General features: G+C 42.2%; 7 protein-coding genes and 2 long non-coding RNA genes across 23 annotated transcripts; 8 read left to right on the forward strand and 1 right to left on the reverse strand.

Annotated features, from left to right (window-relative positions):
* Positions 1–22,677: 22,677 nt before the first annotated feature.
* LOC112266716 lies at positions 22,678–32,968 on the reverse strand. Its single transcript, XR_002955981.2, has 6 exons — positions 32,861–32,968; positions 32,441–32,578; positions 30,785–30,843; positions 30,555–30,681; positions 22,901–23,122; positions 22,678–22,774 (listed from the first exon to the last, which is right to left on the reverse strand). It is a non-coding gene; the product is annotated as an uncharacterized LOC112266716 (long non-coding RNA).
* LOC121839259 lies at positions 30,667–32,013 on the forward strand. Its single transcript, XR_006078787.1, has 5 exons — positions 30,667–30,856; positions 31,002–31,037; positions 31,264–31,314; positions 31,473–31,580; positions 31,714–32,013. It is a non-coding gene; the product is annotated as an uncharacterized LOC121839259 (long non-coding RNA).
* On the forward strand, positions 32,901–53,882 carry spa17 (sperm autoantigenic protein 17). Of its 3 annotated transcripts, none has more exons than XM_024444435.2 (7): positions 32,901–33,010; positions 33,297–33,471; positions 33,575–33,645; positions 38,102–38,157; positions 39,763–41,416; positions 49,600–49,813; positions 51,787–53,882. In XM_024444435.2, the coding sequence occupies exons 2-7, from the start codon at positions 33,318–33,320 to the stop codon at positions 51,840–51,842; spliced, it is 2,205 nt and encodes a 734-aa protein (XP_024300203.1). In that variant the 5' UTR covers positions 32,901–33,010; positions 33,297–33,317; the 3' UTR covers positions 51,843–53,882. The 3 variants fall into 3 exon arrangements, with proteins under 3 accessions (XP_024300203.1, XP_024300206.1, XP_024300204.1); XM_024444438.2 differs by having other exon boundaries at positions 49,600–49,767; XM_024444436.2 differs by lacking the exon at positions 32,901–33,010 and having other exon boundaries at positions 33,020–33,471.
* Positions 53,883–62,213: 8,331 nt separating this feature from the next.
* Positions 62,214–68,550, forward strand: LOC112266717 (hepatocyte cell adhesion molecule-like). Its single transcript, XM_024444439.2, has 7 exons — positions 62,214–62,813; positions 64,350–64,697; positions 65,226–65,507; positions 66,293–66,386; positions 66,844–66,935; positions 67,174–67,253; positions 67,364–68,550. Exons 1-7 carry the CDS (start codon positions 62,720–62,722, stop codon positions 67,697–67,699), a joined length of 1,326 nt encoding a protein of 441 aa, XP_024300207.1. The 5' UTR covers positions 62,214–62,719; the 3' UTR covers positions 67,700–68,550.
* A 4,266-nt stretch (positions 68,551–72,816) lies between these two features.
* On the forward strand, positions 72,817–88,005 carry LOC112266718 (high affinity cGMP-specific 3',5'-cyclic phosphodiesterase 9A-like). 3 transcript variants are annotated; one of them, XM_024444441.2, is made up of 20 exons: positions 72,817–72,976; positions 73,430–73,650; positions 78,066–78,136; positions 78,478–78,555; positions 78,824–78,867; positions 79,052–79,106; positions 79,230–79,300; positions 79,420–79,507; positions 79,679–79,763; positions 79,896–79,970; positions 80,240–80,326; positions 80,471–80,575; positions 80,747–80,829; positions 81,137–81,293; positions 81,715–81,828; positions 84,127–84,231; positions 84,500–84,628; positions 84,896–84,991; positions 85,209–85,292; positions 86,116–88,005. In XM_024444441.2, the coding sequence occupies exons 2-19, from the start codon at positions 73,582–73,584 to the stop codon at positions 85,257–85,259; spliced, it is 1,563 nt and encodes a 520-aa protein (XP_024300209.1). In that variant the 5' UTR covers positions 72,817–72,976; positions 73,430–73,581; the 3' UTR covers positions 85,260–85,292; positions 86,116–88,005. The 3 variants fall into 3 exon arrangements, with proteins under 3 accessions (XP_024300209.1, XP_024300210.1, XP_024300208.1); XM_024444442.2 differs by having other exon boundaries at positions 85,215–85,292; XM_024444440.2 differs by lacking the exon at positions 85,209–85,292.
* A 14,408-nt stretch (positions 88,006–102,413) lies between these two features.
* On the forward strand, positions 102,414–136,252 carry LOC112266719 (out at first protein homolog). Its single transcript, XM_024444443.2, has 4 exons — positions 102,414–103,171; positions 130,860–130,994; positions 131,461–131,641; positions 133,695–136,252. Exons 1-4 carry the CDS (start codon positions 102,941–102,943, stop codon positions 133,970–133,972), a joined length of 825 nt encoding a protein of 274 aa, XP_024300211.1. The 5' UTR covers positions 102,414–102,940; the 3' UTR covers positions 133,973–136,252.
* Positions 136,253–136,489: 237 nt separating this feature from the next.
* Positions 136,490–155,669, forward strand: LOC112266720 (TLC domain-containing protein 5). Of its 3 annotated transcripts, none has more exons than XM_024444446.2 (3): positions 136,490–136,581; positions 145,612–145,814; positions 153,828–155,669. In XM_024444446.2, the coding sequence occupies exons 2-3, from the start codon at positions 145,619–145,621 to the stop codon at positions 154,358–154,360; spliced, it is 729 nt and encodes a 242-aa protein (XP_024300214.1). In that variant the 5' UTR covers positions 136,490–136,581; positions 145,612–145,618; the 3' UTR covers positions 154,361–155,669. The 3 variants fall into 3 exon arrangements, with proteins under 3 accessions (XP_024300214.1, XP_024300215.1, XP_024300212.1); XM_024444447.2 differs by lacking the exon at positions 136,490–136,581 and adding an exon at positions 142,716–142,848; XM_024444444.2 differs by lacking the exon at positions 136,490–136,581 and having other exon boundaries at positions 145,302–145,814.
* LOC112266721 (TLC domain-containing protein 5-like) lies at positions 136,537–142,806 on the forward strand. 2 transcript variants are annotated; one of them, XM_024444449.2, is made up of 3 exons: positions 136,537–136,861; positions 141,658–141,860; positions 142,043–142,806. In XM_024444449.2, the coding sequence occupies exons 2-3, from the start codon at positions 141,665–141,667 to the stop codon at positions 142,564–142,566; spliced, it is 720 nt and encodes a 239-aa protein (XP_024300217.1). In that variant the 5' UTR covers positions 136,537–136,861; positions 141,658–141,664; the 3' UTR covers positions 142,567–142,806. The 2 variants fall into 2 exon arrangements, with proteins under 2 accessions (XP_024300217.1, XP_024300216.1); XM_024444448.2 differs by having other exon boundaries at positions 136,538–136,874.
* A 1,178-nt stretch (positions 155,670–156,847) lies between the features above and the next one.
* LOC112267350 (rho guanine nucleotide exchange factor 12) lies at positions 156,848–226,256 on the forward strand. Of its 8 annotated transcripts, none has more exons than XM_042297078.1 (42): positions 156,848–158,180; positions 158,432–158,574; positions 190,631–190,651; positions 191,529–191,623; positions 196,925–196,981; positions 198,055–198,153; positions 199,310–199,359; positions 200,549–200,606; positions 200,867–201,069; positions 201,303–201,380; positions 202,131–202,250; positions 203,927–204,034; positions 204,349–204,486; positions 206,615–206,713; positions 206,998–207,108; positions 207,296–207,394; positions 208,625–208,667; positions 209,023–209,128; positions 209,411–209,548; positions 209,729–209,761; positions 210,607–210,721; positions 210,829–210,937; positions 211,247–211,456; positions 212,752–212,896; positions 213,218–213,250; positions 213,506–213,660; positions 216,052–216,198; positions 216,319–216,404; positions 217,096–217,221; positions 217,646–217,760; positions 218,553–218,653; positions 218,958–219,035; positions 219,351–219,426; positions 219,718–219,885; positions 220,347–220,434; positions 220,728–220,805; positions 220,934–221,028; positions 221,330–221,557; positions 221,796–222,044; positions 224,064–224,290; positions 225,080–225,155; positions 225,302–226,256. In XM_042297078.1, exons 2-42 carry the CDS (start codon positions 158,543–158,545, stop codon positions 225,310–225,312), a joined length of 4,404 nt encoding a protein of 1,467 aa, XP_042153012.1. In that variant the 5' UTR covers positions 156,848–158,180; positions 158,432–158,542; the 3' UTR covers positions 225,313–226,256. The 8 variants fall into 8 exon arrangements, with proteins under 8 accessions (XP_042153012.1, XP_042153015.1, XP_042153013.1 ...); XM_042297081.1 differs by having other exon boundaries at positions 220,937–221,028; XM_042297079.1 differs by having other exon boundaries at positions 191,532–191,623.
* The last annotated feature ends 19,457 nt before the right edge of the window (positions 226,257–245,713 follow it).

The raw sequence follows: 245,713 nt of genomic DNA on the forward strand, positions 1-245,713 counted from the left end.
TATACAATCTTCCCAGCTCTGCAGATTTTGCTGTGAGGAGGCAGAGTCATTAGATCATTTATTTTGGTATTGTCCATATTGTAGCTCGTTTTTGGTCACAGGTCCAGGAATGGCTGAAGAGTTGCAACATTTGCCTAGAACTAACGCTACCGATAGCAATACTGGGTGATTTGAAAAGCCATAGTCTGTCACGACTTCTGCCGAAGGTGATGCCTCTCCAAGCTCGGGCGGTGCACCGGCGGTCGACGTCACCGGTCTTCTAGCCATCATTGATCCATTTTTCATTTTCCATTGGTTTTGTCTTCTCTTCCTACACACCTGGTTTCAATCCCATTCATTACCCGTTGTGTATTTAACCCTCTGTTTCCCCTCATGTCTTTGTCAGAGATTGTTAGTTATTATTTCGTGTTGTTTGTATTGGTGCGCGACGGGTCCTCGTACCCACTTTGTTTTGTTTATTTATTCATGGTTTTGGAGATATTAAATTACAACATTTTACCAAGATCGATTCTCCTGCGCCTGACTTCCTTGCCACCTAAACACACGCCTATGACATAGTCAATCAATCAATAATATAATAATTATTTTAATTTACAATCTGTAGAAGCTATGAGAATAGAAAGGTTAAGCATCACAGCACAGTTGAAAAATATATGGCAAATAGAAATCCAAAATGGATGGTGTTGAGAGATTGATGGGGGGTTGAATGGAGCTGAAGGATGGGACTAATAACAAGATAACCAATGTAAAACATACAGGGTCTGTAAAATGTATATAGGTTCAGAAATGATGTGAAATAACAGAGTTGCAAATAGAAATAGAGGAAGGACTAAAAACAAAGAAAATATAACTATTGTAAAATAGATTGTGTCTGTAAAATGTGTATAAGATGTATAAACTGAAGGTAGAAGCTTAAGTGTTATTGTTTATTTGTTTATTCCAATTGGGAAAAGGGTGGTAGGGTTTGTGGGGAATAATAAAGGTATATTCTAAAAAAAAGTATGTATGAAATTAACAAATGTGAGACGTACTAAAAAGGAGAATGGTATTGAGTCACCACAAACTGTTTGAAAGCCATAGGGGCATTTGACCAGATGATTCCATAAAACAAAGTACTGTATGTGTATATGTATGCATATGTGTATGTATATGGATATATATATATATATATTTACCCCCCAAAATATATGGGGGATTGGAAATGATGCAGACAATTACATTGATGGAAGCAACAATCTTTCTGCAATAGTAAGCTGATCCACCCCTAAATTTAAAAAATAATAATAATAAAATAAATAAATAAATAAAAGATAGTGTGTTGTTTGTGAAAATAATTAGCTTGCCAATATCCTAGGCTTTTTCTGACCATGTGACCTGACTATGGGTCCTCGTAATTGGCTATAACTAGGGTCCAGAGTTTTTCCTTTTCAGGTCACATAGTAAGGAAAAACTCTGGGCCCAAAGTACTGTATGTGGAATGACCTAGAACAGTGTACTGTTAATAGATGGCATCATGAGGTAGGACAATATGTGGATATATTGAAGCAACATCAGTCAGGAAGTTAAAGCTTGGTCGCAAATGGGTCTTCCAAATGGACAATGACCCCAAGCAAACGTCCAAAGTTGTGGCAACATGGCTTAAGGACAACAAAGTCAAGGTATTGGAGTGGCCATCACAAAGCCCTGACCTCAAGCCCATAGAAAAATTGTGGGCAGAACTGAAAAAGCATGTGCGAGCAAGGAGGCCTACAAACCTGACTCAGTTACACCAGCTCTGTCAGGAGGAATGGGACAAAATTCACCCAACTTGTTGTGGGAAGCTTGTGGAAGGCTACCCGAAATGTTTGACTCAAGTGAAACAATTTTAAAAGGCAATGCTGCCAAATACTAATTGAGTGTATGTAAACTTCTGACCCACTCGGAATGTGATGAAATAAATAAAAGCTGAAATAAATCATTCTCTCTACTATTATTCTGACATTTCACATTCTTAAAATAAAGTGGTGATCCTAACTGACCTAAAACAGGACATTTTTATTAGGATTAAATGTCAGGAATTGTGAAAAACTGAGTTTAAATGTATTTGGCTAAGGTGTATGTAAACTTCCGACTGCAACTGTATCAGTTTGCAAACAATGTAAAAATAATATTTATATATATCATTCAGTTAATAAAGCTGCATACACACATGGGCTCTTTTTGTTTTCCTGAGTAAGGCAACCTTCAAAATGCTGATGTTTCAGCCTAGCTCAGTGCTTTCTGAGGTGGTGGGACAAGCCAGCAGAAAGTAGGAGCATTGTGCCGTGAATGGCTCAGTGATCTGTCACTCATGGGGAGAGTACGCCATCGCCAAGTTTAAGTCCTTAGTAAGGGTAGACATCCAAAATTTCAGCCCTTTAGGTCCTGCCATAGTTACATTACAAGTGCCCTTCGAAGAAGGCTCAAAGACATTGGCAACAGACAAAAGTACATCAAATCACGTTATATGTACAGTAGCTTTGATTGGACTCATCATGTCAACATCTTACTTTCAGTTTTAGCTAGCAGTCGTCATCATGAATCAAATCGATAATCTACTGGCAAATCCTTTTAATCCTTGTCATATGAAGAGAAATAATGAAGAGAAATTATCAATAAAACGTATCGGTGCTCATCGGCCATTGGACAAAGATTACACAACAGGTTGGAAATCACAAATTCTACAACGAGTCATTTGGAAGGAATCAGTGGCTAACTGCAAGCATTGCAAAGCAACCACTAACGTTAGCCTGCTATTCAATGGAGTGGCTGTGTTTTCTTCCGAGTTCCCACCATAAATCCAGAGAATGCCAGACTTTGATGACAAAGTTTGATGACAAAATTTGCCCACAAAGGACCGCTGCATCACCTTCACAAGGTGAGTCCAAAAATGTCTTGTATGCTACCAGCATAAATGATGTAATATGCAAGGGAGATATGTATACTGTAGCTAAGAAAGTAATACTAAGTGTATGTTGTGTAGTAAACTGTTAGTAGCCCATGTGCCTCACCCTAATAATTTGGTCTATTTTCACCAACGCGGTATTGTAAACACATCGTTCGTGGCCCGGTGTGTGCTTGTTTGCCAACTTTTTTGTACAGCTTTGACAGTGCTACTGATAGACGTGGTGGCGCTTGGCTTGCACGTGTAAATTAAGCACACACAACATTCTATAATATAATTGTGTTATTTGACGTGTCAAATTAAAAGCTTATTTAACACATCAAATAGTATTATATGACGTTCAATGTGCCTCACCCTAATAATTTGGTCTATTTTCACCTCTTAATTTCACCTACTGTTCTAACTTGGTGGTGGAAATGTAGCCTATAACCTGTTTTAGAGAAATGTCATCATCGAATATTGTAAGCGCTTTCATTGTCTGTTTATATGCCCCCTTTACGGTTCTGAATTGTTGAACAGTAAGAACGGCCCATGTTCTGAATTCTGTCGCTGTACATTTCAAAAGTGCTGAACAAATAGTTATATTGGCTACGTCCATCGTCGCCCACTCATTAATATCTTAATATAAATTACGGATTGCCTCTTATCCACTTGTCGTCCCCTTATTATCAGGTGCCAAGGTAAGATCAAAGTGCAGACTGAAGTAACAATGTTTAGGGTTGAGGGCTTTGCTGGTGTAGTGGCTTTGCTGTTATGCATGTTTGTTTGCCCCACCAATATTTACATGCTAAAATCACCAATGCCCATTTCCATATCTACATGTACATACTACCTCAATCAGCCTGACTAACCGGTGTCTGTATGTAGCCTCGCTACTTTTATAGCCTCGCTACTGTATATAGCCTGTATTTTTTACTGTTGTTTAATTTCTTTACTTACCTATTGTTCACCTAACACCTTTTTTGCACTATTGGTTAGAGCCTGCAAGTAAGCATTTCACTGTAAGGTCTACACCTGTTGTATTCGGCGCACGTGACTAAAACTTTTTGATTTGATTTACAAATACAGCTGTGAGTTATTCCTGGTCAGATCACATAGTATTGGAGCACTCCTGGCCCTAGAGAGGGTTTTTCAGATAAGAGGCGTATCAACTGACCAGCTTTGCATTTTCCTGAGACAGCAGTCAGTCCCTCCTTCTCACAGTAGTGTCGAGGGGGACAGGGTAGACAGCTATCCGGGCTCTGGGTCATGGGAGGGTTGTAGTAGACAGGGGAACTGGGTGGCATGCCGCATGCCTGGATCAGCTGGGCAGGGCACTGGGGAGCAGTAATGGGCTGAGGGGCAGAGCCCTCTCCATCTTCCTCCTCCCTCTCTTCTTCCTCTTCCCTCAAACCCTGCACATGAGATTGTGATTAGAAACAAAGATTAGTGCTGCTAATATTGATCAAATCGGTGTGTAATTGTGCTGTATTGATTGTCTATAATCTAAAACCCTAACTGATCTGATTATATCCTTGACTGTAGTCTCTTTGACAAACTCTTGGGCAAGCTGTGGGAAGAGACTAGATTCACTGTGATAAGAAATGTAAGTAAGTAAGCCTTGGACAAGTAAGCCTTGTCAGAGCCAGAAAGGCTCCTGTCCTATGGGCCGATCTCCTGAATCTGTAGCGCGGGTCACGGTCATCATAAACAGGAGACCAAGGCGCAGCGTGGTAAGCGTACATAACTCTTTAATAACTCTTTAATGAAAGAGAGAACACTAAACAAAACTATACAAAACAACAAAATGAACTGTGAAGTCCCCCCCCCCCTCCCAAAAGGTGCAGACTCCCGGCCGCAAACCTAAACCTATATGGGAGGGTCTGGGTGGGCATCTAACCTTGGTGGCGGCTGTGGTTCTGGACGCCGCCCCCCTTCTTTACACTGAGTCCGTTCTTGTAGCACTGACCTGTGGATCATCGCCGGATGCTCTGGGCTGCGGATCCTCACCGTAGGTCCTGGGGACCCTCCGCTGCGTGGATCATCACCGGATGTTCTGGACTGGGGACCTTTGCTGGAGACCCCGGACTGGGGACCGTCGCTGGAGACCCCGGGCTGGGGACCGTCGTTGGAGACCCCGGGCTGGGGATCGTCGCTGAAGACTCCGGGCTGGGGTTCGTTGTTGGAGACCCCGGACTGTGGCCCATCGTTGGAGACCCCGGACTGTGGCCCGTCGTTGGAGGGTCCGGACTGTGGCCCGTCGTTGGAGGTTCCGGACTGTGACCCGTCGTTGGAGGTTCCAGACTGTTGCTGGAAGCTCTGGACTGGGCACCGTCGCCGGACGCTCTGGACTGGGTACTGTCGCCGGACGCTCTGTACTGGGTACTGTTGCCGGACACTCTGGACTCAGCACTGTCGCCGGACGCTCCGGACTGGGTACTGTCGCCGGACGCTCTGGACTGGGTACTGTCGCCGGACGCTCCGGACTGGGTACTGTTGCCGGATACTCTGTACTGCCGAGGCGCACTGTAGGCCTGGTGCGTGGTGCCGGAACTGGTGGTACCGGGCTGGGGACACGCACCTCAGGGCGAATGCGAGGAGCAGGAACAGGGGGTACTGGACCCTGGAGGCACACTGTAGGCCTGGTGCGTGGTGCCGGAACTGGTGGTACCGGGCTGGGGACACGCACCTCAGGGTGAGTGCGGGGAGGAGGAACAGGGCGTACTGGACCCTGGAGGCGCACTGGAGGCCTGGTGCGTGGTGCCGGAACTGGTGGTACCGGTCTGGTGACACACACCTCAGGACGAGTGCGGGGAGGAGGAACAGTACGTACTGGACTGTGGAGGCATACTGGAGGTCTGGGGTGTAGAGCTGACACAACCCGTCCTGGCTGGATGTTTATTTTCGCCCTGCAAATGCAGGGGAGTGCGGGGAGGAGGAACAGGATGTACTGGGCTGTGTAGACTCACTGGAGACACAGTATGCAAAGCCGGCGCAGGATGTCCTGGTCCAAGGAGGTACACTGGAGACCAGGAGCGCTGAGCCGGCACCCTCCTTCCTGGCTGGATGCCCATTCTAATGCAAGGAGCTGGAATAGAGCGCACCGGGCTAGAATAGCGCACTGGAGACACCGTGCGGTCCACCGCATAACACGGTGCCTGACCAGTAACACGCTCCCCACAGTAAGCACGAGGAGTTGGCTCAGGTCTCCGACCTGACTCATGCAATCTCCCCGTGTGCCTCTCGGGCTTCCGTGCCAGCCGTGTACCCTCATATCGACGCCGTTCCTCCTGTGCTATCTCCACCTGCTTCCATGGCAGGGTCTTGTCCCCTGCCATTACCTCCTCCCAGATCCAGGATGTCCTCCACTCCACTTTCTCCCGGGTGCAAGATGTCCACTCCTTTTTAGTACACTGCTTGGTCCGATTTTGGTGGGTTGTTCTGTCACGGTCGTCATAAATAGGAGACCAAGGCACAGCGCGGTAAGCGTACATAACTCTTTAATGAAAGAGAGAACACTGAACGAACACTGAACAAAACGAACCGTGAAGCTATATGGCTAGTGCAGAACAGGCAACTAAACATAGAATAACCCACCCACAAAATAACCAAGGAATATGGCTTCCTAAATACGGTTCCCAATCAGGGACAACGATAAACAGCTGCCTGATTGATAACCAATCTAGGCAACCATAGACATACAAACACCTAGACTAGAAAACCCCTAGACATACAAAAAACCCTAGACAATACAAAAACGAAACAAACCACCCTTGTCACACCCTGACCTAACCAAATAATAAGGAAAACAAACTAAGGTCAGGGTGTGACAGCGCGAGCCAGCTTGAGGCACACAAACACCCCCTGGACAGGACGCTAGTCTATAGCAAGGCCTATGACAATGAATGTGCTCTGATTATAATGTACCCGTGGCTAAGCGGTCCCCCAGTGAGCAGTAGAATCCCTCCTGGCAGTCTCGAGATGGATGTCTTTAGCCCCTCGGAGCCACAACTGTCCCAGAGGACACGGGCTGCAGCCGGAGACCTCTGTCACATGGAAACTCTACTGAGCAATGCTTATCAATTGTAGACAGCTGGAGTAACTGTGTAAGCGCCAAACCGACTCCATGTTACAGGGTTGGGGTCATTTCATTTCAGTCAATGACACACACACGCTGGATTAAATCCTAGTCACATAGATCTAATCATTAATATGCATTATCATTATACAAATGGTTTATGTAGTGTTCAATCACATCTAGGCGTGTGGAAAATTAGCATAAACAATTAACATTAAGGTACATCTGGTAATAGTTTACTCAATATGCCAATGTTTCTTTATGTGTCCCTATCCAAGACCATAAATAAACAGTTAATAACCTGTTAGAAAAGGTTCCCAGAGGACAGGGTAGAGGTAGATTGGTGCCCTCCTGACAGTAACGACCCTTTGGACAGGCTCCCCCCACTCCTGTACTGATGTTCCCATCTGGGTTCCTGAAGTTTAGACCTGGGAACATTAAATGTTATTTTTAGCAAGAATTATCCTCACTGTATAATGCTGAATTAGCTTTGTTGATATAGTTGAATGTTAAACAAATGACTTTAATCATTAACACTACAATTACAATGGCTGCTGCAGTTGTGTCTATTTCCAGCGATGCAAAAACTGATGTCAAGGAAAATGAGAACTGGAGCAAGGTTGTGGGTCGAAATGCCCCAAAGGAGACTGTTTTGCCTATTTTTATTATGGGGAGAGAAATCCTGACAAAGGAGGAGGCCATAGCCAACCCCATTAAAGAAGAGGCGCTCTGCCACAGTCTCATACATGAAATTCATCCAAACCACTTGAGGTCAGTACAGAGTGTACGTGCACTCTGGCGTATATGTCTTGTCAGTAACGAAGCAAGGGCAAAGCTTCTGATCAGAGGAATAATAGTCAAAGAGAATAATCAATTCAGTTTGAAGTCGTGCATGGCTGACCAGAACTCAATTCAAGTTACAATTAAAATACTACCTGAATCAGCAGATGATAGTGTTTTGACTGAGTTTCTGGCTAAAGCTGGATGTAAGTTGGTGGGGAGAGTGATGAGGCACATGATAAGATACATGGGTCAACTTACAATCTGCTCCAATGGAGATTGTTTTGTATATGTTGAAGCGGCAGTAAGCATTCCTATAACACGGTCTGTAAATGATGGACAAGGTCCTGCGCGTAGACAGGACTGGCCGACACAATCCAACACTGGATGGGGTCAGGAGATTCCACAGAAAGCTGTGGAACATCCAGGTGCTCTTTTGCCAACTTCAGACGTGCAGCAATGGGTTTTTTTGGACAGCAGTGGCTTCTCCTGTGGTGTCCTTCCATGAACACCATTCTTGTTTAGTGTTTCACGTATCATAGACTCGTCAACAGAGATATTAGCATGTTCCAGAGATTTGTTTAGCTGTCACTCTAGGATTCTTCTTAACCTCATTGAGCATTCTGTACTGTGCACTGGGAGAGTAGCAACAGTGCTGAACTATCTCCATTTATAAACAATTTGTCTTACCGTGCATTGCTTCTTGCGAATAGCAAACTCACATTTTTTGAGTGTTTTTTATAGGGCAGGTTAGCTGACTCCTGACTCCAATTAGCTTTTGGAAAAGTAATTAACCTTGGGGTTCACATACTTTTTACAACCTACTGTACACTGTAAATGTTTAAATTATGTATTCATTATAGACAAGAAAAATACAATAATTAATGTGTTATTAGTCTAAGCACACTGTGTTTGTCTATTGTTGTGACTAAGATGAAGATAAGATCAAATTGTATGACTAATTTATGCAGACATCCAGGTAATTCCAAAGGGTTCACATACTTTTCTTACCACTGTATATTTGAGTAGCCTATATTATCTGGTTCAGAGAAGGACATCTGTGTATGTGAGCATAACCTCTGTCACTAACATGGCTTTTCAAGAGAATGAGCAATCTGCTGATAATTACATTTTAATGCCAACTCTTGATACATGTCTCAAACAAAACCAGCCTTCGAGAAAGAAAGTCTGTTCCCTTAACCCAGGCATTAGAAAACATTGTACCATTAAACTTTTTCAAACCATTAATCAGGCTAAATTGCTCTGGGACCCTCGTTCCAAGCCTAGAGGAATATTCATAACATTATTTCTAAGAGTGAACAGGTAGAGCATCTAAATGCCATGCTTAAAGAATGTGAACATAAGAAGGAGATCATCTTCATGGGCGATTTCAATATAATAATATAATATAATAATATATAATAATAATAATAATAATATAATAATAATATAATAATATAATAATACCTCAGCCACGCTCAAGGTCCTAAACGATATCTTAACCGCCATCGATAAGAAACATTACTGTGCAGCCGTATTCATTGATCTGGCCAAGGCTTTCGACTCTGTCAATCACCACATCCTCATCGGCAGACTCGACAGCCTTGGTTTCTCAAATAATTGCCTCGCCTGGTTCACCAACTACTTCTCTGATAGAGTTCAGTGTGTCAAATCGGAGGGTCTGCTGTCCGGACCTCTGGCAGTCTCTATGGGGGTGCCACAGGGTTCAATTCTTGGACCGACTCTCTTCTCTGTATACATCAATGAGGTCGCTCTTGCTGCTGGTGAGTCCCTGATCCACCTCTACGCAGACGACACCATTCTGTATACTTCCGGCCCTTCTTTGGACACTGTGTTAACAACCCTCCAGGCAAGCTTCAATGCCATACAACTCTCCTTCCGTGGCCTCCAATTGCTCTTAAATACAAGTAAAACTAAATGCATGCTCTTCAACCGATCGCTACCTGCACCTACCAGCCTGTCCAACATCACTACTCTGGACGGCTCTGACTTAGAATACGTGGATAACTACAAATACTTAGGTGTCTGGTTAGACTGTAAACTCTCCTTCCAGACCCATATCAAACATCTCCAATCCAAAGTTAAATCTAGAATTGGCTTCCTATTTCGCAACAAAGCATCCTTCACTCATGCTGCCAAACATACCCTTGTAAAACTGACCATCCTACCAGTCCTCGACTTTGGCGATGTCATTTACAAAATAGCCTCCAATACCCTACTCAACAAATTGGATGCAGTCTATCACAGTGCAATCCGTTTTATCACCAAAGCCCCATATACTACACACCATTGCGACCTGTACGCTCTCGTTGGCTGGCCCTCGCTTCATACTCGTCGCCAAACCCACTGGCTCCATGTCATCTACAAGACCCTGCTAGGTAAAGTCCCCCCTTATCTCAGCTCGCTGGTCACCATAGCATCTCCCACCTGTAGCACACGCTCCAGCAGGTATATCTCTCTAGTCACCCCCAAAACCAATTCTTTCTTTGGCCGCCTCTCCTTCCAGTTCTCTGCTGCCAATGACTGGAACGAACTACAAAAATCTCTGAAACTGGAAACACTTATCTCCCTCACTAGCTTTAAGCACCAACTGTCAGAGCAGCTCACAGATTACTGCACCTGTACATAGCCCACCTATAATTTAGCCCAAACAACTACCTCTTTCCCAACTGTATTTAATTTTAATTAATTTATTTATTTTGCTCCTTTGCACCCCATTATTTTTATTTCTACTTACATTCTTCCATTGCAAAACTACCATTCCAGTGTTTTACTTGCTATATTGTATTTACTTTGCCACCATGGCCTTTTTTGCCTTTACCTCCCTTCTCACCTCATTTGCTCACATTGTATATAGACTTGTTTATACTGTATTATTGACTGTATGTTTGTTTTACTCCATGTGTAACTCTGTGTCGTTGTATCTGTCGAACTGCTTTGCTTTATCTTGGCCAGGTCGCAATTGTAAATGAGAACTTGTTCTCAACTTGCGTACCTGGTTAAATAAAGGTAAAATAAATAAATAAAATAAATAAATAAAAATTAACTGGGAAAACAAAACTTGCAGGAAAAAACTGAGAGATCAGACTATTTCAACCTGACTGAGATAACACAAGGTCCAAAGTGTGGCACAGTCATCCCAGACTCAAATTGATCTGGTGTTTACTAACATACCTGATCAAAAAACTAACTCCATTAACTTACTAACTAGCATATCTGACCCCAATGTTACATTGGGGTCAGAAAAGAGAAAAAGAGATTTAAGAACATATCAATGTGCAACAGTACAATAAAAAAATCCTGAAAAGTGAACCGAGTAACTACGATGCAGCTATAAGTCCAATTTGAAAGGTCTGATCTGTTAACGCTTGTTTTATTTTAAGGGTCCAAAATGACCCGCCACTATGTTTAACAGCAGAGAAAACCCCCTAAATGCTATTTTTTCAACTTGAAATTTGATTACTTTTCTCAGAGTGACCCCAACATGAGAAAAAGTGAAACATCGCCTTTTGTTCATATTTCCATGAAAGCTGTACACCACCAGGGTACAAAGATTGTCTTAGGGTCATTTTTGACCCAGCAGTTATAAAATAATTTACACACCACAAAAACCACAAAGACACACAATGAGAAATTGAGATTATGTGTGCTACTGATCTAACTCAGCCATCAACTCCTGAAGAGGAAGTTCACAGTTAGAAAGAACAAGCCTGAGCTTCCCCCTGCACCCCTCGCAACAAGGGGGAATGAGGCCTTCTCATCAAAGTTTGCTTTCACCCCCACCACCACTCTAGTATCTTACCTCCCAAAGAGGAACAAGAATGTGGTCCTCCTGAGCACATTGAACAAAACGACTGAGATCAGTGATCGTGAGGACAGGAAGCCAGCCATCATCCTGGACTACAACCACAACAAAGGAGGCATGGACAACCTGGACAAGGTGATTGGAACTTACAGCTGCAGGAGGATGATTGCCCGCTGGCCCCTGGTCATCTTCCATAACATCATTGATGTGTCCTCATACAATGCCTTTGTGATATGGAACAAGATCAACCCTACCTGAATGCCTGATAAGCGGAACAAGAATAGGGTGTTCCTGAAGCAGCTGGGAAAGACACTTGTAACCCCACACATTCAAAGAAGGGAGCGCCTCCCCCGCACGGCAGCCTCTGCAGCGCTTGTGAAAGCTGTTCAGGGGGCTGAATATTGTCCTGATCCACCTGAGGCTGCAGCTGGGGCAGGCAAGAGGAGGAGAAGCAAATTATAATTATATTTATTTACACATGTTAAGTTTGCTGAAAATAAACGCAGTTGAACGTGAGAGGACGTATCTTTTTTAGCTGAGTTTGTTACTGCTGCACTGTCGGATATAGAAGCATAAGCATTTCGCTACACTTGCAATAACATCTGCTAACCATGTGTAAGTGACCAATAACATTTGATTTGAGATGCTAGTTTTAGGTGCCAAGAAAATAGATATTTTGTTTGATCTGGCAATTCATCTTGATGGTTGTACAGTCGTCTCAAATAAAACTTCAAAGGACCTTGGTGTTACTCAGGACCCTGATCTCTTTATTGATGAACATAGAAAAAAGCTGCCCTTGAAATATTTTTAATATCTTTGTAACATTGCAAAAATCATACATTTTTGGTTAAAAAATGATGCAGAAAAGCCAATCCATGCTTTTGTCACTTCTAGATTAGATTACTGCAATGCTCTACTCTCCGGTTACCCGGATAAAGCACTAAATAAACTTCAGTTAATGCTAAACACGGCTGCTAGAATCTTGACTAGAAGCCAAAAATGTGATCATATTACTCCAGCACTAGTCTCTCTACACTGCCTTCCTGTTAAGGATAGGGCTGATTTCAAGGTTTTACTGCTAACCTACAAAACATTACATGGACTTGCTCCTACCCATCTCTCCAATTTGGTCCTGCCATAAATACCTAGACGTACGCTATGGTCACAAGACTCAGCCCTCCTTATTGTATCTACAATTTTGACGCAAATAGCTGGAGGCAGGGCGTTCTCCTATAGAGATCCATTTTGATAGAATGGTCTGCCTATCCATTTGAGAGACCCATACTTGATACTGTCTTCTCTCAACCTTTAACTCTTACTGAAGACTCATCTCTTCAGTAGGTCCTATGATTAAGTGTTATCTGGCCCAGGGGTGCAAAGTTGAACGGAAAGGCACTGGAGTGATGAACCGCCCTTGCTGTCTCGGTGTAGCCGGCGCCCCTCTCTCCAGTGGGATTCTCTGCCTCTGACCCTATTATGGGGGCTGAGTCACTGGCTTACTATTAGTGCTCTCCCATGCCGTCCCTAGGAGGGGCCTGTCACGGTGTGCCAGGCTTTTGCTATACTCAACTTGAGTGGGTTGAGTCACTGATGTGATTCTTTAACACTTTTTTGGTTTCTACATGATTCCACATATTTCATAGTTTTGATGTCTTCACTGTTATTCTACAATGTAAAAAATAGTACAAATAAAGAAAAACTCTGGAATGAGTAGGTGTCAACTTTTGACTGGTACTGTATATATTAACTTTTGATTTATACATTTTTTATTGTTGGACATAATAGACTGTAAAAACATCAGGAAATCAGCAACAAGTGATTTTAATTAGAAAATAATCTGTTCAAGTACTCCCACGCATTGTATACAAATGTAAGCAAGGTTGGACATGATTATGTTTCAGTCAACCATATCTGTTTGGGCTTTGTGCAGTCAATTTGCAGTCAACATCTTATGTGTAATTATGTTTATATTTTACATTTGAGTTATTTAGTAAACACTCTTATCCAGAGCGACTTACATGAGCAATTAGGGTTAAGTGCCTTGCTTAATGGCACATCTACAGATTTTTTGCCTAGTTGACTCAGGGATTTGAACCAGTGACCTTTCAATTACTGGCTCAACACTCTTAACCGCTAGGCTACCTGCCTGTTCCGGCCCCCGACCATCTGCTCAAGAAAATATTGGCTAGATGATGATCCCTCCCCTACATCGTGCACTACATGTACTGTACCGGTGCCAATAGGACAGGGATCAGGGCATACTGACCCTCCTCAGCCTCATTCTGAGCAGGCGATACAGAGCCACCCGTACAGTAGAAACCAGCAGAGCACAGGCCAATTGGAGAAGTATTATTTGAACCTAAACGATAGGACCTAAAACAAAGAAACACTTTGATGATGATGATGACACAGAGAGTAGGTGCTTTTCTATAAATTGAAAACATAAAAAAAGCTGAATCAGATCTCGATAATAGACGGGGCTAGTTTTTCTGACCATGTGATCTGACTGGGACTCCAGGCCCTAACTATGAGTTCTTAAACAGCTGGGCAGTCAACACACTGCTAGGAGGTGCGGAGGCCAGTGCTGAATGCTAAAATTGTCTGCGTGGCAGGGGGAGGCATGGGTAGAGCCAGGAGGGCAGTAACTTCCTGCTGGACACAAGCCTCCAATTGGCCCATCAGTCAGGGTCTGTGGAAGACAGAAAACACAGCAAGACACAGAAGATAATTTAACTTACATCTTCAAAATGCATCATTTTTAGTAATGGACATTTTCAGAATGTAATTTCTTTATTAGGATTTCTTCATGTTTAGATCCTAGCCAGATCAAACACTTGTCTTTACAGTAGGACGAGTTACATGTAAGCCCAGCGAAGCCACGTTAATGACGGAAAACATTTTTAAAACAAATCAAATCAAATTGTATTTATCACATGCGCCGAATACCGTAAATACCGTGAAATGATTACTGACAAGCCCTTAACCAACAATGCAGTTCAAGAGTCACGTTTTTACATTTTTTTAAATCTAATCAATCAAAAAGTAACAAGAAATGTACATAACAATAACAGGGCTATATACAGGGGTACCGGTACCGAGCCAATGTGCAGGGGTAAATGTTAGTCTAGGTAATTTGTAAAGTTACTATGCATAGATAATAAACAGCTGGTAGCAGCAGTGTAAAAACAAAGGGGGGGGGGGTTAATGTAAATAGTCCGAGTGGCCATTTGAGTTGTTCAGCAGTCTTATGGCTTGGGGGTAGAAGCTGTTAAGGAACCTTTGACACTTCCTCTGACACCGTATAAAAGGTCCTGGATGTCAGGAAGCTTATATTGGTATATAGGTCCTGGATGTCAGGAAGCTTGGCCCCAGTGATGTACGGGGCTGGACGCACTACCCTTTGTAGTGCCTTTATGGTCAAATGCCGAGCAGTTGCCATACCAGGCGGTGATGCAACCAGGTCAAGATGCTCTCGACGGTGCTGCTGTAGAACTTTTTGAGGATCTGGGGACCCATGCCAAATTTTTCAGTCTTCTGAGGGGGAAAAGGTGTTGCCGTGCCCTCTTCACAACTGTCTTGGTGTGTTTGGACCATGATAGGTTGTTCACCTGGCACCACACTGCCAACTCGTCGTTGGTGATCAGGCCTACCACTATTGTGTCATCTGCAAACTTGATGATGGTGTTGGAGTCGTGCCTGGCCATGCAGTCATGAATATTGTGAGTGGCAATCCTACCTGTGGGCAGACAGTGGGTGTGGATGTTCCTGGACTGGCACAGTAGTACCTGGCCAGACATGGTACACACATCCCCATGTTCCTGTAGAAGCCAGACTGGCATTGGGACATATAAGGATATACAGTACCCAGAGGGCAGTAATTTCCATTAGGGCAGCTCCCTGTCTGAAACACAACCATGTTGAATGAAAGGGTGTCAGAACCAGGAAAAATACAAAAACATAAAGGGGTAAAAAGACCCAACAGAATAAGTGAAGAATGACGCATACTTTTTCCCATTGGTGCTCTGGTGGGCTCTGATGGGCATTGTGAGAGAGAGGGCCAATATATGAAGAATTGTCTCTGGACATAACAATAACTTACCGGCTCAATAATAGCGGTTCTAAGTAAAGTATCTAGAAAATAGAATTTAAGTGGGACCATTCCACTACTCTATTAAAACCATAGTGTTCTACTACTCTCATCACCACTGAGAACCATCGACACGGCTGACTAGCCTATCTTCAAATAAGCATCTTCCAGATCTAATGGAAGGACTATAAACTCTGTTGTTTTTGTTCAGGACTACACAACAAGTCAACGGATACAGAACAACAGTAGAAGAGACTCCTTTCGGACAATCAGAGCCTTACAAGCGTGCCGCACAAAGGCCCAACACCCGTTCCCAGAAGGCCTCTGGTTCCGACAGAGATAAATGGCGAACCAAGGCCTTTACACGTAAATACATTCATGATTTCTTACTCCAAAGGGGCGGCGGTTCGTGTGCAAAGTACACGATTACTGTAAGAGTAGTTTCTAAATGTACCAAAGTATTATGTCTCTGTCCCTCTCTAGCTCTCCACGTCTTTTGTCACAAGCTGCCATATTGTGTCAGTCCGCTAGAGACCTGTTTCTAATGTATCACGTGTGTATGTTTATCCTGTGTTACCATTTAGTTAGCTAGTAAATAAACAATTAAACCAATTTACAGGAGGTTGCGACTGTTCAGAATGATGATATGATACAAGGTTATGATTAATACGTTGACTGTTTTATGGATGTGAAATGAAAGACCTTTTAGAATTTAATTTGTGAGATGGTAACTCTTTAAACAACTGCTCTCGTGGTGCCCCAAATCCTAATGAGTTAATTGTTACATGATTGATTTAAATTGGGTAACAATTAAACACTCTAGTCCCAAACTGCTACAGACCTATATCTATCCTACTCTGCATCTCTTCGAACGCCAAGTTAACAAACAGATTACTGACCATTTTAAATCACATCGTACCTTCTCCGCTATGGGTGCACCTCAGCCACGCTCAAGGTCCTTAACGATATCATAACCGCCATCGATAAGAGACAGTACTGTGCAGCTGTATTCATCGACCTGGCCAAAAGGCTTTCGACTCTGTCAATCACCACATTCTTATTATTTGGTTTCTCAAATGATTGCCTCGCCTGGTTCACCAACTACTTCTCTGATAGAGCTCAGTGTGTCAAATCGGAGGGCCTGTTGTCCGGACCTCTGGCAGTCTCTATGGGGGTGCCACAGGGTTCAATTCTCGGGCTGACTCTTCTCTGTATACATCAATGATTTCGCTCTTGCTGCTGGTGATTCTCTGATCCACCTCTACGCAAACGACACCATTCTGTATACTTCTGGCCCTTCTTTGGACACTGTGTTATAACTAACCTCCAGACGAGCTTCAATGCCATACAACTCTCCTTCCATGGCCTCCAACTGCTCTTAAACGCAAATAAAACTAAATGCATGCTATTCAACCGATCATTGCCCGCACCTGTCCGCCCATCCAGCATCACTACTCTGGACGGCTCTGACTTAGAATAACTACAAATACCTAGGTGTCTGGCTAGACTGTAAACTCTCCTTCCAGACTCACATTAAGCCATCTCCAATCAAAAATTTAATCTAGAATCGGCTTCCTATTTCGCAACAAAGCATCCTTCACTCATGCTGCCAAACATACCCTCGTAAATCTGACCATCCTACCGATCCTTGACTTCGGCGATGTCATCTATAAAAAAGCCTCCAACACTCTACTCAGCAAACTGGATGTAGTCTATCACAGTGCCATCCGTTTTGCCACCAAAGCCCCATACACTACTCACCACTGCGACCTATACGCTCTCGCTGGCTGGCCCTCACTTCATACTCGTCGCCCAACCCACTGGCTACAGGTTATCTACAAGTCTCTGCTAGGTAAAGCCCCGCTGGTCACCATAGCAGCACCCACCTGTAGCATGCGCTCCAGCAGGTATATCTCACTGGTCACCTCCAAAGCCAATTTATCCTTTGGTCGCCTTTCCTTACAGTTCTCTGCTGCCACTGACTGGAACGAACTGCAAAAATCACTGAAGCTGGAGATTCCCACCTCCCTCACCTGCTTTAAGAACCAGCTGTCAGAGCAGCTCACAGATCACTGCACCTGTTCATAGCACCTTTTCATGTTCATACAGCCCATCTAGCTACCTCATCCCCATACTGTATTTATTTATTTTGCTCCTTTTGCACCACAGTATCTCTACTTGCACATCCATCTTTTGCACATCTACCATTCCAGTGGTTAATTGACATATTGTAATTACTTCACCACCATGGCCTATTTATTGCCTTAACTCCCTTATTTGACCTAATTTTCACTCACTGTATATAGACTTTGTTTTCTTTTTTTCTACTGTATTATTGACTGTATGTTTGTTCATTCCATGTGTAACTCTGTGTTGTTTTATGTATCGAACTGCTATGTTTTATCTTGGCCGCTCATTCTTAAACATAAAGGCGTGAAACTACGTCAAAATGCTGTAGACACCTTAGGGAATACGTAGAAAAAGGAATCTGGTTGATATCCCTTTCAATGGCCAATAGGGGTGCATAGGAACACAACGGTTTCAAAATAAGAGGCACTTCCTGATTGGATTTTCCTCAGGGTTTCGCCTGCAATATCAGTTCTGTTATACTCACAGACAATATTTTGACAGTTTTGGAAACTTTACAGTGTTTTCTATCCTAAGCTGTCAATTATATGCATATTCTAGCATCTGGTCCTGAGAAATAGGCGGTTTACTTTAAGAATGTTATTTTTCAAAAAATAAAAATAGTGCCCCCTAGTTTCAAGAGGTTTTAATTAACATAGAAAGAGTCCACAACATTTTCAGCAGTGTTGGTCACTCTAACGTTACCATTCTGGCGCAGAAAACTTCTCACTCGCGTAGGTACAGTAGCTAGCTACTGAAGTTAGTGCAATTTAAAAAATCCTTGCTAACTGGACACAAAAATAAAGTTCTAAAACCCCAAAAAACTATTTATAATATATTTATAATTTTTTTTAAAGTAATTTGAATTTAATAATATCCCAAAAATGCTCAACTCTCACTTTTCACTCGTAATCTATCCAACAATGTCACCAAACTTCTAAACACACAGAACCCCCATAATCCTCTGTGGCATAATCCCAACACAACTCAATAGGGTCATTCTCTGATCCTAATTCTATGATTGGATAGACAACATGTCAGTTCATTCTTCAAAAGCTTTGATTGGTGGGAGGATGTCCTCCGGAAGTACACTACTGTTCAAAAGTTTGGGGTCACTTAGAAATGTCCTTGTTTTGAAAGAAACCAAAAAAAAATTGTCCAGTAAAATACAATCAATTTGATCAGAAATACAGTGTAGACATTGTTAATGTTGTAAATGACTATTGTTGCTGGAAAAGGCTTTTTTTAATAGAATATCTACATAGGAGTACAGAGGCCCATTATCAGCAACTCCTGTATTCCAACGGCACGTTGTGTTAGCTAATCAAAGTTTATCATTTTAAAAGGCTAATTGATCATTTATGTCAGTTTCAGTTATGTTAGCACAACTGAAAACTGTGGTGATGATTAAATAAGCAATAAAACAGGCCTTCTTTAGACAAGTTGAGTATCTGGAGCATCAGCATTTGTGCGTTCGATTACAGGCTCAAAATGGACAGAAACAAATAACTTTTTCTCACAATTCCAAGACAAATCTACCAAGATGGCAAAAAGATAAGAAAACACAACCTAAGTAAGAAGAAATGTACAGTATCACCAGGAGGATAGCTGTTACACAACATTATATTTTCAGCCAGTAAAAGTCTGTCAGAAGGAGTTACCCTTACAGGGCATGGGGTCACGGTACCCTCTCGGCAGTAGAAACAGCTGGGCATCTTAAACAGTCCTTCACATCTAAAGACATTGAAGACTTGTTGTTCTAGGGACCTGAGTTTTTCCTGATCATGTTGTAGGGCATCACATAGTTATCATCTATAATTGTGAGTCAGTCAAATTGAAATAAATAAATTAGGCCCTAATCTATGGATTTCACATTACTGGGAATACAGATATGCATCTGTTGGTCACAGGTAGCTTTAAAAAAGGTAGGATCAGAAAACTAGTCAGTATCTGGTGTGACCACAATTTGCCTCATGCAGCGTGACACATCTCCTTTGCATGTAGTTGATCAGGCTGTTAATTGTGGCTTGTGAAATGTTGTCCCACTCCTCTTTAATGGCTTTGCGAAGTTGCTGGATAATGGCGGGAACTGGAACATGCTGTTGTACACGTCAATCCAGAGTATCCCAAACATGCTCAACGGGTGACATGTCTGGTGAGTATGCAGGCCATGGAAGAACTGTGACGTTTTCAGCTTCCAGGAATTGTGTACAGATCCTTGTGACATGGGGCCGTGCATTATGCTGAAACATGAGGTGATGGAGAACGAATGGCACAGCAATGGGCCTCATGATCTTGTCACGGTATCTCTGTGCATTCATAATTCATAATCAATAAAATGCAATTGTGTTCATTGTCCATAGCGTGTGCCTGCCCATGCCATAACTCCACCGCAACCATGGGGCACTCTGGCGGGCTGTATCACCGCCTGGTATGGCAACTGCACCGCCCTCAACCGTAAGGCTCTCCAGAGGGTAGTGAGGTCTGCACAACGCATCACCGGGGGCAAACTACCTGCCCTCCAGGACACCTACACCACCCGATGCTACAGGAAGGCCATAAAGATCATCAAGGACATCAACCACCCGAGCCACTGCCTGTTCACCCCGCTGTCATCCAGAAGGCGAGGTCAGTACAGGTGCATCAAAGCTGGGACCGAGAGACTGAAAAACAGCTTCTATCTCAAGGCCATCAGACTGTTAAACAGCCACCACTAACATTGAGTGGCTACTGCCAACACACTGTCAATGACACTGACTCTACTCCAGCCACTTTAATCATGGGAATTGATGGGAAATGATGTAAATATATCACTAGCCACTTTAAACAATGCTACCTTATATAATGTTACTTACCCTACATTATTCATCTCATATGCATACGTAGATACTGTACTCTATATCATCGACTGCATCCTTATGTAATACATGTATCACTAGCCACTTTAACTATGCCACTTGGTTTACATACTCATCTCATATGTATATACTGTACTCGATATCATCTACTGTATCTTGCCTATGCTGCTCTGTACCATCACTCATTCATATATCCTTATGTACATATTCTTTATCCCCTTACACTGTGTATAAGACAGTAGTTTTTTTTTGAATTGTTAGTTAGATTACTTGTTCGTTATTACTGCATTGTCGGAACTAGAAGCACATGCATTTCGCTACACTCGCATTAACATCTGCTAACCATGTGTATGTGACAAATAAAATTTGATTTGATTTGATTTGTTCACAAGATTGACACCAGCAAACCGCTCACCCACACAATGCCATACATGCGGTCTGTAATCTGCCCGGTACAGTTGAAACCACGATTCATCCATGAAGAGCACACTTCTCCAGCGTGCCAATGGCCATCGAAGGTGAGCATTTGCCCATTGAAGTCTGCTACGATGCCAAACGGCAGTTAGGTCAAAACCCTGGTGAGGACGACGAGCGCACAGATGAGCTTCGATGAGACGGGTACTGACAGTTTGTGCAGAAATTCTTCGGTTGTGCAAACCCACAGTTTCATCAGCTGTCCGGGTGGACGATCACAGACGATCCCGCAGGTGAATAAGCCGGATGTGGAGGTCCTTGGCTGGCGTGGTTACATGTGGTCTCAGGTTGTGAGGCCGGTTGGATGTACTACCAAATTCTCTAACACGACGTTGGAGGCGTCTTATGGTAGAGAAATTAACATTCCATTGTCTGGCAACAGCTCTGGTGGACATTCCTGCAGTCAGCATGCCAATTGCACGCTCCCTCAAAATGTGAGATATCTGTAGCATTGTGTTGCGTGACAAAACTGCACATTTTAGAGTGGCCTTTTATAGTCCTGGGCACAAGGTGCACCTGTGTAAATATCATGCTGTTTAATCAGCTTATTGATCTGCCACAACTGTCAGGTGAATGGATTATCTTGGCAAAGGAGAAATGCCCACTAATAGGGATTTAAACTAATATGTTCAAACTTTGAGAGGAATAAGCTTTTTGTGCGAATGGAACATTTCTGGGATCTTTAATTTCAGATCATAAAACATGGGACCAAAACTTTACATGTTACGTTTATATTTTATTTTAGTATAGTTAAAGAGATGAAGCAAGTGATTCCTTACTCAAATCCCCTTGGTGAGGAGTACCCCCTAGGCACATAAACAAAAGGATGGTAACAACCCTTCAAAGAACAGCCAACAACATTCGTTGTATGTACTGTTTAAATAAATAAAAACTCAGACATCGGTACAGTACACTACATTTTATATATTTTTTAAACATCTACAAAAATATATTTGGAATAAATAGATACAGATATATTTCTGCAAAATACGTAATGTTCCATTCCAGTAGTTAGGTGCAGTGTGTTAGTACTGTGCCTTAACTGTAGGACACAATCGTCCCTCTGAACATCTCAGGCTGTCCTACTTGTCTGGCCCAGTTGTTCTACTGCAGTGCCAGCGGGGCAAGGTGACCCGTGGGGCATTTCTGTGCCCTCCTCACAGTAATACCCTTGTGGGCACATGAATTGGGAGCCCAGTCTCCGTGAGCTGTCTTCCAAACAGTAAAACCCTGTTGAAGAGTATTATTGTAAGTGTCACAATTACTCATCCCTTCCAGACAATAGAGATAACATAAGATGACATGACAAAACATAGCATAGCACACATAACATCACAAAACATACCATAACATCACATAAGATAAAATAAACCACAAACACTGCAGAACAAGAAGCAGGAAACTTACATGTATGTTTTACATGTGTATTTTGTTTTTTATTTCAGCCTCTGATTCAACTTTTATAATAATCAACTATATATTTATGTTGGTATTGTAACTTTACTGAATCCCCACTGTGGTGATGACCTGAGGATGGTCTGATTACCTGCTGGGGGGGCAGTCCCTCACCCCTTGAAAGCCTCTTTGGGTCCGTAGGTTCCTGCTGGGCACGGCAAAGCAACACCTCCAACACAGTAATGACCTGTGAGAATGTAATTAATTAATTTCCATTTATACCGTGCTCTGTCAATCAAAATCAAAGAGTATTAGTGGAGTCTAACTGTAATGCATTTTATTACAGATTTTTATGAACATCTAATGACGTCACCTAAAGGACAAAAGATGCTTGCTGCTCCCTCCTCACTGTCCCTGTGTGTCCCAGGAGGGCAGGGGGGGACAGGCTGTCTTGACGGCTGAGTTAGCTCTGCCCCTGTCCTACTCCAGCGAGGTACCACAGTACCTCCACATAGAGAGGTCCCATTGCAGCTCTTGCACTGTTTGGCAAGACAGGTCAAAGGCTGGGAGGTCCTTTTCCATGGGCAGTAGCTCCCTAGAGCGGGGAGAAATTACTTTTAGTTGATCTAGTTTAAAATGTGCCAGATGGCATTGAAAGATCCTTCCACTATAAGATCTGGGCAGGTTTTTCTAAACATGTAAACCAGATCAAAGTGATCCAATGTTGTCTGAATCCTGTTCCACCACATCTGAATTTGTTCCCCCTTCATTTAGAAAGGAGGGACAAGATCTGGATTATAAATATATATATTTTTTTTAATTAACCCAGAAGGTATTAACTGGATCTATAAACTGATATCTGTATTGAAACCAATTCATTGAGTGAAAGGCAGAGGATAGTACCAGTATACACTTTTTACCAGGGCCAGAAGTTTTTCTTGACCTGACCAGGAACAACTATGTGCTTCTACTTACAACTTCATTCTTTTTCCATAACGGACATTCTCGGTGACTTGCCGAACACGGATGACACTGGACACTGCACAGAGTGGAGAAGAAGCCTGCCGGGCAGTATCTCTAAAATGTTGTGCACAAATTTGTTTACATCCCCTGTTAGTGTGCATTTCTCCTTGGCCAAGATAATCCATCCACCTGACAGGTGAGGCATTTCAAGAAGCTTCTTGATCAGCATGATCATTACACAGGTGCACCTTGTGCTAGGGACAATAAACGGCCACTCTAAAATATGGAGTTGTCACAAAACACAATGCCACAAATGTCTCAAACGTTGAGGAAGAGTGCAATTGGCATGCTGTCTGCAGGAATGTCCACCAGAGCTGTTGCCAGAGAATTGAATGTTCATTTCTCTACCATAAGCCACGCCCAACATAATTTTAGATAATTTGGTGGTACATCCGCCTGGCTTCACAATAAAATCTTTGAAATTGTTGTATGTTGAGTTTATATTTTTGTTCAGTACAAAACCAGTCAAAAGTTTGGACACAAACTCATTTTCTACATTGTAGAGTAATAGTGAAGACATCAAAACTATGAAATAACATGGTACGGAAACATGTAGTACCAAAAAAGTGTTAAACAAGTCTAAATATATTTTATATTTGAGATTCTTCAAAGTAGCCACCCTTTGCCTTGATGACAGCTTTGCCCACTCTTATCTTAACCAGCTTCATGAGTTAGTCACCTGGAATGCATTTCAATTAACAGGTGTGCCTTGTTAAAAGTTCTTTATTTTCTTCTTAATGCATTTGAGACAAACAGTTTTGTTTTGAAATGGTAGGGTTAGTATACAGAAGAAAAACACCAGTCTCAACATCAACAGTGAAGAGATGACTCCAGGATGCTGGCCTTCTAGGCAGCGTTCTTCTGTCCAGTGTCTGTGGTCTTTTGCCCATCTTAATCTTTAATTTTTATTGGCCAGACTGAGATATGGCTTTTTCTTTGCAACTCTGCCTAGAAGGCCAGCATCCCGGAGTAGCCTCTTCACAGTAATACTGTGATACTGGTATTTTGCGGGTACTATTTAATGAAGCTGCCAGTTGAGGACTTGTGAGGCGTCTGTTTCTCAAACTAGACCCTCCAATGTACTTGTCCTCTTGCTCAGTTGTGCACCACTCCTCTTTCTATTCTGGTTAGAGACAGTTTGCGCTGTTCTCTGAATGGAGTAGTACACAGAGTTGTACGAGATCTTCAGTTTCTTGGAAATTTCTCGCATGGAATAGCCTTCATTTCTCAGAACAAGAATAGACTGACGAGTTTCAAAAGAAAGTCTTTGTTTCTGACCAATTTGAGCCTGTAATCGAACCCACACATGCTCCAGATACTCAACTAGTCTAAAGAAGGCCAGTTTCATTGCTTCTTTAATCAGAACAACAGTTTTCAGCTGAACTAACATAATTGCAAAAGGGTTTTCTAATGATCAATTAGCCTTTTAAAATAATAAACTTGGATTAGCTAACACAACGTGCCATTGGAACACAGGAGTGATGGTTGCTGAAAATGGGCCTCCGCCTATGTAGATATTCCATAAAAAAATCTGCCGTTTCCAGCTACAATAGCCATTTACAACATTAACATTGTCTACACTGTATTTCTGATCAATTTGATGTTATTTTTTTTAAATTTTTTTCAAAACACCAAACTTTTGACCGGTAGTATTATATACACTGCTCAAAAAAATAAAGGGAACACTAAAATAACACATCCGAGATCTGAATGAATGAAATATTCTTATTAAATATTATTTTCTTTACATAGTTGAATGTGCTGACAACAAAATCACACAAAAATGATCAATGGAAATCAAATGTATCAACCCATGGAGGTCTGGATTTGGAGTCACACTCAAAAATTAAAGTGGAAAAACACACTACAGGCTGATCCAACTTTGATGTAATGTCCTTAAAACAAGTCAAAAATTAGGCTCAGTAGTGTGTGTGGCCTCCACGTGCCTGTATGACCTCCCTACAACGCCTGGGCATGCTCCTGATGAGGTGGCGGATGGCCTCCTGAGGGATCTCCTCCCAGACCTGGAGTAAAGCATCCGCCAACTCCTGGACAGTCTGTGGTGCAACGTGGCGTTGGTGGATGGAGCGAGACATGATGTCCCAGATGTGCTCAATTGGATTCAGGTCTGGGGAACGGGCGGGCCAGTCCAAAGCATCAATGCCTTCCTCTTGCAGGAACTGCTGACACACTCCAGCCACACGAGGTCTAGCATTGTCTTGCATTAGGAGGAACCCAGGGCCAACCGCACCAGCATATGGTCTCACGAGGGGTCTGAGGATCTCATCTCGATACCTAATGGCAGTCAGGCTACCTCTGGCGAGCACATGGAGGGCTGTGCGGCCCCCCAAAGAAATGCCACCCCACACCATGACTGACCCACCGCCAAACCGGTCATGCTGAAGGATGTTGCAGGCAGCAGAACGTTCTCCACGGCGTCTCCAGACTGTCACGTCTGTCACGTGCTCAGTGTGAACCTGCTTTCAATTGTGAAGAGCACAGGGTGCCAGTGGCGAATTTGCCAATCTTGGTGTTCTCTGGCAAATGAAAAACGTCCTGCACGGTGTTGGGCTGTAAGCACAACCCCCACCTGTGGACGTCGGGCCCTCATACCACCATCATGGAGTCTGCTCAAACGGTCAGAAACAGACACATGCACATTTGTGGTCTGCTGGAGGTCATTTTGCAGGGCTCTGGCAGTGCTCCACTTGCTCCTCCTTGCACAAAGGTGGAGGTAGCGGTCCTGCTGCTGGTTTGTTGCCCTCCTACGGCCTCCTCCACGTCTCCTGATGTACTGGCCTGTCTCCTGGTAGCGCCTCCATGCTCTGGACACTACGCTGACAGACACAGCAAACCTTCTTGCCACAGCTCGCATTGATGTGCCATCCTGGATGAGCTGCACTACCTGAGCCACTTGTGTGGGTTGTAGACTCTGTCTCATACTACCACTAGAGTGAAAGCACCGCCAGCATTCAAAAGTGACCAAAACATCAGCCAGGAAGCATAGGAACTGAGAAGTGGTCTGTAGTCACCACCTGCAGAACCACTCCTTTATTGGGGGTGTCTTGCTAATTGCCTATAATTTCCACCAGTTGTCTATTCCGTTTGCACAACAGCATGTGAAATTTATTGTCAATCAGTGTTGCTTCCTAAGTGGACAGTTTGATTTCACAGAAGAGTGATAAAACCGGGTCCAGGAGCGTAATCGTCGCCTGACACTAATTAGCATAACGCAACGGACATAAATCTTCCTAGAAAATCTTCCTATTCATGAAAATCACAAGTGAAATATATTGGAACACAGCTTAGCCTTTTGTTAATCACCCTGTCATCTCCAATGTTCAAAATATGCTTTACAGCCAAAGCTAGACAAGCATTTGTGTAAGTTTATCATAGACTAGCATAGCATTATGCCTTGCTAGTAGCAGGCAACCTTGTCACGAAAATCAGAAAAGCAATCAAATTAAATCGTTTACCTTTGATGAACTTCGGATGAACTTTTCACTCACGAGACTCCCAGGTAGATTGCCAAAGTTCATTTTTTCCCAAAATATTATTTTTGTAGGCGAAATAGCTCCGTTTGTTCTTCACATTTGGCTGAGAAATCGCCCGGAAATTGCAGTCACGAAAACTGCAAAAAATATTCCAAATTAGCTCCATAATATCGACAGAAACATGGCAAACGTTGTTTATAATCAATCCTCAAGGTGTTTTTCTAATATCTATTCAATAATATATCCGTCGGGACAATTCGTTTTTCAGTAGGACCGATTGGAGTAATGGCTACCTCTGTATTTTACGCGAGAGTCACCCTGGGAGCCATCATGTGACCACTTACGCAATGTAGCCGCCTACGGCTATTCTTCAACATAAATGCGTAAAACTACGTCACAATGCTGTAGACACCTTGGGGAATACGTAGAAAGTGTAAGCTCGTTGATAGGACATTCACAGGTCAATAGGGACTCATTGGAACGCAGCGCTTTCAAAATATGGGGCACTTCCGGATTGGATTTTTCTCAGGCTTTCGCCTGCAACATCAGTTCTGTTATACTCACAGACAATATCTTTACAGTTTTGGAAACGTTAGAGTGTTTTCTATCCAAAGCTGTCAATTATATGCATATTCTAGCATCTTGTCCTGACAAAATATCCCGTTTAAAACGGGAACGTTTTTTTTCCAAAAATGAAAATACTGCCCCCTAGTACCAACAGGATTTATATAAGGTCCCACAGCTGACAGTGCATGTCAGAGCAAAAACCAAGCCATGAGGTCAAAGGAATTTTCCGTAGAGCTCTGAAACAGGATTGTGTTGAGGCACTGATCTGGGGAAGGGTACCAAAAAATGTCTGCAGCATTGAAGGTCCCCAAGAACACAGTGGTCTCCATCATTCTTAAAAGGAAGTTTGGAACTACCAAGACTCTTCCTAGAGCTGGCCACCTGGCCAAACTGAGCATTTGGGGGAGAAGGGCCTTCGTCAGGGAGGTGACCAAGAACCCGATATACACTCTGACAGAGCTCCAGAGTGCCTCTGTGGAGATGGGACAACCTTCCAGAAGGACAACCATCTCAGACTTCTGCTGAAAAGTAAGTTCCCTCAGGACATGGGCTACAGTGTTACTCAACACTGAGGCCCTAATCAGGATTCACTTCTGCGAGCCCTATATGAATGAATGTCAGGGACAAAAAAATTACTTTGCAAAGTTCTGTTATTGTATTATTATTTTTAAGTGATAACAAATGTATTTCCCTGTATGTCAAGTGAGGGAGCTTTTTAGTGAACAGAAGTATTACATGTAAAGTACTACTGTATATAAAACCATTTGAAAATACACCTGAAGAAAGGGCAGGTTGTTTCAGTAGAGGATTGATCCAAAACACTGAGACCACTCATACATTCTTAAATCAATTGTCAAATAAATTCCACATTGACCCGTTTATCTGCATCTCTGTTTGCCAAGTGCAGTCAAAGGGTATGAGGCTGTTTGATCCAAAGGATGAAACTGAGACCTCAGTCACTGAAAATCAAATGTGAATCATGATGCAACCTGATTTCAAGAGGCCTCCTGTTCAGTCATATTTTGGTATTCAATGTGCTCTCCTGTTACCTTGCACTTTCAAAGTGAATGCAATGCTGAAAGCTATGCCAGTCAAGGTCTGTTTTTCGATCTAGAATGAATATTCTTGAGGAGGGATTCAAGGATTCATGATGACACAATATGAAAACTAAAAAGCCCTATTAAGAAAGCTGATGCCAGTAATCAATCGAAAGTTCTGAATGCTTAGTTTTTTCCCCTGATATTATGCAACACCTGTCACAATGTGGAATATCAACCATGACACCCCGGTAACCTTCACACTCAGCATGTTCCTAAAATGAACCAAAGCTTAAGTGTAAAGGTGAGGTAAAAAAAAAGTGAGCAACGAATTACTGTTTATTAACGCAGGTCAGACTCAGACATGCAATCATCCTCTTCTTCACCAAGCTTTGGAACAAATGCGGTGACAAAACTGCAATAGGTTTATCAATAGTTGCTGCACCAAGCCGGGAGACATGGGCACAATGTTTCATTTGTTTTGGTGCTTCGAAAGGCCTTGTTTTCACTATCCCTACTTTCCAACAGTACAAACAGAAAGCCAAAAGACAACCTACCAAGCAACACTTAAATGAAAGGATTGAATTAGTCGTGGGCTGAACATTTTAATAGACGTTTGAGTGTTACTATCAGCCTAATGCAGCAGCAAATGTTGTGTGCCTAGAGTTTTTGTATTTTGTCCCCGACACACTCAATAAAATACTGTTAAAATACAGTATGCTTCGGTTTGAGCTTTCTGATATAATGCTGATGTACCTTTGATTGATGATTTGAGTTGAGTTTGTGTACAACATAACTACCCTAAATACCACTCGTATATATAAGTTATACTGTATAAATTACATTATGTGCAAAGTACCAAACATTGAGTCAGAAGACAACAACGTTAGACTGACAAAATATAATTATTCAACATGTTGTTACATGAAGCATTATTTTTCTTGGGGTAAAATGAACGTACGATGTTTCCTATTTCTCTCACCCTCCAGCAGTGGGTGAATTGCTGTGCATATCTCTAACTGCAGTTGTGCAGTGCTGGCGTGAACACAAAGCCTACTATTGTTTGTTAGTATCAAAAAGTAGACATTGTAAGTCACAGTACTATAGGCATACAGTAATGATTAAAAAAATAGTATCATTTATTATCTTATTTTAGGTGGCATTGAAGCCCACAAAAGACTTGTGGATATTTAACCATAATGTACATTTAAATATCTGTGTTGTGTTGACGGCTACATACCGTACAGACAGTACCCAAACAAGACTGTAATTGGACATGTGAAATTTGTACATTTGCATTACATGAAGTACTTTATTCCAAAGAAAACTTTTTTTTTTTAAATGTCTAGCCACGAATGACTATTAAAATGAAGAAAATAACATGGGTATACTGTAAAAACCATACAAATGTCATTGCATATTAAAATGCTGTTTAGTTTTTATGTTTCCTATGGCTCTTTCCATTGCCTAAATCTACAAAAGCAGGTGTTTTGAATGGAAAGTTAAGAACACTTTTATCAGGCATCCTGTTGAACACCACTTCCTGTACCTTATACCTGGTACATACTGCAATATGATGGCACATCCCGCTGTGACACCAGTGGTGCAAGTGTCTTTTTTAATCAAGAAAATTCCTAGAGCTAACCAATTCATATAGTTGAAACATAGGGGATCTGGACACATTTGGACAGGATGCTAATCTTAGCCCACTTCGCATTGCTGCTTATTTGGGGAAGCCAAGTTAAAATAAATTCCTCAACTTTTTTACTTGACGTGTTTTCAGTTTCTGGCAAAAAGATGATAATCAAATGTCCTCAAGCTATATATTTATATCCACGGCCTACTAACTGAAGAATTGTTGCCTTAATTTATGCCCTTTTCATTCAATTCAGTAACCTGTACCGACCTGCAGAAACAGCATGAAGTCATCCATGCAGCAGTTGGAGAACCTTTAGTGTTGAACTGCAACTACAACTGCTCCTCTGGATTTGTCCGTGGACACTGGGTCAAACTCCCAGACTGTCCTCATTGTCCTAGGCCAAGGGAAACAAAAAATGTCACAAAGAATGGTGACCTCTGCACACTACCATTGTATTTTCCACATCTGTCCAGGGAAGATTTTCAGTACAACTATACCTGCTTTTCTGAAGATCATGAAAGTGAACAGTTCCCATGCAAGATAGTGTCTGGTATCACTGCAGGCACAAGGTAGGCAAAAACAGGTTGAAATGACCTACCCTGTCATTTTACCTCTTAAAAACAAATTGTGTTAAAATGTATTAAATTAATTATGTTCAAAAAGTGAATACATTTATACATCAGTAACTAAATTATATTGTATTTCTTTTGCCAGCTCGACCTAGTGCCCCGGACACAACGGACACTACTGGTAAGTCATAGGAGAATCTTTTACTGAGACTTTATAAGGCTCTGGTCAAAATAAGTTATGTAAGGAATAAGGGTGCCATTTGAGACTCAACCTAAGTCTCACTTTTCGTAATCGTCTAAGTTAAATTGCTCTGAGGCTGTTTAATGACATAGGTACAAAATAATATAAACCCAACAAATTTCACTTGCTTATTTGATCCTGATGACTACCGTGTTCTATGTTTTAGATGAATCGCTGACAGCGTTGGGTAACCATGAGGACTCAATAATAGATCACGGTGAGACAAAATGCTGCTATTGCACCCTTTAATAAGAAAAGGTGGAACATGTTTAAATGTATTGCAAACAACAAAAGTAACCCCTTGTTTGAGGCAATGACTGATGAGTTGCAAATTGAGTTTTAATGATAATTGTCTTTGTGCTGTCTTCAATACAGAGAAATTCACAGGCGTCAAGGTGTTGGCAACAGTGACAGTTATTGTGGCTGCGGTGTTGGCAGCCGTGGCTGTCTCCTTATGCATGAGCCGCAGTCGATATAGCAAAGGTGCTTATAGATGTTGAAAAATCAATTGTGAAGGTCCAATTTCTGAATCAAAAATGTTATAAAATACTTTCCAAAGTTGTTATTAACAAAAACGACAGTATGTTTCAATAACGTGATTTCTTGTGTATTTTAGGAAAACCTGCTGTTATCTGTACAGGGTATGTTTTTTTTCTTCAATGTGGTATGTTTGCTAAGGCATTTTAACACACTTTTCATTGGCAATTAGTATGCGGACTCCATATGTGGAATTTGTTTATTGGTCTTTTATCAGCACAACATCAAGAGAAGGATCAGGTAAATATTTGTTCAATTTGACAAAATTGCTATCACAACCAGTTCACTCAATGTTGTGAATTGTAATTCTAATAGGTTACTTCATATCTTATAGATGCATGCTCAACCAATTGTGAGAGGGTGGCACTGCGAATAACTCCGGCTGGTAAGCTAATGGAATGTACCATTTATTTCAGTTGCTAAGCTGGGTGTGTAATAACAACATCTACTGTACAAAACATTGCATTTCCTGTTTTGAGCTAGATTGCCAGAGTGATCATGAGGTTCCTTACACTGACATTATGATTACTATGCGAGGGGCCAGCACACCAGAGCTCACACAGATCTCCTACCTAGCTCCGGGGGACCATAGAGAGGTGAGGATTGGAAACAATCGCTTTGTGATTTCTGTGTGAAATAGAAAGTGGTCTACAAATAAAATATTATCTATTATTATATATTCATTGACACCTCACTACATTATTTTTTACATCAACACCACCATATGTGACCATACTACTGACATTCACTATATTCAATGTAATATGTCAGCGGAGTCACAGGTTTAGACTTTATATAAACCTCACCTGAAATGGAATCCTGTGTGTTTCATGTCCCCCCTGCAGAGGTGGAGAGAAGAGGCAGGCCCTGGCCCCAGCACCGGCCCTGAAGCTAGATCCCACCTGCAGGCCTCCCGCTCAGCTGACAGACTGCATGTTCAGCCCCTAGAATTTTCAAGGAAGATGAGCAAAACTCTGAGTATGCTGGTATCACCTACTCTTAACCAGTGGGGATGGAGAAAGGGTAAAAGAGTGAACAAGAGAGAGCAAGTGAGACATGACCATCACTGTACTCATGTTAATATAATATTCCCTGGCTTTGTTTGCTTTTTTTTCTGTAGCAAGTTGTATCTATAACCGTATAAAAAGTGAAATGAACTGTCATCCAATAAAGTCATACTTTTGTGTCATGATGTGGTTTCACGTGTAATTTGTTATCGCACTCACTCAGTATGGACCTCTTTCGTCACCGTAGTTAGACTGAGCCTTGTTGCCTAGCAACAATTATCAACACTCCGGTGTCAACTGTTGCTGATGCAAAACAAACGTTTTTGCGAAGCTGTTTGAGGCAACAACAAAAAAAAACATTTGCTAAAGGTAATGTAATGTTCAATGTTACCTTTATTACTCCATGCAGCAGCCTCCTGCTACCATTACATCCGATGTTGCACTGCTGAAAGTTAGCCAACTAAAACATTTCAGAAAGTTAGATAACGTAGCTAGCTAACGGTAGTTAGCTAACAAGCTGGCTAACGTTAATTTCACAACATTAGTTAGTACTTAACAGGATAAAGTTGTCAAAATAAATACATTTTAAAAGTAACATAAAAGCCAATATTGCAGTTAATATCTATCTATCCAAATTACTGTAACGCGTTAGCAGACCTGTGTTTGACCAAGGACGATGTCTGTGCCTTTTTCAAACACTCACCTTCGGGTTCCACGTGGGTTTGGCAATATCTTGGAGGGGTTGGCTCGAAAGGTCCTGCGAGACCAGCCCAAGGACATCCCCACCTTTGCTGCCCTTTACTTCACTGCTCTTCTCAAAGAGAGAGAAGGTAGCTTAATTTTTTTGTATACATTATTCCAATAATTAATGGGCAGTCAGAATGAAACTGTACTTTGATGTTAATTTTTTGGACTCTGTCATTTTCTCTTTAGACAGTGGCTTGGACCCCGCAGAGTGGTGTGCCAGGCTTGAGGACAGATTCTACAACAATCATGCATTCAAGGTCAACTTTCTTTCTTCATAAATAGTGAAGATATCAAACGAGAAAAGTACATTTCCTGAAGAAAATGTGGTGTGCTTGTTTTAAAGTATTTGTGGTTTTGAAATAAGTTATAGTAGTGGTAGTGACAGTAGTAATAATGGTAGTGACTGGTTAAAATTGAAAAAGTAAGTAGATGTAAAAATGTATTGATTGATTTGTAAAATATGCTCATTTCTACAAGCAACCAGAGGGGAAAAAAACACTAGACCACCATTACTCCACACACAGAGACCCATACAAAGCTCTCCCTCGCCCTCCATTTAGAAAATCTGACCATAATTATATTCTCCTGATTCCTGCTTATAAGGAAAAACTAAAGCAGGAAGTACCAGTGACTCGCTCAATACAGAAGTGGTCAGATGACGCGGATGCTACGCTACAGGACTGTAGGACTTTGCTATCACAGACTGGAATATGTTCCGAAATTCATCCAATGGCATTGAGGAGTATACCACCTCAGTCACTGGCTTCATCAATAAGTGCATCGACGACGTCATCCCCATGGTGACCGTATGTACATATCCCAACCAGAAGCCATGGATTACAGGCAACATCCGCACCGAGCTAAAGGCTAGAGCTGCCGCTTTCAAGGAGCGGGACACTAATCCAGTAGCTTATAAGAAATCCCACTATGCCCTCAGACAAACCATCAAACAGTCAAAGCGTCAATACAGGATTAAGATTGAATCCTACTACACCGGCTCTGACGCTCGTCGGATGGGGAAGGGCTTGCAAACTATTATGGACTACATTGTGAAACCCAGCCACGAGCTGCCCAGTGACGGGAGCCTACCAGATGGGCTAAATGCCTTTTATGCTTTTTTCGAGGCAAGCAAAACTGAAGCATGCATGAGAGCACCAGCTGTTTCGGACGACTGTGTTATCACGCCCTTCGTAGCCGATGTGAGCAAGACCTTTAAACAGGTCAACATTCACTAGGCCGCAGGACCAGACGGATTACCAGGACGTGTACTCAAAGCATGCGCGGGTCAACTGGCAAGTGTCTTGACTGAAATTTTCAACGTGTCCCTGACCGAGTCTGTAATACCTACATGTTTTAAACAGACCATCATAGTCCCAGTGCCCAAGAAAGCGAAGGTAACCTGCCTAAATGACTACCGCCCCGTAACACTCACATCGGTAACCATGAAGTGCTTTGAAAGACTGGTCATGACTCACATCAACACCATCATCCCGGGAAACCCTAGACCCACTCCAATTTGCATACTGCAATCACAGATCCACAGATGACGCAATCTCAATCGCACTCCGCACTGCCCTTTCCCACTACCCTGTCCCACCTGGACAAAAATAATACTGTTCATTGACTACAGCTCAGCGTTCAACACCATAGTGCCCACAAAGCTCATCAGTAAGCTAAAGACCCTGGTACTACAGTTGAAGTCGGAAGTTTACATACACATAGGTTGGAATCATTAAAACTTGTTTTTCAACCACTCCACAAATTTCTTGTTAACAAACTACAGTTTTGGCAAGTTGGTTAGGACATCTACTTTGTGCATGACACAAGTAATTTTTCCAACAATTGTTTACAGGAAGATTATTTCACTTATAATTCACTGTATCACAATTCCAGTGTGTCAGAAGTTTACATACACTAAGTTGACTGTGCCTTTAATTAAACAGCTTGGAAAATTCCAGAAAATTATGTCATGGCTTTAGAAGCTTCTGATAGGATAATTGACATAATTTCAGTCAATTGGAGGTGTACCTGTGGATGTATTTCAAGGCCTACCTTCAATCTCAGTGCCTCTTTGCTTGAAAAAAATTAATAAATCAGCCAGTACCTCAGAAATAAAATTGTAGACCTCCACAAGTCTGGTTCATCCTTGGGAGCAATTCCCAAGCGCCTGAATGTACCACGTTTATCTGTACAAACAATAGTACGCAAGTATAAACACGCAGCCGTCATACCGCTCAGGAAGATGACGTGTTCCGTCTCCTAGAGATGAACATACTTTTGTGCGAAAAGTGCAAATGAATCCCAGAACAACAGCAAAATACCTTGTGAAGATGCTGGAGGAAACAGGTACAAAAGTATCTATATCCACAGTAAAACGAGTCCTAAATCGACATAACCTGAAAGGCTGCTCAGCAAGGAATAAGCCACTGCTCCAAAATCACCATAAAAAAGCCAGACTACGGTTTGCAACTGCACATGGGGACAAAGATCGTACTATTTGGAGAAATGTCCTCTGGTCTGATGAAACAAAAATAGAACTGTTTGGCCATAATGACCATCGTTATGTTTGGAGGAAAAAGGGGAATTCTTGCAAGCCAAAGGACACCATCCCGACCGTGAAGCACAGAAGTGGCAGCATCATGTTGTGGGGGTGCATTGCTGCAGGAGGGACTGGTGCACTTCACAAAATAGATGACACGAGGATGGAAAATTATGTGGATATATTGAAGCAACATCTCAATTCATCAGTTAAAGCTTGGTCCCAAATGGGTCTTCCAACTGGACAATGACCCCAAGCAAATTTCCAAAGTTATGGCTTACGGACAAGTCAAGGTATTGGAGTGGCCATCACAAAGCCCTGACCTCAATCCCATAGAAAATTTGTGGGCAGAACTGAAAAAGCATGTGTGAGCAAGGAGGCCTACTCAGTTACACCAGCTCTGTCAGGAGGAATGGGCCAAAATTCACCCAGCTTGTTGTGGGAAGCTTGTGAAAGTCTACCCAAAACGTTTGACCCAAGTTAAACAATTTAAAAGCAATGCTACCAAATACTAATTGAGTGTATTCCCACTGGGAATGTGATGAAAGAAATTAAAGCTGAAATAAATCATTCTCTTTACTATTATTCTGACATTTCACATTCTTAAAATGGTGTGATTCTTAAAACGTGGTGATCCTAACTGACCTAAGACAGGGAATTTTTACTAGGATTAAATGTCAAGAATTGTGAAAAACTGAGTTTAAATGTATTTGGCTGAGGTGTATGTAAACTTCCAACTTCAACTGTAAATTCCTCCCTTCGCAACTGGATCCTGGACTCCCTGACGGGCCGCCCCCGGGTGGTAAGGTTACCAACAAACTTTCATGGTCCAAAACACACCAAAGCAGTTGTGAAGAGGGCACGGCAACACCTTTTCCCCCTCAGGAGTTATACAGCTGCACCATCGCTAGCATCCTGAACGGTTTGAACGGCCATACCAATCAGCGATTGGTATGGCAACTGCTCGTCATCTGACCATAAGGCGCTACAGAAGGTTGTGCGTATGGCCCAGTACATCACTGGGGCCAAGCTTCCTGCCATACAGGACCTCTATACTAAGCCGTGTCAGAGGAAGGCCCCAAAAATTGTCAAAGACTCCAGTCACCGAAGTCATAGACTGTTCTCTCTGCTACCGCGGTTTATTATCTATTCATAGTCACTTTACCCCTACCTACATGTACAAATTACCTCGACTAACCCTAACGTGTACCCCCGCACGTTGACTCGGTACTGTTTCCTCCCGTATATAGCCTCGGTATTGTTATTTTATTGTGGTACTTAAAAATTTAAAAAAAAAACTTAAATATTTTCTTAACTCTATTTCTTGAACTGCATTGTTGGCTTGTAAGTAAATATTTCACGGTATACACCTGTCGTATTTGGCGTATGTAACAAATCCAATTTGATTTAATTGATAGATTGATTGGATAGGATAGCCTGAACATGTAAACGTTGGTTTGGTGCCTTTAGCTTGAACAGTTCAAGAGTTACTGTTTCTGAGTTATTTCATGCTAATTATGCAAATGTATACAGTTGAAGTGATAATGATTTTAAATAATTATAAGTTAGGATAACCTTGAACATGTGAAAGTAGGATTGGTGTCTTTAGCTTGAACAGTTCAAGAGTTACTATTAGTGAATTAATTTATGCTAATGTTAGAGAATTTGAAGTTAGGATTACCTGAATGTTTTAAAGTTGGTAACCAAGGAGCAGGATCATTTTGAAGAGAAACCACTGTATTCACATGGTTCTCATTCAAACCCATGTTAAATGTATGCACATTTTAAATGGTTATAGTATCAAATATCCTTTGACCAGCAATTTAAATTGGGCCAGTCTGAACGTCACAAAGTTGGTTTGGTGTTGATAGCTTAAATGTGTAGGAGGAGATAGGTCTAGATTCTAGTGTATGGGCCTTTTTTATTTTTTTCATTGAAATTCATTTAAATATTGTTATAGTTCAAAAAGGTGTAAATGCTATCAAAAATATTTTCTCAAGCAAGCCTGACTTGGGACAGTCGTTTAAACTCTTGAGCAGGCTAAATACATCAAATAATAATATGAGTATGTAAGAAATCTAGAGTTGTGCTTTTCTCGCAAGTACACCTAAATATGATACTGGCGGGCCTTATCAGTATATCATGCTAAATGTTCTATATTCTGCTCAAAACAGAACTCACCGAATCAAGTCGACACCAGTCCAGTTGATGCAACTCTAAAGATTTCTAAGTGAGTCTCATCTCAGTACATTATCTACACCCAAGGAGAGGGACAGCATCAGACAGCTTTTTTCCACCACATATTTCATTGAAAGAAAAGGACAAGAGAGACCAACAAAAAAAACGTTTTTGTGGAGAAAATACATTTGGCTCAGTTGCAGTGTTGTTTTATTGATCATTATGAATGATTATTCCAGTTAACATAAGGGTATTTGCCATAGTGACATTTATTTTTCCATGATGAATTTGCTAAGTTGCTTTTGGTTAACAAAGACAAACCTTGTGGAAAATATAGATAAGGAAAGGAAAAGTGCGCCTTTTGCATCCCATTATATTTTAAGTAGAAATTGTGCACCAATATTTATTTTTAAAAGCCTGTGATACAGTATTCAATTTAGTTCCCTTTTAATATAGATAACATGGAGAATTCAATAAATCCAGTTTTGTATATGACTAAAGCCTTGCTAAAGTGCCTAAATTCCGCTTTTTGAAAACTCTGTCAACCCTGTGTCACTTCTAGGAGGTGTTAACCCACATAACCCCAAAATGTTTAACCCACTTAACCCCAAAGTTTTCACCATAATTGTAAATCCCTAGTTATTGTTTTGCTTTGACAGTCATTTCTGAAGATTATTATTTATTTACCGTAATGTGATTAATGATTAATTTACATCTGTCCTTTTAAGGTCAACCCTGTTACGTGAACTGAGCTCTCGTTTTAATATGGTGAAACCATTACTTTTAAAATATTTTTTCCAAAAGAAAGATTAAACATGAGTATAATCATAGTGTAAAAGCAGGTGAGCTGGTTCTACACTTTTTGGACATTTTCTGCTGTTTTGTGGTTAAACTGAGCAGGTCGGGCCTAACACGTCAACCCTGTTACCCACAGATCGACAGGCAAGAAATGTTTTAACAGTTAAAGTGTTTTTGTAAAGCTTGCATTCAATTGCTACTCCCTGTTGCACACAACACGTTTCTTTCCCCCTGTCGCAAGGGGATTTATGGCTGATTTAAGATGATCGTCAACCCTGTTACGGTCAACTATGTTATTTTGCACATACTATAGTACTTTAACCTTTTGAGATGGGAAAACACATTTTTATGACATTGAATATGTGCTCTTTATGACAGAATTTTACATTTTTTTGAATATGTGCTCTTTATGACAGAATTTTACATTACAAGTTGCACTTCTCCAAAAGGCACTAAATTGGTGGAACAACCTCAATATCATAGGCCTAAAATAGCCCTCTCAATTCCTGAAAGGAAAATACTGACATTAAATCATCACTCCCAAGAACGGTCATCTCCCCACAGTATTTTCTGCAAATGAGAAAGGTTGAGGTACATAGGTTAGCTATGGGAAAGGTCTGGGTTTTTATGAAGCAGGCAAGCACCCTGATATTCTACGAGATGAGTAAGGGAGCCACAATGTTCACAACCTCAGAAAGAAACCAGTTTGAGTCAGAAGATGATGAGGAGACCATTGTCAAAGGAGTCAGGATGTATAAGGACAGAAAGGTAGATTATTAGAGAAAACATTGGCATTCAGTACATTTTAATACTTATTTTATAATACCCATAATTTATATAATTATTTATTAATTCTCAGGAAAAAGGATGAGCTGACTGAATCTCAAACAGAAGAGGAAACTGGTAATATTGAGCCAGTTGGGATTCCATCTCCCACAAACTCAAACCTTGATGTCTATGAAGATGTGCAGGGAACTGAAAGTCAAGGAAAAGATGAAATGGTTAATATCACAGATAAAGATGTGATTTCAATGCAAATATATCCCTCAGAGGTATCAGATAATAAACTCACAGATATGGATGTTAACATGACAGGCAAAGAGATTAATGAAAGAGCTGACAAAATGGTATGCCTCTCTGAATTTGAGCCCAGTGAGGAAATCTCACTCGGTGGGCTTTCAAATGTGGATGTATGTGCTGAAGAACTGAGGAAGACTGAAGAGGGAGAAGAACTCACTTCTCAGGAAATCAGCACTGGTGATGATGCCATTCTTGGAAGCTCATACGAAATGAACCGCAGTAGTGAATTTGAACTTACTCAGGAAGTCTCATTCACTGGACTGTTCAATATTGATGTATGTGCTGAAGAACTAAGAGGGACAAAAGAGAGAGAGGAACAAGCCACTGCAGAGGATGGCCTCAGTGAAGGCTTCAAAGATCAAGATCTTGCTGATGCTCAGGAGAGTTCAATATCACTCATGGTTGAAATCAGTGGACGATTATCACCACCCCAAACTGAATCCCCTGAACCTATTCTACAGGAAACAACTGACAATTCAGGGGGTGTTCCAGAAGAGGAAGGAATAGAAAATCTAATTGTTTCCACAACATATACTGGGAAAACGCATGAAGTTGCATCCTCCATTGATGATGCCTCCAGAATCTTGTCAGATAATGAAAGTGTTTTAGGTGACGATGAAAAACAAAAGGAGGAAAGTATTGTTCAGATCAGCACTGAGGAGGTACCTAAAACCCTTAAGGTCAAAATGTATGAACAGCAGCCAGAGGAGGAAGGTTCGGTCGAGGCTTCACAAACTGAGGCAGAACGACCAGATGTTGTGTCGGAGGATGCTGAGGAAGAAACGGGCCTTGTTGGACCTGATACTCAAGACTCTGTTGAACCAAACACTAACATCGAAGGGGAAACGGAGGCAGTCACTGCTGAGGCTGAAGCTCAGATAAAGGCAATGGAGCATGAGGCTTCTGATATAGGAGTGGAACAAGATTACAAATCTGATTCAAGTGACGAAGATGGGGAGAAACTGAGTAAGGTGAACGTCCGCATTCCTAATCAGCAGGCCTCTCAAATAGAGCAGAAACAAGAGGATGAACCTGATCATGAGAACAAAGATCTAAGTAAGAAGGAAATGGGTGAAGACATCTCTCCGGAGGATTCTACTAAGATGGAAAATAAGCAAGAGAATGATAATCCTTACATCAATGATGATGACACAGATATGGGGGGAAAATACATTTCACACGCATATCAACAAGGTCCTTCGAACGAGGTTAGACCTGCAGAGCTGCAGCAAGAGGATGCTGAGAAAGAGACAGGGGACACAGCTGAGCAACAGGAGGATATAGACGCGGTGGAGCACATGGAAACTGAACTAAAAGGACTTGGAAAAGAGGACACAATGACCCCGTCTCAGGACACAGACCAAACTGATGACAACCCAGAGCACATGCCAGAGGGAGAAATAAAGGACAGTGTGGACAAGACTTATGACAAGGTAAAGTTCAATGTTTTTATGATTTTTTCAGAAACATTTATGTACATTACAGTCATTTACCAACTATCACGCAGTATTTAATTTATCCACTGACGGTTTTATATAGTGACACAGGTCAGTTTGCAGAGGTCATAACGGCTAGAAACGCTGTGTGTCAACTACATCTGATTGTCGTTGGGCAAATCCATGTAGCAAGCAGGAATTTTATTATTGTAAAATATAGCACTTCGGTTATACGGTGTACGTATAAGTTTGGCATACAGTTTAACCACATTTTTAATGTAAACATCTTCCCTAACAGAGTATAGGCAGTATGCTAGTAGCGGCAACTTATGCAGACTATTCACCTGGTTCAGAGATGAACTCTAAAGAAATGTGTCCTTTGCTCCCATTCCTGTCCCAAGTAGCCTGTATTAAAAATAAACCCTTCAAGGAAATCTCTGATCAACAACATCGCTCTGTACCTCTACCTCTCCACTCCGGGTCTCCAGAGAGAGGTGATTGAAAATGTCCCCAAAATAGTTCAGCTTCCTCATGATGACGTGTAGGGACTTGGAATGTCATCCTGAGGTACATTATCTACCATCCGTCTTAAGCTGACATATTTCAAGTAGCAATTTTTTCAGACACAAATCTGTGCGTATTATGGTTGGGCGTTATACTGACAGTATTGTCTATCAACAATGATTACATATACACTGAGTCTACAAACATTAGTAACACTTTCCTAATATTGAGTTGCTCCCCCTTTTGCCCTCAGAACAGGCTCAATTTGTCAGGAAATGGACTCTATAACGTTTCACAGGGATGCTGGCCCATGTTGACTCCAACGCTTCCCTTGGTTGTGTCAAGTTGACTGGATGTCCTTTGGGTGGTGGACCATTCTTGATACACATAGGAAACTGTGAAAAACCCAGCAGTGTTGTAGTTCTTGACACAATCAAAACGGTGCGTCTGGCACCTACTACCATACCCCGTCTTTTGTCTTGCCCATTCACACCCCTTTGAATGGCACACATAAACAATCCATGTCTCAATTGTCTCAAGGCTTAAAAATCCTTATTTTTCCTGTCAGCTCCCCTTCATCTACACTGATTGAAGTGGAATGAACAGTGACATCTATAAGGGATCATAGCTTTCACCTGGATTCACGTGGTCAGTCTATGTCTTCAACCTGGTCTCAGCATTTAGTTTTAATCTGTACTTAAATCTGAGAAACTCCATTTAGGTTGATATGGTATGTATTAATTTGTGGATGTCCATCACCCATTTCGTATGATATGTTATGAATTACAATTCGTATTATATGTTACGAATTTGCAAAACGTTTGAAATGTTTTGAATTCTAGCTTGGTGGCTAACGTTAAAGGGAAACTGAATGCATTCAACTGAAATGTGTCTTCCGCATTTAACCCAACCCCTCTGAATCAGGGTGGTGCGGGGGGCTGCCATAATCAACATCCACATCCTCGACGCCAGGGGAACAGTGGGTTAACTGCCTTGCTCGGGCAGAACGACATATTTTTACCTTGTCAGCTCAGGGATTCGATCCAGCAACCTTTCGAATGCTCTAATCACTAGTTAGCTAGCTGGCTAACGTTATCTCGGCTAGGGGTTAGGGTTAAGTTTAGGAGTTAGGTTAAGGATAGGGGAAGGGTTAGCTAAGTAGTTGCAAAGTGGCTAAAAAGTAGTAAGTAGTTGAAAATGTGCTAATTAGTTAAAATGCTAACGTCGTCTGTGGTGATATTCGAACATACAACCTTTGGGTTGCTTGACGTTTGTGTTATACCATCCACCCTGACCAACCACCCTACTTTTGTATTTGCCTTAAGTAACCATCTGTCTTATGTAACCATACCAAATGTAACATATACTAATTTGAGTGTCCCTGATTTACATGTACTATCTAACGTCTAGTCTAGAAGACCAGGCTGATTTCAAGGGAAAGAGCAGGTGTTCCTAATGTTTTTTTTACACTCGGTGTATATCCCGGACACGCCTTAGATAACGGACGCTCCTTAACTATCTGTCTAGCTGTTTTTAAAAAAACAGGCTATATTCCCTTCTCTTTCCATTCGATAGGCTATGAATATGATTTTGGGCTAGGCTACGCTTTCATCATTTTATGCATGCATGGCTTTCTTCCGATCAAGCAATGAATTAATGTAACGGAGTCCCATTTCATATGTTTGTTTGAATAGCCTTTAAATGTAAGCTAGCCAGGCGACTAATAATGAGAGAGAATAAACAATATCAATAGCCTATAGAAAAGTTGAATCAAGTTTAAGCTTATTAAGGATTACATCATCTGTGTGGGGGGGATGGAAAAATCCTTTAAGACTAGTTAAAGTTATGAACAGTAGCTTATTTCCCAAATATTATAATAGCCTAAGAAGGTGTTGTCCTAAAGTTGCCACTTTCAGAAAGAACAATAATGAATGTTGAAGTCTATAAGCCTAGGCATAGACTATTCTCAGGACAAGACAGCCTGTTCCCCATCAGTTGCAGCTGTCACTTTGCTCCGTCATGTGCGCGCCACACAGACAGACACACACGAACCTGTTCCATGCTGAAGCTACACCAGAAAGGAATATTAGAAAATATTTGCCTGCACTTAGCCTCTGCCCAGGCTTTCAACAACATTAGGCATATCTTTCAAAATGATTCATCCAGTTGTAGCATGCGATTTCTTACTGTAGCCCAATGGTGGTTTGACATCGTCCAAACCTAGTGCGTGCGTTTGTGCATAGCCTAATATATTTGATCCAAATTTTCAGTGCCAAGTTCTGTTTGCTCTTGGTAATTCCAGACTAAACAATCAAATGAGCCCTAAACAAGATTTCTGAGCTATTGAGAATTGCATGATTTGGCCTATTCCCACTGGGCACAGATGTCTATTCCACTTTGTTTCAACGTAATTTCATTGAAATGCCATGGAATCAACGTTGATTCAACCAATATGTGCCCAGTGGGTTGTCACCAATAACCCACTTGATATATTTGGGCCGATGTGGTCTTAGGCTGGGCGGTAGGGAGAGTAGGATTTAGAGGGATGTTACCATGGAAACTTGCACCATCCCTTTCCCCTCTGGGTCTTATCAGGGAAAGTCTGGAAGATGGCGATGCAAACAGATAGTTTGTTAGACAATGCAAATTTATCTGCAGCATATCCATCTCTCTTTCTCACCTTTACATGTAGGCCATCTTCTCTGACCTATACCAAATGTCTTGTCCAGTGATTTTGTCCACCTTTGTGCTCTTCTTTATTCCCAGGCACATTATGACTGATCTCTATCCGTAGGCAATGTGCAATTTCGTCACTTTGTACTGTACTCATTCTTAAGTGGGTTTTGATAGATGAACAAGGTGACAATGAAGGATTCATTTCTAACATCTGTTGATAAGAACAAGATATTTTCTTATCTCGAAGCTGAAACGAAGCATTACAAGGTGGGTTTTTGAAAGGTAATATATTGACATAATGGGATGAAACAGGGGAGGCAGTCATGTCAGACAGGGACACAGACAAATGGATGTGTTTCCTGTTTCTCCCTCTCCTTTCTGTCTCAGGGGCAATGAGCGGGGGCGCTGGTGGCAGCTGGGATCTGAACGATAGAAAAGTTTTTACTTCTCTCTCTAATTGTGTACAACTGAGCAATAATTTCTAAACCAGTACTACATGATCATTGCTGTACATTGTGTGCGCGGTTTCTCTTGCGTTTTCCAGTTACACTTTACTTGAAGGTTATGTGAATTAAGTATGTACAGTACCAGTCAAAAGTTTGAACACACCTACTCATTCAAGTTTTTAAAAGTTTTTTATTATTATGTTCTACATTGTATAATTATAGTGAAGACATAAAAACTATAAAATAATGTATATGGAATCATGTAGAAAAAAGTGTAAAACAAATCAAAATATATTTTATGTTTGAGATTCTTCAAAGTAGCCACCCTTTGCCTTGATGACAGCTTTGCACACTCTTGGCATTCTCTCAACCAGCTTCATGAGGTAGTCACCTGGAATGCATTTCAATTAACAGGTGTGCCTTGATAAAAGTTCATTGGTGGAATTTCTTTCCTTCTTAATATGTTTGAGCCAATCAGTTGTGTTGTGACAATGTAGGGGTGGTATACAGAAGATAGCCTTATTTGGTAAAAGACCAAGTCCATGTTATGGCAAGAACAGCTCAAATAAGTAAAGAAAAACAACGTTCCATCATTACTTTAAGACATGAAGATCAGTCAATCTGCCACAGGGCCCACCAGGGGCCACAGGACCCACTGGGGAGACCTACAGGAGGCCTGGTGCGTAGAGGAGGCACAGGATGAACGGGCTGTGGGGGAGCACTGGAGCTCTGGTGCGCAGCCTTGGCACCACTCCTTCAGGCTGAATGCCCACTTTAGCCCGGCCCCTCCAGAGTGCATGCACAGGTCGAACCGGGCTGTGGGGGAGCAAAGGAGATCTGGTGCTTACCACTTGCACCACTCCACTTGGCTCAATGCCCACTTTAGCCCGGCACGGGCTGAGCGCAGGCATAGGACGAACTGAACCCTCCCAGCGCCCCCGGAGACACAGTGCGCAGAGCCGGCGCAGGATACCCTGGGCCGAAACAGCGCACCGGAGACCAAGCGCGCTGAGCTGCTACAATCCGCCCTGGCTAGATGCCCACTCTCGCAAGGCACTTGCGGAGGGCTGGCGCATAGCGCCCCGGGCTATGAACGCGCACTGGAGACACTGTGCGCTTTACCGCATAACACGGTACCTGACCAGTACCACGCTGCTTCCAGTAAGCACGGGGAGTTGGCGCAGGTCTATCGCCTGACTCCGCCAATCTCCCCATGTGGCCTCCCCGCCAAAAGAATTCTGGGGCTGCCTCTCGTGCCTGCTTCGCTGACCTGCCACATATCGCCGCCTCTCAGCTTTAGCTGCCTCCAGTTCCTTTTTCGGGCGGCGATATTCCCCAGCCTGTCTCCAGGGTCCCTTTCGGTCCAATATCTCCTCCCATGTCCAGGAGTCCTGAAGCCTCTGCTCCTCCATACCACGCTGCTTGGTCCGCTTGTGGTGGGTAGTTCTGTAACGGTCGTCGTCGTCTGAAGAGGAAGAATCGGACCAAAGCGCAGCGTAGTAAGTGTTCATGACTTTTATTGAACTGAACACTGGAACAAAATAACAAAGAGAATAAACGAAACCGAAACAGTCCTGTCAGGTGCAGAAAACACTAAACAGAAAATAGCTACCCACAACACAATGGAGGGGAAAAGCTACCTAAGTATGGTTCCCAATCAGAGACAATGAGAATCAGCTGTCCCTGATTGAGAACCATACCCGGCCAAAACAAAGAAATACAAAACATAGAAAAAGAACATAGAATATCCACCCCCCCAAAAAAGGGGGAAAAAAGCTCTCTAAGGTCAGGGCGTGACACTCAGAGTGAAGGAAAAGCAGCCAACAAGTGCTCAGCATATGTGTGAACTCCTTCAAGACTTTTGGAAAAGCATTCCATGTGAAGCTGGTTGAGGGAAAGCCAAGAGTGTGCAACGCTGTCATCAAGGCAAAGCTGGCTACTTTGAAGAATCGAAGTGGTAAAGTATATTTTTATTTGTTTAACACTTTTTTGGTTACTACATAATTCTATATTTGTTATTTCATAGTGTTGATGTCTTCACTATTATTCTACAATGTACAAAATAGTAAAAATATAGAAAAACTCTTGAGTAGGTGTGTCCAAACTTTTGACTGGTACTGTATGTGGTACGTTATGTGGCATGTGCCAAATGGCCAGAAACAATGTGTTAATAAAAGTGGACTTTAGGGTGTCATAACTTACAATTATCAATTAAAAGATTTTTGCAATGTCTGAGACCCTTAGTTGATGACTTTGTCATATACTGTACTTAGGTCAGGTAAGTCTTTGAAGTGATGGGTACAATAGATCTGTGGGAGCACAGCAGGTTATCAACCTTAATGAGACTGGGAAGATAAACCACATGGTTTGTGTGCTTGCAGGAGGTCGTATCACACTCTCTCTTTCTCTCTCCCACCCTCTCTCTCTCACACTCTATGCAAGCGTATACTAGTGAGCATAAAGTGTCTGTTAGCGGGAACGAGACGTCTCTAGTGGATACACGAGAGAAATCTTTCTCGGTCAACACTGAGTACAGGCAAACGGCATTTTAGGTCAGTTCATCCAAAGACTGTCATCTCTCAGATTGCTCATCATGGACTGCCACATTGTGAGTACATGCTTGAAATTAATTGTATTTTGTAAGACATTGAACTTATATCTAACAAGTAACTATACACAACTATTCCTTTGTTACAGCTTTTTAATAGCATTTCAGAGTTGTTATATCATTCTAATTGGGTAATGGATTTATTAAAAGGCTTTTATATATGTGTTGACAGAGCTTTATATTTTAGTAACCCTCAGAAAATAATTTGTTTCCTTGTTATGGTCTTTTGGCTTGCTTGTTTTATTAAGACGCCGACTATCAGCCGTGGAAACTCCAGCTGATCTACCAGGTGTCCACTGCACCTGCTTCAGCTTTCTTCACAAAGCTACTTTCTGCCAAATTGGTCCTATATTATTTGCATATGGATTAGATGAAATGCTTTAAATTGATACTTAATGAATATCTAAGGTAGAATGATATTGATAGCCATAATGAGTATAGGTTGTTTAAAAGTATGAGTAGGCTGTTAAAAGTATGAGTAGGCTGTTAAAAGTATGCGTATGTTTATTTTTGTTCATTGATTGCAAGTCACTTGAGTTTATTGAGATGACACATTTAGAGCCTACTGTAGATTAACCCCTTGAAGAGTTAGAAAAACCTGCTGCTGTAAGATATGCGAATGTTGGCATCCTTTTGAGTTTTGTCTCAATCTCTTCATTCAAAGACTCAATCATGGGCACTTTTACTGACAGTTGTGGCTGCTTTGCGTGATGTATTGTTGTCTCTACCTTCTTGCCCTTTGTGCTGTTGTCTGTGCTCAATAATGTTTGTACCATGTTTTGTGCTGCTACCATGTTGTGTTGCTATTATGTTGATGTCATGTTGTGTTGCTACCATGCTGTGTTGTCATGTGTTGCTTCCTTGTTATGTTGTTGTCTTTATGTCTCTCTTTATGTAGTGTTGTGTTGCCTCTCTTGTCGTGATGTGTGTTTTGTCCTATATTTATATATTTTTGTTTTTAATCCCAAGCCCCCGTCCCCGCAGGAGGCCTTTTGCCAGGCCGTCATTTTAAATAAGAATTTGTTCTTAACTGACTAGCGTAGTTAAATAAAGGTTAAGTAAATAAATAAATAAAAATCCTACTCAGCCGTTAAAGCTAAGCTAATGAATACTAGCTTTAATGCTATCTGTAATAGTGGGTGGTCACACTCCCACACTAAGGGGTTTCACTGAGGACACTCAAATGCATCTCCATACAGTGCAGTGGGCTTTCTTTGTGTCGCCTATGCACCAAATTGTTAAGAGGGGATGAGCAACTGGTGGGATGCAGCGGACGTGTTTGGATGATTGCTGACAACTATGTCACTGTTCTGTAACCACTTGTGAATAAGGAGATTTCTACCTCACCCACCTATCCACCACTCACCAACCCAGCGTTTTGTATTCTGCCAGTAATAAGCTACATGGTATACCATGGTGCTGTCTTTGTGTCATGAGCGTGTCAGAGAGAGAGAGTCTGAGAGATCTAATGTTGAATTCCCTTTATGTTCTTCTCACTCTTGATGGGCAGTCTGGCTGACTGTCAACTTTTGAAATTGAGAATCACAGAGGAACAGAGAGACATATTTATTTTCTGTGCATGGTGTTGAGTGTCAGGTTAAGCAGTTTGGAAACATTGTTTACATAGCAGTTACCCTGTTCCAGCTTAGCAATGGCAGAAGTTCAGGCAATAGGTGTGAGAAAAAAAACTCCAGGAAGATGGAGCTTCTGTTGTAGACTCTTAAGCCCCTATACCCTTTAGGACCCTGAGGATGCAATTGATGAGGATATTTCACTATTATTGATAACCACAGACAGGCTGATATCCACTGGTGTTGTTCTCAGGTGGATTTAGTCATTTTGGGTCCCTAGGCAGAGGTTAATCTGGGGCTCCTCCTCATGCGACATTAACTCAACCAAGCCCCCTCCTAATCACCTAATTTCTCAGATATACTTCCCTCCTATAGGAAGAATGCAGCCAACCCCAGGAGGAGGAGGACATCATGGACATACCTCTGGACGATCCAGAGGCCAACAAGGCAGCTGCCAAGATCCAGGCTGGCTTCCGTGGTCACATGACCAGGAAGAAGATTAAGCCTGCTGACAAGCCTGAGGGGGAGGAGGAGGATGAGGAGGTGAGCAGCAGTGGTGAGGCCCTCAACGGCAACCAGGGGGGGACAGGTCAGTGACTCTAGTGTCCCCTGATACCCAAACAGACACACGCGTAGACCCCAAACCGGTTTAGACTGCTATTAGCCTTGATATCCCCTCAGGACTAATCTGGTGTAGACCTATGTCATCAGTAACCGTTCTTGCCAAATTATTGCTGTCCATTATCAGCTAGTAACTTTCACTTTGGACATTGGCTGACAAACCAATTATGGATCTTTAGCTTGTGTCCCTGGCATCCTCTACATCTTGTACATCCAGCTTTGCACACTATTAACAAAGTAACAGGATTACCATTTTGTGTCCATAACAATATTAACTGCATTTATTGATCTGTTTTCAACATCAAATGCATACATTGTATGCATAATGCAAGGGTCGTAATGAAGGAACACCATTTTAACACAGCTTGAAAGCAATTTAAAAGCCATTCATTATTAACTAGGTCTGTTATAGGCCCCTAATTAGTTATTTCAGTGTGAGTAATGTGACACACTCCATCCAGTTCTTTAATTACTCTATAAAGGCTGCAGTGCCTGATTGAAACCTACAATTAATGTCTTTATGAAGTGATTATTAATGAATACTCCATTAGTTATATTGTCAAATAGATGCATTCTAATGAGAAATGTTGATCACAACTCAAACGTGTGAGATGGTGTCGGTGCCCAGAACCATAGAAAATCTTATCTAGATGTTCTGAGATAGTGCTCAAATATATTCTATCTAATCAACACCTTTTGTGGTGAAAATATTTTTAGGGCAAAACTGTACCGTTTGCACAAATAAATGTTGAAAGTGGTTTGTCACAATATTTTCATAGTTGACCTCCAGTACATTTTTTGTCAGTTTGTGTTTAAACATATCAGCTACTGAAATGTGAGTTTTTTGGTGGGTGACTGAAGCCTCGAGAATACTTCCAGGAATTAGAAAGTGTACATTGCAGCTTATTTCACAAGTTCTGATTCCAGGGGCAGAGCATACAACATTAGTGTGTTACCCATGTTACCCATGTGTTGCACGTGTAGCTCTATATTTTTGTGGCGTCATTACGTCATTGTTATATAGGTATGCACGTCAGCTTTGACATCGGTTTTGCACATCAGCGTTAAACTAGACATCGGGCCGATGCTGATGTTGGCATTTTTAGCTAATATCCGCCGATTCCGATATGCTTACCGATATATTGTGCATCCCTTGTTAGACTATGTTCCAGGTCAGGTTGTTTCACCTCTACAGTACTTGAATCGGGTTTAGCCCCATCCTTGAGAAATACCAAGAAACGACTTTCTAATTTAAGCCTTCTCTGAGCCACACCAACCCCCAACCCAGTTCTTGGTTGCCAAGCATTTTTATATAGCAGTGTTATTTTTAACACCAGGTGCCTTATACCTCTGAGACACACAAGAATTAATGTTCCTTGTCATAGAGGCATCAGCCCGCTAAATCTCCCCCTCCTGGAGAAGACTCTGCTTTTCACTTGGGTTATTGGCAACACTTCCAATGAATGCAGTCTTTATAATGCATTATAAACTTGTTTATTACACCAAATGTTCACAATGCAGTCATCATAAGGAGGGTATTTATAGGAAGTTTTTCACCAGGATGAATAAAACCAATCAAGTCGTTACAGTATGTTTTCAGTACTATCATTATTATCACGGCAGGGTAACCTAGTGGTTAGAGCGTTGGACTAGTAACTGGAAGGTTGCAAGTTCAAATCCCCGAGCTGACATGGTACAAATCTGTCGTTCTGCCCCTGAACAGGCAGTTAACCCACTGTTCCTAGGCTGTTAACTGACTTGCCTAGTTAAATTAAGGTAAAATAAAAAAATAAATCACAACCTTTCATGAGAAATCTCAATCTGGCGAGTGTCATCGTGCTGTTGGGGGTCAACATCACTATGGAGTGTGAGCATGTAATGGTAACATGAATTCATCATTCCATCTGCAGTGCTAAAATCTGCTTCTTCGTCTGTTTTTAGAATCAGGTGGCTCAGACGGAGTAGAGAGAGATGACACATCTGTGCCGGAACAGTGAAGCCTCTGACCTCGATGAAGAGAAGAAGAAGAAGCATGGCTGTGGCTGAACCTTTTTTCCTGGAGGAGCAACTTTCTATGTAACACAAAATAGCAGTGTATATTCCAGATTTTGGGATGCATCATTTAATTTGTGAACTCTTTAACACTTTCCTGCTTCCAGCCCCAATTTGTGTGGGTCGTCTTTGACCCAAATTTGCATCTCTCACTGCATGTACTTGTGAAACTCCTGGTAGTGTGCTAGTCTAGAAGAAGCTGATAGTAAGTGTTTTCCCTTGCTAAACAGGGCTAATTTGAGTTGAATATAAAGGTTGTGTACAATTATGCATTATGAATACACTTCAACCGCTGGAATGCTTGTTTCTGCATTGTTTCAAGTGCTTGTATAATTACTATTTCATTATTTTTGGCGTTCACAATATCGCTAAAAGGGAGGAAGAGACCCTTATTGATTATTGTATGGCATATTATTTAAGTTAATGATTCATTTATTGTTATCTAGATTTTCAGTCTTTAAGTGTTTGGCACCATAATAAATAATGGAATCACTTTCACATATTGGTCAGCATTACCATTTTCTCCAAATCAGATCTTCCAACGCAGTAAGCATGCAGTACAATGTACTATAGTTTATTTGCAGATAGTAGTAATCATGTACAGTTTTATCCTTAGAGAAATGGAGTCATATCATCTGCTCCTACAGTATGTTTATGGGTACAGAATTTGTGTTTCATATAAAATGCTGACCTAAATCAGGTGTATGGTATTACCATCGGGTTGGAACCTAAATTATATTTCAATCATTTCGTTCTGAACAGAACCATTATTTTTTTCTTTCTGTTCTACTGTTCGGACCTGCGAGATGAAGTTCTGAACTGGTTCTTGCCCCCAAAAAGTACCAGTTTATATCGTTCATTTCTGTTCCTTTTTAAACCCCTGAAATCATTTTTTTAAAATTACATTATCTTGACATTAAATTACTTCACCAATCAGTGTGGATAGAGCAGCTTGCTATGGAGCAGGCAAGCTATAGTTGTTTTAGCCTAGACAGCCAATACTGCATGGGCACTATCTGCGGCCTACATGTTGACCACACCACTCGTGTCACGTGCGCAAGCGTTGCAAAATAAATGTACACATACATGATATTCAGTCATTGCACCCACACTGCTCAAGAGCGTCAACGAGCATCTGCGTAGCCAGTTGCTAAAATATAACTTTCTATTTGTTACACTTGACGCGCTGCAAGTCCCGCCTTTCCCATCTCCTCATTGGTTTTTAGGAGCATATACCCACGTGAGTGATTGAAAGATGAACTGAGGTCCACACTCCAGTCCAGTTGGTAGTGGTAATGCAGCTTAAAGTTGGTTAGCCTACAACAGCAAGCAGCAAGTCCCCAAATTTAATATAGGTTTCTATGGAGGAACGTTGAATGTCTTTGAACTTCCGAGAGTTGGCTTAAAGTTCGACCAAAGCTAGCTAACAAGCTTGTGTGTGCAGAGTGGCACCAGAATTAAAAACACGTCTTACCTTTTTGTAGTTAATAAGTCCAATGTGAAACGTGATAACTATAGCATCTGTAACAAGCATTAAAAAAAATGAATCCATTATTTTCTTAATTAAAATTCTGAATCACGCTTGTAGGCTACAGTAGACTAAGCTTCGTAGGGAGAGGGGCCGGTTGCCTACACATGCACACACTGGCAAAGATTTTCAGCTGTCGGGCAGACAATGGAATATGTTTCTGAGTGACAGAGTAAGGGCATAGGCACCTTGTTGCATTATTTGTGGGACTGGTGGAAATGCCTGGAATGTAAACTAACGCTACTAAAGGGTTCCCATGCTTTTAATTACGGTTCTGTTCCAGAACAGTATAGATCACATTCGTTTAGTTTCTGATTCTGTAGTTATTTTTCCAGTTTTCGGTTTTGTTCCCTGAACCAGTTCCAACCCCTGATTATCATCATGCTTCATGAACAGATTTAATGAAATCATTGTAAAGGAATAACAGTTGTGAATCAATAAATCCATATCAAATGTTTGTGCAGGACATTATTTTCAGCTGTTCAGAGCACCATATGTAATTCATGAGTAATAGTCTTGAACCTGACCCTTTCCCACTCATGGTTATGGTGATGGGTGTTTGAAAAAGATGAGTAATTTATATGTAGAAGCAGTGATTAACATTTAACCTGCAAAGTACTCCAAGGTTATTGAACTAGAATTATGGAATGAATCAATAATAACAGCAGCGTCTTCAAGCTCTATCAATATGATTATTAACAGGATCACACTGACTATAGAACATGATCGATCACCAAATATTGAATGGTGTTTCATAGAATGCATCAACCCTATTTTTAAAGGGAAAGTTCAGGATTTTACAACTTGATGTTTCCTCACCCTGAAAGTAGTCTAGAAACTGTCATCTGAATTTCCCCTTTATGAGAGAAATGGATTGCAAAAGTAATGTAGGGAATGCAATGTCAAGACAGAACATTTTTTTTTCCACTCAAACAGTTTTTTTTTCACTCAACTGTAATGCAGCATAAGCACAGCTGTTAATTGAAAAGTCTTCCCACCACTATGAAGCTGAAACAAATGGTGACTGATCTTCCGTGAAAAGCTGCCTCTGTAGGGGAACATCAGGAATAACTCACATCACATGACAAGTAGTAGACTTGATTTATTTGTTTTGTTCGGTTGCACATACTGGTTTGATGAGTGATGGTTGGAACAGATTCTAATATTTCCCCAGTTTCCATTCATGTTGAAGCTTTGAATATAATACACATGATTTTTCTCTGAAATAAATTTGAATTGTTTCTCACTTCTCAACAGGTGCATCACTGATGTCAAATATCTTATCATCTTACAAATAATAGTAATAATTAATAATAATAATTTGAGATTTTTTTATAGTGCTTTTCATAACAATGTCAATGATGTCCAATCTCAGCGATGTCCTTTACAGTGAATCTGTATGGATACTCCTTTAGTCGAAAACATTACATTCATAGTCAGTGTTGTTTCATTGGCTTAGGTGCTCTTTCTGTTGCCTTTTCTCTCCATATGAGAAAAGAGCAGGGTTGAGATATGGAAGGAAGGAGCATAAGACTCACTGACAGCTCACCCACGCTCACTCCCACACACATCTGAGCTCAGCCCAGCCACACAGAGGCACTGAAGGAATCTCTCTCCCCCTCTGATGGGGGAGAGAGAATGGGTCCTGTCACCAGCTGCTGACTGATAAGGCATTAAAGATACATTCTACTGGTTTTCCATGGCAACACAGCCACAGAAGAGAGCCCTAGTTTCTCAACTTGACACAGCTCCACACCACCTCTCCCTGTGTTCCCACAGGTATCCAGAAACCTCCGAACATAGCACTTCAGCAGCAGGGAACTGTAAATTAAGAGTTTGATGGATAGCTTAGTCCAAAACAGTTAAACATCTCTTAGTTATGTTGTGTATTTCGCCATGGAAAGATTAACAGCATCCAAATACAGCAATTTGTTAATGAATGTTTTTCAATGTAGAAACATACTGTTCCAGAAATACAATTCTTTAGCTGAAACAGAATGCAATGTCAGTAATTTGTCAATTAATTTGATCTCATTTTGAATGTAAAACAGATTTTTTTAAACAGCTATGTGGTTGTGTTACACAGATATGTAGTCCTTTAAGGGCTGTTGAATGTTGTGGGGGGAAAACAATGAGTCTGTGTGTTTGAAACTCAGATTTTTAAAACGTTTTAAATGTTCATCCGGATTGATTCGCTCTCTTAGTTCCCTCACACAGCTTGTCAGTGCAATCACTGTATTCTCCTGGGCAGCAATTAGTGGTGGAAGTGAGTCAAACTCAACAGCAGAGGACACTTGTGTGTTCTATTGGTCATCACGGTCATCATCATCATCATGTCTACGACCTCACTCTTTAAGGACAGGGCTCGTATTTATAAAGTGTCTCAGAGTAAAGGTGCTGAACTAGGATATGTTCCCTCCTGCCCATATAGTCTTATTCATTATGATCCTAGATCAGCACAGTTATCCAAACTGTCGGTAATTGGGGGTACGATTGAAATGCAATATGAATTTCACTGATTACTGGATCGCTCAGCCCATACTGAAAAGGAACGATACTGCATGATGCACACTAGCTCATGAATACTGAAGAGCTACATTCATTCGTAGATTTGAGAAGATTAGATCTAATGGAGGCTAGCCATATCAGAGCTAGGAATTGGCCTTGCCTACATATACCATTGGGGAAAAGTTATTCCTTGCTGTCATCACAAGAGTCATACACACTGCATCTATAAGGTTGCATGTACAGTCGTGGCCAAAAGTTTTGAGAATGACACAAATATTAATTTCCACAAAGTTTGTCAGATGTTACTATGGAATACTGAAGTATAAGTACAAACATTTCATACGTGTCAAAGGCTTTTATTGACAATTACATGAAGTTGATGCAAAGAGTCAATATTTGCAGTGTTGACCCTTCTTTTTCAAGACCTCTGCAATCCGCCCTGGCATGCTGTCAATTAACTTCTGGGCCACATCCTGACTGATGGCAGCCCATTCTTGCATAATCAATGCTTGGAGTTTGTCAGAATTTGTGGGTTTGTTTTTGTCCACCGGCCTCTTGAGGATTGACCACAAGTTCTCAATGGGATTAAGGTCTGGGGAGTTTCCTGGCCATGGACCCAAAATATTGATGTTTTGTTCCCCGAGCCCCTTACTTATCACGTTTGCCTTATGGCAAGGTGCTCCATCATGCTGGAAAAGGCATTGTTTGTCACCAAACTGTTTCTAGATGGTTGGGAGAAAGTTGCTCTCGGAGGATGTGTTGGTACCATTCTTTATTCATGGCTGTGTTCTTTGGCAAAATTGTAAGTGAGCCCACTCCCTTGGCTGAGAAGCAACCCCACACATGAATGGTCTCAGGATGCATTACTGTTGGCATGACACAGGACTGATGGTAGCACTCAACTTGTCTTCTCCGGACAAGCTTTTTTACAGATGCCCCAAACAATCGGAAAGGGGATTCATCAGAGAAAAGGACTTTACCCTGGTCGTCAACAGTCTAATCGCTGTACATTTTTCAGAATATCTGTCACGCCCTGGCCTTAGTTATCTTTGTTTTCTTTATTATTTTGGTTAGGTCAGGGTGTGACATGGGGGATTTATGTGTTTTGTTTGGTCTATGGGTTTTTGTATGTTTATGGGGCTGTTTCCTTTCTAGGTAATTTATAGGTCTATGGTTGCCTAGATTGGTTCTCAATTAGAGGCAGCTGTCTATCATTGTCTCTGATTGGGAACCATATTTAGGCAGCCATATTCTGTGGGTACTTTGTGGGTGATTGTCTTCCGTCTTTGTGTCATTGCACCAGATAGGACTGTTTCGGTTTTCACATTTGTTATTTTGTAGTGTTCTCGGTTATCGTCTATATTAAACATGTTGAACACTAACCACGCTGCATTTTGGTCCTCCTCTCCTTCAGGGGAAGAAAACCGTTACAATATCAGTCTATCCCTGATGTTTTTCCTGGAGAGAAGTGGCTTCTTTGCTGCCCTTCTTGACACCAGGCCATCCTCAAAAAACCTTCACTTCAATGTGCATGCAGATGCACTCACACCTGCCTGCTGCCATTCCTGAGCAAGCTCTGTACTGGTGGTGCCCTGATCCCACAGCTGAGTCAACTTTAGGAGACAGTCCTGGCGCTTGCTGGACTTTCTTAGGCGCCCTGAAGCCTTCTTCACAACAATTGAACCGCTCTCCATGAAGTTCTTGATGATCCGATAAATGGTTGATTTAGGTGCAATCTTATCCTTGGCTGTGAAGCCCTTTTTGTACAAAGCAATGATGACAGGACCCGTTTCCTTGCAGGTAATCATGGTTGACCAAGGAAGAACAATGATTCCAAGCACCACACTCCTTTTGAAGCTTCCAGTCTGTTATTCGAACTCAATCAGCATGACAGAGTGATCTCCAGCCTTGTCCTCGTCAACACTCACACCTGTGTTAACGAGAGAATCACTGACATGATGTCAGCTGGTCCTTTTGTGGCAATGCTGAAATGCAGTGGAAATGTTTTTTGGTGATTCAGTTCATTTGCATGTCAAAGAGGGACTTTGCAATTAATTGCAATTCATCTGATCACTCTTGATAACATTCTGGAGTATATGCAAATTGCCATACTACAAACTGAGGCAGCAGACTGTGAAAATTAATATTTGTGTCATTTTCAAACTTTTTGGCCACGACTGTACACAGGCAACCTAATTCTGATCTTTTTCCACTAACTGGTCTTTTGACCAAACAGATCAGCTCTTTTTCCAATGATTAGACAACAAATCAGAATTAATTTGTTTGTGTAAAAGTAGCCTTTGAAAAGGATTCCAAGTCCACATCCAGTCTCCGACTTAATAACAGTCTGGTCGACAGAGACTTGCTGTGTGTCTTCTCTCTGATATTGTGACAGTGTGTCTCATACATGAGCAGAAGAGGGCCCCTTATACTCTCTGTTTTATATTTACAGCAAGTGTTTCCCTTGATTTAGGAGCCGTTGGAAGATGAGAGGGAGAGGTGCTTTAATCCAGGGCACAGAGGGCAGAGCAAGACAGAGTCTGAGTGTGTGTCTCATGCCTCCAGGCTTTGATGGCTTACTACAGAGGAGTTTAAATTCGGGGACCACGGGAGAGTTCCACTCAGGGAGCGGTCCTAAGACCCTCCCCCCGCCCCCAAGCAGGCAAAAAAATGTAGTGGCCCCCCTCTTGACTGTGGAGAGAAAAATTCTCGTTTTAAAATTAATTTCCTGCAATTATACTTATTTTGCCATGGGGCAGATACTTTTTTTGCAGTTTTAAAGCTAATTTCCTGCAATTCTATACATTTTGCCATGGGGTGGTGAGACATTTTTCAGTTTTAAAGCAAATTTCCTGCAATTCTACACATTTTGCCATGACGTATGCCATGCTAATGATATCTGAGTGAGAGTGAATAACAAAATCAATGGGGGCCCCCTGTAGGTCAGGGCCCCTGGGCATTCGGTCGGTATTCGGCCATGATTGCAAGTTTAGATAACTAGCTAGATTAACTTAACAATCAAAAACATTTTAGCTGACATGGATAATTGAGTGACTCTTAGTGACTGGAAAAACTCTAGAAAAACTGCTGATGCAAAACCAAATTTCAAACTTACACCTTGTGTATTCTATTATTTTAGCTCTCAACAGTAAGTAAAATGTTTTATAAAGTAAACGGCCGGAGGCCCTAAGTGTCCGCTTATATCACTTATTCCTCCAATTACGGCCTACCCCAGCCAAACTCTAACGCAGACGACGCTGGGCCAATTGTATGCCGCACTACGGGACTCCCAATCGCGGCCGGCTGTGACACAGTCTGGAATCGGACCAAGGTCTGTAGTAAACGCTTCCAGCACTGAGATTGTAATGAATACTCAGGGAGAAAAAGGTGTAGATTCACACGCAGAGTGTGGCAGGTGTTTATTTTGCCTTCACAGAAGGCAGGAGCCATGGTCACAGGCAGGCAATGGTCACACACAGGTAGGCAAACATTCAGGTGAATCAAAACTAGGGCTGAAGGCTATAACTGGTTCTCACAAATGAGCTAGGGAAAGGCTTAGTAGAGTCAAAACTAACAATACCTCACAAAGGCACAAACATAATGAGCTGAACTAAATAAGGATCTGATGAAACCAGGTGAGTAACCAACACAGGTAAAATCAATGAACAAAAATGAAAGTCAGGACTGTGTTCAAGAACACAAAGAAACAGGGTTATGTGGCGCTGTGGTTAAGGGCGCTGTACTGCAGCACCAGCTGTGCCATCAGAGACTCTGGGTTCGCGCCCAGGCTCTGTCGTAACCGGCCGCGACCAGGAGGTCCGTGGGGCGACACACAATTGGCCTAGCGTCGTCTGGGTTAGGGAGGGCTTGGCCGGTAGGGATGTCCTTGTCTCATCGCGCACCAGCGACTCCTGTGGCGTGCTAACCAAGGTTGCCAGGTGCACGGTGTTTCCTCCGACACATTGGTGCGGCTGGCTTCCGGGTTGGATGCGCGCTGTGTTAAGAAGCAGTGCGGCTTGGGTTGTGTATCGGAGGACGCATGACTTTCAACCTTCGTCTCTCCTGAGCCCGTACGGGAGTTGTAGCGATGAGACAAGATAGTAGCTACTAAAACAATTGGATACCACGAAACTTGGGAGAAAAAGGGGTAAAAAAAAAAGAAACAGGATTATGTTCAAGAACACAACGAAACAGAACACAAGATTGATGAAGAAAATAAATACAGAACCTTAAAGAGATGCAGTGCCTTAGATCGCTGCGCCACTCGGGAGCCCCTACAACAATAATAGATGTAATTGTCCATTTTTGTAATCTGCAATGTCAAAGTATTATATATATATTTAAAAATATATATATATATATGAAAAAGAAAACACTAATACATCTTCATTAGATAAGTATTCAACCCCCTGAGACAATACATGTTAGAATCACCTTTGCCAGCGATTACAGCTGTGATTCTTTCTGGGTAAGTCTCTTAGAGCTATCGACCTGGATTGTACAACATTTTCCCTCTTATTATTTTCAAAATTCTTCAAGCTCTGTCAAATTGGTTGTTGCTCATTGCTGGACAACCATTTTCAGGTCTTGTAATAGATTTTCAAGCAGATTTCAGTCAAAACTATAACTCAGCCACTCAGGAACATTCACTGTCTTCTTGGTAAGCAACTCCAGTGGAGATTTGGCCTTGTGTATTAGGTTATTGCTGAAAGGGGAAATTAATCTCCCAGTGTCTGTCTGGTGGAAAACAGACTGAACCAGTTCTTCCTCAAGGATTTTGCCTGTGCTTAGCTCCATTCCATTTACTTTTTATCCTGAAAAACTCCCCCGTCCTTAACGATTACATGCATACCCATATTATGCAGCCAACGCCGTGCTCTAAAATGTGAAGAATGCTACTCGGTAATGTGTTGTATTGGATTTGCCCCAAACATAACATTTTGCATTCAGGGCAAAAAGTGAATTGCTTTGCCACACTCTTTGCAGTATTACTTTAGTGCCTTGTTGGAAACAGGATGCATGTTTTGGAATATTTTGATTCTGTACAAGCTTCCTTCTTTTCACTCTGTCAATTAGGTTAGTATAGTGGAGTAACTACAATGCTGTTGATCCAACCTCAGTTTTCTCCTATCACAGCCATTCAATTATGTAACTGTTTTAAAGTCACCATTGGCGTCATGGTGAAATCCCTGAGTGGTTTCCTTCCTCTCCGGCAACTGAGTTAGGAAGGAAGCCTGCATCTTTGTAGTGATTGGGTGTAATGATACACCATCCAAAGGGATATTGCATGTCTGCTTTTCATTCTCTTTTTGCCCATCTACCAATAGGTGCCCTTCTTTGTGAGATATTGTAAAACCTCCCTGGTCTTTGTTGTTCAATCTGTATTTGAAATTCACTGCTCGACTGAGGAACCTTACAGATAATTGTATGTGTGGTGTACAGAGATGATGCAGTCATTAAAATAATATGTTAAACACTATTATTGCAGACAGAGTGAGTCCATGCAACTTATTATGTGACTTGTTAATAAAACGTGTACTCCTTACCTTATTTAGGCTTGCCATAATAAAGTGGTTGAATACTTATTGACTCAAGACATTCCATCACTTGATTTTTTAATGATTTTAATTCCACTTTGACAATATGGGGTATTATGTGTAGGCCAGTGACAAAACATTTCAATTTAATCCATTTAAATTCAGGCTGTAACAACAAAATGTGGAAAAAGTCAAGGGGTGTGAATACTTTCAGAAGGCACTGTATAGTGTCAGAGAGAGAACTTACTTTTTACTTGTCTGAACGGCATTGTACATGCTGCATCAAGAAGCTGAATGGCAGGTATTGTTACAATGATAAGATGATCAGAAATATCAAAACATATTATAACAACATCTATCGTAATGTGTCCTTTATTGTTCATATCTCCAGTGTATTATTTCTGCAATGATCATTGATTTTCTGTTCTTATTGCACCACCTAGCGGCCACACTGGGAACACATTGCATGTTTTTTTTTTTGAGTACTTCCCATACTTCTCTTCCCTCTTACATATGCGGTGTATTAACTAAGAACCAAATGGAAGCAAACAGGCCGTAACAGGGAGGGACTAACCTAAATTTGTCCAAAAATAATAACTTGTTTTTAGTTGCAAAACAGTTCGTGTGGACTAATACATAATCCGTGTTGCTCTCATTTAGAGTGTGAGTCTGGAGGGGGGTTGGCAGGGGTTGGGGACAGTAGTTGGGGAGAGGGGTTAGTTGTTTTTTTAAGAGCAGTCATTCTGTTTCTATGATTTGGGTCCTTTTATAAAGCCTTTGGTTTATTGAACAATTCTGAGCAGCACTGTAGGAAGGACAATCAAGGTACTGTTACTGAATACCCTTGTTTTCTATTGCACTATATTTTGAAATCTATTGAAACCATATACATATGCTTGGAATATGTGAACTTGTCATTGGTAATAGCAAATTTGACAGCCATACAATTTGCAGTGCAGAAAAAAGCAACAATGAAATGTAGCTATGTTCTTCGGCCACCCACCATAATAAATAAAACAACGGTGCTTATTTATCTATGTCTATGTCTAAGAAAGCTGAGGATACACACACACACACACACACACACACACACTCAGTGCTTTTGTTCATGCTGGGATCCTGAGTGCTGTGGTTAAGAGCAGGCAGGCAACTGAGCCCAGTTTTGCAGTCTTGTGCATTCTCAAGGACGTGCCTGGAGTGGACAAATCATGCTCATTGGGTGGGAGAGGGACTCAGCGCTTTACCCAAGATGAAGGGGGAGAGGAGGAAGACTTCCTTGAAAGAAGAAACAGCTATTCCTTCACTATTTTCACTCTTCGGCCTACTCCTTTTTTTCCAGGCAGGTAAGTGTATTATTGTATTACGAGAAGAGGCTTTCAAACTTTTACGACTTGCTTTTTTGGGAAACACAATGTGGAAAAGAACTAGTGGCTGAGTCAGGAAATAAGTTTAAAGTAAGAGTAGTTTGAATGAATAGATATGTGACTATATTGGCAAATGTGTTTATCACATAGTAGTCAGGTAATAGTGTAGATATTTGAGATTTACATAGCTTTCTTATTTCAATTCACAGGTTGTTTCACATTTGTTTTGTTATACAGAATTTGGCTGTAACCATTATTCCATTGTGTACTTGATCAATTAATGAAATACTATGTTAAAGTAGGCTAAGTGCTATACAACATATTTCATTGGCCCAGGCAGTGAGAATTGTTTTGTTCTGGTGTACCCCCTGTGTAGATTAGCTCCAAGCCACAGGTCTATTGAGCCATACAGCTGTAGTAAAAGGAACCTGGGTGAGCTGTTATTGTAAGTATAGGTTAACAATTATTATATTACGAGAAGAGGCTTTGGGGGTCTTGGAGTTGGAGCCCAAGCAGCAGTGGAGGTGGTGGTGGTGTCTCTGCATTAGGAGCCTGGCTCAGCCTGCTTCTGCTGTGTGGCTGTCTGTTGTGTCATTGTGACCATCCACTATTAGCAGAATCACTGAACCCTTGTGTCTCCTGCTTCTACAATCACAAAGAGCATGTCTCTCCCAGTGGCTTTTTATACCACGGGAGGGAGGAAATCAGGCCAACAATCCTGGCCTTTGTCTGCCTCTCCCGGCAACCTCCTTCAGGCTGAAAATTGTTGCCACGGCGATCGAGCGATGCCATGCAGACACGCTACAGGGAGCAGAGCTGTGGCTGAGGAGGGTCGGTGCCAGACGCTCTCTCTCTCTCTCTATTGCCCCAGCATGACATGCAACAGCCCATCCATTAGGTACAGTGCCCATCAGTGGCTCTAGCCTATGGCTACATGTGGTCAAGGATGTGGTGACTTATAGGAAACTCCGCTGTGAGTATAATGGCATGACTGTGTGTGGTTTCCAGGGCAGAACTAGACTCTAAGGGATGATATGCGGGTTATGTTGTAAGCCATCCTCCTGTATGCTGAAGGGGGATCCATTAATGGTGCACAAATCAAAACAGATGAAATACGTTGGGCTTGTTTGGAGAGGTCCTTACCCATTATTGAATTTTCACTGAATGATTGATTGCGGTAATAATGAGGACGTTTGAGGGCGCTGTTTTCACTTGTAGATTTAACTGGATTTTGAGTAGTCTTGATTTGAAAAGTCTACTTCTGGACTCATTTAGGGATTGGAGTGGAAACTTTAGACACATATCTGACTTTATTTAATACTGTATATCTGTGAATGGCATATAAAGACAAAATACAAAACATCAGAAAGTTCCAGACTCGTTATTAGGACCTTATACTAGAGTAGATCACTCTGCTTAGAGTAATGAACCACTTACACATGATCACTATATCCTGCACTGTATAGTCTGCCACAGTGTTCACTGAACATCTTGTGTTGGACTGTGTCCATGCAGTCAGAGTGGCCGGCGTCAACATCACCAGTCAGGCTCATCTGGTCCGAGGCACGTTGGGTGGAGAGGCCCTCCTCTCCGTCAGCTACACCAGCACTAGCTCTGACCAACCGGTCATCAAGTGGCAGCTGAAGAGGGACAAGCAGCAGCCCATCACCGTAGTCCAGTCCATAGGCACCAGCATCATCGGGAACCTGCGGCCCGAGTACAGGGACCGCATCATGGTGTTTGAGAACGGCACCTTGCTCCTCCACAACCTGCAGCTGTCTGACGAGGGGGCCTATGAAGTGGAGATCTCCATCACAGACGATCCCTTCACTGCGGAGCGCAACATCAACCTCACCGTAGATGGTAGGAAAGTTTCCTCTGTAGCTCATTTGGTAGAGCATGGCGCTTGCAACGCCAGGATAGTGGGTTATAGATTCCCAGGATCACCCATACACACAGTATGTAAAAGATTTAGGCACGCGTGACTGTAAGTCACTTTGGATAAAAGTTTCTGCTAAATGGCATATTTAGTTTATTTCAATAATTGAGATTGTGTTTACACTACTGCTCAGGCTGACATATCAAATAAACAGTCCAACAACTGACCAACTATTGGCCTTAGTGAATTTACATCACACGATGCTATCCCAGACTGAGGTGCAAGGCTAAAAAGTGTGGCCATACTTTAAACAAAGTATATCTTATATCTTAGTATAGCTTATACCTTTATAAGTTATTTCGAAGGCCTACTTTTTAAAGAGTAGGTAGCTTGTTATTTCTTCACAAAAATGTACTGGTATAAGCAAATGCCATACTATATAAACAGTGGATTACTGGTTATGTCTCCTGTAGATCATCTATTTGACATGCTGTTGTGTATTGTCCCCACAGTCCCTGTGTCCAGACCCTTCGTCCAAATGATAGCCTCCTCGGTGCTGGAGTTGAGTGAACTCTTCACCTTACACTGTTCCCACGGCGATGGCACCAAGCCCACCTATGGCTGGCTGAAAGGGGGAAAGGTGCTGACCAATGACTCACGCTTGCTCCTGTCACATGACATGAAGTATCTCACCATCGCCCGGGTGCTGATGTCAGACGATGACTTCTACAGCTGTACAGTGGAGAACCCAATAAGCAGCATGAGGAGTGTACCCGTCAAACTCACCGTCTACAGTAAGTAGAACCACAGATGTAGTACTTGCTCCATAGCAAGCATATTTATATTGATTGCTTCAGCATGTACCTGTCAGAGAAAGGTTGAGATACAAGTTCATTCTGAAAGAAACTAAATTGACCGACCGACCGGACCGGACCAGACCAGTGAAAAGCAAGTTATTTATGATGTCCAGGAGCTGAGGTCTTGCCCCAGTGGAGCACACTAATCCTTACTTCATTATTGGCCTTACAGGGACAAGGGATGTGTACCAAATGGTACCCTATTCCATTTGTAGTGCACTACTTTTGACCATGATCCAAAGTAGTGCACTATATAGGGAATATGGTGCCATTTGGGACGTAATCGTAGTGTGACGAAATATCAGCTAGCCCAGTGAGGGTCCTATATTCTCTCCATACATACAGCCCTGTACAAAGCCTCAAAGCAGCCACTTTCACACACAGACTTGGCTGGCACAGCTAGTGCTGGAAATCCTTAGCTTGGTTCCAGATCTGTTTGTGCTGTCTAGTCCAGTACCAGGCTAAGAGAACCTAGCATTTTAACTCGTTCTGCAATGCTTCCATTTTATTTGATGTTATTTGGGCCTCCACTAACAGTTCTAAAGTGGAGTGCGTAAAGAGAGCCCTATAGTAGAGAAAGAGGAGAGTGTAGCTCATTTCCAGAGCCTAGAGGTGACATCTTTGTCTAGTCCGAGAGGACTCTTTGCTTGGACAGTGGTGAAGTGCTTGCGGTGTTTGAGAAAGGACTACTCTGTTGACCATAGGATTCCTTCCTTTGCTAGGACGGAGTTCCCTGTATATCATCCTCACCACCGGGGGCATTTTCCTCCTCATCACCCTGGTGACAGTGTGCGCCTGCTGGAAGCCCTCCAGAAAGTAAGAGCTCCACATTGTGCCTCCATCTCCCTATTTGCTTTGATATGTCTCGGGAACCAGAACTAAGCACTAGGCAAGGAGCAGGCGGCTAGAATCTTAATGCCCTGGCCCTGCTCTCTACTACTCTGCGTCCAATGTTACACTAAGGTTCTGACACTGCTAGTATCGTCTGGGATGGATTCTATCGCTCTTGTCTACAATGCAATGATAACGGTGTCTCACTAGCCTGGTGCCAGAGCTGTTTGTGCTGTATAGCCTACTCCTATAGTCATTGTCAATGGTGTGGCTATACAGCACAAACAGATCTGCGACCAGGCTAGATTTACACTGTATGGAGTAATTTTAAAAACAATTGGCATACATGTTCTTGAAGGAAACAGAAACTGAATGTAAATGGGCACTACACGAGTATACATGCGAAACGCTCATCTCCTATTTGTCTCTCGTTGGGGTTAAGGAAGAAGCGGCGGGCTGCCATGGCAGCCGCGTTGCAGAGATCTCCGGTATATGTAGAGCGGAGTGACGTCAGGAGTGACGTCAGTCATGAGGGTAAGGGGAGAGAGGGATGTGAGCTTTTGGCAGTCAGGTGCTTTTTGAATGTGTGGTTTTCTTTGTTCCCGACGCAAATTATTTAGTTAATTTATTCATTCTTCCTATTTCAGATATTTGAACAAAACCTTTTTAGATGGACAGATTTCATGGCAAAGTTATAGTCAGTACACATTATTTTGCAGAGTAGTCCTACACTCAGTTTGTGCAGTTGTTTCACAATTTTTTTCATTTGCAGTTGATGTGGTGCCAACAACAATAGCCCATGGAACACTTGGCCGCAGGAGCCCAATGGCTCTTTACGTTCTCAATGAAGATGTAAGTCACAGATTTTTCAATTTACAAAGACTTGATTATTTTAAAGAATGTTGCTAGTTTTCCCTTCGTCTTTTCTGCTTAAATCTATTCCTTCATTGTTGTTGTTCCAGGACAGTCTCAAAAGTGAGGACGAGTATTCAGCCAACTCCATCAGCCTCTCAGTCCTCGCCCCGCCCGGTTACCCCAGCCCCCTCCCACTGTCCTCCCACTCACCCGAGGCACCCACCCGGCCTGTCCGAAAATATCCCCATACCCCTGTTCCCTCGCCCCCTGCCACCCCACTCAGGCCCCCTGGCCAGCCACCTGTCATGCCCTCAACTCCACCGCCTGGTTCACCTCCACATGTCCAGAGCTCTGGGCATAAACTTCGCCCTCCTGTGGGCATCCCCTCCAATCGACAGACAGAGGAGCCCCCGGCCACCCCAGAGGCCGACGACCAGGATTAATGTCTGAATGACCACCCCCACTCACCTATCACTGCTTCACCTGTAGAATTCATCCACATCAATCCATGGACATGTGTGCATTATCTTGTCTGTTTAGTTGAGTTTTGGTGTAAAGATATTTGTTACACCAGGATCAACTGCTCTGATCATGGTTTTCCTATACCCCTGGATACTTTGTTCATTTTCCCCACCAAGGTTTAAAAACATGAAACATTGTTCATACTGCACAACGCCGCTGTGAGATTGTTTCAGGTGTGAATCAACTTGGACCAATGGCCTCCATGTAGCCTGACTCTAGATCACTTTGTGCTTCAGCCAACTCCTCTCTGCTGTGGTGACGATGATAGTCAGAACACATACAGATCTGGGACCAGGCTAACCCCCGTGGCTATTCTGATGAACTCATGTAACATCTCCACACACCTTTCTAGTACAGTATCAACCAATCATTTTGGGGGGGCAAGCAATGTATGGCAGTTGCCACATGGTAAGGAGCAAGGGGGATGTAAGTGGCCACAGTCAATTTACACTGGGATCTGGATATGTTATTACTTGAAAGTTAAGGTAATGATAATGCGTGGAGTGCAATTTGTTTGATTTGCTACATCCAGTAGAGATAATGGGGAAGGGGGTCGCAAAGAAACTGCCATCCTAAGCCTTGGACTCATTATGTACATATGTCAATAGTGTATGTAATGTTCTTAGAATTGTTTTGGGGACCTTTTATCTCCAAATACATTTTTTTCAAATAACATTTAATCCTAAAACTGTCTTTCTAGTCCATGTTTCAAAATGAAGTATGCCATTTTATAACCTCAAAAATCAAACAATAAATGCTATGTTGGAAAATACCATAAAATAGTTTTACTTTCACCCGTTCAACACCATAAAAACTGTTATTCATTTTCAATACTGGCTGCATGCCAGTCTGCAAGTCCTTCATGTGTCCAGTAGGTGATGCCCAAGGTCAGTTTTCTGTCTTTTTCCTAAGAAGTGCAACAGCGGAAGGTTTCATTTTATTAGGATCTCTTTCAGCCAACAAAGGGCTATTTTTCCAATTGTCCTTAAGAAATGTAAAAAAAATAACAAAATGTTGAAAAACTACAACATCTAAGAAAAAACACAATACACACAAACACAGTTACAAATCCCTAATACATTTTACAAGATACAACCCCCCCCCCACCCACCCACATACCTTCTATAGATGAGATAGCTTTGCTCTGTATGCTCTCTCAAATGCATTTAGCTGTAGTATATCTAAGCAGTAGGGAATTTCACACACAGAACACAGTGATTACCGTAGTAACCTATGTTGTTTTTGCCAACTATCCCATTCAAATTTGCTTTGATTTGATTTGATAGTCTGTAACACAGCCTTGGGCCAGAGTAAAAATTGTTCATGACCGGGATGACGAGGTCTGTGATTATACAGAGGGCCTACCCTACCGGTATATCTCTAATCATAGACCAGCACTCTCAGTTAGTCTAGCCAGGTATCTAAACTTGTGGTAGTCATGGCCGAATACCAACCGGGCATGCAGGGCGCCCCCATTAATTTAAATTATTCACTCTCCCTCAGATACTGTATCATTAACATGGCCTAAGTCATACCAAAATGTGTAGATTACCGGAAATTAGCTTTAAAACTGAAAAACGTTTTCTCCAAGCCATGGCAACATTTGTAGAATTGCAGAAAATTTGCTTTAAAACTGAAAAAATTTATCTCTGCCACATGGCAAAATTTGTATAATTGCATGAAATTTCTAATAAAATCGCAAAATGTTCCCGCTGCTCCATGGCAAAATGTGTAGAACTGCAGAAGATTTGCTTTAAAACTGCAAAAAGATCTCTCTAGCCCATGGCAAAATCAATAGAATTGCATGACATGTTTTTATAAAATTACATTTTCTCTCCGCCCCATGGCAAAATGGGTCAAATTGCAGGAAATGTACTTTTAAACATTTTTTTTTCTCACTTGGGGGGGGGGGGTTGCTGATTTACCTTCAGAACTTCACAGCGCACAATTGAACAGACATGCGGTCAATGGCTCCGTCAAGCCCAGGAACAGACCATTACAACGGTATAAGACATTTGGATGCTTCCACTACATATTTAGTTTGGACCACAAGGCAAATGCAGTACCATAGAGGTGTGTTTCAAGCTCAGAAATAACTTTGGTCTGCTACTTCCATAGAGGCTTCTCGTGTGAAGACCACAGCTTTTATATTGCTCTGTTGGTGGACAAACAGTAGGCCTGACCAGAGCCTTGTAGAAGGCTCTCGACCAGTTCACCTATAACAAAGGTGTCCAGTAGTCTCCCCAGCCCAAGGACCATTAAAGAAGCCCTCCATCTGATTATGCCCCCATTATGCTCTTTACGCTAGTCTCTGATTAGCGACAAAGATTCTGGGCAAATAACAATTCAGTGAAAAATTGTGACTTAAAAGTTAATAGTATTTATGTAATGTCTTTATGCAATGTGTCATTAACTTTAATTGTTAGGTGACTTCGTACCATTGTACATGTGTATTGTTGTTGTTGTTGCCATTGATGTTATTGTTGTTTGACAGATGTCCCTCCTCTTTATAGAAATGGCCCTAAGGCAGTAAGATACCCCTGATTTACCTACAGGACAGTATCTGTGCTTGATGTATCCAATAGCTACAGAGGAGGACAAATAGGAAGAATAGGTAAATAAGAGTCTTTCATCCTCCCAGACATGAGGACACAAAACATGAAGGATGTGGAGAAAGGAGAGAGAAAGGAGATAAAAGGAGCTTCTGAGCAGTGTTCAATATTTCTGAGCTGTGTTGGGGTCTGAGGGAGAGAGAGAGAGAGAGAGAGAGAGAGAGAGAGCGAGAGAGAGAGAGAGAGAGAGAGAGAGAAAGAGAGAGTAAGTGAGAGAGAGAGAGAGAGAGAAAGAGAGAGTAAGTGAGAGAGAGAGAGAAAGAGGGAGTAAGAGAGAGAGAGAGTGAGTGAGTGAGGATAAAGTGTGAGAGTAGGAGATAGAGGGAGAGAGGTGGGGGGAGCAAGAGAGAAAGAGAGGGATGAGGAGAAGGAGATAAAGGGAGAGAGAGCGGGAGCAAGAGAGAGAAAGAGAGAGAGAGAAAGAGAGAGAGAGAGGTTGGTTGGTGCCCATGTTCCATCCTTATTATCAGGTTAATGGCTTCCTCTCAGATCTCCAGCTGTACATCTTTTATCATGAAAATCGGATCGCACTTTGCACTTTGTCGCCTTTGTTGCGTTGATTCTGCCTCCCTGATTACCCGGAAAGGTGTGACGCTCCTTTCTCTCAAGTTACATAAGCGTTGAAAACGTATCTGGTTTTGATCCTCAGCCCAATTGTTCCTGTTCCATTTGTAAATATAATTTGGCTCCGGCCACACAACGCTTGAGGCTACTGAGCTGGGCTGGCACAATATAACATCGTCAGCAAATGCAGAAGAGTGGTTCTGTTTGATTGAGTTGGTTGTTCTGGAACATTGTCTTTGATCTATGGAGCCATCTCTCATCTCCCGTATTAGTCCGAGCTCTCGGTGTGCCTTTTCTGCCTCTCCCGCTCAGGTGATGTGTACTTCCCTATAATTATACCTTCGGGACAGGTTGGTCACAGCAGCTACGTCCGTGTGGCTCTATCTGGCCTGTGTTGTGTTGAGGAATCAGTCAGTCAGTGGCATATCCGTCCCTGTGAATCAAGGCAGAGGAGGCTGTTAGTCCTCCCTCTGGGCAATTAATTATAGCAGACCTGTATGGTTGGAATAGGCTTTCCCCTGCCTAGTGTGAGCGTACCACACACACACACACATATGGGAGTGCAAGCATGCACACGCATGCACACACACACACACTACTCTCAAACAGCGGGATAGATAGTGAGAGAGGGGGAGGACAGTGACAGCATGAGCATTGCCAAATAGAAGCCCATGTCTTTATGAAGACATTCTTGTGAGTCAGTTTTGTGGATCGTTGGCCCTAATGCTAACCTTAACCTTGATTGAACTCGGTTGGCTCTGTTGAATTTCGAAGGCTGTTTGATTCCCGAATGAGAATAGACGACTAGACCGCAATGTATATTTGATTTTGAAATGGTTGAATAGCCCATTGGTTTAGCCATAAGCATATTTCTTAATCCAGAGTGAATATTGATTGATATTGACTTTTATCACAATATATACTTACTGTAGGCCTACAATGGCGACAGCAGAAAATATGATGTTGAAAGGGGGAGTTACAGTAAATGGATATGGGAAGACTGGTAGATCACTTGTCTGCTGCTGAACTTGTCTGACTAAACCATGTGCTAGTCTCATTTTCAATGAGGGGTTGAGGAGAGGGAGAAGTGTGTGTGAGTGTGTGTGTGCGCGTGTGCGAACGTGTGTGTGTGTGTGTGTGTGTGTGTGTGTGTGTGTGTGTGTGTGTGTGTGTGTGTGTGTGTGTGTGTGTGTGTGTGTGTGTGTGTGTGTGTGTGTGTGTGTGAGGACAAACAGCTCTGCTTTCACCTCTATGGCTCTAGCTGTTGGATGACCCCACATGTGGACAATAAGGTCACACTTCACCTCAAACCACCTTTTTGGATGCTGCCTTCAAATGAAATAAAGACACGTTTCTTTGTGACCGTGGATTGTGCAGCTACAACACAGCAGAGCCATCCAAATAACAGCAGAGCCATCCAAATAACTAAAATAACAGCAGAGCCATCCAAATAACTGTATTTCTATGTGTACTTCCGAATGGTTAAATGTTGTATCCTCTGCTCTCCCGATAGTGAGAGAAAGCAGCAGTCTCACTTGATCCATTGTTCTCATCCTTGTCATATGCCCTTCAAATCAATGTACTGTATTTGATGTTTGACATGTACTAATTGCCTAACTAATGTCCACCAAGCCACTAATCCACTAGTCCTACAGAACACCTCCTATTGTATATTGACCTCCAGAAAATGTACTTCCTGACAAAGCACACAAGTAATAATGTATGAAGTTATAAAGATACTTGAATCATCCCGTATCTCATTGATAAGACATATGGCAATGGGTGTGTAGTGACCAGCAGGTTTCGCAGCTTCTATACTAAAGACGTTATGGAGATAGGAGGAGGGCAGACTATTTTTTTTTCTCTCACCGTAGTAACAGTCCCCTGGCAACGGACCAGAGTGCCAATTATTGCTAAAGTCCCCCAGGTTCTCCCATCTCACTCTGTGTATTGGTAGCATCAGCAGCGCCGGGAAAGTTTAGAAGCTTCATCGCATCAGGGGAAAACGCCATCGCTGACACAGTATGTCATTGGGATGTGTTTAATGATTCTTTTACCATGACATATTCGATTCCAAGATAGAGCTTTCGAGTACATTTGTGATTTTATTTTATTAACGTCTATTGTTTTTTACAATCCTGTTTTTCATATTTCTGTTACCGTGAGTCAGAACAGTGAGAATATTTCAAATGTCTTGATGGCAGTAGATGGAAATGTTTCCGCAATTATGAGATGATAGCAACAGACTGATTATATTTTATCAGTGAATTTTAGTGTGCAGTTGAAAATAATAATGCAAAATGAAAAAATGTTGATGGTCCTGTAATTGTTTTCTGGATTATAGATGAATTGAGACAGTAAAATCAATACATGTAGTGATGAATCATTTTCAAGTCTCAGTGCCAATCTAGTCTATTGCAGTATTTCAATAGTGGCTCCTGTGTTGCAGTCATAGCATCTCCCTGTATTTCCCAGGGCTCTGACCCTGGCCATATAGGCTCCTTTGCAGGAGGACGGGGGCTCCAAACCTTCCTCCTGCTGGATTAGTGAGAGCGAGAGAGAGAGAGAGCGAGAGAGCTAGAGAGAGAACGAGAACGAGAACGTGAGAGAAACATAGAGGATTCAGCATGGGGTCCAGCTCCTCTTCCTACGCCCCAAAAACCATCTATTTGGACGTGGATGGAAAGGTTCAGAAGGTGGGTCCTCCTCTATCGGGTTTATATTATCTCTATTTTCCCTATTCCTTTTTCAGATTTCCCCCCACCCCGATTTCTAACTGATACTAATCTCTCTAGAGATCCCTCTTTATGAAACCTCATAAACTAATTGTCTCTCTTTTTTTCCCCATTCTTTTTTATCTTCAAACATTTTCTTGAAGTGTATCTATTATTCTCCGGATCAGCCGAGTTAACAGATTGAGCCATCAGCTATTTTCTCTACCGTAGCTAGTCAGCATACTTGAAATGAAGTATTGAACACCAAGAATGAGTCTCTTATTACCTATCCATGAGTTCCATCCATTTTCATTAGCGCATATCCTGGCTGACCAGAAAATGAGATCCACAGACACAGTATCCATGTTCTTCTCTCTGTGTGAGAGAGGATGTACTCTGAGCTAGTCAGTGGGAGGGCTGGGGTCTCTCCGTGGGGACTCCTGTATCAGAGTTAGACTCTCCAAAGTACCTTGTGTGATTACATCTCTTCGATCATTGAGGTCCCTGGCTGCAATGATGGAGTCAACCAATAGACAGACTGGATGGTGAAATGGTGTATGTTTTTTGCTAGTATTGGTAGGCTACACTTAGAATCCAGTGTGGTTTGACTACTGTAAGAATCAGGTGACCAAATCAAAAGCTCACCAAAGTCATATAATCTCTACAGGTGGCTAATGATCTTGACACAATGTGGGTTCCTTATGGCTCCACGGTTTTTGTTGGTTACCACACACCTAATCTCGTGCACCAGTCATGCTGTGCCACCTTGTTGCCTGTATGTTCTGTCTATTTCTACATTTGTGGTGAAAAAGTTGTGAATTCTCCTCAAAACATGAGTCAGGTGTGAGGCCTCGGAAATCGCTGTGTTTTCAATAAACCAAGAGGTGGTGTGACATTGTGTTTCACAGGTGTTTGTGGCATACTTTATATGAGCACAGACAGTGCCACCTGTTGCTAGCATGTTCTATGCCTCCATTGTTTTCTACTCCCCCCTGAGTCTGAGAAAAACTAGACATGGTCCTGTATGGCTCAGTTGGTGAAAGCACGTTGCTTTCAAGGGTTAAGGTTCAATTCTCACAAGGATCACATACAGGAAAACGTATGCCCCTCACTGTACTGTAAGGAAAACCAGAATTGTTTGGTGGACTAATTCATTATCAAAGGGGGAAGAAACAGAACATGATATTTGTGAGCGTAGAAACATCACTAGCCTACCCAGTATGTTCTTGTTATCGCAGCTCCCGGGCCATTGCACTGTAATCATGTAATACATATACTGTAGATAACAATATAAACTACTGTGTCTCATATTTGCTCTCATCATATGCTTCAACATCGTGGTGTGAGTGTCACCACCGACTCAGAAGATTGGGTGATCTCGCTCTCTGAGGCCGACGTGAGTAAATCACTAAGAACTTAAAATGCTACGGGCCAAAGTCTTTCATCAGGTCAATGGTATTCCAGGGCGCGTTCTCAGAGCATGCGCAGAACAGCTGGCATGCATATTCATGGTCATTTTCAACCTCTCCTTGTCCTAGTCTGTAATCCCCACATGTTTTAAGATAACCACCATCATTCCTGTTCCCAAGAACTCTAAGGGTTCATGCCACAATGACTACCGCCCTGTAGCACTCACATCTGTAATCAGGAAGTGCTTTGAGAGGCTGGCTATGGCACACATCAACTTCATCATCCCAGAGGAAAGAGGAATTACCAATGTGAGAATGCTGTTCATTGACTAGAGCTCAGTGTTCAACACTATTGTCCCCTCCAAGCTCGTCACCAAGCTTAGGACCCTGGGACTGAACACCTCCCTCTGCAACTGGATCCTGGACTTCCTAACAGGCCGACCCCAGGTGGTGAGGGTAGGCAACATCACCTCCTCATCGCTGACCCTCAACACGAGGGCCCCACAGGGGTGTGTGCTTACTCCCTTCTGTACTCCTTGTTCAACCACAACTGCGTGGCCATGCACAACTCCAACACCATCATCAAGTTTGCTGACGACACAACGGTGGTAGAGATCACCAGAGACGATGATACATCCTACAGGTCAGTGACCTGGCAGTGTGGGGTCGGAAACAACGACCTCTCCCTCAACGTCAGTAAGACCAAGGAGCTGATCGTGGACTACAGGAAAGGGGTGGGGCAAGTACTCCCCCATCCACATCGACGGGGCTGCAGTGGAGCAGGTCAAGAGCTTCAAGTTCTTCAGTATCTAAATCACCCCGAACTTAAAATGCTTTGGGCTCTCAAATCCTCAAAAAGTTCTACAGCTGCACCATTGAGAGCATCTTGACTGGCTGCATCACTGCTTGGTATGGCAATAGTACCGCCCTCGATCGCATGGCACGACAGAGGGTGGTAAGGACAGCCCAGTACATAAATGGGACCGAGCTCCCTGCCATCCAGGACCTCTATATCAAGAGGTGTGAAAGGAAGGCCCTGAAAATCGATTCCCACCACCTAAGCCATATAGACTATTCTCTAGTGCTGAGCGATTCATCGAAATGTCAGTAATTTTTCCATGTCGGCTCAATTACTTGAATTCCATTCCATTTCATTCATTTTTTTTTCTTCTGTGGGCTCAATGCGCACATTGCACTGCAGTTTCTTTAGAGATTTTTCCGATCATATGCCCGAACGGTGTGATGTAGGAAGGAGTTGTAGTTTCCAACAGGACAAATGTTCTACATAGTTTAGTGCAGAAAACGTGATAATAAACAACAATGACCATTATCCATTGCGGGGCTAAACTTCTCCAGTCTATGTTTATTTTACGCTTGCTATGTAGGAGACAGAAGAATGTGAGATCAAGAAGTGGTACATAGAGAGCAGTTTCTTCAAGAGGTATCTCTACCTGAAAATACATGATCTAAGTGATTGGTCGTTGGTATTCAGCAGTCATAAAAGCATGCTGTATTTACCTTGAAGCACTACTAAAATATTGATTTTGTCAGACAGCATAGGCAGCAGCTCTATAGAGGTGAGATGATGACTTGGAATGAAATAATAAAGTCTTCAAATAAAACAAATAGAATATACACAACAACTGAAATATTTTACTAAAGTAAAGTAATGTGAATAAATGATGGTTAACAAGTGATAAGCAGTAATGGGCAGTCACTACCATCATGGGACTTTTATTCATTGTTTTAATCTGTGTTGTTACAGCATTCAACCCACATAATGCATGGTGCATTTAATGTTGAAAAAAAATGTTTTTGATCATTTCAAAAAAATGATCGAATCCGAAACAGAAATTTCAGAAATCACTGAACACTTTTTGTTCTACCTTGTCATTTTTACATTGTTATTGATTGCTGCATTGTTGGGGTTAGAGTTTGCAAGAAAGGCATTTCACTGTACTTGTGCACGTGACATTAAAACTAGAAACTTCTCTTATAGAATGTTGCATGTTATTCAATGGGTGGATTTAATCCTAGATGCTGATTGGTTAAAACCCCTTTCCAGCCAGTGTCTATTTGCAATGTTGCATTTGGTAGCATTTCAAATAGCTACTGCTTCTCTAATGGACCTGTCCTCCAATTTCTTTGGCTCATTAAATCTTGAATGCATTCCGGAATAAAAAATGGTCAATTCCCTCTGCATATTTAACCCACTTAGCACAAGTGAATCTACCGGATTTTGCTACCTTTGTGACAAGCCTATTTCTTCAAGTCTGCTTTGATTTGGGATACATAGGGCCAGGCACTTAGTAAGCCCAGTATACTTGTGATGACACAAACCCCTGTTGTTATGGTCGCATAGAGTGGTTCAAGTAGAGACCTGAAAGTGACACATGTCCATTCAAGGGCTCGGGAGTTTGAGGGATTGTCTCCTGCATCTGCTTGTGCAAAAGGTCTTCAAGTTGTTGGAGGCTAGCCAACATCGCCAGCTTAGATACACTTTACTTGACAATGAATCTCAGGCAGACACCATATGAAACGAATGTGTACCATCAGTATACCACAAATAGGAACTAACATTGTAAACGAAATGTATTATCTGTTTTGACATTTCTGTGTATATTGCTGTGGTTTACAGAGAATGATACACACTCTCTCGCTGGGTTGATGAAGCAAGTATTTGTTGCTAGTATGTTGACGGAGTGTCGTATTATCTACGAGTTTGGGTTGGTCCCTGACAAGGGTAGAGTTGTTGAGTTCACACACATCTTCAACTGCATGCCTTTGTGATTTAGTCCTCAATATTTGAACTCATAACATACAGGGCTCACTTGAAAAAGAGATGTGGATCTTAATGTGACTTTAAAAGGATAAATACCTTTTAAAAAACACAATTGTTTTCTCTTTCCACTGTAGCCTGTTTTCAGGTGGCTTGAGATGCATAGGGAGACAGACGACTCTCACCATTCGTCTGCCCTTTTTTTTCAGGTGGTTTTCAGTCGGCATTGTAGCCCATGTGACATCAAGGAGCTCCTTTGTTCCTCGTCCAACATCCCCAGGTCAGTGACATTTCAGCTGCAGCCCGTCTCCTTCCCTCGTCTCTCTCGCCATTCTCTCACATTCACACATCAGTCGAAAGTATGCACGACACACAGCATCGTCTCTCTCTATCCTGACTGAGCTTCATGAATGATAAGTAAACTACAAGTAAACACCAAGCGACAAGCTTCACGTGTGTTGCGTTTTAGAGCATGTGAACAAGAAATGTAGGTTGCATTCTTAATGGATCTCTATATTAGTGCACTACTTTGGTGCCCTGGTCAAAAGTAGTGCAATTTGGGAATAGGGTGCTTTCTGGAACGTATCCTTATTATTTATTATTGTTGTTCCCCCTCCGTAGGAATACTGCCATCATGATGGTGGATCCTGAAGGGGCCCTGGTGTCCATAGACCCGACCATGCCTACCAACTCTCCCAAGTAACACGTCACCTTTACCCTAATCACCAAATCTCAATGATACAGTATTTGCTTGATTGAGCTCAGTCATAGAAAAGATTGAGCTCAGTCATAGAAAAGATTGAGCTCAGTCATAGAAAAGATTGAGCTCTGTCATAGAAAGGCATTCCTGACTGTTGTTAATCCAAAGAATGCATAGCCTATGTACTATGCGTAAAAATACTTTTCAAATGTTATGTAATCAACGACTTGATGAATGACGTTGGAATGTTACTGACATGTTTTACAGCTCCTTGTACAAAGTCATTTCCTTGTCCACCGGTCAGCTCGGAGGTGAAGTACCAGCGCGATAGTTCAAATTCAGCAAACACTTTTTAACCTTTGACTTTTTAGATCTTAATTCATTCTTACTCGCATAACTCACATAAAGCTATCACAACCAAACTTAAAAACAAAGTTAAAACAACTCTGGGTACTATAAACATAGGTTTTGATCACTGTTTGTTTGCGCCCACAGAGAAAGAAGACATGTTTCAAAATGTGTTATCTCAGGTGGCAGAGCAGTTCAGCAGGTAATTAGTGTGTTTATGTTTCACTGCAGACAGAAGCATTGCGCTTTAGCCTTTTCCCTTTCCGCAGAAATACCTCACCAGGGCCTTTTCAAACAAACCCCTTTCACATATTTTTTTTTGCAGGGCTTTCCGAATCAACGAGCTGAAAACTGAGGTGACCAACAGACTGGCCATGTTGGAGAAAAGAGTTGAGTGTATGTGCAAGGTTTTATTTGTTGTTTGACTATCGGTGTGTTTCTCTCTTTGTGTGTGTGTTGCTTCACTGTTACTGAATTCACCACTTTAGGTACTAACAGTCGTGTTGCCGTTACAGTGGAGGGACTGAAGGTTGTGGAGATTGAGAAGTGCAAAAATGACCTAAAGAAACTACGAGATGAGATGACATCCAGAGGCGGAGGGAGGTACGATGACCTTTAACATAAATGACACTCACCAAGCCATGCTTCAGATTTCTTAGGATATTCTATAGTAAGACTTTTATGTTGGTTTTAAAATGTTGTTGCGATTTCGAGGAATCATACAGCTAGCAGATCAATGACACAAATATGATGTATTTTCTCGCATCTCTTCAGAGTCGGGAACTGTCCCTGCAAGTACAACTTCTCAGACGACGGGAAGAAACTTAATCCCAGACGTGACGTCCCAAGTTATCCAAAGGTACGGAATTAGGGGATTCTAGTAATATACAGTAGGCTATACGTTTTTTTTCTTCTCAAACCTAAAGATATGAATCACTTTGACATCATTAATCCTAGGACTGACGCTGTGACTTCTCTCTCATTTCTACAGTATACCTTATCCCAGGAGACTATTGAAGCACTGAAGAAGCCAACATTCGATGTCTGGCATTGGGAACACAACGAGGTTAGTTCTCTTGAGATTAATTTATCTTCTGATATCCATCATAATTCCATCCAGGCCCTATATAATCACATTTTAGTAGTAAAACATTTTGAAGTATTTTCTCGAGTTGTGAACTTAAAGGAATAACTACACTCAAACTATATTTTAGTATTTTTTTCATTTGTCCAATTGTGCATGTCAGCAATCATGTTTTCAAGATAGAGTACTTGTTGCGCCTTATGATGATGCGTGTAGTATTCTTTTAACTGTGTCTTTGAACGGTGGTTTAGATGCTGAGCTGCTTGGAGTACATGTACCATGACTTGGGACTGGTGAAGGAATTCAACATGAACCCCATCACTCTCAAACGCTGGCTGGTAAAAGTAGAACTGTATAAAAGCAATTACCTCAATGTGCAAGTGGATATGCAATTGATATGGAACAACAAAACTTCAAAGAAGAGAACCTAAAAGCATTGATGACTATTTGGATAGTTTGATTGACAGCTTTCTTTCTCACAGCTGGGCATTCAGGAGAACTATCGCAGCAACCCGTTCCACAACTTCCGCCACTGCTTCTGTGTCAGTCAGATGATGTATGGCATGATTAACCTGTGTAACCTGCCGGTAAGAAACGACTGTCCTAATATAATATCATACAAGCCATTTACCAGACACACGTGGTCTATAACTAGGGTCCAGACTTTTTTCCTGGTCAGGTCAGGTGGTAAGGAAAAACCTCCTGGCACCTTGTATTAGAGATTAGAGACATCAACACGTTCTGTGTGTGTTCCTCAGGAGAAGATGACTCTGACGGACATGGGCATTCTCATGACAGCTGCAGTGTGCCACGATCTGGACCACCCCGGCTACAACAACACGTAAGCGCCCAAAGGTTCCTACTCTGCGCCTCAGTTCCCACTGCTCTACAGCCTTGACTTAGATCTCTGAATAGATGTGGATGACAGACACAATACGGATGTGTTGGAACTCATTAAATACTGTTATTACATGGTGGAAATGGTCCAATCCATACTTCCAGTTTTGATGTAAGGTCGGGAGTTCCGTCCTGACCATGTGACATGGCCAGTGTGAAACTCTGGGTCCTGGTGATTATAGGCTTCCCTGGTCAGGTCATGTTGTCAAGGAAAACTGATTCATGTCACAGAGGTTTATTTTGCCTGTCAGGTATCAGATCAATGCTCGCACAGAGCTGGCTGTGCGTTACAACGATATATCTCCCCTGGAGAACCATCACTGCGCCGTGGCCTTCCAGATCCTCTCGCTGCCCGAGTGCAACATATTTGCCAACGTCGAGTTGGAGGCCTACAAGCAGATCAGACAGGTAGGTGGTGACCTAGGCTAATGCACAGTGATTCTTTCTGCATACCAAATGGCACCCTATTACCTACTTAGTGCACCACTATTGACAGAAGTAGTGCACTATATGGGGCGGCAGGTAGCCTAGTGGTTAGAGCGTTGGACTAGTAACCGAATGGGTGCAAGATTGAATCCCCGAGCTGACAAGGTAAAAAATCTGTCATTCTGGCCCTGAACAAGGCAATGTTTCTAGGCCGCCATTGAAAATAAGAATTTGTTCTTAACTGACTTGCCTAGTTAAATAAAGGTACAATAATAATATTTTTAGCATACAGCCTTTGTCTCTTTGCATTTCCTTCTCTCTAACTAACCACAAGATGTTTTGAGTTGGCCTAAGGCAGGAGGGGGATTTCATCATTTGTGATGATTCCATCTCCCTTTTACAGGCCATCATTACCCTGATCTTGGCCACAGACATGGCCCGGCATGGAGAGATATTAGACTCCTTCAAACATAAAGTGGACAGCTTTGACTTCACCAATGAGGAGCATGTCACATGCGTACGTATTGTACATCACATGACATCAACTGACTATGTATACTGTACATAGGGCGGCAGGGTAGCCTAGTGGTTAGAGTGTTGGACTAGTAACCGGAAGGTTGCAAGCTGAGCTGACAAGGTACAAATCTGTCTTTCTGACCCTGAACAGGCAGTTAACCCACTGTTCCTAGGCCGTCATTGAAAATAAGAATTTGTTCTTAACTGACTTGCCTAGTTAAATTAAGGTAAAATAAATAAATGAAAACATCAAGATGTGCCAAATAGGCATACCTTTGTACCAGGAATAGCCTCAGCAAATGACATAAACTAGGAGGGGTGCTCTATAACAAAGACAGGGATGGAAAAGTAGGGCATACCCAAGAAAGACTTTGAATAGTGGCCTGGAGATACACTATATATACAAAGGTATGTGGACACCCCTTCAAAAATTAGGGGATTCGGCTATTTCAGCCACATCCGTTACTGACGGGTGTATAAAATTGAGCACATGCAATCTCCATAGACAAACATTGGCAGTAGAATGGCCTTACTGAAGAGCTCAGTGACTTTCAACTTGGCATTGTCATAGGATACCACCTTTCCAACAAGTCAGTTCGTCAAATTTCTGCCCTGATAGAGCTGCCCCGGTCAACTGTAAGTGCTGTTATTGTGAAGTGGAAACATCTAGGAACAACAACGGCTCGGCCGTGAAGTGGTAGGCCACACAAGCTCGCAGAACAGGAACGCTGAAGCACATACTGTGGCACAAAAATAACATCTGTCCTCGGTTGCAACACTCACTACCAAGTTCCAAACTGCCTCTGGAAGCAACGTCAGCACAATAACTGTTTGTCGGGAGCTTCATGAAATGGGTTTCCATGGCTGAGCAGACGCACTAAGACCGCAAAGCCAAGTGTCAGCTGGAGTGGTGTAAAGCTCTCCTCCATTGGACTCTGGAGTAGTGGAAACGTGTTCTCTGAAGTAATTAATCAAGCTTTACCATTTGGCAGTCCGGTCTGGCGGATTCCAGGAGAACACTACCTGCCCGAATGCATAGTGCCAACTGTAAATACTGGTCTGGGGCTGATTTTCATGCTTCGGGCTATGCCCCTTAGTTCCAGTGAAGCAAAGTCTTATCGCTTCACATACAATGACATTGTAGACGATTCTGAGCTTCCAACATTGTGGCAACAGTGTAGGGAAGGCCCTTTCCTGTTTCAGCATGAAAATGCCCCCATGCACAAAGCGAGGTCCATACAGAAATGATTTGTCGAGATCGGTGTGGAAGAACTTGACTGGCCTGCCCTGACCTCAACCCCATCGAACACCTTTGGGATGAATTGGAACACGGACTTGCGAGCCAGGCCTAATCGCCCAACATCGGTGCCCGACCTCACTAATGCTCTTATTGCTGAATGGAAGCAAGTCCCCACAGCAATGTTCCAACATCTATCGGAAAGCTTTCCAGAAGATTGGAGGCTGTTTATAGCAGAAAAGGGGAGGTCAACTCCATATTAACGCCCATGATTTTGGAAAGCGATGTTCGACGAGGAGGTGTCTACACACTTTTGGTCATGTAGTGTTATGTGATTGTAATGGAGTTAAGAACGTACTGTAAACTCACTCCACAGCTATCTGGAAATGTTGCAGACGGAGATATCGAACTAGATATTTTTTGGTAGCTCAAACGGTTGATATGTTGTCAAAGAGGGCAGTCACGTGTGTCTCCAAGCAGAGGATCACTGGTCCAAGCCCGATACAGGTACAGTGGAAGACAGGGACAGGGTCGGTGGAAGACGCTAAACTGTTAGCAGCACACGGATGTCTGTTTCATGATGTCAGTCCGGTCCTATCCTATGGAATAAAGCCAGAGGGTTCTAAGATAAAGTGCCTGTGTTAACCTTAAGTGCTCCAAAGCCTTTTACCACAAGCACAGTGCCGTGAAAAAGTATTTGCCCCCTTTTAAAATGTTCTCTACTTTTGCATTATTTTTGATACTGAATGTTATCAGATCTTCAACCAAAACCTAATATTAGATCAAGGGAACGAACCGTAAGTGAACAAATAACACAACAATTACATACTTATTACAGGTTCCCTTGATCTAATATTAGGTTTTGGTTGAAGATCTGATAACATTGCCGAATAAAAGAATATGCAAAAATAGAGAACATCAGAAAGTGGACAGACACTTTTTCACAGAACTGTAGACCTTTCCTGAAAAGTCACACTAGCTAGCCAATGCTAAGAACTATGGTTGTGTTGCCATGACACACAGTGAAAATGACTCTGTATTCCTTGGCTGTTATGTGTGCAGCTGAAGATGGTTCTGATCAAATGCTGCGACATCTCCAATGAGGTCCGGCCAACAGAGGTGGCCGAACCCTGGGTGGACTGTCTGCTGGAGGAGTACTTCATGCAGGTGACCTCGATCGAGTCTAATAATGTGTAATAAGAAAGTCTAATAATAGTGAGTCTAGTAATGGTGTTGATTGGATTTTTGGAGTGAAAACAGGGTTTGGCTGTCACTCTTGAAGTTGTGCATGCTTTCTTTAGAAGGGTCAACAAACAAAAAAATCATTGACATTTCGGCCATCTTGGCCTTCATCGGGGCGAGTCTGTCGATAAGAATGATGTCATGAAAGAGCGGAGGTGACATATACAAACCCTCCTGTCTCGGGAATTGACAGAGTGACAGGGAGAAGACTGAAGGGCTGCCGGTGGCTCCGTTTATGGACAGAGACAAAGTGACCAAGCCCACTGCCCAGATCGGATTCATCAAGTTTGTCCTCATCCCAATGTTTGAGACAGTCCTGAAGGTAGGCGTGTGTGTTTTAACCACAAAGAAAATGTCACAGCATAGACATAGTGTGTAAGCGCAGTATGCACGTGGCAGTGTTGGCGTTTGTGCACACGAGCGTGTGTGCATGTGTGTCGCCTGTGAGTGTTTGTGTGTGCTTCCGTTTGTACACGTCTCTTATATTTCATGACCTCTTGAAAACAATGCCAGTGGATAATTGCATATTGACTAGAAAAGGCTGCTGTCCTGAATACCTACCCACCAACCTCCCCTGTGTGTGTTGCAGCTCTTCCCCCAGATTGAGGAGATCATGGTGCAGCCTCTGAGAGACTCTAGAGACCACTATGAGGAGCTGAAGCAGATCGATGACGCCATGACAGAGGTATGAAAACAGTTCACATTTAATAATTACAATGTCCTTCAGGGTTGGGGTCAATTCCATTTCAACTCCAGTCAAATTCCAATTCCCGATTTTCCTCATTGGAAAAACATTGGACAGAATTGGAATTTCTTATTAGTCACGATCAACCAGGGTATTTGTATCCTGGGGAGGTGTCCAACCACTTTCTAACATAAAGGTGTGTCTTTTGTTCAATGAGGCACAGAAGAAGAAAACGGAAAATATGTCATTAGGAGGGAAGAAGAAGTAAGCTTTGCTGCTGCTGTGAGCACAGTGGTACTGTGTAAGTAACGGACTCTGATTGGCCGGTAGTGTTAGTCCTGAGTGCCCCCTCTCTCTTCTGCCTCTCTCCAGTCTGCCAACAACAACACTGCTGCAAGCTAGTGAGCTCGCTATAGTAGGAGCACAAAGTTTTCTTCTACTACGACCGCACAATATTTTCATCACTCTGAATTTGCTTTCGAAAAAAGAACCGAATAAACCAAAAGAATCAGCTCAACTCTACTGCATAAAAATAAAAAAATAAAAAGTGTTTTCACAAAAATAACAACAGACTGTTTGAGTACTTGGAACCACTAGCAAGATGAGGCTCTTCCGTTGAAGATGAGGTTTATAGTTAAATGATTCAGTTCTATAGTATTCCCCTCCAAATTTGCACCAATCAGTCCTGGCCCTTGGGAGGGAGGGCACTCACCTCAACACCAAAAAACTAAGCGGGGTCATTTACATAGACCTGCAGCCCAGTGGCAAAAGCAAAGTGGTGAAAACGTTGCGCTGTCTAAACGTCATCAATGTGTGTAGTGGGATTCGTCACAAACTCATTGATAACGTTCTGACGACCGAATGGTATCTTCCCCGTCTACGATTTGACAGTTTTTCTCTCCCATTGCTGTGTGTGGTATTGCAAGGTCATAGTGTGCAAGATTTTCCACAGCGAAGAGCATTGTGATGGATGGAGCCAAATCACAATCAAGAATGCTTTGTCCTCTTAAAGCACATTGTGTGTGTGTGCGTGTGCGTGCGTGTGCGTGTGCGTGTGCCACTTACTCAGAATCCTGTCTCTGGAGAATGCAGTCTGATATCCTGATGTGCTTGTTTCATTTTAGGGCTCTGGCTCTCGTTTTATGATCCAAAAATTCAAAAAGGTCGTGGGTCGTCCTGATCTGCGTCTTTGAAGACAAGATGGAGGGTGAAAAGAGTTATCTTCTACACACTGAGCCAGCCTCAGACTACATGAAACACCCTGGGTGATCTCCACTGTTTTGTTATGGACATTACAGAAGGACAATGTCTCTGTTTCAATGTCCACCCTAGCATACTACTTAGGATGAAGTCATGTATCAGGGACATTGGAATATAGCCAATGTGTGTTCTTGGTGTAGTCTGTATTTTTTTTCAAATTTTTACTGTAATTTCTGAAAGCTAATTGGTCATTGTAGGTATCAATTACTGTGTTCACACAGGCAGCCTATTTCTGATCTTTTTGCCCAATAATTGGCAAAAGATCTGATCGGATTGATCAAAAGACCAAACATTTGGAAAATTGGTCTGTCTGTGTATACGCAGCCTATCATAATTTCTGAGTGACAATTGGTCATTGTAGGTATCAACATGCCATATTTTCTGCTTTCTGTTTTTAGTCACACTTGTTGATGTTGCCTATATTACAAATAGCAACTAAGTTGTATGCTAGAACACTTTCTTTTCCTTTTCAGTTCTCCTATTCAAATGCAAAACTGTTTCTGAAACCGTTTGAATAAATTGACTCTTGATTTAAACATGTCAAGTACACAGCATATTTTAACATAATTCTGAGGGTTAAACATTATTCCAACAAATTCAACAAATTATTCCCCGGTGTGTGCACTGAATTAATTTACATAAATTCATATTTTGAGGTTTGTGTATTAGCACATCCATTGTTGTGCAGTATATTCATTCTGAGATACATGTTGTAAGTTATTACAAAAGTGTTTCATTACAATCTAAAATGTTATTCTTATATTATTTTTAGTTTTGCATAGCACATCCTACATAAACTGTGTAAAATACAGTACAGTTGTAAAACAAACATCCTTTTATATTACATTTGTCACCTAGTAATACATTCCACCAGTATTTTGAAAAGGTACAGGTTATTAAGAAGAAATTAACATGCACAGTAGTGTCTGATTTTCATCTCAGAATGTAATTCTCATCGAAGGTTCATGCGTCATGCCATTGACTCTTCTATGATTGGTGCAGGGATGAATGAACCAATGGGAGGTCAAGCTCGGGAGTCTTTGAAAACGTATGTACTTTACTTGATATCTGTATTCTATTGTTTATGCTTCATGCACAATGCGGATGGCCCTCGCTTACGCTTGGATTTCCTACTCATTGTCATTTAGGAAAACCATTTTAAGAGCGTAGTAGCCTATAGCTTAATGCTTCGACTGGGTATGTGTTGAAACAGGACCTCTTCGCCAGTTTTGTTGTACCACCCCAAGTTAAAACATTTCTCTTTAGTGTCCCTCCACAAATAAGTGGGTGGTATTCAACTGGTACAGTAGATTTACTAGTGCCTGTTTTATAACCTTTTTTGATTGCAACCTGTTTCACATTTTCAAGAGTGATTATTGTCCATCTGTAAGACGATACTTACATGGTGATTACACTTTTTATGACCTACATGATTCGGATGACAATTGGATGATAAAGATTACGGCCCCGAAGAATCCAAAGAGATAGGATGTCAATACTGACTTTAATGTTTGCTGCAGGTCTGCTGCTAAATGCTGATGACAAAACAGGGATGGAAAGAACTTTCCTCTGCTTGTTTCCTCTGCCAGTTGGCTTCATGTCCAAGACCTTTTCACCTCTTTTCTCAATCTGTTTGATGGGTTCTTGGGGCTGAACTTAGGTCCTGAGTATAGCCTAGTCCTTTTGTTTAGAGGGAAGTATCTTTATTCCTCGTGTTACATGAAAGTAATCACTCGGCCTTGCTATCACCCCCCCCACACACACATCATCTCTATCTTTCTGATAAATTATGCTTTGCTTGTAAACTATTTGTTTTAGGTCTTTGTTTGATTCTCACTGCAGTATAATTTTGCTGTTTTCTTTCATTCCAATTACTCATAAACACCCCTCAGACATGTACTATCCTGTTGATGATGGGGCAGCAAGAGAGTGAGATAACTCCCGAGACAATTATAACCTTTTTACATCACTCAAGTTTGTTCAAAGAAAGGACAACTCTCAGTTGACACTGAGAGACACGTCTGAAGTCTTTGAATGAAAGTAATTACCCTCCAGCCCCCTCTCCCTTTCTCCTTCCCTCTCTCCCTCCCTCCTTTGCGCAGTTCTCACTTGCGTGCAAGACATCAAGACCCACAGTATTTACATTAACCAGAAGGAATGCTTTAATTAGCCATGACATACTCTTATCACGAAGGAGATGCTGTTGCTTTGCCAAGCAGAGCTAAAGGGACATATTGATATCCTTTAATATACAATACCGTTCAAAAGTTTGGGGTCACTTAGAAATGTCCTTGTTTTTGAAAGAAAAGCTCATTTTTTGCCCATTAAAATAACATCAAATTGATCAGAAATACAGTGTAGACATTGTTAATGTAGCTGGAAACAGCAGATTTTTTTAATGGAATATCTACATAGGCGTACAGAGGCCCATTATCAGCAACCATCACTCCTGTATTCCAATGGCACATTGTGTTAGCTAATCCAAGTTCATCCTTTTAAAATGCTAATTGATCATTAGAAAATCCTTTTGCAATTATGTTAGCACAGCTGAAAACTGTTGTCCTGTTTAAAGAAGCAATAAAACTGGCCTTCTTTAGACTAGTTGAGTATGTGTAGCATCAGCATTTGTGGGTTCGATTACAAGCTCAAAATGGCAAGAATAAAGACATTTCTTCTGAAACTCATCAGTCTATTCTTGTTCTGAGAAATGAAGGCTATTCCATTCGAGAAATTGCCAAGAAACTGAAGATCTCGTACAACGCCGTGTACTACTCCCTTCACAGAACAGCGCAACCTGGCTCTAACCAGAATGGAAAGAAGAGTGGGAGGTCCCAGTGCACAACTGAGCAAGAGGACAAGTACATTAAAGGGTCTAGTTTGAGAAACAGGCGTCTCACAAGTCCTCAACTGGCAGCGTCATTAAATAGTACCCCCAAAACACCAGTCTCAAAGTCAAAAGTGAAGAGGCGACTCCGGGATGTGGTAATCTGACCCCACTAAAAGCTCTGTACAGGCCCTTATCATGGCTTATCAAGTAAATGTTGTTCTTTAAACTGAATTTGTCAGTGAAAGTGTGTTGGAGATAAGTTCGCTGGAATGTTAATCATAAGTGATTAAATCTGCGTTCACCACAATGTTTGAAACTCATAGAAGAGCGAAACGCATTAAGCGAGACTGCCAGATAGTTATGTCTACATGTTTTAGTTTTTTGGGTTACTTTGACTCACCCATCACGGATAGGTCAAGATGGGTCACATTCAGATTTCAAAATTCAATGGAGGGCCACACAGATCTTTTTTTTACCTATTTGTTCTTCAAAATCAATTTGCAGCCCGAAAAAAGGGCAGTTATTTCATTATAGCTTGATTATGATTTTGCCATATTTTGTTATCATGTTTAAGAAGTTTGAAGTGTAGCCTGGAGTACTTTTTTCATGTAAAGAAATATTTTGTGCATCTTGTGGAAAAGAGAACTATGTACGTTCTTTCTTTCCTCCGTGTGCATTTAGAGACAAGCATGATATGTAAAAGCTGGCAATGTGTAGCAGCTGGCAATATGATTAGCTTATAGGAACACAGAAAATTATTTGAAGTTGGAGAGCCATTTTGGACTGCCCAGTACATGCATCTCCCCTCACCATGCTCTCTCGATCTCTCTCTTTCTTTCTTTCTTTCTTTCTTTCTTTCTCTCTCTCTGCACAGAGCGCCCCCTAGGCTCAGAGTCTCTTCCCTGGCTGTTTTTCTGTAAATTACTAGGGTCAAAGGTCAGTGTGTGGGCTTAGAGGACAGTGCTGTTGCTTTAAACCCCTCCATCAGCAGGCCTTTTTCGAGGGGAATTTCTGCTGCAGCTGCAGGCTCTATCATGACCCATGAACCTATAGCCTTCATTCCAGCATTCTTCACAGAGCAGCAACATGGCAACCTTACATGCCTTGTACATACCAACTACTTTCTCGGAGAACGGTCAGTGAAGATCGCATTTAAGATTCTCCGCATTTAAGCTAAAAAAAGTGGTTCTTCTTCAGACCAGGCATAGTGGCTATACGGTATTGTGAGTCACTCTCGTTCTTCTCATTGCTGACCATGCAGACAGAGATGACAGAGAGGACGACTCAGTGCTGACCAGTCCAGGCACAGACCATTTCAAGTGCTCAGATGAGAGACAAAGGTATGCTTTAAAAAAAAAAGAGAACTGCTGTTAAACTCAAGGATGTTCCTTTCTTGACTCCCACATGCACAAGAATGTCAGATTCCAACGGATCTCCGGGTAGGAGCCAGGGAGGAGAAGACAAGGCAAATACACATAAAGGTAGTATGCCCCTCTTTTCTCATGCCATTCTCTGGACTATTTATGGGAGTATCGCAACTCATTGAACTGTTACACTTTCTACCTGTTTGACGAGCCTGGAAGACCTCACACATTGGAGGCAGAGTACTTCACGCGGACACCTGTATCAGCTCCAGGTCGTTAACTTTACAGGATGTCAGGACGCAGCGTAAGATTCCTCAAAACAGAGAGCACATACTGTTTTTATTGAGCCAGGTCCATTCTCCTATTCTCATTCGACATTTAATGCATCACAACTTCTTGTGACATGTGAGAGCAGTTTACTCAGCATGTGAGCTATCCCATGACTATAAAACCTCTGTTTTTCATCAATAAGGCAATCTTTCAAAGGCAACGTTCTTTTACGAAAATATTGAGAGATCTTGTTTCCTAAAGAGCTTTGGTGGCTATGGAGGCTCATCCATCTTAACGTATACATGTCCTGCATACCAGCATTTACCAGTGCTCTATCCACAAAATGTGATAGCATAACATCCCACATCCCAAGTCAAACACATCTGATTTTCGGCAATAGATGTTTTCAGAGAATGGTCTTATCTTGGACGAGCTTCTGTTTTTCTGTCCTCTTATCAAACGTCTTTCTTCAGGTAGTAGGAGAAGAGCTGGAACTAAATGCTAGTTACAGTAATACTGTAATTGAATGTTCCTCTTCCCTAACCTCTATTTTTAGACTGTGAAGGGTCTTACTTAACTTTAAAACATTGCAGGAACGTTCATACCGTACTCATTCATTTTAGGAAGAGATCTTGGAACCAGTTGATCGATTTGAAACAGACACCTAGGGCATGGAAAAGGTTTCTTTTTCGAGAGCTGACATATATGTCACGTAGTGGATGGTTCCGAAGTACCTCATCATATCTTCATTTGCACCTCCACTGAAAAACGTGAGGGAAATTGCCAGTTCACATCACACAACAGCTTATTAGTGGTGTACTCTATGCATTGTAGATTATCATGAAGAGTAACTCCCTTGCCGTTGTCAAATAGAATCGTTATTTTTTATCTTTATTCCTCCACATATTATGTGCAGCCTGCTATTCAACTCTATTAGGCCTACAACTAACAATTGCAAGACTTACAGTGTCTACATTCATTTTACAATGTTTGCTGCTGTAGACTGTTAAATTAGTGGTTATTTAATCCAAATTAGACTGTCAGAAAGGCTCCAAAATCTAAAAGATTCAGCTTAATCTGGATCAGAGCAAAAATCAGGTTGTTAAAAGAAAACGACCAAACGGAATTGTTTACGCCGCAGTAATCTTGTGCAGGCATCTTGATTGTGTGTTGGCTAAACATCAGCAGCGGCACAGCGACCGCTGGCCCACACGGCAATTACACTGTGCTCTTATCCGAATGAATAGCAGGCCTGTTGTCAGCCCGGGCCTGGCGGCAGGCAACCATGCACTCTCTCTCTGGGCTGTCCTGCCGCTACTATACACACCTCTCTCTCTCTCTCTCTCTCTCTCTCTGTGTTTCAGTCTCTCTCTTTCTCTCTCAGGTCATGAATGCACACTTATTGCAGACCCCTCGCCTTGCACTCTGATTCCTGTCACCAGCCACTCAAGACCTCTCTCATACTTATATGGACTTTCACTCTCCAAAGCAATTTGGGGATTTACAGTGCGGTGGAGAAGACTATAGGATAACAGTTCGAGAAGTCTATTTCAGTACACAATCTTCTTATCCTTTCATTCATTGCATATCTTTACATATAACTAGTGTCTGTGACGAAATTCGGGAAAACCAACAGAAAAACTAAACGTACACGTAACTATCTTCAGTAAGAAGGAATGGCTGAGCAATGAAAAGTGTGTCAAAAGGTTCCCTCAGAATGACCCCAACACAACCGTAACATCTTCCAGATCAACCTCCCCCAGTACGTAATTGTTCCTTTGACCTTTTGAGTCTTAATGCCATTTGTGGTAACCGTTCCATGAGTTTGATTAAACACAGCTTATCCTGACATCCACAGCAGATGGGCCGGGATCATGCGCTTCAGTACCACAGCACCCTCATTTAATCAACAGCACCTGATAGTTTGCAGGAGATTCTTGGCAGACCAGTCCTTCATACAGCTCTTCACCGCTGTATTGCAGATATTTTCCTCTGGTTAGAAAATTACCAGGTTCCGTGCAGCCAACCTCATGGTGAGCTCTTATTTATAACTTTGGGTGTCAGTAAACATAATAATTCTGAGGATTTTGACGGATCAAGGCCCATCTGATCTGTACACCCAAGGATATGACAGGCTCTCCCTGTTCTGTAATTAGGAGGTTGTAGATGGGAGAAACTAAAGACAACGTCTTCTTGCGTACGGCAGCAGTCTAAAGATAAGAGGAGTCCTAGCAGGTATTACATCATAAGAGCTTTGACCTGACATAAACGGGGAAAGATAAATTATACCTTCATCGGCTGTGTTTAAAGTGGGATAGTCTTTCATCATGCACTGGGATCTGGCAGGAAAGGTCTTCCCTGGGGTTTAATTCTCCCCCCCAATGAGTCCAAACATGTTTGTTTATTTTTATAATTCAAAATACTTTTTTGTCTCTCTTCTCTCCCTTTGACTCCTTGAATTTCCATGGAACTGTGCTTAGGATTCCTGCTGTAGAGCTGTGTGCGTATCCCTTGGAACGAGAGGAGTTAGATTCTCTCTCGCTCTTTACTCTTCTTCATTCTGTCTTTACTCTGAGCTGTCCCCCTCCCCCCCACTGGACGTGCTGCCGCTGGAAGGATCCCATCTGGACGCCACTTGTCTGGGCTATTGGGTAAACAGTGGAGGAAAAATGTGGCAATTGAGCATCCCAAGAGTTGAGCCATTTGATTTCTCTGTGAACAACGTCTAGACAATGGAAATGCCATGCATTGACAATGGAAATGCCATGCATTTCCATTGTCAACGTTTGGCAAAGTTAACGGTGAAGAGCAGACATCAAGGCTATCATGGTTCCACTTTCTGATGATCTTATTACCTTCATAACAGCTAATGAATGGCCTTGTCTTTGTCATTACCTTCTGTCATCACTGTGCCATGTAGAGGCAGATAGTAAGTCAAAACTTGAGTTGAAAAAAGTCCTTTTACATTTTTAACTATAAGTCTATTCCTCTTCTTGTCGTTTCATTTCCAAGGGGACTTTTAGAGTTTACTGCTAAACGTTATGTTGAAGGAGCACTGTGTTCTTGCTAAATGAAGTAAACTAAGGACTTTTACAACATTGTCATTTAGCTTTCATTTACCATTCTACCAATCGCCTTCGTTGCCCTGAACACATCTTAATGAGGTCAGGAGAGGTCATTTCATCATCAGATCTGCTATGACCGTCTTGACATTGGTTTTCTCCTTGATATACAAGTCAAACTGTATTCTAATTGTAGTTTCTGCAGACTACACGCACTTCTCCACTCTTTCCCATATATTTTGAACGCTTCTTTTGCCTTGTTTCTGTTCCCTTCTCCACCATGCGAGCATGTGTTCCTGGAGGTGAGCTAGCTAAGAGTACAGCTATACCATCAGAGCCACATGTGTAAGAGGATATCCCCCCCACAGCCCGCAGTGCCACGGCGGATTCCAAGTAGCCGAGCCAGGGACCTGGGAGACTGGAAAACAATTTAATCTGAGCCCCTACAGTCCTTATATAAATTAGACAGTCAGTCAGCCTCAGCCCCCCACTCCTCTCACATCTGTCTGGGATAGATATCAAGCTAGAGTACATAGCTCTCTCACCCACCACAGGCTGGAGCGGAAGACGGCGGACTGACTCACGGGGCCAGAGGTAAACAGTTCCTGGCCAATTTATTGTTTTGGGAGACATTTTGGAAAATAACATAAAAGTTAAAAGGGTTCATGCTGTAGGGTTCATGCTTGCATCATGTGTGACGTGGGCATGTTCTCCCAATGTTTTCTAGAGAGTGGGAGAATGTTGGCTATATATTATAACTACAAATGCAAAAATGTATACGCACACTTTTTATTTCAAGGCTATCATTAGCTTTTAAACAGAGGAATAGGTTAAAGGGGGCTTGGTGAACGATCTGGGCCCCATGTGATGTTTTCAATCCCCAATGTAAATACTTGCTCAATGACTCTTGTCATGTCAGCCTGCTCCACATATGCTGTACTCCTCTGCAAAAATGCCAATATCTAAAAAGAGGTTGAAATATACTCACCAGATGAGCGCCTGAATCACGGTCATTGTCCAGTGTTTGAGTTTCAGAGATTGCTTATTATAGGCTTAATAACTGCTTGAAAACTATGTTGTAACAACTCCTTTACTCAATTGTTATATGATATCCTGCTTTTAAACCTAACAACCTTTGATAGTTATCAGTGTTAAAAATGGTTGGTATTCAACAGAGTAGAACTATAGGTCAAACCTCAGCTAAACACAAACCCCTGACAAATAGGCAAAATTGTCCTTAATTAAACATGAAGAAATGCTACAAAAAAATATATATAACATGGTTTACATGTACCTTTGAGTAATACAAATATTAAAAACTAGTTTAAAAAGTGGTATTATTATTAGTTGAAAAATGTGTAGGGCTGAGTTGCATATATCACAATTGTACATATGGTGTGAAATTCTTTTGTGGAAGACACAGCTACATATTCACCCATCTGCAGTGGAATGGCAGTGACCATTTCAAATAAAAATCTAAACCATGAGCCATGTCAACGTGGCACCTTGATAAATAGCTTAGTGTCTACAAGCCCTCATTACATAAAGATCAGATCCTTAAGTGACTCCTTAAGTTTGTGTGTGTGTGTGTGTGTGTGTGTGTGTGTGTGTGTGTGTGTGTGTGTGTGTGTGTGTGTGTGTGTGTGTGTGTGTGTGTGTGTGTGTGTGTGTGTGTGTGTGTGTGCGTGCATTCCATTCAAAGTATTCAGACCCCTTGACTCTTTCCACATTTTGTTGCGTTACAACCTTTTTTTTAAAAATGTATTAAATCATTTTTTCCCTCGTCAATTTACACACAATACCCCATAATGACAAAGCAAAAACAGTTTATTTTTATTTATTTTTAAATCACATTTGAATTTTTTTTAGGTATATCTGTTTTTTTTCTTCTAAAAACCTGTTTTCGCTTTGTCATTATTGGGTCTTGTGTGTAGATTGATGAGGAAAAAAACAATGTAATCCATTTTAGAAGGATGTAACATAACAAAATGTGGAAAAAGCCCAGGCATCTGAATACCTTCGAATGCACTGTATACGTGTATGTCAGGGTGTGTGCGCTTGCGTGCATGGATTGCATGCGTGTGTATGTTCATGCATGTGTGTGTATGTAGGGCAGAGAATATAGGGTACAAACACTCCCCCTGAGGCTGTAAGAGAGAGCCAATAATAGTACACAAACAGTCTTGGCGCTAGTTACTGCTTGTTCTGCCCACTGTCATTGCGCTTATAATTTTGAACTCCCAGATACTAAACAACACCTGTAGACCTCTGCCCTGTTTAGACTAAGAGATACAATATGCATGTACATTTAGAGTATAGTAGAGAGAAGAGTAGAGTAGAGTAGAGTAGAGTAGAGTAGAGTAGAGTAGAGTAGAGTAGAGTAGAGTAGAGTAGAGTAGAGTAGAGCAGAGCAGAGCAGAGTAGAATAGTTGGTTGTGATAATTCATTCTCTGAACTGGTGTGGTTAAAGTGTGATGTCTAGGATAGGAAACCTCTGTAGCTGTGTTGTGACAATAGCAAAATGCAAAACATTGATGAGTTCTCAGGCCAGGTAGAGAACCATAGTGTCAATTTTACAGGTCCTGCCTCAGGGATGCATACACCTTTCCTCCATCTACGTCTCATGGCCAACTAATTCTACACGAACCCCCTCTCGACAATGTCAGAAGCAATGGAGGAATGAGACATACAGTGGGGCAAAAAAGTATTTAGTCAGCCACCAATTGTGCAAGTTCTCCCACTTAAAAAGATGAGAGAGGCCTGTCATTTTAATCATAGATACACTTCAACTATGACAGACAAAATGAGAAAAAAAAATCCAGAAAATCACATTGTAGGATTTTTAATGAATTTATTTGCAAATTATGGTGGAAATTATTTGGTCAATAACAAAATTTTATCTCAATACTTTGTTATATACCCTTTGTTGGCAATGACAGAGGTCAAACGTTTTTTGTAAGTCTTCACAAGGTTTTCACACACTGTTGCTGGTATTTTGGCCCATTCCTCCATGCAGATCTCCTCTAGAGCAGTGATGTTTTGAAGCTGTTGCTGGGCAACATGGAGTTTCAACTTCCTCCAAAGATTTTCTATGGGGTTGAGATCTGGAGACTGGCTAGGCCACTCCAGGACCTTGGAATGCTTCTTACGAAGCCACTCCTTCGTTGCCCGGGCGGTGTGTTTGGGATCATTGTCATGCTGAAAGACCCAGCCACGTTTCATCTTCAAATGCCCTTGCTGATGGAAGGAGGTTTTCACTCAAAATCTCACGATACATGGCCCCATTCATTGTTTCCTTTACAAGGATCAGTCGTCCTGGTCCCTTTGCAGAAAAACAGCCCCAAAGCATGATGTTTCCACCCCCATGCTTCACAGTAGGTATGGTGTTCTTTGGATGCAACTCAGCATTCTTTGTCCTCCAAACACGACGAGTTGAGTTTTTACCAAAAAGTTCTATTTTGGTTTCATCTGACCATATGACATTCTCCCAATCTTCTTCTGGATCATCCAAATGCTCTCTAGCAAACTTCAGATGGGCCTGGACATGTACTGGCTTAAGCAGGGGGACACGTCTGGCACTGCAGGATTTGAGTCCCTGGCGGCGTAGTGTGTTACTGATGGTAGGCTTTGTTACTTTGGTCCCAGCTCTCTGCAGGTCATTCACTAGGTCGCCCGTGTGTTTCTGGGATTTTTGCTCACCGTTCTTGTGATCATTTTGACCCCACGGGGTGAGATCTTGCGTGGAGCCCCAGATCGAGGGAGATTATCAGTGGTCTTGTATGTCTTCCATTTCCTAATAATTGCTCCCACAGTTTAATTTTCAAACCAAGCTGCTTACCTATTGCAGATTCAGTCTTCCCAGCCTGGTGCAGGTCTACAATTTTGTTTCTGGTGTCCTTTGACAGCTCTTTGGTCTTGGCCATAGTGGAGTTTGGAGTGTGACTGTTTGAGGTTGTGGACAGGTGTCTCTTATGCTGATAACAAGTTCAAACAGGTGCCATTAATACAGGTAACAAGTGGAGGACAGAGGAGCCTCTTAAAGAAGAAGTTACAGGTCTGTGAGAGCCAGAAATCTTGCTTGTTTGTAGGTGACCAAATACTTATTTTCCACCATAATTTGCAAATAAATTCATAAAAAATCCTACAATGTGATTTTCTGGATTTTTTTTCTTCTCATTTTGTCTGTCATAGTTGAAATGTATCTATGATGAAAATGACAGGCCTCTCTCATCTTTTTAAGTGTGAGAACTTGCACAATTGGTGGCTGACTAAATACTTTTTTGCCCCACTGTATGCTTACGTGAAACTGCGCATTGTGCCACAAGAGACACAGCTTGGCTGATTTGCTTCCATTTGTCAGATTAATTACAAACGAACTGTAGCTCTCAGTTGTAAGAACAACATGCAGATTAAACATGACGATAACAGTTTATTTCAAGCCTATTACGGAGGATGCTGAAATCAACTGAGACATAATAGCTAGTGATTTTGCAACCCAATATTTGAAAAGCTGTTGTTTTGGTTCTCCCCAGTTATGCAGAGGAGGGAGGTTGAATGACCCGAGTGTGTACCCGTCACAATTGGTCCCTGACACCCACTCTTTGTCTGACCACAGACTAATAATTCAACACTTTTATGGGTCTGTATGTGTTTTCATTGGTTAAAGAGATCCTTTGACGTAGAGAGGAAATTATACAGAAGGCAAGGTGAACATTCATTCATAGACAGACAGGCCTTTGTGCTCTTTTGATGGATCACTAAATGCTTAGTTAATTATGAACACCTTTTGTACTTGGTCGTGACTAACCTGTGTACTGTGCACTGGCAAGTCGAACAGTCCTACACGAGCTGTGCTCTTTGGACTGAGATGTTTGGATATACAATACAGTACGGAAATGATTAAGTAAATGGGAACAAGCAAACAAACAAAGTCTGATGCTGAAAATACAGTATAAAGTTGTATCTCACAAACTTCTTTCGGGGAAAGTGAGGGGTTATAATTCTGACATGACCTTTGTTAAAAAACTTCTTAGGGCTGCAATCCCGTTAACGGGATCGATATGACAACAGCCAGTGAAAGTGCAGGGCGCCAAATTCAAAACAACAGAAATCTCATAATTAAAATACCTCAAACATACATGTATTTTATACCGTTTTAAAGGTAATTTTGTTGTAAATCTCACCACAGTGTCTGATTTCAAATAGGCTTTACAGAGAAAGCACCACAAACTATTATGTTAGGTCACCACCAAGCCACAGAAAAGCCATTTTTCCAGCCAAAGCTGGAGCACAAATAGAGATAAAATTAATCACTAACTGTCACGCCCTGGCCTTAGTATTCTGTGTTTTCTTTATTATGTTGGTTGGGTGTGACATGGGTGATTTATGTGTCTTGTTTTGTCTAGGGGTTTTGTAGTCTATGGGGTTGTGTTCAGTTGAGTGTTCTAGGTAAGTCTATGGTTGCCTGGAGTGGTTCTCAATCAGAGGCAGGTGTTTATCGTTGTCTCTGATTGGGAACCATATTTAGGCAGCCATATTCTTTAGGTATGTGGTGGGTGATTGTTCCTGTCTCTGTGTTTTGCAACAGTTAGGACTGTTTTGGTTTTTCCACGGTTTTGTATAGTGTTCACGTTTTCATCTTTCATTAAAGATGTTTATAAATAACCACGCTGCATTTTGGTCCTTCTCTCCTTCCCAGGAAGAAAACCGTTACACTAACCTTTGATGATTTTCATCAGATGACACTCATAGGACTTCATGTTACACAATACATGTATGTTTTGTTTGATAAAGTTCATATTTAAATAAAAAAATCTGAGTTTACATTGGTGCATTACATTCACTAGTTCCAAAAACATCCAGTTATTTTGCATAGCCACATCAATTTTACAGAAATACTCATAAATGTTGATGAAAATACAAGTGCTACACATGGAATTGTAGATATACCTCTCCTTAATGCAACCGCTGTGTCAGATTTCAAAAAAACTTTACGGAAAAAGCAAACCATGCAATAATCTGAGAACGGCGCTCAGAAAAAAGAAATATCCGCCATGTTGGAGTCAACAGAAATCAGAAATAACATTATAAATATTCCCTTTGATGATCAGAATGTACTCCCAGGAATCCTAGTTCCACAATACATGTTTGATTTGTTCGATAATGTCCATTATTTATGTCCAAGTAGCTACTTTTGTTAGGGCGTTTAGTACACAAATCCAAACGCTCGTGCAGGTCCAGCCGAACGTCGGACGGAAAGTTCAAAAAGTTATATTACAGGTCGTAGAAACATTTCAAAATAAGTATAGAATTAATCTTTAGAATGTTTTTATCATAAATCATCAATCACGTTCCAACCGAAGAATTTCATTGTCTGTAGAAAAGCCATGTGAAATGCGCATGACCAGGACCTGGCTCTCTGCCAGACCACTGACTCAAAGAGCTCTCATCCGGCCCCACATCACAGTAGAAGCCTCATTCAAGTTTCTTAAGATGGTTGACATCTAGTGGAAGCCCTAGGAAGTGCAACATAACCAACCACTGTGTAATCGATAGGGCTGTTTTCAAAAAGTACAAACCTCAGATTTCCCACTTCCTGTTTGGATTTTTCCTCAGGTTTTTGCCTGCCATATGAGTTCTGTTATACTCACAGACATCATTCAAACTGTTTTAGAAACTTCAGAGTGTTTTCTATCCAAATGTACTACTGGGACTGAGGAGCAGGCCGTTTACTCTGGGCACCTTATTCATCCAAGCTACTCAATACTGCCCCTGCAGCCATAATAAGTTTTAACTCTTTGACTTACACAGTTGTAGGCCTATAGATTTGTATCATTGATTCATAATGGGCTATATTGGGATTATCAACACTTAGGTCAAGATTTTGTTACAAAACTTTTGTCTGATGTGACTTGGAATGAGTGTCATTTTGCTGTATCTGCGGAGTCACAGGTGTTACACTCTTAAGCAAGTAAGAACATTAAAGCTGCAATATGTAACTTTTGGAGACCTGACCAAATGCACATAAACATATAAATTATAGATCTGTATTATCACTAAAAGCAAGTCGAATGTGTTCTAATGTGTGGTATTTCTATGCTTCCTGTTCTTAAGTTTTGTTTTTGCATCTTTTACTCAGTTTTATACACCAGCTTCAAACAGCTGAAAATACAATATTTTTGGTTATTGAAAATATATTTCAGAGCGGTTTAGATGGTAAAATGATTCTCTACATTCTCTATGCTTGTTTTGTCAAATAAACTGAAATTAGGCAAACTATTAGAATTTTTGCAACCAGGAAATGGCAGAGTGATTTCTGCTTAGTGCACCTTTAACCATAGTCACCAAATGTGATTATCCCATGCTAAACACATATAGATATTAGTTTCAAGGCAATTCAATTTTATGACAAATCAGCATGTTCAACAAGGCTCTGCACTATGTATTTTTGTACCTTTATTTAACTAGGCAAGTCAGTTAAGAACAAATTCTTATTTTCAATGATGGCCTAGGAACAGTGGGTTAACTGCCTTGTTCAGGGGCAGAACGACAGATTTGCACCTTGTCAGCTCAGGGATTCGATCTTGCAACCTTTCGGTTACTAGTCCAACGCTAGTCCACTAGGCTACGCTGCCGCCCCTCTCAAACCCATACATGTTTGAGGATTGCACACACCACAAAAGATCTGTTTGCATGACCTCCTTGGCTCCTCCAATTCATCATGAGTGCGGCCCAATGTGCTTACCCAGCTGACACTGTTTGTTCAGGTTTAGAGCCCTGGCTATTTGTTTTCCCCTTCAATGGAGTGCACGACCACTTGGTTGCAGCAGTGAGTAAGTGCTTCTCCATGGGGTCACCAACCTGGGGGCCACCCAGCAGATAGTGCATCACCTGGAAATATGAGATCTGATGATGAGGTCTGGCTGTGGAACATCACTGCCTTCAGAGGTAATCTACCATTTAATGTGACACTTTGATTGAGCCACAGATCTCCAGATGTTGCTCTCTGTGTGTGGCACCTCCTTCACACACCTCTGTATTGTCAAATTTCCCCCTTAAGGACATCATAAAAGTATAATATCAAGAGTGAGTAGGTAACAGGAGTGACTTTTTCCAACAAAGAAATCAGTGAATACCACATGACTTGACACAACTAGTAATTATCTGAAGCTCACAAGCTATGATTCAATGGTCTCATAAATAATGTATGTCATTGGGTTACAGAGCTTATAAGCGCAAATAAAAACAATGCCTCTGTTGTTTTAAATTGTTTTAAATCATAAGATGTTTTAGCCACAACTTTTATACAACTCCATATCTCAATTCAGAAAAGAAGAGGGACTATTTTGATTAGGTGAATTGGAATCCATAATCATATTCACACAATCACTTTCACACAAACTATTATAACAACTGCAGTAGGCCTATCACCTTGTGCAGTAGTGGCAACACTGCTTCATAATAACAAAATATGATATTATAAATATTCAGTTGCCCATATCCTGTGGCCCAAATCTATTGTGAAAACTTGGATTTTCTTGTTGGATCACAACCAAATCCATACATGCCTCTTGTGCTACATTTCGAGGGTGGTGTGCCTTTAAGACGCTCGTTGAATTTACAGCGCCGTCGCTGAAAGTTTCGAGGCCATGCAAGTAGCCTACTCTGCAGTAGTTTGGATGACCGAAGGAAGTGACGGGACTGAATGAGAAAAAGAGAAGAAAAAAAATACCAGGATTAAAACAGAATACGAAGTAACTTGCTGTGTTGCGATCAAGAGAGAGTGTGTGTGGTGGTACTACATCGCGTATGATTCTGATATGCATGGAAGTCGCGCTAGGTAAAAGTTTTGTAATGGTTACAAAGTAGCTGTGAAATGAAAAACCGAGATTGAGGGTTTTAATCGAGGTGGGTTTACCTATGCGTTGGAGTCGCGTTAATGTTCGTACAAAATACATCACTCACGTCATGAATCTTAGTTTAAAGGTATGGAAGACGGAACAATTGCTTGGATTTCATTATTTTTTACAAAGAATAAATAGCAAAAGGGCTATCTGAAACGGAAATGCAACTAAATAATTAGCTAGTGATATTGAATAGAGACCGTTGGATTTCACCTGGACTTGAGTATTTTTCTTCTGTCAAGTTCAGTTCTGCGTCTTCTGGAATGTTTGGGAGTTGTGTTCTACCGGTTTCAGCTCGGATACATGCATTTCTCTGGGCACTAATATTTTTAACAACGTTTGGACTTTGTTCAGAGTTGAAGGTTCGAGTTCGTTTAGCTGATGGACAAATCACAGAGGAAGTTCTAGAAGCAGACAGTGAAAAAGACTCCATCACACTTGAGTTCAAACAGGGAGATGGAACTCTCATAACATTTGTCGCTGACTTCAAACAGGTGAGTTAATTCAAATGTGTTTTTCCCCTATGCCTTTACTGTTTTGTGTAGGGTTGGGTTATTACCCAATGGCCACATGTGTTGCCAGGCTGATCAGGGGCAATGCAGAATGCAGCCTTATATCTCCATGCAACCAATTTAGAAAACAGTATACCATAGCATAGACTAACAGTGTTAGTCTAGCCTGTGTCATTTCAGTGCTGATGAGTTGACTCCCTGGCCATGGGCCCTCCTCTCCTTATGCTGGTAAATTCCTCCGCATGCATGAGTGGATAATGTTAGGTGGCACAAAAACTGATTATTGAATTAGGCGCTCACCTGCAATGATTGGTTTAGGAATGCTATTCATACTCTTCTGCAATACAACTCATGCCTTTACTCTGAGCCTGCTCCGTCCCATCAACATAGATGGGCCTAGTCGGAGAGCAAGGGCATCCATCTACTCCAGTTGGTCACAACCTTTGTTGTACCAGGGACTGGAAAGCTATGGTCCTTCTTTCTTGCAGGACCAGTTAAATGAAATGAAGTGGCAACATTAAACAAAATAACTGACTATGCCTAAACCAGTGTTGGCTAACTATAAGGGATCGGTGCTGGTACATGGACCAGAGGTTGAGAACCACTGGTTCAGTGTGTATAGTGAACCAGCAAACAACATGCAGCCTGTTCCCCGAGTGCCTCTGGTCCTGTGCACTATACTCTCAGACACAGACCAAAGGCATGCGTCTGTGATTGTTGCAGTCCCACAGAAACTGACAGCCTGGCAAGAAGTGAAGGGGGAGATTTTCTAGGATTAAGTGGGCATGTCTGACCTTTTTGATCGGGGTATGGGTCACAAACCAAATAGCTCATTTTGATGAAAAGAGAGGCCGGCACGTCGCCAAATCGGTGATGACACATCTCTGAGCACATCACACCATTGTGGTGAAGCCTGGTTCACAGCACACCCAGTTTAGCTAAATTAGCTACAGGCACAGGGCTCTTTTTCCTCTGTTTAATCAGTTCCACTCTGAGGCCTGCCTCTCCATTCCGTTTACATGTGGTTCTCATCTAACACTATCTCAAAGATTTATGAAAAGTTGGATCAACTGGCTTCAAGCTGCCATGCAGAATTTACTGCTCAGAGCCGCTTGAGGAAAGGAAAACTCTTAAACAGGGGATATCAAACAATGGGTAGCAGTAAACGGACAGAGTAGATATATGAATGACTCTGTTGCTGTTTAGAATGTGTTTACGGGATCAGCCAGCTAGGTGTGCAGCTGCTGTTATTATCAGTCATAGCCTTGTGCCAAAATCCACATGAGTTGGCATGGGTTGTGGGAACAGGAGTACTGTAATCTATGGGATCAGTACAACTATGAGAATCGGAATGAGTCATTCCATGATAAGAAGAGAGGGGATGAACTGAACATTTACACTAACATGTACCTGTGGTGAAATGATATGGCTACCTAACAAACCACACCTCATTCTGCGGGAATGGATTATTCTTATTCACCATTTACATAAAAACAGTGGGAATGTGTATACTGGGGATGAATTTACCCATGATCAAATTGAATACAACCGGTGTAGACCTTACTGTGAAATGCTTACTTACAAGCCCTTAACCAACAATGCAGTTTTAAGCAAATAGTTAAAATATTTACTAAATAAACTAAAATAAAAACCACAATGAAAAAATAACACAAAATAACAATAATGCAGCTATATACAGGGTGTACCACTACAGAGTCAATGTGTGGGGGTACAGGTTAGTTGAGGTAATTTGTACATGTAGGTAGGGGTAAAGTGACTATGCATAGATAAACACAGAGTAGCAGCAGTGTAAAAACAAAGGGGGAGGGTGTCAATGCAAATAGTCCGAGTGGCCATTTTATTTAATTGTTCAGCAGTCTTATGGCTTGGGGTTGGAAGCTGTTAAGGAGCCTTTTGAACCTAGACTTGGCACTCCGGTACCGCTTGCCGTGCGTACTTTATTAGTGTCTTATCCAAAATGCAAGCAGAACAAATAGCTACCGTGACCAACAGCTAGAAATGGGTCTTTACTGATAAAGGTGTGGATTGTACAAAGACTAGTAGCTAGAGAACTGTTAGACCTAAAATGTTCATCTGAACTTAATGGGTGACTAGAGTCTGTGACCATTTTTTTTTGGTCCTTCCTCTGACACTGCCTAGTGTATATAGGTCCAGGATGGCAGGAAGCTTTGCCCCAGTGATGTACTGGGCCATACGCACTACCCTCTGTAGTGCCTTATGGTCAAAGGCCGAGCAGTTGCCATACCCGGTGGTGATGCAACTGGTCAGGATGCTCTCTGGTGCAGCTGTAGAACTTTTTGAGGATCTGGGGACCCATGCCAAATATTGTCAGTCCCCTGAGGGGGAATGGAATTGTCGTACCCTCTTCACAATTATCTTGGTGTGTTTGGACCATGATAGTTTGTTGGTGATGTGGACACCAAGGAACTTGAAACTCTCGACCTGCTCCACTACAGCCCTGTCGATGTGAATGAGGGCATGTTCGGTCCTCTTTTTCCTGTAGGTCACGATCATCTCCTTTGTCTTGCTCACATTGAGGGGGAGGTTGTTGTCCTGGCACCGCACTGCCAGGTCTCTGACTTCCCTATAGGCTGTCTCGTTGTTGTTGTTCAGGCCTACCACCGTTGTCATCAGTTAACTTAATGATGGTTTTGGAATCGTGCTTAGCAACGCAGTCATGGGTGAACAGGGGACTAAGCACACATTCCTGGGGGGCCCCTGTGTTGAGGATCAGAGTGGCAGATGTGTTGTTGCCAACCCTTACCATCTGGGGGTGGCCCTTCAGGAAGTCCAGGATCCAGTTGCAGAGGGTGATTAGTCCCTGGGTCCTTAGCTTAGTGATGAGCTTTGTGGGCACTATGGTGTTGAATGCTGCACTGTAATCAATGAACAGCATTCTCACATAGGTGTCCCTTTTGTCCAGGTGTGAAAGGGCAGTCTGTGTGGATTGAGATTATACCCTGATGAAGACAGCTTGGCTGTCGAAACGTTGGTATTAAATTTTTGCATCTGAGCTCCAAGAGTGTGCGGCTTTCTTTTATTTTGAGATTATGTAACCTGCTAATCTGTTGGGGCGGTATGTGAATTGGAGTGGGTCTAGGGTTTCCTGGATGATGGTGTTGTGAGCCACGACCAGACTTTCAAAGCACTTCATGGCTACTGACGTGAGTGCTACGGGTCGGTAGTCATTTAGGCAGATTACCTTCACTTTTCTGGGCACAGGGACTATAGTGGTCTACTTGAAACATGTAGATATTACAGACTCGGGCAGGGAGAGATTGAAAATGTCAGTGAAGACACTTGCCAGTTGGTCCGCGCATGCTCTGAGTACACGTCCTGGTAATCTGTCTGGCCCGCGGCCTTATGAATGTTGACCTGTTTTAAAGGTCAGCTATGGAGAGCGTGATCACACAATTGTCCAGAACAGCTGGTGTTCTCATGCATGCTTCAGTGTTACTTGCCTCGACGCGAGTATAAAAGGCATTTAGGCTGTCTGGAATGCTAGCGTCACTGGGCAGCTCACGACTTGGTCTCCCTTTGTAGTCTGTAATAGTTTGCAAACCCTGCTACATCTAACAAGCATCAGAGCCGGTGTAGTAGGATTCAATATTAGTCCTGTATTGACGCTTTGTCATTTTGGTGGTTTGTCTGAGGGCATAGCAAGATTTCTTATAAGCTTACAGAATAGTGCCTTGCTCCTTGAAAGTGGCAGCTCTAGCCTTTAACTCAGTGTGGCTGTTGCCTGTAATCCATGGCTTCTGGTTGGGATATGTACGTACGGTCACTGTGGGGATGTCATCGTCGATGCCCTCATTGATGAAGCCGGTGACTGAGGTGGTGTACTCCTCAATGCCATTGGATGAATCCCAGAACATATTCCAGTCCGTGCTAGCAAAACAGTCCTGTAGCGTAGCGTCCATGTCATCTGGCCACTCCCATATTGAGTGAGTCACTGGTACTTCCTACTTTAGTTTTTGCTTGTAAGCAGGAATCAGGAGGATAGAATTATGGTCAGATTTGCCGAATCGAGGGCGAGGGAGAGCTTTGCACGTTGCACATGTGACATGCTGGTAGAAATGAGAACTTGTTGCGTGCGGTCTTACTGGCAGTGGTGGTAAATAGACGGCTACGAAAAATATAGATAGTGTGGTCTACAGCTTATATAGTACTCTACGTCAGGCGAGCAATATCTCAAGACTTCCTTTAATTTAATTTGGGCAATCTAGCACCAGCTGTTATTGACAAATAGACCCCCCTTCTTGTCTTACCGGACGTAGCTGTTCTGCCGATGCACGGAAAGCCCAACCAACTGTATATTATCCTTATTATCGTTCAGCCACGACTCTGTGAAACATAAGTTATTACCGTTTTTAATGTCCCGTTGGTAGGATAGTCTCAAACAGAGCTCGTCCTGTGATTACACGTTGGCCAATATAACGGATGGTAGAGGCCGGTAACCCACTTGCTAACTAATTATCTCAAGGCACCCTGATCTACGCTCCCTGTATTTCCTTATTTTCTTCATGCGAATGACAGGGATTTGGGCCTTGTCCGGGAGCAACATTATATCCTTCATGTCAGACTCGAGGTGAGTAATCTGTTTTGATATCCAGAAGCTCTTTTTGATCATAAGAGACAGTTGTAGCAACATTATGTACAAAATAAGTTACGAACAATGTGAAAAACACACAAATAGCACAATTGGTCAGGAGTCTGTAAAACAGCAGCCATCCCCTCCGGAGCCATTCTTCAAGCAAGCACTTGACCCCGAAATGTATCCGCTGATTCACAAAAATGCCATTTCACAAAAAAGGTGGATGCAATTGCCAAAGTTTGTAGAATAATCTCAAAAGACCACTGTTTTACATTGAACTCCCCTGTTCTAGCACAAGATGATCAGTTACTCATTCAGAATTACCCAGACATAGCAGATAACAACAGAACTAGAGCCATCATAACAGTGCTTTAATGAGAGCTTTGACCAAACTGATAAGGTAATGATTACATTAAAACAAGTAGGGCATCATATTCTATTTATTTTATTTTTAAGTCTATAGACTAAGACTACCTCATGTGGAAACAAGTGTAAGGTTACCTTGAATGAAAAGGGAAACCTCCCTAGAGTTTCACTTCAGGGAACAACTTCACTCTCCCACCCCATGGCGCTGGTGGAATATAATAGGGTATCAGTCCTTCCTTTGGAAGACGATCAACTGGGAATGTCTCAAATTATTTAGGAAAAATGTCCGGGATCGGTCACGATGATGCAGGCCGGGCTTGCACACTGTCATCAGTGAGAGAATGTTTATGTGGTCTGTCCCAACAGCTTGAATGTGAACTCCCAAACTAGCTTGCCTGTGTCTCAAATGGCAACTTATTCCTCATACACTGAGTATGAGGATCATTAGGATAGGTCCTTCCTATAATTGAGTTGCACCCCCCCTCCCCCTCCCTCAGAACCAATTTAATTAATCGGGGCATGAACTCTACAAGGTGTCAAAAGCATTTCACAGGGATGATGGCCCATTTTGACTCCAATGCTTCCCACAGTTGTGTCAAGTTGGCTGGATGTCCTTTAAGTGGTGGACCATTCTTGACACAAAGAAACCATTGAGCATGAAAAACCCAGCAGTCTTGCAGTTCTTAACACAAACGGTACGCATAGCACCTACTACCATACCCCGTTCAAATACACTTAAATCTTTTGTCTTGCCCATTCACCCTCTGAATGACACGCACACAATCCATGTCGCAAGACCTGTCACCTCCCCTCCATCTACACTGATTTAAAGTGGATTTAACAAGTGACATCAATAAGGGATCATAGCTTCACCTGGTCAGTCTGTCAAGGAAAGAACAGGTGTTCTTAATGTTTTGTATACTTGGAAAGAAACCTAGAGACAACAAAAATACTATATACACACTATAATACAGTCATATTCTTACAGTACGGTTAAATAATTGATATTTAGAAATATGAGCAGTGCTGTGATACAATATGTTTTCTAAACTTTACTTTTTGCCTGAGTAACTCTGGTGGCAGAGCATTCCATGATAACATGGCTCTACAGTGTATTCAGACCCCTTGACTTTTCCCAAATGTTGTTACGTTACAGCCTTAAACTAAAATTGATTCAATTGTTTTCACTCATCAATCTACACACAATACCCCATAATGAGAAAGCAAAAACAGGTTATTTGCAGGGTTATGTGGGTTATTGTGGGTTATTTGCAAATATGTAAATGTACAATTTCAGTTTTTTTATTTAACACAAGTATTCAGACTCTTTACTCAGTACTTTGTTGAAGCAGTGATTACAGCCTTGAGTCTTGGGTATGATGCTACCAGCTTGGCACACCTGTATTTGGAGTTTCTCCCATTCGTCTCTGCAGATCCTCTCAATCTCTGTCAGGTTGGATGGGGAGCATTGCTGCACAGCTATTTTCAGGTCTCTCCAAAGTAGAGGTCGGCTGATTAATCGGAATGCCCGATTTAATTAGGGCCGATTTTCAAGATCTCATAACAATCGGAAATCGGTATTTTTGGACACCGATTTAGCCGTTTCAAAATTTTTTTTTTTTTTTACACCTTTTATTTAATCTTTATTTAACTAGGCAAGTCAGTTAAGAACACATTCTTATTTTCAATGGTGGGTTAATTGCCTCGTTCAGGGGCAGAATGACAGATTTTTACCTTGTCAGCTCGGGGGGTTCAATCTTGCAACCTTACAGTTAACTAGTCCAACGCACTAACCACCGGCCTCTCATTGCACTCCACAAGGAGACTGCCTGTTACGCGAATGCAGTAGAAGCCAAGGTAAGTTGCTAGCTAGCGTTAAACTTATCTTATAAAAAAACAATCAATCAACCATAATCACTAGTTAACTACACATGGTTGATGATATTAATAGTTTGTCTAGCGTGTCCTGCGTTGCATATAATCAATGCGGTGCGTATCGTTGCTCCAATATGTACCTAAACATCAATGCCTTTCTTAAAATCAATACACAGAAGTATATATTTTTAAACCTGCATATTTAGCTAAAAGAAATCCAGGTTAGCAGGCAGAATTAACCAGGTGAAATTGTGTCACTTCTCTTGCGTTCATTGCACAGAGTCAGTGTATATGCAACAGTTTGGGCCACCTAATTTGACAGAATTTTACGTAATTATGACATTTGAAGGTTGTGCAATGTAACAGGACTATTTAGACTTATGGATGCCACCCGTTAGATAAAATACGTAACGGTTCCGTATTTCACTGAAATAATAAATGTCTTGTTTTCGAGATGATAGTTTCCGGATTCTACCATATTAATGACCTAAGGCTCGTATTTCTGTGTGTTATCCTGTTATAACTAAGTCTATGATTTGATAGAGTAGTCTGGCTGAGCGACGGTAGACAGCAGCAAGCTCGTAAGCATTCATTCAAACAGCACTTTCGTGCGTTTGCCAGCAGCTGTTGATGACTTCAAGCCTATCAACTCCTGAGATTAGGCTGGTGTAACCGATTTGAAATGGCTAGCTAGTTAGTGGGGTGCGTGCTAATAGCGTTTCAAACGTCACTCGCTCTGAGACTTGGAGTGGTTGTTCCCCTTGCTCTGCAAGGCTTTTGTGGAGCGGTGGGTAACGCTGCTTCGAGGGTGGCTGTTGTGTTCCTGGTTCGAGCGAGGAGTGGGACGGAAGCTATACTGTTACACTGGCAATACTAAAGTGCCTATAAGAACATCCAATAGTCAAAGGTTAATGAAATACAAATGGTACAGAGAGAGAGTCCTATAATTCCTATAATAAATACAACCTAAAACTTCTTACCTGGGAATATTGAAGACTCATGTTAAAAGGAACCACCAGCTTTCATATGTTCTCATGTTCTGAGCAAGGAACTTAAACGTTAGCCAACACTTTGTTTTTGCATTATTTAAACCTTTATTATTTCATTTATTTGAAGCTAAATTGATTTTTATTAATGTATTATATTAAGTTAGTGTTCATTCAGTATTGTTGTAATTGTCATTATTACAAATATATATTTAAATTGGCCGATTTAATCGGCATCGGCTTTTTTTGGTCCTCCAATAATCGGTATCGGCGTTGAAAATTCATAATCCTCTACTCCAGTGATGTTTGATTGGGTTCAAGTCCAGGCTCAGGCTGGGCCACTCAAGGACATTCGGAGACGTGTCGCGATGCCACTCCTGCATAGTCTTGTCTGTGTGCTTAGGGTTGTTGTACTGTTGGGTCCTGAGCGCTTTGTAGCAGGTTTTCATCAAGGATCTCTCTGTACTTTTCTCCGTTCATCTTTGCCTCGATCCCGGCTACAGTCCCAGTCCATGTCGCTAAAAAAACATCCCCACAGCATGATGCTGCCACCACTGTTTTTTACCGTAGTGATGGTGCCAGGTTTCTTCCAGACCTGAAGCTTGGCATTCTGGCCAAAAAGTTTAATCTTGGCTTTATCAGACCAGAGAATCTTGTTTCTCATGGTCTGAGTCTTTAGGTGCCTTTTGGCAAACTCCAAGAGGGCTGTTGTGCCTTTTACTGAGGAGTGGCTCCATTCTGGCCACTCTACAATAAAGGCCTGATGGTTGTCCTTCTGGAAGGATCTCCCATCTCCACAGAAGAACTCTATAGCTCTGTCCGAGTGACCATCAGGTTCGTGGTCACCTCCCTGACCAAGGTCTTTCTCCCCTAATTGCGCAATTTGGCTGCGCAGTCAGCTCTAGGAAGAGTCTTGGTGGTTCCAAACCTATTCCATTTTAAGAATGATGGAGGCCACTGTGTTCTTGAGGACCTTCAATGGTGCAGAATTTTTTTGGTACCCTTCCCCAGATCTGTGCCTCGACACAATCCTGTTTTTGAGCTCTATGGACAATTCCTTCAACCTTATGGCTTGTTTTTTTTCTCTGACATTCACTGTCAACTGTGGGACGTTATATAGAAAGTTGTGTGCCTTTTCCAAATCATATCCAATCAATTGAATTTACAACAGATGGACTCCAAGTTCTAGGAACATCTCACGGATGATCAATGGAAACGATGCACCTGAGCTCAATTTCGAGTCTCATAGCAAAGGGTCTGGATACTTATGTAAACAAGGTATTTCTGTTTTTATTTTTTCAATTTGATATACATTTACAACAAATTCTAAGCCTTTTTTCGCTTGTTATTATGGGGTATGTGTAAATGGCAGAGTGTGTTTATTTAATCAATTTTGTGAGTAAGTCTAACGTAACAAAATGTGGAAAAAGTCAAGGGATCTGAATACTTTCCAAAGGCACTGTATGCATAACTGAGCGACACATTAAATCTGTTTTTGGTCTGGGTACTGTGAAGAAAGCCATTGTGGCGTGTCTGGTGGGGTATGTATGTCTGAAGTGTATGCAAATAGATTATACAAGTGGATAGGCATTTTTAACACTCAAATGTTTCTTTAAAGATGAAGTTGTTAATTTCTCCTCAACCCTCAATGATTATCATGCATGTTGATGTTTAGGTCTAAGAGCATGCTTTGAACCCAATACAATGCTTTTAGATGTATTTAAGACCAGTTTGTTAATTACCCCTTCTGACTCCTTGCTAAGCGTCTCAGCCATCTTACTAGCTGTAGGTGCTGATGGGTAGAGTGTAATCATCAGCATACAGTCATTTTAGCTTCTTGTAAGACAAATGGCATGTCATTTGTAAAAATAGAGAAGCATAACGGCCCAAGGCAACTACAAAGGTTGGCTAGATATGCAAGAGTGGGTGTATGTTTTTTGAGCATGAGTAAGTGAGAGGATGTGGGAGGGAGAGTGTAAAGTTATCTGAACAGTAGAGATGGTTACACTGGCTGTGTCCAAATACCCATGCTACATACTGTACTTAGAAGCACTATGCAGAAATTACTCCGCCATTTCCTGGTTGCTAAAATTCTAATAGTTCACTTAATTTTCAGTTTGTTTTGTAACAATCAAGTATAGTGTAGAGAATCATTGTACCACCGCTATGAAATATATCAATAACCAAAAATATTGTAAATCGAAAGTAAGACAAAAAATAAACCTAAGAATGGGACCGATCTACCACTTCTTACACTTGCTGTCAATGAGTGACATATCTATTACACACATTTCTATGTGAATTTGGTTGGGTCGTTCCAAAAAGTTACATACTGCAGCTTTTAAACTGCGTACTATTTAGCGTGTACCGTTTAGTAAAAATTATTCCACGGCCGCAATGCAGTTTCAGCTCCTGATTGGTTGAGTATATGGGGTGGGACTGAGTGCAGGTGGATTTTTCCCAATTCAACAGACGTGCGTCACAATAACCAGTCTTCTAATAGCTAATTTCCAATTTGATTCATTTCGCAACTCTGAAAAGAATAGGAATGGAGTTATAGGCCTATTCGGGCAGGTTATAGGCAGACTGTCACATTTGACCTATACCATATTAGACCAAATAGCCCATATCTTATTTAAGGACTTAAGAAAGAAACCGATTTAATCTGGTTCCATTTCAATATATTTATTAGTGAAACCAAAGTGCTGGAACATAAAAATGCCAGTCAAAGTTTGGACACACCTAATCATTCCAGGGTTTTTATTTTTTACTGTTTTCTACATTGTAGAATAATGAACTATGAAATAACACATATGGAATCGTGTAGTAACCAACGTAGCATTTTTCTCAACCAGCTTCATGGAATGCATTTCATTTGTGGAATTTCTTTCCTCCTTAATGCATTTGTGCCAATTGGTTGTGTTGTGACAAGGTAGGGGTGGTATACAGAAGACTATTTGGTAAAAGACCAAGTCCATATTATGGCAAGAACAGCTCAAATAAGTAAAGAGAAATGACAGTCCCATCATTACTTTAAGACATGAAGGTCAGTCAATTTCGGAACATTAGCATTTGAAGGTTTCTTCAATTGAAGTGGAGTGGCAAAAACTATGATGAAACTGGCTCTGAGGACCGCCACTGCAAGGGAAGACCCAGAGTTACTTCTGCTGCAGAGGATAAGTTCATCAGAGTTAACTGCACCTCCAATTCAAGTAATGGACACATCTCACCATCAATTGTTCAGAGGAGACTATGTGAATCAGGCCTTCATGGTCGAATTGCTGCAAAGAAACCACTACTAAAGGACACCAACAATAAGAAGATACTTGCTTGGGCCAAGAAAATATGATCAATGAGCATTAGACTGGTGGAAATCTGTCCTTTTTGGTCTGAGTCCAAATGTGAGAGTAGGTGAACAGATGATCTACACATGTGTGGTTCCCACTGTGAAGCATGGAGGAGGTGGTGTGGGGGTGCTTTGCTGGTGACACTGTTAGTGATTTATTTAGAATTCAAGGCACACTTAACCAGCATTGCTACCATAGCATTCTGCAGTGATACGCCATCCCATCTGGTTTGCGCTTAGTGGGACTATCATTTTGTTTTTCAACAGGACAATGACCAAACACATCTCCAGGCAGTGTAAAGGCTATTTGGCCAAGAAGCAGAGCGATGGGAGTGCTGCATTAGATGACCTGGCCTCCACAATCACCTGACCTCAACCCAATTGAGATTGTTTGGGATGATTTGGACCAGAAAGTGAAGGAAAAGCAGAACACAAGTGCTCAGTAAATGTGGGAACTCCTTCAAGACTGTTGGAAAAGCATTCCAGGTGAAGCAGGTTGAGAGAGAGCCAAGAGTTTGCAAAGCTGTCATCAAAGCAAAGGGTGGTTATTTTGAAGAATCTAAAATATATTTTGATTTAATACTTTTTTTGGTTACTACATGATTCCATTTTTGTTAATTTGATGTCTTCACTATCATTCTACAATGTGGAAAATAGTGAAAATAAAGAAAAATTCTTGAATGAGTAGGTGTGTCCAAACTTGACTGGTACTGTATGTAAATTAGATAAATTGGCCTAGTGCACACACCAAAACTTCTCAAATCAAACGGCTATTGCACAGAAAAATTTGGACATTTGGATGCATCTCAAACCTCTGGACTTAACATAATAACACAGAAAAATACGAGCCTTGGGTCATTAATGTGGTCAAATCTGGAACTACAATTTCGAAAACAAAACGTTTATTCTTTCAGTGAAATACGGAACCGTTCCGTATTTGATCTAACGGGTGGCATCCATAAGTCTAAATATTGCTGTTACATTGCACAACCTTCAATGTTATGTCATAATTACGTAAAATTCTGGCAAATTAGTTTGTAACCAGCCAGGCGGCCCAAACTGTTGCATATACTCTGACTCTGCGTGCAATAAAGTGACACAATTTCCCAAGTTTTAATATACTTCTGTGGATTGATTTTAAGAAAGGCATTGATGTTCATGGTTCGGTACATTCGTGCAACAATTGTGCTTTTTTTCGCAAATACGCCCTTGTTAAATCATCCCCCGTTTGGCGAAGTTGGCTGTCTTTGTTAGGAAGAAAGTCTTCACACAGTTCGCAACGAGCCAGGCGGCCCAAACTGCTGCATATACCCTGACTCTGTTGCACAGAACGCAAGAGAAGTGACACAATTTCCCTAGTTAAAATAAATTCATGTTAGCAGGCAATATTATCTAAGTATGCAGGTTTAAAAATATATACTTGTGTATCGATTTTAAGAATGCCGTTGATGTTTAATGGTTAGGTACACATTGGTGCAACGACAGTGCTTTTTTTGGGAATGCGCTTGTTAAATCACCCGTTTGAAGAAGTAGGCTGTGATTCAATGAGAAATTAACAGGCACCGCAGCGATTATATGCAACGCAGGACAAACTAGTAATATCAACCATGTGTAGTTAACTAGTGATTATGTTAAGATTGTTTTTTATAAGATAAGTTTAATGCTAGCTAGCACCTTACCTTTGCTCCTTGCTGCACTCGCACAACAGGCAGTCTCCTCGTGGAGTGCAATGTAATCGGCTATGATCGGTGTCCAACAATGGTAATTACCGATTTGTTATGAAAACTTGAAATCGGCTCTAATTAAATCGGCCATTCCGATTTAATCGGTCAACCTCTAATTGAGAGCATCCTGTCGGGCTGTATCACTGCCTGGTACGGCAACTGCACCACCCGCACCGCAGGGCTCTCCAGAGGGTGGTGCGGTCTACCCAACGCATCACCGGATGCAAGCTACCTGCCCTCCAGGACACCTACAGCACCTGATGTCACAGGAAGGCCAAAAAGATAAGACAACAACCACCCAAGCCACTGCCTGCTGACCCCGCCGTCATCCAGATGGTGAGGTCAGTACAGGTGCATCAAAGCTGGGACTGGGAGACTGAAAAACAGCTTCTATCTCAAGGCCATCAGACTGTTAAATAGCCATCACTAGCACATTAGAGGCTGCTGCCCTATATATAGTTGAAGTCAGAAGTTTATATACTGTGCACCTTAGCCAAATACATTTAAACTAAGTTTTTCACAATTCCTGACATTTCATCCTCGTAAAAATACCCTGTCTAAGGTCAGTTAGGATCAGCACTTTATTTTAAGAATGTGAAATGTCAGAATAATAGTGACTTATTTCAGCTTTTTTATTAATTTCATCACATTCCCAGTGGGTCAGAAGTTTACATACACTCAATTAGTATTTGGTAGCATTGCCTTTAAATTGTTGGGTCAAACATTTCGGGTAGCCTTCCATAAGCTTCCCACAATAAGATGGGTGAATTTTGGCCCATTCCTCCTGACAGAGCTGGTGTAACTGAGTCAGGTTCGTAGGCCTCCTTGCTCGTACATGCTTTTTCAGTTCTGCCCACAATTTTTCTATGGGCTTGAGGTCAGGGCTTTGTGATGGCCACTCCAATACCTTGACTTTGTTGCCCTTAAGCCATTTTGCCACAACTTTGGAATTTTGCTTGGGATCATTGTCCATTTGGAAGACCCATTTGCGACCAAGCTTTAACTTCCTGACTGATGTCTTGATGTTGCTTCAATATACCCACATCATTTTTCACCCTCATGATGCCATCTATTTTGTGAAGTGCACCAGTCCATCCTGCAGCAAAGCACCCCCACAACATGATGCTGCCACCCCCGTGCTTCATGGTTGGGATGGTGTTCTTCGGCTTGCAAGCATCCCCATTCCCTCCAAACATAACGGTGGTCATTATGGCTAAACAGTTCTATTTTTGTTTCATCAGACCGGAGGACATTTCTCCAAAAAGTACAATCATTGTCCCCATGTGCAGTTGCAAACCGTAGTCTTGGTTATTTTATGGCGGTTTTGGAGCATTGGCTCCTTTCTTGCTGAGCGGCCTTTCAGGTTATGTCGATATAGGACTCGTTTTACTGTGGATATAGATGCTTTTGTACCTGTCTCCTCCAACATCTTCACAGGGTCCTTTGCTGATATTCTGGGAATTATTTGCACTTTTCACACCAAAGTACGTTCATCTCTAGGAGACAGAACGCGTCTCCTTCCTGAGCGGTATGACGGCTGCGTGGTCCCATGGCGTTTATGCTTGCGTACTATTGGTTGTACAGATGAGCGTGGTACCTTCAGGCGTTTGGAAATTGCTCCCAAGGAAGAACCAGACTTCTAGAGGTCTACCATATTCTTTCTGAGGTCTTGGCTGATTTTCTTTTGATTTTTCCCATTTACTTTAGATTGTGTATTGTTAGATATTACTGCACTGTTGTAGCTAGAAACACAAGCATTTCGCTACCCCTGCAATAACATTTGTTAAACACGTGTATGTGACAAATTTCAATTTGATTTCAAATTCAGAACCGCTGGACATCAACATAATAAACTAAAGCACTGATCATTGGGAATGAGATCAGAATGATTGCCAAGGCTTGATCCATAAATGAAACCATGAAATGGGTAGCATAGCCTACAACTAAAACAATTCACATGTTCAAATCAAAAGACCTGATTTTAACATGACATAACGCAGACATTGAGTTTTTAAATGCTCTGATGAAAATCAGGAGAACAAGAAACACTTTTGTGAGAAAACAGAAATCCACTTTGGGTAAAAATAAAAATGTATATACACTGCTAAAAAAAATAAAGGGAACACTAAAATAACACATCCTAGATCTGATCTTTTTTCTTTACATAGTTGAATGTGCTGACAACAAAATCACACAATTATCAATGGAAATCAAATTTATCAACCCATGGAGGTCTGGATTTGGAGTCACATGCAAAATTAAAGTGGAAAACCTCACTACAGGCTGATCCAACTTCGATGTAATGTCCTTAAAACAAGTCAAAATGAGTTTCAGTCGTGTGTGTGGCCTCCACGTGCCTGTATGACCTCCCTGCAACGCCTGGGCATGCTCCTGATGAGGTGGCAGATGGTCTCCTGAGGGATCTCCTCCCAGACCTGGACTAAAGCATCCGCCAACTCCTGGACAGTCTGTGGTGCAACGTGGTGTTGGTGGATGGAGCGAGACATGATGTCCCAGATGTGCTCAATTGGATTCAGGTCTGGGGAACGGGCGGGCCAGTCCATAGCATCAATGCCTTCCTCTTGCAGGAACTGCTGACACACTCCAGCCACATGAGGTCTAGCATTGTCTTTAATGTGGCCTGGGGCGGCAGGGTAGCCTAGTGGTAGAGCGTTGGACTAGTAACCGGAACGTTGCAAGTTCAAACCCCCGAGCTGACAAGGTACAAATCTGTCGTTCTGGCCCTGAACAGGCAGTTAACCCACTGTTCCTAGGCCGTCATTGAAAATAAGAATTTGTTCTTAACTGACTTGCCTAGTTAAATAAAGATAAAATATATATATTTTTTTAATTAGGAGGAACCCTCGGCCAACCGCACCAGCATATGGTCTCACAAGGGGTCTGAGGATCTCATCTCGGTACCCAATGGCAGTCAGGCTACCTCTGTGCGGCCCCCCCAAAGAAATGCCACCCCACACCATGACTGACCCACCGCCAAACCGGTCATGCTGGAGGATGTTGCAGGCAGCAGAACGTTCTCCACGGCGTCTCCAGACTGTCACGTCTGTCACGTGCTCAGTGTGAACCTGCTTTCATCTGTGAAGAGCACAGGGCGCAAGTGGCGAATTTGCCAATCTTGGTGTTCTCTGGCAAATGCCAAACGTCTTGCACGGTGTTGGGCTGCAAGCACAACCCCCACCTGTGGACGTCGGGCCCTCATACCACCCTCATGGAGTCTGTTTCTGACCGTTTGAGCAGAAACATACACATTTGTGGCCTGCTGGAGGTCATTTTGCAGGGCTCTGGCAGTGCTCCTCCTTGCACAAAGGCGGAGGTAGCGGTCCTGCTGCTGGGTTGTTGCCCTCCTACGGCATCCTCCACGTCTCCTGATGTACTGGCCTGTCTCCTGGTAGCGCCTCCATGCTCTGGACACTACGGTGACAGACACAGCAAACCTTCTTGCCACAGCTTGCATTGATGTGCCATCCTGGATGAGCTGCACTACCTGAGCCACTTGTGTGGGAGTATAGATAGATAGTCATACATTGCTTAGATACAATCAAACTCAATGCACTGCTTTTGAAATGGAAAAAATATTTTATTTAGGGCCAACTTGTGAGTAATCCCGATTTAACTAATGCAGTTAACTCGATTTTAATTATGTTTTGACAGCCCTAATAATTTAAAATATATTTATCTGGCACACTTGGCTCATTCGGTTGTGTTTTCTACATCACTATGCAATATTTCTGGGCATACTATAATTACATTTCATACAGGTATGGTCATGTGAAATTGTCCAATAAGAACCCATTGAGTTGTTTGTAGGGCTGGAACGATATCACAATGTTTTGCATGGCAAAAATGAAGTCTGCTTCGCGTGAACTCTTTTAGTCCTTTAAAAACCTGCTGTATGTAAAAGATTGTGTGCTATAGCTTGGGAAATAAATAATGGGACTCTGGATGACAACAATGTTTATGTCCAACATTAGGGCTGTTTTCCGTTAAATCCGCTTCGTGTTTTGTTTACTTGCCACGATACTAATAAGTATCGCAATATTGGTATCGTCTGGCCCTAAGGTGGTCATATTGGAGAAAAAAAACTTCTGTGGGGTTAATGCGTAAATTCTGTGATGGCCCTGTATCTATACATCTTTTTAAAACCCTGCTATAGCTGTGCGTGCAATTTGGTGCTTCTATCACAGACGGTACAATGGCTAAGCTTCCAATATTCTAATGTCAATGGCACAATATGGGTGATTTGTAAACGATAGTTGTAGCTGGTGCGAGTTTTTCCTTTTTAAAGCCATTTATACAGGTCATTTTGATATGTACTCTAGAGGTCAAAGTTCTGTTGACCCTGAACATTACAAAAACGTTTGATGGATAGCTGTGAATCTGCTTCCCAATGCCTTCAGAAAGTATTATTACCCATTGACTTATTCTATATGTTGTGTTACTGCCTGAATTCAAAATGGATTGGATAAATGTGTTCCCTCACCCATCTACACACAATAGCCCACAATGACAAAGTGAAAACACGTTTCTATTTATTTATTGAACAGGAAATGCATACAGGAAATGCATACATTTCTCACTTATATAAGTATTCACACCGCTGAGTCGATACTTTTTAGAAGTACCTTTGGCAGCGATTACAGCTGTGAGTCTTTCCGGGTAAGTCTATAAGAGCTTTCCACACCTGAATTGTACAACATGTCCAACATTAGGGCTGTTTTCCGTTAAATCCCCTTTGTGTTTTGTTTACTTGCCATGATACTAGTAAGTATCGCAATATTGGTAATGTCTGGCCCTAAGGTGGTCATATTGGTCATATTTACTATTTTGAAAATTCTTCAAGTTCTGTCAAATTGGTGGTTGATCATTGCTAGACAACCGTTTTTACATCTTGCCATAGATTTTCAAGTAGATTTAAGTCAAAACTTTGACTCGGACAGTCAGGAACATTCACTGTCTTCTTGGTAAGCATCTCCAGTGTAGATTTGGCCTTTGTTTTAGCTTAATGTCCTGCTGAAAGGTGAATTGGATTTGGCCCAAACACAACTTTTTGCATTCAGGACAAAAAGGTAATTGCTTTGCCACATTTTCTGCAGTAGTATTTTAGTGCCTTGTTGCTAACAGGATGCATGTTTTGGAATATTTTTTATGTACAGGATTCCTTTTCGCTCTGTCAATTAGGTTATTATTGTGGAGTAACTACAATGTTTATCCGTCCTCAGTTTTCTCCTATCACAGCCATTAAACTCACTGTTTTTTAAAGTCACCATTGGCCTCATGGTGAAATCCCTGAGCGGTTTCCTTCCTCTCTGGTAATGGAGTTAGGAAGGACGCCTTTATCTTCGTAGTGACAGGATAAAAATAGCAGACATTGAATATCCCTTTGAGCATGGTGAAGTTTTTAATTACACTTTGTATGGTTGATACACCATCCAAAGTGTAATTAATAACTTCCCCATGCTCAAAGGGATATTCCAATGTCTGATATTTTTACACATCTACCAATAGGTGCCCTTTGTGAGGCATTGGAAAACCTCTCTGGTCTTTGTGGTTGTATCTGTTTGAAATTCACTGCTTGACTGAGGCACCTTACAGATACTTTTATGTCTGGGGTACAGGGATTAGGTAGTCATTCAAAAATCATGTTAAACACTATTATTGCACACAGAGTCAGTCTGTGCAACTTATTAGGCGACTTGTTAAGCACATTTTTACTCCTGGACTTATTTAGGCTTGACATAACAAAAGGGTTGAATAATTTCAGCTTTTCATTTTTAATTCATAAAAATAAAAAAATAAAAAACATAATTCCACTTTAACCAAAAATCTAAATGTAATCCATTTCAAATTCAGCCTGGAACGCAAGAAAATGTGGATAAGTCAAGGGGTGTGAATAAATCCTAAAGGATACAAGTGAGCAATAACTTATTGTATACTGACATTGATTGTCATGAGGGGAAAAATGAATGGAAAAGAGGGTCGAAAGAGTAACACACAGAAAACTACCAATGCTGCACTGCCATCACATTTTCCAACTCTAGGTACATACTGTAGACCTTCAACAAATCACTGCGACATCGTACCAAGTGAGTCCGACGGACCCACATTTGGGGGTCTGTCTCATAGACTATATGTAGGAATTACGGTACCATGTACACTGTATAACCAAAGGTATGTGGACACCTGCTTGTCGAACATCTCATTCCAAAATCATGGGCATTAATATGGAGTTGGTCCTCCCCTTTGTTGGTATAACAGCCTCCACTCTTGTGGGAATGCTTTCCACTAGATGTTGGAACATTGCAGCGGAGATTTTCTTCCATTCAGCCATGAGCGTTAGCGAGGTCCAGCACTGATGTTGGGCGATTAGGCCTGGCTCGCAGTCGACGTTCCAATTCATCCCAATGGTGTTCGAGGGGATTGAGGTCAGGGCTCTGTACAGGCCAGTCATGTTCTCCCACACCGATCTCGACAAACCATTTCTGTATGGACTTTGCTTTGTGCATGTCATGCTGAAACAGGAAAGGGCTTTCCCCAAAGTTGGAAGCTCAGAATTGTCTAGAATGTCATTGTATTCTGTAGCATTACGATTTCCCTTCACTCTAACTTAGGGACCTAGCCCGAACCATGAAAAACATCCCCAGACCATTATTCCTCCACCAAACTTAATAGTTGGAACTATAGTAGTTTTCTCCTGGTGTCCGCCAAAACCAGATTTGTCCGTCGGACTGCCAGATGGTGAAGCGTGATTCATCACTCCATAGTCCAATGGTGGCGAGCTTTAATCCACACCAGCAGACGCTTGTCATTGCGCATGGTGATCTTAGGCTTGTGTGCGGCTGCTCGCCATGGAAAACCATTTCATGGCGCTCCCGACGAACAGTTCTTGTGCTGACGTTGCTTCCAGAGGCAGTTTGGAACTCTGTAGTGAGTGTTGCAACCAAGGACCAACTATTTTTACGCGCTTCAGAACTCGGCGGTCCCGTTCTGTGAGCTTGTGTAGCCTACCACGTCACGGCTAAACAGTTGTTGCTCTTAGGCATTTACACTTCACAATAACAGCACTTGCAGCTCTAGCAGTGCTCTTTCAGTGTGTCTGGCATCATTCCGACATGTTCTGTTCTTAAACCAAGGGTTGAAACGTCATATAAACACACTTAAATACATACACTGTGGAGTGCTTTTTTTGCCGGTAAATATTGACTTAATATCCAGCACTTTCTCAGACATTGCATGTGTAGGTTTTACACATTCTCTCGCTCTGCCCTGATACCACCCCTACGTGTGACCAAAACTATAATTGCAGCTTATTTGTCACACACACACACTGGCTGAGATGAGCAACAGATGTTGGGAATCTACCTGACACACTATCACTCTAAATTTACTGGGCCTCACTACCAACAATGCCACGGTTGTGTGAACGAGCACATTTAGCCCTCTCTTAAATCTTCCTTTTATCCGTGTTATAAATGTATTGTATTTCACAACTCGCTCAGCCCTCAGGCTGTCTTATATCTAGAATTTTTCTCTTCAAATAAAGGGAAGTTATGAATACGCCCAAACGGTAAGCAACTCGTGGAATGAATTGATTTGTTTCTCCCACACACCCACATGTTTGTAAAGAGCAGCGAGCACAGCGGTTGGCCTTTATGAGCCAACTCCCATTGGGCTCTATCTCTGACCTGTTTGGCAACTGCCTATTCCTCTTTATCCTTTCAGACATTGCATATTTCCCAGTAACCTTGGGCAAGTAGTTGGAAACTTGAACGAGCACTTGGAGTCCGTTGTGGCCCAATTATACCATCGCGCCATTGTTTCCAACTTTTTATTATTAACATCTGGGTGGCTTTTACATTTATCTCCGGTTGCTCATGTGGAATTCTGGGGAAATTTCTCTCAGCATTTCCTTGTAAATATGAAGTGGGGTCCGGTTTTGCAATGCAGCTGAAGTTGACTCATCTACTGCCTCGCCTTCGGGATCCTACCCGAGGCCACCCCGATTGTCACTTGCACAAACTTGTCAGACTTATTTTATTTATGGGCAAGCAGTGTCACAACATTTCTTGGAAAAGGTGGTTTTAGGAATGGATACCATACTGGTTAGAATTCTAAGACCATGGGGGCCATCCAGTGAATGCACCCGCTGCAGTTGTGTAAGGTCCCACTACTGTGAACTCCATCTCCCACCATGTATTGATCCCTGTGTGGGAGATCTGCTACACAAATGGAAAAAGTTGCGCAATACAGCGAAGTGAGCAATACACAGGAACTGCAATGCATTTCCTCAGAATATCTTTGGAGTTTAGCAGACCATCAGCATGAACACTAAAGACGGAGGTGTGGAGAAGAATGGTGTCTAGTTTGTCTTTCTCTTAAGACAAGCGGCTTAAGAATGGTAGCCTTGTTGTTTTTTGGTGTGAAATCATCATTTAGGCAGCATTTTTTTGTTCATTCTAGGCCAATTTTGCTGTTTTGGCGATAGCCTGTTCCCGTATCTGTTTGTGCTGTAGCCAACTCACTCCTGTGGCTGTTGGCTACACAGAACAAACAGAGCTAGCACCAGGTTAGTTTGAAGGGCCTTTTTCCCCATACTCATTGTCCTCTCCTCTGGGCTGCTCTCACTGAGGACTGTCTCCTGGCCTCTCGTCCACTAGCCGATGTCTTTATACTGCTCCGAGTCGCCAGGCAGATTTTTGGCCTTTAAACACTGCTAATATTAAGGTCTCTTGTCGTTCCCACAATCGGAGCCAGGCAGGAGAGGAACAGGGCAGACACAGTAACACTGAATACCTTTTGAACATTTTACAATCAAATTATGCACAACACTAAACTAAATTAAGACAATTTTATTAAAGAAAACAGATGGATGTGGTTTCTGCTTGGTTTGACCCATCTGTACTCCTTTTGTGGATATTTTGGACTGCAGCTCAACGAAAACAAGGCACCTTGTAAAATCTATCAGATATGGCCAATTTTCAGTGTAAATTAAATGTCAAAGGGGCCTGAACTTATTAAGTAATAGTTCATGGGAAAATGGCCATTCCTACAAAATGTCGATAAAACCTATTTTGATGGTCTTCCTTTCAAGGGATAAGAAGAACTAATCACTCGCTATTGTTCATTAACTTCCACCAAACAACAGGAAATTAAAGTAACTAAAAAATTTGGTTCAAATTAGACGTAAAAGCGGAAGGACACTAGAAAAATATACATTTCTATGACCCCATGGAAATGATCGGATAAGTATTTACTCAACGCCTGAGCAATTTGGATTCTGAAGAGTCCGATCTTTTGATTCTGACCTTTGATGTCCGCGAGACGTTTGGGTTGGAGCTGTATGGGACTGAAGCTATAGCTGAAGGTCATCACTTATCAAGCTACTGATGTTGATCCGAATTGCATGTCAATAAACCGGCATGTTTTTCTGCTAGTTTGGAGAAACTGGCCTTTCCAAATACTTAAATTTTTTTTTAAAATACTGTTGTCAATTGCTAATTCATTTGAAATATCTGATGGCCATGCATGGTTAGATTATGAATATACATACCATCTTTACATTTTGAGTGTGTGTTTTGTCAATGCCTTTAGGCGTGTTCTCATTCTCACCTACATAGCCATTTGAAGTAAAGCATACCTTTTTTATTGTCTGTTTAAATACCCACTAGGACGCCTCCCAGCAGCGGTACCCCCTGTGTTTTCATTGTCCCTTCACTCCAGCCAGCATTTGCTAATTCTCTTGACAAAACAGCCAGGTGTAACCGATCCCCCAAAATCTGACTTCACATTCCTTCTCTTAGTGTTCCGTAATTAGCCTCAACTCCAGCATTTCTCAGCCAAGCTCCTTTTCTTCCTCCTCTGTTTGTTTGTCTTTCTTCTGTCTTAATCCTCCTTGTACACCTGTGCCTTTTCACCCAGGTCTCTGAGACACCAATGCAAATATCTTTACAATATCTTTACCATCACAAAAACAAGTGGTACTCCCTTATTATGCTTAAAGGGGAACTTAATGATTTAAAAAAAATATTTATTTATTCCCTCCACAAAAATGAGCCGTGTGCAGCTGAGCTGGCTTGTGTTGCTTTTCGAGAAGTTTGTTTGCAGTGCATTTGGATGTCTCGGCTGAGTTCTCTCTCAAAACGACTGCCCTACGTGTGCTCGACGTAGTAAACTTTTTGTTGTTTACTGCATTTGACATTTTTCCATATTTTGGTGGAATTATATATTTTTTAAATGTGCTCACCAGTATACCTGCATTTTGGCATTTTGAGTAGAAGATAAGAAGAAGCCCACCATTTGGCTTTCTCACAGATTTATTTAAAGTCTTATTTCATCCTCTACCACTCACTGTGTAAACCACTGATCCCAAATGTCAATCTGTGACTGCTGGGCCTCTCCAAACAGCAGCCTTATCAAACAGACAGGGTCTTAGAGTGGCTTGGAAAACAGGAAGCGACAGGAACTCTGGGGATGGCATTTGGCACAACTTTACTGGCGTCGAAAAGTTCACTGGCTGCCATTAACCCCGCTAGCAGTCATAGTGACCAGTCTGATTTTCAATGGGTTCGTTCAATGTTACGGGTCTACAGAAGTTTTACGACTCTCTTTCACAGCCATGAACAGCATATTCTCTCTCAAGGTGTCGGGGTAGCATGGCTACAGTGTAGCTACAGAGAATGATCACTGTAAATAGGACCTTTTTTGAGTGCGAGAAAAGGCTTTTGTGTACCTCTTTAAATAAGCTTCCCACGAAAAGTAACCAACTATGAAATGGGCCCTAAACCCTCTCCTATGTTGTAGATGATACGTTGAGCCTGCAAGTGGAGTTGTGTGGGTACACTAGCTTTTGGCTTTTTGCCCTGATGCAGATAGTCAGTTTGGATACAAACCTCCCTCTTTGGCGTGCTTGTAGTCTATTTATCAGCGCAAGGACATTTTTAAAACGCTAGATAACAAATGGGCTAGGACTCCTAGTAAACGAGGTGGGCGATTTTAATTTTTTAAAATTTTTTTTATTTTAATGAATGTCAAATGAGAGCCATGCCTCTTAACATTTTGGATATCAATACAACACACATTTCGTCCGATTTTTCTGAATGTTGGGTGAAAAACTAGATATAATTATGTGGCCATATTCTGCTTTTAGCAGATAGGGTTTTTTATCATAACTGTATCAAACAGTTGTTGTGAATTTTGCGCTTGGAGCATGTAATTTCATGAGGCATAAATTATATATTTCAATTAGAGGTCAACCGATTATGATTTTTCAACGCCGATACCGATTTATTGGAGGACCAAAATAAGCCGATACCGATTAAATCAGCCACTTTTTTTTTTTTTGTAATAATGACAATTACAACAATACTGAAACACTTATTTTAACTTAATATAATACAAACTATTTAGCCTCAAATAAATAATGAAACATGTTCAAATTGGTTTAAATAATGCAAAAACAAAGTGTTGGAGAAGTAAAAGTGCAATATGTGCCATGTAAAAAAAAAAAAAAAACTTAAGTTCCTTGCTCAGAACATATGAAAGTTGGTGGTTCCTTTTAACATGGAACCATCCTTTTAACATGAAGGGAAGAGGTTTTAGGTTGTAGTTAATATCGAATCAAATTTTATTTGTCACATACACATGGTTAGCAGATGTTAATGCGAGTGTAGCGAAATGCTTGTGCTTCTAGTTCCGACAATACAGTAATAACCAACAAGTAATCTAGCTAACAATTCCAGAACTACTACCTTATAGACACAAGTGTAAGGGGATAAAGAATATGTACGTAAAGATATATGAATGAGTGATGGTACAGAGCGGCATAGGCAAGATACAGTAGATGGTATTGAGTGCAGTATATACATATGAGATGAGTATGTAAACAAAGTGGCATAGTTAAAGTGGCTAGTGATACATGTATTACATAAAGATGCAGTAGATGAAAAAGAGTACAGTATATACATATACATATGAGATGAATAATGTAGGGTATGTAAGCATTATATTAGGTAGCATTGTTTAAAGTGGCTAGCAATATTTTACATTTCCCATCAATTCCCATTATTAAAGTGGCTGTAGTTGAGTCAGTGTGTTGGCAGCAGCCACTCAATGTTAGTGGTGGCTGTTTAACAGTCTGATGGCCTTGAGATAGAAGCTGTTTTTCAGTCTCTCGGTCCCAGCTTTGATGCACCTGTACTGACCTTGCCTTCTGGATGATAGCGTGGTGAATAGGCAGTGGCTCGGGTGGTTGATGTCCTTGATGATCTTTATGGCCTTCCTGTAACATCGGGTGGTGTAGGTGTCCTGGAGGGCAGGTAGTTTGCCCCCCCGGTGATGCGTTGTGCAGACCTCACTACCCTCTGGAGAGCCTTACGGTTGTGGGCGGAGCAGTTGCGTACCAGGCGGTGATACAGCCCGACAGGATGCTCTCGATTGTGCATCTGTAGAAGTTTGTGAGTGCTTTTGGTGACAAGCCGAATTTCTTCAGCCTCCTGAGGTTACTTAGGACTGGGAGGGTGCCAACCTAGTAACTTGGCACAGAGCTTCTGTTGCAGCCAGAAGTTAGGACTACTCCAGATAAACAAAAAGCATGATCCTTCTCGTGCGGCTGTATTTATAGAACCGAGGGTGTCATCTTATTTATTTGAATAAATTATACCCATTTACTGGGTTAGTGAAAGTATCCCAAAAATCCCATGTTTTTTTAGCTCTTATTTTAAAAGATTTTATTTTATTTTATTTATATATATATATATTATATATAAACTTCTCAGTTTTTTGCCTTTTAGAAATTCACATAGGTCTCCAACATAGTTTAGAGCAGGATGTTAAATGTAATATATAGATGTCACTCAGTCTTAACACCTGGCATGACAGCATGAAGCTTTGGCTGCATCACCATGTCCTCCCGTTGTACTACCCCATCTGCTGCTGTCTGCCCGGGCTCCTCCCCTTTGACGGTGGCTGAGGTCAGAGGTGGTTTTAGAGCTTTCCTGAAATTACCCCGAGTGTGCCTGGAGCAGTCCCTCCCCCAACCCAACCCCTATCTGACAGGAATGCCACACACACACACACACACACACACACAACAGCTCTCATCTTCCCACCCAGTGCCGCTGCACCATTTGTCTACTGACTGGGAGGTCCTATACTGCCACTACTTATATAAAATATATAGCTACCTCCCCTTCTGTGTTTTCTTAAATTCTCATTCCCTTATGCCATGATTCCTTCATGTCTGGCTCCAATTATACTTCAATTATGTGCTTTGCTATTCCAACACACAGATCAATTAAAGCAATGACAACGTCACTGTCTTGGACATTCCTCCAGTTATTGTGAGTCATTATCAGCTGCTTGTTTGTCTCAGGTTGAGCTAGATAATTGTAACGGCAGATGTCCTCGTCTGAAGAGGAGTAAGGATCGGACCAAGATGCGGCGTGGTAAGTGTTCATGACGATTTTAATAAGAAAAGCACTGAACACAATGAAATACAAAAACAATAAACGAATACGTGAAATAACCAAACCGTACCGTGTGGCGACAAACACACACATGGAAACAAACACCCACAAACCAACGGTGAAACCCAGGCTACCTAAATATGGTTCTCAATCAGGAACAACGATAAACAGCTGCCTCTGAGAACCATATCAGGCCAAACACAGAAATGGAGAAACAGACTCCCCCAAACTCACACCCCGACCATACTAAATAAAGACAAAACAAAGGAAATAAAGGTCAGAACGCGACAATAATAAATGCCATATAGCAGAGCCTTTTATGCAAAGTAACTAACAGTCGTGTGTACATACACTTTCGTATGGGTGGCTCCAGCGGGACTCAAACCCACGGTCCTGGCGTTACATGCAACATGTTCTACCAGATTTCCCATACAAGGCGGTGAATGAATTACGAGTATCTCTGGAGACCAAATGGATGTGTTGCTCTAAAGTACAGTTTCCCAAACAGGAGAGTGAGACGAAAGCGCTTGAGAGGTGGCAAACAAAACGGGGGTTGAAGGTGGCTGTAGATCTACCTTGTTTATCTGAGTTGTCCAAGAGTTCCTCCTTATTCCCCCGGGAGTAAAAGTTGGTTCTCCTCTGCGGGCTGTCTGCTTGGGATGTGTGTGTGTGGGAGAGGGAGAAAGAGCCAAGAGGATGTCAGGGAAGGGAGAGCTGATGAATGGGGAGACAGGTCTGTGGCTTTGCTGTCCTCGACTAGAGCTGCTCTTTATGGCCTTGGGGCCCAGCCAGATTTCTTGTTCGGTTGCCAACAGCAACAAAGTCATGCTAAAACCTTCCAACATCTTTCTGTTTTGTCAACATGAAAAGTGTAACTAAATGATTCCTCTTTTGAAGTTATGGGTGTTGATTTAGTTGAACTCTTTGCACCGATTTGACTGTGCAAATAAGCAGTTCTAGTGAAAGGAGACTGTAAATGGTAGAATTCTTTTCTCCAAATCTCTCATTATAATTTAGATGCAGAATGAAGGATTCAGTTGCTTAATGTGCATTCCAAACTTGTTTCAAGCCTAGTATACTGGTCCAAAACAGTATGGCACACCCTAGCAAAACTTTTTTTTAAATTGAAAATGTACATCTTTCTTATTGGACAAGTCTAGGAAGTCCCTCGGTTTCAACATTATTTTCCATTTGGTGCATAATGAACACAACCCAGATCCTATGCAGTTGCAGTCATGCTGCCTCACAATCTGTCTCCTTCCCTCTCTCCGCTTCAGGATGTGAAGATCTTCCGGGCACTCATCCTTGGGGAGCTGGAGAGGGGCCAGAGCCAGTACCAGGCCCTGTGCTTCATCTCGCGCCTCAACCACAATGAGTTCATCCCCAGCGAGTCCATGGCCCGACTCAGACAGGTATGTGTCACCAACCGGGGTTCCAACTCTGGTGCTTCAAGACTGTTCGTCACCGAGTTAAAGCCAAGGCATTAGCTGCGGGAGCTAACAGAAGTATTCACACGAGAGTGGTTCCAAACCTCCTCCGTTACATATGCACTAGTAGTACAGGGAAATTCGCTTACTGAATGGCCTTGTTTGAATGTTACATTTATCCTTTCTTTCTTCCTCTCCTTCGGGTAATCACTGATCTAACACAACATGATACTTGCTAGCAAGAGCTTCCTTTGTAGTTCCAATATGTTGCTTTCACCTATTCCTGCTGTGTCTAATCAGTGATAACTCCAAAGGAAATATACAGGGAATAACAAGTAACAAATAAGGCCAGTGAGTGTCCTTGCTCGGAGTGGGGGAAGTGAATGAGCATTATCCCATTTTGATAAAGTGATCTTGGCGACATGACTGACTTTATCCTGCTGTCCATCAGAAAAACCCTCACGCCATCCGCATGGCCGAGGAGAGGCGGGGCCTGGACCAGCTGACCATGAACGTGGCGCTGAACCTGAGCCGGGCGTGGCAGCTCAGCAGCCACATCTACAACATGTGCAGCGAGGCCCGGGAGGCCATCTACACCCGGGAGAGGGACGTCCAACATTGGCTGGAGAGAGGTCAATAGAATGAATGTGGGCACAGTGTGTCACAGATAATGTCGTCCCAAAGGGAATTAATACAAATGGAAAATGAGAGGCCGGGAGATAACCTTTCATTTTTATCTGCAGTGGTCTAAAGTACTTAAGTAAAAATACTTTAAGGTACTACTTAAGTAGTTTTTTGGGGTATCTGTACTTTACAATTTATATTTGACAACTTTTACTTAATTCCTGAAGACAATGTACTTTTTACTCCATACATTTTCCCTAAGACCCAAAATTACTCGTTACATTTTGAATGCTTAGCAGGACAGGAAAATTATCCAATTCATGTACTTATCAAGAGAACATCCCTGGTAATCCCTACTGATCTGGCGGACTCACTAAACACAAATGCTTTTTTTGTAAATGATGTCTGAGTGTTGGAGTGTGTCCCTGGCTATCCGTAAAAATAAAATGGTGCCGGCTGGTATGCTTAATATAAGCAATTTGAAACGATTTCAAAACCTGGGGCACTTCCGGATTGGATTTTTATCAGGCTTTCGTTTGCAACATCAGTTCTGTTATACTCACAGACAATATCTTTACAGTTTTGGAAACGTTAGTGTTTTCTATCGAAAGCTGTCAATTATATGCATATTCTAGCAGCTTTTCCTGACAAAATATCCCGTTTAAAACGGGAATGTTTTTTTTTCTCCAAAAATGAAAATACTGCCCCTAGAGTTCCAAGACGTTTTAAGTATATTTAAAACCAAATACTTTTACGCTTTTACTCTAGTATTTTACTGGGTGACTTTCACGTGAGTCATTTTCTAAGGTATCTTTACTTTTACTCAAGTATGACAATTGTGTACTTTTTCCACAACTGGTGATCCTGTATCTTTCACAGTCAATGTTTTGTCCTAGTGGCCTTTCTCAAGACATGATACACATTTGTCCACCATTGTGTGGACGTGAAATAAGATACATTTCACCTTTTAATTTTTGTCCTCCCAGCTTCTCTTTTTCATTTGGAGAGGTCAGCCCCCACCCTCTTTCTGAGAAGTATGACTAGCTGGAATGAAAGCCACCACACTATGGCCTCTAGGAATGGTGTTGCCCATCCTTGGTCTAGACCTTAATCACATTCTCGCTCGAATGTAAATTAATCCAATACATTTTAGCTCTATATGTACACTACCATACCAAACTAGCACAGTTCTATTTCAATAACACTATTAGTCTTTGACAATTTAAACAAAGATTACACTCTCCCTGAAAGTCTGTTTTGCTCCTAAAGCTCTTTTTCTATATGAGTGTATTCTTGGCTCAACTTTAAACAATTACGTTTCGTGATAGTTGTTTTGCTGACTGAAAATAGCCATGTGTCTTTAGTTTATTTGTATTTATTATGGATCCCCATTAGCTGTTGCCAAGGCAGCAGCTACTCTTCCAAAATTAAAGCAGTTTATACAATTTTGAAAACATTACAATATATTCAGACTGTGTGCCCTCAGGCCCCTACTGACTGTGAAGAGACCTCGTGGCATGTCTTGTGGGGTATGCATGGGTGTCCGAGCTGTGCGCCAGTAGTTCAAACCCACAGCTCAGTGCATTCAACCTCTTATAAATACAAGCAGTGATGGAAGTCCATTTCTCCTCCACTTTGAGCCAACTTGCTCAATTTCCATGTTATTATTCAAGTTTTAGTTGAGGTTTAGGGTTTAGTGAATGATTTGTCCCAAATGCAATGCTTTTAGTTTTAGAAATATTTAGGACTAACTTACTCCTTTATATTAAGTCCACAGTGTCTAGGCATAGATAATGTACACTGCAGTACTATAAACAATGTTGCTTGATGGTCATAGTGTACAGTGCATGGTGAACCATCTGAGTGAATAGAGAGAACAGCACTCTTGCATGACAAAATTTCTTATTACTAGCCTGGTCCCATATTGGTTTGTGCCGTCTTGCTAAATCCTATGGTCATTGTCACAGAGGGAGTTGTCAAGACCGCACAAACAGAACTGGGACCAGGCACCTTTTTTATTAGAGCATTGACTCACAAATATGTTGCTTTCTGCACCTGTAGGAGTGGAGGGCTCCGTGTTTGAGATCCTGCCCCAGTCGGTGGACGTGGTCCCGGTCCTGCTGTCGTGCCGCTCTACGAGAGACGTGTGGCAACCCTGCTCCTGCAGCTTCAGCCTGCGCCTGGAGTGGTACCCCTGCCTGCTCAAGTACTGCCGCAACCGCGACACCACAGGCAAAGGCAGCCCCTACAAGTGTGGCATCAAAAGCTGCAGCAAAGGCTACCACTTCACCTACTATGTCCCCCACAAACAGCTCTGTCTCTGGGATGAGGAGACTTAGCAGCACACTAGCCATGTGGTCAGACTCTTCCCCCAACAAACCAATGTTTTTCTTTTACTCCCTTATTTAATTTGGATATCACGTTGGGAGTTCAGTTCATCCCAAAACCACTAGGCTGCATCCTGTCGTGAGATGATAGTAGTTTGTTGCCTTACATGGAGAAGGTTGAAATTGAGACCAAAACCTTTTTTTTTGCGACAGGAGCCATTTTCTCTCAATAACTCCTTTTGACACGTCTATAGGGGACATTTTCCTATAGTTTGGATATGATGCCTCCGAAGTGTCCAGGTACCTACTGTGACCTTAAATTACTCTTGCACGTTTGTGCCAATGTTGGGAAAACATCTCAATATGGCGCAGCTAATAAGACTACAAGAACCTTCTCTAATAAGGACACGTTTATGCATACGGCTGGACAGTGCATCTTCTTTTCTACATTTCTTGCCCCGTGGGATGACTGTTGAAGGAACAACGTTCCCATTATATTGTCACAGGAAACCGTGGGATCGGAACGGTCAGTTAGACAATGACTTATGACGTCAATAACACAGCTTTAGCCAGCTCTTACTGGTCGATGGCAACTCGGGTTGCACTCGATAATGTGTCTCTGATGCTGGCATTATTTATTTGGTTGCAAGGTGAAATTATACAAGATTCTTATGTCTAAAATGGCTTCTCTTTTAAAGTTTTACCTTCATCACATTTTGTCTTTGATTTGTCAATTACAAGCTTAATTTCCTCCAATTCTGCATCTGTTTGCAATTAGACAGAATTGTAGCAAGACATGATATACACAGTGTACAAAACAATAGGAACATCTTTTCTAATGTTGAGTTGTACCCTCCTTTGCCCTCAGAACAGCCTCAATTCATCGGGGTATTAACTCGACAAGGTTTCGAAAGCGTTCCACAGCGATGCTGGCCAATGTTGACCCCAATGCTTCCCACAATCCTTTGGGTGGTGGACCATTCTTGAAACACCGGAAACAGTTGAGTGTGGAAAAACCCAGCAGCGTGGTAGTTCTTTCCCATTCATCCTTTGAATGGCACAAAGACAATCCATATCTCTAGGCTTAAAAATCCTTTGTTAACCTTTCTTCTCCCCTGCATCTACACTGATTTGAAGTGGATTTAACAGGTGACGGCAATAAGGGATCATAGCTTTCACCTGGTCAATGTCATGGAAAGAGCAGATGTTCTGAATGTTTTGTACCCTCGGTGTATATTGTGAAAATTTGTTGACGTATTTAGATAACAGTACAGAAATTGATGCTAATTTAATGTACGTTGTTGAAGAGCAAGTTACTTCTATCTATTCTATTACAGTAGCTTCAATGTTTTTCTTCTGTCAATGTGATTTTCTTGGGACCACATTTTCATGAGTCCCAATTCACAATGGAAGATCACCTGAGTATTTGTAAATCGTCTGGGGTTGAGAGAGAATGCCACTCACATCTGAATCACTGATGGCCATGATTTGTCTTTTTACATAGGTTTCATTATGACAAACTGTTTCCAAGGTTGATTTGCTTATATTTCATTATTCTTTCCAAGTTTGTAGCTAAACCAAAGTAAAGATTCACAAAGGAAATATTCTCCAAGGAAGGGCTAAAGTTGCAACCTATCGGATTTGATTTCTGGCCAGAGCCAGGCTGTGTTGGATCTAATGCTTACTCAACTGCCTGTCCAGTTTCATTTATCATGCAATACTTCCACCCCCTTTTAATGCAATGCATAGCTCCTTTTTTCCTTTCAAACTCCGACACATGGATTATTGAGGGAAAAAAAATGTGTCTAACCATAGTCAGTGGAACTCTTTTTACCACCATTGTCAGTTCATTTCATTAACAATTTATGATAAATGTACATGCAGGCCTTGATTTTCACTTTGTGATTACATTCCACACGGAACACGTTGTTCAGGTAGGACTACAATTATCAGCATTCTGTAGGAAAAAGTCACATTTTGTTCCACATAAGATCACTTGTCTGCTATCTGATTGCTATAACTCATCACGTCATTTTACATCTTGAGTAGCCTAATGTGTGTTTAGTCATATTCATTAGTAACTGGCACCTAATTATGTTTAATTCTCCTGATTTATTCTGTCACATGCTAATTCCATGTCTTTGTTCACTTTGTTTGTATATGACCTCTTCCCAACTGACAAACCAAATGTATTTTTTTTTACCTTCAAACTGGCCATTCTATGGTAACCTATGTGCCTTAACGCTTAAATTGATTTTTGCTATGTAAAACTAGAATAAAATCTTAAACATATTTTTCTATGAAAGAGTGGTGTACGCTCTTCGCAAACAACACCACAGAAAAATAGTGCAATTTACTATCCAACTGTATATTTGGCCTTCCATAAAGACAAGTCTTTGGCACTGCACTTTGAGAGGAGGGGAGGGGGGTTATTCAGCAAAAATCTGAGCAGATTCTCAGTCTTCAGAAAGGTGTCGGTGAATTTTCCGTCTCTTATCAGGCTCCAAGTACAGTAAATATACCAGCAGATGGCGCCACAACCCCATTCTAGGTGGCAAATTGACAACTAGACACCACCCGTCGACAATAAAGCTGCTGCTACATTCGGAACCAGGCTAGCAGTAATTATATATTTCTTTACTTACTGAGTGTTGGAAACTAACTCACTAATTTCGTTTTGGGTTGGGCAGCAATCTGCAGCACCAGTTGCTGACACTGCAAGGTGGGGGAGTAGGCTATTGAGATTAGATGCTCGAGAGACATTTTTTGTTGTTGATGAGCCGAGCAACATGGACACAAAGAACAAAAGATGAAGTGACTCACCCGAAGGAGCATGCTGGCCACAAAGAGACAGAAGATTAGATGTCACCGAAATGAACGTGCAAGCGGCGCAGAAATAAGGTGATGTTACAAAGTAGGTATTTCGCATTGTTATGTTTGCCAATATTTGATAGCTTGAGGAGGCTCGCTATCCAAAGCCTGCCTTATCGAACTGACCTTGTATAGTCTAGACGGCTCATCAGGACTCAAATGTATTCACTTTAATGTGTTTTTAGCTCAAATATTCTCATCTTTATTAATGGCTCGGTTTCAAGCCATCTCGCCAGTGTTATTTTCTCTATTTGCTATAGAGCCCCAGCTTGGAGGTGTCATAGTACCCATAAAGCCTAACGGTCAAACAGGGAAATGGATCCAATCGTCTTTCCACCATTTTTCCGTAGGGGATTTTAGAATAACTTAAGGGCAGTGTTTTGTGTAGACTTACCCCGGCGTGACGCATTGAAAGCTCTCTCGGATAAGTTGACTTATCAATATTCGGCTCTATTTACTCTGATAAAAAAATGCTAACCGCAACATTCAAACGAGGCTACAAAGAAAACTAATGAAACTGTTGACGTCAAAATCGGGGGTGTGAACTAGGTTTCTATTCAAGCGTTGATCGACATGGTACCATTACCGTCGATCAACGCTTGATTAGAAACCTATAGTATTGGAGAAAAGTTTAAAAAACTGCCCCTCCGTTACATCTTGACGTGTCGTAACGTACAGCACGCATAAAGCAACTATTTCTGTCTTACAATCTCTCTCCACCAGGTGTAGCACTTCTATCATCCTTTAAAAACAAGGGGGATACCTAGTCCTTTTTTTCATTGCATGCGATCATCATTCTCAAAGCCGCTGTTTACTTCTACGATCACTTTAGCACCGCCCCAAAAACCCGATTCGACAAACCTTCAAATAGGTTTGTAATGACATTATATAAACTATTTATAGTGTTTTATTTACATTTTCGATGCTTTAAGTTGGACAGATCGAGTGAAAAAAAGCAATTTCCCCACACATCTCCTCTCCTTCTCACTACCACGCATGAGTTTCGCTTCCCCACCCGCCATTTTTAAAAAGACCCGACGGGGCTCATTGCCTGCTTGAATTATGCAGAAACGGGCAGGGTTTAGGTCATCTAATTTATTCTGCTGGAAATGGGATAAGTTGTTCTTTACAATGGTATTAACATTACAGTTGATCTGGAAGTATTGTGTTTTTGGGGCGCTAAAATAAGGGCAATTGTACGGACCAAGGCGATGCACGATTGCCTAACGTAAACTCGTACAAGTCCTTGCAAGCTCCTGCATGTCATCTCTAGCTGACACCTTTGCGAACTTGTATTGTGTCAATTTAAGACTTTCACAGAATTGTTCATTTTTTAAGAATTGTAGCCAATTGATTGATTACTACATTTCACTAACATTAGTTAGTTAGTTATTCCAGAGATTCTTTCCTTTGCCTCGATTTGGCTGTCTTATCCAGATCATCATGGCATTTGTAGTTCTTTATGATAGCCACATTAGCAGATAATTAGCATTTCATTTTGGGGGGATAAATACAGGTGAATATATTGATAAGTCAGCTTGTCCTAAAGAGTTTTGCATGGTTATCAAAACGTCACGTAAGCCTACATGAAATACAGCCCTTATTGTAAGTGTTTCTAAAAAACCCTATGGGAAAAATTTGTGGTGGAAAAACGATTGGAACCATTTCCCTGTTTGACTGCTAGGTTTTATGGGTATTATGACTCATACTGTGGTACCCTATACTAGCAAGCCAGCTGCTCTCTCCCCTTCTGCACTGATGTCAAAACAGCTGAACAGGGGAAAATATAGCTAGCTCTATAAATAGTATAAACATTTACATTTGGATATTATTTTTTATTACATAATGTATGTAAAGGTGTATGAAAAAATAATAAATAGATACACTAGCTTGCTTTGACAGTTTAGTGACAGAAATGGAGACTGTCTGCAGTGCAACCTGATCTCAGAGCATTTCATATTATTTCGTACAAAAATCTTAGACACTGCATTTCTTATTATATATTTTATTTATTTTTTACCTTTTATTTAACATGGCAAGTCAGCTAAGAACAAATTATTATTTACAATGACAACGGACAACGCTGGGGCAATTGTGTGCCTCCCTATGGTACTCCCAATCATGGCCTGGTTGTGATACAGCTTAGAATCGAACCAGGGTCTGTAGTAACACTGAGATGCAGTGCCTTAGACCGCTGCGCCACTCGGGAGCCCATGATATGTTTCGTATGATATGTATTAATTTGTGAATGTAGATCATCCATTTGGTATAATATGTTACGAATTTGCTAAACCTACACTACCGGTCAGGTTTTAGAACACCCACTCATTCAAGGGTTTTTCTTTATTTTTACTATTTTCTACATTGTAGAATAATAGTGAAGACATCAAAACTATGAAATAACACACATGGAATCATGAAGTAACCAAAAAAGTGTTATACAAATCAAAATATATTTTATATTTGAGATTATTCAAATAGGCCAGGTCATCTGATGCAGCACTCCATCATGCTCCTTGGTAAAATAGGCCTTACAAAGCCTAGAGGTGTGTTTGGTCATTAACCTGTTGAAAAACAAATGATAGTCCCACTAAGCCCAAACCAGATGGGATGGCGTATTGCTGCAGAATGCTGTGCCATGCTGGTTAAGTGTGCCTTGAATTCTAAATAAATCACAGACAGTGTCACCAGCAAAGAACCATCACACCACCTCCCCCATGCTTTACGTTGTGAGATCCGTTCACCCACACCGCTTCTCACAAAGACACAGCGGTTGGAACCCAAAATCTCAAATTTGGACTCGAGACCAAAGGACAAATTACCACCGGTCTAATGTCTGTTGCTCGTGTTTCAAGTCTCTTCTTCTTATTGGTGTTCTTTAGTAGTGGTTTCTTTGCAGCAATTCAACCATGAAGGCCTGATTTCACATGGTCTCCTCTGAACAGTTGATGTTGAGATGTGTATGTTACTTGAACTCTGTGAAGCATTTATTCAGGCTGCAATTTCTCAGGCTGGTAACTCTAATCAACTCATCCTCTGCAGCAGAGGTAACTCTGGGTCTTCCGTTCCTGTGCAGTCCTCATGAGAGTCAGTTTCATCATAGCGCTTAATTTTTTTTGCGACGGTACTTGAAGAAACATTCAAATTTCTTGAAATGTTCCGTATTGATTGACCTTCATGTCTTAAAGTAATGATGGACTGTCATTTCTCTTTGCTTATTTGAGCTGTTCTTGCCATAATATGGACTTGGTCTTTTACCAAATAGGACTATCTTCTGTATACCCTGATTGGCTCATGCATTAAGAAGGAAAGAAATTCCACAAATGAACTTTTAAGAAGGCACATCTGTTAATTGAGATGCAGTCCAGGCAACTACCTCATGAAGCTGGTTGAGAGAATGACAAGTGTGTGTAAAGCTGTCATCAAGGCAAAGGGTGGCTATTTGAAGAATCTCAAATATTAAATGTATTTGATTTGTTTAACACTTTTTTGGTTACTACATGATTCAATATGTGCTATTTTCGTAGTTTTGGTATCTTATCCATCCATCCCGACCGACTACCCTCGTATTATTTTAGCCTTAAATAACCTGTCTTGTGTAACCAAACATAACATACAGTATATATATATATATATACTATACTATACTATATATATATATGAAGTGTATGGACACCTCTTCACATTTTGTGGATTCCGCTATTTCAGCCACACCTGTTGATGACAGGTGTATAAAATCGAACACACAGCCATGCAATCTCCATAGACAAACATCGACATTAGAATGGCCTTACTGAAGAGCTCTGACTTTTTTAATATGGCACAGTCATAGCATGCCACCTTTTCTAATAAGTCAGTTCGTCAAATTTCTGCCCTGCTAGATCTGTCCCGGTCAACTGTAAGTGCTGTTATTGTGAAGTGGAAATGTCTAGGAGCAGCAACGGCTCAGCCGCGAAGTGGTAGGCCACACAAGCTCACAGAATGGGACCTCTGAGTGCTTAAACAGTGCTTAGAAATGGTCTGTCCTCATTTGCAACACTCACTGCAGAGTTCCAAACTGACTCTGGAAGCAACGTCAGCACATTAACAGTTCGTTGGGAACTTTATGAAATGGTTTTCCATGGCCGAGCAGCCGCACAAAAGCCTAAGATAACCATGCACAATGCCATTGGACTCTGGAGCAGTGGAAACCCATTCTCTGGAGTGATGTGTCACACTTCACCATCTGGCAGTCCGACAGACTAATCTGGGTTTGGCAGATGCCAGGAGGACGCTACCTGCCCAAATGCATAATGCCAACTGTAAAGTTTGGTGGAGGAGGAATAATAGTCTGTTGTTTTTCATGGTTCAGACTATGCGCCTTAGTTCCAGTGAAGGGAAATCTTAACGCGACAGCATACCATGACATTCTAGACGATTCAATGCTTCCAACTTTGTGGCAAAAGTTTGGGGAAGGCCCTTTTACTGTTCAGCATGACAATACCCCTGTGCACATAGCGGGGTCTATACAGAAATGGTTTGTTGAGATCGGTGTGGAAGAACTTGACTGGCCTACACAGAGCCCGGACCTCAACCCAATCGAACACCTTTGGTGGGATGAAATTGAACACGACATCGAACCAGGCCTAATCGGCGAAGGTGTATCATGGTCTCATTTCCCAATAAAAACACATGAGACCTCACCAAATCCTCAATACTCAGACTGGCCAGAACACTACAGCTGCTCAGTTCAGATAAACATTGTTTATCAGTTGCTTTGAATTTTAACAAGGGTTCATTGAAAGGTAATTTATTTCTGTATTGCACTTGTGTTTTTTTGTATTTAGCTGAGGGATGACATCGCTGGCTGTCGGCGTGGTCCTTTGTCTAACAGGCTGGATCACTCTCTACACACTACTGTGTAACACAAATGGCAGCCACGGTTCTGAGTGGAATTGTAGGCTGGTCACACTGCTCCATGGAATCCTGGCCGTCTGTATAACAGCATACATAGGCTATGTGGATGGACCTTGGCCCTTCACACATCCAGGTAAGATGCTCACTATCTAATCCCACGTAGTGCTGCTCCTGTACCGCCTCTCTGTAAAAGGTGGTAAAGTTGGTATAGGAGCTATTTTTTGGGGGGGGGGGTGGATCAGTATACTTTGATATATGTGTGTATGTTGCTAAGCATAAATAGTGTTTACAATAACGTTGTGATCTTGATTCCAGGCACAAAGAACACTCCCCTTCAGATCAGTGCTATGGTCATTAGCCTGGGCTACTTCTTCTTCGATATGGGCTGGTGTGTTTACTTCCGCACCGAAGGCCCGGTGATGCTGGCTCACCACACCATGAGCATCCTGGGTATTTTGTTGACCCTGAGCTTGGGAGAATCAGGCATCGAGTCCTGCGCCGTGCTCTTTGGCAGTGAGATCACCAACCCCCTGCTGCAAACTCGCTGGTTCCTGAGACAGTTGGGTCGCTATGAGAGCCTGACAGGGGAGGTGGTGGATGTTCTGTTTGTGGTGCTATTTGTGTTCATGCGCATAGTGGTTGGCGGGAGGATGTTGTACTGCGAGCTCATCTCCCCACGGCCCAGGTTAATTATAAAGTGTGGGGGAGTTGCCATGTATGTGCTGTCCTGGGTGTTCATGGTGGACATTGGTCGTTTCGCCTACCGCAAGAGTCAATCCAAATACAGACGCTGGAGAGACCAACACAAATTGGCAGCAGTTAACGGAAAGGCCGACTGAAAGACTTCCTTATCATTAGAAGATGAATAAAAACATCTAATGTTTATACTAATAGAACTTCTTTAACAAATGATTAACTACCAATGATTGTGTATGATTATTGGGGAGTAGTCTTTGGTATTCAGCTTACACTTGTACATTATTGTGCTCAGTTCAGGAAAACCAAGATGCTCAGTTTAGACATACACTGTTCATCACTCACTTTGGGTTAATAAACTGGGTGGTTCGAGCCCTGAATGCTGATTGGCTGACAGCCGTGGTATATCAGACCGTATGCCACGGGTATGACAAAACATATATATTTTTTTACTGCTCTAATTACGTTGGTAACCAGTTTATAATAGCAATAAGGCACGTTGGGGGTTTGTGATATATGGCCAATATACCACTGCTAAGGTCTGTTTCCAGGCACTAAGGGCTGTTTCCAGGCTAAGGGCTGTTTTTCATGCATAAGAACAGCCCGTAGCCGTGGTATATATGTCATATACCACACCTCCTCGAGCCTTATTGCTTAATTATAACACAGGTTCATTGGAAGGTAATTTACAGTGCCTTCAGAAAGTGTTCACAACCTTTTCCCTCATTTTGTTCAAGTAAAATTCTATTTCTCACATGCTTTGAAGACAACGGGTGTAGACTAACAGTGAAATGCTTACTTACGGATCTATTTCCAACAATGCAGAGTTAAAGATAAGATAGAAAATGAAATATTAACATAAGAAATAAATACACATTGAATAAGGAGTAAAAATAACATGGATATATTAGCAAGTAGAAAATAACATGACTTTATAAAGGGAGTACCAATACCGAGTCGATGTGCAGGGATACGAGGTAATTGAGGTAGCTATGTACTGTACATATAGGTAGGGGTAAAGTGACTAGGCAACAGGATAGATAGACAGTAGCAGCAGCGTGTGGTGTTGTCTTACAGCCTGAATTTTAAAATTGGATTCAATTGAGGTTTTTGGTCACTGGCCTACACACAATAACCCATAATGTCAAAGTGGAATTGTTAGAAATTTTTACAAATGAATTATAAATGAAAAGCTGAAATGTCTTGAGCAGTGGTGGAAAAAGTACCCAATTGTCATACTTGAGTAAAAGTAAAGATACCTCAATAGAAAATGACTCCAGTAGAAATGAACGTCACCCATTTCAAATACTACTTCGGTAAAAGTCTAAAAGCATTTGGTTTTAAATATAGTTAAGTATCAAAAGTAAATGTAATTGGAAAAAATATACTTAAGAATCAAAAGAAAGTATAAATAATTTCAAATAGCTTATATTAAGCAAACCAGACTGCACAATTTTCTTGTTTTTTAAAATGTATTTATGGATAGCCAGGGGCACACTCCAACACTCAGACATCATTTACAAACCAAGCATTTGTGTTTAGTGTGTCCACCAGATAAGAGGCAGTAGGGATGACCAGGGATGTTATGTTGACAAGTGTGTGAATTTGACAATTTTCCTGTTCTGCAAAGCATTCAAAATGTAATGTGTAATTTTGGGTGTCAAGGAAAATGCATGGAGTAAAAAGTACATTGTCTTTAGGAATGTAGTGAAGTAAAATTTGCGAGAAATATAAATTGTAAAGTACAGATACCCCAAAAAACTACTTAAGTAGTACTTTAAAGTATTTTTACTTAAGTACTTTACACCACTGGTAATGAGTCAATAAGTATTCAATCATTTTGTTATAGCAAGCCTGAATAAGTTCAGGAGTAAAATTGTGCTTAACAAGTCACATAAGTTGCATGGACTCACTCTGTGTGCAATAATAGTTAACCATTTTTTTGAATGACTACCTCATCTCTAACCCACACGTAAAAATATTTTGTCAGGTTCGACAGTTGAGCAGTGAATTTCAAACACAGATTCAAGCACAAAGACCAGGGAGGTTTTCCAATGCCTTGCAAAAAATGGCACTGATTGAGCATGGTGAAGTTATTCAATACACTTTGGATGTTGGATCAATACACCCAATCACTAAAAAGATACAGGCATCCTTGCTAACTCAGTTGCCAATGAGGAAGGAAACCGCTCAGGGATTTCACCATGAGATCAATAATGACTTTAAAACAGAGTTGAATGGCTATGATAGGAGAAAACATTGTAGTTATGCCACAATACTAACTAATTGACAGAGTGAAAAGAAGGAAGCCTGTACAGAATTTAAAACATGCATCCTGTTTGCAACAAGGCACTAAAGTAATACTGCAAAAAATGTGGCAAAGCAATTATGTTTGGGGCAAATACAATACAACACTTTACTGAGTACCACTCTTCATATTTTAAAGCATGGTGGTGGCTGCATCATGTTATTGGTATGCTTGTAACCGCTAAGGGCAGGGGAGTTTTTCAGTATAAAAAAAACAAAAACAAAATGGAGCTAAGCACAGGCAAAATCCTTGGATAAATCTACACTGAAGCTGTTCACTAAGAAGACAGTGAATGTTCCTGAGTGGCTGAGTTACAGTTTTGACTCAAATCTGCTTGAAAATCTATGGTAAGACTTAAAAAGAATAATGGGCAAATGTTGCACAATCCAGGTGTGGAAAGCTCTTAGACTTACCCAGAAAGACTGACTGTAATCGCTGCCAAAGGTGATTCTAACATGAATTGAATACTTATCTAATCAAGATATATTTGTTTTGTTTTTCATAAATGTTTTACAAATGTTAGAATTTGTCTTCCACTTTGACAGAGTATTTTGTGTAAATATTTTGGGGAAAAACAATACAATTAAATCAATTTTAATCCCACGTTTCATCACTACAAAATGTGGAAAAAGGCAAGGGGTGTGAATACCTTTTTGAAGGCACTGTATTTCTATATTGCAATTATGCTGCATTTTACAGAACATTTACTAACATAAAATGTAGGCTAATCGGACTTGCACAAATTTTGAGCATAGCTGATATTGTTGGTGATGGTAGAAAATGAAGGGGTCATGCAATCTTATGAAACTTCTACAGTGTATTTGTGTGTGTGTGTGTGTTGGTCATTTAAGTGGTTTTTGTTTTGTTTTTGTGTATTTAGCTGAGGGATGACATCGCTGCCTATTGGCGTGGTCCTCTGCCTAACAGGCTGGATCACTCTCTACAAACTACTGTGTAATAACAATGAAAGCCGTGGCTTTGAGTGGAACTGTAGGCTGGTCACACTGCTCCATGGCATCCTGGCGGTCTGCATAACAGCATACATAGGCTATGTGGAAGGACCTTGGCCCTTCACACATCCAGGTAAGATGCTCACTATTTAATTGCACTGAAACCGTGTAATTGTTTCCATGAAGAGTGCTGCAACCATTCTCTAAACATGGTTAAGTTGGTATATAGGGATCGTTCCATGTCATTTAGCAAGCCATGACACCACCATCTCATATTGTTCTGAAATCATTTCTGTAGTTGGACACGGGTAAGATTAGTATTTTTGTAAAAACATGTTTGTTTAGATAGCTTAATTTCTCACAGATCAAATTGTAATTGATTGCACCCAAATTGGCTTCATATAATATTCAATAAATGTAGTACTTTGCATCCGAATTACACCAACGTTTTCTAACAATGCGTAAGACAAGGAATCCAAAGAAATTGTTAAAAGCCACCCACAGACCTCCACTCCAATCCCAACCCAACAAGTATACAGAATCAGTTCTCTATTTCTGACATGTAGTATGGATCTGCGGCTCAGAGTATTGTTTCTTCATCTTATGTAATGAATTCTCAGTGAATTTGGTGCTTTTTTTTTCTGTTCGGCGAAATTAGTCATTCAAGTTGTTTGGTTTATGTCCCATCCTATGTCCTGATACCAGGTTCTGACCACTAGATGGTACTGTTCCAGGATTTGATAAATAGTTACGCTAAAACACTAATTGCGATATACACTGAGTGTACAAAACATTAGGAACACCTTCCTAATATTGAGTTGCACCTCCTTTTGCCCTCAGAACAGCCTCAATTCATCGGTGCATGGACTCTACAAGGTGTCAAAAGCATTCCACAGGAACGCTGGCCCACATTGACTCCAATGCTTCCCACAGTTGTGTCAAGTTGGGTGGTGGACCATTCTGGATGCACACGGGAAACTGTTCCGCGTGAAAACCCGGAAGCGTTGCAGTTCTTGACAGACTCAAACCGCCAGGCATCTACTACCATACCCCATTCAAAGGCACTTAAATAATTTGTCTTTTCCATTCACCCTCTGAATGGCACACATTACCAATCCATGTCTCAACTGTTTCAAGGCTTAAAAATCCTTCTTTAACCTGTCTCCTCCCCTTTATTTACACTGATTGAAGTAGATTTAACAGGCAACCTCAATCAGGGATTATATTTTTCAAATGGATTCACCTGTTCAGTCTATGTCATGGAACACAGTGTATACATGTAAACGGGTAATAGTGACCAGTAACAGGACAAATACTAATAGTAATGGCAATCAATAATCAATGGACAGCAGCGTAATGGAGTAATACATTACATCAATAATAATTTTAGCAGGACCATAGGTTGTATCTGTTAGACCTGTGGATGGGCATAGATAGAGTCAGTGTGGATAGTCTGAGGGAGAGCAGTAGGGGGATAGAAGCTGTTTAGGAGTCTGTTGGTCTGAGCCTTGACGCACCGGTACAGCCTGCTGGACGGGAACATGGGGAACAGTCCATGTCTCGGATGGTTAAAGTCTTTGGCAGTTTTTTTTCTTTCTCAGAAACCGGCTGGACCATCCATAACTGCCTCTGTATGGCTTTCCGGTCGCAAGCAGGGCAGTTGCAATACCAGAGAGTAATACAACCAGTCAGGAGGCCCTCAATGGTGGAGATGTAAAAGTTTCTGAGAATCTGATAGGTATGCCAAATCGTTTCAGCCTCCAAAGGGATAAGAGGCGTTGCCGTGCCTTCTTCACAACGTTCTGGTGTGAGAAGACCATGTTAAGTCTTCAGTGATGTGGACACAGAGGAACTTGAAGCTCTTGACCTCTCGCCTGTTTCCTGTAATCCATGATCAGCTCCTTGGTCTTGCTGACATTGAGGGAGAGGTTTGTTGTCCTGGCAACACACTGGCAGTTCTCTGACGACCTTCCTGTATGCTTTCTCATCTCCGTTGGTGATCAGGCCTACAACCGTCGTGTCGTCAGCAAACTTTATGATGGAGTTGAAGATGTGCGTGGCCACATAGTCTTGGATAAACAGAGTACAGGAGGGGGCTAAGCACACACACTTAGGGGGGCCTAGTGTTCAGAGTCAGCGTGGCGGAGGTGTTGTTGCCTACTCTAACCACCTGGGGTCGGCCCGTCCGGAGGTCCAGGATCCAGTTGCATAGGGAGGTGTTCAGTCCCAGGATCCCGAGCTTGATGACGAGCTTGGAGGGCATTATGGTGTTGAATGCTGAGCTGTAGTCGATGAACAACATTCTCAAATAGGTATGCATCTTTTCCAGGTAGGAGAGGGCAGTGTGGAGTGCAATTGAGATTCCATTGTCTGTAGATCTGTTGGGGCGTTATGCAAATTGGAGTGGTCTCAAGTGTCTGGGATGATGGAGTTGATATTTGCCATGCAGCCTTTCAAAGCACTTCATGATTACAGATCTTAGTGCTATATGCACATGGCAGTAGTCATTGTGGCAGGTAGCTTTAGAGTTCTTGGGGACAAGAATGATGGTGGTCAGCTTGAGACGTGGGGATTACAGACTAGGACAAGGAGAGGTTGAAAATGACCGTGAAGATGCCTGCAAGCTGGTCTGCACATGCTCTGAGAACGGCCTTGCGAATGTTGACCAGGTTAAAAACTTATTCACATAGGCCTAGGAGAGTGAGATCACCGACACCGAGGCACCAGCTCGATGCATTGAAGCAGAATTTGAGGCACACCGAGACTTTTTCTTGGAACACACTTCTCTTGTATACAATTGTGTGAAAATCCATTCCTTGCACACAGATTCAGTGCTGTATTCAGGATGTCATTCCACCCGTGTCAACAGGATGAGAAACATCTCCTAGCCTCGGATGAGCACACTCTTTGCCTTCTTTGCTTGGGAGCTGAACATGCTCAAGCTGCTGCACAGAGTAGCAGAAATTCACACCGAGCGCATTGATATCTCGACTTGAGAACTTTGTGGACAGAACCTCCGGACGGACTGTCATCAGATGAATCTGCCACACAGATCATTGATCGTAGACCTTCCTCTGAAAATCATTCCAAATGCTCCAGGTCAAATGACAGGTCTCACTCCCCTCGTGATCCACTGCCCAATCAACGCCGTCGCTCATCCTCGCCTGGGCACAAATCTCACTGCACTGAGCTGTGCAATGAGGTTATGTCACTGGGCAGATGCATGGCAAACACGGAGTCCACCCTCGAGCACATCATGGCCAGACTTCCACTGCCGGTACCAAACTCAACCCCTACCTCTGAACAGAGTGTGGTTGTTGAATCCGGTGACACTGATGTACTGTCCACAAGAGCTTCCCACTCTTGTGCCACAGACAATGATCACTCTGATGATGGTATGCACCGTGGCTCTAGCATCATCCAGTCCCAGCCTGTTGGCCTGGCAGTAGCAATACTCTTTTTCTGCCATCTATTTCCTGTGTTTGAAGGGTGAAAAATCCACTTGTCACTTAAATCTCGCTGTATTGATTGCTTTTAATTTTACTCTTTCATACTCTTTTTGCTTAAATTTCAGTGCATCTAATTTGTAGCAAATTAACTTTCAATTACACAAAAAATGAACACCCATCAATGTGTTAATGGTATGTTAAATCCCAGACAAAGCTTTCGCATTCTTATAGATGCAACGAAAAGACAATGTATTCTATTGAGCCCATTTCAGGCATTACCGGAGTGTGTTTGACAGGTCATTTACAAACATTTCCACGGTCGTGGAAATATATAGCAACGCTTAAGCCCCGCCCACCTGAGGATCTGTCTTTTTCAGCCATCTATTTCCTGTGTTTGAAGGGTGAAAAATCCACTTGTCACTTAAATCTCGCTGGATTGATTTATTTCATTTTACTCCTGCGACTCTTTCATACTCTTGCTTCTGCCTGTTGTTTTTTCCTGTTAACTTTACGACCGTGGAAATGTTTGTAATGACCTGTCAAACAACACCCCGGTGATGGCTGAAATGGGCTCAATGAAATGCATTGTCTTTCCGTTGCATCTATAAGAATGCTAAGAAATAGAAGAAAGAACTTTATTTTGATGGGTATTCTTTTTTTATGTAATTGAAAAAATTATAATTTGCTACAAATGTGATGATGTTCCTAAATTAAAGCAAATTCCAGAAATTAACACTTATAGTGAGTGATATTATGTCTGCTCTCGCAAACGATGTAAAGTATGTATAGATAGATGTAATCTAGATCCAAGCGTGTTGATTTTTAATCTGAGTGTATCCTGCTATTGGCACACTTGTTGAATTATGCAACAGAACGTGACATCACATCACCAACAAACTATCATGGTCCAAACACACCAAGACATTCGTGAAGAGAGCACAACAAAGCCTATTCCCTCCCAGGAGACTGAAAGGATTTGGCATGGGTTCTCAGATCTTCAAGTTAAACAGCTGCACCATTGGGAGCATCCTGACTGGTTGCATCACTGCATGGTATGGCAACTGCTCGGCCTCTGACTGCAAGGCACTACAGAGGGTAGTGCGTACGGCCCAGTACATCACTTGGGCCAAGCTTCCTGCCATCCAAGACCTCTATACCAGGCGGTGTCAGAGGAAGGCCCTAAAAATTGTCAGACTCCAGCCACCCTAGTCATAGACTGCTCTCTCTGCTACCACATGGCAAGCAGTCCAAAAGGCTTTTTAACAGCTTCTACCCCCAAGCCATAAGACTCCTGAACAGCTAATCAAATGGCTACCCAGACTATTTTTTACTTATCACTTATTTTTCTTAAAACCGCATTGTTGTTTAAGGGCTTGTAAGCATTTCACATTGTCATGGTTGCAGCCCTGTTCCACCCCTTTATCTTAATGTCTTCATATATGCAAATACACCCAGTGTATTTATGCAAATGAGGCACATATCGTTTTCATCGTTTGAACATAAAATATCAAAGAAATACCTGATACCATTAGAAAATTTATGACTGAATTCTAAGAAAAACATTTGAAATTTGACCAATTGAATACCTGAATTCCCACCCAAATCCCTGAACTCCATTCATTATTTGTCCATAAAAGTAAAATGTTATGTGCTATAATTCACTCAATACCTGATGGATTCTAACAATTTGGAGTATCCATTGTCCAACTGTTGCAATTATTAGAATTGTTTTTAAAACCTTTTAACAATTTTTGATGACCGTTGCTACTGGCAGTGACACACCAAAAAAGAATCCTTTGAAATCTTTGAGAAGGCAAGTGGGAACCTCAACATGGAGCACGCCCCTTTCTGCCATGGTGTCCACATTCAAGTTTGATGAATTCAGTTCTTCAAAGACTGAGACATGCCTCCTGTTCAAAGACTTTGTGCGCAAGCTCCAATGCACATGGAACACGCCAAGTCAAAAAAAACTTTCCATGCGAAGCAAATCACTTAGCTACACTTCATGGTACAGACGAGAATGGTTTTGGCCATTTCCCCCGTATGGACAAATCATTTGCTTAACTTGTTCTGCCTGCTTCTCCGTCACAGTTCAGACCAAGAGCTGTCTAACAAACGATGCAAGGCATTTGATCGCTTCCTACGCAGGACACATGACAGCACCGCTTCAGCCGCTAGGCTTGGCAATTTAGCAGCAATACTGGCCTTCAGTCAGAAGTAGCAGCAGACTATAATATTAGGACCATGAAAGAACTGTCTACAGTGACCGATCTGCTCATCCAGTGCCTTCAGAGCAATGCTCATATGGTTGGGAAGACTTTGGCTGCATGTGTGTTGCACAGCACCACCTATGGTTAGCGAAGCCCAAGCTCTCTGACAAAGAGAAAGTTCCACTCTTAGGTATACCCGTATCACCTAGCCAGGAGCGGCCCAAGTGTCTAAAGGAGGACAGAGAAGCACATATAAATGTGTCAGCCAGCAAACCATTTCTCCTGTCCCAGGCCCCCCAACTGGGATGCCCCCCCAAAAAAACAGGCTCAGACAGGCTGCACCTGCTCGTTGGTGGAGGAACATACGTTCTCAGTCCTACTGAAGAGTTTCTAGAGAGCAATTCAATGGTGGTGCGTAGCACTTCAAACTCCCGGTGGAGTTCTCCTAAGCGCAGTTCACACCCAGGTGACTTTGATTACAGACATAATCCGACAGGGATGGGGAGCAGTCTTGAACCAGTAAGGGGTTTGTGGTGTATAGTCCGCACCAAAAACAACAGCTCACATCAATGTTCTGGAGCTCAAGGCGGTTCACCTTGCACTCCAGCACTTCCTCCCAGCATGTACTGATACGGACAGACAACATGACAGTGGTTGCATACATCAACTGCCTTGGCGGACTGAGGTCAATGACACTACACCAGGTAGCAAGGGAGCTACTGCTTTGGGCAAACACACTACTTACATCCCTCAAAGCAATACACCTGCCGGGGCCAATCTGTTAACCTTGCGAGACTCAAACATTGTCCGATGTGGTTCTCCACGAAGGGTCCAGCAGGCCCACTCGGGGTCAACGCCCTATAACACAGATGGCCGAGGGGGCTGCCCTATGCCTTTCCACCAATTCCCTCGCTCCCTCAGGTCTTGAGGAACCTCATTCTTGAGAACAAGTCAGTTCTACTTGTGGCTCCACATTGGCCACAGGGTCACTGGTTTTCAGCCCTTGTACAGCTGACAACCTCCCAACCATGGGAACTCCATCGTTGGGCGGACGTCCTGTCACAAGTGAAGGGCTAGCTTTCCCACCCCAAAACCCAGCCCAGTGACGTGGGTGTGGCACCTGAATGTGACCACCTTGTAGCTGCAGGATTACCCTCCTTGGTAATTGATATAATACAGGCAGTAAGGGTATCCTTTACACAAAGACTTTATTCCTACAAGTGGAAGTGGTGTATTGCCCATGCAGAATCGCCTTTTTCCTGACCAATTTATGACATTTAGACTTTTCTCCAGATGCTTATTGCTGCAGGGAAGTCCATATCTACGTTGAATGTGTGTATGACAGACTCCCCATTTCTCACAGGGGTGTTGTGAGTTGTATACACTTTGCAGGATTAGGGGATTGAGTGACTATCTTGCCGCAACCAGATAATTATTTATCAAACCGAACAGATTGTTGTGTGTTATGGGGAGAACACCTAAGGTACATTGCAGCAGGTACACCAACTCCAGATGGCATGGTAGCACACTCCACCAGGGGTATGGCCACCTCATGGGCCCAGTTCAGAGGGGCCTCCCTGGAATCAACACCCATGACTTTCACAAGGTACTACAGACTCAATGTTATGTCCACACCAGCAGTGGGGTCTGTGGTTCTGGACACGGCACGCTCTCTCAACCCAGATAAGCGATCGCACTTTGAACCTTGTACATACTTATCAACCATCAGTGAGATGGATGTTCTATACAGAGGGCTTCCCCTCTTGGTGTTGTTACACCTAATTAAAGCATCTCATGTTTAAGTTTAAGCTTTCAGCTTGTTTGTGTTTACAGTTGTATACTACAGTTGACATATAATCCCACCCTGTTGGGTTAATATTTTCTGTTACAATTAATCAATCCTTTGACTAATTGAATCAGGTGTGGCAGTTTAGGGTTAAAACAAAAATGTGAATTGTCTGAGGGGGCCTGAGGAGAGCTTGCTGCTGTGTGGATACAATGACTTCCTAGGGGCTCATCTGGACTAAGGTTTAATGGTGAGGTATCCCACTCTGTTGCTGAACCACCTGTTTGGTACAGCAACCCCTTTACGAAAAGAGAGAACGTTACGGATTTAGCCCTGGTTCTCTGAGTAGAGTAACGGATCGCCAAGCTTTCATGTCGTTCCTCCACCTCTGTGGAATTCAAGTCAAGTAATTGACAGTGTGTCACGTCACACCGCCTTTTATAGTGACAAGTCACGTGGATACAGTAAGGGAATGGCGTGACTGTAAATATCTTTTATATTAAGCATCTCATCGCGTGAAGGGGAAGGAGTCCCCATAGGTCATTTGTCGACCTGTTAATCTACTCCGAGAACTAAGTTTACATCCAAAGCTCAAGGTTCTTTATGTAGAGTTTCTTGCCAAGTATACAGTAATTGGATGTGTGTATGACAATGTTACTAACCATGAAGACGTTACAATAATGTTGTGATCTTGATTCCAGGCACAAAGAACACCCCCCTTCAGATCAGTGCTATGGTCATTAGCCTGGGCTACTTCATCTTCGATATGGGCTGGTGTGTGTACTTCCGCACAGAGGGCCCGGTGATGCTGGTCCACCACACGATGAGCATCCTGGGTATCTTGTTGACCCTGAGCTTGGGGGAATCGGGCATTGAGTCCTGCGCCGTAATCTTTGCTAGCGAGATCACCAACCCCCTGCTGCAAACTCGCTGGTTCCTGAGACAGTTGGGTCGCTATGAGAGCCTGACAGGGGAGGTGGTGGATGTTCTGTTTGTGGTGCTATTTGTGTTCATGCGCATAGTGGTTGGCGGGAGGATGTTGTACTGCGAGCTCATCTCCCCACGGCCCAGGTTAATTATAAAGTGTGGGGGAGTTGCCATGTATGTGCTGTCCTGGGTGTTCATGGTGGACATTGGTCGTTTCGCCTACCGCAAGAGTCAATCCAAATACAGACTCTGGAGAGACCAACACAAATTGGCAGCAGTTAACGGACATGTCGGAAAGACCGACTGAAAGACTTCCTTATCATTAGAAGATTAATAAAAACATCCAATGTTTATACTAATAGACAACCTTAATACATTTAATGGTTGTGTAAGCATGGGGTTAAAGTCAACCCATTCTTTAGGTCTATATGGTTATATGGGAATATGTTGGTATTTAGCTAACACTTGTACATTTAAAAAAAATAATTTAACAAGTGCAAGAGAATGATGCAAAAGCATCTTCAAAAATGTACAACTGTAGAAAAAACAATTGAGATATAGTTTGTCTTTTGAAACCAAAGGACCTAGTGCCAATATGATGAACAGATGTATTTCACAACCTATTTACAATTAACTGTAACCTAATAGTATGTTCTTCTAACCTTGTATCCAGCAATAAGTTGACTATTGGGAAATAGGCACATAACATTCCCTAATCCTGATAGGTTCGGCAACACTTTTTTGCGGCAGTGAAATTGAACCGAAATTGTTTTTCCTTTTGCAGTATTTTGTTGTATGCAGTAGTTTTTCTGCAGAAATGCAACTTTTTATAAATATTTTGCAATGTTTTGAGTCAAATTTTTCTAATTTGAGTCTGTCTAATTTGAATTGTAGTACAATTTATAAGCCATTTAAAAACATTCCATTTGGTTTTTAGGAAGAGGTTTATTAACGCTCGCTGAGATTGCAGTGTTACATGACACTGGCTTTTATATAACATACAACTCAGTAAAGAGCTACATGTTTCTTGTGATAACTGTCTTTCCATTTAGCTACAATATGGGTTTTTCATTAAAGCGAACAGCAACAAATCCGTAATTGTGTAACATACTGTAATAGTATGTTTTTGTGGCATTCCAGTGCTTGATTGGGTGTATATTAGTCATTGTAAATTAGTTTAAAATAATAATTGTTGTGTGCATGGTATTGCTTAAAATGTTCCAGTATGATGCTAAGTCACATTTCCCAATATTGTATGCATTCATATTTGAAATTCACTACTTTTCAAAATATTTCAATCTGGTGCCTCAATAGTTAGACAATATGGAATTGTTTGTCAACATTCACCACCCCTGTGTCTTACTTAAAAAATACCAATGGGTAAACAATAATTTGTGCTAAATGTTTGTGCACTGTATTGCTTAAAATGTTCCAGTATGATGCTAGGTCACATTTCCCACTATTGTATGCTTTCATATTTGAAATTCACTACTTTTATATGAAATATTTAAATATGGTGCCTAAATAGTTAAATACCATTCCACATACTGTATGTCAACATTCACTACCCCTGTGTCTGTGATAAAGGAGAATAAATATGTGTGCCTTTGACTTTATACATGTTCAAATGTAATGTTTACTTTTGTGTTTTCAATAAATACCCTGAATACAAATCTGGTATAGAAATATGTGCTGTAATATCAAGTAAAATATTACAGCACATATTAGGCATATATAGTATCAAATATTTATTAGAAAAATTTGAACAGATTTATTATTTTTACTCAGGGAACTACTACTTTGCCACTTGTTAGAATTTACTTTAAATTAGTTATGTTAATTGTATTACAACATATTTAAAGGGATACTAGCCTACATTGCTTTCAAAAAAAGTAGCGTAGCCTTGTCCCGTACAGTAGGGTAGACTTATTGCGCTATAGCCACAGAGTGCTCTGTGCGTGAAGTATTCAAATTGTCCACATGGTGGCATTTGTAAATCAACAATCCTCCAAAATACTGTACTAGAGTGGTAAACCAAAAATGTTACGTTTGAACACGTTTTGCTGCCAAATGCCATAACATTTTACAGTGTTAAATGGTTATGATGTATTATTGTTACAGCAGGAAATGATTGTACTTTTATTTACTGGTCATTTTAATGGAATAGTTCACCCACAAATTAAAGTTTGTCCGAAGTTGTCTGACCCCAAAAGGTGAGTCCTGATTAGTGCACGTCCTAAGCCATCTGCTGTGTAGATCCAATAATACAGTATACCTGAATCCCAAAAGAATGGGAGCAGTATAAGGGATGTAATTTTTTTCGGTGCCTTGTTTCCATTCATTTGGGTTGAAGGCATACAACAGTCGACATGAACTCCTCTTGACATTATACCACTTTCTGAGACTTGAAAACATCTGACAAGCTTCGATTTTGGAGTGTCAGATGTTTTCAAGTTTTAGAAGTGGTATAACACAGGAATAAATAAGTAGACACAATGAGGGGAATATAATATGGTGTTGTAGAATATCAATGTGATAATCATTAGGCCAATAATAACAATGATAATGTTCACAATAAATTTGGCCTACATAATATACATTTGTAACCCCAAGGACATCCAATCAGACACCATAATGAACAAGGCAAAAGAGGAATATTATTATTTTTAATTAAAAGTCTGGCCAAGTTTTTATTTTTATCCCATCTGCCAAGGACATCCAATCAGACACCACAATTAATAAGACGAATGTTTTATTATTTTTTATGAAAGTCTGGAAATTATATGTTTTTATTTTTCTCCCGGCGGAAGTAGACAGACGCAAATTGGGAGCTGTTGGTCAGGGCGTAGTTATCCTGAAATTTTGGAAAATTGTAGAAAGTCATTTATTTTCTCCTCAATAACATATCTGGAAACACGTTCTAATAATCACATTCTTCTAAAGTGATAACCGACTCGGTGGTTTTTGTTTTGTGAATGAGAGAATTCGTTTGCTAGCTAGCTCTAACCTTGTTAGCATAGCGTATACATCCAACGGAATTCTGCAGAGAAACAACTTCAAATTGTCTAAATTCTGGAAACATGGAGTCATTGAAAAATGCGCTCCGTTAAGTTTTGTGGATGTTTGCAACCCCAAATGAGATTTACAAGAAACGATTCCTTAGCTCGTATGGACTTCATATTCGATGGGGCACCTTTTACATTTGTTGGACAGCGTGTTTTTGTGATTTCGTGTTTTTGGGAATGACATCCAGGATTGTCGGAGCACACGAAACAAAGTTTTGTAGCTAGTGAAAGAGAGTTGAGAATCTGTTTTCGTTGCTAGATATAGCTGTATAGTAGTTGGCCACCGTTGTTAGCCGAGACTCTGCAGCAATTGACTGTAGCTGCTAATGCATTCAGTCGGCTGAATTACAACGATTTACTTTGTTTCGTTGCTAACTATCAATCTTAACACTTTTAAGGAAAACGTCGGACACGTTTCGAGTCGACTGGGGGAAAAGGCGTCCCGTTTCCACTCCCTGGAGCTAACTAACCGCTAGCTAACGTTGTAATCTGGCTAGCTTCAGTTCAAGCTAACTGAACACATTTAGACGGGCACATTGGCTAGCAAGCTAAATAGCGTAATAGCTAGGGGGTAAATACGAATGCTATAGCTAGCTAATCAAGCTAAGAATATTACCTAGTTCATGTTGATTCAATAATTACTAACTAGTTAGCTAATTCACAACACGGGTTTCAACTCAGACTTGTCAGTTTTTTAGAAATTCTCCTGGTCACGAGGGGCTGCTCGTCCGCGGATAAAGGCAAACCTGGAGTCTGGGAACACCAAATGGGACTGACTCGATTTTCAACATCTTTCAACAACAAAAAAAGGCAGTCGGACTATTATTACACCAGGCCAGGTTAACTGGTTGTATTTCCTATAGGGTTTTACATCTGACAAAAGTGTGATGCGAACCATTTCGATTGACGTCAAAGGATTCGTACATGGAGATAGATGCAGACCGAGTGAAAGTGGAGGCTGTATCAATATTTTCCAACGGAACACATTGTCAATAGGAACATCCCTGACCACGGTGTCTTCTGCGAAAAGGTGGAGAGCTGTAAGACGAGGAGTGATTAGAGGTACTCATTTATCTCAAGGGTTACAGCAGCGAAAGTTTCATTATTGTCAGTGGCTTGTCTGAATACGTAGCATTCCACTGCGAAGGATTTGCAAAACTATTCATTTGATGTTTTGAATTCATTATTAGGACATACCCATACGTTATTTTTCACTGGGAGTCTATCGCCGACAATTTTAAGGTGTTTTCATAACATTGTTATTTGGGGATTCAGCTCTCAATGTTTTATTTTTTTATGTCATCTTTTTCAAGCATCTCCTCAACACAGACGGATGTTAGGGAAGGACTTCAAAGAGACTCTTATCATACTTTGGAAAATGATAATTGGATATAAATCAAAGCAAATCTAGAAACGGAAGCCCAATGAGCGACACACAGTCCAGTATCACTGATAGGTAAGTACGACCTTTTCCAGGCATTTAGTAAACACTCCACTTCACAATGTCATTGAAGACATCATGCCTTTTGGCTCCTGTACTTATGCACCTTTTTGCTTTATCGGATAGTGTAGGCGACATGTGCTTTATCGGATAGTGTAGGCGACATGTGGTCCTTTTGTAGCCCAGTTGGTAGAGAGCATGGTTCTTGTAACGCTAGGGTTGTGGGTTCGATTCCCGGGACCACCCGAACTTAAAGTATATGCACGTGTGACTGTAAGTTGCTTTGTCTGCTAAAATTGCAAGTTCTCAAGTCTTGTAAAAGCCTGCAAGGATTGGTATGCCCACTGATAATTTTCCACCGGCTGCATGCAAGTGACAATTCTTCTCATGTTAAGTCAATTGTTCGTTTCTGAAGTAAAAGCCTTTAGTTGACTATCTCCCATATGGTATAGCCTAAGCTGTATATAAGTAATGTGTATTATTACTGAATGTTACTTAATATGTACTCCAAAAACCCATTTCAAAGTGATAAACCAGTAGGCGGGGCATTATTTTTTCATTGAGGTGTGTTCTTAAGTAGCACAATAGCCTCCCATATATTTTCTCAACCCAGTGCTGTGCTGAACTCTCCACTTTGTCGCACCACAGAAATTGGTACTGGCAAAAGACCTCTGACCATTTACCATGATTTTTACACCAACAACCACATAATATACAAAAAGTTCTTGAGCTGGTTGTTGCACCATCAAAGACTGAAAATGGAATTTGAGCTGTGAATCAACCACGATCATGTCAATAGCGTGTGTAGATCTAGAGAGGCCTGACAACCAAATGAAGAAATGGTGCAATTTTGTCCTCTGCATCTGAAGTCCACTTTCCTGCAAGGAAGGAAATCAACAGACCAGAAACCCAGCAAGTAGGCTAGCCTGTACTGGATCTGTTTCATTCATCTTATCCAAAATAGAGAAATTACGTTTCCAACATGAGTACTCTCATGGGGTGTTTGAACGAATAGGATGCTACTTGGTCAAACTAGGCCTATAGCCTAATACAACCAATGCAATGCAACTAAATAGGTGTTTAATGGCAGGTGTTATCGATCAGTGACATTGCCGTTGTGGTGCAGCACTCCTCTCTCTGTGAGCTGCATTTTGTTTATGGTTTGCCTTGTCTAAAGACAAAAATACACTACAAGATTTTTGCGCACTCTGCAGGCTCTAACCGCCGGAGAACCTCTCACATTTAACGATTCAGTCAAGCCAAATGGTAGTGACCTAGTAAACGGTATAGTATATACCTGGCGGCACCTCCATGGCATTATGATTAGACAATTGGGCCAGAATCAGGCTATGTTTGCGCATGTGTAGGCCTAGTAAGGAAATCATCATAGCAACTGAGGCATTTCAATGTACATACAAGGAACGCATCATCTGTGCACGTGGATTACTGATGTTCAGTTTGAGAGAGAGAGCGTGGAGATGACAACTACCGGAGGTAAACTTTGAAAGCTTGCTACTGCTATTATTGATTTGAATGAACACTGTTTCATTGATAAATATCTTAATCATAGGCAGAGTTGTTGACCTCACAATAAGCCAGATTTTGAGTTATTTACATAACTTTACATTTACATACATTACATTGACGTGGCAGCCGGGGCATAATCAATCAGAGATGGACAGTGCATGGGTGCTGAAAGTAGGCTTCATTTTAATTTGACTTTACTATCAACGAGGGCTTTGTGTTAACCTGTTTCTTAATAAGAAGTAAGAGGTAGGGCAGTGGCGGTCATGACATTGGGTCAGTCTGTTATTGTCATGCAAAATACTGCCAGTCTCACAGTAATTGACCGTAATTAACATAATCACATCTCCAGGCCGCTGATGCGTGCCTTTGGAACACCTACATTTAAATTTTAAAAAGTCTAATGAATCAATTTAATAAACACCATCACAATACATCCATGATTTCTTTTAGTCAGGTCTAAAGAAACATTATGATATAAAGAAAATCTATTTTGAGAAAAGCAGAATATGAGTAACTTGGCTTACTGTATGTTATCTGGCTATGTGCCATGCCATAGGCTGTAGGCTTGTTCATTTAGCAGTCAAGATTTGCTTATAAATCCCTTGCCATTATTTGATATGATTTTATACGAAGAATATACTATAAAATGAGAGGGAGTGCACACATGGAGTGGCTATATTGAGTGTAAAATTGTTCCTTTGAAACTGGTCCTATACGCTAGATTTAGTTATTTTTTAAACTTAGTTGTAAGTGATAAACCTTTTTAGAATGTCTTAGAAATCAAATCATACAGTATATGGGCTGCGTGATGAGACTATAGGCAATTGATGAGTTGCGAAAGTCACAAAAAAAGCTTGCGCTTTATTCTTTGCCTCAGGCTGTACACGTTGTTTTCTCATCAAGTGATCATATTTTCATCCATCAGACTTTTCAATTTAATCTTGTCTTTACTAATATGTAAAATTAGTTATGAATTTACAATGGCCCATTATGAATGGACAGGGAAAAAATACTTGTCAGAGGCCGCTTTCCCGCCTGTTTGTTTTTCAATCATGCCAGGTAGGCTACTCACTCCACTTATTTCACTCCATGCATCAACCACTGTGTGAGGAGCATGCACCCTTCACTATTACTAGGCTATTCAAAATCGAATACAAATTCACTGTAATTTTTAATAATTAAATAATTGTAGGTTAACTCTGTAAGCAGGCCTGCTTACAATCATTAAACCAACAGCATCGCCTAGGTCTATACATTCTCTCCCAGACTCATGAATAGAAAGTTTGGAGCGTAGCATATTGTAACCAGTCCATTTGAATGCATAATAATACAGTCCACACTCAAAGGCGATTACTAGAATTTGTCATTTTGGAGTTATAGGCTAGATCAATTATGTACCAGACATCTTAAGTCAGTTTTTGAAAGAAAAAAATCTGCCGTGCGCAATGTGTGTATTGTGTATATACAATGATTATTTTTAAAATATATTTTTTTTTTTCAGGGTTGGCCTCATATTTAGGTTTATGCATAAGCTCTAATATGCATATGGTTGTTTTTTGAATGAATCATCACCTTAGAAAGCGCTGTCCATTTCGTTGTTAGGCTTTGAAACAACATCCACAACGACTGTTTTCCACTCAATTTCAACCTGTTGAACCAATTTATTCAAATTGATCAATCACAGTGAGTTTTAAAAGCATGCTACAGTTTTTAATATGATTGTTTAATATGATTTTCAATTGCATTTGCATTGATGTCGGAGTGGTTAGAGGAACAATAGAGCCTTGAGTACCAGGCCATTAGGACCTGATGGTTGTTAGTGAGTTGGTTATTACCAATGCATGTCCTGAGTGCATCAGAGGAAATCAGCGTAACGCACGTGGAATTTTACTTCGGCCGTGACTGCTGGTGTGGTGGTAATACTGTCTCTTCAACAGCCCTAGGTAGGTCTACTTGTTTGACAGACAAAATTATAGGCTATTATTAGTAGATTTTGTTGGCCAATTCCTTCATTCACCGCACACTCCTTAAATATCTGTCAGTGAAGGGCTCAAATTGAGGGGGTATGTGAGGGTATGCCATACACTTGGTGCCATTGTTGTGATGAACTTGTGAGGTAATTGATGAGAACCTTTTTTTATAGTTCTGATTGGCTAATGGTGGGATATGCTTTGCATTTGCTATGAGCACTGCTCATACTTGGCGATAATGGCTTATTTTGAGGCCGAATATATATATATATATCAAAATGTTTGCAAATTATCGTGACAACGTAAGTGCCCATTGGAGCCATCAACCGCAAACCGGGTATGTGCTTTACGGGCTGCGGCATTACATGTTACTCTGGGTTTGCTCCGATTTCCTATCATTTGGAGAAATGCGCCGGGAGCTGATCAGGAGCCCGTAGATCGGGTTAAAATGTGTAGTGTCTGCCGGCTTTAGTTGTATGCATTGCACAGCTTGGGACTGTGTTGTCAGTGTGTGCAGTTAGCTCTTTGTCATAGAGTTTTGCTGATCTCCACGTTTTTTTCCCCACACCCCTGAGGCCCTCCCGGGAAGTGGTGACATTGCTGATAAACAATGCCTGTCAGTGGGACCCAGGCCTGGAATTTTGTGATTTTAGGGGAAAGGCCATTTGGCCTTCAAGAGCTGCCCAGTCTGCCAGGGCACCAAGGCCATCTGCCAGGGCACCAAAGCCATTAACCAAAATTGACCATTTTAAATTGATTTGAAAGACACTTGGTATTCTGTTAAAAAAATGTAAGTATATGTAAATAATTTGCCTACATGTCAAAGTGTAGGTGAAGCCTATGCGTATTGGCTACAGCCTCTAATGTCCACACCGATGCTGACATTAGTGAGGCACCAGCAAATCTAGCCAAACTTTAGACTTTTAATAACCTACACACTATATATACAAAGGTATGTGGACACCCCTTCAAATTAGTAGATTTGGCTATTTCAGCCACACCCGTTGCTGACAGGTTTATGAAATCGAGTACATGGCTGTGCAAACTCCACAGACAAACACTGGCAGTAGAATGGCCCTGCTGAAGAGCTCAGTGACTTTCAGCATGGCACCGTCATAAGATGCCACCTTTCCATCAAGTGCTGTTATTGTGAAGTGGAAACATCTAGGAGCAACAACTGCTCAGTCTCGAAGTGGTAGGCCACACAAGCTCACAGAATGGGACCACCGAGTGCTGAAGCGCATGACGTGTAAAAATTGTCTGCCCTCGGTTGCAACCCTCACGACAAGTTCCAAACTGCCTCTGGAAGCAACGTCAGCAAGATAACTATTCGTCTGGAACTTCACCAAGCGTAATGATGTCGGCTGGAGTGGTGTAAAGCTTGGAGTGATGAATCACACGTTACCATCTGACAGTCTGACAGATTCATTTGGGTTTGGAGGACGCCAGGAGAATGCTACCTGCCAGAATACGTAGTGCCAACTGTAAAGTTTGGTGGAGGAGGAATAACGATCTGGGGCTGTTTTTCATGGTTCGGGCTAGGACCCTTAGTACCTGTGACGAGAAATCTTAACGCTACTGCATACAATGACAATCTAGATTCTGTGCTTCAAACTTTGTGGCAACAGTTTTGTCCCTTTCCTGTTTCAGCATGACAATTCCCCCGTGCACAAAGCGAGGTCCATACAGAAATGGTTTGTCGAGATCGTTGTGGAAGAACTTGACTGGCCTGCACAGAGCCCTGACCTCAACCCCATCCAACACCTTTAGGAAGAATTGAAATGCCGACTGCGAGCTAGGCCTAATCGCCCAACATCAGTGCCCGACTTTACTAATGCCCTTGTGGCTGAATGGAAGCAAGTCCCTGCATCAATGTTCCAACATCTAGTGGAAAGCCTTCCCAGAAGAGTGGAGACTGTTTATAGCAGCAAAGGGGGACCACACCCCCTTGGGCCTTATTGCTTAATTAACACAGGTCTCATAAATAATCTTTCAAGCACAAGCCCACGTACTAGTGACTAGCCAACTAATCCTTTTCCAGTTTAGCCAACTTGGGTCTATTTGCTAGCTAATACGGCAGAACGTATAGCTGCACATATCTATGAGAGAGCCATGTGAGTGAGAGGTGTTTCGGAGCACAGCTGTTGGCAGCTGGGATAAGGGAATTCTAATTGATTATATTCAACGTAAGGGCACAACGGCCACTTTGACTGCAAGCCACACAAGGGGACATCAACGACCATTGCCGGAACTGGTGGGACCACACTCCCTCCTGGCCCTCTCCGATAGGTCTGCTTGTCTTGCTTGTCTGGCAGTGGAAGGGAGGCTGGGGTGGTCTGTTGTTCTACCTGGCTGTTGAAGGCCTAGGACACACGATATGAGTCCCTGTGAGTTGGTGTCTGAGTAATGTGTGCTCTGTCAGGTTTATTTTTGAACGGTGTAAGCCTACAAAATGACAACAAAACATGAATGTGTTCATTGCTCCCTTTGAAAACAATTAATAATTTTTTTTTTTTTTTTTTAGGGTTTTCTGAGTTACACGAGTTAGGCCTAGTGCTCATGTTCCGAAATATTTGTTTTGTGAATGGCCAATGTGCAGCCGTTGCCTGCCATTAGGCTTTTCTGCAGCCTGTGGTGCTCTCCACTGATTGGTCCATATTCATGCAGAGTAAGCTCTTTTCAGCGGTTGTGAACTGAGCATGCAGGGGTCAAAGTAAAAAGGGAGTTCTCGTGATGTGCAGTGAAGACTCCAGCAAAATGTCAATATTAAATCATGTTTTTCACTAGTTCTACTACTTCAGCTGGAAATTGCCAAGAACCTCATGATACAATATCACAATTCTTAGATGCTGGTACGATGTGTATTGCATTTCGATACTGCGATTTTTGTTTTTCAAAACATTTTGCAGAGAGACAATGGAGACATGTTTTGATCAGTCATGGAAATGAAGGTGCTGGAAACATGTTGGCTAACTATTTTAAAAGGCGGTGGAGAACAAGTCAAAGTATCGATATATCGTCCAAAATATTAACACAATATAACTATCGAACCCCCCCAATATCACTACTATTAGCACACGCTTGCACATTACAGGCCAGAACATCTGAAGCAAAAAACCTTGTTGCTTGATTTCGTGTAAATCAAGGTTTGCTCCTAGCTACAGTGCATTTTGACATTTTGTTACATTACAGCCTTATTATTAAATAGTTTTTTCCCTCATCAACCTACACACACTACCACGTAATGACAAAGCAAAAACAGGTTTTTAGACAATTTTGCACATGTATACAACAAAAAAAAACATCACATTTTTCGTAAGTATTCAGACCCTTTACTCAGTACTTTGTTGAAGCACCTTTGGCAGTGATTACAGCCTCGAGTCTTCTTGGGATTGACGCTAGAAGTTTAGCACACCTATATTTGGGAATCCCATTTAATCCCATTCTTCTCTGCAGATGGGGAGCGTCGCTGCACAGCTATTTTCAGGTCTCTCCAGAGATGTTCGGTCGTGTTCAAGTCCGGGCTCATGCTAGGCCACTCAAGGACATTTAGAGACTTGTCCCGAAGCCAAGCCTGCATTGTCTTGGCTGTGTGCTTAGGGTTGTTGTCCTGTCGGCAGGTGAGCCTTCGCCTCAGTCTGAAGCCCTGAGTGCTCTGGAGCAGGTTTTCATCAAGAATCTCTCCGTACTTTGCTCCGTTCATCGATCCTGACTAGTCTCCCGCTGAAAAACATCCCCACAGCATGATGCTGCCACCACCATGCTTCACTGTAGAGATGGTGCCAGGTTTCCTCCAGACGTGACGCTTTGCATTCAGGCCAAAGAGTTCGATCTTGTTTTCATCAGACTAGAGGATCTTGTTTCTCATGGTCTGATAGTCCTTTAGGTGCTTTTTGGCAAACTCCAAGTGGGCTGTCATGTGTGTTTTACTGAGGAGTGGCTTTTGTCTGGCCACTACAACAAAGGCCTGATTTGGTGGAGTGCTGCAGAGATGCTTGTCCTTCTGGAACATTCTCCCATCTCCACAGAGGAACTAGACCTCTGTCAGAATGACCATCGGGTTCTTGGTCACCTCCCTGATCAAAGCCTTTCTCCCCCGATTGCTCAGTTTGGCCGGGCGGCCAGCTCTAGGAAGAGTCTTGGTGTTTCCAAACTTCTTCCATTTAAGAATGATGGAGGCCACTGTGTTCTTGGGGACCTTCAATGCTGAAGAAATGTTTTGGTACCCTTCCCCAGGTCTTTGCCACAACCCAGTTTTGTCTCAGCGCTCTACGAACAATTCCTTCAACCTAATGGCTTGGTTTTTGGTCTGACATGCACTGTCAACTTTGGGACCTTTATATAGACAGGTGTGTGCCTTTCCAAATCATGTCCAATCAATTGAATTTACCACAGGTGGATTCCAAGTTGTATAAACATCTCAAGGATGATCAATGGAAACTGGATGCACCTGAACTCAATTTCTGGTCTCATAGCAAAGGGTCTGAATACTTATGTAAATAAGGTATTTCTATTTTTACTTGAAAAAATGTCTAAACCTGTTTACCTTGTCATTATGGGGTATTGTGTGTAGATTGAGGAATAGTTTTTATTTAATTAGGGTCTACAGTCAATCACGGACTACAGGAAGAAATCCAGCCCAGTCACGGACCAGGATGTCTTGCTCCCAGGCAGACTAAATAACTTTTTTGCCCGCTTTGAGGACAATACAGTGCCACTGACACGGCCTGCAATGAAAACATGCGGTCTCTCCTTCACTGCAGCCGAGGTGAGTAAGACATTTAAACGTGTTAACCCTCGCAAGGCTGCAGGCCCAGACGGCATCCCCAGCCGCGCCCTCAGAGCATGCGCAGACCAGCTGGCCGGTGTGTTTACGGACATATTCAATCAATCCCTATACCAGTCTGCTGTTCCCACATGCTTCAAGAGGGCCACCATTGTTCCTGTTCCCAAGAAAGCTAAGGTAACTGAGCTAAACAACTACCGCCCGTAGCACTCACATCCGTCATCATGAAGTGCTTTGAGAGACTAGTCAAGGACCATATCACCTCCACCCTACCTGACACCCTAGACCCACTCCAATTTACTTACCGCCCAAATAGGTCCACAGACGATGCAATCTCAACCACACTGCACACTGCCCTAACCCATCTGGACAAGAGGAATACCTATGTGAGAATGCTGTTCATCGACTACAGCTCGGCATTCAACACCATAGTACCCTCCAAGCTTGTCATCAAGCTCGAGACCCTGGGTCTCGACCCCGCCCTGTGCAACTGGGTACTGGACTTCCTGACGGGCCGCCCCCAGGTGGTGAGGGTAGGCAACATCTCCTCCCCGCTGATCCTCAACACTGGGGCCCCACAAGGGTGCGTTCTGAGCCCTCTCCTGTACTCCCTGTTCACCCACGACTGTGTGGCCACGCACGCCTCCAACTCAATCATCAAGTTTGCGGACGACACAACAGTGGTAGGCTTGATTACCAACAACGATGAGACGGCCTACAGGGAGGAGGTGAGGGCCCTCGGAGTGTGGTGTCAGGAAAATAACCTCACACTCAACGTCAACAAAACTAAGGAGATGATTGTGGACTTCAGGAAACAGCAGAGGGAACACCCCCCTATCCACATCAATGGAACAGTAGTGGAGAGGGTAGCAAGTTTTAAGTTCCTCGGCATACACATCACAGACAAACTGAATTGGTCCACTCACACAGACAGCATCGTGAAGAAGGCGCAGCAGCGCCTCTTCAACCTCAGGAGGCTGAAGAAATTCGGCTTGTCACCAAAAGCACTCACAAACTTCTACAGATGCACAATCGAGAGCATCCTGGCGGGCTGTATCGCCGCCTGGTACGGCAACTGCTCCGCCCTCAACCGTAAGGCTCTCCAGAGGGTAGTGAAGTCTGCACAACGCATCACCGGGGGCAAACTACCTGCCCTCCAGGACACCTACACCACCCGATGTTACAGGAAGGCCATAAAGATCATCAAGGACATCAACCACCCGAGCCACTGCCTGTTCACCCCGCTGTCATCCAGAAGGCGAGGTCAGTACAGGTGCATCAAAGCTGGGACCGAGAGACTGAAAAACAGCTTCTATCTCAAGGCCATCAGACTGTTAAACAGCCACCACTAACATTGAGTGGCTACTGCCAACACACTGACACTGACTCAACTCCAGCCACTTTAATAATGGGAAATGATGTAAATATATTACTAGCCACTTTAAACAATGCTACCTTATATAATGTTACTTACCCTACATTATTCATCTCATATGCATACGTATATACTGTACTCTTATCATCGACTGTATCCTTATGTAATACATGTATCACTAGCCACTTTAACTATGCCACTTTGTTTACATACTCATCTCATATGTATATACTGTACTCGATACCATCTACTGTATCTTGACTATGCTGCTCTGTACCATCGCTCATTCATATATCCTTATGTACATATTCTTTATCCCCTTACACTGTGTATAAGACAGTAGTTTTGGAATTGTTAGTTAGATTACTTGTTGGATTATTACTGCATTGTCGGAACTAGAAGCACAAGCATTTCGCTACACTCGCATTAACATCTGCTAACCATGTGTATGTGACAAATAAAATTTGATTTGGAATTTTAGAATTAGGCTGTAACATAACAAAATGTAGTCTGAATACCTTCCGAATGCACTGTATGCAGTGCATTAGCAAGGTAGCCTAGATATTGTGGCTGGATACCCTTAGTATCCCTGGAATAGGCGCTGAATCAGATGGAATTACTGGACAGACTCTCTGGTGTGTGCCGTCTCACCATCATGGGCCTTTCATTCTCCTGATGGATTGTTATGTCGATGGCCAGTGACACAACATGGCCGTCACAGAGGTCCCACCTGTTCACTCTCAACTCCTACATTGTTCTTTTACTCCGTTGTTTCCTAATCCTCTTCCTCTGTCATGGTTCTCAGGGTGCCTAAAAACCTCATAATGAATCTGTTTCTTGAGTTGAATTAAATCATAATTCAGCCTATTTTATTAAGTCATAATAATCCAGTCTGCTCTCTCACTGCCCTTCCCTAACGTTGGGTTGGGCACCTGATTTCCTGTGGGTTTAATTGCCTTGGAGGGTCATTGTAGATCAACTTAGTCTCTCACTGGGGTGTAAATGGAGGGCGTTCCTCACACCTTGCTGTCACTTTGGCAGGCACACACCAGCTCTCCTACCACTGCAAACTCAGTCCCCAGCAGCTCTAGAGGGATGAAATACATGACAAAAGATTACTGTAATGTTGAGGAATTAAATAAATGCAATCTATGTTCAAGCACTGAGCAAATTTCAGGTCTGCTGAGCGCTAACTTGAATATTGTCAAAATTCTGTGCAATTTCTGGTGTGCGTTTACTGTGAACACTAAGGCTGTACCTGCCTTCAGTTACAGTTTTAAGTGGGCAAGTAGACTACTGTGGCTATTTGATCATAATTTAGGCCTAACAGAGTGGCCTACCATAATAAAAACAATGGAGAAAATTCATCCCGTAACATTTTAACATGGAAATAGCTGTTCTATTATTCAGCCAACAGTAGCAGCCAATGTGTGGCGTTCAGTGTAGACCTACAGTGCCTTCGGAAAGTATTCAGATCCCTGGACTTTTTCCACGTTGTTAGGTTACAGCCTTATTCTAAAGTTTATTAAATATTTTTTTCCCTCATCTACAAACATTACCCCATAATGACAAAGCAAAAAAGAAAACACTGAAATATCAATTTTACATAAGTATTCAGACCCTCCACTCGGTACTTTGTTGAAACACATTTGGCAGCTATTAAAGCCATGAGTCTTCTTGGGTAATTCGCTACAAGCTTGTCACACCTGAATTTGGGGAGTTTCACCAATTATTCTCTGCAGATCCTCTCAAGCTTTGTCAGGTTGGATGGGGAGCGTTGCTGCACAACTATTTTCAGGTCTCTCCAGAGCCACTCCTGCGTTGTCTTGGCTGTGTGCTTAGTGTCGTTGTCCTGTTGGAAGGTGAACGGTTGCTACAGTCTGAGGTCCTGAGCGCTCTGGAGCAGGTTTTCATCAAGGATCTCTCTGTACTTTGCTCTGTTCATCTTTCCCTTGATCCTGAATTGTCTTCCAGTTCCTGCAGCTGAATAACATCCCCACGACATGATGCTGCCATCACCATGCTTCAACGTAGGGATGGTGCCAGGTTTCCTCCAGATGTGGCACTTGGCATTCAGGCCAAAGAGTTCAATCTTGGTTACATCAGACTAGAGAGTCTTTAGGTGCCTTTTGGCAAACTCCAAGTGGGTGGTCATGTGCCTTTTACTGAGGTGTAGCTTCCATCTGGCCACTCTACCATAAAGGCCTGATTGGTGGAGTGCTGCAGAGATAGTTGTCCTTCTGGAAAGTTCTCGGGTCTCCATAGAGGAACTCTTGAACTCTGTCAGTGACCATCGGGTTCTTGGTCACCTCCCTGACCAAGGCCCTTCTCCCCCGATTGCTCAGTTTGGCTGGGCGGCCAGCTCTAGGAAGAGTCTTGGTGGTTCCAAACTTCTTCCATTTAAGAATGGTGGAGACCACTGTGTTCTTGGGGACATTCAATGCTGCAGAAATGTTTTGGTTCCCTTCCCCAGATCTGTCCCTCGACACAGTCCTGTCTCTGAGCTCTACGGACAATTCCTTCGACCTCATGACTTGGTTTTTGCTGTGTCATGCGCTATCAACTGTGTGAACTTATATAGACAGGTGTGTGTGCCTTTCCAAATCATGTCCAATCAATTGGATATACCACAGGTGGACTCCAATCATCAAGTTGTATAAACATCTCAAGGATGATCAATGGAAACAGGATGCACCTGAGCTCAATTTCGAGTCTCATAGCGAAGGGTCTGAATACTTATGTGAATAAGGTGTTTATGTTTAATACAGTTGCAACAATTTCTTAAACCTGTTTGCTTTGTCATTATGGGGTATATTGTGTAGATTGCTGAGGATAATTATTATTTTTTAAATCCATTTTAGAATAAGGCTGCATCGTAACAAAATGTGGATACCCTCAAGTGGTCTGAATACTTTCCAAAAGCACTTTCCATGTGACTTTAAAAAATAAAAATACATGCAGTGCTTGACATTAACCTGTTTATCCACTTGTCTTTCAGACAAGGAGATGATTGAAAATGTTTGATGCAAGAAACTTTACAAAATAAAATTATTATTCCCATACCGTTTTTATTATAGGAAATCTGCCAAATTACGCTACGCTCTGCCTATTGGTGACTTAGTTTATTTAAGATGTCTCAAAATACAACACTGCCCTTTTTAAGACACAAGATGGCTAGAAATGCACACATTTTGTCCTCTTGTTGGAAGCAACCCCTCCCCCATTGTTGACAAGAAATTAGCTATAACTGGGACAATAACTCCCCAACTAGCAAATTATATGAACAAATGTGCACGTTGCACCATACAGCTCTCGCTTTGATCTCTAAACAAGAGCATCTACTCGCAAGCGCTATACTGTAGCCACAGTCCAGTTCAAAGTGAATAGCAATGTCTTTTTGCATAAAGGAAAATAGCAGCTTTGATTGGTTTTGTTGCACGTTTGTGTAGGGTATGGGCCTGATTCATGTCTGTCAATGCAATAGAATCCTACTCCAATGCTCTCTGCCTATAAGAAAATCTCTTGCGTACTTCGTTTTGGTTACGGTATGTTACTTTGAAAGTGGCCAATATTGTGTGGATTCGATCACAATTCCCACAGCAGAGTGAAATGTTGATTGTATTTAACTAAAGAGGAAAACTCTAGAAAGTTGAGTGAAGTTCAATCTAGTGCGTCTGTGCAGTTTGATGGGTAATATTAAGTGCATTTTGCTGGTTGTGTTAGTGCCAGCCTTTTCTTTGACAGTCCCTAAAGACGTACCTGGTAACTCAAAAGCCGCCTAATGTAATTATATTTACTCAGACGGCGGTGAGTCATTCTCTTCAAGTCAGAACCCAATATTTTAATCGCAGCCCATCCCTTCAGTTAGATCACTTTCTTACCTAGAGTTAGGCTAGTGGAGCTCATAGGCTACAGGAAAAATAAATGCTGCTGCTACCTAGTGCCTACTGCACTGGAAAAACAACCGCTTTATCCATCAAGTTAGTGGAACAAATGAAAGTAAGGAGTGGAGAAAATAGTATAGCATCTGCTCCCAGTGTTTTTCTGTAATCATGTAGCCTAGTATTTTCTCAGCAGTGAGTCTTTGGGAGTTGTTGGGCCAGCAGAGCGAGAGAGACTGGGAGATTAAGATATATCCAGGCAATACCCCAGGGCTGGTGGTGGAAAGGGGGTAGGGTAGGAGCCCAGGGGTGGGGGTCCACCACCAACACACATCTCACTTTGATGCTGATGGTAGTGGACACATTGCAATCTCTTATTTGCAAAGAAGTGCCGCAGGGCCCAACATTACTTTCACTTTACAAAAGACAGGATCGCAACAATGGAGAGAAGGATATGGAGGAAAGGCAGCGTTGCCAATGTGTCAAGTCTTCACATGTCTGTGCTGTGGTTTCAGAGACCAAGAAGAAGTAGCCCCACTCAAAGCATTGTACTCCCACAGGACTCGGCATATAATTGTTGTTTTGGCTACTTAGGACTGTCAGCTCTCTGTTTTAACCTGACGGGTTTAGGAACTTTCGTTTTTAAATGAAAGCTTCATCGACAGAACATTGCATGTATTACTTCAGTGGAAGACTCGTTTCCTGACTTGGATGCTCAAACTACAGCAAATCAAAACTAACTAATGCCAGGGAAGTCTTGCCAGTTGAAGCTCAGACACACCGGTAGTCTTGTCAAATGTTTGCCTGGTGACAGTATTTACCACGTCTGAACGGTGTCTGCAGTCACTCTTTTGTGTTCTCACAGCAAAGACATTGGAAGTCGTTAGCCTTAAAATACTCCAAACTAGAAGGTGGCAGTATTGTTTTTTTTTACAATGCTTATGGTCTAGATTCCAAGCTATCTGCGCTAATGTTGCTATTTTGTAGAAGCTCTTGTTGATATTAGCCAGATGGCTACAACTAGATGACAAAGAAACAATATAATTCCTACGCATAGTCCCATACGGCCAGTGCCAGTCCATATCCAAATGTTTAGCTAGCTAGCTAGCTAGCTAGCTAGCTATAGTAAGCATATTTGCTAGCTAGCACAACATAGTTAACTAGCTGGCTAAAGACACCAAACTCGGCAGCTAACCCAGGCAGCTGTTTCATAGAAACTAGCTAATCCATTGTGATTTAAGTCAATACTAGCTACTAGGGATGCGCAATATATCGGTAAACATATCAGTATCGGCCGATGTCTAGTTTTAAAGCCGATGTTAAAGCTACCGTGCATACCTGTATTAACGTCACGCAACATTTTGCTCTACACGTACAACACAGCATTCCTAACCTAACCCACAATATCTGCTGTGTGGCTCGAGCAGTCAACAAGTCGTGTAGTCATTTGAAAGAGTGAGAACATTTCAGCGTAACCACCCAAAAGGTGAAATCCATTAAAGCCAAGATAATGGAATTCATTGCGCTTGACAATCAACCGTTCTGTCGTGGGTGATGTTGGCTTTCGCCGACTGGTCGAGCACCAGTACACACTACCAAGTGCGCTATTTTTCAAATGTTGCCCCACCAGAGTTGCACAGTAATAGCGTCACTGCTATTAGCTTCGAGACAAACATACTATGGAACGCCATTTGGGTCTTTGCGTGTCAAAGTTACAGTAGTACTGTCAAAGTTGTACAAAAAAGTCTGCAAACACTGGCCACGAACGATGTGTTTACAATACCCCGTTGGTAATAAAGCATAATTTGTTTGAACTTAACTTCTGGGGTAGATATCTTTAGCTTGGTACCTTGCTAGCACCAATACAACCAGCCTGAAAACAATGACAGGTAGACACTGCAGTCATTTTCATTATTCTTAGCAATAATTTAGGAATCAAGTATTGGCTAGGTGTCCACTTGTTGTTCGCCTATTGAAATTGAACTTCAGTTCATGTAAATAAATAGCTAGCCAGCTACTTACCCTGTCACCCAAGGCTAGCAACAATAAGGATTCGGCACAATAATGGAATTTGCGTTTTACCTTCAAAATAAAGTATGTAATTGACTGTGATGCAAATTAATACAGATAGTAGACTTATGCAATACTTTTTATTTTGAAGGCTAACCGCAAAGTCCACTATTGTGGCTAATCCTCATTGTGGCTAGCTTCACGTAGATGGGTCCGATCACAATGAATGAAATAACCCTAATTTATAAGACAGTTCTTATTTTAGATGGTGACACCTAACTGTATAGTTAGCTAGCTAACTATAGCTACTGAAACCGATGTCGTGCTATTTGACGTGTATATTTTTTGACAACGACCCAAACGGCGTTCCATAGAAAACCTGTTTGAGAATGAAACGACTGAACAAGAGAACAGCACAGCAAGTAAGTGAAAGAAATAGGTTTTGATTATGTTTTACTGGTAATTGGGGACATGTGTAAATGCCAACAAAATAACTTTTTGTTGTGTGTAACCTTTTGTATTTAACTAGGCAAGTCGGTTAAGAACAATTTTTTTATTTACAATGACAGTATTTAGTGTTGTGTGTATTGCATCTGTGCACTTAGCTAGCTACCATCCCATAGACTGCATTGCATATTAAGTGTGACTGGCTCACCCAGAGAAAATGCTATCCTTTTACCTCGTTTTTTTTGTTGGCTCCATCACTTGGGGGTTCGTGCTCTCTAATTTGCTCAATGTTCAGTTGTTGGCCACTGACGAGCATGGCTATTTATTCTACATGTATAATCGGTAGGTTCGTAGCTACCGGGTCAGCACACAGCTTTTTTTTCTAGCAAGGGAAGAAACTGCCTCCCACTAAGTCTTTATTGATTCTCGTTATATTTGTCACGGTTTACAACTGCACATATGTCACAGAAGATAATTTTAAGGGGCAATCTGCAGTTGCTACATCCATTTTGGGATTTATAAATGAGTGATATGTACACATTGATTCTTGAAGAATATCATTATATAAATGCCTCATGAACTTAGTTTAACTGTCGTACTCCATCAGAACCCAAAATATAAGCTTGTTTGACTCTAATATAAACAAAGTAAATGTATACAAACACTATATAGCCTCAAAACATTGTTAAAACTAATTTTGATATCATGGTATCTCTGTCTATGAATTTGAGAGTGGGTATATTTCTCATTACAAGCCCCATCCCTAAGCTTTTTACCAAAACGGGTCGGGGAGAACACTTTCTTATTGTTTCAACTGCTGATATTCCCTTTAACACACAACCAGCCTAGTTTTTCCTCTGTCTAGGCTTTCTCTAGATCTTATTACACTTCTACTGCAATGGTGTATGGGAAGGTGTTTGTGTGAGGGTGCTGCTTCTCTGCAGAGGCTGATTTTAGACATTTATTTATTTTGTCCGGCTCCCTTTCCCTGCATCTCAGTGAGGTTGCTAAAATTGAATGAGGTTTCCGGGGTAGTGTGGAGCAGAGCGGAGACGATCAGGGTCTGCACTGTGATTTAATGACCGACCGGAGCCTCGAATTCATGTAGAATCAAAAATTTACTCACAAAAGTAGAACATTAGAAAACATAAAACGTTTCCATGCACTTTGGCAGCACAGATGCTGTCGTGAGCCCCTAACTGCAATGAACCTGCGTCAGACAAATGTGCTTCAATTGAGAAAGTGCATTAGGCTAGATGTGCAAAATACACTTGGAGCAGAGGTGAAATGTCCCTTTTTCGCTGTATATGGCCATTAATGTTATTAACATATAATGTGCCATAAAAGTCCAATATTTCCTCACACAAATACTAGCGTTTCTGCATCTCACACGCCATCTACATTTCCTGGTTGTAAGTAAACCACAATATCAAGAGTTCATAGCAATTTCAGGGTTCCTTCGAGGGTGGGAACACAGTTGGACGAGGAAGTAGGGCTCCCGTAAGGCTCTCGTCTTTATAAAGCCAGAAAAAAGTGTCCACCTAGATATCCTGCAATGTTCTGTTCAATAAAGCCATTGCACTCTCAACAAGTACAACCATGTCTACTCGCTGCTAGCTTGATTGCGCAATCTGCGAAACAACACACTTTTTAAAATTGTATTCATTTATCCTTTATTTAACTAGGCAAGTCAGTTAAGAACAAATTCTTATTTACAATGACCGGCCAAACCCCAACCCGGACGACGCTGGGCCAATTGTGCGCCGCTCTATGGGACTCCCAATCACAGCCAGTTGTGATACAGCCTGGAAACTAACCAGGGTCTCTAGTGACGCCTCTTGCACTGAGATGCAGTGCCTTAGACCGCTACACCACTCGGGAGCCCCAAATGCCACAATAATAGCTTCAAAACATGACTCCATTTTTAGATCAGACTGCAGGCTCAATCAACCAATGACGTCATTGCTTGAACTCTCCCGGCATGGAAATACTGAAATACCTCTATAGTGCATAATTATGTCCGAAACACCTCTCATTAATCAGAATTATGTAGGGAGACTGGAAAGTCACCCTGTATAGTGTCTAGCAGGGAATTTTTCTTAAACACTTCATGGACAAACATCTTGTGCAAATATTTAAGGTTAGTTCCAGACAGTCTACGGTGAAGAAATGTCTGTCCCCAAGCCCTGTCAGAAATCCTGATTGGGTTTATTGGGGCAGAAAGTGTTTCTTCCCCCTCAGGCTGTGGCTGTGGGAGCTCCCTTTGATGTCATGAAAGCGGAGGGGCTGTGCCTTAGCTTTAACCCAGCTTTGACCTGTGGCCTAGTAGTCGATCCACTGGCTTTCTTTTCCCCCTTATTTTTTTAAATATTTTTTTTACCTCGATTGGTAATCAACATGGGATCTTACAGGCAGAAGACAATGGTCACGTCGTCAAAAGACACTTGACTGGCATTTTTCGTTTGTATCATGACTCCTCTTGACCTATTCACTGAAGCACTGGATCTTGTAGCCCTGCAGGACAGGTTGTAGCCTATTATTATAGCACTATATTTCTTGGAAAGTTGCACTTTGACTCCTCTCTGACATCACAAGTCAGCCTAAATGCCCATAGGTCTCATTGGCTTATTTTAGGGGTGTCCAACTCATTCTATGAAGGGTGGAGTATATCGTATATCGTATGCCGGGGCGGCAGGGTAGCCTAGTAGTTGGAGCGTTGGACTAGTAACCGGAAGGTTGAGAGTTCAAACCCCCGAGCTGACAAGGTACAAATCTGTTGTTCTGCCCCTGAACAGGCAGTTAACCCACTGTTCCTAGGCCGTCATTGAAAATAAGAATGTGTTCTTAACTGACTTGCCTGGTTAAATAAAGGTCCAATTTAAAAAATAAATAAAAAATATTAACCATATAGAATATAATTTTGTCACCTGTCTGATCAATCAGACATTCCATTATCAACCTGAATTTTTCAAACATAAGCCGTGTGTGTTTGCGGGAGGACTTCTCCTCAGTCAGTGGGAAGGGAGGTGATGTCATAGTTGTGACCACAGTGAGGGACTGTGATTGTAGTGTGTAGTCTGCAACGAGATACAAACATCATGTGTTCTCTCCCTCATTGCAGAGCCAAACATGAGTCACTTCTCTCCCTGTTCTCGGGCCAGCAGCCCTGAGATCATCCATTCACAGCTCTCAGATCAGCAAGCCCGTCAGAACAGAAGGAAGGGCCCTCTTTCACTACAACACCTGCACTACTACACTCTGTTTTCACTGCCTTCCTTACAATTACAGCAGTTACCTCAAGTTTTAGCCTACACTTTGGCCTGGATTGAAAAGTAGGCCTAGGTCTGTATTTGAGCCTTCTAGTAGTTGTTACCCCTTGCTCTGCATGGGTAACAACTACTAGAAGGCTCAAAGCGAGTGACGTTTGAAACGCTATTAGCGTGCGCTAACTAGCTAGCCATTTCACTTCGGTTACACCAGCCTCATCTCGGGAGTTGATAGGCTTGAAGTCATAAACAACGCAATGCTTGACGCACAACGAAGAGCTGCTGGCAAAACACATGAAAGTGCTGTTTGAATGAATGTTTTACGCACCTGCTTCTGCCTACCACCGCTCAGTCAGATACTTAGATTCCCCCTTGCTCTGCATGGGTAACACTGCTTCGAGGGTGGCTGTTGTCGTTGTGTTGCTGGTTCGAGCCCAGGGAGGAGCGAGGAGAGGGACGGAAGCTATACTGTTACACTGGCAATACTAAAGTGCCTATAAGAACATCCAATAGTCAAAGGTTAATGAAATACAAATGGTATAGAGGGAAATATTCCTATAATTACTACAACCTAAAACTTCTTACCTGGGAATATTGAAGACTCATGTTAAAAGGAACCACCAGCTTTCCACCAGGAACTGAAACGTTAGCTTTCTTACATAGCACATATTGCACTTTTGCTTTCTTCTCCAACACTTTGTTTTTGCATTATTTAAACCAAATTGAACATGTTTAATTATTTACTTGATTTTATTGATGTATTATATTAAGTTAAAATAAGTGTTCATTCAGTATTGTTGTAATTGTCACTATTACAAATACATTTCGAAAAATCGCCCGATTTAATCGGCATCGGCTTTTTTGGTCCTCCAATAATCGGTATTGGCGTTGAAAAATCATAATCGGTCGACCTCTAGTCTGTATTGCTGCTCAGCCCTAGTTGTTTGTCAGGCACCCATTAGTAACGGTTCACCAAACCCACAGTTCGATACAAATTGCGGTTTTGACCAAAATATCTTATTATTTATTTTTTATTGGGCGGGATTTGACTGTTTCTATAAAAAATAAAGTTCTTCACTTGCTTTGAGTAGTGTGTGTCCCTAGGGTGGCAACACACATTCTAAATGATTTCAGTGGGTCTTTCTCCATTCTGATTTGTTTTATACTGGTCGAATTCAACTGAAACCTAAACTAATTTTCATACATTTGTGCATTACCTGCACTCATTTGAGTTCATTTCCACACTGCTACGTAGGGCTGCATGATATGGGCGAACATTCTAGGCCTTATTTTTAACCAAATGTTGCAATTGCGATTTTTAGAGCATAACATATGTGAGCTGTTGGAATCATGCAAATAGAATGATTGTTCTAATTCTATAGTTAGAATATAATAGGGGCACTTTTGAATACAGTGTTTGATATGACAACGAATGAAAATGCCAGGCAGGAGTTATTGTGACAGGTGTTGATAAGTGTTCCTAAGGTACACTATAATATTTAGCTTCATTGAATGTTTTCTCTTAGCTACTTCATGTAACTAACATTCTCATTTTTCGTATTCCTCTTTGATTTAGAAATGACTATTGCACAAACAACATGCTGATTTAGAGCTACACCATCACTGGTATTATCAGGCTGTATAGCTAATTACCGTTGCTCTGACTCAGTACATTAATTAGCTGGCTAGCGATTTAGCATTAGCGGCTAACAAGATTTAGGCCCAACATACTAAGAAAAGACAAATTAGCTGTTTGCAGATGTAAGAAACACCAACTAGTAGTGTAATTTATAGAATGGTCGTGGATTTATATTAAGAAGCAAAGTGAAAACAGCATCGTTTTCATCAACATTGTTGCATGTTCTGTATTGGCCATGCAGACTGAATTCAAGTGTCTAGTGGTTGAGGAACAACAAATGCGCTCCTTGAGTGACGGGGCGGGTCTAGGTTTATGTGGAGAGCGGAGAGAGATGACTCAAGTAGCGAAGTAAACTATAAAGATTGGACGTTACACATTGCATAACACATTTGACAAACCAAACATTCAAATACTGATATAGAAGGTAAAGTGAAAACCCAAACCGGTCTGTGCATCAATACAGGTATATCATAAAATATGGTATACCGCCCAGTCCTAGCCCAAGTTCAGCTTCTGTGACAGCATTTATGATGTTGTGAGAGGTATTGTTATATTGGGCCTTTCAAGTAGAGGTCTTCACATACGTGTTCTGAAATGGACCGGGGGCTTTTCTACCTGGACCCGATATGCATAAATGTGCTTTTTTTATATTTTTTATATATAGAGACATGTTCCTAATGGACTACTAGACCAGTGATCTGAGTGAGGGAAGCAGCATCCTATGCAAAGCTGCGGGAAGTGGGGAGGGGGTGCTGGGATTTTATTGCTGGGGGTATGCAGAAAGTTTTTTTGCCCGCGCTGAAGACGTCTATTGGTTTTGCATATTGAGCTTTTAATTCCATTATTTTAATACCCTTTTCCATTGATTAGATACTGTCCTAACTTGCTTTGCCACACAGAGGCTCTATGTCTGTAGTGCTGCTTTGATGATTGGCTGACAACAACAAGCTACATGGTGCCAGGACAACAATCTCTCCCTCAACAAGATCAAGACAAAGGAGATGATTGTGGACTACAGGAAAAAGAGGACCGAGCACGCCCCTATTCGCATCGACGGGGCTGTATTGGAGCAGGTTGAGAGCTTCAAGTTCCTTGGTGTCCACATCAACAACAAACTAACATGGTCCAAGCACACCAAGGCAGTCGTGAAGAGGGCATGCCAAAGCCTATTCCCCTTCAGGAGACTGAAAAGATTTGGCATGGGTCCTCACATCCTCAAAACGTTCTACAGATGCACCATCGAGAGCATCCTGATGGGTTGCATCACTGCCAGGTATGGCAACTGCACAGCCTCCGACTGCAAGGCACTACAGAGGGTAGTGCGAACGCCCCAGTATATCACTGGGGCCAAGTTTCCTGCCATCCAGGACCTCTATACCAGACGGTGTCTAAAAATTGTCAAAGAATCCAGCCACCCGAGTCGTAGACTGTTCTCTCTGCTACTGCACAGCAAGCGGTACCGGAGCGCCAAGTCTAGGTCCAAAAGGCTTCTAAACAGCTTCTACTCCCAAGCCATAAGACTCCTGAACATCTAATCAAATTGCTACCCAGACTATTTGCATTGCCCCCCTTACACTGCTCTCTGCTGTTATCTTCTATGCATAGTCACTTTTATTACATATTGTACCTATAGCGGGGCAAAAAAGTTTTTAGTCAGCCACCAATTGTGCAACCAGTAGAAACCAGTAGAAACTGCAGTCATTTAAATTATTCTTAGCAATGATTTAGGAATCCTTGTAAGTATTGTTGTTTGCCTATTGAACTTCAGTTCATGTAAATAAACAGCTAGCCAGCTACTTAACCCTTTTGCCCAAAGCTAATGTTATAAGCAGCCTGCTAGCTTCATCTGGCTAGTGATGCTCGACTGGACTTTGTTGTGAAGCTAGCCACAATAAGGATTTGGCATAATAGTGGAATTTGCGGTTTGCCTTAAATATTAGTGTGACTTTGACAGTGATGCAAATTATTAAAAATAATGCTTTTTATTTTGAAGGCTAACCGCAAAGTCTGCTATCGGGGCTGGATGATGACACCTAGCAACCGAAACAGATTGTTTCACTATGTTTTTGGTGAAGAACATTTTTTGCATCCATGAGCTAGCTAGCTTTTTATTATGACCAGCACTGTAAGTGCGCGAGCCAACTTTACCAGCATCATAGCATACGTATTGATTAATTGTTGTGATATGAAATACAAGTGAGCGTAACCAATGTGTCGTGACTTTTAATTAACCATGATTTGTTTTTTATAAGAAGTTTAATGCTAGCTAGCAACTTACTTTGGCTTACTGCATTCGCGTAACAGGCAGTCTCCTTGTGGAGTGCAACGAGAGAGCGGCAGGTCGTTATTGCGTTGGACTAGTGAACTGTAAGGTCAGCTCGGGGGATCCAATCTTACAAGGTGAAAATCTCTCATTCTGCCCCTGAACGAGGTAGTTAACCCACCGTTCCTAGGTCGTCATTGAAAATAAGAGTGTGTTAACTTGTTATGGTATAGGGGATGGTAGCGTCCCACTTGGCCAAAAACCAGGGAAAATGCAGCGCGGCAAATTCAAATAAATTGGTATAAAAATCAAACTTTCATTAAATCACACATGTAAGATACTCAATTAAAGTTACACTCGTTGTGAATCCAGCCAACATGTCAAATTTTAAAACGGCTTTTCGGCGAAAGCATAAGAAGCTATCTGATGATAGCACAACAGTAAACAAACAGGGTAGCATATTTCAACATTGCAGGCGCTACACAAAACGCAGAAATAAAATATAAAACATGCCTTACGTTTGACGAGCTTCTTTTGTTGGCACTCCAATACTTTGCCAAAATATTTCAAACTACTTTTGTAATACAATTTTAGGTATTTTTAAACGTTAATAATCGATCAAATTGAAGACAGATCTGTTTTCAATAGAGGACGAGCGGAAACTAGCGCTACTTTTCAAGTCTTGGCCAACTCTCAACAGCGTTACCCTTTTCCAGGATGGCCCTACTTCTTCATTGCACAAATGAATAACCTCAACCAAATTCCAAAGACTGGTGACATCCAGTGGAAGCGGTAGGAACTGAAAACAAGTTCCTAAGAAATATTGTTTGCCAATGAGAACTCAGTGAACAGACAGAGACCTAAAAAAAAAATATATATCTATCTGAACGGTTAGTCCTCTGGGTTTTGCCTGTTACATAAGTTCTGTTATACTTACAGACATGAAGGTTTAAAAAATCGGCACATCGGCGCCCAAAAAGACAGATTTTCAGATTTTTATGAAAACTTGAAATCGGCCCTAATTAATCGGGTGACCTCTACACCAGACACCTAGATATTTGTAGTTGTCAACAAGTCCGAACCGTCCAGAGTTGTAATGCTGGACTTGAGGGCAGGTGTGGGCAGCGATCGGTTGAAAAGCATGCATTTAATTTGACTTGCATTTAAGAGCAGTTGGCATTGTATGGCATTGAAGTTCGTTTGGAGGTTTGTTAAAACAGTGTCCAAAGAAGGGCCAGATGTATACAGAATGGTGTCGTCTGCGTAGAGGTGGATCAGAGAATCACCAGCATCAAGAGCGACATCATTGATGTATACAGAGAAGAGAGTCGGCCCAAGAATTGAACCCTGTGGCACCCCCATAGACTGCCAGAGGTCCGGACAACAGGCCCTCCAATTTGACACACTAAACTCTGTCTGAGAAGTAGTTGGTGAACCAGGCGAGGCAGTCATTTGAGAAACCAAGGCTTAAAAGGCCGCAAAAATTTTAAATATCGGTTATCAGCATTGTTGCTTTTTTTTTTTGTGACAAGGAAAATATATCGGTAATATTGGTATTGGCCAAAAATATCATATCAGTGCATCACTAGTTTTATGTATTCATTCAGATTCACAGTGCTGACCAAACCGAGGTTCCTGTACCAAACGGTTAGGTACGTATACTTGTACCGTTACACCCCTAGTGTTACCCTGAAAGGTTCAAAACTGGAGACATTTTGTGTTTTTAGCTTACCTCCATTACTACATTTAGTTGATAGTTGTTTATTGGTTAGACTTTAGCAAAGATGCTCAATTATATTAACAAGATATTCAAGTGATCACTCTTAACAATGGAAATACACGTCATCATAGATGGAAGGCAATCGTGAGGATGCGAGATCAGGCGGGACCATTCTAGCCAATGAGTGGGCTGATACGTGTGTGAACAGGCCATAGAGATGAATAGAGAACTCCTCTTTGTATCTGTACCATTTTATAGTCTCTGGCAGCATGGGCAGCATCATTGAAGCCATCACTTATGTTAAAGTAGTCTTTTTTTTTTCTTCTCATTGGCTGATTGCACCCAACTCATAGGAATCCCCACTGAGATGACTACTTTAAAATAGTGAAAGCCCTCAATGGAAATGTCCATGCTAAAACAGGTTATATCCTGTTATAGATATATATGATATATATGATATCATATATATATATATATATATATATATATCTATCTATCTATCTATCTATCTATCTATAATATTTATTTATGTATATCATTTATATATAGATATATATATAGATATATCTCAATATCAATGATGAGTCCTCTATCGATCCCTATGACAACAGGCACTCCAATATAAAGTTGGTTTTGGGTAAGTTACCGAATGTATTCAGAAAATATTCTTACCCCTGGACTTTTTCCATGTTTTGTTACATTACAGCCTTTGATTAAAAAATGATTAACAAAATAAATCCTCATCAATCTACACACAATACCCCATAATGACAAAGCGAAAAGAGTTTATTAGAAATTTCAGCTAATTTATAAAAAATATCACATTTCCATAAGTATTCAGACCCTTTAATCAGTGCTATGTTGAAGCAACATTAGTAGCGAATACAGCCTTGCGTCTTCTTGTGTGTGACACTACAAGCTTGGCATACCTGTATTTAGGGAATTTCTGTCAGGTTGGATGGGGAGCATCGCTGCACAGCTATTTTCAGATTGGGTTCAAGTCTGGGCTCTGGCTGGGCCACTCAAGGACATTCAGAGACCTGTCCCTTAGCCATCCTGCATTGTCTTGGCTGTGAGCTTAGTGTCATTGTCCTGTTGGAAGGTGAACCTTCTCCCAAGTCTGAGGTTGTGAAGAATCTGGAGCAGATTTTCAATAAAGTATCTCTTCATACTTTGCTCCGTTCATCTTTTCCTCAAGCCTGACTAGTCTCCCAGTCACTGCTGCTGAAAAACATCCCCACAGCATGATGCTGCCACCCATTTTTTTATTTAACTGTCTTCTCTAGGGATGGTGCCAGGTTTCCTCCAGGCATTCAGGCCGAAGAGTTCAATCTTGGTTTCATCAGACCAGAGAATCTTGTTTCTCAGGGTCTGAGAGTTCTTTAGGGGCCTTTTGGCAAACTCCAAGCGGGCTGTCGTGCCTTTTTTTTTTATTGAGAAGTGGCTTCCGTCTGGCCACTCTACCATGAAGGCCTGATTGGTGGATGGTTGTCCTTCTGGAAAGTTCTCGGGTCTCCATAGAGGAACTCTTGAGCTCTGTCAGTGACCATCGGGTTCTTGGTCACCTCCCTGACCAAGACCCTTCTCCCTCGATTGCTCAGTTTGGTCGGGCAGTCAGCTCTAGGAAGAGTCTTGGTGGTGCCAAACTTTTTGTTTTATTTAAAAAAAATAATAATAATAAATCAAATTTTATTGGTCAGGTGTACACGTGATTTAGCAGATGTTATTGCAGGTGTAGCGAATGCTTGTGGAGGCAGTGTTAAGGCTGTAACTTAACAAAATGTGGAAAAAGCAAAAGGTTCTGAATACCTAAACATTGCCAAATTTCTATTAGATCAAATAAGTCTTTAGTTGTAAATCAACTAAATAAAAAAATTGACACTCAATGACCTCCATTCAAAAATACCTCACTTAGTGTATAGCTTTTGGGCAGATTTAAAACCTCTCGTTTTGCCTCTTCCTCTCTTAACAGTTACTAGTAGCTCCATCAAGGGAAAAGCGAAAACCTGGAGTTTTCCTCTGAACCAGGGTAACAGCATGGCAAGTTCCTCTCAGTTCACTGTTTTCTATCCCTCTGACCCCTCCTCTCTTGTCGAAAGTCCCTCACAGACGAGCTCTGTTTTTCGGCGTCCTCTTCAGTTTGGGGGTGTCCCTGATCCAGGCCCTCTTGGCCCATTCCACCACAGTTTTCCAAGAAAACACAAAACCTCAATTGAGTATTCAAGCCTGGCCCGCCTTTACTGCCCCTCCCATTTCCCCAACCTGTTCTCTGCTGCTCCCTCTAATTCCTCCCTCTTTGCCCTCTTCTTCCAATGCGAGTCCCAATTACGGGCACCTATAGATGGGTGTTTTGTGAAGTCTCTGCCTCCCGGCCTCACACTGGCAAAAACATCCAGGGACATTCAGGCAGAAGGCCCATGAGTTCACAAGACTTGTCTTTGGAATACTTTCCAGGGCCCTACACTGAACTTTTTTACACATATGCGGCCAAGTTGAAAAATGTAGGAGTACACTAAAATAAATTTTAGGAGCACAATTTAAAAATATTTTACGCAACAAGACATTTTCTTGGTAGTAATGACTGTCATTAATCTGCGCTCAGTGTATTCTCCATGGCAATCAGAGGCTGCGGTACACTGAAGTAATCTATCATCTGGGTGATTTTTACAAAAAAAAGTTTATTTGATTAATTTTCTAGATATATTTTCCTAAATATAAAGTTCCAGGTCACACAGCTAAATCTTTTGGCGCATATGCAAATAAAATGGTCGCACTGTAGAGCCTTGCTTTCTTGAAATACAGCCCAATATCTTTATATAGCATTCAGGAAGTCTTTTAGCAAAGACTTGTGCTCAGTCATGATTAATGTTGGTTTTCAAAGTTAGCAGATATTGGTACCATCTAGGCGACCAGATTTCCATAATGAATCATTTCATTTTGAGTGCGAATGCTCTTTAGTTTTCTTTCCATTTCTCCTATGATTCACTGAGGGAGAGAACAACACATCGTCAAGCTATGATTATAAGTCCCTGGGTTTAACCTCATTGAGGTTGTTTGTGCTTACTTTTCCATTTCTCCGCTGGCGTTTTGAGGGAGTTGCAGGCAGCCGTCTCTGGAACTTATTACAGTCTGAGAACATTTCATAAATGGTCCATTCAGCTTGTCATTGCCTTGCTGAATGGGATTCAGTGTCGCTAGAAAAGAGATTTAATATGGCTAGTTGGTGAGACAGATGTCCCATACGGTCGACATTCACTCTGACAAACCACAATACTAAATTTGGTCTCACTTCAGTATTGATGGAGAGGGACTGGAACTTTGGTACTTCAGCTTACTAGTTCACCATCAGTCGTCAGCTTGATGCGTACATCAATTTGAATTCGATCACTTTTTGACGGCACCCCATTTTGATTTCAGCGAGACCTTCATACATATTTTCCCATTGTAGAAATGCCCAGAATGTGACCTTTTTGGACTTGAATGACAAAACATTCAAGAGATAAGTGCTTAAAGTTCACCTAGTTTGCATATCCCACCATACCATGAGACACCCATGTGTTCATCACTGGAAGAGATAAACGTTTGAGATTGCTATTATTTAAAAGGGGGGGACAAGCAGGATTGTCAAACTATTTAATAATCGATTGAAAATGCATGTTTTTCTTAATTAAAATTGGCATTTAACCTTCAACGTCAATTATCTAAAAATGTATTTACCATTATGTATTTGTACCCCATCACCCCTTTTATGAGACGGTAGTAATGATTTAGCCTACTTAATCGGCCTAGACTTGTTTAGTCAAGAGGTAGCCTCATTATTATATTAGTTATTTTCAGCGTACCCAAGTCATTCCTAAGTAGTTTTTTTAGGCTTCATTGTTTGAAAACAGTGTATTCTTTCCCAGACCCGTATTCATCAGAGTAAGTTGTACCCTCAGACTGGGGGAACACCCTAAATCTTAACTAGATCCCTATAAAAGATGTGATAGGGAAGAACACGGACAGAATAACGGAATCCAAACATTAAAATGGAATTCAACAGCATACCACCCTGCATCCCACTGTTGTCTTGCCACTGATGCTAAGCGAAGTTGGTCCCTGGATGGGAGACGAGATGCTGCTGGAAGTGGTATTGGAGGGCCAGTAGGAGGCATGGTCTCAAAACGAAAAAAGATCACCCATCTTTTGGATTGGATGTTAAACGGGTGTCCTGACTCACTTTGGTTCCATGGCATTTACCATAAGAGTAGGGGTGTTAACACTGGTGTCCTGGCTAAATTCCCAATCTGGCATTCATAACGTCATGGCCACCTAACCATCCCCAGCTTCCAATTGGCTTAACTATTCTCCAGGTTATTGCTGTAAATGAGAATGTGTTCTCAGTCAACTTACCTGATAAAATAAGCGATTTAAATAAAACATTTTTAAATCAATAAAATTTTAACTTTGGGAATCAAATAAATGTATTGAAAACTAATTAATTTGACGATCCTGACTAGTCTCCCAGTCCCTGCTGCTGAAAATCACCCCCACAGCATGATACTGCCACCACCATGCTTCACTATAGGGATGGTGCCAGTTTTCCTCCATCACACTTGGTATTCAAGCCATAGAGTTGAATCTTGGTTTCATCAGACCAGAGAATCTTGTTTTTCATGGTTTGAGAGTCCTTTGGGTGCCTTTTGGCAAACTCCAAGCGGACTGTCATGTGCCTTTTACTGAGGAGTGGTGTCCGTCTGGCCAGTCTACCATAAAGACCTGATTGGTGGAGTGCTGCAGAGATGGTTGTCCTTCTGGAAGGTTCTCCCATCTCCACAGAGGAACGCTGGAGCACTGTCAGAGTGACCATCAGTGACCTCCGCAATTCCTCAGTTTGGCCGGGCGGCCAGCTCTAGAGTCTCGGTGGTTCTACACTTCTTCCATTTAAGAATGATGGAGGCCACTGTGTTCTTTGGGACATTCAATGCTGCAGAAATGTTTTGGTACCCTTCCCCAGATCTGTGCCCCAACACAATCCTGTCTATGAGCGCTACGGACAATTCCTTCAACCTCACGTCTTGGTTTTTGTTCTGACATGCACTGTCAACTGTGGGACCTTTATATAGACAGGTCTGTTCCTTTCCAAATCATGTTGAATCAAATGCAATTTCCACAGGTGGACTCCAATTAGGTTGTATAAACATCTCAAGGATGATCAATGGAAACAGGATGCACCTGAGCTCAATTTCGAGTCCCATAGCAAAGGGTCTGAATACTTATTTTAATAAGGTATTTCTGTCATTTATTTGTAGTAATAAATTTGCACACATTTCGAAACCTGTTTTTGCTTTGTCATTGTGGTATTGTGTCTAACGTAACAAAATGTGGAAAAGGGGAAGGGGTTAGAATACTTTCCTAATGTACTGTATCGCAGATAAAACATCTAAGTAGGGGATATGACTAGCTAGTGAAGTAATAGCTATTCACTCAATTTTCCTTCACAGCACCCCTCTCTTTTGACTGGCTAGCAAGGGACACAATCTATTCACTGGCCAGTTTGTTTTTAGCTCGAATACTAATGACAAATGCATTTTATTTTGTACAGTTATCAAAGAAGACATGAACATCAAAAGTTGGTCATAACCTGTCCGATTGAGTAGGGGAGGGGTGCCTTCCTGTGGCAGTGTCAAATGAACCATTTTCTTTCATATATCATTAATTCAGAAATGGTAACCTATCAAAAGAGTGGTTTTATGAAAAAAATGTGTGATTGTAGCGCAGAGATATTGACGTGACAACCATCGGAAACGGGTTAAATGGGTTAAATGTTGACTACAAAAGTAGAATGACTTGGCAGAATGATGATATGATTATTTGCATCAATCCAGTGGGTATTGGTTTTTCAAACTCTATGAAAACATTGCTAAATAAATATTTTCCCAGACCTCAAAAGTGATCTACTGATAGGATTGTTAAGCATTGTTGTGGACTTAAATGATCAAAATTGGTGCTATTGAGTGCAAAAACCTGAAAAATCTAGGGGAAACCTGGGAAAACAAAGTAGATTTTTTTTTTTTTTTGGGGGGTGAAATATATATGGAATCAGGCAAAAAAAAAAATACATTTTTAAAAATGTATTGAACCTGTTTTTGTTAACTTGGCAATTCAGTTTAGATCAAATTCTTATTTATAATGACTGCTGCCTACACCGGCCAAACCCGGGCGACCCTGGGCCAATTGTGCGCCACCCAATGGGACTCCCAATCACGGCCGGTTGTGATACAGCCTCAGGAAACGGGAGCTCTGCCAGCAGTGCTCAATGTTTCTGAGAATCTGTCCCTATTTTCAGCCTCTGGGCTGGTGAGGTTAGCTTTTCCCCAAGTCTGGGTCAGTACCCTTGTTTAAGGAAAATAAAAGAGGGGAAAACGACATCATATGGATGCATCCGTTCTCTGGCCTGTTATTTTTATTTCATCCTTCATGGGCTAGCCTATTCATTCATTTGGGTTATAAAAGTTTTTAGCATTTAAAATTGTTAGCATTGGTACATAGTTACCGATGCTATTCCACACATTGGCCAGCAAAAATCAATGTCATTTCCTCCATCAGTTGGTTTCCCATGAGAAGTCTCAAGCTCCTGGAATGTGCTTCCTTACTGATGTAATGGAGCTGAAATGAACAGTGTATAATCTGCTTTTTTCCCCTTCTATATTCTAAGGTCAATCATTGTGATGAATGGTCTCAGCCCTTCCAATCAATGTTTTCTAGATATATTTCAGTGTATCGATTCCCTACTTTCCACCCTACCACTGAACATTAATCCTGGCAAGGCACTACAGCCAGCCAGCCAGTCTGCATCCCAGTCAACAGACCGAGCAGAGCATGACTCAGATTTTATGATCATGACAGTTGTCTGTTTTTGAACCTTAAAGGACATAATTGGTCAAGATCCAAGAAGGGGGAGAAGGAAATTTGACCTGGCAAAGCTTTTAATCTTTGAGCTGGTGTAGTGTCATCAGGATTATTATATTATGATGTTTACGAGCATCAGTCTCGGGAGTCTTGCTTCAGTAGACGTCTTGTTTTTCCTGCTCCCAAGTCTCCTTGCAAAGTACTTGTTTGAGTTGTCTGCTGATGTCATCGTCACTCGGTGATGTTGCTCAAATCGGATTATGACGATTATGACACTCCCCTCTTTTACCTTGCAGGTTTCCCAATAAAGCAAACAGGTAAGAAACCTAATTTCATACATTTACATTTTAGTAATTTAAAAGACCCTCTTATCCAGAGTGATTTACAGTAAGTAGCGAGTCCCCTGTGGGAATTGAACCCACAACCCTGGCGTTGCAAGCACCATGCTCTACCAACTAAGCAAAACGGGACTCAGGCAGCTGCTTTTGTACCTGTGAATCTGAGGTTTCTACCCAACACAGAAGTAATGTTGTAAGCCAAACCACCAACAGAACACACAGGCCAGATTAAGGAAATTAAGCAGCCTTTAGGAGAAGCCTGCCTGCTCTACACACACACACACACACACACACACACACACACACAGTGGTCCTCCTCACTTAAAACTCAGATAGGGAAGGGGGACAAAGGGGTGCCTCTTCTAGCACGACCCATCTCTGCCTAGTCCGGAGAGAAAACGTGCCTTTCACAGCCACATGTATGCAGAGCAGGGCCCGGAGTCTGGCTTTACGACATTCCTCTAACGAGAGCCCATTCACTTGCTCTTACAGACCTACTCAGCTGCACAGCCAGTCCAGATCATCTGTCAAATACAGTTATCATGATTCATAGGATGTCCTCTTCACCTCGTCGGGGGTGGCTATTGAGTGAACAATTTGAGTTTCTTTGTTGTGGGTTTGTGGATATTCCCATAAGCATGGCAGTTATTAGTGGCACTCCACAACATTGAAATGGTATGTTATGTTTCCTATAGAAAAGGACAGTTGTCAGTGTTTTAGGCCTAGTAGCTGCTCACTAATTAAATATTGTTCTTCGATAGATGAGTGGTGGTGCTCCTCCAATGCTCATCAGGTTAACTTTTGTTTACATTTTTCAGATGTTTCCTTGTTTTTACAAAGCTCTCTTTTTTTTCAGAAGCAGTAGCATTCTCAGTAAAGACCACCCCCCTGACAAGAAACCCAAAAGTGATAAACCGTCAGTCTCCGCTTCACATGAGTTTGACCCTACAGGTAAACGCACAGATGAATGGTTCAATCAGCATGATGGGATGGTGTGAATCGATGGTGTATGCTATGCACTATGCTGTATGTTCACTGTGTGGAAAATATTGCCACCGTTTCTTTCTCTGATCTGCACCTGCATTTCTGAATCTTTAAGGGTACCATGTCTTGCGAGAAGTTTCGCTCTATCTGATTTCATAGCAGATCTTTGTTGCACAATCACTTCTTCTGTTCAGTGTTATTGTGCACAAATGAATGCATTATTAATTCAACTTGCTCAAAGCTGGTTGGTGACCTTAATGCGCAGTCAAAAAATACCAGCCAACTTTTTGTTGTTCACTATTGAAATATGGGCATATAAGAGAAAAAGCACAAATTATGTTCGGGTATGATGACTAGTCACCAGCTCTCTTGATACTCATCAAACAATCAGGGCGATTTAAAGATAGAATCCTCGTGCCCTCCAGCTTATCTCAGAATGACGCATTGAACACGGACGTGTTCGGCAAGAGGTTACACAAGACTGGTCTCAGAATGATTGTCTGTTTCACTTCAGTTGACTTTGTTTAGGCCCAAACTCTAGTCTCATTCCCTCAGCCTAAAGCACAGTTACATAGAGAAGCAGCAAGCTATGTCTTCCAATCTTTAGTAGAGTAATATTATCAAAAGATGAGAGATTGGATGAGGTTTTTATTCAGATCTGACTTTGATAGACTTTTCTTTACCCCTGTTGCATGTCCACATTTCTTACTCTCTATATTTCACCTTTTGGCCTTTTTGTGTTTCATGATTCCTATTTCCTAACGATCATATCCGATCAAGACATGATCTTTCACTGGCAGGCAAACACATCGTAGGTTAGAAGGTGAATGATAATGGCAAAGAAGTAATAATCAACATTTTAAATTGAATGGATTTTGTAGATAGTTTTTCATTTATTTTGACCTCCCCACATTATAATTGGAAGAGGAAGTGGAAACTAACGCAGCCTATTGCCTAGAAAGCTAGAGCAGCTTAGCTGGTTAAACAAAGGTTAGCCATGTCAATAAACTTACCAGCAGCTAACTGCAGAGGACAAACATAGGTGCAAGGTAAGCGTTTCATAATCATTTCTTTTGTATTGACCTTAGGCTAATCGATGAAGCCCGAGCTGAATTCCACAAAGCCTGGTCACTATCAGAAGAGTTTAGTCAGCTAGCCAGCAGCACTTGCTTCACTAGTAGCATATAACAGGGTGTCAAATTGAGACCAATTCTCTTTTTCAAATGAACCCTGCACAATACAAACACACATCAATCCAAAACACAATAAAATACTAAATCATCAAACACAAGAGCATTCCCCACTAATGTTTTAAATTCCCTTCAGGGCAGCATGCGTTCAAGCCTGAGCCTCCTTTGCAACACATTACACATCTGTGGAGCATAAAAAGCAAAAGCAGCTCTCCCTAAATCAGAAGCCACCCTTGGAACCTCGAACACAGTCTAATATTGTGCTCTTGTATTGTATTCTATTGTTTTGACTTTGACGTGTGTCGTCAGATACATCGGAAGTTTGTGTCCGAGCGCTTTGTAAATAAACAAAAGGGACGCTGCTCTCTTACAGAGGCCCAATCCACTTTTTGATACAATACGCAGTCTTGAGTTCTACAATTATCACTAGTAATTAATCTAAGTGCACAATGGAAAACAGCATCTAGAGGTTTAATTGTGGAAGCTGCTGCATGCATGTACAGTGCATTCATAAAGTATTCAGACCCCTTGACTTTTTCCACATTTTGTAATGTTACAGCCTTATTCTAGAATTGGTTCAATTATTTTTTTTCCCCCTCGTCAATCCACAAACAATACCCCATAATGACAAAGCAAAACCAGGATTTTAGAAATAAAACTGATATACAGTTACACAACTATTCAGACCCTTTACTCACTACTTTGTTGAAGCAGCAATTACAGCCTTGAGTCTTGGGTATGATGCTACAAGCTTGGCACACTTGTATTTGGAGTTTCTCCCATTCTTCTCTGCAGATCCTCTCAAGCTCTGTCAGGTTGGATGGGGAGCAACGCTGCACAGCTATTTTCAGGTCTCTCCAGAGATGTTCGATCTGGTTAGTCCGGGCTCTGGCTGGGCCACTCAAGGACATTCGAAGACTTGAAGCCATTCCTGTGTTGTCTTTGCTGTGTGCGGAAGGTGAACCTTCGCCCCAGTCTGAGAACCTGCTCCAGAGCGTTCAGGACATCATCAAGGACCTCTCTTTACTTTGCTTCGTTCATCTTTTCCTCGATCCTGACTCGTCTCCCAGTCCCTGCCGGTGAAAAACATCCCCACAGCAGAATGCTGCCACCACTATGCTTTACCGTAGGGATAATGCCAGGTTCGATGATGCTCTTTTTCAATCTCCAAGCAGGCTGCCATGTGCGTTTTTACTGAGGAGTGGCTTCCGCCTGGTCACTCTACAATAAAGGCATGATTGGTGGAGTGCTGCAGAGATGGTTGTCCTTCTGGAAGGTTCTCCCATCTCCACAGAGTAACTCTGAAGCTCTGTCACAATGACCATCGGGTTCTTGGTCACCTCCCTGACCAAGGCCCTTCTCCCTCGATTGCTCAGTTTTGCCAGGCGGCCAGCTCTTGGATGAGTCTTTGTGGTTCCTAACTTCTTCTATTTTTAAGAATGGAGGCCACTGTGTTCTTGGGGACCTTCAATGCAGCAGAGATCTTTTGTTACCCTTCCCAAGATCTGTGACTCGACTATCCTGTCTCGGAGCTCTACGGACAATTCCTTTGACCCCATGGCTTGGTTTTTGCTCTAACATACACTGTGAGACTTTATAGACAGGTGTGTTTCTTTCCCAATCTTGTCCAATCATTTGAATTTACCACATGTGGCCTCCAATCAAGTTGTAGAAACATCTCAAGGATGATCAGTGGAAACAGTATGAACCTGAGCTTAATTTTGAGTCTCATAGCAAAGGGTCTGAATACTTATGTAAATAAGGTATTTCTGTTTAAATACATTTGCAAAAATGTCTAAACCTGTTTTTGCTTTGTCATTATTGGGTATAGATCAATGAGGACTTTTTAAATTTTTATTTAATCCATTTTAGAATAAGGATGTAACAATGTGAAAAGTCAAGGGGCCTGAATATTTTCCTGAAGTCGCTGTATATTATCCCTGTAATCTAAAACAGACAAACGTGGCCTGGACAAATTCATTTCTATTATTTACTGATGGTACAACAGAGTACAATACTGTATAATGTATATACACTGCTCAAAAAAATAAAGGGAACACTAAACTACACAATGTAACTCATAGTCAATCACACTTCTGTGAAATCAAACTGTCCACTTAGGGAGCAACACTGATTGACAATAAATGTCACATGCTGTTGTGCAAATGAAATAGACAACAGGTAGAAATTATAGGCAATTTGCAAGACACCCCCAATAAAGGAGTGGTTCTGCAGGTGATGACCACAGACCTCTTCTCAGTTCCTATGCTTCCTGGCTGATGTTTTGGTCACTTTTGAATGCTGGCAGTGCTTTCACTCTAGTGGTAGTATGAGACGGAGTCTACAACCCACACAAGTGGCTCGGGTAGTGCAGCTCATCCAGGATGGCACATCAAAGCGAGCTGTGGCAAGAAGGTTTGCTGTGTCTGTCAGCGTAGTGTCGAGAGCATGGAGGCGCTACTAGGAGACAGGCCAGTACATCAGGAGACGTGGAGGAGGCCGTCGGAGGGCAACAACCCAGCAGCAGGACCACTACCTCCGGCTTTGTGCAAGGAGGAGCAGGAGGAGCACTGCCAGAGCCCTGCAAAATGACCTCCAGCGTGCATGTGTCTGCTCAAACGGTCAGAAACAGACTCCATGAGGGTGGTATGAGGGACCTGACATCCACAGGTGGGGGTTGTGCTTACAGCCCAACACCGTGCAGGACGTTTGGCATTTGCCAGAGAACACCAAGATTGGCAAATTCGCCACTGGCGCCCTGTGCTCTTCAGATGAAAGCAGGTTCACACTGAGCACATGTGACAGACGTGACAGTCTGGAGACGCCGTGGAGAACGTTCTGCGGCCTGCAACCTCTTTCAGCATGACCGGTTTGGCGGTGGGTCAGTCATGGTGTGGGGTGGCATTTCTTTTGGGGGGCCGCACAGCCCTCTATGTGCTCGCCAGAGGTAGCCTGACTGCCATTAGGTACCGAGATGAGATCCTCAGACCCCTTGTGAGACCATATGCTGGTGCGGTTGGCCCTGGGTTCCTCCTAATGCAAGACAATGCTAGACCTCATGTGGCTGGAGTGTGTCAGCAGTTCCTGCAAGAGGAAGGCATTGATGCTATGGACTGGCCTGCCCGTTCCCCAGACCTGAATCCAATTGAGCACACCTGGGACATCATGTCTCGCTCCATCCACCACAGACTGTCCAGGAGTTGGCGGATGCTTTAGTCCAGGTCTGGGAGGAGATCCCTCAGGAGATCATCTGCCACCTCATCAGGAGCATGCCCAGGTATTGTAGGGAGGTCATACAGGCACGTGGAGGCCACACACACTACTGAGCCTCATTTTGACTTGTTTTAAGGACATTACATCAAAGTTGGCTCATGGTTTTCCACTTTAATTTTGAGTGTGACTCCAAATCCAGAGCTCCATGGGTTGATAAATTTGATTTCCATTGATAATTTTTGTGTGATTTTGTTGTCAGCACATTCAACTATGTAAAGAAAAAAGTATTTAATAAAAATATTTTGTTCATTCAGATCTAGGATGTGTTATTTTAGTGTTCCCTTTATTTTTTTGAGCAGTGTATTTTTCACAGTATTTCCAAAGTTATTCATATACAGTGTAAACAATGGTGGCCCCAGAATCGAACCCTGGGGTACCCTTTTTATTCACTTCAAGGAATTCAGATTTGACCCCTTCTGTCACAATAGGTTCTATTACTGAGATTTTTCTGAAACGACATCCAGTGCCCAGGCCTATTGAGGACAACTTACTCAATAATATAGAATGATCAACTGTGTCAAAAGCCTTTGACAAGTCCACAAACAAGGCATTGGAACATATAGGCTTAGTCAAACATTGTGCCTTAGATAGCTACTTCATTCATACGCAGACAGCTACACTCCTGTCATTCCATCCCATTCATTGTTTATTTGCTAATGTTTTATTTGATTTCTCTGTCCCCATCTTTTCTCCTATAATTTTCTCTTTCTTTTGTTTTGATTTGTCTCTTTTCTTTTTGCACTGCTTGTTGTTCTGTTGGATGTTTTGTTGCTCTGTCTCCCCCGCCTGTGTTATGGTGGGCCAGACGTTCTGGTGCAGAAGAGTGACTGTGTTCTAGCGGAGGGAAAGCCCGAGTCCTGTGGTAAGCTGCTCCTGGTTGGTGTTGCTAGGCTAGCTACCAGCCTGCCTGTAGGCTGGCTGAAACTGCTAGTGCTGTTTCTCTCACTCTCTCTACCTCTTTCTCCCTCTGACCCCCCCTCTGATCCTACCGACCCCCAACCCTTCCCCCAGCCCAGGGCTTGGATCTCACCTCTCGCCTGGCCCAGCCTCTGTCTTTCGTTTTGCTCCCACCCTCCCATCCGTGTCAGCTATACCCCTGACCAAATGTCCCACCCACACGACTCTTTGCACTGCCCCCCTGCTTGGGTGTACACACACTGCATTGGCGGCAATACCCTTGTCACAACAATAATAAAGGAAGGTGTAAGGACCAGCTAGTAGTGTTTTTGTTTGACTGCGCAGGTGGCGCAAAAGTGGAAAGTGTAGGCAAAACTTAGACTTAAGTCACTCATGAAATCATGTCATGACAGTGAATCTGCAGTTTGTGTGTGGTGTGTGAATGTCGTGGGCATTGCTCTCCCCTTTAAGACCCAGCCAGTACTCAACCGTTCCACAGCCTGCCTTTTGGATAAACTCGGAGTACACAGTACCAGTTTTCCACACACTGACCCTGTCCATCCCAGTCAATTACTAACTTATTGCTCTCCAAACACCTGTCTGCTCTTCTCTCCCAGTACAAGAGGTCTTGGGGGGAGGTCAATTGTGCGTGCACTTATGTTTGTCTGCGTGCCTGTGTGTGCGTGCCCTTTTTGTTTCAATGATTTTGTGTGGTTTTGATTGCAGTGCCTTGACATCACAACACACTACATACACTCTTCCACTAACTCTCCACTTGCTAACAGATGTGTGTAGATTAGCCTACAGATTTCAATAACTTGCACTTATTTGACCATAACCGTTACAGTGACCAATGAGTGTAGTGGTTGTCTTTGTTTGAATCCTTCACCCTCGGTTCACAGTGTTGTTCTTTAGGCCTGCTACCTCCCCTTCACACAACACTATTGTGTGTCTGAGTTCACCTACTAAACTGGCCTGCGTTGAACTGAATGTGAGGCCCTGTATGTGACCTCATTGTTCTCTCTCTGTCCTGCAAAGGGCTTGTCCAGCGATGTGTGATCATTCAGAAAGATGAGAATGGCTTTGGGCTGACGGTGAGCGGAGACAACCCTGTGTTTGTGCAGCTCGTCAAAGAGGGTAAGGTCAACTCACCCCCACGATGGGAATAGCCGTGGTCTTTGCCTTCGCTACTTTTCATCCTTCATAGTTATTTTTATGTATGTACCTGGTCACAGGGCCAAACTTTAGCACCAGACCATCAGCCAAATACTGTTAAAAAAAAAAAAAAAAAAAGTTTAAAAAAAACTTAGTAGTCAGGAACTATCCAGGATGTTAGTTTAAGGCTCTGATGTACTACCATATAATCTGTGTGAGAGATGGGAATTCTAGCAGGCCCTGAATCCAGGGCAGCTCTTGTCCCTTATAGAGGCTGATGTCTGTTGTCACTGGGCCAGCAGTTGATGCATAGTGAGCTGCACACATTGGGGACAGGTCTCAATGTAGAGCAGTGTCGAGAGAGCGAGAAAAGGGAAGAGCTCGGGTTCTCAATGTGTGTGTACTCTTATGGATGTTCTTGGTCATGTTTCTCCCATTTTTGAAGTTGTGAAGGCTATTGTCTTTGCCGTGGACACAAGTGGTGTAGGCTGCTTCTCAGTATCCCATACACAGCCCAAAGGTGCTAACGCGCAGTAATGCGTTCATATACATAATACAAGCTTACGCTATATCACTCCTTTCAGTCAAATTTCATGACTTGTTTCCCACACTTTCAAAGTTAGACGGATATAAAATACCTGTATACTCTTTGCAACAGGATGATATTACAGTACACATATAAAGCAGTACCTTGACATGGTAGGAATTTCTGCCTGGTTGCCTAAGCTCCAGACTGGTGTGTGTATAAAGCCGCACTGGTGTTTATGTTGTGATGGCACGGGCACTCATTTCTGGTGCCACCTATGTCTCGGTTGTCTCCTGACCCTATAATATTCCTCTGAATGCTATCTCATAATGAACACTCTCTGGGCTCCTAAAGCTCTGTCTGGGGAGGAGTAGCCTAATGGGGCCCCTTCAGCACCACAACCACTGTTATGGTTAGGGGCCCAGAGTTTCTCCTGGTCAGGTCTGGAAAAACTCAGGGCCCTAGTTATGGTGTAAGATATGTTACGATATAGGATGTACTTCAACATTACTTTTGTAGTGCAAACAGTGGTATTGTAATGGGTATATTGGACATTGTTCATCTTATACACCGTTCTGTGTTTTCCTGACTCTCGTCCCCTCTGATTCCTAGATGGTGCTGCAGAGCGTGCGGGTGTACAGACAGGTGACCGGATCATCAAGGTACACTAATCTATGGAGTTGCGGCCAAAAATAAAGGGCACCCTTGCATTTTGCTTAAATAACTTTTTATTTTTATTTTTTTAAACAAGTTCAGATTGGACAAAACTTTTGGTCCCCACAAATGTTCCCTCTAAGTTGCGTGCTTCTGCGCCGTAGCCCGAGACCATGTGCAACTCTCTGGGACTGCAGCGCAAAGGGCAGAAGAAATATCAGCCCACTGAGAGAAGCACGAGATTGAACATCATTCTACATTAGTCACTTTGAATGCAACACACTGAAACAAAACCAACTTTGCAAGAGATTTTGTTGTAGGCAGAAAGCATTGGTGTATTGCGCATGACTCATCCCATACTCTACAAAGACCTCTACGCAGACCAGTGCGGCATAGCCAATCAGTGCTGCAGTAGGCCTATATGCAAATAGGCCATTGCCATACATGGATCTGTGCCATTTACTTTGAACTGGACTATGTTTACAGCTGTGGTCATGAGTAGATGTGCTTGTTTTGAGACCAAAGCAAGGGCTGCATGTAGCAACATGTGCACATTCTGTTCATATCCTTTGCTAGTTAGTGGGTTATTAGCCCAGTTGCAGATCATTTGTAGTCAGCAGTAGGGGAGTGATTACTTCCTACAAGAGCACCAAACTTATACAATTCTAGCTAGACATCTTTGAAAAGTGAGTCAGATAAATAGCTTCTTTCTTTTTTTGTCTTAAGTGGGCAGTGTTGTATTTTGAAATGGGCTTGAATAAGCTAGGTAGCCAATTTCAACTTATTTAAAAAGAAAAGGGAATTATTTAAGAAACATTTGCCAATAGTTTTGGCCACAACTGTATTACATACCACTTTCATAGTAGTTGCAGGGTCCTGTTCAATTGGCACAAAACTGAAAATGTTTTGAAATGGAAAAATGAAAATTTCTGCTCTTTGGATACGTTTCTTGCCTGCTGATCACGGCTCGGGTGCCTTGTTGCCTTCTCCTTATATGCTCCAGTCACACAACTTTGTTTTGTGATCTGAGGTTTCAAGCCAAAACACCAGCTCCACAATACCACCTGCTGGTTGGATTAGAAAAAACACAAACTAAGTGTGTGTGTGTGTGTGAAGGGGGGTGGATGATTTAACTCATTTGATTTCCAGGCAGCATTGAATGAATTCTCACACTATTACTTTTTTCCTTTCTTCCAGGTGAACGGGACCCTAGTAACACATTCAAACCACGTGGAAGTAGTAAAGCTCATAAAATGTATGCATTGTAGAGTGACTTTAGTTTTATTGCTTGTTATTGATATCGGAAAGTCATAGCCTGGTGCCTATTTGTGCTGTATTTCCAGCTCATATGGCCGTTGTTGTGCCAAATACCATACAAGTTAGCAATACAGCACAAACATCTGTGGCCAGGCTAGGAAAGTCATGTAATGATAGTGAGGATTAGGCCAATTATTACACACACTTTTAGTTTTAGTTTTTTTTTACCATACCTCCGTATCCATCTTATTTCTTCAGCGGGTTCCTATGTGGCCCTCACAGTGTTGGGGCGACCCCCTGGGTTGCCCCAGATCCCCCTTTTGGAGGGCGAGGCTAAGGTGGTGTTCCTGGGGGCCCACACAGGGTCGTCCTCTGTCACCTCTCCAAACTCCCCTGGACAGCCAATGGGGGAGCGACCATACAGCCCCCATGACCGCATCACCTCTCCTCTACCGATATGGGTATGACTGCCTCTTAACATCTGAGCTGCATTCCTCCTTTGAGCTCCATCTTCTTTCTCCATGTCATCCCTCTTTGCCTGTCTGCATTACAGGGTTTGTTTACATTGTTTACATTTGTTTGTTCCTTAAACTCTTGTCTTCCCCTGCTTCTTTACTCAATGTTTCATTTCTTCCACTGTGTGTTTGGTTCCATGTCCTGATCAAGCCCTGTGTGTCTTATTCCCATTGTACAGGAAGAGAACAACAGCGTACACAACCAAAAGGTGCACATTCTGCAGAAGATGTTGTCCAAAGAGCAAGAAGATTTGCAGGTGAGCATTCTATCTGGTGCAGGAGAAACCATCTCCGTTAGTATTTGGGCATATGCAAAATTTGGGGCCCGTATTCATGAAGTGTCTCCGAGTACGAGTGCTGATCTTGTCTAAAGTAGGAGTGCTGATCTAGTTTAGCCTTTTTAGATCATTATAAGTAAGAATTCATGGAAACCTGATCTGAGATCAGCACTCCTACTCAAGACTGTTTATAAATACAGGTCCTGGTCTATAAAGTGTTTTTCAGAGACCGCTCACTCTGGACATATGAGGTCAATGTTTTGTAGTTGGATGAGATCAAATTTTGAAGCATGTGAAGTCATGGTCTTTGTCCTATAATTGTATTCTAATAGGTTTTGAGACGATCAGGACAACACTGGCGTGTGTGTGGCTTGTGTTGATAAGAGCAAGACTTTTCCTGTGGTTTTGGACTAGAACAGTCACTCTATTGCAGGCAGCCACTCAGAGAGAACCAGTCAGAACCCCCCCCACCCCCCCCCTAGTGCTTCACAGAGCCACATTTCCCACTCCACTACGCACACAAAGCACATTACTGCGCTGCTGCTACGTGTGTCAACATGACATTACCAGCACAGTATAGCCACAGCAAGTGTGTTGAAAAAAAACACTTTTTTGTAAATTAGTACAAATCTATACTGTTTAAAGTAAAAAATGATTTTATGGACTTGGCTACTTTGGATTCCAATAATGTCTGACTGAGTGTCTCCGCTGCCCTCTCCCTCCCTACAGGCAATGAAGGAGGAGTACAGCAGGAATCCGACGCCCAAACTACTGAAGGACATCCAGGAAGCCAAGAAGCACATTCCACAGCTGCAGGGGCAGCTTAGTAAGGCCACTCGGGGAGCACAGGTAACTCGCATCACCCCCACGCCCTGAATAAATAAATTCAAAAACATACTGACGTTTTAAGTTTTAATATTGTAATATGTATTGTTAATAACTAATAGTTAGTGTGAGAATCTGTGGTTTTCTGTGAGTGCCATGATCAGGCCGATGCGTTTTCCCTGACTATAACCCTACCAGGTAAAACTCTGGGCCCAAGTTTTAATCTGAGCCTAACCATGATATTTCTTTCACCAAGGTACTTGATCTGCATGTTCTGCTCAATTTATGTACACTATATGCTTTGAAAACATGACAATATACACTACATGAACAAAAGTATGCGGACACCTGCTCGTCGAACATCTCATTCCAAAGTCATGGACATTAACATGGAGTTGGTCCCCCTTTGCTGCTATAACAGACTTCACTCTTTCGGGAAGGCTTTCCACTAATGTCATAACATTGCTACGGGGACTTGCTTCCATTCAGCCACGAGCATTAGTGAGGTCGGGCCCTGATATTGGGTAATCGATCTGGACAAACCATTTCTGTATGGACCTCGCTTTTGTGCAGGGTAGCATTGTCATGCTGAAACAAGAAAGGGCCTTCCCCAAACTGTTGCCACAAAAATTTAATCACAGAATTGTCTAGAATGTAATTGTATGCTGTAATGTTAAGATTTCCCTTCACTGGAACTAAGGGGCCTAGCCCAAACCATGAAAACAGCCCAGACCATTAGTCCTCCACCAAAATTTACAGTTGGCGTTAAGCATTTGGGCAGGTAGCTAGCATCCACCAAACCCAGATTCGTCCATTAGACTGCCAGATGGTGAAGCGTGATTCATCGTTCCAGAGAATGCGTTTCCAGAGTCCAATGGCAGCAAGCTTTACACCACTCAGCCAACACTTGGCATTGTGCTTGGTAATCTTAGGCTTGTGTGCGGCTCCTCAGCCATGGAAACCTATTTCCATGAATCTCCCGACGAACGGTTCTTGTGCTGATGTTGCTTCGAGAGGCATTTTGGAACTCTGTATTGAGTGTTGCAACTGAGGGCAGGCGTTTCAGCACTCTGTGGTTCCATTCTGTGAGCTTGTGTAACCTACCACTTCGCAGCCGTTGTTGCTCCTAGATGCTTCCAATTCACAATAACAGTACTTACAGTTGACCGGGGCAGCTCTAGCAGGGCAGAAATTTGACAAACTGACTTGTTGGAAAGGTAGCATCCTATGACGGTGCCATGTTGAAAGTCACTGAGCTTCTAAGGCCATTCTACTGCCAATGTTTGTAATTGGAGATTGCATGGCTGTATACACCTGTCAGCAACGGGTGTGGCTGAAATAGCCTAATCCACTAATTTGAAGTGTTGTCCACATACTTTTTGTATATATAGTGTAGATGTATGCTCCGAGTGGTGCAATTGTCTAAGACACTGCATCTCAGTGCTAGAGGTGTCACTACAGACCCTGGTTCGATTCCAGGCTGTATCACAACCGGTCGGGATTGGGAGTCCCATAGGGCGGCACACAATTGGCCCAGCGTTGTTAGGGTTTGGCCAGGGTAGGCCGTCATTGTAGATAAGAATGTATTCTTAGCTGACTTGCCTAGTTAAATAAAGGTTAAATATAACCCAAAAATGTTTTTGTTTTGGGTAACATTTATATTTACTGCACGTGACTGACTTTGTGATTTTAATTCTAAGGATGCCCTGCGATTGGGTGATGGAGATGATGGAAGCATGGTAGACATGGACCACACACCTTCCTCCAGTAGCCATGAACTCTCATGGAGCAGCAGTATGATGTCCCCTGTAAGTGTCACTTTCAACTTCTACTGGTGTGTGTGTGTGGGCATAGCTGTGGAGTAAATACATTATTAGGGACAATGAATTAGTCAACTGTGATCTTAAGTACACCACTACCCAAACCCACAACCCACTTTGTCCCAAACCTGGGTTGTGTTCATCAGGGCACGCAACGGTAAATGAAAATAGTTTGTTATTGGACAGGTCCAGGTAATCCCCCCCTGTTTCAGTCCAGTTTCTTCCATTTGGTGCCTAATGAACAAGACCCAGGTTTAGCTAGATGAGTTTTTGATAGCTTACCCAATGTTATCCATTTTCAGATTCTCCGTGGTTTTGCATCTGCCTCCCCGGAGAGCCTGTGCCAAAGAGACTTGTTGTCCTACCACAGCCCAAAGAGCACGCCCCGAGACAGCTTCAACTCCTGCCACTCCCCCGACCCAGAAGACACTCCAGACCTGGTAAGACTGACCTGGCTTATGTTCATTAGGGAATGCAACTGAAAACATTTCAAATGAAAGTTTATTTGTCACGTGCGCTGAATACAACCGGTGTAGACCTTACAGCTTACTTACAGGCTCCTACCATTAGTGCAAAAAAGGTATTAGGTAAACAATAGGTAGGTAAAGAAATAAAACAACACAATGCAAATAGTCCGGGTAGCCATTTGGTTACCTGTTCAGGAGTCTTATTGCTTGGGGGTAAAAAAAAACGTTGAAGCATTGTTGTCTTAGACTTGGCACTCCGGTACCGCTTGCCATGCGGTAGTAGAGAGAACAGTCTATGACTGGGGTGGCTGGGGTCTTTGACAATTTTTACGGCCTTCCTCTGACACCGCCTGGTATAGAGGTCCTGGATGGCAGGCAGCTTAGCCCCAGTGATGTACTGGGTCGTACACACTACCCTCTGTAGTGCATTGGTGGTCGGAGGCCGAGCAGTTGCCGTACCAGGCAGTGACGCAACCATGCTCTCGATGTTGCAGCTGTAGAACCTTTTGAGGATCTCAGGACCCATGCCAAGTTTCCTGCGGAGGATTAGGCTTTGTCGTGCCCTCTTCACGACTGTCTTGGTGTGTTTGGACCATTCTAGTTTGTTGTTGATGTGGACACCAAGGAACTTGAAGCTCTCAACCTGCTCCACTACAGCCCCGTCAATGAGAATGGGGGCGTGCTCGGTCCTCCTTTTCCTGTAGTCCACAATAATCTCCTTAGTCTTGGTTACGTTGAGGGATAGGTTGTTATTCTGGCACCACCCGGCCAGGTCTCTGACTTCCTCCCTATAGGCTGTCTCGTCGTTGATCAGGCCTACCGCTGTTGTCGTCTGCAAACTTAATGATGGTGTTGGAGTCGTGCCTGGCCATGCAGTCGTGGGTGAACAGGGAGTACAGGAGGGGACTGAGCACGCACCCCTGGGGAGCTCCAGTGTTGAGGATCAGTGTGGCAGATGTGTTGCTACCTACCCTCACCACCTAGGGAAGGCCCGTCAGGAAGTCCAGGATCCAGTTGCAGAGGGAGGTGTTTAGTCCCAGGGTTCTTAGCTTAGTGATGAGCTTTGAGGGCACTATGGTGTTGAGCGCTGAGCTGTAGTCAATGAATAGCATTTTCACGTAGGTGTTCCTTTTGGTCCAGGTGGAAAAGGGCAGTGTGGAGTGCAATAGCGATTGCTTCATCTGTTTGGGCAATATGCAAATTGGAGTGGGGCTAGGGTTTCTGGGATAATGGTGTTGATGTGAGATATTACCAACCTTTCAAAGCACTTCATGGCTACAGACGTGAGTGCTATGGGTCTGTAGTCATTTAGGCAGGTTGCCTTTGTGTTCTTGGGCACAGGGACTATGGTTGTCTTCTTGAAACATGTTGGTATTACAGACTTAATCAGGGACATGTTGAAAATGTCAGTGAAGACACCTGCCAGTTGGTCAGCACATGCCCGGCACACACGTCCTGGTAATCCGTACCCACAGCCTTGTGTATGTTGACCTGTTTAATGTCGGCTAAGGAAAGCGTGATCACACAGTCGCCTGGAACAGCTGATGCTCTCATGCATGCCTCACTGTTGCTTGCCTTGAAGCGAGCATAGACGTGACCTTGCGAATATCCATAATATCCATAATTTTGCACGCCCAATTTTTCAGTTTTTGATTTGTTAAAAAAGTTTGAAATATCCAATAAAAATGTCATTCCACTTCATGATTGTGTCCCACTTGTTGTTGATTCTTCACAAAAAAATACAGTTTTATATCTTTATATTTGAAGCCTGAAATGTGGCAAAAGGTCGCAAAGTTCAAAGGGGCCGAATACTTTCGCAAGGCACTGTAGCTCATCTGAACGTTCAAAACGTTTTGTAACGTAAAACAAAAATGTAATTTCTTATTTGACAAGTCCAGGTAGTCCTTCTCTGTTTCAGTCAATTTTTTTCCATTTAGTGTCTAATGGACATGACCCATGCTCTGCAGATGTGGAGCCACCTTCATTCAACACCCCTTTGATGGTAGATCTTGTTGGCCACTTCAGTGAAAGGAGCAGTCAACGCTCAATGAGTGAGAGATCTAAGTGCTGTGTGTTCCTCCTCTCCTCCCCCCTCCTCCAGGACTCCCTGTCCCCCTCCACTGTTAGCAGCCCCTCCTCACGCTACGTCTCCCAGATCATCGGAGCTGAGGACGACTACTTTGACTCTGATCAGGAACAGGTAGGCCCTAAATACATCCAAAATAAGGGAAAACATATAACTTCTTTGGTTTTGAAAATTAAAATCGAAGGCCTATTGATTTATTTGCTATTGATCGAAAACTTTTTGTTTAACATTCTTTACAAACACAGCGGAGCATGCAAGAGCATGTCCCAAAAAAATCTGTCCGTAAAAGGGTGACAGTCTGACGAGCCTCACCGAGAGGATTTTCTAACAAGGTCAAGCTAGCTCGTAACACACACACACACACACACACACACACACACACACTGTGTGTATTTCAGGTCAATGGCCAGTGCAGCTGTTTCCAGAGCATGGAGCTGCTCAAGTCCAGACCTGCCCACCTGGCAGCGTTCCTGCATCATGTCGTCTCCCAGTTTGACCCTGCACCGCTGGTAAGACTCTTCCCCCCCCACACACACACACACGCACACACACTCACCTGACCATGTTTGTGTTGTGACCAGTTACAGGCAACAATAGTTTTTTTTTAATGGGATATCAGTGCAGTGCTGACGCAGACATAATGGTGTACAACGTGTTTGTCATCTCTCATTGATCATGGGAAACGTTTCTCTTTAGCTCTGCTACCTCTACGCTGACCTGTGCAAGCAGACCAACTCCAAAGAAACCAGACGGGTGTTCATGGACTTCCACAACTTCTTCATCGACCGGGGAGCTGTGAGTAGTGTAGAGTTGAACTAGCCTACATCTGGGCCGATATTCACCAAGAGTCTGAGTTGGTGTGCTGGTCTAAGATCAGGTACCACCTATCCATATAATCATATACGCATTCCTACTCTGAGACTAATTGTGAATACGGGCCTTGTAGTCTCGAGCGGCTTTCATCCACAGTCAGTACAGGATCACAGCTAGCTTTTACCCAAACTGCAGGCCCAAGCCAGCACAGACTTGCACTGTTGTTATTACACAAAACCCACAGCTGTGGCAGAAGCAGTGGTGTGAAGTACTTTAGTAAAAATACTACTTAAGTAGTTTTTTGTGGTATCTGTACTTTTCTTTACTATTTATATTCTTGATAACATTTACTTCTCTACATTCCTAAAGAAAATAATGTACTTTTTACTCCATACGTTTTCCCTGACACCCACAAGTATTTGTTACATTTTGAATGCTTAGCAGGTCAAGAAAATGGTCCAATTCACACACTTATCAAGTGGTCATCCCTACTGCCTCTGATCTGACAGACTCCCTACACACATACTTTATTTGTAAATTATGTCTGACTGTTGGAGTGTGCCATCTGGTTTGCTTAATATAAGCATTTTTGTTTTTTTGTACATTTTACTTTTAATACTTAAATATATTTAAAGCCAAATACTTTTAGACTTAGTAGTAGTTTAATGGGTGACTTCCACTTTTAATTGAGTCATTTTCTATTAAGGTATCTTTACTTAAGTGTGATAATTGGGTACTTTTTCCACCACTGGGCAGAAGTCATGGTCTCCCCCACCATAGTTGTGATAAAACACCTACATCCCCTGACAGTGTTGATATGATATGCAACACTGTTATTTTACAGCAGTGTGTTTTGTGTGATAAGATTATTGGTGATTCTGTCAGGAGTCCCCTCTCTCTGCGGTAAAACATTTCTCCACAGCTGGAACCGTAATTTCTCTGATCCACTGTTCTGTTGATTCCCAATACAATATATTATGCTGCCTAAGACCGATAAGACTACTTGAAGATCCCAGAAATGTTCTTGTCTAGTTGGATTTCTTATGCACTACTAACACACAGGGCATACATTTAGGAATTGTTCAGCACGTATCAGGCGGTTTACTCTTTTTGTTAAATGTCAAGTATTTTTACTCTGGTGTTTCGGTAAGACGCATATTAACAAGTCTGGCTTTGTTAATTCCCGTCTGAATGTGTCTTATTTTCATACAGAATTTAAAAGTAGCTGTTCCCGAGTCCCTATCCTCTGACCTTGGTGAGTATTTGTGGCTTTCCTTTAATTTCCATTAGTTTCCCTGGCTGACAAATCCATGCCAAGTTATTTCTGGGTATATTGAGGATTGACTTGTTATCTAATGGGATTCCAAATATAGCCGACTCAAGTTTCCTTACTTCAACCCTGTAATAGCAGCATGATCACAAAGTGCCTCTAAGTGTGTGGTAGGTTGTTTAACCTATCTACCTAATCCTACTATCCCACATCAGGTGTTAAGACATTGAACAAAGTAATTATATGAGAATTGCACATTTGAATTCTCTCTTTGATGAGCTGTATTTGTTGCCACCCCACTTCCTTACTGTGTTACTGTGTTGTGTGGTGGCTGTTGAAGACCGGAGGAGGACGGAGCTGATCCCTGAGGAGCTGAACAGACAGTACGTCCAGATGGTGCAGGACACCCAGCTCCCTGACATCCAGAGGAACCTGGAGGACTTTAGGTCAGTCACCTTGCACACGCTCTTCTGAGATGGCCGCCTTTCCCATTGGTGCCTATGTGCTATTCATATGTAAAGACTTGTAGATAGTATAGCTGTTTATCTTTATAAACACTCAGTGCTGGTCTTATACGCTGCTGGGCTTATAAATGTACACTATGTTGGCATAAGCCTGCTGTAAGATATAATCATGGTATAAGTATGGTATAAGTTGATGTAAGCATGATATTAGTTATTATAAGCATACTGTAAGTGGGATCTGACACTGGTTTGTGGGGTGTGCAGGCAGAAGCGCAGCATGGGCCTAACCCTGGCGGAGGGGGAGCTGGCCCGGCTGGACACGGAGCGCGTCAGAGACCGGGTAGCACTGGAGAGAGAACGTGCTTGTGCTGAAAACATCATCACCAAGATAGAGGATGTTCTGTTAGTAGCCACACTCCGTTTTACTTGCTGTTATTTTTTTAATTGAGGCTGAAAATGTATCGATTGGAAATCTACTACTTCTAATTGTTTGAACTTATTTTTGTACTCTGTTTAAATAGTTTTAAAATAGTTTTCTGTGTAATAGAATTTGTTCTAATTGAATTTCTTGCCATATTTTAGGTTGACAACTCAATCCACAGAGGAGGAGAAATGGTGAGAGGATTATCTTTTGTTTATCCATAGGAAAGAACCGATATGGGCCATACACATTTAACACTATCCATCAATTTTAGTCAGTGTGATGTTTTGGGGATTGTCAATAAAAGACGTTTAGGTCACAGGCTCAGACTGGAGACCATGATCGTGTTCAGTAAGGCAAAAGGTAGCAAAACGTTTTACAACCAGGAAACCCCCCCAAAATGCACTGTTGTTGGACAAATTCATGTAGAACCTACCTGTCTCACTAAACACAATATTTGGTGTAGTGCACTGCACTCCTTGAGGGGTTTGAGACACTTAGGGGTGTTACAGACTCTTGGTTTTTCTAGCCACTATCTGTGTCATTTCTACTCCATGTCAGACTGGAGACCAACAATGTAGTTTCAGTTCACTACCATGAAAGAGGACAAGAACATCATATTAGATGATCTTGAGGTTGAGCAGTTATCATTACAACAGATGTCGCATTGTGTGTGTAGAATATCTCTTTGCCAGGGGGGGCAATCTAGCTACATGAGTTCTTGGCCAACCTCTTTAATAAAAAATGACATTTCTCTAGTTTGTCTAGATTCACGAGGGACTATTTCCGACATTGTATAACAACCTTATTTCAAATGCCATATGGTCCTGGCATATCCCAGATGATTAATGAATGGACATGACGTCTTTCCACCGTCGTCACTTGTTTTCGTGGTATATGGTCAAAGCCACACTAAAGACACATCAACATGTAGTTCACTTCAAATTAATCCCACTCTGTTCCACTTATATATAAAAGAGAATATGGCAATTTAATTTTGGTCTCTAAATCCTGAATCCTCGTTGGTCTGTTGTTGCAGCACTACTATGCAGTATGTCATCCTCACGTACATGAAGCACCTTGGCGTGAAAGTCAAAGAGCCACGCGGCCTTGAGTCCAAATGGGTCCGCATCAACTTCCTCCCCAAGATCAAGGTATGAGCTTACACTGAACCCTCCGCTAACCTAGCTCCGTTTTTATTAACTGGCACTCCTACTATATCTCTCTTACTGACTGATCATGTGATGTCTGTGATGAACAGAAGAGCATCAAGACCGAGAAGGAGGGAGGGGAGGAGAAGGTAAAACGCACCAGGTTTCCCAGCATCCTCGGGCCTCCTCGCCGGCCCAGCCGAGTCGACCCCACATCCGGTGAGTCTGTCTGCGTTATAAAGCACGCTGGCCTTCATTTTGTCATTTAAGTTGACCAACACTACTATACTACAGGTCTCCCAATTTACTGAACCCCTGGATAGTCACTTTGTATTGGTAGATGGTCATCATTACCCACATTCGAAACAAGTCATCTTTTTACTATGGAAAAAGGAAGGACTGGCAGCAAAGTAAACGGATCCTGTAGTATTGACTCCTGCTACCTCTCTTTGTGTCTGTCTTGACTGTATGTGGGATTCCTGCCTGTCTCTCTGACTGATTTGCCTGCCTGTCTGTCTGTGTGAGCAGTTGGCAAGGCCATGGACCTCAACAAGCCACGGCCCCAGAAGCAGCTGTCCCAGCCCTGCCTGGAGCACCTGGAGGCGGGTCGCTTGAGGGCCAGTCAGTCCAGCGAGGGCTCAGAGCTCATACATTCCTCCCCGACCAACGCCACCTCGCCAACCAACAGCACCACCAACAACAACGCCTCTGACGGAGGCAGCAGAGACTCTGAGTTTGGTGCGACCCTGAACTACCACATACTGTACTAGATTCTAGCTAGTACATACCTACTAAACTCCCTAGCTAGCACACTTCCCACATACTCAATTCTAAACCAAGTACACTAGTCTCTAGACTACATACTGAATCAAGTGCAAGCAACGCAAGACCAATTACGCTCCCCATAGTGTTTGAGGAGCACGGTTTGTCTGCGGTGCTCTCCTTTTTAACTAAAATCCCGACATCATCTCTGACACTTTGAATTTGGTTTAATGTCCTAATTGTTAGCTGTAAATATGTTGCCTATTAATTCTGGGTCATTGTAGCTGTAGTAGAGCTGGGCGATATGTACCAAAATCGTGATCAATTTACCTATTTTTTGTGATAGCGATAAACCGCAAAAACTTTTTTTTTGTAATAAGTCTTTATGGACAGGTACTTTATGTTAGTGGCAGTTTTTTTCCAGTGCCAAATAAGACAACTGAGATGGTATCATGATTCTTTTTAAAGTTAGCTATTTCATCGAACATATCCAGGAAATTATTTATATTTTGCGACCTGTCAAAATACAATCCAGAATTATCAGATTTCATTTTGGCTCTTCAGAGAATTTGCTGGCATCTTTGTGCATATTGGCCTATAAGCAACAGTATATTATTCACCACTTGTGGAAGTTGGAATCCGTAAATGTAGGCTAATGTCCGACAAACACTTTCCAGTGCTAGGCCTAGGCTACTTGATGTAGGCCTATTCATTGCGAATGGTGCGCTTGTCTCCCCTCTGCGGCGCATCAAAACCATACTACACTACATCCTACTTGGGTTGTAAAGTGGTGCCATGAACTCAATATTAAGAGGTGAGAAATACATAATCTATTCACAAAGTTATGATTGTCCTCTCTGTAACTAGAACAACAGGTAGTAGCTTTTAAAACTGTCTTTTCCCTGCAATAGCGTTTTGAGCAATGGTCATATGCTTGTGTTTCTCAGAATGCATCTCTACCTCCTCCATGTCACAGTGGGGAGAAGGAGTGAGAGTCAGCAGCCGACAGCGAAATACTTTCATATCGGGAATTAACATAATGCGTAGGCTATTACTGTCGACCAAATAATGATTTTAGAACAATCTACAGAAACGTTGTGTAGCTAAATCATCAAAAATTACAGACGGAAGCTAAATGCTTGGGTAAGAGGAAGGCAATTTTCGGTTTATCGTCCCCGCTCTAAGCTGGAGTAATGGTCTTCCCACCTGGCCTGATAGTTGTACAGTGTAACTGATCTATTCGCTCTGTTTATCTCTGTCTCTCCTCTCAGTTGGGACCCCTAACTCTGCCTTCCCCAAACTGAGCGAGGGTCTTGGAGACCTGGACAGTCTAGAGTACACTCCAAACACACATTTTGACTACAGCCTGAGCCCCTATAGCCTGGACCAACTACAGGAGGAGGACAGGGAGAGTGGGTAAGATGGACCCCAAGCAGGGGAAAACATAGGGCCTAGGATGCAGTCTAAAGTAGTGCACTAAATAAGGAATAGGGTGCCATTTTAGACCTTTTTTTTATTTTTTATCTACCCTCTGTATATAAAATGCAATTCCATTCCAGTTGATAGAAAAGTTTTTTTCCAGTCAGCCCTTGAAATGTTTATTTTTTATTTTTTTACCACTATTGTGTCCTTCCCCTTTTTTAATAGGTTTGACATTGTAGTTTCATGCAGGCAGAGTATGAGTATGTGGAGCTTTGTCATGCAGGCCACGTAGTTAATAGTTTCCTCTTGTTTCAGAATTCTTGAAGGAACACCCAAGGCTATCAGAAGGTGAGTGTTTTCTGTTCTCTGTTTTGACCTACTTGGCCTACCACTACTTCTGATAAAGGCAATGGTCAGATCGTTTATTAGAGTTTTTAGTCAGTGTCCTAAACCTCTTTTGGACAAAATGTGGATTACTTTTCAGAAGTGCTGTGGTTAGAGACCGTATGAGTTTCTGTTATATTTCGTGGCTCCATTTGTCTTAATCGGATGGTGTATTTAAGGTTGTAACCAGTCCTGTATCTGCTGCTCCCTATCTCCCAGGTTGGATGGCCTTGGTTCTACAGAGGTGCAGAGTGAAGACGACCAAGGAGGCACTGACTCCGAGCATGACCCCCTCAACTGGCAGCAGCTGGTGGGACGAGAGGTCCTGGCCGGGCTCCAGCCCCACGAGATCAAGAGACAGGAAGTCATTAACGGTAACTTCCTGTTCGAATTGTCACCATAATATAAATAAATGGGGCCCATCTAACCTGACCAGAAAAAACTCTGGGCCCTAGTGATTGGCTTTGCATGATTAGGAAATACCCAGGGCCCTGTACATACTGTATGTCTGTGTTCACTCTTTTTAGTAGGCAGATTATTGTTCAATAGGAATAATCACGGTGTTAACCGGTTACACTCCTGGGAATTGGCCTATATGGATAAGTCTAAATTGAGATGTTTCTTAGAGAAGAAATATGGAAAGCATATGCATAAACATGGTAGCATTCAAAAGTGAACAGTTTGGAGATTGTTGTAAAATTATTAGACTCAAGGTGAGGACAAAACAGCTAATCTGACAAGACTGAATCCAAACATTATACTGTTGATTTTATGTGTATTTTACATTTACTGTACACTTTGAGGTATTTGTTGATTAGGAAATCTTCAATTAATCTGGATGCATTCAGTAACATAAGAATATTCATGGAAAATTTGGGGTAGGTAACCCTAACCCATAAGACAAAAAAAACTGACAAGGGTTTGTGTGAGCGGTCTAACTGGTGTCTCCAAGTGGCCACACACCTCTCCAAAGTGTGAACAGGTCCTATGTCATTTCAACTCAATGAATAGTCTTCAACTATAAGGTGCTATTTTGAGCTCTCCTAGCTGTGCCGTTGAGGTACGAGAGCAAGCAGACTTATAGTTTTTATTTGGATAACAGCCCTGCAACCCCGCCTTTACACAATTACTTACTATTGTTGTTTAGCGCATTCAGAAAACAAATACATTTTTCTTTGCAAATAGTCTGGGAAGCCATTTGATTAGATGTTCAGGAGTCTTATGGCTTGGGGGTAGAAGCTGTTTAGAATCCTCTTGGACCTAGACTTGGCGCTCCGGTACCGCTTGCCGTGCGGTAGCAGAGATAAGTCTGTGACTAGGGCTGATGAAGTCATTAATGATTTTTAGGGCCTTCCTCTGACACCGCCTGGTATAGAGGTCCTGGATGGCTGGAAGCTTGGCCCCAGTGATGTACTGGGCCGTACGCACTACCCTCTGTAGTGCCTTGCGGTCGGAGGCCGAGCAGTTGCCATACCACGCAGTGATGCAACCCGTCAGGGTGCTCTCGAAGGTGCAGCTGTAAAATCTTTTGCGTGTCTGAGGACGCATGACAAATCTTTTCATTCTCCCGAGGAGGAATAGGTTTTGTCGTGCCTTCTTCACAACTGTCTTGGTGTGCTTGGACCATGTTAGTTTGTTGTTGTTGTGGACGCCAAGGAACTTGAAGCTCTCCACCTGCTCCACTACAGCTCCGTCGATGAGAATGGGGGTGTGCTTGGTCCTCTATTCTTGTAGTCCACAAGCATCCCCTTTGTCTTGATCACGTTGAGGGAGAGGTTGTTGTCCTGGCACCACATGGTCAGGTCTCTGACTTCCTCCCTATAGGCTGTCTCATTGTTGTCAGTGATCAGGCCTAAAACGGTTCCATTATATATCGCAATCTGGTCAGGTGGGCATCGTTTGAAAGCGTGTTCTATTGCCAACATGGGCAGCTAAGTTACATAATACAATCTCAGTGTTGGGCTTTCTCAAGGCAATTCAGAGAAGCGTATTGTAATTTTGGTGCGCGTAGAGTCACGAGTCCATTCAGATGTGTTTTCGCTGCCAAATTTCTTCACAATACGACATAGGATCATTCTGTTCAGAACAACCCAGGGTATGACGCCATGTCATCTTGTACAACATCAAGCATTGTGGTCATGGCACTGTATATTAAATGAGTTTGGAAATATGAAGTGCACATTTGGACTAAAAGGGGTTTGGTTTGCTTGTATGACATCAAAGTGGTGTATATATTATAATCCTCAACGTCTCATCTTTCAAAATACATCAAGTCCTCTTTATGTAATCATTTACATACAGCATTTCCCTCACTCAAAACAACAAAAAATGTGCAGAAGTTGACCAGTTAGCGAGAGGGATGGGGGCAACTTCTTAGAACCGCTGTCAATTAAAAACCAGTACTGTGCTGTGAAGCGGAGACCTTGAGCTCTGACGTTATGTATAACATGTTACTGTACAGCCACTGCGTCCCAATTTAGGCACTTAATCAGTGTCCAAATCAGCTATTTGAACCCGTCTACGGGTACGAGTGTAACGAGTTAAGAGTGCATTGAACAAACAAACAACTCAATCAAGCAAACTTTATTCGTATATCACTTTTACCAATGCATCTTTCCTAGTTGGAACCTTGGCCAAAAACCCCCAAAGAACAAGCTGAAATAACCGTTCTCATTATTACTCTTTATCGGCCTTTTGTGGTTGTCTAATGTAGTCATTTATCAGCATGTGTCTGCAATAGTGATTAGAGCTGTCTGTGTCTACAGAGCTGTTCTACACTGAGAGGGCCCACCTGCGGATGCTCAAAGTGCTGGACAACATCTTCTACCAGAAGCTCACCAGAGAGGGCATACTGCCTCCTGCCGACATCAAGAACATCTTCACCAACCTGGAGGACATTGTTCAACTGCATGGTACTTACATGCATGGACATAAGCGCACACACACACACAGACATGTACATGCACAAGCATGTACGCACACATACACACACAGAATGGCCCTCTTACATTCCCTTTCATTTTGAATTTCAGTTTGGATATCTGAACAAATGGTAACAATTCGGAAAAGGAATGAGACGTCCGTAATCGACCAAATAGGAGACGACTTGCTGTCCTGGGTGAGTACAGCTCGTTTATTTTTTTATTTTTTTGAATCCTTTTCCCCAACGGAATATGATTTATGTAATAATTGTGTTGGAGAGAAGTGTCTCTCTCTCACAATCCACAAAAGTGGTGCCATTGTCTGAAATTACTTTTCACTGCAGAATAAACTTCCACTTTTTTTGTATGGGATTGCTTATCTTTTTAAGTGGCTTTGAACTGGAGGGTAAAGATGGTGGCTCTTTTTTTGCGGAATGGAAGTAGAATTGTGAAATGATCGTGTGGCACAGATGGACTGGCGGAACCCATCCACTAACCTGGTCCCAGATATATATGTGCTTTAGCAAACCCCTCGGTCTATACATGTATAATAATAATTCATTGGCTTTATAAAGCGCTTTTCCAGGTGCTCAAAGTGCTTACATAGAAAGGGGAAAGCTCGCCTTATCCACCGGCAATGTGAAGCACCCACTCGGGTGGTGCACGGCAACCATTCGTGCCAGAACGCGGAGACAACCATGATAACCAAAATATAGCTGTGACAGAATCATGACAACTGATAGTCGGAGGGAATTGGCTGAAGCATGTACGTGGTAGATTTTAGATCCCTCGATCTGGCACACTGCCACCACACACACACACACGCAACAACCAGGCAGTTGCCATGGTGACTGACCCTGATTCGCCTGGCTCGCTTGTGTTTTCCAGTTCAGCAGGGGCGAGGAGGAGAAGATCAAGCAGGCGGTGGGCACATTCTGCAGCAACCAGCCCTTCGCTCTGGAGCTCATCAAGAGCAGGCAGAAGAAGGACTCGCGCTTCACCTCCTTCATGCAGGTAAGTGGAGGAATGGAGGAGAGAAGAGGAGGACAGGGCAGCGCTGGGACTGGAGTACACACGGGGCTATTGTGCACTGCCTGTTACTCGAGGTTTAGGCCAGGTATTTGACTGTAATTCACTTCTGCAGACTCTACAGTACAATGTCTGCGACAGGGTATGGGATGTTTGTGGGAAGCAAGAGGAGTTCAATGGTAGCATTTGAAAAATGATTTGTTGATTTTAAGTTCAAATGAATTTGACATAAATGACACATTTAAAACAAGTTGTAGAAAGTAACCGTGGAACCATTTAGCTCTGTCAAAGCTAAAGTCACTGGTGGGCGAAGTATGTACATGAGCGAAAAGGATGCATTTTGCCTGTTTTGTTGCCCCTTTTCATCATTCCTGCGGCCTTTTTTCCTGACTTCACTGTGCGTTTGCAGGAGGCTGAGAGTAACCGACTATGTCGAAGACTCCAACTGAAGGACATCATTCCCGTGGAGATGCAGAGGCTCACCAAGTACCCTCTTCTACTGGAGAACATCGCCAAGTACACAGGTGGGCCACATGCACATTCCTTATACCTCTTTCACTCTATTAAGCCAAGCTGTACTGGGCTGACTACACACCCACTGCAGTTGCTGGAACCGTGCTAGTGAGCCAACACAATGAGCTGCCAGCACAGTACGGTTCTGTTTGGCATGACAGTGTAAAAAGACTAGACTCTGACAATGAGTAATGATGGCGCTGGGCTCAAAGCAGACCAGGCCATCGCGGTGATGCAGGGCAGCGCGCTTACAGCAGCGTTAATGATAGCAGTGTCCTTCCGCTGTGGTGCCCCAGTGACCACCCTCTGTGCATGCACGCGTGTGTGTGCACGCGTGTTGGGAGCTGCCAGCCCAGCTCATCACTGTGTATGCAATGGTAATTGTGATACATGCATGTCATGTCTAAACTAGGGCATTTTCAGTGACCCGGGAGAGCTGGCATTGCGTCGCCAGCCTGTTAGTGAATTACAGCTGTGCTCTCGGTTAAACTGAGATTATTGTTTTGTCATTTTCCGTAGTCGGTAATGCACGTTTTGTGAGATGTTCTTGAATTATTTGGTTCCCATAGTTTTTAATCTTGGCTGTGGTTTAGTTCTCCGGGCATAAAATGCACTGAACATAAAGTAGGTACCAGCTATTAGGAATGTTAATGCCCTCTACTTGGTCTTCATTTCCGAGTGATCGGCTGCTAATTGGGGCAGGAAAATATCCATTTGTTGGTCAGTACCCCACAGAGGCTGTTTTTTTTCTGTTTTTCTCCACAAAATCTTCAGCTCTCGCTCTCTCGTAATTTTAATTTCAGATGACACCGTGGAGAAAGATAAGGTAAAGAAGGCGGGCGACTGCTGCAGGAAGATCCTCAATCATGTCAACCAAGCGGTGAAGGAGTCTGAAAACAAGCAGGTGGGTGTGATTTAGCGTCATCTGGGAACGGAGGGGACGGCAGCATAGCCACATCTCTCTTATCTCATTTCACCCCTGCTCGGCCTACAGGGCCTCAGCCACCCGAAAATCTGTCCTCTCTTTTCTCCCACTGTTCCTCTGAGAGAATGCAGAGATGATGGATTGCAGGGAAAATATGGGGTTTGTGTCTGTTGTTTAGAGTGTAATAGTGCCTGTAGCAGCAGAGTATCCAGCTTACGCCTGTTTTTCTGTGTGCCTCTCTTTCTTGCTCTCTGTTTCTCCCCCTCCCTCTTTCTTTCCACAGAGGCTGGAGGACTACCAGAGGCGGTTAGACCTCTCGTCTCTGAAGCAGACAGAGAACCCCATGATTTCAGAGCTCAAGGTGAGCCGATCTATAAAGTGTTTTCTGCTCCTGCCCTCAAAAAGACTTCACAATACAGCTCTTTTAGTTTGCAGCCACAATTGACTTTAAGCAACATTTTAGTTTGTTTTGGTTTCTGCAAGGGAGCCACTGCAGTTATAAAAGGGGAAATTATTTGTTTAAATGTCAGCTGCTAGTGCTCGAAATTTGACTAGATCATGCAGCTCCATTCTTTGGGGTGGAAGAGTATTTTTTTCCAAAGTGAAAGCTCATAGGGATCTAAACAAGTAAGCCCAGCTAATCTGACCTATTGACCTTTCCACCCTACACTCTCAGAACCTGGACCTGACCAAGAAGAAGATGGTCCATGAGGGACCACTGTCATGGAAGGTCAACAAGGACAAGACTATTGGTATGCTTTTGACTTTATCAGGCGTTTATGTGGATGAGTAGGGCCAAGGAGGTTTTTCCTGACTGTGATCCAACTAGGGAAAACTCTTGGCCCTAGTTGTAGACTACAACTGCAAACATGACCTGACATTGAATTAGCCCAGGCTATGTGGTCAGGAAAAACTCCATGATGTAATGGGAAAAATTATAAAAGAAACACCATTGTTGCCTAATGAGATATATAGTTGTGATATCTATGTCCAGCGTAGTGTTCTATGTAATTCTGTGGTTAAATTTCCTCTTCTGGTCTCAGAGCTGTACACCCTGCTCCTGGAGGACATCCTGGTGCTGCTGCAGAAACAGGACGAGCGGCTCATCCTCAAGTGCCATAGCAAAAACCTGTCTGGCACCGCCGACACCAAGCACATCTTCAGCCCCATCATCAAGCTCAACGCGGTGCTGGTGCGCTCTGTGGCCACAGGTGAGTTGCCATAGAGATAGTCATACCATTCGTTTCGCCAACAAACATGGCCACCCTGTAGTCATGCTACCTGGAATGCAGATGTCCATTCTAGTGTTCTATTGAAATCTGTTTCAGTTACAGTACCAGTTTTTTTGTTGTTGCTTACAACATGATTCCATATGTGTTATTTTATAGTTTTGATGTCTTCACTGTTATTCTACAATGTAGAAAATAGTAAAAATAAAGAACCCCTGCAATGAGTCGGTGTGTGCAAACGTTTGACTGGTACTGTAGATCCAACCTTGTTAACACAGTGACTCCCAGCTGACATTACACCCTATCCCCCTATATAGTGGACTACTTTTGACCATAGCCCTATATGACTGTGGTCAAAAGTAGTGCACTATATAGGGGGATAGGGTGTAATGTGAGACACAGTCAGGAGTACCCTATTTTCCTGCTATTCCCTCTCCCAACAGACAACAAGTCGTTCTTTGTTCTCTCAATGTCGGACAACGGGGCCCAAATCTACGAGCTGATGGCCCAGACTGTATCAGAGCAGAGAATGTGAGTCCTCCTGACACTGTGGTTTAGTCATTATAGCCACAACTTTAACACCTCGTTCAGTTTAGCTTAATTCACTGGAGTAGGTAGAAGTTAACCCTAACCACTGATACAGGGTCAGATCTTTTTCTTACCTGTCTTAATAGTGAAGGTTAGCAATGGAGGTAGGGTTATCTGATCCTAGGTCTAGTAAGGAACACCTTTTACCCACAGTCTACTCACCTCTGTCACTGTGTGTCTGTATCTGTTTTTATCTTTGTCGGTCTGCCTGTGTGTTGTCATCCTCCCTCCACCAGGTGGCAGCGGCAGATCACCCAGAGAGCGGACGCCATGAAAGTGAAGCCGAACAGTGTCATCCCCTTACCTCAAACGGAGTATGTTCCTCCTCTCAGTATAAAACTTCTTTGGTGTCTTTGGTTTTATTAATCAGCAAATGTGTTTTATGATGGCCATGAACTTGCTTCTCCTAATACTGACTCTGTGTTCTCGCCCACCATGTCAGTAGAGAGAGAGACGGTGTGGAGATCATCACTGCAGGCATAGCCCAACTCAGTAAGGACCCGGACCGCATCTCCTCTGGAAGCAGCCAGTCTATAGGTATCTAAACTAGCACCCCATCTCTCCATGTTCCCCCATCTATAGGGATATTTGAGAACTTCTTCAGCAGCAGTTAGGGACATTGTGTAATGTGCAGTGGAAGCTGATGTCACTTTAGAACACAGGAAAGGCGTTTTTCAATGGCTGGACTGGAATGTATGAAACGGAGTCCATGTCTTTTGATACTTTACCATTTATTCCATTCCAGCTATTACGTTCCCGCCTCCACTAGTAACATGCTCCAGTAGAATCCATCTAGATTGACTGAATGCACATCAAGGTCTCCTTGTTCGCTCCCCAGACAAAGAGGGCTGCGCTGCCTCTGGAGGCGAGATGCAGACCTCTCTCCCAGATGCCAACCCATTTGAAGGACTCAAGCCGGAAGAGGAGGAGCCCAACCGGGATGAGGGGCTTTACGGGGACCCGGACCTTGCAGATAGGCTGCCCTTCCGCATGGCCGTAGAAGGGCTCAGCGAATCGGACAGTGTGGGCTTCAGTCCTTCGAGAGCTGACGATGCCTTAAAGACATGTGAGTGAAAGGACATCTGCCTCAATCGCCTAAGTCTCAAGTCTGGAGTGGGTTAAGACTTTTCTGACCAGGAAAAATCTAGTTAGTTATATGAACCCTGTCAGGTTGGTTGGTCAGGGATAGCTTTCCACCCTAAACACACATTGCATTTATAGATTTTATGTGGGTGGGAATCGATTCATTTAAAATGTCACACGCATACTCCTCCATTGGTCTTAACCGTATCTTTGTCCTCTAGTGTCAGCGCTGAAGCAAGTCCTTGTGACCCAGCTCATGTCACAGGAGGACGGCGAAGCCGCCGGGCGCTCCTCTTCGGGGGGCGGGCGTCTTCTCAGGACCACGTCCCTGAGGACCCCCGTGGACAGCCGGGCCCGGTTGGCGGTTCAGAACGGCTCAGGGAGGTGCACCCAGGCAAGCCACCCTGAGGACCCGGCTCAGGACCTGGTGTCTGGGGACACGGGCTTCTTTGAGTCCCCTGAGGATTATGGTAAACTTGCAAGTGTGTGTGTGAGAGAGCAGTGTTCTTTTATCCTGGTCTTGGGGACCCATGGGGTTGCAAATTTGTGAACGACCGGCTCGATTCGGTCTTACGTAGCAAATTTTGAAATTGTGGTTTTTACATTGGATAAAAGTAGAGACTCAGAGCTAGAAAATGGTATTACATACACTACAGTTGAGGAACAATGGGAAATAAATTCTGCTTTGAATGTTGATAAAGTTGTAACCTCACTTTTGAGAAAATGGTACTACTACTGGAGATACACATTCAGCATCATTCACACCCTCTTAAGCTATAGCCCCACCCATCTCTTTAATGGTTGATCTAAGTGTTCTGTCCTAACAGCAGTCAAGCACCCAAGCTAACATTGGCTAGCTTACAGGCTACTTCCAGACAAAAATGTGAGAACAGCTCACTGACCATTTTACTTGCCCTAGCAGAGCTGGTTAGGCTGTTTTTATGTTTTCCAAAGCGTTGGTGACAGCAACTGTGCTGCGGGCAATAATTTTACGCTTTTTTTGCCAATGTTTACTGACACTGGCCAAGAACGGTGAGCAAAAATCCCAGAACCACACGGGGGGACCTAGTGAATGACCTGCAGAGAGCTGGGACCAAAGTAACAAAGCCTACCATCAGTAACACACTACGCCGCCAGTGACTCAAATCCTGCAGTGCCAGACGTGCACCCTGCTTAAGCCATTACATGTCCAGGCCCGTCTGAAGTTTGCTAGAGAGCATTTGGATGATCCAGAAGAAGATTGGGAGAATGTCATATGGTCAGATGAAACCAAAATAGAACTTTTTGGTAAAAACTCAACTCGTCGTGTTTGGAGGACAAAGAATTCTGAGTTGCATCCAAAGAAGACCATACCTACTGTGAAGCATGGGGGTGGAAACATCATGCTTTGGGGATATTTTTCAACAAAGGGACCAGGACAACTGATCCGTGTAAAGGAAAGAATGACTGGGGCCATGTATCGTGAGATTTTGAGTGAAAACCTCCTTCCATCAGCAAGGGCATTGAAGATGAAACGTGGCTGGGTCTTTCAGCATGACAATGATCCCAAACACACCGCCCGGGCAACAAAGGAGTGGCTTCGTAAGAAGCATTTCAAGGTCCTGGAGTGGCCTAGCCAGTCTCCTGATCTCAACCCCATAGAAAATCTTTGGAGGAAGTTGGAAGTCCGTGTTGCCCAGCAACAGCCCTAAAACATCACTGCTCTAGAAGAGATCTGCATGTAGGAATGGGCCAAAATACCAGCAACAGTGTGTGAAAACCTTGTGGAGACTTACAGAAAATGTTTGACCTCTGTCATTGCCAACAAAGGGTATATAACAAAGTATTGAGAAACTTTTGTTGGTGACCAAATACTTATTTTCCACCATAATTTGCAAATAAATTCATTAAAAATCCTACAATGTGATTTTCTGGATGTTTTTTTTCTAATTTTGTCTGTCATAGTTGAAGTGTACCTATGATGACAATTACAGGCCTCTCATCTTTTTAAGTGGGAGAACTTGCACAATTGGTGGCTGACTAAATACTTTTTTGCCCCACTGTATATATATTTTTTAAAGCAGCGTTAGACAGGATTACCTACACATACCGACCAACTCAAATAGACAGAAGCGCGCTGCATGGCAGACAAATCCAAACTCATCTCTCGGCATGTCCAGCCAGCCCAATCATTACCTCAGCCAATCATTGCTAGCGGGAAGGTTGCTTACTTTTTCTGTGGCTATACCAACTAAGCTCGTAATATAACAATTTTATTCATATTTACAGATGGCATACTAGTTTGTTATTAAGGCACATGAAAGTTCACATTTCTGCCCAAAAATGCATTTTGATTTTTTTTTTAAAGTTTACGTTCAAATGGCTCTACTGTGAAGTAGTGACGCGCGACATACGCCTTGTGTTTTGTAACAAGTCACATTTTTGTTCTAGCTCAGCACCAACCCACCTGATTCAGTTCCTAATCAATTGGACCTTGTTGCGTCTTCCAGCAGGGTACTTGGTCTTGGAGGGCTACGGGGGCTCGGGGGAGAGCAGCACGGACGACGACCTCCAGGCCACGGGGAAGCAGCTGAGCGCCTCGCGGGGCTGCGGGGCAGGAGACTCTGGGATCAGCCTAAGATTCTCCTCTGCCTCACAGGCAGGCAGCATCTCCAGCTTCAGCCGACAGGTCCTGTCCCACATCCGCAACCTGCAGACCAACCTCAACCACCTCAAGGTACATGGATGGATGGTTGGTTGACTGATTGATTGATTTGTTGACGTTGGTCGACTGACTGGGTGAGTGGTTGACTGACTGGTTGGTTGATTAACCCTCTAAAGTCTGAGCCCTGTTTAAGCCGGGGGATATGAAACATTGAATTTGGCATTACTGCTATTAGCCAATAGAAACGCATTGAATAACAGATAGTCCCCCCAAAAATAAAAAGGAAGTTTGTTCTGAAGTGTCTGTCCTTTATCTGAGAGATATAAGAAATACCAGGAAATTATTGTATAACATTTTTTACATGTATTTATCCCCATAGTTTAGGTAATAAACTACCTCCATATATACTTCCATTCTTCTTAACTGGTATCAGGGAATTCAGATGAGTCTTGTGAGGCTTGTGGGCATCCTAGACCAAAACAGAGAGGGCCATTGTGTTCGTGAGAGTCATCTTTCAATAGAGTGCTCATAATGTATGCCACGCTGTTCGGATGCTACAGGCATTTTTGTGAGAAGACTGATTTTTTTTTCGCCCGGGATGTCTCATGTTCTGACAAACATTGCTTTAGCTCTGCCACCTTTCTCACGCAGATTCAGAAGGGTGGATTGAGACGCAGCCCATGCAACAAAAAAAACATCTCTCTAACTTAAACAGACAGATTTTGATGGGGATTTTTGTGTTATGTTCATTTGATTTCCGCGGTGCCACGGAAATTGTAGGCTAAGGGTTCATTAGTAAATGTGACTAGTGCGTATCAAATCTGATTGCAGACTGATCCCTGCTTGTTTGTTTTCTCTCAGGAGGTAGAGGCCAAGTATCACAGTCTACTACGCCAAAGGCCGGCCAGGTCATCGACAGACATGGATGATAACAAAGGTAACATGGCTGTAGTCTTACTGATTCCTTTTCTCCCTTTCAGTGTCTCAGTATTTATTAGAAAACCCAAGAGCATGCGAGGTGTGACAGCTGAGTTATTGTTTATGGTCTGACTGCCCTGGCCTTTTCTGTTATCTTGTTCCTAGATAAGAGATAGTCACGGAAATCCCACCCCTCCCCGGCCCCTGCATCAGGCCGTAAGGGAGGACGTGAAGATGGAAGAGTTGATTTCTGCCTCCCTGCTGTCTCGTTGACCTGGAAGTCCTCTATTAGCTTGTCCATTCAACTGCTGAGTACCCTCTTCCTCCTCCCACCGTGGTTCTCCCCGAGAGACTGAGCATGAGCGAGAGACAGTTGGAGGAAGGGTGGTTTCTTTGGATCCCCCCGCCCCCCTGCTCCATCCGTCAGCACAAGGCAATCAAGGTAGAGGGACTGTCCCGAACCTGCCCCCCTCCACTGCTTCGTGTCCCCACTTCAATGGCGGTGGGTCGCCCAGTGTCTCCCCTCCTTTCTCTCTACTCCTAGTCATCCCTGCAAGAAAGAACTATACCAAAATGTACAAAGCTGTGTGTTTAGGATATATATTATACACAAAAAAAAGCGAGAAGAAAAAGGAACATTTTAAAATAATGTATTACATTTTTTTGTTTTTAATCCCAAGATGTATTTATTTTCTCTTGTGTTTTCCCATGTTGCTTGCATGCTTTTTTTTGGCCATTTGGACCTCCTTTTAGGCTGCTCCACCCACGTCGGTGCACACGCTATCCTTAATGAACACAGGAAGAATATGCTTGGACTGAGAGGGCATAGAGTTGCACTTTGCGTGGAGCCCCCATAGGATGGCATTTAAGCAGCATGCCAAAGTCAGGGGCTCTGCCCTGGTCCTCTGCATTTCTACACCTGGCTAAAACTCACCCCCCCCCACTCCCGTTGGTAATAATGCCTGTTTTCCCCCTCTGTGCTGCCCATGCTACTGCTGATGTGCCAGTGATCTGACAATTCTAGCTGATAATGTCACAAAGTTCACACATTTATAAATGATCAAGTTGGAAGGTTATGCATAACTTTAATAAAAAATGCCATGACATTTCTAAAACTTAACACGGTTTATTCCTTTAGTCCTGTTCTTTTTGCTTAGGTCCCCCCCTCACCCCAAATGTGGCTTTGTGGTCAGAAATGGGGATAGACTTTAAATGTTCTCACCTTTTCTTACTTCTGATCCTGTCGATAAATCACTACAACTATTTGATAAACAAGGAGACAAGATGGGACAGAAAGTTACTGTGACTGTTTTTTCAGCACCATTTTCCATCAGTGTGAGCTAACTATTGGAGGAACATGGAGTTAGCCTACTCATAAAATGTAACTGTCATAGTAAATGTACAGCTTTTTCTCTACAGTTTTGACCAATACTGACCAATCAGGTAGGTAGTGAACAAAATATTGTGGCCTATGAGTTTGACAATGTAGGAACATTTTGCTAAGCTTTTGTTAGGTAACTAAATTCATTTTGACCCATATACAGTAGTTTTGTATTTCTCAGATTAACTGTTTTCACATGGATTCCGCAATTACCATCACTTAATTAATCAAGAACAAGGCAATCATGTTGTCCTTTTCCTCCTATAGGAAGATTCATTCACTTGACATACACCAGTAGGGGCCAGGCTTTTACCATCTACCAGATAGACATGAGCAGGACCCACCCTGAAACATGCAATGACATCAGTGTTCTGTCTTAAACAAGGAGTTATTGTGTTGCTAAATGTGTTTCTAGTCTGTTATCTGATTCAGCTCAACATATCTCATTGAAAATGTTCTTCAGGCATCGGTCTGAAAGCTTAGCTACTGTCAAAGGTTGATAGCTAAATATACCTGAGAGAAAATGACATTGTATCCTATTACTGCAAAGCAATGTCTGAAGAATAACTAAATCTGCTTTGGAATTTGATTTATGTAGTTATCAAGAGTTTTGAGTTAAGTCTAGACTACTTGACAGTGTGTGCTGTGCACATTACTTGATTTTACTCTCTTGCTGGAGAGGAAACAGAAACCTCTGTTAACCTATAATTACTTATTCTCCTTTGAGTGACACATCTCCTGCCTCTCCTGAAGATATTCTGCAATGAAATGAAGACCGAGAAAAGAGAGGGATGGTAATTGATTGTCACATTTTCCACATGCACATGTCAATTACCTAATTTGAAGTTCTAGACAAAGGAGTGCACTGTCACATCTCAGGAGGATCACTTCAGTTTGAGCTACCGACAAGCCATAGTTTTTCTAATTTTGCCTCTTGGCATATTATTAAGTTATTGTGCCAATGTATAAGATAAGATGGAAATAGAATCTGTGATCTAAGTAAAGGTGTGTTGATGTCGTCAAGTGACCGTTTCTTCTTGCCAATAATATACAATTATATTTTCAATGTCATTTCCATGCACCACCTTTGCTGCATCAGTTACAAAAAAGTGCCCTTTTCCTGCGAGGTGTATTACAAGGAGATTTGTGTCTCGTTGAGACACGTCTTCACGATTTCATGCAATTTTCTGTTGCTTGATGCTCAGTTTCACCTAGAAGTGTTGCCTGTTTGTGATATTGCGCGTAATAAATGTGCTTTAAGTGTGACTTAATTCTAAGATACGGATGTTTGACATATGACTCGCTTCACAGGAGACGCGTGCGTGCGTGCATGCTTCCACCTGGAGTGAAGCAATTTTCACTCAGGCAACTGAATATTATAGATGCGTACATACCCACAGAATACGCAAAGACACACGTAAGTGTTTTCCACTGAGGCTGATCTTGATGTGACGTTGTTCATTGTCACTTTACGATGACAACTTTCACTACTGCATACATGTAGCTATCAGCCACAAAGACCTTATTCTAAAGAATTCATCACATGTTTTTTTTGCCTATAAACTATAACATGTTTTTGTATTATTTGAATGACTTGAATCTGGTAGTGCAGTGCTCATCAGGGACAATATTTGGTAACCCATCCAAGATGAAGAAAGCTGCTCACACAATTGACTGCTGTCAGAAATTGAAATGTAGGTTTTAAATGAATCAGCCACTTAGATGGTCGTTAATGGTACACTGCCTTTGTTTAATGAGCTGTGGCTCTTTTTGGAGTGTTTGTCTTGTTTCTCTGTACATATACACTGGACAAAAATATAAAGTTACATGTTACAATTCATATAATTTATATTTCAATTGATATAAATTCATTACACCCTAATCAATGGGTTTCACATGACTGGGAATACAGATATGCGTCACCTTTTCTTTTTTTTAAGTATGGGCGTGGATCAGAAAACCAGTCAGTATCTGGTGTGACCACCATTTGGCTCATGCAGAGCAACACATCTCCTTCATATACAGTTGATTAGGCTGTTGATTGTGGCCTGTGGAATGTTGTCCCACTCCTCTTTAATGGCTGTGCGAAGTTGTTGGATATTGGCGGAAACTGGAACGTGCCGTCGTACACGTCGATTCAGAGCATCGCCAACATGCTTAATGGGTGACATGTATGGTGAGTATGCGGGCCATGGAAGAACTGGGACATTTTCAGCTTCCAGGAATTGTGTACAGATTAGGATTGAATATTTTCCCAGTATTTTACAAATGATCCATCCTGAGAATAAATCACTTTTGTCCCATGTAACCCAGTATTGCCTGCCGAAACTGGAAATGTCATTCAAAAGCATTATGAAGCATATAAATAGGCCTATGTCCGGATTTGATTAGAGCTTTGATCGAAAATTCAAGCCTGATGCTACCTCTGCCTGATGAGCCATACATTAAATACATTTTATGAGTCCAAGCCCAAAGAAGACAATGATTGTGCTGTTATCCAATACATATGTGATATACTGGATATATACTCTCCTGTACTCCCTGTTCACCCACGACTGCGTGGCCATGCACGCCTCCAACTCAATCATCAAGTTTGCGGACGACACAACAGTGGTAGGCTTGATTACCAACAACGACGAGACGGCCTACAGGGAGGAGGTGAGGGCCCTCGGAGTGTGGTGTCAGGAAAATAACCTCACACTCAACGTCAACAAAACTAAGGAGATGATTGTGGACTTCAGGAAACAGCAGAGGGAACACCCCCATCCACATCGATGGAACAGTAGTGGAGAGGGTAGCAAGTTTTAAGTTCCTCGGCATACACATCACAGACAAACTGAATTGGTCCACTCACACAGACAGCATCGTGAGGAAGGCGCAGCAGCGCCTCTTCAACCTCAGGAGGCTGAAGAAATTCGGCTTGTCACCAAAAGCACTCACAAACTTCTACAGATGCACAATCGAGAGCATCCTGGCGGGCTGTATCACCGCCTGGTATGGCAACTGCACCGCCCTCAACCGTAAGGCTCTCCAGAGGGTAGTGAGGTCTGCACAACGCATCACCGGGGCAAACTACCTGCCCTCCAGGACACCTACACCACCCGATGCTACAGGAAGGCCATAAAGATCATCAAGGACATCAACCACCCGAGCCACTGCCTGTTCACCCCGCTGCCATCCAGAAGGCGAGGTCAGTACAGGTGCATCAAAGCTGGGACCGAGAGACTGAAAAACAGCTTCTATCTCAAGGCCATCAGACTGTTAAACAGCCACCACTAACATTGAGTGGCTACTGCCAACACACTGTCAATGACACTGACTCTACTCCAGCCACTTTAATCATGGGAATCGATGGGAAATTATGTAAATATATCACTAGCCACTTTAAACAATGCTACCTTATATAATGTTACTTACCCTACATTGTTCATCTCATATGCATACGTTGATACTGTACTCTATATCATCGACTGCATCCTTATGTAATACATGTATCACTAGCCACTTTAACTATGCCACTTGGTTTACATACTTATCTCATATGTATATACTGTACTCGATATCATCTACTGTATCTTGCCTATGCTGCTCTGTACCATCACTCATTCATATATCCTTATGTACATATTCTTTATCCCCTTACACTGTGTATGACAGTAGTTTTTTTTGGAATTGTTAGTTAGATTACTTGCTCGTTATTACTGCATTGTCGGAACTAGAAGCACAAGCATTTCGCTACACTCGCATTAACATCTGCTAACCATGTGTATGTGACAAATAAAATTTGATTTGATTTGATTTGATTTATACTGCAGGCTACTGCACATTATGCACGACAGAAAAACAAAGAAGCCCATAGATGTAGCTAGCTATATGCTCTCTTGGGTAAATTAAACTAGCTCCAGTAGGCTAATCTTTTTTAAATTGGGAACTGTATTACTGCATTATATGGACACATCGTTCAAACCATGACCAAGCAGAGAGAGAACATGCAGCCTACAGAAGTTACAAGTAGAGGCTAGCGAATTTTATTTTAATTTTGAATATAATGGTCCCTATTTGTGTTTTGTATGCTGATTATGCCGTACAAGCGCAAGGTAATGTTGCTAAGAATGTCTACTTCAGCATCATTGTGTAGCATGCATACAGCTCCATTCAGTGCATTGTGACTAATGCCTAACTTGGCTCACTCCTACTATAGAGTATCACACTCAGATACACAACAGCAGCGCCATCTATTGGCTTGGCGACATCTCGTAACATTTGAACTCCTAGACTCATAAACAGGAGAACTGGCGTTAGACCCTTGCCAGTAAAAACATTACACTGGTAACCAAACTATAACTGTGTTCTTATGCAGGCACCTTCAATAAGCATAAACGTTAAAGTCCATAAACAGGCTACTCTAATCTGCTTCTCTCTCTTACAAAAAAATAAAATACAAAATATAACCTTTTAGAATAAACAGCTGTATCTCACAGGCGGCTCTGGTTCTGGTGTGTCTCAGAGTAAGATTTTCAGGCAGCGGGGCCTGCTTCCATATCCGCAGCCTGTTCACTACCTGCCTGGTTGGCGGTTTTGTTCCATAGTCCCCAGTCATCCTCATCCATGTTTGTTTGGATGGCGATCGGGGGGGGGGGATCCTGAGTTGTTCAGACACTGGATGAATCTCTTTTCTGTTTCTGCTGTATATATTATTTTTTACCGTTCACTAGTACTTCATACGACCCCTCCCTGAGTTGATCAGTGTATATGCTCAGCATCCAAGTGCTAGCTGAGTTGTTTGGGTAGGAAAGGACGCGTACGGTTTGTCCTTGGATGATGTCGGGCATGTCAGAGGCATGTGTGTCGTCGTGGTGTTTTGCTGTCAACCCTTTGGCTTGTTTTCTTACTATGACATTTTGTACCACATTGGGGTTTGAGCAGTTTTTTTCATGGTGGGTAGACACGCTGTACAGGAGAACTGTTAAGTCCGTCTGTTGGATTATTCCGCCATGCCAACACTGCTCTCCATGGTTATTCGCCATCCATCGCAGCCTTTTTTTGGGAGACTTTTGGCAATTTCCACAGCTTTGCCATTGCTTTGGCTGTGATACGGTGTTTAAAGTCCCACTCATCAGCACATTTTTGAAAATCCATTCCGGAGAATGGGGGGTGGCATTATCAGGAACAACAGTGTGTGCAACGCCATGTCTGCTGAACTGCTTTTTGTAGCATTCAATGATGGTGTCAGTCAACTCGTCGAGCTCCCGCTAGTCATAGTAATAATCCACCACGATGAGGTGGTTGCTTTTGTTGACTGTGTGCAAGTCCATCCCGACCTTGGACCATGGGATGGGAGGGATTTGCTGGGGGATGAGTATCTTCTTTTGTTCTCTCTTCTGGATGGAGTTGCAGGTGGCACATTTGCTGATAACGATCTTTACGTCCTCCGTAATCCTTGGCCAGAAAACCGCAACAAAGTCCAGAGTGGATTTTGTTGAGAATTTCAGTGCGCATGAAGACCCTGTTTCCTTTGAATATCAATCAGTTTTCTGTGGTGAGCTCCACTTTTGTATGTACAGAAATCTTTCAGTGTGTGACTCACAGCCTCTTTGGTTCCAGGCCAGCCGTTGTTTATTTGTGCGCCCAGAGCCTGAAACAGTGGGTCCTGGGAGGAGTGTGCATTGATTGACTCCATTGTCTTAGTTGAGATGTTGACATCACTGGTGTGGATCCACCTGTTCCAGGTCAGTTGTGGCCAGGCCCATAGCATAGACCGTAGCTGGTGTTTGCATTTGTCTGTGCTCTGTGGCTGATTGAGCTTTTCGAGACAGGAAGTCCGCTTCATGTAGTTCTTTGCCTTGTTTGTATTGCACGTGGAGTTGGTATCTTTGTAGCCTTAGTGCTATGGTGCTGTCGCTTTGATGCTGCGAGTAGGTGACTTCTTGAAGATTGTCTCGAGCGGTTTGTGGTCGTTTGTGGTCGCTGTGTGTTGTTATGAACTCTCTGCCATGCAGATACTGGTCAAACTTGTCACATGCAAAAACAATGGAGAGATTCTTTCTCAATCTGTGCATGTCTTTGTTCTGAGTCAATGTTCTGGAGGCAAATGCAACAAGTTGTCCTTTCTGCGCCCAAACCTGCGCCCAAACCTGTCTCGCTGGCATCACACTGCAGTATGACTTCAACATTCAGGTCATACTATTTGAGCACTGGGTGTTGTGGGACTAACTGTTTGATAGTCTCAACTGCTGTGTCATGCTGTGGTAGCCATGTCCATACAATGTCCGTGTCAGTCAGTCTTCTGAGCGGCTCGCACATATCAGATAGGCTTGGCATGAATTTGGCGAGATAGTTCACAAACCCCAACAGCCGCTGTAGTGACTTGACATCGGTCGGTGTACCCATGTTCTGAATGGCTGTTATTTTCTCTGGGTCAGGGCGAAGGCCCTCTCTGGTGAGAAGATGACCCATGTATGTCACACTTGGTAGCTTCAGGTTGACATCTCTTTTCTTCTCCTGTCAAAATCTGCCATCACCTTTCCGTGTGTGTCGCCAAATGCATTGAGTAGAATGTAATCTGCAATCACACTCACTCCTTTTAGTCCCCGTAGCGCTTCACAGCGTGTGCACTGGTATGCTTCTGCTGCTGGCGTGATTCCAAATGGCATTCTCAGCCATCTATACCTGTCTACAGGTGTCCAGCATGTTGTTAGATAGCTGCTCAGTTCATCAAGTTTGACTTGCCAATGTCCATCTTTGGCATCGAGTACTGAAAAAACCTTTGCGTTGGATATTTCTGGTAGAATATTTTCTATTGTGGGCATCTGGATGTGTGATCTCAGTAAGGCTTTGTTGTGTGCACTGGGGTCCATGCATATTTGTAGTTTATCAGGTTTTTCAATGACAACCATGTTGCTGATCCACATTGTTGGCTCTGTGACTTTCGTGATGTCTGCACTGTCCATTAAATGTATGGCCTTTGTGATCCTTTCCTTCACAGGTATCCGTCTTGGTAGCTGCTGCACAGGCCGGGCGGCATTGACTACTTCTAGGTGTAGCTCTCCATGAAGGAAGCCAAGCCCATCAAACATGTCCCTGTACTTGGAGAGGATCTCAGTTGTTATGATGACCTCAGTGGATGTGGTGCTTGGGGTGTCGACCTAATGTAACACATGATCTGCTTTGAGATAGGACTGTCCTATTGGATTTGTCAGTGTGCCATCATATAGCTTGTGGGTAGCTTTGCTGGGTAGGACAACTGTATTGCCATCTTGTATGACTCACTGTAGGTCCCCATAGATTATGACATTCACTGTTGATCCTGTGTCTAGTTGACATTTAATTGTATGGCTGGAGTCATACTGTATGTCAATTGCTCATCACTGAGTGGAGCTAGCTTAAGGTAATGAATAACCTGCGAGATGTACCACATTGCATCTGTTTGGTCATCTGACTCGTTATCTTCCTCTAATAGATTGAGTTGAAGTTTGTTGTCTGTTTACGAACATATGTTTGGCCTTTTGATTCTGAACGTCGCTCACGGGCGGTATAATGTACAGGCTCTGGTTCACCTACACCAATTTTCCTGATTTGCATTGGTGCTTGTTCACTTGAACGACACGTCTATGGCTTTGTTCGGTTTGGTTCTCTGAGCATGTCACAGACGTCTGCTACTTCCTCAGATTTGCAGTGTACTGCTCTGATGTATCACATTGACTTTGTTGACAAGCATTAAACATGTACCTCTTGTAGATCACGTTCCTGGAAGGCTCCAAGTGTTTCTGTAAGCGCCTCTATAATTTTTAACGGGTCAGTTTTCTCTGCTTCAGGCATTCGTTTCGTATAGCAAAGTTGCTAAGCAGACTTTTTCTTCCTTTTTGTCCAGACCTGTAGCGATCTTATAGTTTGCCCATTTTTTTCCGAATAAATGTCCAGTTGTATGTATTGCCTGTCATGTCCATAGGCTCTGGTGATGGAATTACCTTGTAAGCCACTGTTGTCGTTTCTTATTATAATTCTTTGTTGTTGTAGCTGGTTAGCTAGTTGGTACATTCCTTCCTATTGAGCATTTATCTGTGTGTCGTTTTGATATTTTGATTCGTCAAGGATATATGTATTTGGTTCTGACTTCTGATACAGTGGGGCAAAAAAGTATTTAGTCAGCCACCAATTGTGCAAGTTCTCCCACTTAAAAAGATGAGAGGCCTGTAATTTTCATCAGGTACACTTCAACTATGACAGACAAAATGAGAAAGAAAATCAGGAAAATATCGTAGGATTTTTAATGAATTTATTTGCAAATTATGGTGGAAAATAAGTACTTTCCCGAGCCCGTTGGGGAGTTGCAGCGATGAGACAAGATCATAATCACGATAAAAGGGGGTAAAAAATTACACAAATAAAATAAACAACAAAGAAAGGTAGACTAAAGGAGGTCAGGGAGGACTTAACCTTCGGGGCCTCTCCTATTCAGGTGTGGCTTCTCACGTCACTGAGGCAGTATAGAAATCAATTTTGTCAGGCTTCCCCACTTTGGTGATTACAGTGGCCAAGGAGGTGTCGAGGTGCGTACATGCCGGTGTGTTTGTGTGTGCATGTGTGTGTGTGTGTGTGTGTGTGTGTGTGCGTGCCTGCCTGCCTGCCTATGTATTTGGTTATAAGAAGGAGGCTGTGTCGTCAGGCCAGCTCAGCCTTGGATACTCTTATCGTCACACCTTGGCACAACAAATTAACAATGTGCGTGAAAATGCCTGTGTGTGTGTTTGGGGGTATAATTAAGCAGCCGGACATATTGGTGGAGTCAGCTTCCTATGTGAGCGATTTCTGTTGCGTTGTTACACATTGAGTCCTTTACAAAAAAAGATTGCAGTAACTGCAGTCAACTGTGGTATTTTGGACTCAGTAATTGCAGTTATACTGTTATACTCTCCAACTCTAACTGCAGTTACACTGCAAAATTACAGCAGTAAAAAAAACTGGTTAATCGGCTAAACAGTGCTTTCTAATGGCTGTCTAATAATATTCTCCCATTCAATTGATGTCTCCTCGCTCCTTAGTCATGTGACAGGGGTCAGGAGGACTCCATTGTGGTGCCGCTAGAGTTGGTGCTGTGATTGATTAGCTGTTTATCACCCTTGGTATTTAGCTGCCACACTCCGAAGGAGGAAAAGAAATGTGTCCCTGTATAGACAGGGCAAGCCTGTCCCCTCTCTCCCACCTCTGATGTTTCGGAGCTTAGCTGTAGATAAAGGAGTGGTAATGCATGCATGTCTAGAATCTCATGAATTACTGGGGGAGACCAGGCACAGGTCAGGTTATTTAATCTACCTGGAGCGCCTTGTTTCATTCTGCTCCACTCCCACCGAGCTGTGATCAATACTGGTCCGATGCTAATGTCGACTCGGTTGAGAATCCGTCCCGAGAAAAAGAGGCCCGGGAGAATAACAAAGCCAAAGCCTGACCGGAATTAAAAATCACTATTTTGATAGTTTGTCCACATTCTCCACAACCCCCCTGCAGGCCAGACATTAAAGTAGTCATTTGAAACATTCAAGACAGAGGATCTCCTGCTGACCGGTTTAGCACATCTGACAATGTCCTGCTGGCGCCAGAAAAGGCAGCCGATCCAGCGGTGCAAATAATCCTCTAGGTTAATGTTGAAGGTTAAAGCTGCCTCTCAGGCACCACCACCACCACCACTTTTTGACAAGCCTTATTTAGGTAATTGCTGATCTGGAATGGAGGTTTAAGTCTCTGCCTGTTTGAAAAGATACTCACTGATACTATAGCTCCTCCACAGCCGGCCTACCCGCCAGCAGCCAAGATGCAGTTGTCTGATTACAAATACTCTCAATGTGAATTCAATCCCCGGGAGAGGGAAAGTGCCTGTTTACTCCGGTTAACCCCTAATAAAGTCCGGGCCAAGTGATTGACACCTCCTCCAGAGGACTTATGGTGGAAATGAAGAAACAAGAGGAGGGGAGAGAGGTTGAATTCCCTCATCTCTCAGAGGTTTGTGTCAGTAATCAGAGGGTCACAGAATCAGTTCCTCTGTGGTGTTTAAATGATAGATGCCACTACAGCCCCTCTTGGTTCAGGGTTCAAGAGGGATTGCAGGTACAATCATTTGATCTTGTTCTACATACTGTGTGAAGGATAGACACATTGGATTATGGGTGGTAATGCGGGCTACAACCAGATCCTGACCGATTCCCTATCTGGGAACTTCTGACTCACTCACCTCAGGTTTGTTTCCACAGATGAGCTTTCAAATAACATAAGGGTTGCACCCAGGGGCACAACTTTGGTTTTAGAAGTGGGGTGGGGCGTATGTATTTTTTTGTATTATTTTTATCCAGTCGGGTAAACACTCCAAAAAGCCTACCCGACCGGTCGAAGGCACACCGTTGCCACGTTTTGTATCACATTCCAATGATAACACTGGGGAGGACATAAATGCACTTTCAGAATGTGGGGAGGACATGTCCCCCGTCCTCAGTGAAAGTTGCCTCGATGGTTGCACCATAACACTGATTTCCCCTCCCACCCTGTCCCCTTACTACTCCCAGCCTCTCTTGTTGGCAAATTTGAGCAAAGGCAGATCCCCAATGCAGTAAAGGTAATTCAAACCCAGACGGCTTACTCCACCTAATGGTGTAATTGTTTAAAGAATTATCACATATCATTTGCATCTCGATGGCGGGGCTGTGACGCTAACATGGGAAAGCACTGTTTGCTGCTCCTAAACACATTCCCCTTCGTTCTCTCTCTCTCGCTCTCTCTCCATCTCCCCCTGGATGCTGGAGGGGTGCCAGAGCCATTAGCCAGCTGTCTGTCTGTAGGAGGACAGGAATCTATACTGTTAGTTGATGCAAATGGAATTACCACCACAGTATCAGAAACAGCAGCAGTGCATTGGGACTCTGGAGACAACACAGTGCCTGTGCGGTCAAGTCTGATTCATGCCTAATGAATATTTACCAGCCGGTCCATCCTTATACCTTGCTACCCAGGCCCAGACTCCAGCACACAGAAGGCAAGGGAGGTATTGCACCACTGGGTGACTGTGAGTTGTAAATCACTCTCCCAACATACAAAATGCTGTCAGGTGAAGCCCCAAGCCTAATTTTTCCCGTGTGTGGTGGCAGTGTGCTCTCTGATTGGTGCAGAGGGGCCAAGAGCATCACCCAAGGGGGAACTTTGTGCTAAGGAGGTTCACAGGGCTGGTGTCTGGTTGGTTGCTTGGTTACTCATAAAGCAGGCTCCAGGTGTTTGAATGGAGAGCCTGGTTCTCATGCAGTTCCATGGGCCATGGTGGTCATTGGCCTACATGTGTGCGCTGGAGCCTGCACTGAAACATTGACTACGCTCTGATGCGTACTGTATGCTCAGCTCAGTCAGAATACCTTGGTGGTGAAATTGAGTGTAACAGTTATGCTCAGTCTGAATCAGCTTTGAAATCATGTTTTATGTACACAGAAATTATATTGATCAGTGCATCCCAGAAATGATGTTGTAAGGGATACAGTATGAAGATGAATATGGCCACCAGCCATGTGCATTTTACCTTGTAAGTGCACATTTAAAATAAACTTTTTTTTTTTTTTTTTACATATTTATCTCTCAGCAGTTCTTTTAAAGACTTTTAGATGACAAGGTATCAGAAAGCTTTGTCACAAAGTGCATGCTGATCTTTAGAGGAATTACAAATAAATCCATACAGCATCAACATACTGTAGCGACTCGCACAGACAGCTGTGTGTTATGTGTTATGCTATTGGTTGTGTTGTCCTTACCAGTACCCAGTGTTCACGGGGTCCGACATGCCAATCAACCTGTTATCTGCCAATCATGGGAATGCCTGGAATGTTCTGATGCCGGGCATCCTGGTGGTTGGTGGAGTGGCGGTGTTGGCAAGGGGATGGAGCATTGCAAGTTAGGACCATGTTTATCCATTGTTCTCTCTCTCATATTTGGTCTTCACAAGAGAATGTCACGTGTTGTTTTGCCATTATTCTCACTCTAATGTCTGGTCTTCACAGTAGAATGTCATGGTTGTTTTATAGGGTATTTTTTATTTATTTGGCGTAGGCTACGGCCTAACAGTAGCCTGTGTGGAGTTGGGTTAATAAACCGTGAATTCTTAAACGCAATCCTCTGTCTGGACAATTGTTCCTTCATGATCTAGCCAGGTCACTACAATACATTTCATAGGCAGAGTTATGTACAGGGTTCCCATGGGTCCTTGAAAGTTTGTGAATTTGTGAGAAAAAAAACAAGGCCTTGAAAGTTTTTGAAAATATACATAAATAGAAATGGGTCATTGAAAGTGCTATTTAATTTAACGTCAGTAATAGGCTACATTCCAAAGTCTGCATGTGTGTCCTCCGCTGTTTGTGCGTCTTTGTTTCACGCGCCACCTGCCTCAAGAAAGTGCGACGGTCACGTGCCTGCATGAGTGATTGAAGAGTCGAATGATGCAGGTTTGACAGCTGCAAGCAAGTGAGAAACCGAACCTTCAGCTATGTCTGGAAAATGTCAATTCCAGGACTCGTGGCTCACCAAAAACATGTACAAAGACTGGCTTTTTAAAAATCTGCGGGACATCCATAGCCCGATGCAGAGCCTGCAGCAAATCAATAAAAGTTCACACCATGGGCGAAGCAGCTGTGACGAGCCACGCTTCTGGAGCGTCACACAGGACGGCAGTCCGTAAGTTAAAAACAGGTAGGTCCTACCCCAGGTAACATGTAGAAAGGAATACATCAACCATACTTAGTTGGTTACTAATGTTAATTAGTTAGCTAGATTATTCCATCTCTTCGTAGTTGGGTAAATTAACTTTAACGTTACAGAATTATTCGGCCAAATGAAAGTTTGCTATGTTGTTGTTAGCTAACGTTATCTAGATGTCTCAGTCAGTTCTCCCACATAATCACACCTATCAATGTATAGCTAGCTAGCTAACGTTAGCTAAGTTGTTAACGTTACGTTAGCCAACTTGCTGCAAGCAGAGCTGGACAGTGAACATTTAAAATAAATGACAGTTTGCTAACGTTAGCTGAACGTTTACATTTAGTAAAAGGACGTTCAATAGAGTTGTTAGTGACAACATTTCATGACTAATGCTAGCTAACCTTAGCCAGCTAGCTAGTCATTCATCAGACTTGTACACTTATTTTCTTACAGCTCCCAATCAATTGAACTATGTGGAAAAGTCATTGTCATCTACATCACCACCTAGACAATCTAATACAACTACTACCACATTCATCACCTCCTCAAGATAGTCTGTCATAACTGGCCTTCCCAGTTATGACACATTGCGGGCTGAGAAATTGTGTTGTCTGAATATGATTGAGTTTCACTACTCTTTCCACTCCAGTGAACGCACGGATGAGGGGTATGGTTTATAAACTGTCACCTGTAACGTGAAATTCTTTTTAGGAACATTTTTGTTTTCATATTCTCTCTCTGTGACTCACACACAGGCTAGAAACAGAAATAAGTGTTTGAAATCAATCTTTTTTTACTCTTAGGTGTGCTGTTCTCACTGATGTTCCCAAACAGTGCAATAGTCAAGACCTTGGCATGCGGGGCAAAAAAGTCCAGCTATGTGTGCACATGTGGCTTGGCTCCTCATTTCAAGCAGATGTTGTCTAAAAAACTATCTGCTGGGGAGGAGGACTGTGTACTTATTTTCGATGAGAGCCTTAACAGAAATACAGTCAAAACAGTGTGACTTTCACATCTGTCTTTGGGATGAGGACAAAGTTGTGATGAGATTTTATGATTCTAAATTTATGGGACATGCGACTGCATTAGACCTTAAAGCGATCTATGAGAAGAGCACCGAAGATCTACCAAAGAAAAACATGGTTCAGATCTCCATGGATGGACCAAATGTAAATTGGTCATTTTACTCAAAGGTTGAGAAGTCCCTCCTAGATTTTGATGTCCACCTTATAAACACAGTTTTGGCCAAAGTTGCAGTTTCCATATTGTACATGGAGCATTTCAGAAGGGAGTAGAAGAAACGGAGTGGAAAGTCGACAGTGTACGGCATGCTATGTACCAACTTCTGAAGGATACTCCAGCCCAGAGGGAGGACTACTTTAACATCATTGGATCATCAGATCCCTCAATGCCACTTAAGTTTTGCTTGAAAGAGCTTCATAGTTTTTACCCCATATGGCAACATATGTTGGCTGTAGAGATGAGATGTCAAAATCCAGGCACAAAGTCCTTTGAGGTGATTCAGGAGGCTGTTAAGGACCCTCTCATGACAGCAAAACTGAATTTCATCTTGTCAGTGAGCAAAGAAGTGACACCATTCCTCACACTCTACCAGACCGATAAGCCCATGGTGCCATTTCTCTCTACAGACTTGTTCAAGCTGCTGAAGAGCTTGATGAGCAGATTCATTCAGCTAGACCTCATGAAAGAAGCAAAGACCCCTCAAAAACGTATTATTGATGTCGAGGTGAGTCATCCAATCATATCGACTCCTCACAGGTCGACTTGGGCTTTAATAATCAAAGAATTGTGAGAGACTTGTACGCGTGGAAGAAAATTGGACAGAAAACATTGATGGACTTAAAAATCGCTTGCAAGAAGTGTATGCTCACAACTGTTAATAAACTCATTGAGAAATCCCCATTGAAGTAGTCTCTGGTCTCACATCATTCTTTCTTGGATCCAAGGGAAATGACAGGCACAAATGGAAAGATGCTGTGTAAAGCTACATTTAAGAAGGACCTACCTTGTAAAATAGTCATTGGGTGAAGGAAGAAGATTGTGATGACATCATTCGACAACACTCACATTTTATTGATGACATTGTCCAGGCCCAACACTCAGTTTGTGAACTTGGATCCTGTCCAAGACAGCGTGGACACATTTTTACATGAGTATATGTCAAAGGACAAAGAGCTCAGAAATCTATGGAGACTTTGCCGCCAACTCCTCTTACTGTCACACAGGCAAGCCTCAGTAGAGTGTGGATTCTCCATCAATCGGCAGATGTGACACATCAAGAAGGACAGAGAAGAATGGATGAGCAAAGAAAACAGAAAGAGAAAAGGCCTTATAGATTAACTTAACTTTTTATGGCTGCAGGGGCAGTATTGAGTAGCTTGGATGAAAAGGTGCCCATTGTAAACAGCCAGCTCCTCAGTCTGTTGCTAATCTATGCATATTATTAGTAGTATTGGATAGAAAACACTCTAAAGTTTCCAAAACTGTCAAAATATTGTCTGTGAGTATAACAGAACTGATATTGCAGGCGAAACCCTGAGGAAAATCAAAACAGGAAGTGGCTTCTATTTTGAGAACGCCATGTTCCATAGCCTCCCTTTGCTGGATTTAAAGGGATATGAACCAGATTCCTTTTTCCTATCGCTTCCTCAAGGTGTCAACAGTCTTCAGACACAGTTTCAGGCTTTTATTTTGAAAAATGAGCCAGAACGATAACATCGCGTCAAGTGGTCACATGAGTTTTGCTTGCGCAACAGAATTTGGACAGCCATTGTTTTCCCATCTCCTACTGTGAAAGATATTTGCGGTTGATATATTATCGATTATATATTTTAAAAACAACCTGATTGATTATAAAAAACTTTTGACATGTTTCTGTGGACATTATGGAAACTTTGGAATTTTCGTCTGCGTTGTCGTGACCGCTCTTTCCTGTGGATTTCTGAACAAGGCGACAAACAAACGGAGGTATTTTGGATATAAAAATCATCTTTATTGAACAAACGGAACATTTGTTGTGTAACAGAGTCTCGTGAGTGAAAACATCCGAAGATCATCAAAGGTATACGGTTAATTTGATTGCTTCTCTGATTTTCGTGACCAAGCTTCCTGATGCTAAGTGTATTTAATGTTTTGTAGTGCGATCGATAAACTTACACACGCTTGGATTGCTTTCGCTGAAAAGCATAATTTCAAAATCTGACACGACAGGTGGATTAACAAACGGCTAAGCTGTGTTTTCCTATATTGCACTTGTGGTTTCATGAATATTAATATTTGTTGAATGTAGCGCTATGCTATTCAGCGGTTGTTGATGGCACTTATCCCGATATCGGGATTGCAGCCATAACAAGTTAAAGGGAAGAAAAGAAGACTGACAGATGACATAAATGCTCTGGAGACCTCCGCAGACAAATTTGCACTCAAAGCGGAGAGTACAAGCAACCTCACTCTTATTGCCAAGTCCAATAACCTGGAAAAGGGTGCTAAAGATAAGAGCACAATTCGCTGAAATATCAACACTACTCAAATAGCAGCAAAAATCAAGGGTTGTGCTTTTAACAGTTTGAGAATGGGCAAAACACTACTCAATGAGTAAGTGATAAACAAAATTTAAAAAATATTAACCAAAAAGGTCAACAACCCCCAGAACACAGTGGTTGGGGAAGTGTTTTATTTATTTTTGATCCAATTCATTTTTATCTAATCTTTTATTGTCGTAAAACATTTTATTTATGGTCATGTGTTTTTTGTTTATTTATCTATTAATTTGGTCATGGTCATGTTTTTGCTCTGCGACGTGTTAATCTGGTGCTAATGAAATAAATGAGTTACTTAGCTCTTCAACTCATAAGTCTCTATCGCTCAACTTACACAATATATTGTTTTGTTGTGTTAGAGAAGGCAAGAGACCACGTAGTCCGCCGTCACTGTAACACAGCACAATTGAGAAGTGTTCACACATTCAAGCCTCTCTCTCTTTTTAATTGTTGTCTGTGAGCTTCTGTAAAGCCTGCAAGTTCTCATAAAAATTCCTCAGTGTTACGGTAATTAACCTTGATCTGTGTCTCAAACTATGCTGTGTTGGGTCCTTGAATTGGGCCTTTAAAGTCCTTGAATTTGATGTTTAAGAAGGTGTGGGAACCCTGTATGTAATTCTAGGTTAATTACGGGGTTGTACTGTTATGAGAACTTCAGAGCAGAGACGCAAGGCGACGACAACCTTTGCTTGTCAAGACACAACACAAAGATTCAGAAGCAAGCCCACTTTTTGATATTCGTAAACTTACTGCACTACCCTGATTTTATCGAATGGTATTAGATTCTGTAATCAAGTGTTGTGTAGTTCAGAAAGGTGTTGCCGCTAACAAGGTTACAGGATGTCATGGAGGCTTGTTAATTTCACAGTTAGTTGAATTGTCAATAGAATATGCACTGAATGCAAAGGAGGCATATTGCTGACAATACATGTTCTGATATGTGCTGGAAAATAATTTTACCCCAATACAGCTTTCCTTTGCCAACACTTTCAATCAATACGTCAATGTGGACGCACCGGTTTCAGCATTAATGTGTCATCTATTATGAGTTTGTTCACGCTCTCTTGTTCACTTCATTCCGAGGTGATGGCGCCTCCCGTCTATGTTCTTGTCCTGCAATTTCACGTCAGCACTCTTCTATTCACATTCCTACCCACACACCTCTGCCTGCCTGCCGGCCTCTCTCGATTTTATACCCTGTCTGTGTTAAATTACAATATGTCAGTTTACCCATAGATAACACACCATTTCAAATCTCACTCTTTTGACAGAGAGACGGGTCACAGAGACATTCTCTCTCAACCTGCTTCACATTTCAACGTTAAAAAAAAGATTCCTTTAGCAGATTGTGAAATGTTAGATATACTGTAGCAGATGTTTAAAAGAGATGGTAGACACTCAGACAGTGGGACTAGTCTGTGAAAGCAGGAATTTAAGAATGGTTACATACATTCTCCATCACCATCCCTCAGTTGTTTAACAAAAAGTCAGGGGTTACATCACTGTTTGAATCCCAGATTGCCCCCTTTAATGAATATATTCAACATAGTCCCTGTATATTGCTTAATTTCCTGGCTCCTAGTATATCGAACTTCCCTAACCCACAATTTTTCTGTATGACATTAATAGTTTGTGTTATGGAAGAACTGTAGTTTGGTGATATCTCCTGAGGAAGATTCTTCTTTCTCTGTCCCGAGGAAGATATTAGGGGGAAATTATGTCTAAATGTATTCAGCAAACCTCATTGTGTGTTTGTTTGTCCCTCAGGCCAAAAGTGCTATTGTTATTTCATTGTCTTCGTCCAAATACCTCATTAACTGTAATACCATCAGCAGGCTCAGTTGAACAGAATTATGAATGATAAGGTGAGACACTTGGGGCCAGTTTCCCAGACACAAATTAAGCCTTGTCCTGGACTAAAAAGTTATTTCAATGGAGTTTCTCCACTGAGAATGCTTTTTAGTCCAGGACTAGGTTAAATCTGTGCCCAGTAAACTTCCTCTAAATTCCCAACTGGCTGGGAGAATATCAATTATGTCAATAATTAATGTGAATTGCATAAGTAAATACCAGTGTATATATATTACATCAAATGTGTACACATGTAATAAACATGCCTCTTGTGTATTATTTCAGCTTGTCAGTACTTTTAAACTTGGAGCATACCGGACGAATACAGCCCGTGAAGGTGCTATTGGTAGGAGAATAACGCATCACAAATATCCAGATGCAGTACCACCATCAAAAATATATACACAAGCTTCCTCCCGTTCACTTGTATGTCAAATGTCCCATCCACTTAATCTCAGTGGAGTTATAATGCCATTTCAAGTTATTCAAAGTGGATGTGATGCTCTTCGATATAATTCTACCCATTTGACGGTCAGGTGTGTCTACCAATCTATTTATCAGTCTAATTCTACAGGTGTGTGCACTGATCTATTCAATATAATTCTACCTTTTTTAGGGCCAGTTGTGTACCAATCTTTTCAATATAATTTTAGATCTTTGAGGGTCACGTGTGTGTACAGATACCGATCTATTCAATATAATTTTAGATTTTTGAAGTGTGTGTGTACCTATACCAATATATTTCATATTATTCTACCTCTTTGTATACCAATCAATTAAATATGTCTACCTCTTTGAGGGTTAGGTGTGTGTGTGTGTGTGTATCAATCTAGTCAATATTAAGTGGCAGGTGTGTGTACCAATACCTTGTAACGTCAGGAAGCATGATAGTTGTGTGTGAGGGTAAAAGGTCAGGGTCTCTGACATTCTCTTTATTATCCAGCGGTGCAAATTGGCTCAGGAAGCAAATGTCAAGAATATGGATTAGATCACAGATATACAAAACTTTAGCTGTGAAAAGTCACAAAACATGCTTCTTGTTACTAGTAGCATATAGGACTTAAA

Source organism: Oncorhynchus tshawytscha, linkage group LG14 (assembly GCF_018296145.1).
Source record: "Oncorhynchus tshawytscha isolate Ot180627B linkage group LG14, Otsh_v2.0, whole genome shotgun sequence".
NCBI classification, from domain to species: domain Eukaryota; kingdom Metazoa; phylum Chordata; class Actinopteri; order Salmoniformes; family Salmonidae; genus Oncorhynchus; species Oncorhynchus tshawytscha.

Excerpts from the sequence above, each read along its gene's own strand:
- spa17 (XM_024444435.2), top strand. The coding sequence starts at position 33,318 with ATGTCTGTGCCTTTTTCAAACACTCACCTTCGGGTTCCACGTGGGTTT. Across the intron at positions 38,158-39,762 it reads GCAACTCTAAAGATTTCTAA|GAAAAAGGATGAGCTGACTG; the intron begins GTGAGTCTCATC and ends ATTAATTCTCAG. Across the intron at positions 41,417-49,599 it reads TGGACAAGACTTATGACAAG|GAAGAATGCAGCCAACCCCA; the intron begins GTAAAGTTCAAT and ends TCCCTCCTATAG.
- LOC112266717 (XM_024444439.2), top strand. The coding sequence starts at position 62,720 with ATGAAGGGGGAGAGGAGGAAGACTTCCTTGAAAGAAGAAACAGCTATT. Across the intron at positions 62,814-64,349 it reads ACTCCTTTTTTTCCAGGCAG|TCAGAGTGGCCGGCGTCAAC; the intron begins GTAAGTGTATTA and ends GTGTCCATGCAG. Across the intron at positions 67,254-67,363 it reads TTTACGTTCTCAATGAAGAT|GACAGTCTCAAAAGTGAGGA; the intron begins GTAAGTCACAGA and ends TTGTTGTTCCAG.
- LOC112266718 (XM_024444440.2), top strand. The coding sequence starts at position 73,582 with ATGGGGTCCAGCTCCTCTTCCTACGCCCCAAAAACCATCTATTTGGAC. Across the intron at positions 79,508-79,678 it reads ACATCCAGAGGCGGAGGGAG|AGTCGGGAACTGTCCCTGCA; the intron begins GTACGATGACCT and ends GCATCTCTTCAG. Across the intron at positions 84,629-84,895 it reads TGTTTGAGACAGTCCTGAAG|CTCTTCCCCCAGATTGAGGA; the intron begins GTAGGCGTGTGT and ends TGTGTGTTGCAG.
- LOC112266719 (XM_024444443.2), top strand. The coding sequence starts at position 102,941 with ATGTTTGGGAGTTGTGTTCTACCGGTTTCAGCTCGGATACATGCATTT. Across the intron at positions 103,172-130,859 it reads TTGTCGCTGACTTCAAACAG|GATGTGAAGATCTTCCGGGC; the intron begins GTGAGTTAATTC and ends TCTCCGCTTCAG. Across the intron at positions 131,642-133,694 it reads CCAACATTGGCTGGAGAGAG|GAGTGGAGGGCTCCGTGTTT; the intron begins GTCAATAGAATG and ends CTGCACCTGTAG.
- LOC112266721 (XM_024444449.2), top strand. The coding sequence starts at position 141,665 with ATGACATCGCTGGCTGTCGGCGTGGTCCTTTGTCTAACAGGCTGGATC. Across the intron at positions 141,861-142,042 it reads TTGGCCCTTCACACATCCAG|GCACAAAGAACACTCCCCTT; the intron begins GTAAGATGCTCA and ends TCTTGATTCCAG.
- LOC112266720 (XM_024444446.2), top strand. The coding sequence starts at position 145,619 with ATGACATCGCTGCCTATTGGCGTGGTCCTCTGCCTAACAGGCTGGATC. Across the intron at positions 145,815-153,827 it reads TTGGCCCTTCACACATCCAG|GCACAAAGAACACCCCCCTT; the intron begins GTAAGATGCTCA and ends TCTTGATTCCAG.
- LOC112267350 (XM_042297078.1), top strand. The coding sequence starts at position 158,543 with ATGAGCGACACACAGTCCAGTATCACTGATAG. Across the intron at positions 207,109-207,295 it reads AGTTTGACCCTGCACCGCTG|CTCTGCTACCTCTACGCTGA; the intron begins GTAAGACTCTTC and ends GTTTCTCTTTAG. Across the intron at positions 213,251-213,505 it reads ACACCCAAGGCTATCAGAAG|GTTGGATGGCCTTGGTTCTA; the intron begins GTGAGTGTTTTC and ends CCTATCTCCCAG.